Genomic DNA, 288,358 nt, shown 5'->3' with positions numbered 1-288,358 from the left:
ATCCAAAGCTTGTAGGGAATGAAGGGCAAGAAAAAATCCACATGCTAGCTATGTGTGAACAGGGGCCCACAACGGCGAGGTTGAGGCGAGGGAAGAGGAGTTCAATGATGGGGCCCAACAATGAAAGCCCCATGCAAAATGGGGCGAAGAGGGGGGAATGGGAAGGGGGCTTCTAGGGGGTAACAGGTTTGAGGTGAGTGGGAGGGTAAAAGGGGAGAAAAGGGACTATCGAGGGGTTACAAGAGTGGTGGTAGAGGGTAGAGGTAAGGAAGGGGGGCTTAGGGAGAGGGGTGGTAAAGGGTGGTGGTGGGAGAAGGGAAGGGCTAAAAAGGAGGAGGAGGTGGTAGGAGAAGAAGGTGAGAGAGGAGGTGGAGAAGCAGGGGAGAGAAAGGAGTAGATGGATGGCTAAGCAGGGAGAAGGGTGGTTGATGGAGTAAGTACTATTGCGGTGGCATTGGCAACAATAGGTGATAGTGCGGGCGGCACATCAGGTGGAGGAGGTGATGATGTGAGCAACTAGGCAGCACTAACAACAGTTTGGCAGAGGAGGTGGTGGCCACAGAGGCACAAAAGGAGGAGAAGAGGAGGAGAAGGAAGAGAAGAGGAGGAGAAAATGAGGAGGAGGAGGGGAGGGGAGGGGAGGGAGGGGAAGGGAGAGGGCAAGGGGGTCAAGCATGCACAGAGAGAGAGAGAGAGAGAGAGAGGGTGAGAGAAAAAAATTTAAAAAATGGTCTATTTTTTAAAAAAGAAAGAAGAATGAAAGAAAGAAGATGTGGAAAGGGGAGAGGGATAAATAAATAAATAAATAAAGATAAAGAGAGATTGGGTGTGCATCCCCTTGCATCGCAGACACACATGTAAGGCAAGGTTTTTTTAAAAATGAAATGGTAGAACCAAAACAAGACATGGAAGCACAAACAAGTAGACGTAACACATCGTAGACACAATGGCATAGGGTTGTCTAGTCAGAACACAAGTCAGACTTGAAAAAAGTGAGTTCACATGAAAAAATGTCATAAGCACACACAAAAAGGAATCAAAAATCAATTCAAGGGAATTTGTGAGTCAGAACAAAATGCAATGATTGAGAAGAAAAAATATTGAGGTGAAAAGTGCTTGACATGGATGTTCAATCAAAATGTGGTTTTGATGGCCAAGGATCACATGGAAAAATAGTAAACACGCATAAGAACACATAAGAAAGATTTAATAACAAGAAATTTGTGTTAGAACAAGGGGGAAAAAAAGAGAGAAAAGGTGTGGTTTGATGAGTTATAGAGGGCTATCAAGTCAAAACATAATGCCAATGAAAATAAAACATGTTTATATGATGAAGAAATGGCAAAAATGCAATTAAAAAATTATCACAATCATGCAAAATTTAATAATGACCAATCTATATATCATAGTGATGGGCAATAACAAGGAAAAATATGTCTCATATGGAAGGATCAAGGCTATAAGATCAAATCATAGTTCTAATGCAAAAAAGATGCATTCGCATGGAAACACGTCTGAGCCATGATTTTTTTTTTAAAAAAAAATTAATAACTTATGAACCATTGCTTGGAACAAAGGGTTGTAAAAGGAAAAAGTGTCCAACTCAAAGGAAAAAATAAGATTGTGACATCATATTTTAGTTCCGGTGAACTTAGGTTGTGTTCATATGGTACATGCACAAAATATGAAAAGTGTAAAAAGGAAAGGGGAAAATACTCACGTTTAGAGTGTAACATCATGGATGGTTGGATAGGGATCCCAACACGGTTTTGAAAAGAAACATTCTCAACCGGTAAAGTGTAAAGAATGTTTATATGGGTTTATGCAAGATGGATGCATAGGGACACGTCTCCATACTTATGACCTTACTAGATTAGGTGAAGACGGCATACAAGACCCATATAGTGACATAGGACTAGACCAAGATGTCCCCACAATTAATACATAACATACACACATATACACAAGAGTAGGTAGAAACACTTGGCCCAATTAGTAGGTACTTGATGTAGACAATTGTTGGGGTGCGAGATCATGGTCGACTACAAGAGGCACTATAGCTCAACATATCATGCATACACATGGCAAGGACCATGCAACAACATCTAGGGAGGTAGCATTATTGATGGAGACCATTAGTTTTTTGTTGATGAAGAATATAGCACTCCACTCAATAGTCACTCATGTTGGAATAATAGATCAATCACTCGCCCCACGGCTCACATCACTTAAGTCGTTGAAAAACCTGTAATGTACATCCTATTAAAATATAGAGAAAGATTGATGGGCTTAATGTGAGTATGCCAGCACACACAATTAATAGTGCCATAGTGTATCTCACCCGCTTGTGCGATATTCCTGCCACAATGCTTCATATCAAGAAACAAATTCGGGCTTGAGGTATTTTAAAAAAATTACTCATCGAGCTATCACATAAGTGATAGCACATAATTTTTTCAATATCTAGTCCTGCATTAAATCAATTCCGCAATTCGTCCACAAGAAGACGCCTCAATGTTCCTAGCCAACAAAAAGCAAAGATGCCTCGTAAATAATATTATGATAGCATGATCATAATGTTTTCCGCATTATATTTGATTTAGTATTCCTAATTCCATTTAGAGTGTGAAAGATTGCATTAATTTCGTAACCACAAGACAATTGCAAAAGCCTAAACGAAGAAGGCGCAAATATGAGCATGATATTGAGTAAGTTATCAAAGAGTATGTCATGACTTTATAAACTAGATAAGTCATGAGGTAACTTAGTCAAAAACCACCAAATGAAGTTGTTTTGAAGAAAAAAAGATGTTTTTTTAAATGTCAAAATTTATTAATTTTTTTAATGCTTGGATGGAGAGAAAGCATAAAATTATCATCCCCATGCCACCATCCAATAGGTAGGCAATCAAAATGCATTTTTAATAAAGCTCACTTGGCTCTTGACAAGTAGCCAAAAGAATGAGTCAACTGCATGCTTCCCCTCATGCCTATAAATACACCCTCTCTCCTTCACAAAGAAAGCAAGAAGGAAGATCTCCAAATGATGGAAAATTTTCTCTGCTTCTCTTATCCATTGAAGCTTTGAGCTTGAAAGAGGAAAATTCCCCCCTTCTACCTCATTTCCATTTTCTCTACCCCCTATTACACCTTCATTCCATACAACTATAACGCCAAGCGAAACGGTGGTGAAATTTTTTTGGATGACCACCAACTCTCCCTAAACTACCATGTTGATTTCCCCTGACATTTATGCCTCCGTGAGGTCAGAGAAATTCAAAAAGCCCATTTGAAGCAAGAGAACCAAAGAGTAGGGGCAATGGAGAAAATGATGTGGTAGGAATTGGCAAAACTCCCATTACAACAAACTTGAGAGAGGTAACATCTCATTGGTTTGGAAAAAAATAATATACTATAAGCTTATTGCTATATTTGGCTTTAAACGATTATAAACAGATTCTAAAGAAAATGCATATGAACTACCGCTTAGAAAATAACCTAAGCAATATAATAATTATCTATTCAATGAAAAGACTCTTTCACTTAGAAAAGGATTATATGAATGTCATTAAAAAATAGTGTAATTATGGTTTATTTTGTGATATTTAATGTTATTTCATTAATGACGCATGTGATCATAATAATAGAAAAAAGATAGACGGTGTTAGGGAAGGGAATATTTTATAAATTTCCCTTGAAAGTGACTATCTCTAATTCATTTTGCTATTGATAAATAGACACATATGAATTTTATAATAGTTTATAGAAAATCATTTAGATAATACCATGTAATAATTAATGCATTAAATCAACAAAAAATTGTATAGGATAATATATACTAGACATGCATAAATTAAGTATGTACCAGTATAATTCGATGTCTGAAAGATGAAAGAAAAATTACACATGATTTTTACATTTCCTATAATAAAATTTTCAAAAAAACAATCAGCATTGCACTAGGACATAGCTAAATGAAAATTGATCTTTCTAGATAATATTGAAAGTTTAGCAAATGGTCGGACATCGTCAATTAAATCATAGAATATGAGTAAAATTTTAAAAAAAATTCTAGATAAAAAACACACGCAATATTAATATTGATGATTATATTAGCAAGAGCGTTAATATCATGAGTTGACCCACGTATGAGTCAACAAGAAAACCTTACCTAAAATATTGAGAATGTTGAAGCAAAAACAACTATGAAATACTTGACAGCCCTGAAACTATCAGTGTCAAGAAATTAAATAAATATCAAAAGTATGTAGGACTTATTGGACATTGATAAGAACTCGTCGATATAAATTCTAAAGTCTAAACAGACTTGGAAAAGCATTTGAAATCTTGCTAAGTGGTGTGGGTTAGGGTAGGGCAATGCATGAATTGCCTACTGTAGGTATAAATGTCCATATTATCTTTTAGGATGGAAATACCAAATTTTTCATAAGGATAAAATAGACTTCAGATTCGCAAAATAACTTGCAGATCTTGAAAAAGAGTTGCAAGCAAGAAGTAAAACCCTAAGAATAAGGTGGAACCTTAAAAGAGAAACCCTAGATTTGGGTGGGACTGCTTCCTATGCTAAAAACGCTTGATGCTATTTCTTTTAATTTGTGCATGCATTGATGGTTGCACAAGAAAGATTGATTGTGCTTGTAGCAGTTAGATCTCATTGTAAAAATACAATTAGGATAATAAGAAGAAAGATCACACTAGGCCTCCCCCACGGCTAGACATAGAGCCCTACTCCAAGGGGGATTGTTTTATACCGATGCAAGGAGCTTTGCACCATCCCCAAGCGAGGTCACTCGGTGAGGAATCCGTTAGGCAAGAGAAGGCTGGGGGCTCTAGCCATAAATCTCTCGATCGCTCCTAACTTTGTGAAATAATAAATATATATATTTTTTGCCAAAAGACTGTTTTCTCTGTCATTGTATTATGCCATAAAATCACGTGAAGGAACTAGTGATAATGGGTTAATTAATGAAGATGCTTTTACATTTCGTAACTTAATGTGATAGGTAATTAGAAAACTAAAAAAAAACCATTTGTGGGAAGCGGGTGGGCGAGCTCCGTCCTACAAATGGGTGGTCACGATAAGATGGGAGCTTCTCTCAAGAGATTGAACAAAATGTTAATTAGGAAAAAATAGGTAGAGCTGAGCATTGACTTACCTAGGGTCAAAGGCCTTAAAACCTTGATCACAAATTATATTAGGGGAAAGATGTAGCAACTGTGCTAGAACTCCATTAAGGTTCCCTGAATCCTAACCAATTTACTGGAAAAAAGTGTTGCACTCCATGAACCAAGGGTAACTATGATCGCTTCAGTCGGACGAGAAGCCCTTGTGGGACACCTCCAATGGAGCTAGTTGATGTATCGAAACCTCAGTTGTCAAATTAGGACCTAGATCTTGCAGGTTGGTCCTCGTGGGGATGGCCAATACCTTTTGTTTTGGGGTGGGGGCTATGGGAATCCTAGATGATAGACCCCGTGCATTCTCATGAGTGCCAGGCAAAGCTGTCTAGGATAGTTCCCCAATGGACCACTAAAGAGTGTTGCTAGAGGAAATTTTTAGGTAGGCACATGACACGTGGTATTAAATCATAATTGAAATTAAAAATATCTATGGTTTTAAAGACCAATTGTGATAAGTAATAATCAGCCTACTAATTGTTAAGGGATAAACTTTGGCAGAATAATGAAGCCTGGAACTAGTTCCTTGTTTTTCGAGCAATGTACACATTTGTGCTGAACTCCACAGATAACGAGTGGAGAATAGAAATGATGAGGATACTCGATCGCATATACGATCTATCTCCTATGAATCAAGACATAAGATGGTTATGGGATGAGAGTTATTGTTACATTGAGGCCAATCGATTCTTCAACATGCATATTAATTTGAAACGCCTTGAATGGATGGAAAATTTAAAAGTAATTGAGGCCTTTATCTTTTGTCCGTCCAGAAGGAATCCACTTATGATTACCAGTGGTTGGTAGATACGGGTAGACCATTATGCTTATGACAAGGTACTAAAGGTAATCCTAGTCGATATGATTATAATACAAGGACATGGCAAGTGTCAAGATTACTGTATCCATGGTTTTCCAGATGTGCCATTTCAACACTATAGGTTTTTGGACATAGATAGCATTGGCCTACTTTCTTCTATATGAATGTAACTAATATCCATCCCTGAAAAAGAAAGATATAATGATATCCTATTTTGGAAAATTTTACATAGCATCCAACCTATCCTATTGATGCTGATGTATCTCTACTTGTAAACATTTGTAATTTGTAAATATCCCTTGTAAAAATCATAGCATATGGCTACTGATGATTCAAATACTTTGGTAAGTCCTTTAAAATTCTGATTGACTATGGAAGCGCACACTCATTCATGTCACCAAAGTGTGCCAATAAATTAGGTATAGACACAATACCTACATCTAGGTTGCGTGTGGAAGTTTCTAATGGAAAAGAAATAATGTCTACTTAGCAAACTTGCAAAGTGACATTTAGCATAGGAAGCAATCTCTCTGAAATGGGATCTAGGATCATGAATTTAGGGGCCTATGAATGTCTATTGGGTATGGATTGGCTAATCCCCAATGACACACATATTTAGTGGAGAAAAGGCTATGTGACTTTTCAAAACCTAAAGGGAAAAAAAGTCATGACCCAAGGTGAGGCAAGAAAACCCAAGGTTCAACTAGCCAAATCATCTCACATAATAAAAGGGTTAAGAAAAGGATTACATGTGTATCTCATAAAATTAAATAATGTTGAGAAAAATAAACAAGACGAGGGAGAGCCATATTAGCTGAAGGAATATGATGACATCTTCCCAGAAGAGCTGACTGAATTACCACCTCGATCACGAGATTAGACTTGGATCAAGAGCTGCTCCAATCACTAAGAATCCGTATAAAATATCTATCCCTAAAGTAATTGAGCTGAAAGAGCAAGTCAAGTAGTTATTGGATCAAGGATACATCAGACCAAGTAATTTGCCATGGGGAGCTCCAGTATTGTTTCAAAAGAAAAAGGATGGAACTCTCCGCCTTTGCACTGATTATTGAGGTCTAAACAATGTAACAATCAAGAATAAGTATCTGATCCCAAGAATAGATGAGCTACTTGATAGGCTACAAGGGGAAAAAATCTTTTCCAAGATTGATCTCCGATCTGGTTATTACCAAATAAGGATCAAGGAAGAAGATATCCCCAAAACTGCATTCAATACCACATATGGTTATTTTGAATTTCTTGTAATGTCTTTCGTTTAACTAATCCCCCTGCTACATTTAACAAATTAATACAAGACATTTTTTGACCTTATCTTGCTGAGTTTGTCCTAGTCTTCTTTGATGACATCCTAACATACTCCAAGAAAAACAAAGACCATGAGCTGCAATTGCGCATTGTGCTAGACACAATGAGGATGCACAAGCTCTATGCGAAGAAAAAGAAGTGTGCTTTTTTCAAAAGACAGATAGAATAACTCGGGTTCATAGTATCTACTCAAGGAATCTATGTAGACCCAGCCAAAGTTAGAGATCTTCAAGAGTGGCAACCTCCAATGATAATTAAGAAAGTGAGAAGTTTTTTAGAGATGATTGGATGGAATTGAATTTTCATAAAAAATTATTCCCTAATAGTTGCACCTCTTGCTAATTTGCTGAAAAAGAAAATTGCTATTTTGTGGACACCAATTGAGCAAGCCAGTTTTGAGTAGCTCAAGAAAAGTTTGGTAACAATACCCATGTTAAAGCTACCTGGCCTAAGTCAAGAGTATGAGGTCATAACAAACACAAGTTCTCTTGTACTAGGTTGTGTGCTTATGCAGCAAGGTCATCCGATAGCCTATTCCTCAAGGAAACTCAAAATACATGAGAGGAATTACACTACCCATAATCTTGAGCTGTTAGCTGTGATCCATTCTCTTAAATTGTGGCAACACTATCTGCTTGGAAGCAAGTTTACTTTGGTCATTGACCACAAAAGTCTCAAATGGATCTTTACTCAACCAAACCTCAACATGAGGCAATGTCGGTGGATTGAAGTCTTGCAAGAATTTGATTTTGAAATCAATTTTAGACATGGAAAAGAGAATGTGATTGCTGATGCATTAAGTCGTAAAGATTTTTTGAATGCACTTATCATGGAAGATCCATCTAAAGGAGAGACTTTAACTACCATGATATCAATACCTAGCAATCCACTCATTGAGCTAGCCAAAGAAGAGGTAGATAAGGATCCTAAGTATCAGCTTATGCTTAGAGAAATCCTAGTTAAGGACACTGATCCTAAGTTGAGAGTCAAATACCAAAATTTCACTCTGGATGATTTACTTGTCTATTTCAGGACAAGGTTATCCATTCCCCTCAGTCAAAGTGCTAAGTATATATATATTATGGGAAGCCCATGACTCTCTGTTCTCAGGACACCCTGGCTATACAAAAACTCTTAATGCAGTTAGAAAAAGTTACTACTAGGAAATATTGAAGCATGATGTACTCATATATGTTACTGAATACCTAAGTTGCCAGTAGGCGAAAGTTGAGCATGTCAAAATGACAAGCAAGCTCCAACCACTTGACATTCCATAGTTGAAATGGAAGTTCATTAGTATGGATTTCGTAGTTGGCTTACCTTCCGTTCAAGGAGGGTATAATTCAATCATGGTGATTGTGGATATGCTGATAAAGGTCACTCATCTCATCCTAGTCAAGACCAACTACAAAGCTTTAGATATTGCATGACTGTTTGTGAAAGAAATCTTTAGGCTTCATGCATTGCCTAAATAGATCGTTAATGACCGTGACTCTCTGTTTACATCACATTTCTAGAGAAGCCTATTTGAAGCAATTGAAACCTACCTTTACATTATCTCACCTTACCATCCCCAAATTAATGGTCAAACACAGTGGGTTAATCAAGTCATTAAAGAAATACTAAGACCTTCCTGTGCCAAAGAACCGACAAGGTGCATACAGTATTTGCCCTTAGTAGAATTTTCCTACAATGCATCATGTCACCAGAGTATTCAAATGACTCCGTTTCAAGCATTATATGGGCAAGATTGTTTGATGACACTGAATTTCTCTGATCCAACCATAAAGGTTGAGGCTTGTAAGAAAGTGCTAGAAGACATGGATGATCAAGTTAAAACTATCAAAGCATTGTATGGGCAAGATTGTTTGATGACACTGAATTTCTCTAATCCAACCCTAAAGGTTGAGGCTTCTAAGAAAATGCTAGAAGACATGGACGATCAAGGTAAAACTATCAAACAAGACATCCAAGCTACCAAATACCACCATAAAGCTTATGTTGATCTAGGATGGCAAGAGCGTATCTTCCAAGAGAGAGACATGGTTTTCATCCGTGTACGTCCAAAGAAGAGTTCTCTATCATTGGAAAAGTTCAAAAAGTTGAGTTCAAGGTATTGTGGACCATACAAGGTTCTCAAATGCCTAGGAGCTATAGCCTACAAACTACAACTTTCTAATCATGTGAAAGTCCACAATGTATTTCATGTTAGTCTTGTGAAAGCTTATGTGACTGATCAATATCATATTCTTAATGACCAACAAATTGTAATTCCTAGTCAAGGAGCCCTTTAACTTCAACACCCTGGCAAGATTCTAGATGTAAAAGAGAAGCCTCTGAGAAACGGAACCATTAGAGAGTCTCTTATCCAATGGAAAGACTATCCTGAGGAGGATGCCACATGGATATAAGAGATAGCTCTAGAAAAACAGTTTGCCCAATTCTTTTTGAGATGAGGACAGCTCGATTCCTCTAATGAGGAGAGGATGTAATATTCCTGCCACAACACTTCATATCAAGAAATGAATTCAGACTTGAGGCATTTTAAAAAAATTACTCATTGAGATATCACATAAGTGATACTACGTAATTATCTTAATATTGAGTCTTTCATTAAATCAATTCCACAATCCATCCATGAGAAGACGCCTCAATGTTCCCAGTCAATAAAAAGTAAAGACACCTTGTAAATAATATTATGATGACTTGATCATAAAATTTTTCGCATTATATTTGATTTAGTATTCTCGATTCCATTTAAAGCATCAAAGATTGCATTGATTTCATAACCACAAGACAAATCACAAAAGCCTTCATGGGTAGACGAAGAATGTGTTAGAATGAGCATGATATTGAGTTAGTTAAGTATCAAAGAGTATGGCATGACTTTATAAACTGGATAAGTCGTGTTGTAACTTGGTCAAAAACCACCAGATGAAGTCATTTTGAAGAAAAAAATGACTTTTTTGAAAAAATAGACCAAAATTCATGAAGTTTTTGACACCTAGAGGGAGAGAAAGCATAAAATAATTATCCCCATGCCACCATCCAACAGGTAGGCAATCAAAATGCATTTTAAATAAATCTTACTTGGCTCTTGACAAGTAGCCAAAAGAAGGAGTCGATTGCATGCTTCCCCTCATGCCTATAAATACACCCCCTCTCCTTCACAAAGAAAGCAAGAAGAAAGACCTCATGATGATGGGAAATTTTCTCTAATTCTCTTATCCATTGAAGCCTTAAACTTGAAAGAGGAAAATACCCCCCTTCTACCTCATTTTCATTTTCTCTACCCCCTGTTATGCCTTTGTTCCATACAACCATATTGCCAAGCGAAATGCTGGCGAAATTTTTCTTGATGACCACAACTCTTCCTGAACTACCACGTTGATTTCGCCTAACATCCATGGCTCCACGAGGTCGGAAAATTTCAAAAAGCCCATTTGAAGAAGGGAAGCAAAGAGCATGGCCGATGGAGAAAATGATGCTATATGAATTGGCATAACTCCCATTGCAATAAACTTGAGAGGGGTAATATCTCGTTGGTTTGAAAAAAATAATAATTTATAAGCTTATTGCTATATTTGGCTTTAAATGATTATAAATGCATTCTAAAGAAAATGCATATGAATTGCCACTTAAGAAAATAACCTAAATAATATAATAATTAGCTATTCATTGAAAATACTCTTTCACTTGGAAAAGTATTATATGTCTATCATTAAGAAAATATCGTAATTATAGTTTATTTCGTGATATTTACTGCTATTTCATTAATGATGCATGTGATTATAATAATTAAAAAAAAGATAGATGGTGTTAGAAAAGGGAATATTTTATACTTTTTCCTTGGAAGTGACTATCTCTATTTCATTTTGCTAATGATAAACAAACACATATGAATTTTATAATAATTTATAAAAATCTATTTAGATAATATCATAAAATAATCAATGCATTAAATCAATAGAAAATTATATAAGAAAATATATACTAGACACGCATAAATTAGATACATAGTAATATAATTCGATGTCTGAAACATGAAATAAAAATTGCACTTATGATTTTTGCATTGCCTAGAATAAAGTTTTTAGAACAACAATTAGTATTGCACTTATGACATAGCTAAATGAAAATTGATCTTTCTAGATAACATTAAAAGTTTGGCAAATGGTCAAACATCGTCGATTCAATCATAGAATATGAGTAGAATAAAATAAAAAATATTTTCTTACTAAAAACACACACAATGTTAATATTAATGATTATATTAGCGAGAGCATCAATATCATGAGTTGGCCCACATATGAGTCAATGAGAAAACCTTACCTAAAATATCGAGAATGTTAAAGCAAAAACAATTATGAAATACTCGATAACCCTAAAACTATCAATGTTAGGAAATTAAAAAAATATCGAAAGTTTGTAGGACTTGTTGGATATTGATAAAAGTTTTTCGATACAAATTCTAAAGTCTAAATAGACCTGGAAAAGCATTTGAAATTCTACTAAGTGGGGGTTAGGGCAGCGCATGAATTGCCTGCCATAGGTAAAAATGCCCATATTATCTTTTAGGATGGAAGTACCAAATTTTTCATAAGGATAAAATAGACCTCAAATTTGCAAAATAACTTGTGGATCTCAAAAAAGAGTTACAAGTAGAAAGTGAAACCCTACGAATAAGGTGGGACCTTAAAAGAGAAATCCTAGATTTAGATCTCAAAAATCCAGTCGAATGAAAAGCCCTTGTGGGACACCTCCAATGGAGCTAGCTGATGTGTTGAGACCTCAATTGTCAAATTAGGACCCTGAGCTTGTAGGTTGATCCTCGTGGGAATGGCCAATACCTTTCGTTACGGGGTGGGCTTTGGGAAACCTAGACGATAGACCCCATGCTCGAGTGCTATGCGAAGCCATCTAGGATAGTTCCCTGATGGACCACTAAAGCATGCTATTTGGAAATTTTTAGGCATGCACATGACAGCCAGCAGGCATAGGTGTGAGAAGGAAGGCCAAGGAGCCTTATAGTACAGTGCACAAAACAAAATGGTGTGTCCTATTGTGGTTGCAGAGACTTGTCTTGTGTGTGTAGAGCGTGTGTGCAGAGGGAAAATGAGAATGTACCTATCACCGTTATTGTAATATCCCTCAATCCTCATCTCTTTATATTGGTAAAAATAGAAGGTTAGTCATGCTCTACTCCCCCCTCTATCGTCTCACGCTCTATTGATAGATATAGGAGAGGATCCCAATTCTTGATTTTCAGGATCTAAAATGGGACTAACACTGGCTCTAATGCTCTAGTCGGGACCTCTATGCTCCACCAAAATATCCCACAACCTTGTGGCCAAGAGCATCTGAAGGCTACACATTGATCTAACTAAATAAGTGTTTGTATGGCCCGTAGTCCAATGGATAACCCTTCCCAAACTCCTTATAGGGAGTCCGTACACATATTGGTGTTATACACCACATAAAAAAAACACAAGGAGCACCCCTTGGCTAACTCTCGTAACCCCTCCGGCTCTCTTACACCTCGAGTATTGGCCTTGAGATGCATTGTGAACACATAAAGCATGTATGATACATAATCCTCTCTTTTAACCAATCGTTCCAAGAGATAAAAGATAATCCTTCACTAAACACTCGCTAAAGGAAATGAATATCTAGCCCTATGGCTTGGGATACCTCACCCTAAGTGTGGATCAATGTTTATAAAGATAATTGCCATGCATCCAGGATGATACCATGTGTTGAATGTGATGCAATTGTGACTGATTCATAGTGCTCTACCATTTTTATTCATTTAAAACAACATTGTGATAGTGCAAAGTCATTTCTGTTCATGCTTTCATTCTAAATGTAATTGCCACATTGCATAGGGTCAAGCATTGAGCATGCTAATGCTATTGAACCCTCTAATTCTCAAAACACACATATCTTACGTGCAAAGTACATTTTTAAAAAATCATCTTTAGCATGTAATCAACACTTATTGCCCCCTCCTCTCCCTACCATTTATGATTGTGTAGTTGGTGGTAGGTTTAGAGAGTGTTCTGATGTATATTTCTTCATAAAAGAAATAAGTACTCACTTTAACATAAAGATAGACCTAATTGAGGCTAAACCTCATGCTTCAGTCATACTATACATCCACGGACACATATATTATTTTTTCCTATTTTTAAAGTGTAAAAAAACCATTTTTATTTTTCTCTATATTTTCTTATTTATTTGTCAATAAAGACTGATATTTCTTGATTTTTTAATGTGACTTCATTAGACTTTCTAAGAATTATTTTCATTCCTCATTTCATCTCATGCGAACACCATTGACACATCAAAATCCCCAAAATCTATAAGTTACCTTAAAACTGCAACTTTATAGATTTTGTGTGTTTATGGAAAATTTAATAAACAACCGATTCTTATTGATTTCCTTATTTTTTCTCATAAAACAAATCTTTGACAATCAAGAATAACCATATGATGCTTTATCTCACACCTATCTTGTATTTGGAAGGCCATTGATGCTCATTAAGAGCTGCAAACACTCCTCCAAATACTAATCAATGCTCCATCATGTCTCAACATCATCTCCCAATCAAAATCTCTCAAATTTGCCCATGCCTTCTCTCATAGATTGATGGATAAGAACAGGCACTAAGACGAGAGAGGGGGGGAGAGAGAAAGACTGATTTTTGAAGTTTTTGTTCGGGCAACCATTTCACATGATATAATTGGCGATTGGGAGCGAAAAATACAAAGATTGCATTTCTGTGATGTGATTAGGCACTTATTTCAACCTCTCCACTCCCCTACATCAAATTGTCCTGATTGGGGAGGGGGGGAGCGTCTGATCATGCAAATTTGTTTTTAACGCCCCCCGCCCCCTCGCCGCCCCCCCCCCGGTCAAATTTCTTTTGGCCTTTGGGTTCCCAAAGGCCCAATAGACCATGTCCTTTAAAATCTTGGTTATTAATTGACCCTTCAAATGACTAGCCTCCAGCTTCTTCTCTATCCCATGACTGATTCATGATCTAAAAATTTATGTGCATCTGGCTTGAGGTCCTAATTGGCCAGGAAGTCGTTTTACTTTGATCCTATATTTAAAAAATTTATGAAAAATATGCATCCATTGTAGCAGTCAAAATTTACACTCTCATCTTCCATGGTCACTTAAAATTATTGAATCTCCATCTTTCGCTTTCATCGGGCTTCAAATTCCGCATAAAATTTGCATCATTCTGCTCTTTTCTAGCATGACTTGGGCATTTAAATTGTGATCTCATTGGTGACCACGGGATAGGGCAACTCAGCCCATCAAATCCATGAACTTATCAGCACAAACAACAATCGGGAAAAAGCATCAGGCTGCCACAAAATAGAATTCACAACAAAGCTTATACAAACATAGCTCTTACCCTACCCCTTGACAAGATCAAGGCATGAAACCCACAAGGGATAGGCCCAGTATAATTTGATAGAAATTCAAAGTGAGTCGCTAACCAATTGCTCCAATATAGACTGGTTGAAAAGAATAATTAAAGAAGTCATCCTAGGTGGTGGCTTGAGCTATCTACCCAACAACTTAGGCCAACTGGACCAAGAACTCCTACTAGGTGAGGACTCCTATAGCTTGGTCATTACATATTTTTACTTTATGATTATTTTCCTTCAAGCTTCCATACATGGGCGTGTAAAAAGGAGGGATATGAGCATAGTGACCTAAGGAGAACATGACATCAACCTCAGTGTCTTGATTTGGTACCTAAGAACCTATTGCCCTTGTGAGATGACACTTAAATCTTTGTTTCTTCCACTCACTTTTATTTTCGCTCTAACCTTCCTCATTATTTTTCTAGCTAGATGCCACCCATAGGAAGACAAGGCATCGGCCCCCCTGGGTGGTATGAACTCATCCCTCCCCCCTTGCCCCACCCCCACTTACTCAGACCTCCCTCAAACACGCCTAACCTAATCTTGGGACTTCATGCCTTGATTGTTGATTCCCAACAAACAAAAAACCCCCCCACAAGTACATAAACACATATAGCACAGAGAGAAAGTACTCATAAAGAAAAATATCACTTGGACTTGGCCACAAGAAGCTTCTATGGAATAAGAGTCTCCCCTAGGTTTGGCACCACAGAATCTGTATAACATATCACTAAAATAAAACCATTAACTGCACCTACACTAGATAGACACGTGGCCCTCTTGGTCTAATGAAATATTTCACTTTACTAAAGAATAATTGGCCCTCCTAGCCTAACGGAATAATTCATGAAATGACCATTTGACAGCATACTGTTGAAACAAACCCTTGGTCCTAACATAACTCTATTGAAACATAAGACTGCCGACCAAGGTTGAGGGATCCTCCGGCCCTATACTAAGTGCATGGGGTTATCAGTTAGGCCCCCTATATAAATAGCAAGGGGTGCCTGACAAATATGACCATAAATGATCCTACACATCCATGACAAAATAGGAAGGTGATCCACCACCTAACTCATAATCCATGGCAGCCAAAATAGGACATGTCAGCAAGAAATCCCCAAAGTAGCCCTAAGCTGATATTAGGAGGCAATTGTAAAAGCACCCTAGGACCACAATTGAAAAATATATCCTCAACAAAGGCATAATTGACCAGGGAGTATATAGTGGTACATCCGCAAAATAGGATCCCTTACACTATAGGTCCCATTCAAATGATCCATCATTAGCTGTGACTCACGTTTTACCAATAAATGATGGATACCACCACGTCAAGCTACATTCATCCCCATGATTAGGGCCTTGTATTCTGCCATGTTATTTGTAAAAGAAATGCCAATATATGCTCCCATTTTCATAACCCCCCTACATTGAGGATCTTTAATGACCACATTAACACTCGCATGCTTAGTAGGCCCTCTAGAAGCTCTGTCAAAATACAAAGTATAGACTCAGTCTTCATTGATAGGCCATGCCATATTGATCACCTCACTTGTACTTATGATAATCAAAGTCGAGCCGAGAGAGAGGATGTATAATAGGTACAATGCCTTCTTCCTTGTTGAACTCGATAGAAATACATGTAAGAATCCTTTGACAATGGTGGCAATAGACCTTAGTATCCCATGTGAAAGATTTGTCTTGCCACTCAATAACCTAATAACCTTTACTCTACCAGATCACTTGATCTTGATGATAATGCATCTCTAAATACAGATGGTCAATATAAGAAATGAATCTTCCCATCCAATTGTCTTGGTACCTGTTGCAAGTTAAAGCTGAATCCTAAAGGACCTACATAGGCACCAAGCCCAATGTCAGCCCTTACATGTAGTAAGGCTTCAACTTATTAAATTTTACATTATCTTTAAACTCTACCCCTCCCCTTCAATCTAGTAAAAGTACTATAGAGCCATTCTTTCCTATATGGATAATTGTATACGGCCCATCCCATTAGGGTTCTAGTTTACCAAGAAATAACTCATGACAGGCATCATAGAAAATTGATGGCCACCAATATCTAGCATGTAGAGCTTTTTGGGTTGTAAGTCGTCCAACAAAATGTCCCTCACATGCTGAGTTATGGCATTCCTCAAGAATAAATGGTACCTCATTAAGTACTACACACATTAGTGATAAATTTCATCCACACCTTTTCGATACAAGACACCCGCTATAATCAAAAAGTGTAGTGCTTGCTACTTAATCTTTCTCTTCTCACACTTTGACAAAGTAGCCCCAACCTCTCATGTAGATAGATAATGCACTATAGTTGCATACTAGGAAGAGATGGAAGCTATATCAATTTTAAATAAACATTCGATGTCACTTCCTTTAGCCATAATTTCCTTTGGCTCCCCAAAATTCATAAGACATTCCACAATGCCCTATAGCTTTGGTGGCTTACTCCTAATCTCATAATCAAACTCTTGTAAAGTGATTAACCACTTTGCTAAATGGTCAAATGGCTACAACTTGTTCATCAATAGTCTAAGTCCCTCCGCCTTTGTAAAAAATACCACATTATAGAGAATATAGTGTCTAAATCTCTTTGTTGTGAAAACCATTCAAGGCACAATTTCCCTATATAAGTCTAATTAACTTCATGAATCTCCAATTTATGGCTAGTAAAGGCAATTGAATGATACCATTTCTCTTTCCAAATTTGGACTAAAGAACAGCTAATACTATGCATTGTTGTTGCTGAAAATATATAGAAGACCTCACCTCTTTAGGATACTTTTAGGATTTGCACTTTCGTTAGTTCTTGCTTCATATCCTCAAAAGATACCCAACATGCTTCATGCCAACTAAATGAATAGTTAAAAGATAACAAATTCATCAATGGCAATGTTCTTTTCACCAATTCATTGATAAATCTTTGATAATATCCCACTGATGAGACAAAAACCTATGTACCTCTTTTGGAGTGTATATTGGGCTCATAAAAACTATGATCTTTATCATCAGTTGATCCCTGTTAAACTAACCACATGGCCCAATAACAATCCATACGACACCCTAAAGACACACTTTCGTGGATTAAGAGCAATGCAAAATTGACTACTGCAACGCTCAAAACATTTCCTTAAAATGATCAATTGTATGTCCCTTAAGGTGGCTACCCCTAGATCATCGATGAAAACTTTTAACTCCTTTGAGGAGGTATCACCAAAAGTTTTTTTAGCTATTCATTGCCAAGAACCAAGTGCATTGCATAACCCAAAGGCCATAACATGATATGCAAAGGTACCGAAGATAGTGATAAGCATTGTTTTCAGCTTATCATTCTTTGCAATAGCCATTTGGTTGTATCTAGCAAAGCAACCCATAAATGAATAGATTTTTCTACTTGTTGCTAATTGATCTAAAATTTGATCAATGAATGGTAATGTGTAGTAATCCTCAATTGTCTACTTATTAAGCTCTTTGAAATCTACACAAAGTCGAATTTGATTATTATTATTCTTCATAATAATGACTGGTGAACACCACTTTGTGTTGTACTGAAAATATCAAGCTAACTTTCCATAATTTTGTCAATTCCTTGAATAGTCTGTCCCTTAGTTTGAAGGTTATACACCTTACTTTTTTATGCATATGTTAGCTATCTTCCTTTAGGGGAATGGTATGAATAGCTAGGCTGGGAGGAATACTTCTCAATAGCTTGTCATAACTCCAAGCAAAGATGTCACAGAATTCCCAAATCAAGGACACATAGTCCTCCTTTTCTTCCAAGCTAAGAATAAACCCTAATTTAATTGGTAGAATCATCCACCGTCCCAAGGTCCAACTCATTTACATCTGCATCTCTTATCCTATCCTGAGCCTCTATCCATTCATCCAAAGTTATCTAATAGATATCTTCTATAGTGGACTCATCTTTGGGTTTGTCGCTTGATGATGTCTCACTACTAGATGGATTACCTAATGTATCTAGCTATGATGAAGATAAATAAAATCTTTCACTTTGAGGAGATTTAGGGTAGGCATCTACTACTACATGTCTAGCACCTCTACCAAAAATCAACGGACTAGCAGGTATATCGACTTGACAATTCGCTTGTAAGATCTATGGCCTACCTAGCAACATTTGATAGCTAGGATGCCTTGTGAACCTGATAACTCTAAAGTCCAAAATGCATTCTACATTAGCGACAATCATGTGGACTTTAGTGATGCAACCTTCAGGTTGTCTTAAACTGTCATCATCCATTCGGAGAATCGTGGAGGCATCCTTTTGGATTTCTAACCCTAACCTCTCAATTAATTCTGAACTCATAATGTTGATGGAGGATCCTATATCTGCAATATCATGTTCTACTAATATGTCATCAACATATGCTCCTACCCTTAGACAATACTTTTCAACATGCTCAAGCCAATCATCTCCAACTTGTGCTATGTCCAAGGGCTCAATAATGTATCTAGTGCATAGAATCTTCTTTTATTCCTTGCTTACTCCTAGGGATAGCTTAATCAATTGTAGGGGATTTACATCTGGCTTAACCTCAAAAAAGAGATGTGGCTGAATCAAATTCATGATAGTTAGCAATAGCTCTCTTCTCCCACCTGACCATTCTCTCCTTTGGTCTTTGAACAGGCTTTGGTGCCTCTTTCTTGCTTTTGCATTTTTCCTTGGTAATTCCTTATCCTTCTTGGGGTCAACTTTATATCAACGGCTTTTAGAGGTCCACCTCCCATGTCAGTGGATTAAAGATGTGCATCCCCTTATCATCTTGCCTAAGATTTTTATTGCATGTTTTACCTTTTCTTTGTTAACATCTTTACCCTTTTGACCTCTTGCCTTTGACATGTACAGCTTCAATACAGATGACTCTAGTGCCACTAAGTAGCTTCTCTAGAATAGCCTTCCCTCTTTGTAGTATTTTTTTCGGTCCCCCATCTTGTTGGAGATTATTTCCTTGCACTCGATGATTCATTGGACATGGCTGTTTGCTTCCTTACTGGAGAGAGCTAATCTTGCTCCAACAGGTACTAGCTAAGTGGCCAGACTTGCCACATATGTCACATTTAACATTTAGACAATTCTTGGGGACATGTTGACTGCCACACCACTTACAACTAAATCTTGAGGGGGCACCCTCTTCAAGGTGTCAACTCCCTATCAAATTCTACTACTTCTTAGGGAAATTGACATCAACAGCTATTTGCATGTATTATTCAGCAATCATCTCATTATAGTGCTTTATCATATCCTTAACTTCGCTAATGAAATTCGTGGCACTTGACTCATAGCTGTGATTGTCTACCTATTGTTCCCCTTGATTGGGAATCGGCTACTAATTCCCTGGAACAACATTAGAATTTGGCATTTGGCTTTCAACATTTGGTGAAGCCATCTGATTGACCATAGGCATGGTCACACAGGGAGAAGTTAGTAAAATGGACACATTCTGAATTATGCTTCCTCTCCCATTGGAAGTACTCATGGGTGTCCCTTGATCTCCATTTGTCAATGCCAAAGTATTTCCCGCACCTAGACTTGGATTCTAGTTTGCCCTAGAAGTATAGGCCACTTATAATTGCAACTCTACCTACTCTTCTCGTGTAATAGCTGTAGCAATGTTAGCAAGAGCAACACTACTCAATTGCACATGGATATTAAAGTGCAGCCCATGTAGAGAGTATCGCAACTGAGTAGCAACAACTGGAATGGGAATGTAAGTCTATAACTTAGAAAATACTTCATTCAGTTCTTGGCATAGCCTCAAACATTCTGGTGAGATTTTTTGACGTGTTACATTGAGAATACGTAGCCAATATTAACCTCCCCTTTTAGGGGTAAATTCTCTTCAAAAGGATTAAAAAAATAGATCAATCTAGTTATGGTTCAAACCTCTAAGCTTTGATACCATAATGCAGCTCGTCCTTTTAGAGTCATATTAAAGAACATCATTAAGTGTTCTTCATCTTGGATTTGATAGTTGAACATTAACTTTTGGAACTCATTAATATAAATTTCCACATCTTTCTCTGCTAACCCATTAAAAATGGGTAGAGAAAATCCTAAGGCTGGCAAATCCAACATTCCTACTAGGATCACAATGGGTTGCACCATTACGATCAAATTCGCTAATGTTAGAATATCAAGCTCCCATTACTCTTCACTCAATCTATCTTTATGTGTGTGACTGACATTAGCTGGATACAAATATATATGTGTGTGACATTTGATAAGTCGGTGTAGTTAGTGACTTAACCACAGTTAGTCTTGGTTAGTCATACCTATGTGTGTAAGTTTCTTTTAGTTAGTATGATGGAAGAATGATGGAAGAAGAACAACAATGAGCTGAGGCTCATCTTCCACTCCACTCTATCTCTCTCCCTCTCTTCCAACATGGTATTTGAGCTTGAACGCTTGAAGCCTAAAGGCTTGGCTGTGGCCATTTGACATCAAGACATCAGATATGAAGAAAACGTAATCGAAGGAGACTATGCATGCAACTCGGCTTTTTGCAGAAGCTATATCTTGCTACAAAAATGGTTTTTGGAGAAACAGCTTGCGATTCTTGACTGTTTCGACGTGGTCTTCAACTTTGCAAAAGAAAGTTCTTTCAAATTCCTCAAGATTTTGAGATATTTAGCATAGACCTATGCAGATTGGTTGTTTACAGTAAACAGCAGGTGATTTCAGGGCAATGGTGGCTTTCATTCTAACAATATATATGCCGTTATTATCATGCATTTGAGCATGATATTGGAGTGTTAAATGCTCAATTTTGGAGCTTATTTGCAGGTTGGAAACAATGAACTGGTTGTTGTCCTAAATTTGGAAACAATATACCTACAGGGGTTGAAGGATCTGTGATGCTTATGCTATTGACAAATGCTTGGATCATACGACTTGAGTGGTATAGATGCTTTTTGGGATATTGTGAGTGTTGAAAGTCCAAAGTTTGGACTGATTTGTTGCTGGTTATACCAGATTATTGACTGGTTATTGTTTGCAGGAAGGATACCTATCATCTTCACTTGGCATACATGCAATTTATTCTGACTAGTTGGACATTATCAACTCCTACATAGAGTGGCAACTGGATGAGATGTTTTGGGGCTATTTTGAGGTCTGAATACTCTTGTTTTAACAGAGAAAATACTGATGGTTATAGCAATGGGCTGGTGGTATTTGGTACATCTACTTGCATACAGTACAAACATTGATACCTGTATGGACATAGTTTGTTGTTGGGATGTTTTGCCACAACCATAAAATGTTTTGAATTGATTTGAGCTTGGTTTATGCTCAGTTGACTGTGTTTTTTCATTGTTAGAATACAGTTTATAGCAAGCAGGTTGTCAGGAAAACTGTCCTGAATTGCAGGAAACTATCTTGAATAGCAGAAAACTAGTCCTAAATTGTAGGAAAATGATTCAGATACTTACAGGTTGTATACATCACTCAATACCTAAACTGCAACTATGGCAAATGCTCAAGGCACTGACAATATCACTCAAATTGTGGAGAAAAGCTGAACAACAAAAAATTTTCTTTATGGAAGTTTCGTATGAATTTTTTTTTGGTTGGCAGAGGGTATTGGGACTTATGTACAGTTGATGAGGTTGAACCTGAAATACATGAAGGGAATTTGACAAATGATCAGAAAAGGGCTCATAAGTTATGGACTGAGAGAGCATGCAAGGTGTTACATTGGTTTTCCTTATGTATATCAGATGCTATGGTTACAGAGATTACTGGATGCAGTTCTCCAAAGGATGCATGGGACATACTCATGAAGAATTATGGAAATGTGACACATGCAAGAAAGTTTCAGCTAAAGCAACTGTTCAATAACATGTCTAGGAATGGCAGAAGCATTCAGGCCTACACTATAGAGATCAACAACATAACGGATCAGCTTGCCACCATTGGATCTTTAGTGTCTGAGAATGATATGATTGCAGTGACATTGAATGGACTTGGCAAAGAGTATAAAGCATTTGATACGTCTATTTCTGTGAGAGTTGAATCCCCTGATTGGGATGAGCTGATTGCTTTGCTACTGCATGAGGAAGTTAAACTTGGGATGATACAAGTTCTAGTACATCTCAAAGAAGAGACACTGTTCTTTACTCTAGCTAGCATGGTAAAGGCGGCAAAGACCGTGGCTCTTTTCGAGGTCAAGGAGACACTTGAAATGCTTATGGATAGCATCAGTAGAATGCTTGGCATGGCACAAATACACATGGCCAGCATGATTTGGCAGCTTTAGAGGCAGGGGGAGATCACCCCATGGTAGAGCTGGTGGATCTGGTTCATGGCAGTCAAATGATCAGTCAAACAAAGATAAGGACTGTCATTACTGCAGCAGATATGGACACATTGCAAAGGATTGTTACATGAAGCAGGGAGATATGAAGGCAAAGGGCAAACAACATGGGCACTATGCATCTGTTAGTAGTGCTCATGATGAGCAGGTTGACAAATTGTTTACCATGCAGCATGTGTCTAAGAATGCATCTAGGCAGAACAAAGATGAGAGATGGTACATTGATTCATGGGCTTCAAATCATATGACACCCCATGGAGAATTGTTTGATGAGGTGGTTGCAGGTTCGCATGGTTATGTGTCTACTAGGGATGACACCCAACATGACATTCAGCACACAAGAATTGTTCCATTGTTGATGCCTGATGGCAAGAAAAAGAGCCTGCATGATGTACTACATGTACCTACAATAACCAAGAATATTTTTTTAGTTGGACAGATGGCAGAATAGAATCTACAAGTGAGATTTAATAGAGATGAATGCTTTGTTGAAGAATATGGTAATGGCTATAAATTGATTGCTAGAGGTCAAAGAGATGGTAGAATGTTTACTCTTGATGCGTCGATTCCAAAATTGAAACTAGCCATGTTTGCATATGATGATGGTGCTATATGGGATGTTGAGATATGGCATAAGTGGATTGGCTATGTGAATGTACAAAAGCTGAAATCTATGCAGTAGAAGGAGATTGTGCTTGGACTGCCTAAGTTCAAGTATCATGACTTTGGACATGTATGTGATGCATGTCAGTTTGGAAAGTAAGCACGGTTTCCATTTATGAGATATGTACAGAATAGCTCATGACTCTTGCAGTCCGTACACTCAGATGTATGGGGTCCGTCTCATAATGCTTCGTTTGGTGGTGCTCGTTACTATGTATCCTTCATTGATGATTTCAGTAGGTATACTTGGCTTTACATACTAAAACATAAGGATGATGTGTTTGATGCATTCAAGGACTTCAAGAAGCATGCTGAAAATGAGTTGAGCTGTAAAATTTCATGTCATAGATTAGATGGAGGTGGAGAATATGTCTCTAATTACTTTGATAGGTACCTTGCTAAACATGGGATCAGAAGACAATTAACTTGCAGCTATACACCGCAGAAAAATGGTGTAGCAGAAAGGAAAAATAGGGTACTGATGGAATCAGTAAGAGCTATGTTGAATGAGAAGAGTTTGCCAAATGGTTATTGGGCTGAAGCAGTAGTGACTACTGTCTATGTGCTGGATAGAACCCCTACATCGCAGGGATTCATGATATAACTCCATATGAGAGGTTGTATGGTCATAAGCTTGATATTTCACACTTGAAGGCCTTTGGAAGCATTGCACAGTGTGCATGTTCCTAATGAAAAGAGGAAGAAATCGGATCCTAAAGCTGTCAAGAGTGTGTTCCTTGGTTATGCACAAGATCGGAAAGCTTACAAGTGTTATGTATCGTCTACACATGAGACATTGATTAGCAAAGATGTTGTTTTTTATGAGTTGGCATCGTGGTATGGTAATCATGTTGTAGTGGCTACTGATGGATCAACGAGCACTAGTAATGCTAAAGATACCTACAATGAGTACATTTATGAGTGGTCCTACAAGTGATGGGTCATCTACAATAAGTCCTTGGTCAGGACGCTTGCGGAATCGTACTCCTACGTCCACTAACATGGATATGTCAATGAGGGGGTGATTGGATAAGGGAAAAGAAAAGATGCTTGAGAATGTGATAGGTCCACTTACAGCAGGTTATGAGTCATCTAACAGTGACAGTTTGGATAGTGAGTTGGGCATTCCATCTATTATGACGCTTGGAGCAAGGCAGAGTCATTATGTACTGCCTCATGAGATGCAAGCTCAGAGTGAGCCATAGTTCTGGAGATCTAAGAGAGTTGGATAACCACTTGATAGGTTTACATACACTGGTTATTCAGCCTACCATTATGCATATATGGCTAGTGTGATAGGTTACAAATAACCTACAAAGTTTGATGATGCAGTTATATATGCCTTGACTATGAGGAGACTTTCAGCCCGATGGCTAAAATGGCAACAGTCAAAACTGTCATTGCTTTGGCAGCATGCAAAGGTTGGAAATTATAGCAAATGGACGTCAAGAATGCTTTCTTGAATAGTGATTTGGTTGAGGAAGTATATATGGAGTAGCCTGAAGGCTATGTTCACCCGGACTTTCCTACACATGTATGTAAGCTGAAAAAGGATTTATATGGACTGAAATAGACACCTAGAGCATGGAATGCTCGGATTAGAAGTTATTTACAGCAACATGGATTTAGATTGGGTGATGGAGATCACATTCTGTTCATGAAGAAGATAGATCATGGATATGTGTTTCTAGTGGTTTATGTAGATGATCTTATCATCATTAGAGATGATGAAGAGGGCATTGCTAAAATTAAATCATGTTTATAGGCTGAATTTAGAATCAAAGACCTTGGTGAACTAAAGTATTTTCTTGGGATTGAGGTAGTCTCTACGTCTCGAGGTATATGGCTGCTATAGAAGTAGTATGCTCATGACATGTTACAGAAGTATGGTATGGCTGAATGCAAGCCTATGGAGACACCTCTTGATCAAAATTTCAAGTTGTAGATTAATGTTGGGAATGATATAGAGAATATGACCATATATCAACAGATGGTGGGTAGATTGATATACTTGCCATCCTAACTTATGTTATTTAGTGGGGCTGATTAGTCAGTTCATGCAAAAGCCTCGCAAACCACACTTAAATGTAGACAGAAGGATCATGAGATATGTAAAGGGTACTATAGATTATGGGTTGTTTTATGCATATGGAAAATCTCTTGACTTGACAGGGTTTACTAATGTTGATTGGGCTAGTTGTGGTTATGTATTTGGATTGGGAAGCAGTATGACCAGTTGGCAAAGTAAGAAACAACCTATTGTTGCATTGTCTAGTACAGAAGCTGAGTACAGAGGAGCTGCCTTAGCGGCTTGCGAAGCAATTTGGTTAATGAAACTGCAAAAGACTTGGGAATACAACTGGAAAGCAGAGTGAGATTGCATTGTGATAACCTCAGCAGTGTTATGTTGGCTAACAATCATGTCTACCATGCTAGGTCCAAACATATTGAGGTTCACTACCATTTCATCAAAGAAATGGTTCTTACAAGGCAGATTGACTTGATTCATGTGAAGATTGAAGACCAGGTAGCTAATATATTTACCAAGTCTCTTGGTAAAGAAAAGTTCATATATTTCAAACACCTACTAGGAGTTTATCAAATGGTTTGAGCTTGAGGGGGAGTGTTAGAATATCAAGGAATATTAACTCTAACATTCTTTTGGAGATATCTTTCTCACCTCAAGGCATTCCATCCCAGCAAGATAAACCTCGACATTAGGTATTAGAGCCTAGTATTGCTTGTTTCTCAAGAAAAAGTGTAGATCTAGACATCATCTTAGTTTGCAATTGGCTGCATGCTATAGGAGGCAATGCTAGTGACTTCCATGGGATATTGGTAGCCCCCAAAGTCCTCTGTTGGTCACTATGGGAAAAATCCTAACTATCACCTTGTATGTTAACCATAGCCAAAAAGCTTGAAGCTTGATTTTCTTTAGTTTATTGAAGTCATGAACATTGACTCTAATCACTGTGACTGACAAGATTAAAGTTCATTGAAAATGTAGAGTCTCAATACTTAGAGCTTCTTGTCTCAAAGGTGACTCTCAAGCTCATCATTCCATCAGATTCCAACACAAGTATTTCACTAAGCTTGGATATTAGTGTCTTTAAACACTACTGATTAATCTAGTTATCATTGCTTCTTGGTTGCTCTCAGAAATTTGAAGGTTTTTAGACCTTAAGCATATTCAAGAAGTGCTTAACTATCATAATCTCTTGACCATTATTGTAAGGCTATGTGTCAACATTAACACATAGACCATTTCATCTCCTCTCCAAATGTTATCCAGTCAATTTCTTAATCACTTTCAACCTATTACTCATTTTATTTAGACATCATTTCATTTTCTTTTGCTTTTATTTCCTACCTTGTAAATTATTACACACTACCATTACCATGTGCAACCGGTAAGACCTTTCTATCATGGCCTATGTTGATGTAAAGCCTCAAATTCGCAAGTTTGATGGAAGAGACTTTCACCCATGGTAGGTATTAGTGAAATATAAAATGATAGAGAGGGGTTATTGGCCCTTCATCAAAGTGACCAAGGCCATTAACCCATCCAACCCTATAGATGTAGAAGATGATAAAAGAGCCCAAGTCATAATAATGTTGCACCTAGATGAATCCTTAATCCACCACATTGATCAACTTGCCATTGCAAAGGAGAACTGGGATGAGCTTGATAAATTGTATGGTACAAGAAAAAATAACTCCAAAATTTTCCTCAAAATAGAGCATTTTAGCTTGGAATACAAGCAAGGAGAAGACTTGGGAAAATTTATTTCCCACATGAAGGGGCCGATGGCCCAAATGTCTTCAGTCCAAGCTTCAGTTGTGTTGAAGAAGATGCCATTGTAATCCTTTCAAAAGCTACAAGGAAAGTCTTTCCAACTCTTTTAACTACTCTAACAAATGTACCAAATGCTACACTTGAAAGTGTCATTCAATCTTGTCTAGATGAGGAGAAAAGAAATCAAAAGGAAGGCAACACTAGCTTAGCATCTACCTCAACAACCCGTGATCAACTCTTAGTCCATATTGTTTCTACTAAGTGTTCCTTTTGCAATAAAAGGGGACAATTGTAAGAAAATGTTGGAAAATATATCCCAAAAAGATGAAGTGCAATAAATGTATGCAAAGAGGACATATCACCAGGAAATGTCCTAACTCCCTTGAAGCACAAAAGAATTGGAGGCCAACTACCTGATGACCACATTTTTTAGTATCTGTTGTATCATCTTTCCATAAACATCCTTGTATACTACTTTATAAAGGCATCGCACTATTTGCTTGTAAGGGGGAATATTTCCATGCTTTGTAGTTCAATGCCACCTTGGCATTGAGGGGTGGGGTGGTGTTGGAAATATAGCATGTGAACCCTATGTAAGTAAGGGTGCATGAAGAAAGGTGAGGTGTGAATGGACTAGGGGAAAAGGAAAACCCTAACCCTAGCTTCTAATGGCTATACACATAGCCCTAAGGGTCACTCATAGTGTAGAAGAGAGAGTGTACTGGTTGGCAATGTCTGCATACCAATGTATTATAATTTCTATGAGAAATAGAGCTAAATTAGGAAGGTCTAAGTCATCTTTCTCCCCTTCATCACTCTGAGGGATTCACAAAAGATGATAAGCCATGACGTGGGAGCGATTGGGTTTGGTAACTACCTCAAAGTCAAACTCCTAGAACAAGAGTAGCCATCTCATCACTCTATCTTTCATACTAGTCTTATTCATTAGGAAGGATAGAATCTCATGATCCATGTAAAACTTGAAATGTGTTGACAAAAATGCCCCGAAACTTCTCCAAGGTGAACACCATCACCAAGAACTGGAGCTCTTTCACTATATAGTTTTGCTCTCTATCATGGATTTTTAGCTTGCATAATAAATTGGTTGGTCTAGCTTTGAAGAGCCTTTCTAATGGATAATTTTGCCTAGCCCTTTGACTGATGCAAGAATCCCTACATCTTTCCTCAAGATCTTTTGTAGGGGGATTGCCTTTTTTACAAAGTGGGTGATGAACCTCTTGTAGTACTGCACATGCCCAAGAAATCCCCTTAACTATTTTTGACTAGTTGGTGCGGCTAAAATTCTAATGTTTTGGAGATTGTATGACCTCAAGTGAATGGGAGAGGAAACTTGTCACCATTTTTACCCAATGCTATCACCACCTTAGAGCTAGGAGACTTGAACCATGCCCATGAAGATAGGTATCTCACATCCTTTTGGAAAGATTGGTGACCCACTTGAATATTTGGAAGTTTGGAAGAGAGAATTCTTTTATGTAAAGGAGGACTCTTTTAACTCGCAACATCCTCAACTGATTTAAGACAATTACCATAGGTTGCATGCCACTAAACCTTGACCTTAGGCATAGTGCTTGGATTCCCACATTGTGGGGGACACAAGAAATTCAGAATATTACTATAACCTCAAGCTTGCAATAGCCTCAAGTGGCACCCATCCAAGGTTAGCATTCGAACATATCTTGGTAGTGATCAACCCTCAATAGAACCAACACCTTGTACTTAATTAGAAATTAACTATGTACCCCATCAAATACACATCAAGGGGTAGCTCGTGCAATCTAGAACTAAAACTCTCAATCTTGTACATAGTTGGGACTAGCAAACTAACCAAAGGGAAAGACAACCTAGCCTTAATACCACTACAAGGCCTTACAACTATGATCACGCTAAGTGCTCATGACTCCCTTAGCTAAGGGCAAGGCTTGAATGCCTTACTCATCATCAAAACTCTTATACATCAAGGTAAATTGGATACATGACAAGACAACCCTACTCTCTTAAACTAGGGAAAGAAATAAGGACCCCTAGAAGCTTGAGAGAGGAAGAAATGAAAATTGTGTGGGTACAAGTGATGAATTAAAGAGTGACTACCTAGCATGTATATTTGACATCATAAATCCAAGAGAAAAGAGATGGGAACATGCCATCGATTCAAGTATTTAAACCATTGAAACTAAAAAATGTGTGTTTGAACATAGTAAGCCTTTTAAAGGTTAATGCTCATCTATGGATTATGTTGAAATAAGTGGAAAATGTCTGTGTTTGAGTATCATTGTGGCAATGTAATTGCACAAGCATCCAATCATATTACTTGTGAGTAGTTGAGAACACTATTACTTCACGTAGTAATTTTCAACCCTGTTGCCCAATGACACACTTGGCTTACACCTTGATGTAGTTAGAGGTAGTCAATGTGAAAGGAAGATTTAAAACACATTGTAGTTGAGGGATGCATGATAATAAGAAAAAGTGCATTGATAAGGGAATTCCCTATGCATTTCAAAAAGTCCCTAGGAAGCCTCCATTGTATAGCAAAAGGGACCAAGGTAATGAATTATTAATAGGCCAAAATAGATGTGGAACTTGACCTAACAGATCCTACCAAGCATCGATAAACCATCTTTAGGAGAGCCTTGGAGTAGAGACCAAAGCACTTCTAACTAGCTTGTGTGAGTGATATTTGACTAATTGGAACATGAGTTGAGAGTTAGAACCATTCCTTGTTGGGTAGAATTAGTATCTAAAATGAAGGAAGGTTAAAACTCAGAATCAACCTTGATGCAAAGTTCTTGAGGTTGGTGAATTATGTTTTTGAGCTTCAATGTGCTTGCCAAATGGTAAACATTGCATACGATAGGGATGAAAAGTAACCAAAAGTTTGATATGCACTCCTATCACAAAAACTAGCATTGCATTTTCTCACATTGCTTGGAAAAGATTGAAAGTATGTTTGTGAACCATTCATTGTTAACTAAAATTGTTTGTTATTGAAAGAAGTGTGTGTACTTGTCAAGTCTTCAAAAAGGGAAAGAGAAATAAACTAATCATAAAAGTCCAAATAAGAAAACAAAACCTAGGAATCACAATAAATTGAGTCACAACAATACTGACACAAAAGGGAAAAAATACTACAAAACAAAACCTACTGATTACACAAGTCAAGAAAGACAAGAACCCTAGTGTGACAAGATCCTAGAAGAGGTATCTTTGATAGGGTCACCCACTACTCTACCTAACCTCATTAACATCTTCAAGACCCTAGTTGCACACTAACAAAAAGTGACCATGTCAACATCATGATTAAGCGCTAATGACCTAGGGATTGACCCTTAAGAATTTCAAGCTGACATCCAAAAGCATAAATAGTGCATGAGGGTAGACTAGTGCATGAGATCATAATCGAATTAGAAGAAGAGAGAAGACTAGGAAAGCAACTACTATAGTAGGTTGCAAGGTTTACACAAGTGCAAAGGGTCAATAGGCAAAGGAAAGAAGTAGAGCTTAATTAGGTTCAACATATCTTGGCATCGCTAGGCATACTGGACCAAGATCTAATGTAGAGATAGAAAGAGTGCACAAAGTTGACCTCACTTCGGCTAAACTTCTAACTGAGTGATTATTGACAACTTAGTCAATGAGTAAAGTAGCGTGCCATTAATCCTAGTTGGATTAGGAATTGTATCCAACACTAGAAACCAAATTAAAGTCCCAATAATCACAAAACAAGTTGAGAAATACAATGCAAGAGATTGCCCTTATAGTTTTGTAGACAAATTTGAGTAGGTCTATGAGCTCAACAACCTCTAAGACGTTTCCCAATATGCACAAGCTTTTAGGTTGTATATGGGAGAAAATGGACACACCTAGTCTACTAGTCTTAATAATGCCAAACATAATAAATTTTATACCCTAAAGGACCTCCTTATTAAGAGATTCTTTGAAGTGGAATACATATATAATCTAATTTTTGAATTGATGAATGTTAGCTAGAAGGACAAAGGGGATATTCATAATTACATTACCCACATTTGGAGTGTCTAAAAAAGGATTCCAATAGTTGAATGACCCACTCAAAAAGTGGTTTCCATTGTATTTTAAAGGACAAGGAACTCTATAAACTGCTAGCAAGCAATTCAAGCTTGCCAATGAGGCATGCTACCAAGGATTTCGAATAAGCAATCCATGTAGAAGATCTGCTAAAGGAGAGAAATGCTAAAGCTATACATATTGTAGTGATTAGTATTACCATCCATAATGAGATAGCCATAATCCATAGTGGCCAACCTCTCATAGACATCTATGATAAAGAAAAAAGTATAGATATATCACAGTAAGTGATAGGACTTAAGTTGGCACTTGCAAAATTTAGGATGCATAGTCATAACCCATGAGACCATGCATTCAATGCATCCACTATGGCAACAACCATCTCTCATTAGAATGTCTGGATCCATGACCACACACTTATACAAATTACAAGAGAATGGGCCATGAGGCTGTGCATAGGTTGCTATATCCTTAGCCTTATCCACAACCATACTACGTGATGAATAGGAATACTAACTATGGAAGAGGAGCTTTGCTCGCTCTCCCTACACCTAAAGGCCAACAACCCATAGCTCTTAGGGTTGACATCAATTCGATAGGAGTATCCAAAACACCCAGACCTATAGTCATCCATCCATTGAGTGATGCTCCAGTAGACTTTGTGGAAGAATCACTCGAACAAAAACCATATGTAAATTCGTATGTCACTTATGATAAAGAGAAATTCCAATCTTTAACCAAATCCAATCATGGATTTAGGTAGGAGGAGATTGATGTGTGGGAGACAACCCATCGCAAGAACCTCTAAGCTATTGGACATATGGCCACCCAAGATTTATATTGTGTAGATGCATAGAGAGAGAATAAGCAAATAAAGACAAGGTGGATTTGAGATGTCCCGAATGTGATGTCACACTTCTATAGACTAATTTTCCTAGGTCTAGGAGAAAACCCATCACAAGAACCTCTAAGATATTGGACATGTGGCCACCCAAGATATATATTGTCTAGATGTGTAGAGAGAGAATAAGCAAATAAAGAAAAGGTGGATTTGAGATGTCCCAAATGTGGTGTCACAAATCTATACACTAATTTTCCTAGGTGGAAACCATCCATAGCTTGGTGATCGTACCATCAATGCCGCTCAAACTTTTTAATGTTGAAACACATGATGAGGATGGAACATTGCTTCCTTTGAGTGTCATGATAAGGGCCTAAGAAAAGCATGTGGGCATGTTTGTGCCTAGACCCAGCAAGTTGGATACCATAGGCAAAAAGAATCAAAAGAAAAGAAAGAATAAAATTAAAGCAAAACTAATCGTTAAGATCGACACTCTAACAATGCTAACAAAAGAAAAATAAGTTTATTACATAAAATCGGAGATATTAGCTCCAAAAATTAACAAGAAGGGGAGCACTAAAGCTGGGGAATGCCCTGATCCCAAGAAACAATTAGAGATAATCGATAAAGTGAGGAGCTGGGTAAAAGAGGCTCATGTGCACCTCTATGATGTTGAGCCGATAGTGGAAGAGGAGCTACACAAGTTGTCAACAATGAGCCTCAACTTCTTCTCCTACCTATATGGGACTAGAGGAAAACTAGATGCTTGGTGCATCTCCTTTAGAGGCAAGTACAGCTATAGCTCATCAACATTAACCACATCATGACCATTGGAAACAAGAGATCAATAAATATGCACATGAGAAACTAAATACTAGCTTGCTAGCTACTTTGATCTCAATGCCAATACCCCTACCATTAGGGTAGTTATTGAAGCACAATTGTTCACTTTGAAATGCATTGAAGAAGTGGTTTGAAGAACCAATGTAGCTAGAAACACCAATCCCACAAGATCGCACTATTGACACATACATACCTAGTCTATCTCTAAATCCCATGACTAGGAACCTACAAAAGTAAATGCTTCTGGGAAGGGATGGAGATGCAAATAGTATGTCTTGCCATTCCATTGGGAGATTCCGCTAGAAAAAAGATTGTGGACACAAAACTAGGGGTTAGCATCATTACCCATACAATATTGCAAGCTTGGGGCAATGCACCTATAGAAACTACATGAATTAATGTGTCATGTTGGGCAATGGAAAAAATGTCAAACCATTTGGCATGTTGAAGGATTGCCCTATCAAAATTACAAGTATGAGATTCTTAGTGAACTTTATTTTCATGAAAGGAGTTGACTATGACATCCTACTCAATTTATCGTACAAGAAATGCACAAGCTATCGAAGATTGGGGTAGTAGCTTAAAGTTTTTTGGAAACACATAGAAGCTATTAGAGTTGAGATGGATACTTGGAAGACCTCAACCACTAACCTAGATGCCATCTCTACCTTGATAACGGGCAATGCCAAGGCCACAACATGGTCCGCTCACGAAATGCATCCCTTGTCTTGATGATGAGTAGGATTGGATGCATATTCTTGATACCATTTACTTTCCTTTCTTAGATGATGAGGATGATTATAAGCAAGTGACCACCATAGTCATTCATATCAAAGAGAGAGAAAGAACCACAAATGCAATAGACCAACACATGCTATCAATTGTTCCAATATGCATGATGGCAAAAAGTGCAAAATAGCTCCTAGCATGACCTATTGTGTACCACAAAAAAGAGCCAATTAAGTCCCTAGACTTTTTGAAAAAGAGATTGCACAAAAATCCTAATGCTAATTTGAAACCACTCAAAGAGCTCTTAGATGATCAATGATGGAAGTAGACCAAGGTGCATGATCCAAACCTCCTCTACAACTGGGCCTTGCTTGAGAAGAACACTGAGTTGGTAGAAGAGGAAATGACAAATGATGATCTTCTAATGCAAAAGACAAGGAATGTGTATATAGTAATTGTGAATCAAGGGACAAAACCTCAACCACAGGACTCAAAAAAATTGACTATGATAGGGCACACGATTGAAAAAATCATCACTAACTCCAAATCTAAGGAAATGCATGTGTTACTTGTCAATGGAGTAGTTAGGATGGATTGTGATAGACCTTGGCTAGAGTACTTGGAAGTACTAGCTTATGAGCAAGTAGGACTTAGGCAATCAAATCTAGTGACCATATTTGGGATCATGGTTGCTTCTGAACTATGATTACCCAAAGAAAAACCCTCGTTTAGTAAAGGCTACAATTTTAACTTCGAGTCAAAAGTTAGCTCAAATAGTAATATAGAAATCCATTTGCTACCTAAGATCCCCAACACACTGAGGATCTTCCAATCCACCTGTGAAGCAAATGGTTGAAGGAGGAGAAAAGAAGGATTGCAAAAAGTAGTGACGTTGAGAAACAAAAGAAACATGAAGATCTCCCAAAATGTTTTACCAAATTCAAAACAGATGATTAGTTAGTGGTACTGCTTGGGGCTAAATAAGAAGGACAAACTAGGGCACCTATCAAGGGCCCAACTAAAGTTGAAGAGATTGACTTAGCCACTAAGGTCACTAAGGGCAACAAGCCTAGACCTTTTTTCATTATTAGATGATGTTATTGAGGATGAGGAGACTAATGTTGTGCATCTATTGTGAGAGTTTAAGGATATGTTCTCTTGGTCACTTGAGGAACTTAAGGAAATAGACCCTAGTATCATCACCCATACTATTTCAATGGCACTGGATGTCCTTACATAATGAATCCAATACACACTAATGCAATCAAAGAGGAAAACAACAAGCTCCTAAATATACTGGATTACCTATGAGATGGAGCACACAGAGTGGGTTTCCCTATGATCATTGTGTTAAAGAAAAAAAAAATTAGAGTGTGCATAAATTACAAAAAGTTAATGTAGCAATGACAATAGACAATTATTTGTTGCCTTATACTCATCACATGTTGAAAAGAAATATAATAAAGGAAGCCTACAACTTCCTTGACAGATTTTCAAGATACAATTAAGTGCAAGCTCATTCGAATAATAGGCACCAAACAACTTTTGCCACTAAATGGGGCACATTCACATATATCAATGTCATGGCATTCTATGTTCACCTGCGAAGAACCCCAGAGGAATGTCATACAATGTGATTTCAATGTATCATCTTTAGCATCTCTTGTGTGTGTTATTTCCCGTGTGTTTGCATGTGAACCCATAATTTAGGAATTTCCCTTCCTGCACAGTGTGGTTGAGAATCCTTATCTTATTTTCCCTCATAGCCAATGTGTTTATTGCTAGTTCTTTCCCCTTATATATCTCATTTTAAGAGAGCATGTGTTGATGTGTGTGAATAGCTGTGTGCATGTGTGTAAGAAAAATATAAAAATGATGTTGGATAGACATTGCGTTGTCGGAGGGGGTTTTTTCGAAAGGTTGAATCCGCCAGGGATCAGAAGTAGAAGGAAGTAGAGATAGGAGATAGAAGAGAAGATAGAGAATACCCAAGTGGTAAACACTACAAAGACAAATCACAATGAATTGAATCAATATGTATTGAAATAACCTAGAATCTTTGCACTACTCAGAAGAAATCTCCAGGCATTAGTTCTCCCGGAGCTCCTTTGTAGACCAAAAACGTGGATCAGAAAAATTAGCTCTTTCTCTACTGTCCCAAAATCACTGCATATGAGGAATTATCTTACACAAAGAAGTGTTGCTCTTCTTGTACATCACCAATTATCACTTTTACATTAGGACATGCAGCATAAAGCTCTCCCAAAGAATTATTTGCAGCCCTCATATGCCAACCATGATCAGTGTCCACAGGCCATGCACCATTTTTAGACAATCCACGCTCAATGACATTTATCTCAGACCCATGGTCAAGTAAAGCCACACAAAGAGTTTCACGTTCCCCTATTTTCACTACCGTTTTAGTGGTAGCTCTAGCTCAATGATTTCTTGTGTAGTGACTTCGAGGAATAAATCCTAGAGTCTCTTCTCCATATTATTGCATTTGTCTTACTCCACCATGCATATTGCTATACGACGATGCATTTTCAGCCACTTTCTTCTCTTTTCCACATTCTGTCCATTGATTAGTAGCATCCTGCATAGACAATCCTGTACTTACTTCATGCTCATATTCAGCCTGAATACCCAACAAATCAATTTCCTCTTCAAATTGCAGCAATGCACTAGTGGTATCACTAAGAAATTGATGGTTCCTCTTAATTATGTCAATGATCTCATCATGAAATTCTCACTTGGTAATGTCGAGCACCTCTCCCAAGGTGAATACTATTTAATATCCATTATTCAAGAACCTTCTTAAGATCTGTGGCTGTTTCAAAGTTAGAATGCAACTTATATCCTGGCTGCTTACCTTTCTTTTTGCCCTCTTGTTTGCTATCATGTTATTGCTCCTAATTGACCTCTTCCATAATATGCTCGGGAGGTGGCTGATTTGCAGCTTTAGGCTGATCCACACTTCTTCTTGTCATTCTTTTAGATGTCCCTGAAATATCTTCATCTCTTTTTCGTTTTTCTTCCACAAGTACATCCGTGTTTTGTACCTTTACTAAATATGCATACACTGAATATGCATCTACCGGTGATTCCCAACCAGTTATGCCACGAATGTCTTGCCCTATAGGAGACATTTCACTATCAGTGACATTTCTCTTTTCAGTTGCATGTAAAGCATATGTCCATATTTCAGCCCTTGGACCAACCATCACTTGGCCATGCATTCTATCCAACTGTAGACCAAAAGTAGAAGCATGTACCGCCGCATAAGCATTTCAGACAGCCAAATCTTCCAACAACTTCTACATACCTCCCTTTCCAAAATTCAAAGCAAGAGGCAATTCTGTTTCTTGTGCATGAAGTGAGACAACAAGATTTGACCATGTGGTCAAATAATAAAGTATTGGGGGTTTTCAAAATGCATGGAAATTCCCAAAATCCCTAATATAGTGTTTATAAAGAAAACGTACAAAGTTTGAAGTTTTTATTTATTTTAGAAAATCATTTACTAAATCAAAAAGCTTCTAAAAACACTTGTAACAAATTACAAATGCTGGATATTGAGATGTTAAGCTCAACATGAGTTGACACTCAAGCACTTGACATCAACATATCATTCTAGTGATACGTTATAGCTAGATATCATTTAGTCCACCTACTTAAGCTATAAGGTATCAATCTATTCATCTTTCTAATTAGTGTGTTCACACTATGAACCACTTTTATATTATGTGTATTATACTTTCTTTTATTCTTGGTAGAGTATTATAGTAAAGAAGAAAAACTAGGATTTTTGACTTCATATCTTGTGTGCATTCTCTATGTATTATGTTACTTACAAGAGCTGAAGCTCCTTCTCTCTCCCCCCATTGAGAAGTTGAAGCATGCCAATTCGGAAAACTAACAAGGTATGCACTTTCTCATGATAAACATGTAAACGTACACTTACTTGATGTGGTACATTCGAACATGTAGGGTCCTACAAATATTGTATCAATAGATGAATATAAGTATTATGCAACCTTTATTGATGATCATACATGGAGAAATTTCATAAAGGAGAAAAGTGAGGTGTTCTCTTACTTTCACGATTTTAAAAAATTTGGTTGAGAAACAAAAAGGTGTGTAGTTTAAGTACTTGATGCTAGATGGAGGGGAAGAGTACCCTCCAATGAATTTAATAACTTTTTGAAAGAGAATGGAATTCAAAGGTAATTTACATGCAAATATGCTTCACAATAGAACAACGTTGTTGAAATGAAAAACATCTCCACCATAGAAATTGGACAAGCCTTGATGGTTGAAAGGAACATGCCTCATTATTATTGGGTCAAAGGTGTCTCTACAATTATGTATATTATAAACATGACTCCCACTATTGCAATGCATCATGTGACACCAAAGAAGAAGTTTACATGTAAGAAACTAAATTTGTCACATGTTAAAGTATTTGGATACATTGCATATGTACATGTTCCTAATGAGCTAAGAAAGAAATCGGATCAAAAAATTGAAACATTTATATTTATTAGCTATTCCCTTGAGCAAAAGGATAACATGTATTACATTGTGGTTCCATATAGTGTACAGGTGAGTAGAGATGTTGTATTTGATGAGATGAGTTATTTTTATGTTTCTAAAAAATAATTGTTACAAATAATGTAAAAGAAAATGTGGTTGCAAAAAGTGTGGATCCATAGTAAAGACATTGAGTAGGCTAAAAGTGTCATTTTCTAGTAGGTCTATTAGGAGACTATGGAGTGACACATTATATGCAAATAGCACCCTTATGAGTGCTAAAAATGTATCACAAAAGAAAAAAGAAAAAGTGATTCGACCACTTGGTGTGCTATATGCTTTTGTAAGCTATTCACATATAGATGGTGAGGAGTTTGGTATTTGGTTATTCATATATCTAGTGTAAGAAAAACCAAGGTTGTAGAGGAGTTTGGTATTTTAGTTATTCATATATTTGGTACCAACCATGTCAATGATATATATGCAAAAACGGTCATCCAGGTATGTGAATGTCAACTTATGTTGAGCTTGGCATCTCAACACTCCCTTTGAAGGTCAATTCCATGAATTTTATTCCAACCAAGCTTCAAAATAATCAAAGCTTTTTTGCTTCTAGGAACTTGGTGAAAATATATGCGACCTGCTCCTTTATGCTTACGTATATGAGATTAATGTCACCTATGAAGATCCACTCTCTGATAAAATGATACTAAACCTCAATGTACACGAAACATTGGTTCCTCACCAACTGTATGTTGCTCAAGTTGTCATAATAAATGAGAACTTTGTTTATGTGTGTGTGTGTGTGTGTGTGTGTCCCCAAATCATCAAGTAGCTTTCACATACAAGCCACCTCATACGTTGCCATAGTAGCACCCCTGTACTCTACCTCTATACTTGATAATGCATCAATGGGCTATTTCTCACTACTCCAAGTCACAAACCCACTCCAAAAGGAAAATACATAGCCACTAGTGGGCTTTCTATTAGACATACTACTTACCCAATCTACATCAGTATAACCAAATGGCTGCACCTCGGCTGCACCACCAAGTCAGCCTCATAAAAGATTACATAATCTAATGTGGCCTTAAGATACTACAAGATATTTCTCACACTATCCAAATGAGGCTTATGAGGCACCTAGATATAGTGACTCTTCCAAGCCAATTGTGTAGTTATAATTTGGCTTATTAATAATGGTAAAGTTCAAACTTCCCATCATATTCTTGCACATCGTGGGATCCTTCATATCTCACCCATATTCTTAACATTTTGATTAATGGCAGTAATATTGGCTTACAATCAACCATACCTTACTTTATTGATATATCCAAGATATATTGCCATTATGAGAGCCATATCCCCTTAGATATTCTTATTACCTCAATGTCAAGAAAGTACTTCAACTCTCCCAAATCTATCATGTCAATTTTTTGCTAGAGAGGACTCTCCACATGCTCCACCTCTTGCACATTATCACTCCCAATAATTAAATCATCCACATACAAGGCAATCAAAACAATACCTCTATCACTTTGATGCCCATAAAGTGAGTGATCTACATTTCCAACATGGAATTCAATAGAGACAAGATGCTATGCTATCTTATCATGCCATGCTCTTATTGTCTGTTTCAATCTACACAAGGATTTGCATAGCCTACACACCTAATTAGTATGAACCATGCTCTCATAACCATGTGATTGCTCCATATATATTTCTTTTTACTACTTGCCATGAAAGAATTCATTCTTTATATCCATTTGATGCAAGATCCAACATTTTGCTGCAACCATTGCAATGACAGCTCTCCAATGATACTTCACAAAGCTAGACATCAATTGGTCCACTGACCCAAGTTACAGGATATCTATCTAGACATCTTTCTAGCTAGCATGTTCACACTATGGACTGCTTGTATGTTGTGCATGTTGTATGCTCTCTTTATTCTTAATAGAATGTTATAGTGAAGAAAAATAAGAAGAAAGACTAGGTGTTTAAGCTTCCTATCTGGTGTGCATTCTCTATGTGTTGTGTGTCTTGCAAGAGCTCAAGCTCCCTCCCTCAATTAAGAGGTCAATCACCTAACAAGGGCACTTTTCATATATTTTTCAAGCTTTAAATGTTATACTTGACAAAATTTTTACTAATTCAAGCCCTTCAAGGAAGTGGATATAGCTACCTCTCATCTAACCATTGCATGCTCTCATGAATAACCTAGCAAACTCACAAATATACCTCTTTGTTACCTTTTACTCTATGTACAAAGGTTTATTGATGGCTACACAACACAAGTGGTACACTAGTGTGCCCCAAGCAATCTCTAACTCCATAGCCTCACTACATGTGCTTTGCAAAGAAGAAAAAATAGAAAAATATGAAAACAAAGAAGAAGAGCTACACCCATGATTGTCCCTCACTTTGCTTCACATTCCTCTCTCTCTCTCTCTCTCTCTCTCTCTCTCTCTCTCTCTCTCTCTCTCTCTCTCTCTCTCTCTCTCTCTCTCTCTCTCTCTCTCTCTCTCAAGCAAGATGGAGAAGCAAGAAGTAAGAAGAAAGCCTTATAAGATTTCATATCACAAGAATGAGCTTAGCATTCTAGATTTTAGCTTTTATACATTGCTTTTATTTTTTGATCACAAATTTATCCTTTTGGCCCAAACTAGTCCCCCTTCATTTGTACATGATTTTTTCTTTTTGCAAGCCTTTTCTCCTTTTATCGAGCCAAAAATTTATGTTCATGATATCTCACTCAATTAATACTATGAATTGGCTTTCTCTCTCAAAGTAAATACAAAACAAATTATTACATAAGTTTCCATCAAACCTAAATGTGTCAAGAGATGCTTTTGTGATTGCTTTTTATTTTCTCAATTTGTGAAACTCTCCTTGAATATTTTTTCTTACCTTATCTTTATATTTGCCTTCCTAGAAGGGGTTAACATTACCCTAACCCTAGACAAGTGCCAATCCCATGGCACCTTATGATGTGGTAAGTAGCATTATGTGGCCAAGGTTGGTGGGTCATGGAGAGGATGGTAAATGGGAGTGCTACTTAGTTTTTCATCATAGCAAAAGGAAAGAGGGCTAATCATCATGGATATTGTAGTTAAGGAGAGATACGAGGGCAACATGGAACGGGCCACCAATATCATACGTATCTTTGGTCATTATCCAAAGTCATAACTTCCTTGAGGGTGTGGTTATCTTATTGTGCTTTAAGGGTTTGTGCTCATGAAGTTCCAACTAGGAGATGGATCAAACTCCAAGCAAGCGTAGAGTATTGTCCCACACTTGAGGACCGCATTGGTTAAAATTAAGGTGCAGTACATTCCTTAAGGTGACAGGTCTACCAAGTGACTTTGATGCCCTAACCTCTTCATGGGCCATAAGTCTATGCATTGAGGAAAGTGCTAAGGGATTAGGAATGAATCCTGCCAAAATTGAGGCCATAAGATGGACCCAACTTGAGGATCCCTATGTGTGAGATATGATAGTGGGTGATTTCTTATTGCATCTTCTCTTTCCTTTGTTTTCCTTTTATTTTCTCTCTTTTTACAATATATTCTTTTCTCCTCCCTTTACCTTTCTCTCTTATGTCATTGAAGGGAGTGGCTTCAAGGATTTTTCCAAGTAGGCCCTATTGATCATGTAACTCTTGAGAGCCATCCTTTTCTTAAAGTGGCATGGTTGGAAGGAAGGGATGGCTACAATTCGTGATCCTTCTAGTGTTCATGTCTTACTGCAACTTGAGATAGTAATAAGCAAGCAACATCATCACTCAAAGAAGTACTTTAGCATTGTATATATATCTATTCTTGTGTTTACATTGAAAAAAAGGCCATAAAGTCCTTCATCTTTTGATAGTCTCTCTAGTTTAACAATGTGATGAGCAAGCTTAAGGAGTTGCAAGTAGTAGCAAGGAATGGATTTGAGCAATCTAAGAAGCCTAACACAAACCGTTTGGAAGAGAATACCGAGTCTCTTTCTCTAAATTTGAGGCTATTTTCTTCCTTTTGGGCATTAACATTGAAGATAAGAGGAAAGTCATATTGTTCATGCTTTTGAGGGTCAAAATCAATTCCATGCCTTCATGGGTAGGGCATGTAGGTGGGATCTCCTCTCTCAAGGGGTAGTACAGTACAAAAGGCATTCACACTAATATCCACAAGTTTTCTCATCTTCTTCTTTTGGGATTCATAGTCTCCCACGTTTTTGGGTACCTCAAATACTTTGTCATGTCACTAATCTAATGGTTCTTGTTGTCATAGCCTAGGATTTTGTGCTTTATGCTCCAACCATATTTTTTTAGTTGTGCTCCTACTCTAATGAATTTTTGCATTGCCATAATAGGAATTACTTTCTAGAATCCCTTTGGGAGATAGAAAGCAAACTAGACTAGTGACTCTTGGGACCCCCCATTGTTCTAGCATAGAAATCTCCCTATCTCAATTAGTAGAAATGGGATCCCATCTTTGTGGAAAGGGCATATCCTTTGGCATGATGCAACATACTTCCTTTTGATGTTTTCCACTCTTTCCTTTCTCTTTTACTTATCTTTCATCATCACTTCCAAGGACATGGAAACTTCTATCCATTCAGGCTCTTGTAGTGTTGAATCCCTAACCTCCATTTGGTCCCATTCTTCTACATCAAGTGTTGCAGGGAAAGATGGCTATTGTTCTATGATTGGGAATGACTCATTAGCGGCTAAGAATCATCAACTCTAGTAAGATATTGGAAAATACGTGCATCATTTCTCCCATCACCTTTGTTGCTTCTTTTTCCCAATTCTTCACATGCTCTGATGATGCTAGCTTCGTGGCTAGGTCCAACATAGGGATTGCATTTTTCATCTCCCAATGGTCCATTTTGTCCTTAGCCTACTCTATGTCATTGCTCAACCAAGCTTATGATTTTTAGTGTCATGTATTACTCCTTCCAAGCCAATTCAACACCATTCTTTACTTTAGTTCATATGCTAACTAAGCTTGGAACTCCTCCAATTGTGCAATAATGTTCCCACTTCATTACCCAACTCGACCTTATTTCTTTGTTTTATCTCTTCCTTCACTTTATTTTCTTCCTATAGTTCCCTATTTAATTGTTCTTGCAATTGTGTCATTAAGTGTAGTTCTATTTCCAACCGAATCTTCTCTTCGTTGTTGGTAGTTACAAACTTGCTCTCTAGCTGCACTCAATTCTCCCTCTCCACTTTACATTCTTCATGAAGTTCTTCATACCTTTTTCCAACACCTTGCTTAGCTTTTAAGCATTCCTAATTCTCGTTTCAGGTTGTAAGATTCCCTAATTATCATCCTGTGAGTATGCTGCATGAGCTTGCTTTTCTTTTTCAAGGGTAACTATGGTGGCCTCCCTCTCCTAATCTAACTTTTCTCTTTGATCCTCTAGCTCTTTTATAGGTCTTTAAACTCTTGTATATGGATTTATAAGAGTAGAGGCGCAGATATTGAGGATCTTTCCAACCTTGGTAATTTTGGTACCCTTTGTTTAGGCTCTACATATGTAATCAATGGCCATTTAGTACATGTAGTAGTGACCTCCTCTGATCTTGCTTGGCAAAGGGTAGCAAGTCGCACTTCTAACTCGTATACCCTTTTGGATTTTCCTTGGAGCTTCCTTCAGCTATGGTTTCTAGAATGGATGATGTGATGGTCATGATTGGAGGTGATGGGGCTTTGTAAGAAGCCTTGCCTTTTCTTACTCTACTAATGGAGGCTATAAGATTCTAATTACAATCGGACCTACACCTTGGCTAGTTCTTTCTACTAATAAGATTCCCAAATTAGGAGCCATGAGAGCTACTTCTTTGATCCTTGTTGGCTGCTCAATTGATCTTCTAATAGCCAAGGCTAGATCCACTACCTCTTTCCCTCTTAGTTCCTCCTCTTTCTCATGTTTTAATTGCCTTCATTCTTTCTTTTATCTTCATGATTTCTCGTTAGCTTTTTTGACAGTCATCTCCTCTTTTGATGCAATCTTTCCATGCTTACGGGCTAGTTTAGTAATGATCTTATTTCTCCTTCCTTCATCAAAGGTTGCTAATATTGTTATCTGTAGATGTACTTCCCATTGTTGCCACTGTGCTTTAAGTTCAGCTAGTTGTGGGTCTTGGAACCTTTTTCTTTGCATCTTCAATGATCATTCTAATGCTTGAGACTAAGAGGTTTATGTTTCTTAGAATTTTGGGTGGTTTACCTCTTCTTCCCTAGCTAAGCTTCTTTTGGATGCTTGGCTTGATGCTCTCTCATTAGCTTCTTACTGTGCTTTGAGCTTTTGATATATTTTTGCAAGTTTCCTTACAGCTTCTACTACTTCCTATTGCAAATAATTTATATCATGTTCTCCAAAATTCTCTATAGACTCTTGCTCTCTTGTTCTTTCAAGTGTGGAAGACACCTCCTATAAACTAGAAGGATTTGGGATTACTAACACTTTTTTTGCTTATAAGCCTTAGATAGTCTTCTCTATGATTGCAATTAGGATGCCCCAAACCCTAGCAGTGTGGTCTTTTTCCTTTTTACTTTCTTGCTCACCATCGACGTGGGTCCACAACTCTTTTTGGATCCTACATTGATATGCTCAGTGCCTTGGCTATGGCGTGAATGGTTTCTTTTACATAAGCATTACGGTTTCTTTTCTCCATAATTTTCACTACTACACTCTCCAATAGTAATATACACAATTATTATGCTTCTTGATATCCTTTTTTCTTTATGTGGAAAGTCTAGGGCATATGTACCATATTTGATTGTAGTGGTACTTCAACCTTTCATTGGCCTTTGGCATCATCCACCATGATCTTTCCATTGCACTTATTAGGGTTGTAGGGTGTGAGAAACTCAATACATTTTTTATAGTTTATCTTCCCTTCAAAATTTTCCATCTATGTCTTTAATTTTCATCCATCAAATAGTTCTTTTGCCTCTAGTTCCTTGGCCACTACTTCCACCAAGTTGTGAATGTGACGGTACCAAGCGGTGATACTTCTTGATTTAGACCTTCAAATTATATCATGCATATTATTCTTTTGTGAATGGTAGTTGGGGATCAATGATTTTCTCTTGCTTGACCTTTTCTTCCTGTCCTATAATTTCAAAGAAGCTAACACAACACATGATGGTGAGATATTGAGAAAGAAGTACTTTTCATTCACATACCAATTCAAAAGTAGCTTTTGCACAAAAATTACTTTCCCAAATCGATCAATCAGCTCCTTAACGAGATCAAGTAATACTTGATGAAAATGAATCAAGTGCAACTAGGAAATCATGCTTTTCATTATATGTACCCATAAACATTTCTAGTCCTTTATTTGCCCATGTGTCATTATATCTAATGCCTTGAGATGTTGACTTTACTTTGTACAATGAAGGTCTAGTTTCTAATTCCAACCTCTTAATTAACTTTTCAAAACTAAAATCATGGAAACCACTGTCATCATGCAAAATACTAATTTTGAAATCTTTCACAAAAGCTTTTATTTTAAGCCATATATAGAAATTATAGTCCAATTAGGTGCATAGTTTGGTACTTCCTTAATGTCATGTAGGTGTGTCATGTTGTTATTGGATGGAAGCTTCACTCAATAATTTACTCAAATATATCCAAGTTGTCCACAATGATAGTAAGTAGGCTTGAACCTTTTGTCTTGGGATTTTAGGTTAGCAATTTGTGGTTTTACCTTGTTGTCTCTAGATTTCTACTCACCTCCGTGTTTACGTTGGAAGTTTGGAGGTTAATTGGGTGAAAATGAACTAGGGTGATAGCATCTTGAAGAGGAGTAGCCTTGAGAGAGAGTTGAACTCAGTCTCGCTTGAAGTCTATCTTCGTATTTACATTATAGCTTGATCTTAGGAACTTCCTCAAGCATATACAAAAGAAGAAGGCATTGTCAAAATCTTTTGATATATGTAGCCACATTGTTGCCTTCTAGCCAATATAAATTGGCTAAGAGTCAAACTCACTACAATGAAAGAACACACAATCCACACCCTAATTGATGAGGGAGTTGACTACAATATCATGAGAATGATGACTACACCACTATCACACAACCTTAGTTGATTTCAACTAATATAAATATCATTCCATGTGGGGACACTCCCTACACATTGTTATGTAAATGCCAAGTGCTTTTACCTGTTGAGACTAAATGCGTACCTCTCTTTGTGTATTGGTGTGTGCAAGATAATTATTGCATGCGTAAAGTGAATGAAAGATGCACAAGCATTATTAATGTAGAAAACAATGTGTATATGCAACAAACAATCTTTCAATATTTTATCAGAATATGCTTTATTGGTATGCAACGTTGCTACATAAACTTGCAAGTATTGAGTATCCCAACTCATGCCGCCCTAGAGTAAAAAAATAACATATGAATGCCCTATCCACTATGTGCATCAGAATTTGATCAATATGATGTTTATTAGAGCATCAACCACTTGATACACTTAAAATATGGCATCCAAGTCCAATGACAAATTGTTGGTTGATCCCCCTATATAAATAGTAAGGGACATCCAAGTCTAATGACAAATATGACATTGAACAATTCGATACACACACAAAAGGATCAAAAGGTGATCAATAGATACCTAACTCATAACCCACACTAACCATCCGTGACCAAAGTAGGATATGTAGGTAAGCAAACCCCAAAATAGCCCTAGGTTGATATCATCGGATAATTCTAGAAGGTTCTTAAGACCACAATTTAGAAATACATCTTCAACAAAAGTGTAGTTAGCCAAGGAGTTCGTGAAAGTGGTTCCACTAATGTGGAATCAACTGGAAAGTCATTGACTCAAAAATCTCAAGTATGCCGAACGCTACACGATTTTATATTTGCATAATGGGATTACTCACATTGTAGGTCCCATTCAACTAGTTGATCACCAACTGCAAGTTGCATTACACAAATAGACAACAAGTACCACTAGGTCTGGCTAAATTTAGCCCTATAAGGCCTTATATTCTACCATATTATTAGTACAAGAAGTGCCTAAATAAACTCCCAATTTTATGACTACTCTACGAGGGGGTCTTTAATGACCACACCTATACTTGCATGCTTAGCAAGCCCTTGGGAAACTCCATCAAAATACAAAGTATAAATCAAGGCCTCATTGATGTTCCATGCCATATAGATCAATCCACTCATATTTATGATACTTGCAATCTAACCTAGAGAGAGATTGTACGACAGTCCCTCCATCACTAAACTCAATAGGGACACTAGAAAGAATTCTATGATAATGGTGGCAATAGACCTTAATGTTCCATGTGAAAGATCCATCTAACCACTCCATAATGTGATAACCCTTGCTTCACCAAATGACTTTGCCCTAGTGGTAATATTGCTCTAAGTATGGATGCTTAAGATAAGAAATGACATTTTCCGTCCAATAGTCTTGGTACACTTTGTAAGTCTAAGTTGAATCTTGGGAGACCTACAAAGGCACCAAGTCCTATGTCAACCCCCTATACATATTAGGGCTTCAAATTATTGAAGTTCACTTTAGTCTTAATCTATTCCTTGCAAATATGCTAAAAGAGTTGTCGTCATTTTTCCCTATGCTAACAATTTTATTCCACTTGGGTTCTAACTTTTCTAGGAATAGCTCACGATGTGCATCATAATACAAGACCAATTAACCCTTGACAAATGTATGTTTCTTAGCATAAAGATCATATAGTACTTTCATCCACTTGTTCCCTACCTTTCTCTCTGCATAAAGAATGATTTAGAGAACCTTACTATAGGCATATTAATCTCCAAGGGAAAAATACACTCTTCTCCATATACTAAAATGGGGTGTGGCCTGTTGCTCATTTAAAATTCATGTTGTAAACCCAAACAACTACATAAAATTTTAATCCTAGTCATACTTGCCTTCAGACACAATCTTGGATAAAATCCCCACAAGCTACTTGTTTATACTCTCTACTTGCCCATTTCCTTGGGGATTATAAGGTGTAGTTTTATTTTGCTTGATTTTTAGAGATCTAGTCAAAGCTATGATGACCTTATTCAAGAAATGTATCCCACGATCACACACCAATTCTTTGGGTGGATCAAAACGGCGAGCGATCTATTCAAGAATGAAACTAGCCATCTCCTTAGTGTTATCCTTCATCATGGCACAAGATTTAGACCACTTTATAAACAAGTCTATTGTCACAATAATATATCTCTTTCGTGTTGTAGATGAAGGATACATAAGTCCAATGAAATCAATGCCTCCACTTTTTAAAGAGAAAAGTCACCAAAGTGGGGTTTAGCGGCTACTTATGATTTTCCCTAGCATCATGCCTCTCATAGATATCACAACGCTTACATAGTCGAAAGTCTTAGAAAAACATCAACCACTAATATCTAGCATGTAAAGCTTTTTGGGCAATAAGTTGTTTAGCAAAATGACCCCCATATGCTGAATTGTAGCATTCTTCTAAAATATACAGCACCTCCTCATGCACCACACAACACCAATAAACCTCATCCACGCTCTTTCTATACAAGACATTGGCCATTAATGAAAAGGGAAGTGCTTGTTGCTTAATCTTTTTCTTTTCAAATTTAGAAAGAGTTTTATTCGAGTTGCATGCAGATAAATAATGCATACCACAATGCAATTGAGGCTACACCAATCTTGCATGGCAAGATAAATCTCCATAGTTACTAATATTAGCTTATTCTTCCTTTGGCTCACCAAAATCTACTAAACATTTAACAATTCCTTGAAATTTTGGTGGCTTGCTCCAAATCTCATAGTCAAACTCTTGTGAAGAAATCAACCACTTGGTCAAGCGATCAAGGAATTGAAGCTTGTTCAATAGTAGGCGTAATCCCTTAGCCTTGGTGAAAAATAATGTCTAAACTTCTTTGTTGTAAATACCATAGCAAAGAAAATCTTCTCTAAATAATTGTAATATGAGGCTCTAAATTACTTACCAATGTCAAGCGATGACCTTGATAGGAGGCTCTGAAGAAGACGATGAAGCCCCGAGAAAAGCAGTCGGATAAAAAAAATAAGCACGAGCGATCGTTTCACCTCCCAACCTTGCCTAGTTCATTGCTGGCTACCCTCATCGTGATCCGATTGCCAACCATCAAACCTTGATGAGTCCTACTATTCTTGGACTCTCTTTGGTTCTAGACTCCCCTAAACCCCATTCGGGCGCCCAAGACCCCGGACGGTCATCCTCGTGCATGTTTCCCTTAATTTACCTTATAATGTAACATTTCAACTTTCAACTTACAAAAGGAATCAGATGATATAGTTGTGCCTCCCAAATCTAGGACATGCGATAAAATTGATATTATGCATTGTTGTAGCCATAAAGACACAAAAAACTTCACCTCTTTTTGGAGATTTTAATACTAGCATTTTGGATAATTCCATATTATCTTTAAATGCCACTTTACATGGTTCAGTCCATTCAAAGATATGGCCACACAACAAGAGGTTTATCAAGGGTAGTGAATGCTCAACCAATGCATTGATGAACTGATGATAATAGCCCATAGATAAAGCAAAAGTATGAATCTCCCTAGGGCGAGTGGGTAGGCTCATAGGTACAATGACTACTACCTTTTTTAGATCAGTAGCAATGCTAGCCACACTCAACACGACTTGATAATAAACCATAGGGCACCCCAAATACACTTCCAAGGATTAAATACCATATAGTACTCATGGCAATACTCAAAGAATTTATGTAAAACAATGAGCTATCTACTATGGATCATAGCAACCCCCAAATGGTCTATAAAAACCTTAAGCTCTTCAAGGGAGATATCGACAAACGTCTTGTCAGCCATCCTTTGCCAAAACCCAAGGGCATTATATAGACCAAAATTTATGACATGGCACACAAAAGTACCAAAGAAGAGCAAGCTAAATGAAAAATTGAAACCGATTAGAAAAAAGTCAAAGAATAGGTACCATTGAGAGCAAACATGGAGAGTGGGTCATGACAATTGAATGAGCAACCATAGGGGGGTGAAAAAGAGGAAGGGAAGGGAGGGGAGGCGATATTGGAAGCTTTGTTGCATGATATGGCGAACGCTGCCACATGTCAACCCTTTGAATCACAAACCCAATCCCAATCTCAACCTCATTACTCAACCTGAACCCAACCTTGTTGCCTATGACAATCTTGTCATGTACGCTTCAATCCCGTCAATGCTTAATCTTATGGTTCCTACCCTTGAGGGGACTTGTAATTTTACAATGGCTCATTCATTCATCACATTGTATAATTTTACATTGTAATGTGAAAATGAAAATGCAAAAAAAAAGGTTATCATTTATAATGCTAGACTTGTTGATTACAATTTTTTGGAAGCAATCTTTTTTGTGTTCAAAAGACACTTGAAATGTTTCTCTTATGTGAAAAAGGTGTGTAAAAGCCCCTACTAATACAAGTGCACAAGTCAAACCAATTGCTTTCTAATGTAGATGCACAACATTTGTTATCTTGTTGCACATAATGCCATTTTTTTCTTTACTGAAACTTGATAAGCATTAAGAGAGTAATTTGAGACAATGTAATGCAACCAAACTCTTTGATCATGTAAATGTTAAGTAAAACATGTAGAGTAAATAACGACGTACATTTTTCTTATCAACATAAAAGTTAAACAAAGCTGAATATTGAAAGTCTTCATTGTGCATATCCCTCCTCAATTGTCATATTGTGCTAGTTGACCCTAGCGTCATAATGATCACTAGTTCATTGTCTAGCCCTAACCATCAATATTTAGTATTGAATTTCTAAAAAAAGTCTAGTATTGAATCTCTAGAAAACTCCCTCATGCTTGGTCTAGTGGTACCAGCTTTTTGTAAACTTATTCCATCTTTTGTACAAGAGTGTCATAATGAATTTAGTAGTGACAATTAGATACTTGTAGACAAAGAATCTCTACTAATAATATCTATATGAGTATTTCATGATGAGGTGGATCACCTTGAGGACAGAATGTACTTCACGTGGTCCAAATATTCCACATCTGTATTATTCTTTAAAATTGACATCATCCATGGAAAACACAAACTTTACTGATTGGATGTTCCAACTAAAAGATATTATCGATCCCCTTCGCTTACTAGAAGTAATGGCCTCTCAATAATTAGAAAACATTAAGAGGATGTGAGAGGTTGTTCGTCCCAATGAAATGAGCAAGAAATTCGTGATGGGGTCATTCCGGGATCTCTGGTACAACGGTTGAAACATGTCTGCGCTTGTTGCTTGATTCACCTGGACTCAAATTTCTCAAAAGCCTTGTAAGCCTCCTTGATGTATTTGCTGTAGTCTCAGACTCTGGATATTCATGCTCTTTACCCGCCCAATGAATCATCCAAAGAAAAACACCACTTCATGTACCATCCCATCCCTGTTGCTTGCCTTCACCATTAACTTTTGTACGCTGAGATTCACCATGCGTTGGGTGCTCTTGTGAAGAAGATTGATGAGAAACAATCAATTGAAAGGACACTATTTGTATGCCATGCTTCGAAAATCAGCAATGCCAATACAGCTGAACACTGCCTCTGATTCTGCGCTCCAACGGATACTACCGTGTATGTGCTGCTGCACTTGCTGAATCATGAGTTCTATAGACTGCATTTTACGCATGCTCCATGCGTGCTGACCTCTGGGTCAATTCAGACCTCTGCAGCAAATGAAGCCATGAATCCTACCACGCGTTGGGCTTGCCAAATTATGAATAGAGTGCATTTTATACATGCTCAAATGTGTGCTGCTGACCTTTGAGCTAATTCGAACCACTGCAGCAAATGAAGCCACGAATCAGTGAATATTCGAGTCATTCTCAGAAAGAAGGCAAAAGACTAGTCCATCTAGCATCATCTCACATTCTACTTTGTTGTGAATTAATCACGTACAATCACTTTAGAAAGTGGTCATAATTATCCACCTGAAGCCATATAAATCAAACAGTCTTGATATACTTGCTGAATGAAATTACTGAAAGAATGTTGCATCTATTAAGCTGTTCACAAGCTTGAGCGTCTCACGCGCCATGGTAACTTAGCCTACAGTCGCACAGGCTCGCATTTCTAGAAAAGTCCTCCCTAGCACTAGCATAATCCACAAACATAAACCATCTTTGGAACAATGCAACTGACCTTAACAAAGCAAAAATCTTTACACCACAAGAAAACAAACTAATTTGGATGTCTCTTAAAGAGTCTGATACTTTATTCAACTGCAGTTTCCCAAAATACCGACATTAACTAATTAAGAAGACCGCACCCATTACAGGGAAAAAGGTTGATAAAATCAAGTGCTGGAAGAGTACCTGTCGCAGCAAATCAGCAAGGGTCCGTGGAAGTGCCTCAATATCTTTAAGAAGGATATAATATGGGAATGGAAAAGTGTCAATATACTTGGAGAATGTAGGAGCTCCATTGCTAAAAGATACAGACTGAAATACAAACCAACCATGTTAAATCTTTTGTATAGAAAGAAATTTTGTCATGTTAACCTTTGTTATACTAGAACTAGCAGAGTCCATTTGTGCACCTGTACATCCATAATGGACTCTTCTAAATTGTCAAGTATGATAAAGGCCAGCATCTGTCCTCTGCTACCAGCTTCTCGGATACAACGCTGTAAAGTTTCCTGCATATGTACCGGATGGAATTAATCAGTTTCAAGGACCTGTGTCAAACTCAGCACCTATTGGTTATCCATGAAATATGACCATAAGGCTGTTATCCTTCAACATGGATTTCCAAGATTATCACAAAGACAACTATTATATGATCCTAAGATGAACCTTAAGTTTCAAATATCTGTGACACCACGAATCAGCAATTAACTAATAATAAAAGCCAGCATCTATTGGCCGTGTCCATGAAATGGAAGTTAAAAATCTTGGTTTCATGCTAGGCCTATTATCATTTAAATGAACTTCCAAGGCTATTGTTCCAAGACCTGTGCTATGAATTATTTCACAATCATTTCTTCTCTTTGAGTTCAGCTGTGCTCTACATTCTCTGGTCCTAGATGAGCTGAACTACAGCTCACCAGCCCCCAGCTGATTCCACCACCACCCCCACCCCAGCCAGCTTCCTTCTCCCCCGCCTGACCTGCACCACCTTGCACCACTCAGACACCACATGCTGCTGTTCCTGGATTTGCCTCTTACCCAAGCCCCGTGCCACCTGCTCTTCAGCCACTGCCAGCAATCTCCAGCCCTGCAGCTCCCTCCCTCAGCTCTGATTTGATCCCTTAGCCTGTCAGCTTGCACCCAACTCTCTCAGCCCTGCATTTCTGATCAGTTCCTTGCCTCGCTTCACTGCTTCCCAATAGCAGCCTCCCCCTCTACTTTTGCAGCCCGCCTCCAACTCTTCCCAAGCCTCATCCATTTCTCCCTCCTCAAATTTCCCCTCTCATTCAGCATAGGAATCATCTCGATAGGTTTTAAAGGCGCATTAATTTTTAACATTCAAGCTCATTAAACAGCCTGAAAACTGAAAAGTACAAGTGTGCTTCAATGTCCCATAAGCCAAACCTTAAAGTTCGGTTGGTCCTATCTCTAAAAATAGAGAATGTGCTAGGTCACTTGCATACCTTTTGCCATCCAGCAGTTAGAGAGTTTCCAGCTGCCACCTTGCTCATCATGTCCTGGTGGACTACTGCATTTACATCAGAACAGGCCACACTGCTGTTGCTCATTGCCTGGAGGCCATCCACACTGCTGATGCCAACTTCTACTGGTTTCATTGTCTACAGCACCCCCTTATCATCGCCTAGCTGTTGGTTTGCTCCTGGTGACTATTGATCAAACTGTCTTGACTGCTTCATCATCGTCCATATTGCAGCTGCTAGTGGTGAGTTTTCAGCACTTTCTTACATCTTCTACTCTGACTGGTGGTTACTGCACTCGAGTTCCATCTCTAGAAATCAACTCCCACGAGACTTATTGACCGTTGGATTGCTTTGCTTTTGAGCATTGTGTACATTTATTCATTCATTAAGCACACATTATTCATTCAATTTTCAATTTCTTCCCTATTTTGAATTTTGTGTTTCTTGTCTGAGTTATTATGTTTTAGTCGTGTTTGTTACATTGTGCATTTTTTTAGTGTAAACCCTAGAATATCTTCACATGGTATTAGAGCTGGTGCTCCATTGAAGAGTGTATTGCAGATATCATGGAGACTTGGTTTGTAGGAGATATACTAGCAGCATGTAACCAACTCAAAATGGTTGAGACACCTTATGCTTGGAAAGCCATTGTATCTTAGAAGGCTTCTCCTTCATTAGAGGCCTTGAGGTGGCATTACACTCTGAACAAGGAGGAAAACACATCCTCTCCCTCATCTTCATGCACCTTACCCAATGTCGTGCGGAGGACATACATTTCAGAGAATTCATGCATAGCATATGTCCTCACTACACACATTTGTTTTTATTCCAGTCTCCATGAGTTGTGCAATAGTCAATGTTCTATGGTAAGGCTGGACATCTCTCCACAGAGGGAGGACATATGACATTCAAGATGACTCATTAAGCCATCTTCATTACAGCCAGGCCTAGAGGGAGGTCTGTATAATCCTTTCAATTTGTATTAATTGAAACCCTTCTTTATTTCTCCTTTTGTTGTGCAAGAATTGGATGTAAGTTACCATGGAGACCATCACCAGTATCCGTATGTTAATGTCTATAGACGAGGCTCTACATGCACACTTGCATCTTTTGAAATACCTGTTATATTACCTTCTACTTCATTTGAGTATGTTGTTGGTGCTAATCAACCATAATTCCTTCCCGCCCCTCCCACTTCTCATGATAATTTTGCTGTCAAAAGCTTAGAATTAGATTCGACAGTTCCATAATCCACATTAGCATCAATTTCACAAATGTCAAGTACAATAGGATTAGGGTTTTCTATTTCCACTCCGCCTCCATTTTCTTTTTCAGGTTCCACATGTGAGCTACCCATTGTGCATGCCACTCTACGCTCTTACTACTTTATTATTGTGAATGCCACCCATACACCATAACTTACACATACCTCCAAGTAAGTGGACTTGTCTATCCTAGAATTGTTGTGTTGGAGTGTGCTTGTCTAATATAGAACCGTTGTGTTGGGTATAGGACATTATGAGCTGAGTTCCTCACCAGTGACTCTCTAAAGTCAAACGACAATTAGGTTATGTTGTTTTTAAACAAGCTTTCTCCAAGATACTTGCACTTCATGCAACAAGTCGTTTCCTTGCTCTACCTACCCACAAACCCTCTCCCATATCGTCTACTTTAGAGGGGGCTCTAGTATCCTCTTCTTTGGAAGGGAAGTCTAGAGGTGGTGAGAACTCTCAAGAAGGGAACACAAGTCCTAACAAGGGTAATGCCCCTTCTTAAAGAGATCCACAAAATCTAGACGTATTTGGCAGCAACTTTCTACAAGGAATAGGTTTCGCACTCATTCCTAGCACTCAAGTCATGTAGACAAGGGCTGTCATAACAAGGCCCAAGGTCTTTCACCTACATCCATTCCATAGCCAACCACAACTGCACCCATGGGTGGTACTCCCATTGGGCAGCCAAGAGGGGCTTCTCCTACAGCTACTTCCCCTATTTCACTTGGTATCCACCCACCTTGGTGGCACATCCCTAGACATGTGGCATATGGACAGTCCTCTTAGTCAACATCATTCAAGGAAGTCAAAGGTCTCACTTGTCTTACGTACCAATCATATTAGATTTCACACCACAAACTAATCTAGCCACTCTTAAGTGGGCTTGAACCATTTCTCCACCTTGCCATGACTTTTCTTGTCAGAGACCTTGTCATGAGGATGTGAAATTTTATTGCTTTGCTTAGCATTTGATTAAAAGTTAATCAAATGTGTAGATGTTGCAAGTCGATTATTTCACAATGTGGAACCCAAGATCCCAAGATATAAGTTGATACCCCAAAGGCAAAAGTTGTAATAAGTTATGTCCGACAAGTACTAATTGGTACCCGATGTCAGATTTGGGCCTAGATTAAATTATTAGCCACCAATGTCAGTGGTGACCTTGGTACTAGGCACTATTTAATTAATACATGTCTAAGGGTCATCGACATCCCTTGCTTGTATATCTTCTTATTTGCATTGTATAAACTTTACATCATCTTTATAAAAGGTCAATTAGGCAAGTTAACTCCCTTCCATGAGGTGCACTGACCAAGTGGCACCTTGCTACATAAGATTTCTCTTTGTTTTGTATAGCATTCTTAAATGCATCTCATTATAGTGCAAAGCTTCCATGAGCACCTGCTATGAGCCTCAAGCAATCTTTATATGTGGTCAACTCATCTAGATGCGTTTTTACCCTTACTTCATCGTCAATACTCTTAATGATGGGTGTGTACACGCCTTTTTGTTTATGATTTCTATGAAAATCATACAAGGCCATCCCTTTACCAATGGACATGAAAAATACTATTTTAAAAAAGTTCAAGAAAAATCCTTCAAGCTCTTGAGAGAACATAACCATTGCTTCTATAGGCTTAGTAGGTTCTTGGGCAGCCGACAAGCACCCGATCCATTGGCTACTTTGAAGTGTTATTTCTCGAGGTGAAAGAAGTGGCCTATCAAAAGGAATAGAAATGGCACAGTAGAAAGGGACAAACAATATATTAATAAGGAATCCTTGTATTCAAGAAATAGAAAGACACAACATGTAGGAATATCTAAAACTACACCCTTGTATTCAAGAAATAGAAAGATACAACATCTAGGAATATCTAAAGACTACACCCTTGTGATACTGTATGTATGAGGATTCACCATTAAGCATAGAGACTCACATGTAGAGTGCATTCCAAGTTGTGCTCAAGTCAATACTATAAAAAATGACAAAGAGACCAAAGAGATAATAGGGTTTGTGGGAAGAAACCTGAAGTGTGTACGACAAACACACAGAGAGAAGAAAAACTCTAAAACACAAAACAACATGGTGATGATGCACTGAATCATGCTATGAGAACAAAAGCTGATACAACGAAGCTAAAGCTCAAAAGATGACTGCACTCTCCTGTCTACTTAGGCGGCATCACCTGTGGGAATTTGCATAGGTGTGAAACACAATCCTTTAGGCAACGGGCTATTGAACTAATCACTAGAAGATGAAGGACAATTGTGGAGGGAGCAATGAATCACAGTCCTATGATGCCGTTCAAGATGAGGAAGATGATCACCAATTGTTGAGGGAGTGAACCACAATCCTCCGATATTGAGAAGATGACACTTGAAACCTTCGAGCTGCAAATGCTGATGTCTAGAGTGATGGGCTGCAAGACGCGAAGAAAGAATAGCCTAGATACTAGCAACCGATTCCAAGGATGGTCGCCAAGTGTAAGGATGTTGTCACCATGTGCTGGGATTGATGGCACACAAAGGGAACGCCTCTAGATGCAAAACACAGATCTCAGCAAGTAGCTAGGCTCATAGGAGCTAGCCATCTGATGGAGAGCCTTTGGATGCAGCAAAGGCAAGGAAAGGGAAGAGGCTAGCTAATGGAGATTGACATTTGATGAGGAAAAGCTAATGGCTATTGAGGAAAGATGATGCCACGTTGAGTGAAAAAAGGCTATAAACTGCGATATCCTTCGATAGGGGTATGGGTAGTACTAGTGTGAGAAGAGAAGAGTGTTGAGGTGATAGAAGAAGAGGGGTGAAGAATGATTGAAGTGGGGTGTCAAATGAATGAAGTGATTGCCTATTTATAGGCATAAGTTGTCTAGAGTGGCAAACTAGTGAGTGAGCACCCACCAGAAAAGTGACCAAAATGTGGTCACTAGTCCTTTTTAGGGTTGTGAGTGTGAAACTGTAAATTAAGTGTGTAAACTAAAGAAGTGGTTTGTCAACAAAGAATTGGCTGACATGAAAATGGAAATAGCCAAGATGCACGAGATGCTAAGACGACTAACACGCCCACACGTCTAATGCGTGTACTGTGGCAGAAACCACTTGCCGGCCCAGTGTTGAGACCCCAAGTCACAACCTTGTGCTAACTGCAATAGGTTTGGTCACGACGTTGCGCATTGTAGATTGCCTAGAAGACTTCCGTACTCACAATCATACAATCAACCTTACCTAGCAAATAGGCTGCAACAATTCTTTGGAAGGGGAGCCCCATTGGCCCTTCCCGCACCAAACAACGTTAAGCCGGCTGTTCCTAGAACGGACATAAATCCTACTAGAATACCTAGACCACCCGATCCGTATGTGACCCATCCACCAAGCAATGCTCCAATCCACTATGTGGAAGAGACAAATGAGGAAGAGACTTACGTATACCCTTACGTCTTCCACGACGATGAGAGCAACGCAATCCTTATGGACTATAGACCAATACCGATGATGGCATTAGGTAGGGAACAAGGTAGAGGTCTAGGAGGGAAAACCCAAGAACCAATCATATGTTGGACTTGTGGTCACCCAAAACACGTCTCACTACGCTATCTTGAAAGGGAGTACCAAAATAGAGACAAGGCTGACCTAAGGTGCCCTGTGTGCGGAATCACTCATCTCTTCGTTGATTGTCCAAAGCGAAAACCATCCTCGAGTTCGGCTAACGTGCCATCCGTGCCATTGGGATTGTTCGGTGTCGAGAATTTCGATGGGGAGGCTACACCTATCCCATTGCATGTCATGACCCATGCATAAACGAAGCAGCCCGGTATATCAGTGCTAGGTCCTAGCAATCTTGACGCAACCTCGATCGGAAAGAAGAGCCCTAGGCGAAGGAAGAAGAGACCTGAAGCTAAAGTCATGCTCAAAACTGAGAGTGCCACAATGCTACCTACTAGAAAAAAAGTCACTGACACTGAGACAGAGACATCAGTCCCAAAGACGGCTGAAAAGGAAAGTGCTAAGGTCAAGGAGTACCCCAACCCAAAGTGCCAACTAGAGGCCATCGAGAAGGTGAAGAAGTGGGTAAAGGAGGCCCAAGGACACCTGAAAGATGCTGAACCTATCTTATAGAGGATGAGATCGAGGATCTCTCCAACATAAGCACGCCAATCTCACCCCCTCGACCAAAATCGAGAGATGCGACTGCGCCACAAGCAGTACCACTTAGATAAAGCCTTAACGCTACGAGCCAACAAAACAATCACGGCCATTGGCCAGGACAATTTGGAATATGAGAAAGATGAGCAACCAACGACCTCCTCACCACTCTAGTGACCACCCTTGTGACGCTAAGCCTGGGAGATTTGCTTAGGTAGCATCCGACTCTATATCAAGACTTGAAGCAGTGGGTTGAAGGATCACGAGAGCAAGCTGCTGTAGATCTACAAGAACATGAGACAGAGAGACAGATACCGAGTTTGATGTTGCACTCCGTGCCTAAGTCCTTGCACGTTAATGCTTTTTGAGAAGGCACCGAGATGCATGCAGTCTTATCGGTCTTACCCCTAGGCAACACAACAAGGAAAGGGATTATAGACATAGGGGCCGGAGTTAGTGTATTGTGCTACGCAGTGCTCGAGACTTAGGGTAATCCACCTATCGAGACTTCTAGGTTCAATGTCAAATTAGCTAACGGAATGAAAGTTAAGCCATTCGGGGTGCTAAAAAACTAGCCAGTGAAAATCGCAGAAGTCCAATTCTCAATTGACTTTATAGTCATGAAGGGAGTGGACTACAATATCCTATTGGGCCGACCCTAGATGCATAATGCTAGAATGATCAAAGATTGGGGGAATGGTCTCATCTTCCTAGGCACTAGAACCAAAGCCGTAAGGGTAGAAATGGACTCCTGGAAGACTACACCAGCCGACCTCGACGCCGTTTCCGCGATGCTTAAGGATGATGCTCATATCAAGAAATCCTACGAGCCCCTGACTATGTATATCTCATGACGTGAAGGGTGATGCGCTTGGTTGGAACATATAGGAATCATAGACTTTGAATAAGCAGGCCTAACCCAACCAGGTGTCACGCCAATGCTTAGAACAGTCACCCTTTCAACTACGACCACTGGGAGAGACTACCTCTTCTAGCAAAAAAGGGGAGTTTGATTCTGAATCGGAAGTGAGTTCATAGAGCGACCCAGAAATACCTAGGCCTTCTGAGTCGGAAGTGAGTTCATAGAGCCACCCAGAAACACCTAGGCCTTCTGAGACTAGCCGTACCAAGGGGAACCTACCTGTCCACCTGAGGCGTAGATGGTTAAAGAAAAAAAGGGCAAAACAGTTGAAGGACGCACGAGCAGACGAACAACAAAAACCACAGGACCTCCCTAAGAGATTTGTGAAGTTCAAGAAGGGTGATAGGGTAGCGATCCTGCTGAGTGCCAAATGTCAAGGGCAAGCAAGGGAACCCATCGAGAAACCTGCCAAAGTCAAGGAGAGGTGAACCTAGCCCAGGAAGGGGAGACACCCCGGCCTATCTTTATTGCCGATGACTTGACGGAGGAAGAGGAGATGAGTCTCGTTGCTCTCTTGCGAGAGTATATAGACGTATTCACTTGGTCCTTAGAAGAGCTTAAGGGGGTAGATCCAAGTGTAGTGACTCATAGCATACCCATGACGCCAGACCCAATGCCGGTCAAGTAACGACCGTACCCTCTAAATCCAAAACACACTCATGCGGTCAAGGAAAACATTGACAAGCTGATGAGAGCGGGATTTATCTACGAAATTGAGCACACACACTAAGTGTCACCCATAGTCATTGTAATGAAGAAAAACGGAAAGATTAGAGTGTGCGTCAATTACAAGAATGTGAATGCTGCCACTAAGAGAGACAACTACCCATTGCCACACATCGAACATATGCTCGAGAGAGTGGCGAGGAAAGAGGCCTACAGTTTTCTAGATGGCTTCTCTAGATACAATCAGATGCAAGTGCATCTTGACGATCGGCATAAGATTGCATTCGCTATTGAGTGGGGTGTCTTTGCCTACATAGTCATGCCCTTTGGGTTGACTAATGCTCCAACCATCGTTCAACGCCTTATGTGCACAATATTTAAATATATGCTTAGGAAAGAGTTAAAAGTCTTCGTAGACGACTTGTGTATTCATTCAACCTGAAGAGAACACTTAGACAAACTCCGAACAGTTTTTGAATAGTGTCGCCTATATCGTCTCTCTCTGAATCCCTTAAAGTGCCAGTTTTGGGTAAAGCACGGATACATCCTAGGACACGTGGTGTTGAAGAACGGCGTTGCCACGGACTTTTCGAAAGTCAGGGTCATTATTGATCTTCCACCCCCAACCAACTATAAGGGAGTTCAGTGCTTCTTAGGACATACGAGGTATTATCGGCAGTTTGTACTGAATTATGCATTGAATCCTAGACCTCTCTACAAATTGTTGATTATATTCGAATGGATTGAAGAATGCCAACGCGCATATGAGAAATTGAAAAAGGCTCTGACCACAGCACCAATTCTACTAGCCCCACATTGGACCATTACCTTCCACGTGTATATTGATGCTTCGAAATTCGTTGTGGGGGCAGTGTTATGCCAACCTGACAAACACAATCTCAACTATCCAGCGAGCTTTGCTAGCACACAACTCAGTGAGACCGAGATGAACTACTCGACAATAGAAAGAGAAGGTCTGGCCATGGTATTTGCCCTGAAGAAGTTTCGGCATTATTTATTAGCCACGCCTTTCACTTTCTTTGCGGACCATCAAGCCTTGCTATATTTAATAAACAAACCTTGTGCTTCTTTGTTTATCAATATAGCAAGGCTTGATGGTCCGCAAAGAAAGTGAAAGGCATGGCTAATAAATAATGCCGAAACTTCTTCACGGCAAATACCATGGCCAGACCTTTTCTTTCTATCGTCGAGTAGTTTATCTCAATCCCAATGAGTTGTCTGCTAGCAAAGCTCACTGGATATGAGTAATCCTAACACCATATATAGCTACACAATGACCCGCCTAATGATGCGAGCCAACCTTCTACCTTCCTTTTGTCTAGCTATTCTTGAGGATATGAGTGACAGCTAATTTACCCACTGTAACCACCCATTCCTCTCCACCACCTCTCTCCATGTTTGCTTGAACCTTAAGGGTTACATACTGAGTTGAAATTTTTTTAGTTACTCCATTAAATCCCCTTCCCCACCACATTCTGATGATGATAACTAGCAATTAGCTACTGCTAGAATTATGTAACTCGGCACGCAATTTATTTTTTATTTTTTTAACAAAGAAAAGAAAAGAGAATGCCAAACACAAAGACAACTAACAAATAACAGTGAAAGGAGCACACAACATGTCCAAACACAATTCGCGGCACATAGCTCATAGTCACTGCACCTAGGGGTCCTCAAGTTAGGCACGCCTCGTAGCCTTGGTCAGCCGGTTCCATTCCTAAACCCCTAGTCCTTTTCAACTCTCCACTTCACGCTTAGGGCACCTCAAGGGTAGGACATGCCTAGGGAGATAACGCTTGCCTATGGTCAGACATGTCACCCTAAGCTACATACACCGCACGTTCCTTCACACGAACGGGGTTCTCAAGTGTGAGATATCACCCAGGCTTGTATGTGGTTAGACCTAGCTCCCCGTTCCATCAATACGAGCACAAAGCATTGCGCGGTGAGATAGACACTCCCCTTAGGTAGAGCACTTTCTTCTTTCAGGTACAACAAGATATTGCAAACCACCAACTTCGAAGGCCCCCATCATCCACTCGACATAACTTGGGTTCTCCATCCAAATCATTACCAAAGCTTCCCAATCAACGGAGTCTACATGTGGCCCTATCATCACCCCACCTTTCCACAACAAAGAGCTCGAAGTGCCATTGAACTGGCACTCGTCTTGGAGGGGGGTAATATTAACCTCGATTCGAGATGGTGAAAATTTGAAGCAAAGAGCGGAAAAATGACAAAAAAAAAAACAAAGGTGCAAAGGCGTCCTCTAAAACGAAGCTAAGGCAAAAATTGCAATTTTAAATGGAAGGCGCTTCAAAAAACTCTAAAAACTCTTATAAAAGAGTGCCAGGCTCCCTCCTGTGCCATTTATAAAAGAATAGAAGGGTGTAGGGTTAAGGCATGAGGCAAGAAGAGGAAAATAAGAAAAAGGACCTTGCCACAACGGTTGGTCATGTAAAAAGGGATGGGTGCCCATGGGATTTTAGAGCTTGTATATAAAGTTCAAAAAAGTGAATGGAAGCTCTTCTTTGGTGTGTGGCTAGCAAGAGTCCTCTCTTCTTCTCTTCACTTTGCTTGTGCGTGCGCTCTTGAGAGGGAGTGAGTGTGTTGAAGTGAGAGATCAAGAGGGTAAAGCTCTTCACCATCTTCTATTCTCTTCTCTTCTCTTTCCTCGCGTGCGCGCGCGGCTATGGTGAATGAAGCTCGATGGAGGAGACTGGAGGATGCCTGAGCTAGCATCTAGGATCGTGGAGCTACCAGTGTGTGCAAGGGAGGAGGCAACTCATTTCCGCATTGAGGTAAGCTTATTACACTCGTAGGTTCGAAGGTCCCTTGGCTAGATGAGAGATAGCCATTAGAGCTCGTTTGAAACGCTTGAAACAATAAGCAATCCATGGGTCTTGGCGGTTGAGTGTGAGCACCCTTCATAACGATGCCATGCAACATTAACTTAATAAAATTCAGGACTTGCATGAGTAGTTAATGAATGTAGATGAGCATTATTCTGATGTATAGTTGATCTATACTACTCTCAATTCCTTGCCACTCTCTTATTTAGCCTTTTGCATAGCCTTAAATCTCACGATGAGAATTTCTCCGCGATCACTTACCTTTCTTCAGTTGGTTACTTTGCTCCTAGAAGAAGAGCAAACAAGATAGAACACTGGGATGAATGTTATAGCCTCTGAACAAGCTTTTATAGCGAGACAAAAGGGCAAGGGCAGCAAGTCTAAAAAAGATCCATAGAGTTTTGGAATTTCACAAAGGAACAAGAAACAAGGAAACACCCAAGCCAAGAAGAGCACGTGCATTATTCTAATAAGTCAGGTCATTACATTACGGAATGTAGAAGCGCATTGCCAAGGAGAAGGAGTTAGGGATGTTTGATTCTGATGAATCTTCTACTGCTACAAAGTCCACATCTTTTGTTCTAGACCGTGACTACTATTTTTACACTTGTAGTTATGACTCTTTTGGGGTTGACATGGCATTTAGATCTACTGACAATGCTAGCACTTGGTTCTTTGATAGTGGTGCTTCTAAGCACATTACATCTTGCAAGGATTTCTTTTCCTTTGTTATTGTAGCTTCTGTTAACAAGTTTGTGCAATGTGCCAACAATGCATCTTACCCTATTAGAGGTGTTGGGAAGATTGTCTTGAGAGCCATTGATGGCTATACTCTTGGTTTACAAGATGCATTATATGTGATAGGAATAAACAAGAATTTAGTATCCATTTCTTATTTAGCAAAATCTGGAACCCAAGTCACATTTGATAATGATAAATGCACGGTCAAGGATAAGGAATTCTTGAATTTAGCACTCACTAACACATGATATCATAGACTTAATGAGTTAGATACTCACTCGATTGATCAGTTAGTTTAGTTGGCATCTACTATTACTCGTAGAGTTCTTGTTGCTCACATGGGACATGTGAACTATGGCAATTTGATGTTATATAGCACACTCAGATATTGGAACGCTTACCTCTCTTGGAGAGACCTCTTGAGCACATTTATGAGGGATACATATCATGCATACAAATTTATGTGGACCCATGCAAACAAAGTCATTGGATGGATGTTATTATTTCATCACCTTCATTGATGACTTTACTCATTTTTGTTGGGTTTATTCATTGGTCAAAAAGTCAAAAGTATATGATATATTTTCAGCTTTTGTTGTAGTTGCTGAAAATCAACCTGGCTCTAGGATTAAGATTCTCCATTTGAACCGAGGGGGGGAGTATATGTCTTTCTTACTGAATAATTTTTTGAAGCAAAAAGGCATTGTCCATCACTATACTAAAGCATACACTTTGTAGCAGAATTAGGTTGTAAAAAGGAAGAATTGGTCACTCATGGAGACGGCCAAATGCATGGTGAAAGCTAAGAGTTTGCCACATGGTTTTTGGATGGAAGCAGTTATGTGTCCTTGTCATGTTTTGAACAAGTGCCCTACCAAGGCATTACAAAATGTCACGCCTTTTGAGGTTTGGAATAGCTGAAAACCTTTAGTTTGCCACTTTCATACTTTTGGGTGTCTTGCATATGCTCATACTCCCAAGGTACTAATAAAGAAGTTGAACAACAAGGCTGCCAAATGCATTTTTATAGGGTACAACAGTGAGAGCAAAGGATATAGATTGTATGATCCTATCTCCAAGAAAGTATTTGTCAGTAGGGATGTGGTCTTTGATGAAAAATCAGAATTATGCATTGTTGGTTTTGATACATATCAAGTTACCAATGCTATGTTTTAAGAGCTACTGCTCATTTCTTTTGGTAATACAACTGGAGTTTCAGTAAATGAATACAATGTTCGGCCAGCTGCTCCATTGAGCAATACAAAAATCAACCTATGCTGATCTAAATATTCACAAAGATGCTGAATTTAAGGTTTAGAAGGAGCTTGTACATAATGAGGCTAGGCAGATGCCTAGATGGTACTTGCAAACTATGAAAGATAGTCATAGTCATTTGGATGCTCCTATTGTTGGTTGTACTAGAAGACGAGCTCATTTGCATGATCATGCTAATACGATGGAGTTTGTTATGGCAACGCGCATACTTGATGATGAAGAGCTTGAATGTTTTGAGGATGCACAACAAAGTGTGCATTGAATGGCGGCAATGCAAGCTGAATTTAATTCTATCATAAAGAATCAAACATGGAATTTAGTGACATTGCCTGTTGGAAAGAAAGCCATTGGCACAAAGTGGATCTATAAGCTAGACAGAAAAGCGAATAGATCCATTCATAAGCATGAAGCCAAGCTTGTGGCCAAAGACTATGTGCAAAAGAAAGGCATTGACTATGAGGAGACATTTGCTTCTACATCCCGTATGACTACCATTCAGTCTAGGGTTGCTTTGGCTATCCATCATGGTTGGACGGTGCACTAGCTTGATATTAAGACAACATTTTTACATGGGGAACTTCAAGAAGAAGTGCAGCAGCCCATTGGTTTTGCAGTTGCAAGATCCGAATACTTGGTATGCAAGCTGAAAAAGGCTTTGTGCAGTTGAAAGCAAGCTCCACAAGCTTGGTATGCCAAAATTGATGCCTTCTTACTCAACCGCTAAGAGTTCATTAATAGCCCATCAAAGTCTTCTCTTTATGTATGCAAAGAGGGGGGATCCCACCATAAAGCTAAGAGTTCATTAATAGCTCCCACCATAAAGCTGCCCCTCCCTCCCGCCTAGTACATTCCCCCTGCTCTAGCACATCCCCCTCGCCCTAATCACCTCCACGCCCTAGTATTGGCCACATCCGAGCAAAGCGGCTTTGTCGACAGGCCCACGGGTGAATGTTGACAGCTTCACACGTGTGGAGAGACGAAAGAGAGGGAGACGGCAGGGGAGCCCTACAACCAGCTCCGCAGACACAGCCTCGTCAGCAGGGAGCAAGAGGGTGAGCAACACCCCCTCGACAGAGCACTCCGCAACCACCCCCTGCCCACCCCACACGGCAGGGCCGCAGCCCCCCACGTCTACCACCCGTGCCACAGACTACTGCACCAAAGAGCCCACACCCACCTCCCTTCCCCCACCTCGATATGTAGGAGGGAGGAAGTGACGAGATAGATAGAGCAGCTTTGGACTAGGGAATGGGACAAGAAGGATCGTATCGCACAGGACGTTGCAGAGGTCCTAGTCAAATCGAGCAGAATCTGCCAAGAGGCAACCATATAGGCCAGGCCGCAGAGTTGGGAAGAGGAGAGAGCACTCCGGTAGGACCTTGCAACCATGCAAAGATTATTACAGGAGGCACCACGAGATCCCACCCTCCACGCACAGAAGGTGCGAGCGCAAGCAGCCATTGCGGGCCTAGAGGATAAGCGCTCAGAGTTCTCTTTCCGCACCTCAGAAGCTTTCTGGGCGTGGAAGGGGGATACGATGTGTAAGGAGTTTTTCCAGGTGCACCAGTCTTACACCTCAGGAGAGCAGATACATAGCCTCGAAGATCAGTATGGAAGGACTTGCTCTAGCCTAGACGAGGTGATGGAGATTGCCACTGACTACTACAGTCGGCTTTTCCAGCAGGAGACAGCCTCAGCTAGAGGACAACGATGTAGACAGCAGGTCTGGGATCACATCTCGTCCCTCGTCACAGAGGAGATGAGACGCTCCCTTCTAGCCCCCTTGATAGAGAAGGAACTAGAAGAGGCTTTGCATACACAGGACGGGCAGAAATGCCCGGGAGAGGATAAGCTCTCCAAGGCCTTCTTTATTATCTACTGGGAAGTGGTGAAGGACCCCCTACTAATGGCCGTCCAGGAGATTTTCACTTCAAGACAGATGTTAGGGAGCCTTTCGAAAGGCCTTATCAGTCTTCTCCCCAAAGGGGGAGATCTATTGGAGCTTTCCCAGTGAAGACCGATCACCTTATTGTCAGTGGCCTATAAGGCATTGGCAAAGATGATTGGTAGGCGACTATGCCCCGTGCTGCTAGACATCATCCATGACACACAGACAGGCTTTGTCTAGCATAGGAGCATCTTGAACAATGCATTTACCTTCTTTGAGGCGACAGAGTGGGCTCAACACAGTGGACAGAGACTAGCCGTACTCTTGGATTTGGAGAAAGCTTAGGGTAGGGTGGACAGGGATTTCCTAGAGGGCACCATGGCGTGGGGAGGAGTTTCCGTTGGAGAGCTCGGTCCAACAGGGCTGCCCCCTAGCCTCCTACCTGTTCCTACTCTTTGTAGAAGCGATGTCTCACTTCCTCAAGTCGCGTGCGAGTGGTTTACGCGGCCTCCGACTCCCAGTGAGAGAGGAGACTGAGTTGCTAGACTCAGAGTATGCAGATGATACAACACTCTACATAGAGGACGATGAATTGATGTTGAAGAGAGAGAGGCTAGCTCTTGAGGTGTTCTATTCAACAACGAGAGAAAAAATCAACTGGCAAAAGTCGGTTGGTTTAGTCACAGATCCGTACTCTAGCACAAAGTGGGGCATCCACCTTGGATTTAGATGGGTGAGCAGAGGGCAAACTATCCGATACCTAGGATTCCAGGTGGGACTCGACATCACTCCCGCTGAGCATTTTCATTGCTCACAACTTATCAACTCTCTTTTTTTAGTCTAGATGACATCATGGAAAAATCTATTATATTGAGTACTGATGTTGAAAGCTCTTAAAACCCATGTATTGTGGTCTTACCCCCTTTGGTAGTCTCAGCTCATCAGAAACCTTGAAATGTTACCTTTATAATTTATATTGTTTAGAAATTTAAGTGTTTTTTGTATAAAGGTTAAAGTTGCAAATAGTATTATCCCTTCACTTCATGTAATATAAAAATATTCCTAAAAATTGACATAAATATTTGGTCCCTGTTTTGTGACTCTGAAATACATTTCAATTTCTTTTTTCTGGCTACTATGCTCTCATAGGATCGGACACCACCACTTGAGGATGCACAATGTAGTAGACAAGCTAAAGGAGATCAAAATGCAGCAAAGGCTAATTGATGCGGTAGATGATGTTGTGGAGCAGCAGGCAGCCAAAACACCACCACATGAGGATGCACTATGAGTAGGACTTCTGCAGTAAATGATGTTTATACTGAAGAGCAGCCTTGAGCCAGAAATGTAGCCTCAGGCAGCAGCTAGATGATGAAGAATGCTGATGATCGCAATGCAGCAACTGGCATGTGAGAGGAGGAAAAGATCCAAGCTCAGCTGAGATTACAATAGATAGTATAGAGTGAGAGTGCATGACACCCAATGCAATAATCTGAAGTGTAACATAGGCACATAAAATAAAAGAAATAAATATGGGGGAAAAACCGGAAAAAGTATCCCAGTGTTCTACTAAAGATCACCGTCACTCTTGTGTGAACGTAGGTGTGAGTTGAACCCAACAAACCTCCTTGGAGTGAAGAGTGATCAAAATACAATGGTCATCGACCAAAGGAGATCAAATTTAAAGCATTGCGAAATGTTTCAAATTTGTCACGAGGAAGAGCTTTGGTGAAGATGTTGGCCACATTACTAGTGGTAGGACAATAGACAAGGCTGATATCACCTGCATGTAGCCTCTCTCTGACAAAGTGATAATGGATCTCAATGTGTTTTGTGTGTGTATGAAACACTGCGTTCCGTCCCACTGCATTGGCACTCCATCTGTCAATGAACAAAGGAGTAGGCTCCATGACAGATACATCCAAAATAGCTAACAAGTGTGTAAGCCATACGCATTCAACTGTAGTAGTCAAAGATGCCTTGTATTCAGCTTCACATGATGATGTAGCAACAACGGATTGTTTCTTGCTAAGCCAAGAGATGCAAGATGAGCCAACCAAGAAACAATTGCCACTAGTGATGTGACTTGAATCATAATCACAAGCCCATTCAGAATCACTGTAAGCATGTAAGTGCAGTGGTCCCCCCTTGGCATAAAGCAACCCAAGAGTTCTAGTACCCTGCAAGTAATGGAAAACATACTTCATAACTTGCCAATGTAACATGCTCAAAGCTGAAACTGCAAATTGTATGGCTAGCCTAGTGTTACATAAGTAGATGAGACATCCAACTACTGGGGCATATGAATGGATATCAAACAAGTCACTGTTCTCATGCAATTACAACTTCAGTCCAAGTTTCATTAGTGTACAAACTGGCTTGCAATCCTGAAAGCGAAACCTCCCAAGAAGTTTACCAATGTATCTCGACTATGACAATTTCATGCCTATAGCATCATGAATGAACCGAATGCCCAAGTAATAGTGCAAAGGCCCCAAATCTAACATCTCAAAAGTTTGTTGCAAATTCTGTTTGAATGCTGAAATCTCATCAACATGTGTCCCTGTAAGCAAAAGATCATCAACCTATAGACATATGACCAACAAGGATCCCCTCTCTTTGCATACGTAAAGAGTAGACTCTGATGAGCTATTTATGAACCCTTGGCTGAGTAAAAAAGGATCAATCTTTGCATACCAAGCTTCAGGAGTTTGGTTCAACCATATAAAGCATTTTTCAGCTTACAAACCAAGTGTTCAGATCCCTCAACTGCAAAACCAATGGGCTGTTGTACACACTTCTTGAAGTTTCCCATGTAAAAACACAGTCTTTATATCAAGTTGATACACAGGCCATCCATAATGGGCAGCCAAAGTAACCATAGACCTAATGGTAGTTATACGGGAGTAGGAGCAAATGTCTCCTCACAGACAATGCCTTTCTTTTGTGCGTAGCCCTTGGCCATAAGCCTAGCCTTATATTTGTCAATGGATCCATTTGCGTTCCCAACAAGCAAATACACTAAATCCCATGTTTGATTCTTTACGATGGAATCAAACTCCGCTTGCACAGCTGCCATCCAATGCACACTATGTTTCGCATCCTAAAAACATTCAGGCTCCTCATCATCAAATGTATCTGCTGTCATAACAAACTCCATGGTATGTGCACCATCATGCATATGAGCTTGCCTTCTAGTACGACCAGCAATAGGAGCATCCGAATGACTATCTTTCATAATCTGCAAATACCATGTACGCATTTGTCTAGCCTCCTGACTGTGTACAAGCTCTTGCTTAATTTCAAATTCAGCACCTTGTTGAATATTCAGATCAGCCATGGGCTGATTTTCTACATTACCCAATGGAATAGTTGACTGAACATTAAATTCACTTGCTGAAGCACCAACTGTATTACTGAAAGAAATGGGCAGCACCCCTTCAAATATATCATTGGCAGCCCAATATGTGTCAAAACTAGCAAGAGATAATTCTGATTTTTTATCGAAAACCACATCCCTGCTAACAAATACATTTTTAGAGACAAGACCATATAACCTATATCCTTTGCTCTCATTGTTGTACCCCACAAAAATGCATTTAACAGCCTTATTATCCAACTTCTTCTTGAGTACCTTGGGAATGTGTGCATATGCAAGACACCCAAAGATACGAAAATGCCCAACAGAAGGTTTCCGGCCGATCCAAGCCTCAAAAGGCATGACATTCTTTAATGCCTTGGTGGGGCACCTATTCAAGACATGCAAAGCACACATAACATCTTCCATCCAAAAATTGTGGCAAGCTCTTTGCTTTCAGTATACATCTGCCCATCTCCACAAGTGCCAATGCTTCTTCTCTACAAACCCATTCTACTGTGGAATATAAGCAATCGTGTCTTGATGAACAATGCCCTTTTGCTTCAAGAGAGAATTCTGCATAGAGGATATGTATCTCCCCCCCCCCCCCCCCCCCCCCCCCCCCTCTGGTCCGAATGGAGAGTCTTCATCCTATAACCAGATTTATTTTGAACAAGTACTACAAAAGCCAGTACTACAAAAGCCAAGAATGCCAAGATTTATTTTAAACAAGTACTACAAAAGCCAAGAACACAACAGAAACGAGTAAAGTCATCAATGAAAGTGAAAAAATAGTAGCAACCACCCAATGACTTTGTCTGCATAGAACCACATACATTTGAGTGTACAATCTATAACCTAGGAGTTGCTCTAAATGCAACATCATGGAAAAATGAAAAACGATGCATTTTTTCCCAATTACATCCCTCGCATATGTGCTCAAGAGGTCTCTCCAAGAGTGTACAATCTGTAACCTAGGAGTTGCTCTAAATGCAACATCATGGGGAAATGAAAAACGATGCATTTTTTCCCAATTACATCCCTCGCATATGTGCTCAAGAGGTCTCTCCAAGAGAGGTAAACCATCAAGCATCTGTGTATGCTGCATAAGCATCAAGCTACCATGCCATAACTCCGCTTGTGACATAGTAGGAGTAAGAGTGGACGCTAGATAGTCTCACTGATCAACTGAAAAAGCATCCAGCTCATATAACCCATGTACCAAAGAAGAAATATATAACAAATTCTTCTTTATGTTTGATACAAATAAGGCATCCTACAAGCGGAGAATAGAGCCATCAATGGCTGTCAACACAACCTTCCTAATACTTCTAACAAGGCATTGTTGGCACACTATACAAGCTTGCCAACCGGAGCCGCAATAGGACAAGCAAATAAATCTCTGAGAGATGTGATGTACCCAGAAGCACCACTGTCAAAAAACCATGTGCTTGTATCCTCAATAGAGCTAAATTCTCTATCAACCCAAGAAGAGTCATAACTGCATGTGTAAAAATAAGTCCCTATCTGCAACAAAGGACTCCGACTTAGTAGCAGTAGAAGGTGCATTAGAAACAAACATCCCTGAGCTATGCGCTTTCTATGTTCGATGATGTAGTGTCCTCGCTTCTTGCAATAGTGGCACTTGCCCTTCTTGCCTTATATGCCCCCTGTTTCTTATTGCCCTGTGAAGTGCCTCAAGTCCCAAAGCTCTATAGAGCATTCTTTGCTTGGTTGCCCTTGCCCTTCTGTCTTGCCATAAAAGCCTGCTTAGAGGCTATAACATCCATACCATTGTTCATTCTTGTATGCTCCTCCCCTAAGAGAAAACTGACCAACTAAAGAAAAGTAAGTGGTTGTGGAAAAATCCTCATGATGAGGTTCAAGGCCGTATGAAAGGCCAAGTATGAGGGCGGCAATGAGTTCAAGGTAGGAGATATCAACTGCCCATGTGAGTAATACTCCTCTACATTCATAAGGTGCTCACGTAAGTCCAAAATTTTATTTAGATGATCCTGTGTAGAATCACCCTCATCCATCTTCACTGTTTCAAGCTCTTTCTTCAGGAAAGAGATGCACATCTCTTTCTTTTCAGCAAACATCTGCTCTAAGGTCAACCATGCTTCTCATGAAGAAGTTGCAGATCGAATGTGAGAAATGATAGATTGCTGAATTGCCAATGCAATCAAGGACAAAGCCTATGCATCCTATGTTACCCATGCCTTTCGTGTTACTAATCTTTGGGAAAGTGGCTAAGCTGGAGATGGGCCAAAAAGACCAAGAGAACGTGAGGCTCAAGTTGAGTATCTTAAAACTCATTGTGGGGCTTATATAACTTGTTGTCTTTGTCCAACATCATGGTCCTCCACAACAAGTTGATCCTAGATCACTACATCATCAACCATAGTAGTACACTATTAAGTAGTTGTGCACTCCATGGCTAGAAGACATGGGGTCTCATAAAGCAAGTGTAGTAAGTAGGAAACTTGAATCTATGAAAAATAAGATAGAAAGCTAAGGCAAATACCAATGCAATCACGCCCTATTAGATCACATGGACCCACATCACATTCTCATAAAAGAAACATAAGAAGAATACTCATTGCTATTAGTTCTCCACTTCATCCAAGCAAACGATGCTTAGGAGTGGCCATAGCCAATCCGAAATCTATGCTTAGCCTATGACTACATCTGAGCAAACTATTGCTAAGGAATGATCGTAATTAAGCCATCAAATCACATCAAACTTCAAGTTAATCCCAAAGATTCATCGCAATCAACACATTTCATCATGAAGGACCAGAGGGAATAATTGTTGCCATCCAACCTATCCTCCTTGGATACCTATGAAAATACATCACCTCCGTGATATGCCATGATTAATGCTGCTGATCAAAGAGCAAAACAGTAATATTTCTAGCTGGAACAACCTAGAAATCTCAGAATTTCCAGAAATTACAGCAATTACTTTGCTCTAATTAGGAAATTTAATCTCACACTGTCAAAACTGTCTTAAATCCATGATGTTGAAGGTGCAAGACGTGCTCAGCAACATTGAAAATGCAAAATCCCTAAATTTTCTTGTCCCAAAATGCACGAAATCAATCTATTTCAGACTGTCATAGATGTACGTACATATGTCAATCACTGAGTTGACTACAAAAGCCCCAAATGTCTGGCCCAAAATGCACAAAATAACTGCAGTATCGGTATCCCAAACATGTGTTGAAACTATGAATGCTTGCCCTGACAACAAGCCCCTTGGAAAGAAATAAATTTGAATAAAAATTGATTTTGAAAATTTATTTTTACCTCTCCAACTAAATCTGATGGGTCCTACCGGTAGAATTGACTGAGCGGGCAGCTCAACTGGCGGCACAAGCGGGCGTTGTGGAACGGTGAAGCAGGCGGACTGGAGAAGGCAATCATGACACAAGCAGCATGTCAGGATAGGGTGCAGGGAGCTGGCAGCAATTGGAGCAAGAACACATGAAAGGGCCAGGCTGGGCGACGCAGCTGGATGCAGGCGCAACTGAGCTGCTGCGCAAGGAACTCGCATAGGTGGCGGCCAGAAGGCGTGCACAGCAAAAAAGTTGCCTAGGGCAAGCACTGCTAGAGGCTGTCCTGGCGCTCCTCGTGGCAGATACAGGCTGGGAACAGGGGCAGTGGACAGCAGCACTAAGAACAGGGCAGCAACCTGCAGTAGGGTGGCCAGCTGGTGGAGAGCTTCTTCATGATGATAATGATGATGATGATGATTATGGAGTGCTTGAATGAACTGGGCATCAAGACGGATGGCCACAACATCTCATTATATAGGAAATTTTGGGCATTCCTCCTAAAATAAAATGTCAATTTAATTATCAATTGTTTTTGGGACTATTTTTGTGACCATTAGATTTCGACTTTAAGGCATGATAATTTGGTACTCATGAGTTTCTTTAATTTTGGTTGCTGAAAAGGAGTTTTTGTGCTGAAATGTATTTGTAAATTTCCTTCAGATTAGGAATAGTATAAAGCAGGATTTCAGGCAAATCAGTAGGTTAGCAGTATTCTCTGAATTGAAGGCATGTGCATGTCTTGCGAGAAAAAGGAAGCTCCCTTGCAATTAGGAAACTTCCACTGTTAATGGATGTCTCTAGAAACCAGCTTGAAAATGACAAATATAGTGACAGTTGACACAAGGCACCACTGCTTGTTTCTAATGCTTAAAGGGTGTCTCTGCACCATTGAAAATTAACTCCTACACAATGACTTACTCATAATAAAGCAGCAGCATAGTTGAAAAAATATATATAATTTCTTTCAAACCTTCTCATGAAAACGGCCATCAGCAATTATCAATATCAGTTGTTGGAGGTGACTGCGCCCAGAAGGTATTGCTGCACTTTTCGCAGCAACATCCAGCATCCAAGTCAGATAATGTAGCAGGTCCACAACTGGTTCATCAGCAATTGTGTTGTCTTGTTTGAATGAAAATTGGGATATCATCTGCAGACACGAGATTTAGAAATGTCAACCTCTATCTCTATATGATCAGTTGTATTGTTGAAGCCCCCTAAATGAGGCTTATTTTTGTATCTTTACTTCAGGAAAACTTTTCTGAGTCTTCATTAATATATTTTTTGCTCCTCTTTGGAAAAAGAAATGCAGATTTACAAATATAAATGTTGTCCCAGTTCAATAGAAAGGAGAGAAATATAACAAAACAATGTGTTTAAATCCAAAAAGAAACTCGCCCGAATTGCTGTATCAGTAGAAAAAGTTTGTTCAAAATCATGTAGAAGTTTTACATTCCCTTTCTTTCCAAAGCTAGCCACAGCCGTTTGACCAACATCCAATATAGACATTGACCGGCATATGGTAATCAAAGCCTCAAGAGCCATATGCCCACAATGACTCTCTGACATGCTTCTTGAATCATCAATAGCAAGAACAACTTGATATTGCCGCTTACTAGGTCTTGTTCGCCTAAGCCAAATTTTATCTTTGCGAAATTGGCTTGCAATGTACGGAATGACCTGCATTAAGCATGCATCTTTTGTTAGCTCAAGTATATTCACTACAGCTGTGGTCTTAAATCCTAAAAATCATTTGTGTAGAATAGTATGTCACCTTTTTCATGTTTATACGTTTGCCAGTCCTGTAGTCACCCTCGAGCCTTGCTGCCAAAGTCGGCTCCATAATGAGTCTGAGTTGTTCAGTAAGTTCTTGTGACAGACGGGTTGTCAGCTGCTCAAATTTGACCCACATAGATCTTGCGCTCTCAATGCTGTGGGTGTTCTCAAGTATGTTCATTTCAAGCTCCCTCCTTATCCTCTTTACCTCTTCAATATCTGGCTGTGAAGATAAAGATTTTGGTGTAGTATGATCAGCCTCTGCTGACTCCACTTTAGATAGAGCATAGCTCTCAGGGTTAGAAGTCATATGATGTTCAAAATAATCAGTCATTTCAATGTCCATGTCCTGCAATGAGAGATCCTGATCACGAACCTTTGCAGGTTTCTCTAAAGACTTGCTAACAATAGTGTTCTGCACTGGTTTTTGATCAGCCATTTGACAGCCTTCCTCTTCATCCATTTTTAGCTCAGACATATTTATAGGAAATTCCTTAGCATCCACAGACTCTTGTTTATCAAGAGCACCATGTTTCACTCTGCTCTGATCAAGTTGTTCAGCAGTTGCTGCACCTAGACTTTGTGCATTACTCTTCTCATTATCTTTGACATACTGGTACTCGAACCCTGCATCCTGTGTCTCCTCATTCACGTCAATCTCTTTTCCATCTGCTGCCAAATCATCTTTAATAACAACCCTTTCCTTCCATTCTTCCAATGCATCTCCAAGGCTACGATAGGGATTGGTTTCAAGTCTCTTCATCTCCTGAGGCCCATCCCAATGCATGCCTGATCTCTGTTCTTGAAATGGCTTCGAAATGGACAATCCTTGCTCTGGATCAGTAATCAGTAAAGAGGAATCATACAGATCATTCTGGCCATTATTTGCAGAGGATAGAGTCTGCACGGAGGGATCAACAGCAGTCAGATTCTTAAAGGCATCATCGAGCAGAGACTTTCTTTCAGTCTTACTGGTCTCCTCCATACCCTGCACACCACTCTGTCCTCCAGACACCACACCCACAGTCTCTTGACCTTCAGTCTCATCCTGCTTTTCAATCTTCTTTTCCGAATGTTCTTCTGGATGTTCCTCTCTTTCAGGAAGCATTTCATCATAGCTTGAGTCTGGTTGCTGCCCTTCTTGTCCATTTATTCCAGGACTTGATGAACCGTCATTTTTATCATCATTTATATCCATTGATTCTATACCATCATCCACCAGAGCCTCATGATAATCATCAGCACCATCAGTATCTATGTTTGTTTCTTCATGCGATTCAATCTCTTCTGCAGGATTTATCCCACTTGGATCTTCATAACCATCACCTTCTTCTAATGGCATGTTTGCATCTCCCTCTTCCGTTTGCTCATTATCCAGATCCTCATGGTCTGAAAGCTCATTTCCTAGACTCTCTTCAACCTCATCCCTTTCAGCTGCATTTTTTTCATTCATATCCTTAGCCTGCAACTCAAGATTTGCGCCTGCACTCTCAATGCCTGTACCAGTCTCGTATTTCTCCTTCCGATTATTATCCAGACCATCCTCCTCTTTGTCCCAAAGTTTCTCATCCACAATGCTTGCTTGATTATCATCCTCCCCCATTTTCGACTCTATTTGATGATCTTCATCATCTTCTTCAGCAGTTTCATTTGACTCACCAATACTCACATCAAACATATCAGCTTCAAAATCCTGCTCCATCTCAATGCCCTTATCAGTGTCTCCTACATCTTTTTGAGGTTTCTGATCCTCTTTTCCCTGCAAGAAGCAAACATAATCAATCATACAGATGGTTCTATCAAGATGCTATCTGCATTCATACATGCATGCCCATTTCCACATGCACAAATGAGCCATTATATTGTGTTGCAAGATAAGCACCGTCCCTGTTCCCCCCTTTTGTTTCTTCCCATGTGCCAGAAGAAGAAGAAACAGAAGAAAAAGAAGAAGAAGAAGAATGTGGGAGGAGGAGGAGGAGGCGACAGCAGTGGCGGCGGTGGCGGCAGCAGCAGATGGAACAGTTCATGCTACATGCTATATGCAGCTTGGCAAAATGAAATGTTAAATATAAAGTTGTATAGAACGACCTGTTTTTGATTGCCTAGAAGCTGATCTTCATCTTCTATCTCATTGCTAATATCTGCTTTACCTTCACCTTCACCCATGCCAGTGCCAAAAGCATCCCTAGAACCAACAGAAAAATCCTCTTCCTTCTCCTCTTGTTTTGTACAGAAACCTTCATGAAACAACGATGCGAAAAGTTTGCGAAGAATATAGCCCAACTTCACCACCTGTATGACATAAAAATATCAAACCCAAATCCACATTTTCTAATAGGACTGCACAAAATCAGGTTTCCTACTGGTGCAGGTGTTGAGTGATGCAATTCTATAAAAAGAAAACAAGCTGTGGAGCTCCAAATCAAGACTTCTATAAGATGCCCCCTTATTCACTTTGAATTTCCCTGCAACAATGGATGGTTTCTACCAAAGGATTAAAAGTACAGTTTACCGTTACAGCCCACTGGATTGGCTGTTCACTCAACCATTGTATCTATGATATACTTAGTAGCCCCTCACATGGCTTTCTTTGTCCTTATGATGGTTTCTGCAGTAAAATTTTCTCTTTTGGGTGGAGAGACCATTGCATATGCACTTATGACTGAGGTATTTATTAGTAGAATTCCCATTCTTTCTTTTTCTCTTTAACTAATAAGAAGGGGTGTAGGGGGTGTGGGAAGCATTTTGTGAGGACAACCACATAGATAAATGCCAGGCTGATTCCTAACGATAACAAATAAAACCAATGCATTTCAGGAGTTCACAATGTCTCATACAATGGCTCAGTCATGACCCATGTCAGGTATTTGCATGGCAAACCCTGCAGTCAGAACACGTCTACCTAAACTACTTGTATGTGTGATTGCAAAAATTACAGGTTGGTTGATAATCCCCTCCTTTAATTGATAGCAGGGCTTTAATGTCGAGGATCTCCTCCTTCATAAACCTTTATTGTGAACATTTGAAGATTACAGTACTCCAAATAATGAGATTAAATATTATAAGTAAAAAGAACTTACCGATTTATGCAAAGATAGATATTCCGTAAGAAAATGGTGGCCAGCAGAAACTATGAAACTTAAAACCTTATGCACCAAGTTTAAAGCTCGCCTAATTTCCCTTGTATCTGACTTCACTGAACTACTCAGGCACGCAACCTGAAAGGAACAAAAATAATAGTAAGAGTAATCGTATTTTCTCATTTAGACAATATGTCAGAAATTTGAAAGAGACTATACATTCGTAACCAGAGTACATTGAACTATAAAATTTGCTTCAGAAATCATAGTGATCTTAGCATACATACAAATTACATATTGATGCAAGGCAAACAAATGTTAAATGTTCTTCAACACGCTGCACAAGCTTGGGTATGAAAGGAAATCGGTACAGTTCTGACCACCTATGAGAGTATTAACCAGCTCATCACAAGGCCTGCATTAGTTTCAAGGTCCACCCATCCAAGCAACAATGCTCAATGCCCCACCCTCATAAGGTGCCACCAATGATCCATGCTTCTCAAAGGTGTAAGGCCTCCATTATGAGGAGAGGCCATGTATGCAATTAGACATTGGCTGGTGGGTGACTTGTGTTAAATAATGTTATGCAATTGGATCGTAAAAAGCTTACCTTGTCTAGTCGAAAGTTTAGATGGAGCATTTGCGCTCGTCACAACATGAGGCAAGCTTGTATTGAGTTGCGGGGTGCGGGAGTTCCAAGAACAGTTATGGGAAATGGGGAAACATAAAGAGAAACAGAAAGGGTAACAGAAACAGTCAAAATGTGGAGTTTTAGGGGGTTTCCAGTAACTAAAGGGAAGAGAAAGCCAGAAACAGAAATGGGAACGGAAATGGAAACAGAAACAGAAACAGTAAACATGATGTTTTGGGGCGTTTCCAGTAACTATGGTTCTAAGGCACCCCTATTTTGGGTCCCATGGGAGCAGCCGTTGGCTAGAGGGCCCCACGGGGGCCAGCAGTTCCCCCGATGGGGTCTGAGGGCAGCATGGTCAACCTGACCATAAAGGAAATATTCCTTGGGAGTTCGCACACCACTCTTCATGTCATACTTTTGACTACTCATACAACATATACTGCCCTACCTTTACTTGTGAATCTGCTCCTCATCCACACTACACTTCACAGTCACACCCTCTATCGGGAGCCTGCCACAAAATGAATAGCATAGAAGAAAGGAACTCACTCCCATTGATGCAGTAAGGACTGCTGTTTGGCGCAGAGAGTCAAGCCGAAGTGCAGACATTTGTGTCTCAATCACTGAAGTCCACTTTTGCAATGTTGCTGTCTCCTCAGCAGAAGCATTCATGGTATTAACATCAGTGTCATATCCACTGGGTGTGCCTACTGAAAGTGACACTTGTGTAAAGAACTCTTCATACTGCCTTTGAAAACCTTTATTTGCTGTATCCAAAGGAGCACCACATATTCTGTCTGTTGCCTTGTCATTTTCGTAATCCTTAAACATCTTTAAGCCCTTCAATAGAATACCAAACATGGTCAGCATTGAACAGGGAATATTCTACACACATGTCAAAGTCATAAGTGTACCTCATTAATAAGTTCAGACAAAAGTCCTAAACCAGGAGCGCTCTCCAATGTCTCATTATACACCTGCGGACCCTGGCTGTTGAAGAAGCTCTTTATGTCTTTAATGGCCATGAAATTTTGTCTCAGAATATTTTCCATGTTGGTCGTAACCAAAACAGGCCAGGCTGATTCCAGTTCATTGCAACCAAGAAGCTCAGAACCTGGAACTAAAATAGAATCAATTTGTCTCTGCACAGGAACAACCCATTGGTATAAGCTACAGATTCTTTGGTTGTGAGAAGGTGCTTGAATCACAAACCCCTGTAGTAACTACACAAACCTTGCAAAAGCTTAATGTGCCTGTCATCTTTTCAAGTCTATCTTTAACTGATCCAAATCCCACAGCACGAGTATCCTCAAGGGAACAGCTCTGTGCTGCACTTACGGTTTTGTAAAAGACAGAAGCTTCCAAACAAGTATTACATAGACGATCAAAAAGATCCTGATTATCAAAAGGATTACATGAGCTCAAAGAGAATAAATGTTCCCATAACAATTCTGTGCCTGCTGAGCCTTCTAAATAGCATACAGGCAAAGAAAAATCTGATTTACCTTTTGAATCCATAACCAGTCCCGCAAAAGTCCTTGTTCTGGTAACCTTGTCTCATCGTCCAGTTTGCCTGCACATATGTAGAGTTCTAAGATCTCACTAAGGTGAAAAGGAAAAAAACCCACAATTTGGAAAAGGAAAAAAACCCACAATTTAACAGATCTTATCAACAGCTGGCAACATGTGACTAGAATCTAGATGTGTGGCATGAGTATCAACCAATGCAGAAAAAAGAACAGCTTCCAAATCAGAGATCTGGTAATATCCACAGTACGTGGCCATTGTTGTTGCAAAATGTCTATTATTTCGTTGAAAAACATTTACTTACCGAAACTTCCAACTTCATTTGCAATAGTCTGCAGGTGCACTAGATGGAAGCAGTATTCAAAAGTAAAGTGTCGTTGTCTTTGTTCAAGGTAGAAGAGATGTTCCATGTATGCAGTTGATGTTGCTACCTGATCAGAAAATCAAAAGCACTCTCTACTAAGACTTGATTATTTTTCTGGAGCAAAAAACCCAGCTGGAAAGACACAACAAACCTCTTGAAGGGTAAGATCCTTATGAAAACTCAATGAGCTTTTCTGCAATTGATTGACAAGAGCCATATTCTTGAAGTAATATTCAGTTGCCCTCTTCCAAACATTCATATTGATTTCTATATTATCTCTTTCAATAGCAGTGCTACAGCTCATGTGATCTATCATTTTTAAGGAGGATGCAAGGAGGTTGTCAACATCACATGGAGGCTGCTGAAACCACGAGTTTGTTGTCCGTTCATCCTGTTCCATGAAGGTTCTATCAGTTTTAAGGAGAATGCAAGGACATGCTTAAGAGTTAGGACAGACAAAGACATGATCTTGATTTGGTATGCTTTAGGTTCACCTTAGGAACTGCTGACCGATGATGTGACAAACCAATGCTTCGCAGGGCTTTCAGGAGATCCACGAACGCCTTCTTCTTGACCATGCGCTTTGTTTCACCCTCTCGTAATAGAGAGGCACGGGTAATGATTGTCCTGCCTAGATCCTCTACAAAAACTGTGCCCCTTTTCCAAATCTCACTCCCTACTCTTGTAGTCTTCCACCACATGGGTAAAACTGTTGATAGTTTCTTCTCTTGTGGCATAGCGAGCTCTGCAGAAATCAATATAGCAAAAACATTTGAACATACATACTCTCTCAATCACATAAACACTGCAAGAGTACGAACACTCTGCGTTGTACACCAGAAACACTTTCCAAAATATCAGCATGTCAAACAAAAGTCCTTGGAGCAATATCAATCCTAGATCAAACAAGGCTACATTCATCATGTTTCCTTCGTAAAGGTTCAAATTGACTTTTCCTTTTTGGAGCCATTCTAATACATCTGTTACTTGGAGCTATATCAGAGCCAGAAGAAAGTAACAGAAATGTAATTGATCTCATTACCACTACAGACATGAAAGACCATCACTAGGGTGCAGTCACCATTACTTGCTTATCTATGTTACTTGCAGTGCGAAGAGTGCAAAAAGAAACTTGCAATGGAAAGCATTGCCGAAATTACATCTACTGATACCCACCTGCATTCTCTGTATCCGAGACAAAAAGGCCTGCAATTTTTTCCTCGAAACATCGCTGCAACAATTGATTCGATATCCTGCAAGTGCATGCAGATAAATTTTTACAACCCATCCATAAAACACAAGATCAATACGATTTCAATCATCAAAATCCCATAATTGCAGCACCTTTCTGGGTACTTACATTTCACCACATAAGACATTTTCAGATTCTGAACCAGAGGGCTTTCCCATATCCTGTTGGCTATTGTCATTCAGAGGTTCCAATTGATCACCAGTCCAGGCTCTTGTAATAACTGTGGGTTCCTTGTTCTCAAGTAGAATTGCCAATACAGGTTGGGCCAGGATATCCTGAAACATTCTCATATCAGTTGTGACATGAATAAATCAAGGTTTTCAACAAACAAGTCATGATGTTGGACAAAAGAGAAATTGTCTTATTAAAGTACTTGCATTGATAATGGCTTTTGAAACCAGCCGTCGTCCTTAGATAGGGTGGTAAATAACTTGATTAAGCACTAAATACAGCAAGCATAAAATTCACTTAAACTGAAAATGCTCACTTTACCACTTTAATCTTGGACATTGAATACCTTGGAGGCCCCAAAACTAGCACCCCTTGTGGTATTTCTTTATCTCATATTGCAAATGGAAGGAGTACAACTGAGATCCTTTCACCTCCTCTACTAATCCAAGGTGCCTTTTGTTATCATCACTGACAAGCAAACTCCAAACAAATTTACCCCTTGGTTTGCTTGGGGATTGGCCTTCACCCTGTTCCTTGAAAGGCAAATTTAGCCCCAAATCTGATATCACCCAGCTGGCCTCTTAAATCTCCCTAAGATTCCTCAATTTCAGCTCTTGGAATTCAAATGCCAGGCCCTCAATTCTAAGCATGATTCCCGAGGTGCCTATCAAAACCTAAGTATGCATCTCTTCATCCAATAGCTCAAACTACTGAAAAATGTTAAGATAACTTGAGAGATAGTTGGGGAATGAAAAATGTTAAGATAACTTGAGAGATGGTTGGGGAATGAGAAAGAATGTTATAGAGAGAGAAGTTTCAAAGTTTCAAAGTTTCATTGGGAGAAACACTGAAAAGCCGCTGCTGCTTGCTCAAAAAACCATGGAAGCTCTCACCTACTGAAAAGACCTTGGGCTGCTGTCACCTGCTCTTGGAGGGCTCCAAACTACTGTCACAAGCTATAGAACTGATCACTAGAGTTTGCAAATCACATCAATAGACTCTCCTCTCTCACAAATGGCTCGAATACACTTCCAACCACCCCCAAATACGTTTTTCCTACTTGCATGGGCAAGTTTTGTCAGGTGGCAACCTTTTAATCCTATTTTCCCACATTATCTAGCTCAGTAAATTAATTTTCAGAAGATCAATTTTGAAAATGTGTAATAATTATTCTAGTGCTTAAAAAATTAATTCCACCATAGCAAATAATTAAATTGGCTAGGCCAATTCTTCTTCCAAGTATCCCTAACTAGTTATTGGATCTTAGACTGGCATTAATTAATTAATTAATGCCTAGTTTCTAATGTCACCGTTGACATTAGTGGCTAGTAAATTGGTCCAGGCCCAAATCTAACACCAGGTAATATCAAGTACATCTCAAATGTACTTTTATTATTACTTTTGTCTTTTGCATCAACTAGTATCTTGGGTTTGTGGGTCCCAAACAATGAAATAACTAACTCGCACCTCATATATGCAAGTGACATTAGCACATTCGATTAACTTTTAATCAAGCACTCAAATTTCACGTCCTCGAGACAACTTTCCAACCACATTAGAGAGGTCAAATACGCATTTTACACAACCATTTTTTAAAAAAAAGGGATGGTAGGGGTGTGGGTGTGCGGGTGGATCAATGGCTTCTGGGGTTCAATGGTGGTGGTGGGGTGAATGTGTGTGGGTGCATATATACACGTATCCAAGAGTGGGTGTCCTAGCCACTTTGTGCACTCCTACTGTACCCAAATAATATGGTGTTAATAGTAACAAAGCAATAAATGGAGCATAACTAATTAGAGCCATCATTGAGCGCCATAGGAGACAAATGCTGAGATGCCTCAGCCATGTGGAAATGCATCTTCTTAAGAGGACATGCATCTCATTGATGGACAGCTTTATTTTTCTACTTTTACTAATAGATCATCGACATGTTTTCTTTTTATAGGACACCATTTCACTTTTCAATCTTATAGGCATGTTTTTCATCTTTTCTCGTTCCTGATAGAAACGCGCCATCATTGTATATATTGCTTTGGTCTCATAGGCCACATTGGCATTTTAGAGGCATTAATATACTCTCTCTCTCTCTCTCTCTCTCTCTCTCTCTCTCTCTCTCTCAAACTTCCTCATTGTCTCATGGCATCGACATACCAAGCATGAGGTAATCACTCTTCTTGAAGTGATCATCGTGGTGAAAGAAGTAGAAGGTCTGATGAATGGTCATGGTGGGATGAGATGTTTGTCGAGCATCCTACAAGTGGTGGACGATCTCGTGCATGAACATGCAAATTATGCATGTATCGTCACACAACTGGGATAAGCAAAACTCAGACTCACTTCTTGAGCATTGAAGGATATGAAGTGCAATATTGCCCCAATGTGACTCCAACGAAGAGAAGAGAGCTCACAAAGGAGGCAAGGTATAACTAGCCTTCCTTCTGTGGATGGGTGGTAAATCCCTGATTACAACTTAATTATAGTAGCAAACAATAAATGCAAATCTGAAAATACAAATTTACCTATTGATCTTGGACAATGCACACCCGATTGGCCCCAAACTTGGCACCCCTTTCAGTATTTCCTTAGCTTTATTGAAGGAAATTTGATTTACAATGGGATTCTCCCAATCCCCTTCGCAATCCAAACTCCCCTTGCTGTCCAAAGTGACCAGCAATTCTTCAATCTGATTTGCCCCTTGATTCGAGCACTTAATTGGCCTTCACCCACTTCATAGACGATGAAAATGCCCCAAGCTCAATGGCTGGCTAGTTCTCCACCTGAATTTAGCTGAAATTCACCTTCAGTCCTAAAAAAATCCAAGTCTTGGAGCTTTCAATTTCTGGCACGCTTCCCGAGGCTACTACTACATCCTAATTTTTGTGTAGATTAGGGTTTACAGCAACAAAGAAATCTGAAATTTCTCAGCCTACAAGGATCCAAATGCTGAGGTCTTTGGAGCAAGGCTATGAAATAGCTATGAGACGAGAGAGAAAATTCAGAGTTTAGTCACGAAGAATGACTGAAAATCAGTCAAATGCAGTTGCTGCCCTACCACAACAGCATATAGATACAAAGAACTAAAGAAAATCAATCATTTACTGCTGCTGCCCATTCTCAACAACTTGTAGATGTTGTCATCTGCTGTTGATTGGTATTCTTCTACCCCTAGCTGTCTCAGAAGATCCTCCAATGGCTGCAAATTAAACCAGTAGCATCTCCTCTCTCTCTCATGTAGGCTGAATACACTAAAAATGCCTCTCTAACCTCTAAAGACCTTTTTCAATCTTGTATGGGCATTTTTTACAAGTAGCATCTTCCCAAATGGTTTTTCTAGCATTATCTATAATTAAATATTAATTTTCAGTCTTTAAATACTAAAAATTAATCTAATAATTATTTTGGTACCTTGAAAAGTAATCTGACTGGCCAATGATATAATTGACTAGGCAACTTTCATTTCCGAGTGTGTCTCTGCTATCTTTGACCATCAGATTGGCATTAGGTACCATTAAACACCATTTCTGTGGTGTCACCAACTGACACTTATGGCCAAATGAATGACCTAGGCCATCAACTCACACTAGATACCGCCAAGTACTTGTGCAACATAACTCATAGCAACTTTTGTCTTTGACATCCCGTAATTTCCTCGGGTCCTGGGCTTGTAAATTGGACAATATGTAGCCATGCTTTGGCAAGATCTATGAGGCCATGGACAAGATGATAGAGAGATTGAAGGATTTAGAGCCCCATGCAAACAGGTATGAGTCCATTCACGACTTGTGTATCAACAGATAGAATTCTTACTATTCCCCCTTGCATGCTTTAATGTTTGTGGATCCACAGTTCCAAGGTGGCAATCAAATCAAAGACAAACAGTTGTAGGCTGGTTAGAGGACTATCCTAGAGAGAATGGTGCCCAATGTTCATATGAGGAGAAAAGTTAGAAATTAGCTAGCACAGTATAGAGAGCTCAAGATCTCTTTTGGCTGTCCCAATGCACTTGTGGACCATTTAAAGATTGGGGTAGCACTATGGTGGAAAGATTTTCGTGCTCATGGACCTCATCTACAAGATTTGGCTATTCACGTACTTAGTCAGGTAGGTAGTTCATCTTTATTGGAGCAATTGTGGAGCCCCTCCAACCATATAGCATCAACAAAAAAGAATCACCTTGACACACAAAAGGTAAATGATTTGGTTTTTGTGAGTACCAACTAGCGTATTCTTGGTAAAAACATGATTGCAAAATTTGATCCCTTTGTAGAGTGGAAAGAGCAACCACCGAAAGAGAGATGGAAAGAGCAACCACCGAAAGAGAGAGAAACAAAGAGAGACAGAGAGAGAGAGAGAGAGAGAGAGAGCACACCATCTTTTTTTTTTTGCAAATAAAGAGTGGCTAATTATATTACTTCAGAAAAACCTTGAATACAAAGAAGTGCTCATGCTCAACAGACTAGCTGGAGCTGATACAGAGTCACAGTGATATTAAATATACAACCCTCTCAGCGCAGTCTAGGGGATATGGGGACAAGAAGCCATGGAGGGGGGGGTGTATCACCATTTGGGGCTGCCTGTTTGCATCACGAAAAACAAGTCCTCACAGCCCCAAGTGCGCATGAAGTGAAGAGGAGCTCCTGACGAGCTTGGGCTCGCCCTGCACCTAGTCCCATCGGCCACAAAGGGAGTGGATGATGGAGGTCCAGAGCTCTACCATAGTCACATGTACAGAAAGTCTCTCACCTCCAAAAACCTCCTGACACCGTGCCTTCCAGATATGCCATCCAGTGAGACTCCCTACGATCTCCTATACCTCAAAGCGGTTTGTTGTGGGTTCCAGTACCAGGCGGATGGGTAGAGCCTCCACGCTAGCTACTGTACACGACCCCACCTCAATAAGGAAAATCATGTCTTGCATCCCAGCCTCATACAAAAGGTGACAACCCTGGTTGATTGCTTGCCAACGAAAGCTCCCCACGAGATACATCCAAGGCTGGGTGCTATGCGGTAGAGGATGCGGCATACTCCTCTAAACACTAGCTGTGCCGCCTCGCATGACGAGAGGCAGTGCTTTGGAGTTTCAAGAAGGTGTTGTATGCAACGTTTACATCCTTCATCCTTCTGCTATGCATCTATGTGCCACCAGCCATACAAAATACGATACCCTCCTCGACCTCCAGCTGTCCCATAGGCGATGCCAGAAAGTCCGTTAGAAAGCATCCATGATGCTATGCTCCGCCGAATAGCTGCTACGCGACGGCGCCCAGTCCATGTGCTCCTATATCAGCACATGTCTGCCAATCGTCGTTGTGTACTCCAAGAACCTCAGTGGCTTCTTGGCAATCGCAATGGCCGGCCACATAGCTACTCTTTTGGATCCCATTCCAGCTCATATGATGGTCTGCCCTCACAAATCCAGAGGCGCCACTCCCGAAGCTCCTTCCAAAAAACATAGGGGTCCAATCGCCGTGTCTTCCCCTGAAGACCCACCGCTCGAATCCTCCTCCACGAAAGGACAGCTATCCCCACATCTAGCTGCCCTCTGTCAAGGGCCAGATGCCCTCCCTCCTAAATGATGAAGAAGGTCTCGTACGGGGCACCGTCCACTCTACCTACCACCTATAGGGGGATACATGTTGGTGAAAACTTAGCAACCCATACCTCCCCAAGCTCTATCGGCACTCGTACCAAGGGACCAAGCCACTCTTGAGGTATTGCAACATCAATCTCCCTTCTCCTCAACTCAACTCCTCTCTAGCAACCTGATGCCCGCTGCAACACCTCCTCGTTTACCAACTTGTACACCTCTCGCCAGGTCTTGATGGTGTGAGCTAGGCTAGCCTCCCAACCAGGCCACTAGATGTGGGGGCGCTCGCCGATTTGTACCCCCTCCTGATCTCTAACCCGGGGTTCCAGATCATCGTCTGGCGGTCTATCTCCTCCTGGCAACTTGGGAGGCTCTAAATTAGGGCCTTACGAAGGCCCCACCACACACGAAGTAAGCTTTGTAGGAAGGGGGACCTGGGAGGCGTGATCTGGGCCGTTGTGAAGATCCATCTCAAGGACAGTCTCCAATCCCCACCAAGCCTCGATATGCATCCCTAGAGACCCTCTGCAAAAGGACCTTCCAGGTCTGTCCTCCTGGTATGAGACCACGGACTACAAGCTTGCCAAAAAGGGTTATACTCGGATACTGTAGGTCAATGATCCCGAGCCATCCCTCTAACCGATGCCGGATGATGGTCGCCGACGCCACCTTGGCCCAAGAGTCCCTGGAGTCGTCCTATCCGACCCAAAGGAAATTCCGCACTAGGTGGCAAAGATGAGCATCACAGGACGAGGAGAAGCACCAATATGAGGCGATATATCAAGCCGTCCACCAATTAATGTCCATCATGCAACCTCGCCATTCATGTGCAAACAGTGCTAGTCCTTCTTCTCCCATCCACTTGGAGATGTGGTCCGCCACCTCACTCTTCATCTCCTCCTCTATCTCTGTCATCATCCAATCCCCTGAGTGAGAGGACTTAAGGAAAAATGTGTAGTTTGGTCCATTCGGTGATGCTAGTAGATGGACCTTACCCCTCCTTGACTTAGGCACCACGAAGATCCCCACCTCTAGAGATAGTGGGAACTCTCCGCGTTCGGCAACTCTTGGGGGTGGTGGTGGTGGGAGGAAAGAGGATCGAGGGATGGTCGGCCGTGCATGGCGAGTGTGGGTTAGGCCTAGTAGCCCTAGAAGGGAGGGACTGTGGGCCAGGGTCAGCGAGGGATCAATGGGAGGTGGGTTGGGGTGGGGTGTGGGGGTGGTGCGGGTTGTGTGAGAGGGGGGGGGGGGGGGGGGGGGAGGAGTGTGGTGGGGGTGGAGTGGTGGCTGTGGAATGTTATGTGAGGTAGTCTGTGGCATGGGTGGTGGTTGTGGGGGACTACGATCTTCCCGGGTGGGGAGGGTAGGGGGCTGACTAGGAGTGCTTTGTTGTAGGGGCGTCGCTTGCCCTCCTCCGTGTTGACAAGATTGTGTCTGAGGAGCTGGCTGGGACCCCCCATGCCGTCTCCCTCTCTATCGTCTCTGGACCCATGTGAAACTGTCAGGGTCCACCTATAAGCATGTCGGCAAAGCCGCCTTGGCTCTGAAACACGTGCAATCTACTGCCTAATGCCCAAAGTCATAGCAGCACAAGCACTGCCCTAGTTGCCCAATCACAATGACCTGCTGCCTAAAGGAGTGACCTCCTACCTCAATCTCTAGGAACTTTGGTATGCTCTTTGTGTCTTTCACGGCTACTTGTATCTTTGGGACTTCTGCAGCTGTCACTGCATCCACGAAGGAGACAGGAAGAATTGTGCCGAAGAGCCGTCAAAAGTCCACTAATAATTGGTGGTACTCTACCAACAATCTGAGAAGAAGTAAGGTGACTAGATGTCTGAGAAATCTGTTATGGAGCGCAAATGTCTCCAATGTAAAGCCGCTATACCAAGGAACCATGTAAATGACGCCCTTTGGGGAGGCATAGGGCGAGCTTTTCACTAACTCACGAGTTGCGTCTGCAGAGGTAAATCGAACCATGAAGATCCCTTGGCCCATGAGGACTGCCTCCACGATCTGCGATGTGCCAATGCCCAACGTGGACTAGAGCCAATCCCGCAGCTCGATGGGCAGTGTCCAACAACCTAACTAAAGATCGTTGTTTCTTTCAACTCCACCTCTGTGGTACGAATGGCCAAGAGCTGTTCCTCAGAGAGGATGATACGCAAGGTGTTTGCCTACGGGGCACTCACAGAATGCGCCGACATCTGACAAGAGGTTTCCATTGCGTGTGCCTGCTGAGAACCTACCTATCACGCTGTTGTCCTACGGGAGGGCGCAGTTGCTGCTTGAGAAGGGAGCAATTGGAGAGGGGGGTGAGCAAGGAACGTACGGGCACATGTCACGGGCGGGGGGAGGCGGGGAGCAAGGAGCGTATGGGCACAGGTCACGGGCGAGGGCGAATGGAGGCGGGGGGCAACTACGTGATGCGATGGCAAGGAGTTTTTAGTCAAGAACACACCATTAGGATGAGGATGAGAATGAGGATGATCATAATGATTATCGTAATGAGGATGTTTTCAAGTGATGCTTGCAACCATGGCATGACTAATGGCCCAATTTGATTTATCTTTGCACCAACTTCCATGTATATTGGGCCTTGGCATTTATGATACGCCATTTTGTCATTTTGACTTGCAATAGTCTTGACTTTTTTTGTCATTTGACATTTTGAATTTATCAGAGTAGACTATCTACTTCGGTCACATCCTGTTGTTATACCTTTCAACTTTGTAGCCATTGAAATTTCATTATCAATGCTAGCATGTCAAGTGAGTCATGACATATGTGCTTGGCATTCTCTACGACTTATTTTTATTGTATAATTAAAATTTAAAATTTAATGAGCTTCGCACTTGCCTCAAGGGATGGTCCCCTTAGCTCATTAATGTGAATTAGTGTTAAAGTTATACTTTGTATATTACTTTGATGCTGCACATTTTGGACAAAGGTACACTTAAAAAGAGTGTTAATTTTTAAGTATATTTTGAGTTTTTAATGCTGTCCCGATCCCCCATACCCCATTTTTAGACATCCTCGGTCCCTCGTCACTTGTGACTATGGGCTCCTCCAGTTGTGATAGAGGCTCTCACCATATCAGTTTCATTGCTACAGAGATTATGGCAGCTCCATCAACATAGATATGCATGGTTAGCCCTTGAGTCCTCACTACAACTTCTTATAGAGAGTGATACATGACATTGGTATGCCCAAATGACATTATGGTTTCAGTTACATGATCTTAACATGGATAGGCTGCCCTCAAATGACATTATGGTTTCACTTACATGATCTTAGCATGGATAGGCTGCCCCCTTTCAGTACTTCCTTGATGCACCATCTCTCACTATGAGTCACTCGGAGATTGGTGGCATCATTATAAAGAATCTTATTTAGCTAAAAACCAAGAGTACATGGTTGATAACACTACAAAAGATGTGGACAAATATGGCTTTCTACTGAGACCAGTTTCCCCACACCACGGAGGATGGTTTTATTATATGCATAAGGTACATGGATACTCATCTATCACATGGGATTAGATGTGTTATCAATCAGATATGCCCCTCCTCACACCAACTAGAGATTGAGCGTGATAAATATTAATCTATACCTCCAAACGAGCACATATTACATATCTGCTAGTGAGAGCTAGAGATAGAGGAACATCACATTTGTCAATGCCCAACATACTATGATATATAGTGCCTCTTTCATTGTCTGATTAGGGATGGACTTGGGCCACTACCAAGAGTCATGGACTACATTGACCATAGATGCCTTGGTCTTTTGGAAATACCAGGCAAAGCACTAGTTTCTTGAGGGCCTAGTGAGCTATCCAAGGACAGCTCACATATTTCTTCATGAGAAGCACAGAGATAGCCTCAAACCAAAGTTTGTATGCACATGAGCCACATAGATAGCCAAAGCTTACATCTACACAACGGACGTTGATTGATCGAGCAATTCAACTGGGCTGATCCAACCATCCTAGAGCTCGACAAATATTTTAATGATAAGTTCAACTCACATATGCAAGCACTCTAAGGGAAATCTTTTGGATATTGGGTACTTGACATCCAAAAGATTCCCACCATAATAGAGGCGTAACAACACAGAGTCTCTTCCAACATAGAGTGTTTACAAAAGTGGTTCCTCTTTGGTTGCTATAGTTTACTTCATACTATTTCTTATAGGAATGTTACGTAGTGGTTCTCAGCCAATGCCTTTGGAAGGCTGCCAACTCTTGATCCATGAAAAGAGATGGAGATTTATAGGAAAGGATGTTAAAGGGTAGCAAAACCATAGGAGGGTCTCATCCACTTCCATCTTCTCTCAAGCAAGTAAAGCATGACACCTTGCCATAACATCAAATATATCAACACTAGATGTATCTAAAAACATTACATTTAGACTTTGGAATTCAAGGCTTCAAGCAATTAATCAACTTGTATAAAAATAAATCTAGTTAACTTCGGCCCTTGATATCAAGTACTCTACCTTGGATCCTCGACATCGTGTCTACACACCTTGATCTCCTCAACGGCCTCTCTCATACACTAAACAAGAAACCCCAAGTTGATGCCCTCCATGTCACTCACACATAACACCTTATACAAGGGGGTAATCATTATAACCAATGCTCATGGATCATGCCAATATGCCTCTCTCAAGAAAAGTCTTTCAATGGCTTTCCCCTCTTCCCTACTTGAGAGTGGCTCCTTCCCCAACCACAACTTGAACTCCTCCAAGACCATGGCTTGCTGAGTTTTGTTTGCCCTCTCATATAGACACTTTGAAAGCAACCATACAATGGCAAATCGGAACTCGGAGGGCTTCCTTATCTCTACATCGCTCTAGGCATGGAGCAATGGCAAGACATTTACCTTCTTCGTAATGAAATCAATGATGCGGCAAGCATCTGCAACAACATGTTTTACCCAATTCAATGAACCTATGTCTTGCATTACAAGATCAATGCAATGGTGGCACACAAGGTCCAAACAATGGATAAAAACTCTCCTTCAAGCAAGTGTCCCATTCTCCGTGTTGTCGATGACCACTTATACCAAGTTGGTCACACAAATCCACATGGTATAAGTGCAAGACAAGGTAGGTGAGTGTAAACGCCCCGAACAACGTAGTATGCTTAACAATTATGATATTTGCTTGTTTTCAAGATTTAATATAAAATAGAATGAACACTTAAAGCTGAAAATGAAAATTACTCCCAAAATTACAGCCATGAAAATGTAAAAGTAATGGAGACAAGATTGAGGGTTGAAGATGGGCAACCCCCCCCCGAAGGAATGTATTTCTGCTCAACCCAAGTCCCTTAGGAAAGAGCTCAGTTACAATCAACCTGAAAGTGAGAAGAAGTAATTCTCACTCTCACAAGATCATGCAAAGATGTACAAACACACATGCATTATCTATTATGCAATGATAAGAACTGATTTCTTTACAGTATGAGAGAAGAAAAAGGGGAAATCAGCCTTTCTCTATCGTTGATCAACAGTACAGGGATAGAGCTTGCTTCTTGTAGCTAAAATGGAAGAAAGAGCTCAAGAAGGAGGTGCTGTAATGAATTTACAGGCTTGCTGTCTTGTAAAATAATAGTGATAGAAGAGAGAATATGGAGGAATTTGATAATGGAGAAGTGGGGGATGATGATGGGGATGGATGGGGCCAGTTTCTGGCTATCTGTGGGTTCTTTACATGAGTTTACAGCAAAGAAAAATGATGATGAATGAAGAAAAACGAGCTCTTATTTATAGGAGAGGGGAGAGCTAGTACAAAAGGGGAAAGTGGAGTAGCACAAGACAAGTGTCCATCCACATGTCATGAGATGTGACAAGTGGTGGGACACTTGGAAACTTGTGTGACAAATGTCTTGACACTTGTCTCTTCTCTATGGCCTTCCTTTTTGGGTTGAATACTGTCAAGAATAGAAACAACCAAATTTAGTAAGCACAATCAGAGTACAGAACTTACTATTTTTAGAATGACATCCCTATTTTTTAGGACTAGCATTTTTAGACTAATTCGAGGCTCCTAAAATTTAGGGATCTCCTAGAATTTAGGGACCCCCCTAATATGGGTATCATATGAAAGCTTTTTCCGTGTACATCACAAAAATGGTATCCGAATCTTCATGTGACTTTCCTATGCAAAGAAATGTGCATTTCAAGCTTTCAGCCCACACATGCACATTATACAAGCATTTCATGATCATGCCATCTTGTTGATTGTAACTGTCTATTCTGGTGGATCTAGCCCACACTTCAAGGCATCAATCCTTTCTGTGTGCAAGTCTAACCCTGATATGCGTGAGTTCTAGTCACAGGCGCCCAATCGGGTCATATAGGTGGAAGTGTGAACTATCTTTTCTCTAACCCACCGTGTGGGTCCACCATAACCTGTGACCACTCATCAGTGGCCAGCTCCAATGCACTTTTCTTTATATCTAATTAGTGCAAAGGAAATAAATTTAATAAATCATTATATAGATAAATTAATGAAAAAGGATACAAATTCTGTTTCTATAGAGTTGTGACAGCCCTCTGGCTTTTATTCAGCTGTCCTCAGCTGAAAATCTTCTTGATATTGTTGTAGAATATTTGGGTAATCCTCCATGAATTTTTCATCTACCCACTGTGCATCTGTGGTGGGTAGATTCTTGAATTTTAGCAAGAATTTTCGTGTCACAAGGCCACTTCTCATGGTTCGATCCTTGAGAAACAAAATCTTTTCAGGTTCCAAGAGTTGCTCTGTTTCTTCAACTTCTGGGGGATCTTCAGTAATGGGTTCCTTTGGTTCTGGTCCTATGTAAGGTTTTAGCAAACTTACATGAAAAGCATTGTGTATTTTCCAATGAGTAGGAAGCTCAAGTCGATAAGAAACTTCATTTATTTTCTCAATCACTTTGAAGGGTCCAAAGTATCTACTGGAGAGCTTTGGAAAAGATGAATTTTGACCAGAACCTTGTTTGAGCCTGCTTTTATCAAACTTTAGCAAGACATATTGACCTTTTTCAAAAGCCAAAGGTCTTCTTCGTTTATCTGCTTGCTTCTTTTGTCGCTCTTGCGCAACTTTGATAGTGGCTCGAACTTGATCCATTGTTGTTTTTAAATCTGAAGCAAACTCATCAGCAGCAAAAATCTTATCTTTAGTGCGAATAATTGGAGGAGGAATCACTTTACCCTGTACTATTTCATTTGGAGCTTTCCCTGTGGATGAGTGCACTGTATTGTTGTAAGCAAGCTCCAATAATGGAAGATATTTCTCCCATTGTGACTTATGTTCACTAACATAAGCTTTCAACATATCCAAAAGAGTGAGATTCATCACCTCTGTTTGGCCGTCAGTTTGAGGATGAAAAGCTGAGGAGAACTTTAAAGTGGTTCCCAAATTCTCAAATAAAGCACGCCAAAAGTTACTTGTGAATTTGGAGTCTCTATCTGAAATGATCTGAGAAGGCATACCATGTAATCTGAAGATATGTTGAATGAAAAGTCTTGCAGCTTGTGCGGATTTCAATGTTTTATGACATGGAATAAAATGTGATTGTTTGCTGAATCTATCAATTATGACCCAAATCATATCATGACCTTGAGGTGTTCTTGGAATACCTGAGATGAAATCCATTGTGATAGATTCCCATGGATCTTTGGGCACTGGAAGAGGTTGCAACAATCCTGGAATCTTCTCCCTATCATATTTGGATTTTTGGCATACCAGACAAGCCTCAATGAAGTTATGTGTATCTTTTCGTGATGTTGGCCAATAAAAGTAGCGCTCAATTGCACTTAGAGTGGCTGCCCTCCCTCTATGCCCTGCATAAGGGGGTTCATGACTTTCTTTAAGCACCTTTTGTCGAACAGGAAGAGTGACACAAAGGCGATTGTTCATGAGAAGGTAACCATCTTTGATGGAATAATCTGGATGAGAACCTCCTTGCTATAAATTTGACCAAATTGCTGCAAAATCAGTATCTTCATCATAAGTATTCTTCATCGTTTGAAAATCTTCATGATGAGCCACTGTAATAGTTGCAATGCGAGGCACTCTAGAAAGTGCATCAGCAACTGCATTTTGTTTCCCTGGAGTGTACATAATTTGAAAATGAAACATAGACAAGAAATTTTCCCATCTTGCGCGTTTCTCCTGCAAATGCTTTTGAGTCTTGAAATACTTCAAGCTTTGATGATCGGTTTTAATAAGGAATTCATTGCCTAAAAGATAATGTTTCCATATCTTTAAAGCATGAACCACTGCTAAGAGCTCCTTTTCATAAATGTCATACCTTTTCTCCACATCATTTAGACGGCGGCTTTCAAAGGCTACGGCATGGCCTTCTTGATTTAGCACTGCAACAATACAATCACCGCAAGCATCTGCTTCCACCACAAATGGTTTTACCAGATCTAGAATGATAAGAACAGGTCCAGAAGTAAGAGCTGTTTTCAACCTTGTGAAGGCTGCCTTCTCTTTTTCCTTCCATTGGAAAGAGATCTTCTTCTTTGTAAGGTCATGAAGTGGAGAAGCCATATGTGCAAAATGCTTGATGAAGCGGCGGTAATAAGAACATAAGCCAAGAAACGATCGCACCTCATGTACATCACGAAGATGGGGCCATTCTTGGATTATCCTGATCTTTTCAGGATCCATCTGAATCCCTTCAAAAGAGATGACATGCCCAAGGTAATTTATTTTATGCATGAAAATTTCACTCTTTTTACCATTTACCAAGAGTTGATTTTGTTGTAGTAATTGTAGAACAATTTCCAAGTGTTGATGATGCTCCTCTTCATTCTTGCTAAAGACAAGAATATCATCAAAGAAAGTACCAACATATTGTCGATGCTCTCTAAAGATGCGCTCCATCATTCGATTAAAGGTGGCTGGTGCATTGGTTAATCCGAAAGGAACCACCAAGAATTCATAAAGACCGTATGAAGTGCGGAAAGCAGTTTTGTGTACATCTTGTGGTATTACCCTAATTTCATGATAACCACTCTTTAAATCAATGCGCCTGAAAACCTTTGAGCCTCCTAGACGATCCAAAATGTCGTCAATTCTGGGGATAGGAAACCGATTCTTCACGGTGATTTTGTTGAGGGCTCGATAATCAATGCACATCCTGAATGTGCCATCTTTCTTTTGAACAAGAAGAACCGGTGAACAAAATGGTGAGCTACTTGGCCTAATTAGCCCACGGTTGAGTAGGTCTTCGACTTGCTTTCTGATTTCTTCTTGTTGAGGACGGCTCATATGGTATGGTGCTATATTAGGAGGAGAACTGCCCGGGATAATATCAATATGATGGTCTTCTGGCCTTTCTGGGGGAAGCTGATAAGGAAGATCTTCCAAAAAACAATCTTTATACTTTTCCAAGAGCTGAAGTTGCTCTTGGTTTTCAGCATTCATATTATCTTTTACATCAGTGACATAAAGCAGACAACATTGAACACAATCCTTAATTGCTCTAGAGACTTGCATATGGCTTACCATAGGTATGGTGTCTCCAGAAACTCCAGCTTGGATCTCGTACTTCTTGCCTTTGTTGGTGAGTTCTACCTTCTTTTTTTGAGAGAAGATGGTTGAATCTATTCTATGATTCCAGGGCATGCCAAGAATCACATCGCAACCATCAAGGTCTCCGATACAGAAGGTATCTTCGTCACTGTAGCCTTGAATTTGAAACTTGAGCTTGCCAATGTAGGGTATCACGCTCTTCATTGTGTCACCTTCATCAACATTTAAAGCTTGGCGAACTTCTACCGGAGTGTCCATCTCTTCATTCCTTAATCCAAGCTCTTTAGCTAATTGCAAGGAAATAATATTTTCATTCGCCCCAAGATCTATCAAGAATAGTGCTTGCTTACCTTGCAACTGTCCCCAAGCTTTTAATAATTTGCGCGTCTCTGGAGTGTGAGTTGTGTTTGCAACTACATCACTGATAGCATTGATTTTCACTGGCGACTTAGGCTTGTTGTCAGAAACCTTGCTTTGTCCATTGGAAAGAGATCTTCTTCTTTGTAAGGTCATGAAGTGGAGAAGCCATATGTGCAAAATGCTTGATGAAGCGGCGGTAATAAGAACATAAGCCAAGAAACGATCGCACCTCATGTACATCACGAAGATGGGGCCATTCTTGGATTATCCTGATCTTTTCAGGATCCATCTGAATCCCTTCAAAAGAGATGACATGCCCAAGGTAATTTATTTTATGCATGAAAAATTCACTCTTTTTACCATTTACCAAGAGTTGATTTTGTTGTAGTAATTGTAGAACAATTTCCAAGTGTTGATGATGCTCCTCTTCATTCTTGCTAAAGACAAGAATATCATCAAAGAAAGTACCAACATATTGTCGATGCTCTCTAAAGATGCGCTCCATCATTCGATTAAAGGTGGCTGGTGCATTGGTTAATCCGAAAGGAACCACCAAGAATTCATAAAGACCGTATGAAGTGCGGAAAGCAGTTTTGTGTACATCTTGTGGTATTACCCTAATTTCATGATAACCACTCTTTAAATCAATGCGCCTGAAAACCTTTGAGCCTCCTAGACGATCCAAAATGTCGTCAATTCTGGGGATAGGAAACCGATTCTTCACGGTGATTTTGTTGAGGGCTCGATAATCAATGCACATCCTGAATGTGCCATCTTTCTTTTGAACAAGAAGAACCGGTGAACAAAATGGTGAGCTACTTGGCCTAATTAGCCCACGGTTGAGTAGGTCTTCGACTTGCTTTCTGATTTCTTCTTGTTGAGGACGGCTCATATGGTATGGTGCTATATTAGGAGGAGAACTGCCCGGGATAATATCAATATGATGGTCTTCTGGCCTTTCTGGGGGAAGCTGATAAGAAAGATCTTCCAAAAAACAATCTTTATACTTTTCCAAGAGCTGAAGTTGCTCTTGGTTTTCAGCATTCATATTATCTTTTACATCAGTGACATAAAGCAGACAACATTGAACACAATCCTTAATTGCTCTAGAGACTTGCATATGGCTTACCATAGGTATGGTGTCTCCAGAAACTCCAGCTTGGATCTCGTACTTCTTGCCTTTGTTGGTGAGTTCTACCTTCTTTTTCTGAGAGAAGATGGTTGAATCTATTCTATGATTCCAGGGCATGCCAAGAATCACATCGCAACCATCAAGGTCTCCGATACAGAAGGTATCTTCGTCACTGTAGCCTTGAATTTGAAACTTGAGCTTGCCAATGTAGGGTATCACGCTCTTCATTGTGTCACCTTCATCAACATTTAAAGCTTGGCGAACTTCTACCGGAGTGTCCATCTCTTCATTCCTTAATCCAAGCTCTTTAGCTAATTGCAAGGAAATAATATTTTCATTCGCCCCAAGATCTATCAAGAATAGTGCTTGCTTACCTTGCAACTGTCCCCAAGCTTTTAATAATTTGTGCCTCTCTGGAGTGTGAGTTGTGTTTGCAACTACATCACTGATAGCATTGATTTTCACTGGCGACTTAGGCTTGTTGTCAGAAACCTTGCTTTGTCCCTTGTTTGGACATTGCTTCGCTATGTGGCCTGTTTGTCCACATTTAAAGCACTTCCCTTCTTTCATGAAGCGTTGCTTTTCTTCTTCGGAAAATTGCTTTGCTTGTGGGTATAGATTGGAGCGAAATTGAGGAGCATTAGGAGATGCATAGGGCTTCATCTTCTTTTGATTTGATGGCTGCTTTTGCCACTGTTTTTATCCTTCATTTGGGGCTGAATACTCCTCATCATCAGCTACTCTCTTCTTATCATTCTTTTGGAATGATTTGTTGCCATTGTGCTCCATTTCCCATGTCTCAGCATGGTCAATGAGTTCCCTGAGACTAGAACAATGATAATGATTAAGAGCAGTACGAAGTTTAAAATGCAAACCTCCTTGAAACTTCCTAAGCTTTTCCGAACTGCTGATCTTCTTGAAATGTTGGACCTTCAAAAGTAGCTCCCAAAATCTCTTGGTATAGTCACCAAGTGACTCATTTTTCCTTTGCCAAAGCCGATCCCATTCCATTTTTACATCTCTTTTGAAATGAACATGAAGAAATTGGCTTTGTATCAGGTGAACAAAGGACCGCCATGATTTTGGGGCAACATGATCATATTCCAACCCCGTCCACCAAGTATGGGCTAAGTCGGTTAAATGTAAAGCTGCAAACTTAATCTTTTCTTTTTCTTTATACTTGTCACAACCATACAAAATTTGAAATTGACGAATAAACTTCAGAAGAAGATCAGGATTTCGGGAACCATCATACATACTGAACTTGATCTTCTTTTCAAGTTGAGATAGTGACTTAGTCTTCTTCTTCTTCTTATGCCTTCGTCCATGCTCGGATCTTGAGGTTGAAGATGATGAAGTGCTTGATGGGGATGAAGATGGAGACGAGGGTGAAGAATGTCGACGCCTTTGACGATGATGAGGTCTTCCACGAGAAGGGTGTGACTCTTCATTACTAGAAGAGGATCCATCAGAATAGGCGCCAGATGACTTTGAAGAAGAGGATGAGCTTCGACGCGATCTCTTTCTTTGTCTTGAAGTAGAATGGGACTGCCTCTTAGAAGTAGTTGGACTTCTTGATCGGCTCCTTTCATTGGTATGGCTTTGTCTCCTTGAAGTAGATGGGCTTCTTTCCTTGAATTCTTTGGGATTCTCAACTTTTTCTAGTTTGAGAAGTTGCTCACGAATTTGCTGATTCTCCTCTCTAAGACTTTGAATGGCTTGAAGGATAGCACTCGATTGATCCACTGAGACTAAAGAAAAAAAATATGCTCAAGCACTCAATGCAAGGGCTGAAAACAAACAAACTTATAGTTGTAAGCACTACCAGTGTTGGGGGTGAGGACCGAGCCAAAGCTCTGATACCACTGTAAACGCCCCGAACAACGTAGTATGCTTAACAATTATGATATTTGCTTGTTTTCAAGATTTAATATAAAATAGAATGAACACTTAAAGCTGAAAATGAAAATTACTCCCAAAATTACAGCCATGAAAATGTAAAAGTAATGGAGACAAGATTGAGGGTTGAAGATGGGCAACCCCCCCCCGAAGGAATGTATTTCTGCTCAACCCAAGTCCCTTAGGAAAGAGCTCAGTTACAATCAACCTGAGAGTGAGAAGAAGTAATTCTCACTCTCACAAGATCATGCAAAGATGTACAAACACACATGCATTATCTATTATGCAATGATAAGAACTGATTTCTTTACAGTATGAGAGAAGAAAAAGGGGAATTCAGCCTTTCTCCATCGTTGATCAACAGTACAGGGATAGAGCTTGCTTCTTGTAGCTAAAATGGAAGAAAGAGCTCAAGAAGGAGATGCTGTAATGAATTTACAGGCTTGCTGTCTTGTAAAATAATAGTGATAGAAGAGAGAATATGGAGGAATTTGATAATGGAGAAGTGAGGGATGATGATGGGGATGGATGGGGCCAGTTTTTGGCTATCTGTGGGTTCTTTACATGAGTTTACAGCAAAGAAAAATGATGATGAATGAAGAAAAACGAGCTCTTATTTATAGGAGAGCGGAGAGCTAGTACAAAAGGGGAAAGTGGAGTAGCACAAGACAAGTGTCCATCCACATGTCATGAGATGTGACAAGTGGTGGGACACTTGGAAACTTGTGTGACAAGTGTCTTGACACTTGTCTCTTCTCTATGGCCTTCCTTTTTGGGTTGAATACTGTCAAGAATAGAAACAACCAAATTTAGTAAGCACAGTCAGAGTACAAAACTTATTATTTTTAGAATGACATCCCTATTTTTTAGGACTAGCATTTTTAGGCTAATTCGAGGCTCCTAAAATTTAGGGACCTCCTAAAATTTAGGGATCTCCTAGAATTTAGGGACCCCCCCAATATGGGTATCATATGAAAGCTTTTTCCGTGTACATCACAAAAATGGTATCCGAATCTTCATGTGACTTTCCTATGCAAAGAAATGTGCATTTCAAGCTTTCAGCCCACACATGCACATTATACAAGCATTTCATGATCATGCCATCTTGTTGATTGTAACTGTCTGTTCTGGTGGATCTAGCCCACACTTCAAGGCATCAATCCTTTCTGTGTGCGAGTCTAACCCTGATATGCGTGAGTTCTAGTCACAGGCGCCCAATCGGGTCATATAGGTGGAAGTGTGAACTATCTTTTCTCTAACCCACCATGTGGGTCCACCATAACCTGTGACCACTCATCAGTGGCCAGCTCCAATGCACTTTTCTTTATATCTAATTAGTGCAAAGGAAATAAATTTAATAAATCATTATATAGATAAATTAATGAAAAAGGATACAAATTCTGTTTCTATAGAGTTGTGACAGTGAGATTAAGGGTGTAGATGAAATAGAAGAGCTATTCAAATAGAGCAATCATGATTCATGGACAATGAGATAAGAGATAGAAATTAGAATTTGAATGAGGTAGAAGAATGAGCCGTGACTCATCACAAGTAATATAGACTCTAAAAAATAACAAATTGAAGCGTTACATACAACGTAAATTAGAATTTTGATTCCTAGGATTACCTCAATAATAGCTTGTCAAATATGTGTGTATATGAAAGCCATTGTTGTAGTTCATCCTCTTTGCCCCACATCCATGGCCTTTAAGAAAAACTTGCCAAGTGATGAGGAAACAAGGATGTTGATGATACCACATTTTTTCCTATCATTCCATTCATTGAAAAGGATGGTCCAACAATACCTTGCCATCAGACACCCGTGGGCTTGAGATATTTGTTGATTCTCTCCCTCTTCCTATCAAGATTTTTCATCCGCATGTTGTTATAGGTCACAATATACCTCCCCTCACATGGACCAACTACACCAACAGCTTTGACCATTCTTTTCCATCAATACACTCGAAGCAAATTGAATGGGAGATGCACTCAATCATAGTGTGTGCAATCTCTATCTCTGCATCCCTCTACATATCTTTGAGGAAAAGACAAAGGACCTTTCTTTCAACGGTAGTGGCAGAGCCCAAGGTCCTTGGGGCACATGGACTAGAAGTACAAATTTCAGAAAGATCCACTTCCATCTTAGGGGTTACCACCTCTTCTTGAGCCTTTGTCATACCTAATGATACATGGCCACTTTGATTGGAGAGGGGGAAGTATTTCTTTATGATTTTATCGGCCATGGATTGAGAGATTTGAGGAGAAGGGCATGATGGACCAATGATAAGCCTCATTATACTACTTGTCATCGTCTTCCCACAAAACTTGCAAGTCCAACGGTAGAAATTCGACTTGCTTATGCCCTTCTAAAGATTTTTGGTGTAGATACTAAAAGCATCATCAAGAGCCCTAGGCATTGTGGAAAAAAATGAGGATAAAGACATAGAGGGAGAGGAAGAGGGATTTGAAAAGGGGAGACGAAGGTGTAATATAGATGGATGCAACTCGAAAATGTGAGAGAGGGAGAAGGAGAGAGCGGAAGAGGAAGACAGAGAGGGAAAGGAATAGGGAGAAGAGCGATTGGAGAAGGTAAAGGAAAGGGGGAGGACGAGAAAGGGGGAGAGGGGGAGAGAGAGTAGGGTGATGAAGCTTGAATGGATCATGGAGGCTTGAGCTCAAGAGAGAAAGACTGAAGAAGATGGAGGCTGATTTGTGTGAAGACATAAGAGGGGAAAGGCTGTACTTTTATAAGGGCTAAGGTGAGGGGGAGAAGCATAAACATGCAACCACTAAAAAAAATTGGCACTCTTTCAAAAGAATGTGCCAACCGCCTGTTTAAAACAATCGAATCTTTTCCAAACAAATCGAATGCACACTAGCTATACAATATAGTACACAATGAATGTACAATATCGTACCGTATGAAATGTTAGATACGTGAATGGTATGCAACTATAGTGGAGTTACTCAGCTCTTTGCTCGGGCAAGATTGTTCTGACAAGGCTATCCCATCAACCCTTTGTTTTTTCCCCTTGCTAACCATTTGATTCTCACTATGTTGTCGCATCTTATTGAGACTAGTCCCTTCCTTTCAATCAGCAAGCCCTATTTTATGACATGTTTATGATCTTGAAAGCTAGCAATGACAACCTCCATAAAGTATTCAACGTTTAGGATTTGTTTGGCAATGCTTCGAGCCTTCATATTAATGCCACCAAATCGTCACCAATTAGTTGCACTGAACAAAATTTACATGCACTAGAGTGGCACGGTGCAGTAGTTCCACATGGTCATATTGCCTGACATTTGGGCTACCCTTTTGGGTGTGGATGCATAACCTAAACAATTTCACATATCTACCTTAAAGTGGCACAAGCTATTGTGTTACTCATGTTGGCTTATTATTTGCCTCTTTTACCTTGACCCAAGAGTACCTTGCACAATCTTGCCAAGCATATCCGTTTCATGCTATGAAAAAAAGATTCAGTCATGATGCTATTTCTTGGTTTTCTTGGAGCCCTGTCTGTACTCCAAAGCACATGTGTGCAAGGGCTATCTTGGAGGTTGAAACTCACATGGTTGCTCTCCACTAGTGATAGTTTCAAGGCATGTGTGCAAGTCATCAGCCGTAGGTCTCTACGGCTCGCCTCCTTCTCGAAGAGTGAGTTGTGCATGGCATTATGATAATACTAAAACTCTTGGTTCATGTTGGCACATACTCAATAATGACTCCCCACTCTCGATTTTCCCTTCTGTTGTATTGATCCATTTGATACTCATGGAAAAAAGTCCATCAAATCTCCTAATGATAGATTGCTTACTAATTCCTTGCATACGCAATTATTGGTTGTCTCTCACTTGCTCTCATCGGAACGGAAAAAGGAAGGCGTTCCAACTACAACAAAATGGCAAGTAAGGGCATAGTTTCTATTGCAAATGCAACCCTAACGGCTCGTAGCATGCTCATGTCTTTCTGTGCAGTCAGGTAGGCTCTTTGGATTTCTTTGGGATATATAAGCTGTGGGACATGATCTCCAAGCATTTACAAGATCACCACCCCTTCCCCACTCTTGATTCACATCATCCTTGGCAAGATTGAAGGCTTGCTAGTCGGTCACCGTACTTCCATCAATCAGATCTATCATCTCTTGATTAGAGATCGTTATTGGCTAGTAGCCAAGGCCAATGTTGTTTGGGGCTTACACAAAAGCATGGAGTAGTGGTAATCAACTTTAATGGAAGCATGGCTTAATAAGACCCCATTCAAATGCAAAGTTTTTCTTTGAGGAATGTTGATAGTCACTTGCCCCTCGCCTCCACCCTCTCCAAGTGTTGTATTTCAAATCCTACCTGCTTCTTTTGTAGTACCACTATGGAATCTTGTCGTCATAGATTCATCTCCTGCCAACCGATTGACCAGGATGATCTTGACCATGTTGTTTGACATTTGGAGGGATCTGGTGGGACCTTTCCTGTGTCCATCAGACTTGATCCTTCAAGTCAAAAAATCCTACTCCGCCACAAGCACATATGAAAATATTACTTCATTTTCTAAGATTTTCAAGATGTTGGCACAATTGGGTTACCCGGAATGATTTCATCTTTGATTCTATCTCCAAGGTTCAAAGTCATCTTGCTAGGCTGAATGGTTTTCTTCATTGGCGGATGGATCCATTTCTGTGTAGTTGAAGTCTTTGTTAATCTGGAGTATCTCTAGTATGGGAGCTCTGATAGTATATTCAAGACAGTCAATACTGCAAAGACTGATAACTATAGGGACTATCCCCAATTCAACTCTGGCAATAGATTTTCGAGATCTTGGCACAATTGGATTACCCGCAATGATTTCATCTGTGATTCTATCTCCAAGGTTCAAAGTCATCTTGCTAGGATGAATGGTTTTCTTCATTGGCAGCTAGATCCATTTCTGTGTAGTTGACGTCTTTGTCAATCTAGAGTATATCTCTAGTACGGGAGCTCTGATAGTGTATTCAAGACAGTCAATACCGCAAAGACTGATAACTATAGGGACTATCCCCAATTCAGCTCTGGCAATAGGATGTGGGTGGAGGGCTTACTCCTATTCATATCTAAAAGCTATCACCATGATCAATGTTCTCTCCATACTATCCCATTCATCATAATAATCTCTCATGATATCACAACAGTAGGAATAGCATGATCTACTACCATGCCAATCAATCTCTTAGATATCTTAAACTTTTTGACCTGTCATCTAAATGCTCGTGAAGCATACTAGGTACTCCATAGTAATTGCCCCTCCTTTTGTGATTCCAACATGTCAATATCTAATCATGCTTTTGTAAAGGGCCATTAAGAAATGACTAGCCTATGTGCACTTCCGAATGCCAACAAATGTTTCCCATTGGTGCTCACTTCTTTGTCCTAGGCTATCCTGCATAAATCCAGTTTTTCTATCTAAATCTCTCTAAACATGGCATTATCATGCATATAGAAGTCACTTTGACGATCTAAAACACATATTGAAGTCCCACGTTAACAATATATCTTGAATGCCAGGATATCTCATAATGTCCTCATAGAGTAAATCAAAGAGTGATTCATCTGGTGTGGCACAACACAAGTTTGCAAGAGGCCAGTCGCATATTGCATGAAGATATCTCATAGTCTTCTTGCATGTATCTTGTCCCACAAGTATCATGCATTACCATCTCTTTTGATTATATGCACCACATTTCTTAGGTCTTTCCACTGAAGTATGGCTACACCTCCAAAACCCCTACAGCTTCACGATTTTCTAGCTTCTTAGTGAAACACACTTTCTCACAAAAAGTGTCTCCTTAGGCGGGTCAAACCACCTCAATTTGATGGCAAAGGGAGAGATGAGTAGACGGATGCCAAAGTCTGAATTGAGACAATGGAGCACTACTTCCCAGCTGCCAAAACTAGCCCTACAAATCCAGCCATGGTAACCAAGCTTAAGCTAACAAGCGAATCTTGGCTATGATGGAAGTAGTGATACCTTACAACTTTCTTTCATTTCCAAACCATTCTCTCTCTTGGTTTCCTAGCGGCCTTTGCATCCCCTTTTCCTTTTGATTTACATTTTCTCTTAACCACTTGCTCCTCAAAATCATCATTAGGTTTAACAAGACCCACCTCTGTATAAGTATCCACAATCTTCTTGTCAACCTTGCTAAGTTTCAAGTTAGCTTTGCTCATGCTAGATTCAGCCTTCTGATCTTCTTTCACTTTTTGACCACTAACAACCGCTCTAACTACTCTATATGGAATCAACTCTTAAAAGGGACTGATCAGTTTCTATGCACACTTTACAAACCTTGCATAGTACAGAATAGAAGTTTGGCATCCACAAGTGCTCGATGCAAGTCAACCTTTGCGATTCAAGCTATGAAAGCCAATGCTAGCTACGTCATGTATAAAACCAAAATAGATACCCAAACTTCTATATCAACATCAAATGTTCAATAATCATGAAGGTGGTTAGGATAAGATTGTCTCGTCTCTCTAGCTTGATGTTCTTATAGTGCTTTCTTTTGAATCTAACTAACAACCATTATCATCAACAGTATAGCATACGAATTTGTTCATATAGAGGGAACTATAAATCTTCAACAAAACTTAGAAGTTTGATATTCGTATTTACATCACGGAGTATCATAATGGAAGTTTGGTTAGGATGCAATTCAAAGCATTAGACATTGGACTGACAGTTACTAGAAACACCACGAAACTTCATTTTTTGCTATTTCATTGTTCCCATTTCCATGTCTTTTCATATTTTCCTTTTTGTCTTTCCGAAGTCTCCAAATTTTATTCATTATTATTTTCCTTACCATTCTTGTTCCTCTTTCTGTTTTCCTTCTTCCCAAACATATTGATCACTATATAGTGATTCATCACGAGCCCTCAAATAACAACTACCTCATTGTAGCTCCATGCATACCTACCGCACATAGACTCTTCACACCCACCCTAGTCTCCCTCACCAAAAAAAAAATCTCCCCTTTCCCCCTCATGCCCTTCCGCCACATCACCCTTCCTCTTCCTTCACCCCAGCTTCTCCTTCAGCACCCCTCCTTTATTTCCTACCCTTCCTCCTACTATGAAGGCAGCATGCTACATGCCCTGTCAGTTCTCATGCCCTTCTCTTGTCAACTGCCCCTTGGCTGCATCCCTTCCTTTTTGGTCACAGCTCAGCTTCCCTTACTATTTGCGTCTTCCCCTGCTAAAATTCGATTTGGCAATAGTGATTCAGTTGTTATTTTGGGGGCATGCACGAGGGCAGTGGACTAGTTGGAATTTGTCAAATCTCACTTGATCCTTCTCTCAATAATGTTGAAGTGTCCCAAGCATCTAGTTATGTCACCACTTGCAATGGTTCTGGCACATGCGGAGAATGGCAAATCAAAAAATTTCATGAATATCACTTGCCTCTGCTTTCTTGCAGTCCTGAAATGTTGTCAGCATCTAGTTCAAGCCCTTCCTCTAAGGGTTCTAACGTGCCCCAAGAATCTACTAAAGTCACTACTTGCAATGGTTCCGAATCCTGTTGCATGGGGAGAATGATAAAACGGGGGTAAACATACGATACTTAGTCTTCAACTTTACATTCATCATTTCATTTGAAGATTTCTGAAGATTATGGGTTCTATTGTCATGTTTACACAAACTGCTCTACTTTTATCTCTACTACCTGGAGCCATTTTATAATGTCCTCTTCTCTTTTTTAGGGGGAAAAACCATTTCTGTTTTTTAGGACAAAAACTATTGAGGTGGGGATAGATTGTAATTACTTGTATTTAGACATGTATTTTTAAAGATGTTTCATAAATAGTTTTTTGGTGCTACACTTGCCTAGGTATAAAAGATGTCAGAGACTTGATTTTCTTTTTACCACATAACACAAGATCAGTCTCTTCATCTTCACCTTCTATGTCAAGATTTTATGGCTTATTCTCTCTTTCTCTACTCTCCCTCATGTTTTAGTCCTTTTCTCTCTCATGTACTCTCTTTCTCTTTCTCCTCTAGCTCAGTCCCTTATAGACACTTAATAATCTTGTAAGTCCATCAGTACCTTGGCCTAAGTTTCTTAAATTATCCAAGACAAAGCAAGCTTTTCCTTGTCCAAACTCTCAAAAAGACCATGCCTCCTTCCTTGATGGCTGAAACTGTTATTGAAGACAAACAAAACTATCACATCTTGTACAAACAAAAGTTTACACGTCCAACATACAGGTCAACTGTAAATCCTTGGTTTTACCATTCCTACAATCCACAAACCGGCAAGATCATGCTTCACATAACCAAAAGGTGGTTACAAATAGAATACCTTATATTTCTTAATGAGTTTATACACCTTTCTGTGTGAACTCTCTGTGGAAGAGACCAGCGAATAATAATTCCGGTCATCCCACTTACAAAGCCGCACGAAGTCATCCAACTCACGTTGAACATTTGACCTCCCAAAAACAATAGATTCCTCAATCCTACAGAATTTCCATATCACAAAATCAAACCTACGAACATGCTCTTCTAATCAACAAACAAATTTTTAAAAAGCTTACAAGAATGGAAAACAAGACAAATGGTCAGAACATTGTACTCACAAAGGCACAAATTGATGATAGTATCTGACAATGTTGTAAAGAATTCTGCAAACTCTTTCTACAAGGTTCCTGCATTGTCAATTAGCAGGGCCTGTAACTAAACAGTTTCAAACGCAGTTCACACAGAGCTGACAGATAGGAGAGAAAATCCCTTTTCTTTCCTGCGATACTTCAAAATAGTTTGAAAACTCAAGGCTATTTAATGTAATGCTCATTTCTCCAATCACAATATCCAAATGCTCCTTTACCTTGAAAGACCACAAGGTGGTCTTTCGAAATTTCTTTGAGCATAAAATTCACCATAGAATCCTGATAGAATCTGAAGACGTGACTTGTATTCTCCCAGCCTTGAAGTTTGGATAAACTCCTCCAGACTGGATTTTAACAAAAAGTCAGCTGTATAAAAAATTACATGATTCAAAGGTTCTCAAAAGTATATACAGTCGCTGCAATCCATAAACCTTGCAATTGTAGGTTCTAATTCTGGATCTGAATCCAGTCTGGTATCTGGATGTAATACTTCATACAAGGGAAACCATAACTGCCAAAACAAATTAAGCAAAAGTCTTAAGCAGTTTCACCAAACCAAGCCAAAGCCCTTAAAAGCACATTCAAAAAGTCCCACCTTTTTAGCAGCAACCTCAAATTCTTGTTCAACATTTGCCATCAGAGTTCCCCAGCACATCAGCTCAAGCTTTCTCCACCTTACAACAAGCCCTACTAATCTATTTAAGTCATCTGTCAACCAAGAGCACAGTCAAACCTATAGCCCCTTTTGCCTTTTTCCTTTTGTTCCTAGTTTAGACAAAAGATAACCACACAAAATAACACAGATTTTGTTGGTCACAAGGCTACACAGTTCCAGCATATATTATCCAATACAGTATCTAACCTGCAAGAGAGAGATGCTTGGGAGCGTTTTCTTCCCATAACTGGGCTTTTGCTAAAAGATGCTCAACTCCAATCAAGGCCTGTTACACAGGCACTACATCTTGTTCAAACTTTGTCCTAATGTCACAATCTGCTAAGGAAATCACTCAAAAACTGGATTCAAAGAAAACTTATTTCAATCACAACCTTCATGAGAGGAACATTGAGGGGCATCATCAGTAGTGATTGCACGAAATGGCTAAGCTGCATCAATATGGGATGCTCAGGCCATTCAGACAGAAGCCTTGTAATATGTTCTCGGAAGCTAAGTAGGGGCTCAAGCATCATCGCTACATCTGGCAGGCTTGAATCCTGGAATGTAAAAACACAATAGAATTAGAAACGAGGCTTCAAATAGAAAACTTCAAACTTGAAAGAGATTGTGTCAACATCGGAGAGACTTCCAGAACAATGACCAGTCTATTCAAGAATCCCTTTGCAGTAACTATTAAAGTTCAGGAAAAAGACCTCAGCATTCCTACTAACTAGCATGGGTACATAGTCTAGACTTGCCCTTGGATTCTGCAGCTCAGCCTTATTCACGTTATAAAATGAAAACCTAAATGATGGCACATCAAGCAGGGTATGATCGAGTCCAACAACTTGAATTCTCAAACTCTGAAAACAAGGAAGATTATCAATGCCATTCACAAGCCTGTCTCCAGTTCATAGTAGGGGAGTTTTGGAAACTGGGGAAATGGAAACAGCAAAAACCGGAGTTTCAGAGTTTTGGCCAGCTTTGGAAAGGGGGGGATTTGACCCTAAAATGAAAACATAGGGGTATATATATATATATATATATATATATATATATCAATGTCTACAACAATATCTATCCAAATTTCATAGAAAACTTCAAGTCCTCATGTCATATGATTGAATTCATGAAGTTTGAAGTTGAACATGTTACAACTTTTATCAACCATCATACATGATCATTACATGATTGAACAACATAAATTATTTATTATTGACTTAACAACTTAAGACTGTGGGCCTTTCAACTATGAAATGTGTTTTTACATTTTGTGTTTAAGGCATTACTGTTTGAGTTATTGTGGTTTAGCCATAGTCGTACATCCTGTGTTTTCTCTACACAAATCCTAGCATATCTTCACATGGTATCACAGTCCGTCCTCTTTTAAAGACCATCCTATGGTAATCTGGAGGCTTTGTTTTGTGTGAGATACATGGATGGCATGTAACCATTTCACGATGTCTCACACTCCTTGGGATCCCACGTATTTTCAAGCTTCTCCATCATTGGAGAAATGAGGAGGTATCATAGACTCAAAACGGAAGATGACCCTTCACCTTCGGTTTCACCATCTTCTCTTTTATCTTAATTCATGATACATGAGGAGTATGAACAATTCATACTCAAATAGGAAAGATGACCCTTCACCTCCAGTTTCTCCATCTTCTCTTTTTTCTTAATTCATGATACATGAGGAGTATGAAGAATTCATGCATATCAACTATTAACCCTCAAACGAACAAGGTGGAAAATCCAGAAAATCTAAGGCAGAAGACAAAGCCAAGGCAAAAGCGGAATGGAGAACGAAGGTATGCCCAAGAAAAATCGGGAAACACAACAAGTGTCAAAAAGTCCTAAATCAAGGAGAAGTGCTCAAGAAAAAGCACAAGTCAATACTTTTGTAAAAGAGCGCAAGGCACACTGTGATTTATTTTAAGAGTATCAGGCTCTGACCCGTGCAAATTGTAAATATAGATGGGTGGTAAGAAGCTAGGAAGATAGGAGAACTATGGAAAAAAGAGCCTAGGCTATGGCCGACCATATAAAAAGCGGATGACCGCCCAAAATGGGAGTTAGGGCTTTATACATAAAGTTCAAAAGATGAATGAGAGCTCATTCTTTGGTGTGTGGCAAAGTGGACTCTTCTTCTTCTCTCCTTCTCTTCTCTTTGCTTGTATGTGTGTGCTTGAGGGAGGGAGTGTGAGTGTGAAAGAGGGAGTGTGTGAGAGTGAGGGATCGAGGAGGTGAAGCTCTCCACCATCTCCTCTCTTCTTTTTCTCTCCTCTTTTCTTCTCTTTTCTTGTCTCACTTGCAGCTATGGAGGATGGAGCTTGGAGGTGAAGGTTTGAGGATGCTTGAGCTTCCATCAAGAATCGTGGAGCTATCGGAGTACTTGAGAGAGGAAATAACTCAATCGGGCATCAAGGTAAGCTCATTACACTCATAGAGGGAGATAGCGCGTCAACTATGTCAGAGGTAGCCAATAGTGCTTGCTTGAAACACTTGAACAATAAGCGGTCCGTGGATCTTACTGGTAGAGCTTGCCCTCGCCATCACATTTTGGTTTCCTTGCTAGGACCAACGAATTCAAGCTTGAGCGCTTACACACTTCAAATCAAGCATCGAAGTAAAGGTTTCATCCCCGAACCGGAGCTTGAGATAGATAGAAGGTTTTGGGTTTTAATCCGTGCTACAAGTATTTTTCGTTTTTGATGATTGGTTGAGTAGGAGAAATTCATTCAGTACCTTGCTTTTGATTTTTGTCTCATTTAGAGTAGGATAGGTAAGAGAAATCAGAGGAAATCAAAGAAGGAAGCTTGAAGTTCACTACTGTAAAACAATCTTGAATAGGGCAATAACAACGGAAAATGAGAACAAAAGAGTGCTCAAATGTCTCGGAATTGAAAATCGAGTGATTGGGAAGGCTAAGGTGCAAGTAGTGAGGGCTTAAGATACTGGGTGACAAGGAAAAACCTCATTTACAGTCTAGCTTTGTGTGAGAGAGAGAGAGAGAGAGAGAGAGAGAGAGAGAGAAAGAAAGAAAGAAGGAAAGAAAGAAAGTTATATTAACGTCTTCTAAAGACCAAAACTGGCCTATGAGACAAACTATGATACAACTGATGAGGTCCAGCTATCCAAAAATAAAAGTGCTGAATGAAAAGCTAAAAACTGGAAACTAAAAATACGGTGCTGTGAGTGTGATAAGTGTCATGTATGTGTATGTGCGTATGTAGCTCTGGTACTCCAGATAATGGCTACAAAAGGGGAACAAATGTCGGCTGTGATAGGGGAACAACTGTCGGCTGTGATAAAGTGGTGCGATAAAGTGGTGCGATGTGAGAGAGAGAGAGAGAGCTTGTGCATCCAAGTCTGCATCAGATCGATCAAAGTAGGACTTTCAGTGAGATTGAGGTATGGAATGACCTTGGCCTACACTCCTCCTTGATTCCTAGAAGTTCTGGTAGCTACTAGCAACATCTACATTTGGATTTCTGGCAAATAAGTGTTCGACACGCATTTTGGACGACGGAATCGAACGCCCCCCACAGTGTCCGATTTCCAGAATCGGACCAACCCAACCATCCAATTCCCAGAGTCAAACCACTCAGACAAACTCACCTAGTCTGATCGGACAGACTGTTCGGTTTTGAAAATCAAACAACCTGGACCACTGGGACTCGGACCGTCCAATCACGACAATCGGACCACAGAGTCGGACCAACCCATCTTGTCCGATCGGACAGATCCTATCCGATTTTGAAAATCGGACATACCCCAATCGGACCATCCAGAATCGAACACTCCACCAAAACCGGACATCTATCAAATCGGACGCACAAAAATAAGACACACGACAATCATACCGCCAAAGTCGGGCTAGCTTCAGTTGTCCGATCGGATATACACCTGTCCGATTGTGACAATCGGACCCAAGTCACAATCGGACCCAAACCTGTCCGATCCCCAGAATCGGACACTGGTAAATCGGACGACACAGCCTGAGAAGGACAACCTAGGAATTTGATGAACCCCACCTAACGTGAAGCATGAACCACATTGGAAGAACCTGTTGAATGCCTCACATGTAGTTACAAACCCAAAAATTGTGGTCAAATGGTCTGAAAGGGTAGTTGGTGTTGTGGACCAACTGCATGATCCCGACTCAACCTAGACCAAGCCAAGCGAGATAGCGCAGGAGCTAAATGCATGACCTTGTCAAGCCAACCCATAAACAAGAGCGCCGGAGCTACATGCACCTTGTTTTTTCACCCACTCTAACTTCTATCACTCGAAGCTCAATTAAGGAAAGTTAAAGGCTTGATTTCGCACAGTACTCAGAAAGGAGCACACACGCACACCCACGCATAGAGTGAGGATAAGTTAAGGATTGATTGTGAGTAACAAGGAACACACCTGGACTTAAGAGCTGGGAGAAACCCACCAATAAGACAAGACCCAAACACAAAGAAGGGATATCCAATCCTCAAGGGTAGGACCAAGCGGAGAATACGGCCAATAGTCTGAACGCAACAAGGACAGACAATACCACGGAAGTGGATCTACCCGGCATTATCAACTTGATCGACAACTTGGCTGAACAGGAAGTCCTAGACATGGAAGAAGGCAGCTCAGGCCGTAGAAGCAATGAGGAGCTTAGCCTAGGAAACTTTCTCAAGGTTGTCGAACATTTAGTGAGCCAATACGATGCTCAAACCCGACTAGAACACCACGGTAGGCCGGTAGAGGCTTTGCAAGGCCTTGCTACATACAGCCAAGATCAGTAAACCAAGAACTTGCGCCAGAGCTTAGAAATGAGAGAGATCCAGTGAGTGCTAGCCTTAGCGGGCAGGAATCTGTCAGAGAGCGAGAGAGCACTGGAAGGAGATCTCACACTGAGCGAGCTCCTGACAAAGCGACTGCTAGATAACACGACTAGAACAAAGCGTTGCAGCACTAGCAACATCGCTACTGACAGGGTTGGGAGTCAACCAAGACTCTAAGAGTCAATCGAAACCCTGTGGTAGCAAAGCAACTAGGACAAATACCAAGCTACCAAAAACCCATACAGCTTCGTGGAGCAATTTTGAGCAAGTCTGCAAGCCAAACAGCCTCACTGATCCTACTCAATGCTCCCAAGCCTTTGGACTATACTTAGGCAACAAGGGTCGGACCTAGTACACAAGTCTAGATGTAGCAGAGCGTACTGACTTCAATGGCTTGAAAAATCTATTCCTTAAGAGATTTTCCGAACTTGGATACTCTGATAATGTGTTAGTGCGGCTCATGAATGTTAGGCAAAAAGAGAGAGAGGACATTCAAGATTATGTGACCCACATAAAAAGCCTCTTCAAGAGAATCCACCTGGGTGAGAGACCAACCGAAAGGGCAGTATCCACGGTATTCATCAACGGAATACAGGGTGAGGAGCTCTACAAAACCTTGGCCGGCAACTCAAGCTTGCAACGAGACGCACTGGCAAGGGTCTTTCAAGAAGCTATTAGAGTAGATAACCAGCTCAAGGAAAGAGGCTCCAAAGGCTCGAATCAGAAAGAGTCCAATGCCAATAGTTCCGAGAGAGCCTCAACACCAAGTGAGAGAATAAACTCAAGCACTCAGGACAAAGGGAAGGGCACTGAGTCAAGACAAGAGTTAGCAAAGATTAGCATGGATATAGCCAAACTACAGGAGATGATGAGACAACCAATGCGCCCATATGTCCAATGTGTGCATTGTGGCGGAAACCACTTGCCAGTTGAGTGTCAGGTCCCTGGGTCATGACCTTGTGCTAATTATGGTAGGTTCGGCCATGACACCATGCATTGTCGATCACCTCGGAGACTCCCATACCCACAACTTTACGATCAACCCCACCTTGCGAACAAGCCACCGAACTTCTTTGGAAGGGGAGCCACGTTGGCTCTTCGAGCACCAAATGATGCAAAACCAACCATCCTTAGGATGGAAATAAATTCTACAGGTATCCCTAGACCACCTAGACCCTACATGACCTATCCATCAAGTGACACTCCTGTACACTATGTGGATGAGCCTAGTAACAATGAGCCTTATGTAAACCTGTACGTGTCGTACAATAAGGCAATGCTATCCTCATGGACTATTGACCAATACCAGTGATGGCGTTGGGTAGAGGAAGAGGCACAGACCTAGAAGGGCAAACCCAAGAACCAATCGTGTGTTGGAGTTGCGGTCATCGAGGACAGTTCTTCGCATTGCCCCGAGAGAGAACAAGCAAACAGAGATAAGACTGACTTGAGATGCAATGAGTGTGGAATCACTCATCTCTTTGTCGACTGCCCTAGGGGAGACCATCCTCTAGTTCGGCAAGCGAGCCATCGGTTCCATTGGGGTTATTTGGTGTCGAGACACTCGAGGGGAAGGCCACACCTATCCCGTTGCATGTCATGACCCATGCGCAAACGAAGCAGCCCGCCATATCATTGCCAGGGCTTAGCAACCTTGACACAACCTCAATTGGAAAGAGGAGCAGGAGACGAAGGAAGAGGAGACCAGACACTAAGGTCACCCTCAAAACCGAAAGTGCCACGACTCTACCGGTTGGAGGAAAAGTCATTGCCATAGAAGAAGAGACGTTGGCGCCTCAAATGGCTAGAAAGAAAAGTGGTAAGGTTCGAGAGTACCCCAACCCGAAGCGCCAACTCAAAGCCATCAAAAAGGTAGAAAAATGGGTAAGGCAGGCCCAGGAGCACCTAAAGGACGTTGAGCTCATACTGGAGAACGAGATCAACGATCTCTCAAGCATGGGCACCCCAATCTCTCTCCCACAACCAAAACCAAGGGAGGCAATGGAACCACAAGCTGAACCACCTAGACAAAGTGTAACTGCCTCAAGCTAGTAAAATAATCAAGGCCATTGGCCAGTAACCACAAACCTAGAAAAGAGGCAACTGACTAGCAAGCTCCTCAATACACTGGTGACCACTCCAGTAACTATAAGCTTAGGCAACCTACTTAGGCAGCACCCAATGCTATGGCGGGAGCTTAAGTAGTGGGTTGAAGAACCAAATCAGCCAATTGCCACACACTTGCTTGAGCATGATGCAGAAACTGAAATACCGAGCCTGACTCTGCACTCCATATCTAAATATCTACACGTCAACGCCTTTTACGAAGGCACAGAAATACATGCAGTCCTGCCAGTCCTAGCACTGGGAGACGTCACAAGAAAGGGGATCGTGGACACAGGGGCAAGAGTGAATGTACTAAGCCATGCGATACTCCAAACTTGGGGCAACCCACCGGTCAAGACTGCTAGATTTAAAGTCACACTGGCAAATGGAATGAAGGTGAAGCCATTCGAAGTGTTAAAAAACTAGCCAGTAAAGATCGCAAGAATCCAGATCTTTATTGACTTCATAGTCATGACGGGAGTGGACTACGACACCCTGCTAGGCCGACCTTGGATGTGCAACGCGAGAGTTGTAGAAGATTGGAGCAACAGTCTTTTCTTCTTGCGCAATAGAACAAAAGCTCTGAGAGTGGAGATGGACACTTGGAAGACTACCCCAGTCAACCTAGACACCATCTCCACCATGCTAAAGGGTGATGGAAAGACTAGGGGATCCTATGGAGCCCTTAGCAAGTATATCCCGTGCCCTGAGGACGAACGATCCTGGATGCACGTTCTCGCTACCATCGACCTACCATTCTCAAATACTGAGTAGGAACAAGCTGTCAAGGCAACTAATCAGTTTAAGGACACACCATCAATACCAGTCTGCATGATAACCGGGAGTCTACATGGAAAATCCACTCATATTGCATTCTGAGTTCCAAGCAATAGACGCGAGCTCCAAGAGATCCTAGGATACTTAACCAACAAGTTGGCTAGCAATCCAGCGATGACCCTTAGGCCACTCCAAGATCTCTTGGATGAGCCTTAATGGCAATAGGCTAATGTACACCATTTGAGCTTGAATTACAATTAGGCCTTACTACAAGAAGGAAATAGTCAGAACTAGGAGAATCAGGAGCAACCTAACAAAGACAGCTCCGACGACGAGTATGAGGACTGTTGTTCCTTCAGTAGTGAGAGCGAAAAGGAAATCGATATCCTAGAGTATGACACTGGGGGGCATGTAATCGAACAAATACAAGCAGACCCCAGACCATGCAAGCAGAGTGCACTTAAAGATGGAATCAAACGTGAGGACTGCGATACAACTTGGTTGGAGCACACAAGTTCAATCGATTAGAGGGGCCAGGCCTAGTCCAACCAAGTGACGCACCACTGATGCAAACGGACTTACCTTCTGAGCTACGACCACTAGGAGAGAGCCTCTCTTCTAACAAAAATGGAGAGTTCGATTCCGAATCAAAAGTCAGCTCAGATAGTGACCCTGAAATACCTAGACGCACTAAGGGAAACCTACCCATTTACTTGTGACACTGACGATTAAGGGAGGAACGGTAAATGCTGAGCAAAGAAACACGGACAGAGAAACAAGGAAAACCGCACGACCTACCAAAACGATTCACGAAGTTCAAAAAGGGAGATAGAGTGGTGGTCTTGTTGGGAGCCAAACGACAAGGGCAAGCAAGCGAGCCCATCGAGGGACCTGCTAAGGTCAAGGAGGTCAATTTAGCTACGGAAGGGGAGACAACCGATGACTTGGTTGAGCAAGATGAGGCAAGTCTCATTACTCTCTTGCAAGAGTATGTAGACATCTTTGCTTGGTCCCTAGAAGAGCTCAAAGGGGTAGACCCAAGTGTAGTGACTCACAACATACCCATGACACCCAACGCAACACCGATCAAACAGCAACCGTATCCCATGAATCCAAAGCGCCCTCACGCTGTAAAGGAAGAGATTGACAAATTGATGAGAGCGGAATTCATCTACAAAATTCAACACACAGACTAGGTCTCACCCATAGTCATTGTCCTAAAGAAAAATAAGAAGATTCGAGTGTGTGTCAATTACAAGAAGGTAAATGTAGCTACAAAAAGAGACAATTACTCACTATCGTATATCAAGCACATGTTAGAGAGAGTGGCTGGCAAATAGGCCTATAGTTTCCTGGACGGCTTCTCAGGATACAATTAGATGCAAGTGCTTCCTAACGATAGGCATAAGATGGCATTCACCACTGAATGAGGAGTCTTTGCCTACATAGTCAAGCCTTTTGGATTGACTAACGCACCAGCCACTTTCCAACAACTGAAGTATACAATATTCAGAGACATGCTGAGGAAGGAGTTAGAAATCTTCGTGGGCGACTTCTGTGTTCACTCTGCTTGGCGAGAACACTTAGGTAGGCTCCGAGTGGTCTTTGAACGATGTCGACTGTACCACCTCTCATTGAACCCCTTGAAATGCCAGTTATGAGTGAAGCATGGATGTATCCTAGGACATGTGGTGTCAAAGAATGGCATTGCCACAAATTCTTCCAAGATCAAGGTCATTGTCGATCTTCCAAGATCACATTCCATGTGCACATCAACGCTTCGAAATTCGCAGTACGAGCGGTGTTGTGTCAACCTGGTGAACACAACCTGGATTACCCAATGAGCTTTGCTAGTAGACAACTCACTGAGACCAAAATGAATTACTCCACAACAGAGAGAGAGGGCTTGGCCATGGTGTTTGCTGTAAAGAAATTCTGACATTATCTGTTGGCTACGCCTTTTAATTTCTTTATTGACCATCAAGCCTTCTTGTATCTTGTTAACAAACCATGCGCTATAGGACGCATTGCTAGATGGCTTCTTCTGCTTTTGGAATTTGACTTCTCCATAGTAGTGCGTAAAGAGAAGCAATACTACATGGCTAACCATCTGTCGTGTATCCTCACAGGAAAAGTGGCTGGCCAAGGCATTGTGGATAAACTACCAGACACACATCTATTTCGTTTATCCAACGAAAAAGATTTGTTTAGAGCTGACATGACGCCATATTGGATTGATGACATAGTTTAAGTGTTTAAGCAAGGACACACTTAAGCAAGGACTGCAAGAGCGACTGATAGATAAAGCCCAACTTAGGTAGCTCATTCTAAAGTTCCAACCATACCAATTAATAGCAGGCCAACTTTACAAACAGGGACAAGACAAGTTACTATGCAAATGCGTGTGTGAATATGAAATGCATGACATGCTAACAGAGACACATGGCAAAATCGCCAAAGGACATTTCAACGAAGAAGCGACAGCTCGCAAAGTACTGCAGTCCCAATTGTGGTGGCCTACCCTTTTCTGAGATGCTACATGCTTCGTGAAACACGGTGACGAGTACCAAAGTACCAAAGTGCCGATTCATAAGGATCATATGGAGCTAACCCCAATTATCGCACCACAACCCTTCAAGAAATGGGGGATTGACCTCATCGGACCCATTAGTCCTGCAGCACAGTATTCAGAAGCCAAATACATTATTGTGGCTACCGAATATTTAACAAAGTGGCCGGAAGCGCGAGCTACAAGAAAAAATGATACTCGAACCACTGCTAAGTTCCTATGGAAGCAAGTGATCTAATGATTTGGTTGCCCCATCGAACTAGTTAGCGACCAAGGCACCCACTTCATCAACGAAGTGATAGCTCACCTCCTATCGTTCCTAATCATCCATCGGAAATCCTCGGCTTATTACCCACAGGCAAACAGTCAAGCCGAATCAACAAATAAAATCATGATAAATGTCCTGACAAAGGTCGCCTCTGCTTCATGCAGTGATTGGGATCACAAGTTGATGGCGGCCTTATGGGCCTATTGCACGCCTTACAAGACAATTGTAGGACGACAGACCCCCTTTAGATTGAGATATGGCACAAAGGCAACTCTCCCCTTAGAATTCTTCGTACCACGCCTCAAGATCGCCCTTCCAGAAAGATGGGATGGAAAGGGGGCATGGATGGAACGCTTGATTGAACTCGAACACTTAACGGAAACCCAGCTTCTAGCCACCCATGCGCTCATATGAGAGAAGGCAAGACACAAAAGCTGGTTTGGCAAGCATGTCAGGCAGCGGAGCTTCGAACATGGTGACTTAGTACTGCTATACTTAGTCAAAGGACATAAGAAAAAACTGAAGTTTCAAGGGCTAGAATCTTTTAAGGTTCGAACCATCAATTGAACTGGCAACCTAGAACTCGAAACCCTAGAGGGTGAAGCCATAGGCTTCTTCAATGGCAGCCGCATAAAGTACTTCTCTTCCACACACCCATTGCATGAGCCCCCAATACCAACACTCCCTGTCCACGTACGAGTAGCCACTACCACTGAAATGGACGATGAGGATGAGGAAGCAGTACCATCAGCCTACCTCAACATGACGGTCACTGCTAGGCTTACGTACACCATCAACACATTGATTGATGAGGGAGCTAATTTTAATATCTTAACCCATGACCATTGGACCCAAATTGGCAAACTGCCATTGCAACCTACTAATGCTAGCCTCACCCCTTATGGAGGCCAACCCTACAAACTTCTGGAAAAGTGCAAGGTTGCAGTTTCTATGAAGTCTGAGAGCATGCCAATAATTTTCTCTTTGTTGCCCAACACTAAGGAGACAGGCATGTAATCTCTATTAGGACGAACTTTGAAGAGGCAAGCTGGTTGCAATGTTGACTGCAATACCTAGCCGTGGGTGAAGTTCGCATAGTTACAGCTTTCAACAAGGGCGGTGTGACTCCTTCCAAGTCCACAAAGCCACCGGTAAAGAAACCCACTGCCAAGTCTCAAGAGAGGGGTCGTGACTTGTCATAACCTATCCAACCTCGAGGCCAGCAACCCATTGGAACCACCACTTAAGCCCATGAGCCCCAGTTCAAATGGGTACGTGAAGAGGGACTGCCACCTAGAAATAGAAACCCATGGCCTCGCAAGGCTAACAATCCACACCCAAAACCTAGGAGGCCAAGACAGAACCCTAAACATCGGAACACGGTCAAGCCACGATGGGTCCCTAAGACCTTATTGCCCGGCAAGTCTACTATGAGGGTAACACCTGGATTTGGATGCCTAAATCCTAAATCCAAAATGACCAAAGGCCCTATGCAAGTGCCACCCTCAAGCTTGACCACCCGCAACATCATGCCAGAAATACTCAAACCACCAATGCATCAGGCCGCTAAGCGCATAGAACCTCCGAAGCCTAGCTCCGCAACGCCTGAACCAATCTATCGCCCACAATCACCGACTGCTACCAACAAAATATTTAGTTCTAGCGCACATGATGCCACACAAATCTCAAATGCATCTAGTGGTATGACAACCGCAACCACCACCGAAACCAACAGACGGGAAACCCAGCTCCAACCTGAAAAGCAAACCGCGCCACGACCATTACCAGCTGAATTATCTAGCCCTGTCAAACCTCAACCACCAACCAGGCTTAGATTCTCTTATGAGCGTCGTTCAATTCTAACCTCGGCCACGGATTTAGCTGAAATTTCTGGGGACGACTTGGTTGCCTGCCTTCAATGCTTCGACGCTACTTTCATGACATTGGCTAAAAGCTACGATCCACTAGATCTAGGACTCTTGGAATAACCTATAGAGACAGAAGTGCAAACACTCCCTAGATCTTCGGAGGAGTCGGAATTTGTATTCGTTAAAGCTTCCGAAGCAGCTGCGGAGTTAATTGCAACCGAGGTATCCAAGGAACAAGCAGTCAAACAACATCTCATCACGTCGTATAGCAAGAGCACGATCATGGCCACTAACCAAGAAATCGAGAAGTTGCAACGGCCTGCCAATCACAATACCCCCTTCTTGCAAAAATGGTATGCTCTACGATTGAAATGGAAGCTAGAGAGATGCCAAATAATGACCAATGTTGAACAGCGACAAACAATCAAAGCATCTAAATATGACCCAACCTACGTTGCTCCAACTTCATATAGGATGTTGACTACTCTCCGTAATCGACCCATGGAAGTCCACACTAAAGAACGCCCTTATCTAGGTCACATCCTCACCGAGGAGTTGCACATTGCTAGTAGAGTGGCCTCTAGTGACTTCTTACTTGATGTCCTCAATCACGTTACACATGTGGATATCCACCCTTTCGATATGGATAGCTATGCTCAGTTAGAATATAATCCGAATTTCTACGCCTAGCTCATGCGAAAGTAAAACATTAAGATGGTGTGCTAAAGGCCCTTCAACCTCTAACCCTCTCATCCTAGGAAGAATTCTTTTCATTGCAAAGGGGGAAGGGGTAAGGTGAAACAAACCAAACACATAGTGAAAACAATAAAGGAAAGGCACACATTGCAAGGGTAAAATGCAACAACTTGTGATTAAGAAGAATGTCAATAAAAGTTAAAATCAATAGACTACTGGGAGGAAAAGGTCTACTTCTACACGCGAGCATTTCAATTCAACAAGCATGTAGTCATTTCCTGTTGCTTGGAATTACTCTGAAAACCACTAATGGCGAATATGGCTTCATGACAGACACCCACCATAGCAGGCCAAGAAAAGGCTAGCAAATTGCCTTTTAAAGAGGAAGAACAAGCAAAATATGGACTTTCAGTGGAAACAAAAGCCTTCAACCAATTCAAATTCCGGCATATCTTCAACCTACACGATGTAGCCATTGAAGAACAGGCGGTAAGGCAGATCATCGAGCAATGCAACTTGCAGAAATACGTGGAAGCAGTGAGCCAGGGAGTGGACTACTGTCACTATACAGAGTTCCTAAGGAAATTCCACAAAAACCGTGGCACCATAACTGTGCATGAGGGGGAGGAAACTCACCAAGTACAGATCGAATTGACCCCGGAGTTGGTGGAGAAGGCATTGAGCTTGGTAAACAAAGTAGGAGGAAGCCGAAAAGAGATGTGCCTTACTAGGGATGGACAAGGTAAAAGTTCACACCAATGACGACATCAGCTTGGCGGATATTCCTGATCCCGAAATCCAACTGAAAGCCAAGATGGTGCACACGCTATTTTCTACCCAAAGATAAAACTCCATAATGAGCCGCATCAACGTCCCCCTGCTAGAGAGTGTCGCAACAAGATTGCTAAATGAGGTCAACCTCAACGGGTTTGTGAGAAGGACCAATGAGACCTCAGCAAAATCCTTGGCAGCAAGAGGGCAGCCCGCTGGAGGATAATCTCCCGCCACCAAGGCTAAAAGGAAAGCTTCGTCTTCAAAGGTTGCGACCATCGGATTCGGTGGGGTCCTCATCGCGATCGTCTGGGAAGCTCTAGGACATGAGCAGGAAGAAGGAGAAGGGGTGGACGAAACACCAAGCAGGTCGCCACCCCACCAAGAACGAGAGGCACAGTCCAGCAAAAGGACACTAAGTGAAGAACAAGAGAGCAAGGAACAAGAGGAGCAAACTAGCCGCGATGAGGCTAAGAAGACAAAGAAGAAAACTGCACAAGAATAACAAGAGGAGAGGAGGAAACAATAAAGGATGGACTTCCAAAGGGCCTGCAGGGAGTCCAAATGGGCTGAGCAGGAGAGAGAGAAAAAGCAGTAAGAGGAGGAGGAGCTAAGGAAAAAAGAGCAAGAAGACATGGCCCTTGCCACACGCAGGTCCATTGAGCAGCAGTCTAGGTATGATGAGCTAGAATCTGCAAGCCCCATCAGAAACAAAAGCCCAAGCTCAAGTGTCTATGTGCCTGAGTTCATGCCACCTACACTACAAGAAGGCAAGGGCAAGGCTCCGATCACCCCCATCCCTACCCTCCTGACGCCTAAACCACCACCGCCATCTCCACTCCCAGTTCTACGACCCAAGTGGATGCCAACAACCTAATGGCTTGGGTCCAGTATTTTGTAAATAAGGAAATGGGCAGAGGAGTAGGAGAAGGAACCCTCCTGGTAGGGACCAAAAGACCGGTTGCGGCAGATGCCGAGTCAAGGCCAAACCCTAAGAAGCAAAAGGTGGCAAGCTCTACAACCTCCGTCCCCACAACAAAGAGGCCACCCAAAGAATACGATGAGTACGTCAAAGAGCTCCTCTCTCAACTAGAGGGAGCCAAGGAGAAGAGAAGGCCTGAAGAGCAACAACACACAAATACCTCTGCAGAAAGAAATGCAGCACCAAGAGAAAGAAGAAAGCAAATGTTGGAGGAGACGAGGAGAAAGTGGAATGCCAGAGAAGTAGGGGCACCCCAAGCACCTATCCCACCATGTGCAGACAACACCCCAGTAAGCTTCCACGTCAACCTCATTATCTAGGAGAGGCAAGAAATGGCCAAGAGCCCCTTCAACCTCAAATTCCAATTCCTCACCACCCTACGTAGAGTGTTACCTATCAAGGTGGTGGAGAAGGTGATTAACATCGAAAGCAGGCTCAGATAAAGATGGCTACAGGAGAGAAAGCAAAACCCCACATTATGGGCCACAGAAGACGTCCAATTTTGGTAAAATAAAGTTTTTGAAGCACCACGGTTTGTGCCCGGCTACGAATGCCAACCTTTTTTTTTTTCAATTAAAAAGTGGCTGATTATATTATTCAAAAAACTGATTACAACAAAGTGCTCATGCTCAACAGACTAGCTAGAGCTAATGCAAAGTCACTAATACATCACATATACAAGGCTCTCAAAGCAGTCTAGTAGGGATGGAGGCAAGAAACCTTTTTTTTTTCCCCCCGGAAGAAGGGGTGGGGTGGGGGGGGGGGATATATCGCCAACTGGGGCTGCCTGCTTGCATCACAAAGAATAGACCCTAGCCGCCCCAAGCGCGCATGAAGTGACCTCGGAGCTCCTGACGAACCCTGGACTCGCCACGCACTTGGTCCCATCGGCCACGGAGGGAGTGGATAATGGAGGTCCAGGGCTCTGCTAAGGTCGCATGTGCTGAAAGTCTCTCTCTGCCGAAGGGCTCTTGACACCGCGCCTTCCAGATATGCCATCCAGTAAGACTACCTATCATCTCCCATACCTCCAAGTGGTCTGTTGTGGGCTCTAGTACCTAGTGGATGCGTAGAGCCTCCAAACCGACCACACTGCACACGACCCTACCTCGATAATGAATATCATCTCCTGCATACTAGCCTCATACAAAAGGTGACAGCCTTGGCTGACTACCTGCCAACAAAAAGCTCCCCATGAGATATATCCAAGGCTGGGTGTTATACGACGAAGGATGCGGCATGCTCCTCTCCACACGAGTTGCGCCTCCTCACATGACCAAAGGCACTGCTTTGGGGTTTCCAAAGGCTGCTATGTGCAGAGCTTACAATCTCCCTCCTGCATCTGGGCAAGCCAACTTCCCACCACCAAGCCTCCATGTGCCACCAGCCTCCATGGGCTTCTTAGCAACCGCAAAGGCCGGCCATAGCCACTCTCCTGGATCCCACTCTAGCTCATCAAGTGGTCTGCCCTCCGAAATCCAAACGCACCACTCCCTGAGCTCCTTCCAAAAAACATAGGATCCAATCGCCATGTCTTCCCCTGAAGGCCCACCACCTGAATCCTCCTTCACGAAAGGCTGGCAATCCCCTCATCGTGCTGCCCTCTGTCAAGGGGCAAACGTCCCCCCTCGTGAACGATGAAGAAAGTGCTTTGCGGAGCACCACCCACTCTACGTGCCACCTGAAGGGGGATGCCTGCTGGCGAAAACCTAGTTGCCCATACCTCCCCGTGCTCTATCAGCTCACATATCGGGGGAGCAAACCACTCCGGAGCTATTGCTGTGTCTATCTCCCTTTTCCTTACTTCCACTCCTCTCTAGCAGCCTGATACTCGCTACAACACCTCCTCATCCGCCATCCTATACACCTCCCGCCATATCCTCATCCTACGGGCCAGACCAACCTCTCACCCAACCCACTGGATGTGGGGGCCTTCACCTATCTGTGCCCCTTCTCGATCTTAAACCTGGGGGTTCCGGATCACCGAGTAATGGTCTCTTTTCTCCTGACAACCTGGGGGCCTCTGGATTAGGGCCTTTCAGAGGCCTTGCCACATGCGGAGTAAGCTGCAAAGAAAAGGTAATCTAGGGGGGTGATCTGCACAGACATGAAGATCCATCTCAAGGACGACCTCCACTCCCTGCCAAGCCTCCGTCTACAGTCCTGAAAGCCCTCTTGCAATAGGACCTTCCAGGTCTGCCCACCTGGTGTGAGACTGCAAACAACTAGCTTGCCCAAGAGGGCCATACTCTAATACTCTGGGTCGATGTTCCCAAGCCCTCGCTCTAACCTATGTCGTATGATGGTCACCCACACCACCTTGGCCTTGGAATCCCTGAAACCATCAGACCCTGACCAAAGGAAGTTCCGTACTAGGCGGCGAAGCTGCACTACGCATGATGAGGAAAAGCACCAACACGAAGCGATGTAGCAGGCCGTTGCTAGGACCTGGTTAACCACCAAGGCTCGTCCAGCTAGTGAGAGGCGAACCGTGCTCCAGTAGGTCAGTTTCCTCCGAATAGAATCCAAGACAGGAAGAAATTGTTGGGCACGAGTGATGTCGAGTCCCAACAAGAACCCTAGGTACCGGACGGTCTACCCTCTACTCACCCATTTGAATCCCAAGTGGACGCCCCACTCCGTGCATGAGTCCGGGTCTGTGAGGAAACCAATGGGCTTTCGCCAGTTGATTTTCGCTCCCGCTGCAGAGCAGAACACGTCAAGAGCCAGCCTCACTCTCTGCAACATCAACTCATCATCCTCTATGTAGAGGGTTGTATCATCTACATACTCTGAGTCTAGCAACTCAGTCTCCTCCCTCACTGGAAGTCGGAGGCTACGTAATCCACTCACACATGACCTGAGGAAGTGAGACATCGCCTCTGCAAAGAGTAGAAACAGGTATGGGGCCAGGGGGCAACCCTATCGAACCGATCTCTCCAATCGAAACTTCTCCCCTTGCCTTCCACCTCTGAGCACCCTGTTGGTGGCTGATCTATACATGGCGGAGATCCCACGAATCCAAGCCTAGGGGGATCCCAACCTCACCATGGTGCCCTCTAAGAAATCCTAGTCCACCCTGTCATAAGCTTTCTTGAAATCCAAGAGTAGTACGGCCAGTCTCTCCCCACTGTGCTGAGCCCACTCTGTCACCTCAAAGAAGGTAAATACATTGTCAAGGATGCTCCTATCCTGGACAGAGCCTATCTATGTGTCATGGATGATATCTAGAAGCATGGGGCATAGTCGCCTACCAATCATCTTTGCCAATGCCTTATACGCCACTGGCAATAAGGTGATCGGCCTCCACTAGGAGAGCTCCAACAGGTCTCCACCTCGGGAAGAAGACTGATGAGGCCTATCGAGAGACTCCTTGGCATCTGTCCTGAAGTAAAATTCTCCTCGAAGGCCCTCAGTAGGGGGTCCTTCACCACTTCTCAGTAGGTAGTAAAGAAGGCCTTTGAGAGGCCATCCTCCCTTGCGCATTTTTGCCCATCCTGTGTATGGAAAGCCTCCTCTAATTCCTTCTTCGTGAAGGGGGCTAGGAGGGAGTGTCCCATCTCTCTGTAATGAGGGACGGGATGTGATCCCATACCTGTTGTCTACATCTTTGCTCTCTAGCTGAAACTGTCTCCTACTGGAAAAGGCGCATTTAATAGTCGTTGGCAATCTCCATCACCTCGTCTGGGCTAGAACGGGTCCTCCCATACCGATCCCGAAGGTTGCGTATCTGCTTTCCTGTGGTGCAGGGCTGGTGCACCTGGAAAAACTCCCTGCACATCATGTCCCCCTTCCGCACCCAGAAGGCTGCTGAGGTTCGGAATGAGAACTCCGAGTGCCAGTCTTCTAGGCCAGCAATGGCTGCTCGCGTGCGCATCTCCTATGCATGGAGGGTGGGATCCCCTGGTGCCTCCTGTAATAATCTCTGTGTGGCTGCAAGGTCCCGCCGGAGTGCTCTCTCTTCCTCCCAGCACTACTGCCTGGTCTGTATGGCTGCCTCTTGGCAGATTCTGCTCGACTCGGCTAGGACCTCTACAACCTCCTCTACTATCCGGTCCCTCCTGTCCCACTCTCTGGTCCAAATCTACTCTATCTATCTCGTCACCTCCTCCCTCCTATAGATCGAGTCAGGGATCCGACAGGATCGCGTGTCTAGGGCAGATGCTGGGGGGTCAAGCATCAAGAGAACCGGGCAATGATCGAACAACGTGGTGCCTGCCAACTACTCAATCTGGCCTCCACGAGAGCCACCCCACTCTCCCACATAAAACCTATCCAGCCGCTCCAACAAGACTCCACCTAGCCACCTGTATCCCCAAGAGAAGTCCAACAACCTCTCCCTCCTGTGGAAGGTAGGGTCTCTCCACGCATCATGTGCTCCGACTGCAAGCAAAAAGACCTCCCATGCCTCCTGCTCTTCCCCAGCCATGCCCTGGTAGTTTCTACCTCTACCCTGCTAGTCCTCCAAAGCCTCCAAGTTGTTGAAATCTCCTCCAACGATCTAGGAGTCCACCTCTCGATGTCCATCTGCGATCTCCACGCAGAACCTGCTACGTGCCCTAACCTCCATCAGTGCATAGACATTGAGGACTCCAATGCACGAGTCCCCAATATCCAGTCTCATCCATAGAATCCTTCCCGCCACAATCGTCCCGTGATCTCATACACAGGCGGTGAGTTTCGGGCCAATAGAGGTGCATACGCCTTCACTTCTGCCATGAGCACCTATAACGTGCTCCCAAAACATATGCGAGCTGCCCGGATGTACCTTTCCAACCCGTTGGCCATGGGTGGGGGTGAGCTTGTGCTCCTGCAAAAGCAAGATGTCAATCCGTCTAGGAAGGGCAGGCTGCAGCTCTTGTCGAACAATCAACTTCCTCGAACCATGTGCCCCACTATAGTGGACACTATTCACATTCCAAGATGCAAGGTGTAAGCTCATAGGGAAACCTGTGACTAACCGAACAGGCATCTGTTCGGTGTGGATGCTTTTAATGAGGAGGAGAGAGAGTGAGTCATGCAAGTGCGCTTTGTCGCCGATCTAGACGGTGAACTCCAGTCCCCCATGGTGGCCCTCCGCCAAACCATAGGGGTGATAGATGCACTAGGTGGCACTATCAATGCATCTATCAGCCATGCTGAGAAGCGCGCGACTCTATTCACTGGTAGAAACGGGCCGCCTGTGCCAGGGGCCACTCGATCACGTCCCTCGGAGCTCTCCACTGTAGGGGGGCTCTAAAGATAATGCTTAAGTATGGGACCTCGGCACCAGCCCACCAATTAATGTACATCATGCAACCACGCCACTGTTGTGCAAACAATACTAATCCTTCATCTCCCATCCACTGGGAGATGTGATCCGCCATCTAACTCTTCAGCTCCTCCTCAATCTCTGTGGTTGTCCATTCCCCTGAGTGAGAGGCCTAAAAAAAAGGTGTAGTTTGGTCCATCCGATGGTGCTAGTAGGTGGACCTTGCCCCTCCTTAACTTACGAATCACAAAGATCCCCACCTCTAGAGATAGTGGGAACTCTCCGCGCTCCACAACGCTCAAGTAGGACCATGGGCCACTACGGAAGAACTCCTGTGGCAACAACTGTGCCTGTCTCGGGAAGATATGGCGGGTGGCAGGGGCGAATGAGCCGGTGGTTGTGTGGGAGGGGGAAGACTGCTGGTGCACAGAGGAGGTAGGTGTGTGTGGCTCACCACCCCCTATTTGGGGGGGATATGATAGGTGGGTGGGTGGGTGGACGAGCGGTCTGTGGTGTGGGTGGAGGATGTGGAGGGCTGCAATGCTACCGGGTGGGATGGACAGGGGGAGGCTGTGGAGTGCTCTACTGAGGAGGCGTTGCACGCGCGCCTACACCCTGCTGACGAGGCTAGGTCTAATGAGCTGGCTACAACCCCCGTGTCTTCTCCCCCTCTGTAGTCTCTGGACCCGAGTAAAGCCGTCGACGTCCACCTGCGGGCCTGTCGACGGGGCCTCCTTGGCACCGAAACGCGTACAAACTACTGCCTACTGCCCAAAATCGTAGCAGTGTAAGTACTGCCCTGGTTGCCCAGTCACAATCACCTACTGCCTAAAGGAATGTCCGCCTACCTCAATCTCTAGGAACTGTGGGATATTCTTGACCTCTTTCACTGCCACCCGTACCTTTGGGACTCCTACTGCTGTCACTGCATCCGCGAAAGACGCGGGAAGGATAGTGCCGAAGAGTCGTTCAAAGTCTTCCACCAACTGGCAATACTCAATCGCCAAGCTGGGGAAAAGAAGGGTGAACCGGTGCCGAAGAAACCTGTTGTGGAGTGCAAACGCCTCCACAGTAAAGCCACTGTACCAAGGGACCATGTATATGACCCCTTTTGTGAACGCATATGGTGCACTGGCGAGTAACTCACGAGCTGCGTCTGCTGAGCTGAGCTGGACCATGAAGATCCCTTGGCCCAGTAGGGCCGCCTTCTTGATCTGTGTTGTGCCGATGCACAATGTGGAGTAAAGCCAGTCTCGAAATTGGGCCCTGGCTAGGGAATGTCCTACTACCTAACCATAAATCGATGTTTCCATTAGCTCCAACTCGGATGACTAAGAGCTGCTCCTCAAAGAGGACTACGGGCAAGGTGTTTGACTGGGGGGCACTCGTAGAGTGCGCCGGCGTCTGACCGGATGTTTCCATTGCGCGTCCCTTCTGAGAGAACTACCAATCACGTCACAGTGCTACCTCGGGGGGGGGGGGGGGGGGGGGGAGGCAAGCGGGCGAGCTGGCCGGTCCCGAGGGTGGCCAGAGGCAGGGGACGGATGTTCGACGAAGGGGGCGAACTGGCGGAAGACATAAAAAACGGGCCGCAATCTGGGGTGCAAACTGGCGGAGGCGAGGGCCGTGATCCCCATTGGGGGCGAGCGCAAGCAGACAGAGGCGAAGGGCATGAACTGGACCGGGGAGAAGGGGGGCGGATAGAGTAGTGCCGAGGTTCGCGACGATTCCTAGAGCGAATGCCAACCTACATGGATTGCCTCTTCTCTCCAAGGAAAAACCAAAGGTGGCAAGAGCTCACAAGATGCGAAGGCAACAACACAAGGGAGACACCCCTTCCTCAAATGGAACCACAAAAACCAAACCCGTCTAGCAACAACTCCCAAAAAAGGATAGGTTTTGCAGACACCACTAAAGATCTAACCATGTGGAGGAGTATTGTATCAAGGCCCAAGGTCTCCCATATAAGAAACCACACCACACCAGACTGCCATGATTGCCTCCACTTCTATTGGATAATCCAGTGGAGCTATGTGTCCCATTGCTACCCCATCTCCTCCTTCTAGCATAGTTGCCGCTGAACATGTGGAACATGAACAACCTCAATAATCCATATCTTTCACTACATTGAAGGATAAGTTGATTTGTCTACTAGCTCCTTTCCCATGCCACTCTGCTTGCATTCTGAGGTCTCCCTCCGCAACTCCACCTAGGAAAACTCGCATCCCCTAGACCTCTTAGTTTCTTAGGCTCATGCGTCAAGCTCATAGGTTACTTTCTACTTAGTTTTTCATTTTTCTATCTTCTGTTGCATTCACTCATAGAGACACACTCATTGCGTATCTTTCACTCAGCTGTACTTTTTTAGGTTTGTTTCATTTTGATGCATCTCACTATTAGCCTTTGTTTTCAAATTTTGATCTCTTATAGGGTTGTGTATTTCAATGTAGAATTAACATTCAAGTTTGCATCCGTTCTTCTTGGGCCAAAGCCATTGGATGTACACCATTCCTCTCGTGATTTCAACTTTCTCGGAGATTTGCTCTTCTACCAACATGGCAGCTTCTTGTCCAAAGGTGGATTGTGTAATATCTCTCTTGATGCCATCATGGTATTGACTTCAATCTTGCTCTTCGAGTCGAGGTGCTTCATCCTTATCTTCATCTTCATCTATCACCATACTTCTTCGCACCACATGAAGACTCACATCAAGGTCCTCTTACTCCTTACGCCTTAACACTAAGGGTTGATAGGAGGTTCCTACCCTTGGTATTCTACAAGCTTTAGCACTTGTCTTTGACATCAACCTTCCCTCCCTACTGTACCTCTCCCTTTGCATTGAATTATCCTCATCGCCTTTGTTAAAGGGCACTTAGGCAAGTAAACAATTTTCCCAAGAGGAACACCGTCCAAGTGGCACCTCTACTGCATGTGCCTTCTCATCATGTAGCACAACCCCTCAGTGGATCCTAAGCTATCTCTACCAATGGTTCTTTACCACCACATCACTAATTTCTTCACACCTTTCTCTTGTCATTGACACTCAGCAATGGTTGGGATAGCTTGTTTGTTTTGTGATGTGTTGGCCCTACCCATTTCTTTTTATTCTCCCCACGGAGCACAAATTCTTGACAGGCCGCAAACTATATCTAGGTAGTCGATCTACCTTTGCAAGTCCTAGTAGGCCACTTGGTAGCCAATGAGCATCATTTATCAGATGCCTTGGCCTCTCTAGGATGATCGCTTGGGCTTCCTTGTGACAATAGCCATTGCCTCTATAGTCTTGCTAGGCCATTGGGAGGCCAACATGCACCCTTTGTTCAAAGCCCTAGATACTTTTGGGCTTGAACACCTTTGGTACATATGGGCTTAAGCTTTTTCTTACAGCCCCTTTCTCATTCCAATTTTGGCCCTAAGAGGAGGTGTTGTGTTGGGCTAAGAAGGCATTGCAAACTGATTAGCTCTTCAAAGCAGCCTCAAAACATATAAATTACCAAAACTTTCATTTAACAATGTGCCTTCCTAGAGAATTTCTGCATCCCATATGCAAAACACTAATTTGGGAGGATCCTTCTACATCTATAAATAAACAGACTGCCCACCATTCCCTCTATCCTTGTTTTGCAGATTACACTCACAGCCCACACACACTCTACTATTGTTGGCACCCAATTTCCAACCTGCAGCCCACATCCATCTGCTGCCCAATCATCATCAAGTGCTGCCATGTCATCTTCAGCCTATCCTCTGCTATAGGCGACAACTTCTAGCTACTACTGCAATAGCTCCAGACTGCCCCAAACTACTATGCTTCTTTGTTCCGCTTGCTACCGGAGTGATCTGCATCATCACCAGGGTCAGACAGCCTTCGTTTTCAGTATTGCAGGCCCCGACACTCTCCAACAACCTCCTCCAACTATCGCCCAACTCCATTCCAGTGCGCAGTTTTCAGCTGTGCTCACTGGTTCACTATTGCATGTACAAGTTTGCAGCATCCAAGGCACTGCATTTTGGTTACCAATGTACTACCATACACTTTTCCACACTCCTACAACTCCAATTGGTGGTTTCAAGATCCATCTCCTGTAGACGTGTACTTTCACACTCTGCCCTTGAACATTCGGTACACTCTTCCATTCATCTGCCGCAATGATTTATTCGCTTCTCTCTCTATTTCTTTGTTTTTGTTTTGTTTTTTTTGCATTTTTTGCGGTTGAGTTTTAAGTTTTGAGTTTTGTGTTTAGGGTTTGTGCTTATTGAACTACAACCTAAGTTATTGTGTTTTAGTCATGGGTGTACACCCTATGTTTTCTCTATGCAAACCCTAGCATATCTTCACACCTCATGCTGCAAATCTGAAGGAGTTACAAATATTCCTTGGTTTGGTGGATTTAACCACAAACTCATTAAAGATTATGCTAAGATAGTTGTTCCTATGGCAAACCAATTGAAAGCTCAAGGTTGCACTCTCTCTTGGAGTGAACAACAACACACTTTTGATAAACTCAAAATACGTATTACTAATGTACCAATGCTAGCTAAAGTGGATCCACACAAACTATTTGTAGTGGAAACTGATAATACTACCACAACCATTGGGATGTGCTAGTCCAAGAAGGTAGAATTGTGGCTTCTTAAACTGAAAGGCCAGATAAGCATAGAAACATGGGATGGCTATTCCGACCTGTAGAAACAGCCTAACGCATTCCAAACCGTCCCAAGAGGTGAAGCGGCCAAGGAACGTTTCTTGACACACTTCCTCTGGCTGGCCAAAAATTGATATTTTTTCTATTCTCTCTCTCTCTCTGGCTGAAGACTCCCAAGTGTCAAGACAAGTCACAAGCCAATCATAGGTCTATGCAAGGTTCCTATTTGATTACATCAACTCTTGCAAATCACTATCAAATTTCAGCCATGTCCTCAATTCCAAGGTAATCACTCATCTTTTTCGCCTAATTTGAAGGGAAATTGGGGTAATTTGAGCATTTGGAGCAATTTAGGGCATTTTGGAGCTATGGGTGTAATCTAGTCAATTTTGGGTTATTTATGGTAATTTGGAGCATCAAGGGTTATTGGGGCAATTAGAGAGGCATTTGAGGCATTTCAGAATTTGGAGCAATCAAGGCATGGGACATTCAAGGCAATTTGGGCATTTTGTAGCACTGAAAGGCTATTACAGCAATTTATGGCAATTTGGAGCATTTGGGAGCAATTCAAGACATGAAGGGCATATCTAAAACATTTGGGGCACTTATGATATGTGCCATTCCCTGCATTCTTGTTCCCTAACCTTGGGCCTTCCCCCCATTCTAGAGGGTCCCGTTCCCCATTCCAAGGAACTATGTAGATAAGACCAAGTAAAATTAGTCTATTTATGAACATGAGCTCTATGCAATTCTCTATGCTTTGAAAAAGTGGAACCATTATCTATATGGCGGTATATTTAAGGTGGTATTTCATCAAGAGAGTATCAAATGCCCCATTACCCAACAAGATTTCAAAGAAACCTATTGCCTAACAAGATTTCAAAGGAAGAAAGGCTAGATGGGCTAAATACTGTCAAGAGTCTAACTAGACGCTACAATATCGCAAGGATCAATATAACATTGTAGAGCTGATGCTCTAAGCAGAATCCCTAAGGTTGACACTCTCATTTACAGTGTTGAAGAGTAATCTATTAAAACCTCTACAAAGAAAATGTGACAAGAACGAGTCTTATACAAAGGTGTGCAATGTGGTTAAAAAAAGGGATCCCTAACCAATCCATGCACAAGATGCGAATTCCACAAGGGCTCCTCTCTTACAAGTAATGACCTCAATCCATGGAAGAACTTCACCCTTGATGATGAAGATATAGACCCCAAGACTCAAACACATGGTGCTATATTCTTTATGAGTGTCATGATAATCCTCATGCAGGTCATCCACAAATAAGAACATACTTGCAGCCATGCATTGTACGGTACTGTTAATACCATAAAATTCATACTATATGATATGATGCATATCCGTACAAATTTATGCGGTAACACAAATCGTTTCTCGCCACCACATCTGCCGTGTTTCTCTGTGTTCATGCGCAAAGAGGGGAGAGAGGGAGGAAGAGAGCCGGGCACCCTTGGATTCCATCCAGCTGACACCCATGTTTGACTATCGACCCTTCCTTGATTGTTTGACCATTCTCTCATCTACAAAAGGCAATCCTCTCCTCCATGCTTCCATACAAATTTAGCAAGCATCTGCCATTCTCATCTCCCTCTCTTCAATCTTCAATCTCAATGGTGATTTGTGATTCGTGAGACTCTAGCCTCTCACTCACTCCTCTTCCCACACCCTATATCAAGGCTCAAGGCTTAAGCCTCTCCCATCCCCTCTCTCTCACTCATGCTCTTTCAACTTTACCCCAAACCTCTCCCTCTCTTTCAACTTTCAAGAGTCAAGACTCACGCATCTCACTCTCTCTCAAGTCTCTACATCCAACATTAGCACCATGACATTGAGAAGCACCAAACCTATAATTTTTCGTCATAGTCTATAGATTCATAAATCTCTCTCTTTTTTGCATCTACTATCATTGTATCCACATGCCACTATGATCCATTATCCATGTATACTAGTCTTTAGACTCTAGTTGTATGATGTATCACATGTTGTACGCAGCACATGCGACCATGAGGTCCACCCTCATGTATTCATCTTATTTTGTAATGAAATGGCTATTTCCACTCTAAACATGTGTTCTATCATTTAATGATTTATGGTTTCCTTTTAGATCAAGTTTTTTTCCGTACAAATATTGTACCGTACATTGTAAATTCATAAGGTACCATTTAGTACCATATTTTATCATACCGTATCATATCGCACACCTGACAACTATGGATAAGAAAGACCTATACACATGTACGGAGACACTTTTATTGTTCTAGAATGCATAAGGATATAAAACAACATGTTCCTCAATGCAAAGAATGTCAAGCGAACAAAGCCAAGCATCTCGAGGTAGTTGGGTTTTTGCATCCTTTAGAGATTTCTAATGCAAGTGGACCTAGGCAAAGCGAATTTACTAACATTATATGAAGTCGGAACCGCTTCTAAGTTGTGACCATTGAGGGAAACAACTTCATCCAATGAAGGCCGTGATTTTAACTTTGAGTCAGAGATCAGTTTAGATAGTGACCAGGAAAATTCCTTTTGTGCCTAAAACCTGACACACCAAAGGGGATCTTGAAGTCGACCTGCGATGCAAAAGGTTAAAGACAGAGAGGAGAAAGAAGACAACAAACATTGATGTTGAAAAATAGAAAAAGCTGCAGGGATGATTCAAAAAATCTAAAGTATGGACCAGTTCCTAAGTTATCTCTGAGGTATTGTCACTCATTTACAATCCTTAAACGCGTTCATGAAGTGGTCCATTTACAATCTTGTTTTTACTTGTATGAGGACAGCGAGGCCTCAACCATTTCAAGATATGGTTTGTCTAAAATCTCGCCTGTGCATTTCTATATATGGTTTGTCTAAAATCTTGTTTGCCTCTACCATTCTAAGATAAAAACCATCAAGTTGAGTACTCTTGCTGTATTTACTTTACTGGCTAACAACTCGTTTGAACATACATACATTCTTTATGACTCATGGGTGATTCACATAGGTTGGAATCACCTAATGGCTCAAATTTCTAGGCACAAGCATACGCAGCTGATTCATTTGTGACAAAGAGAGCATTGGAAGCATTTGAAATGGTGGCTGAAGATCAATTTTTTTAGTTGCTAGCTGCCTGTAATGTTTGAGCAAGAATGGGAAACTGCATATTCACCTAGAATAGTGTACTCAAATATAATGGCTTAAATCTGATTTTGTCTTCCACTCATCATATATCAAGAAAACTACAGCATGACATAAAGTGATAAGATTACTAGAGGTAAATGGATTGAGCTCCTTAAACTGCATGGCAAGCTCAATATCTTAACATCCACTATCCCTTCACAAGAAAAGCTTCCTTGTTGGTTGAATTTGTTCAGCAAAGGCGGCCCTGGTCATAGATGCTTGCTACCATGTGCATGAAGATGTCTTCTGCAACCTTTGAGAATTGGGACTTGATTTCATTAGGGGGATTATTAAGCTAACATGTGTGCACACATGCATGCATGCTCATTTGAGGTGCCTCACACAAGAAAGTGAAGTATTTCCAAAGAGAAAAAAGATAAAACAAAACAAAACAAAAGATTTGTGCACGAGTGGGTGCATGGATGGATGCGTGTGTGTGCATGAGTGGTCTACAAAGTAGCCATTTCTAAAATCATTCATGTCTTCTCTCCATAGCTTGCACAAGCATGACATAAGTAATTTCATGGTAGGATCCATCCAGCCAGACCAGAAGTTCTTAACCCAAATTCGCATACTTTGGGATGTCCATTACTACCTCCAAAGAATAAAAAGGAAACAATCGATGTTACAAAGGAGTTCATAATGTGCCACCACAATCACATAATTAACATCAGAATTATTACTAGATGCAGATTTGGACACAGTGCACACTAGCAATGGAGGAAGAGAAAACATAAGTTGTTAGATCAGACCATTCAAACTACCTACTGATATGATCCTTGCACCAAGGAGAAGGAAACGCACCTTATAAATGTTGAAGTCTTTCCTGTTTTCCACACAAGATGAAACAAGACTGTTATGCTCCATAGATACTCTTAACATGTGAGCTGACATTAGCCTCTTATCTATATTTGAAGGCAATAGAGCCCCTATACCTAGATATACACATGGAAACATTCTTAGCTCAACACCCTATTCCACGGCTGACAACAGAATAAGAATACAAAATCCACATCAGCAACCCTACCATTTAGAAGTTTATTTCCCATTTCATATGCAAGAGAGAAGTCTTGCAACTTTTGATCCTCACTAATGACTGCATGCACTGGATTCTGCATATGCAGTAGCAGTTTAGTTTCAAATACAGGATTATAAGGTACAGAACAGTTTGAACAAGAGACATGCAAGACGCATAAGCACCAAGTGACAATTAACTCTCCAGCAGTGAATTTGAACCACCATCAAACTGCCTCAAGGCAATTTATACCTTCTGACAATTTCTGTCAAATGCAAAAATTTGAGCCTCAAGACTTGTCACTTCTCTGCTCAAAATATCCTGACATGCTTCCCAATCTTGTTCTGAAATAAATGACTGTCCAGCTCCCATGCGAGTCATTTCCTCATCCAATGCACTCTGAACAGAACACAGTAGCATTTTACTTACTTTAGCAAGACTCTTATGTTTTCTGAGTATCTCACAGCAAAAGACATCCATTTTGCATTTTGGAACTTTGAACCTGGTGCTTGAACAAGTTTGGAATTAGCACTCCCACGAAAACAAGAGACAAACAAGATCTTTTCACAAGCTTAACATACATTTTGAGTGCTGCTATCAGAAGTTTCACTGTTTGTTACAGCAGTTCTCAAGTAATCCGGAAACATATTTCTGAAAGAGGCATCTTCACCATCAGGCTCTAAATCCACTGTATGAATTTGATGCTTGAACTGTATCAAGGAATCATTCTTCGCCTTTTTAGCATCAATTTCACCTCTTAAATCCTTCCAGAACACTGAAACCGCCTTCAGCAATTTCACAGCAGTCTGAAAAATAATGTAGCATATTACGCATCTGCAGCAAATGCTTCTTAAAAAAAGTAACCCAGATAGACAGCATATGAAAATATTCTCATGATTACATTTAAAGAGGTCCCACTAAGCAACCCAGTGTGTATCACGTTGCTCCTTAGATGTCCAATGGCCCATCGGAAAACCTTGATGCGAAATTGAATAGCAGCACACTGAAAAAGGAGCTCATATCAGGAAAAGGGAAAACAGAGCAAAATTTTATGAAAGACGGGAAATAATGTCATTCTACTAGACCATAATGTTATCTTTTAAAAATTTTCTATTTGGTACATCCAGAAAAAACCTTACATTACCTGAAAGGATTTTCTTTGACATGTTCTAATCCTTCAGATGTCTTGGGCTTTTGCCTTTTCTAAACAAGAGAAGGTTGATTTTTGGAGCATGGCCTTGAAAGGAAAACCCCTACCTGAATATTGCACTATGAAGGTACAATACATGGTCTAAGTGTTGAAGGGGATTTCAGTCCCCAATGCCTCTGTTGAAGCATCTGGCAATCTATTTGCAAGGTTAATTTTTCTGGTTTTTTGAATTTTCTCAAGGAGAGATTTCTATTAATCAACACCTTTGTCAAAATAAAATAAGGTATATAATCCCAACGCAAGCCCTGAATAGGACATAAATTTACAAAACCACCCTCAAAATTCTCCTACAAACCATAATACAAGAGCTGTGTGCACCCTACTCTACGGTCAAGATCCCAAATCATTATAATATGACAATGATCTCAGAGAGATAACTGCACAAATATGGAGGGCTAGATCTTTTCTGGTTTGTCTGTAGCTAGAGACTTGCATGACAGCCTCCAGGAGATCAGCCTCTTCTTGAGAGATGCAGCCTCCAGGAGGTCAGTCTTCTCGGGATGGAGAGGACTGCTAATCATTGGCTGCAGTCCAGAATGAGGTGAGACATCCTAGCAGCAGATGGATGGCTAAGAGGATGCATGTTGCTCAAGCGGAGATTAAGATGGATCAGTGTATAGATCCAGTTCCAGAGCTTTCTACTGGACTCAAGTTGGAGACCGTTAATAGGGATCCACGACTAGACCCCTAAGACACGAGAGACAGAGAGATGGTATGGCAAAGCATTGAGAGGGTTGTCACGGACAAAATGAGCCAGCACCTGATGGCTACTTTCATGCAGAAACTTGAGCAGCCCTTTGAAGCCATCCACGGTAGTCTTCATGAAGTGGTCTCTGTGGTAAGACATCTTCGAGGGGAGGGGCTGCCTGGGTAATAGCTATGTATGTTGTATGTACAGCTGACAGAAATCCTGTCACGTGACCAAGTTCCTCTCTGTTTGGGAGAGGTTTCTGAAGGGGTGGTGGTGCTCGATGCCAATCCCATATCCAATAAGCCACAGCTCAATCTGTGCATATACCATGAGGTCTCCTGTCCTGCCTGAGCTAGCCGCCTAGAGGCCTCAAAGGCCCTCCGAGGTAGTCTATCTGGGTGCATGTCACGTACTGTCTATGAAGCTAATGGTCTGAAAGGGGGCCCCATTATCATGGGGGATGCACTGAACTCGGTTCTAATGATCTCATGTGTTACTGATGGTTTGCTGTCATCCATGAGAGCATAATGATCTATGGTCTCTCGATCTGCGTCCATAGGTGTGTAGCCAAGACCGGGATCCAAATAGGTGCACCATACATCATGGCTGGTGTGACCACTTTATCAAATAGTCATCTCCGTGTAGGAGGCTCTTGGAAGTGTGTCTGGTGGCACTCTCTCCCCATGATGGCAAATGTTGTGTATCCTCATGTGAGTCTGTATATGGCTGTCTATGTCATGGTAAATGATTGAATCTCCCAGCAAGCAAATGTAGTGGAAGTGATCCCTACGTAGATATATGAGTCCACAACCTCCACATGTTGGCTGCTAGAGTGAAGACTAATCTCCTCCTCACTAGGGCTAATGTGTGGAAGATCAAGATCTTGGAATTCCCAAGATTAACCATCGATCCGCAAGCTATGTGCATAAGTCATGAAGGGCGTGGAGATGCTGTTGTAGACCTTCCTCTTCGATTCAAAGACCAAAACAATATCATCAACATAAAGCAAAATGGACACAAGTATACTTGCTATCTCTATCCCGTTGCCACCTCCTCCGGTGATGTGATCATTTATCTCCTCGATGTAGAGATCAAAGAGTGTCGAGGAAAAAGGACAACGCTACTTCCCTCCAATGGTGCTAGAGACAATCTCTGAAAGTACTCTTGGGAATCTCACTCATATCTAATGGGATCCCAACTATCTACAACCTCTTTAATAGTCTATCTCGTGGAATTGTATCAAAGGCTTTCCAGAAATTTACAAAGCAGCAATAAAGCCTCCTCTTTTTCATTTTTTCTTACTCAAACGTGCTCCTCAAGGTGAAAATGTGTTTGAGTGTAGAGAACCCCCGTCGGAAACCAGCCCATCCTACTACTCTCAATCTCCCTCCCTCTACATATGCAATAAGTTTTGCCTCTAGCACTGCTCCATATATCTTTGCCAGTGTGTGGTACACCATGATGGACCTAAAGTTACATAGCTCTAGGGGGTCTCCAAGCTTGTGGATGGGCACGATGGTCTGCATCGTCCACTCCTCTCGAAAGCCCTCTACTAGAGCCCTACTAAACATAAAGCCATGGAGTTGAATCAAATGTCCAGTATATATATGAAGTGCTTACATTGTATACCTATGTAATCCATTGATTATCGATGATGTAGACGTTGGATCACTCTCCCCACCATATCATGTGTGAAGAAGATGGATGTGGTAGGGCGAGGCTTTGGTGCGTGGGGAATCGATGGCAAGTGTGGAATATCATATAGTCCATTTGCATGGGAGTGCCAAGACTCCAGGTCACTGATGGGTGTAGGCGGCATGGCTTCGACAATCTGCACCATGCTATGGCTACGTCTATGCTCATAAATAAATGGTATAGATTTCAATACTTTCCCTCCTCATATCCTCATCGTTTACAACAAGTCAAGGTCCTTATCTCTGCTTACAGGCTCCTCTCTCTATAATGGTCTCTGATCCTTTTTTAATCCCAAGCTGCTTGTACAATTCTCTACACTCATCACTGTACAATCTGTTTTGACGCATGGTGCTCGATCGAGCAGATTTGCTAGTGTGTGTGGAGTATGGAAAGCTTTGGAGAGCAACAGAGTGCAGGATGGAGGTCAACTAGAAGGTGAGTATCATAAGGACATGTATTTTTGAAACCTCACTTAACATATGGATTAATTTTTAATCACATGATTAAGTAAATGATGCACATGTGAGGTGCAACTGGGGTTAAAGTAAATTCACGAGCCCAGGACCCGAAGAAATCACGGGATGTCAAAGGAAAAGTTGCTATAACTTATGCCGCACAAGTACTTGGTGGTATCTGGTGCCACTTATTGGCCTAGGTCATCCATTTGACCATAAGTGTCAGTTTGGTGACACTAGAGAAGTGGCGTTCAATGGTACCTAATGTCAATCTGATGGTCAAAGATGATGCATAGACACTCGAGAATGGAAGTTGCCCAGCCAATTTAATTATTGGCTAGTCAGATTATTTTTCAAGGCACAAAAATAATTATTACATTAAATTTTCTGTATTTTAAGGCTGAAAATTAATATTTAATCATGGAACATGCTAGAAAAACCATTTGGGAAGGCTACCACTTGCGAAAAATGTCCATGCAAGACTGAAAAACGTCTTTAGAGGCTGGAGAGACGCATTTCTATAAATTCATCCTGCAAGAGAGAGAGAGGAGGAGGCTACTGGTCTGATCTGCAACCATTGGACTTTAAAGATGTGGATGAGAGTATGCAACTATAACCGCTCATTATGGACACAACTAGGGAAAATGGAGGAGGTGAGGGAGGACCATGAGCTGATTTTAGTCAAAGACACACACGAGCATCCCGAGAGGGGTTTGGACAAAGTACAGGAATATGTATGGGAGTCCACATACATGAGTTGCACGAGACATTAGGATACCACTTGAGAATTAGGAGTAGTGGTGGTATTGATTAGGCTGCTGGTCTGATTTGCAACCATTGGAGAAGGCTATAACTATACAAGGAGCCACATCTCCCTATTCAACTGTCTTGCCATCAATGATGACTTGGTCATCTCTATACACTGCCTTCTTGGCCTCCTTGTATAGTTATAGCATCAATCGATAACTATAGTTAGCTATGCATTGTTTAACTTAGTAGGCTGCTTTTCTTTACGTTGTATCTTATCTATACTTTGTGTACATTGTACTATGTGAAAAAGAAGAAGAAAAAACCAACAAGAAAACATTTTGGCCTTCATCACTTCTCTTGTGTTCTCAAGTGATCTCCTCTTGTGTTCTCGAGTGACCTTCCTCTTATGTGTCTGGTGTGTTTCCCTCAATAGCTAGAGCTAGTTCGCCCACCACACGATTCCAGTCAAATTCCGCAAATCGCCCAACCTTGAGATAAGCCACCGCCCCCAACCCCTGACTGGACGAGAGGAAGGAGAAATCCAAGAGGAAACAATCACCTCCATGAAGGAGAAAATCTCCAAATCTATGGACGTTAAGCTTAAGGCAATGCAATAAGAGTGGGTAGAGGTAGTGAAGAAAAAAAACGAGAAAGTCAAAAAACACAACCACAACGAGAAAGTACACATTGTGAACACCGCATTAAAAGAAGAGAGGATGAGACAAGCAAGGTGACTAAACCTGTGAGTAAATGGGATATTCCACAAAGAGGGCTCATAGCCCGAGGAGGATGGTACAGTTTCGAGATGAAATGGAGAGGATGGCATTCATGAGAAAAAAAATGGTACTACGTAGACTTCTATAAGATCTTATCTACCTTGACAATGATCTTCCCAAGATGCAAGTGAAACATGGGCACATAAACATCCTAAAAATAATTCACGCAAATAAGTGTAGACGTGTGTAGTTGCTTAACCAGGCAATCCGTCCAAATGAGGCTTTTAAAGCATCTGCATAAACTAACTAACAAGGCTAACAACATAATACAAGTCTCGCCTTGTGATAAGTAGGTAAATCCGACTCCTACTATCCTCCTGAACATAGTAGGGTCTTCTATCTCATCTCCAATATCAGCACTCAACCTCACATTTTACTGCCATAGCACTAAAAGAGGCTTATATGCTATCATATCATACTTTGGACAACATATCCAAGCCATACTGCCTTTGGGACAGCCATATACCATCATCACATTTGATCACCTAAATATCAAGAAAGTATCTGAGCTCACCCAAATCCTGATAACCTATTGACTACTCCATATACACCTCTTCTTACAATTCACCATGCAAAAACGCATTCTTTACATCCATTTGCCGCAAACTCCAACCTTTGGTTACTGCCAAAGCAATCACACATCTAACACTTGTCATCCTAGCAATTGAACCGAATGTATCTTCACAATCTATGCCATATGTTTAAGCATAGCCTTTTGCAACCAATCTAGCCTTATAGTTGCTAATAGAATCATCTACATTATGCTTAATTGTGTAGACCCACTTACAACCAATAGCTTTCTTACACTTGGGCAGTAGTACTAGATTCCAAGTCTTATTGGCTTCTAACGCAACCATCTCCTCATCCATTGCTATATCCCAATGAGTATAACCAACAGCATTCTCAAAACAAGTGGGCTCAATATCATCAACTACCTTTACCATATAAGCAATGGTAAGTTGTATATCCTTCAAAACTGAATCTTTGAACAGTGTATCTGATCTTACTAGACCTCTGTATCATTGGATCACTTAGTGTAGCCTTTGCATTGCCATATGCTCTCTGTATACCTAGTGTCCTGATTGAAGGCATTCCAAGCTCATCATCTAAACTCTTTGAACCACTAGAATCTTCACGAAACCCCAAACAACTAAAAGATACATCATTATCATTCGACACTTTATTATTCCCTGTCTTAACATGTAACACACTACTACCTGCATGTGAAGATATAAGACTACTTCTTAGTCTCCCAAACCAAGGGCTAACCATAGATGTTTTCCAGGTGATACTTTTGGTCCACTAAGGCTTCGTGATTCTTACTTTTCTTTCTACATATAAGTATCATGATCATCATCATCATCCAATCATCACCACTACTTGCATACCAACTGCTTATCTCATCAAAAATAGCATTCCTACTTACTCTAAACTCGCCTATATAGGCTTATAACAACAATACCCTTTCTACTCAAAAGAGTATCCAATAAAAATACATTTTTCAGTCTTTGGATCAAACTTCTTACACAACTCATCTGACACATGAACGTATGCAGTACAACCAAACACTTTTAAGTGTGACACATTGACCATCTTGCCTATAAATCATCCTTTGGAGGTCATCCCATAAACTACAACTGTGGCAGTTCTGTTTATAATATAGACAACAGTATGAACACCTTCAAACCGAAAATACTTTGATATATATTTTTTCAACCACCAATGTCCGTGCAACTTCCGCAATATGCCTCTTTTTTCTTTCTACAACCCCATTTTGATATGTTATATATACATGCAAGTAAACTATCTCTTTATCCCATAAGACCTCAAGAAGTTACTAAACTCATTATAGAGGTACTCTCTTTCGCCATCTAACCTCAAGCACTTAACTTACAAGCATATTTCGGTTTCAACAACAGCCGTGAAAGTTATAAAGTGCTTAAATATATGACTCTTTTCCTTTATAAAATATATCCATAACTTTCTTGAACAATCATTAATAAACATGACAAAATATTTATTGCCACCAAGAGATGTGTTTGTGTAGACTCCCAAACATATGTATGTACGACATCAAGTACATTCTTGCTCACATCTCTATCATATGAAAAAGGTTGTCTTGCCTACTTACCAAACTGATATACTTTACACACTTCATGAAATTCTGCAAAACTAAAAGCAGACAATCCTGTAACCAACCCTTTGGACTGCATTAATTTTAACCTTTACATATTTACATATCCAATATGTTTGTGCTATATTTCAATGTCTACAACCACTCCTTTTCTTTTAGCATACATAGCACCATTCATAGTAGGAATTCCAGTATCTAAAGTGAATATGTGGGCTCCTCTATTTCCTTGTGCAACCAACTTACACTTATCATTAAAACCTTCCATAAAGCAACATTTTGTATTAAATCCAACCTGCAATCCTTGCTCTACCATTTGATCAACAGACACTAAATTCTTTGTGATAATACATCTGATGAACTCTTTGTCCAACCATCATACAAAGACAAACGAACTCTTTTAATGTGTAAGATTGGGTGATATGAATCATCACCCATCTGCACATAACCTGAATTTTGTAAATCGTGTATCTCTCCTAACCATTCAACATGGCTATTCATATGACTAGATACATTTGAATCAACATATTATACATCATCATGTGTCATATTTTTTGTAACAGCATTCATCATATGCTACAAAATAAATCGACCCTCATTTTTGTCTTCATTCTATTGAAAAGATGATACATACTTTCCTTGCTGAATTTTACTATTGTGGATATCATCTTTCTTAGCATAATAATAGACTGCAATATAATCTATTTTGCCATAATAATGACAAACAATATCAAAATTACTAGAATCTATATTCTATCATCCATCTCTTCCTCTACAACTCCCTCTGTCTCTAAAGTTTCCACAACCTCCTGAAACCTACATTTCATCAAACTACTGGCTTAACCTCTTTTGTTGGTTATCATCAACATGTCCCATACCATAGCCTCTTAAAGAGGATCTACCACGTCCCCTCCATGAACTTAAGTAAAATGCTTGGACTTAATTACCACCTCTCTCAAAGGATTCACCATGCATATTAATCTCTTCATTAGTGATCGTGAGAGAGACCAACTCATTAAAAACTGAAAATGCCATTCATACAAAGAGAAAAGTGACAAAGGATTTCCCAGCCTTCTCATTATTAAGGCCACCCAAAGCAAATGAAACTAAACCATCATCATCACGCATTGCATCAATGGTTGCTAAGGCATCTACAATGTTCTCACTTCCAAAACATACTCATTTGCAAACATATTTTCTTTCTTCAAAGTATTCAACTCTTATTTGACTTGAATCTTGCATGTGACGTTTTTGCATTGTTCATATAACCTAACATAGTGTGATCAATGATTGCAAACAACTAATACATTAGCTTTTTATTCATTTGCATTCCATTCTTCCCACGCCTTTAATTCTTCTGCATTCTCAAAATTACTTAGCTATGGCGTCTTTTCTTCACCTGAAATAAACTCATAAGAGATGTTTTCAAATAAAAAAGCTTATCACATGAAACTTTCATGATTTGTAGTTGTTCTTGTCCAGCTTCTCAAATGATGGGGTTTCCACTAATCTCTGTCATTATCAAAAAAATTGATACAAGACAGCAAGTCTTCATCAACCTTTCACAACAAGTGCACAGTAATACACAAGTAGTCTTTTTCACTCCTATGAAGCTAGTTGAGATCCCTCCTTCTCCCCCCCCCCCCCCCCCCAAAAAAAGAGAGAAATGGATACATCAATGGCTTGTTTTATCTTCCTTAATTACGTTAATCTAACTAATTCTAAACTAATGTCTAAAAAGATAGGTGACTATATCGCATCTCTATCCCGTAGGTTTGGCCATCCCCCATCCCTAGTCCCTTCACATTTCCCATGTATCTATATATCATACACACAACACAATGTATGATAAAGACCTCATCTTTTTTGGGGATAGATTTTCGTAAAAGTCTGCTTGCAATCTTGGAGATTATATCCTCTTGATAATCCACGCTATAGACATTAAAAGGCTGTCTACAAGGACACAAAGGAGGTTCACTACATACAAAGCAAAGTCCCAGAGGACAAGAGGAAAGATTTACCTACTCCATAGACTTGACTTGGACTTTTCTAGAAAGGAGATATTATGCTCTTGGCAATAGCAATTGCGACGCAAGGTCCTCTCATCTGATAGTTGGAGAACATGGAAGGGCCTACAAGAAGGTTGTAGACTTCACTAAATCAGCTAGTTACAACAAACAAAGCATCACAATCCTAGCATACAAAACCCCAAAAGTAGAGCATGAACCCCGACCCTTTGTCACACTCACAAGGATAGAGATTTTGGGGTACCAAAGCAAACCCTTGTTAAGACTCGCGTGCAGCCAAGAGAAGGTTTGGAGAGACCATACCCAAGACGGGGCTCCAAACACTTACTTTTTGAACCCATTTTGTGCTACATTTTTCAGCTCAAGGAAGTTGTTTTCACCTCCAAGATCTCCTTATAGAATTTTCTTTTGTTGGAAACATCCCCTATTCCTAGTACACAACCAAGCTAGGGAGCAGGATACAAATTAGGTATACGTCACACTCACTCCCTACAGCACACTATGCTAATGCAAACATGGCATTTCTCAGCCAGTTGTGATCGATTTCTAGAGAAGGTTGGATGACAGCAAAGTTCAATCTAAGGAAGTCCTCACTTTTCCTCTGATGACCAAGGGTGAAGATTTTCTTTTTTTTTTGGGTCACATAGAAAGGGTTAATTTGTGGATGATATCAAAGGAACCACAGCCTATCAAATCTCAAATCTGCAGCTAGTGTAATTTCAGCCCCACTTGTTTCTTAGATAAAGAAAACAAGAGGCCACTCTCTAAAATGGTAAGAGTAAATGGCAGGCCACTATCAGAAATGGAAGCTTGTTAGAAACACTATTGCTTAAATTGAACAGTGAAATCCAGTGAGACTACAATGCAAAAACATGTTTCTTGTTTAAACACGATCATCCATATGTAGATAGAGATCATTGAACATTCACCTTCTCAGATATAGGAGAGCCTGCACAAAGATTCAGCTTATTTCTCTTAGGGGCTCCAACTTCCCTCAGTCTGACACTAAGCCTTTACCTTTGAATTATTACTTATTGGAGACTATTATCGGAATCTACATATTTTAGATTGGGTAATAGTTATTTTATGATTGACTGTAAATAGTATGATGACAAGTGGCTTCATCAATCATGATTCACTGATCAGCCATGCCTCAGGGATCCGGGATTCTTATACTTCATGAACTTTAGTCATGTTTCTTGCTTTAAGTTCAATATTTTTAAGAGTTTTAAGTCCTCGTCTATTAGTTAAAGACTGTCTATGCTTTGCTTGGATATTCCTAGCTAATGCATTTCTTAAGTTGCATATACCGAACATATTTCGTCAAAACTTGTTTCTTGCCATTACTAAAATTCACTGAACAGATATTTTACTAACCTTGCACTTGCCATTTTGTCAATTCTCTTCTTGGCAAATAAAAGTAATAAAATTTACTGGCATTATCATTGAGATGTCTTTTTGCTTTTTGGGAGAAAATCATATACATGAAGTTTGAGGATAAATGCAGTGAAAGCCACACCAACTTGGAGTGAAAAAAGTCCTTCCCCATGCATTAAGGATTGCAACTACCATGCAAAGGTACCAAAAAGCCAACTTTCAAGATCCCTTTCCTATGGAATGACTATATTACTTTAATCCAGAATCCAACTAGGTCTACCTGAAGTCTATGCCATAACAACTTGAGATGAGCAATCTTTGACCACCCTACAAAGGAGGCAGGACACCATGAACCTGAAAAACCCTATCCATATAAGTTTTGATTGTCAGGAGAACTTCGCACATGGAATTATATTATGTGGTGCATGTCACGGAGGACTACTACAGCCTCCAGTGGAAAGTGAGGAGATCCAAACCACTGTTTTTCCCTATCTTCTTCTCCTCCAGAACTGAGGTCTGGAATGAGAAGAGGCGCACTCTCTCTCTCTCTCTCTCTCTCTCTCTCTCTCTCTATACCTACCACTGTACGAAGATATCATGCACTACTCCAGATTGGGGGATGTCATGTTGGCTGGAGACTTCAACGCACGCACAGCACAAAGGCAGACTGATAGATGACGATGAAAGCACGAGTCCCTTCTCCTCCCAACCACGCCTAGATAAGTGCTGGCCCTCAGTCCGATCCCTTTGCCAGCCGTCAACTTCCTGAAGTCCTACTATTCCTGGACTCCCTTACTCTCTAGGCTCCCCTTAACCCCGTTCGGGCGCCCAAGAGCCCGGACGGTCATTCTCGTGCATGTTCCCCTAGATTTACCTTAATGTGACATTAAATGTCACTCTTAATGTCACATTCCATATTTATGACCTTAATGTGACATTAAATATCACTTTTAATGTCACATTAATGTCACATTTCCTTCCCCTTAAGAATCGGTTTCGTCCTCAAAAACGATACTTGGAAGGTCTAACTATAAATCGGGAAACCTTTTCTTTAAAGTACTTACTCGCTCCCATGTTGAGCTTTCTTCTGAACAATCTTTCCACTTAACCAAACATTCTTGATAAATAGTATTCCTCGTTTGTCTATTACGAACATTTAATATTTTTTCTGGTTCATGTGGATTAGATTGGTCATAGAATAACTCCTCAATATCATCATTTAAGATTAGATTATCCAAATCACCCAGCTTCTTCCTTAATTTACTTACATGAAAAACTGGATGTATTTTACTACCAGCAGGTAGTTGGAGCTTGTAAGCCAATTCTCCCACCCTTTTAAGTATTATGAAAGGACCACAATACCTTGGTGAAAGCTTTGGACAATGTCCCTTTTTCATAGTTTTGGTTTGTTCAAGCACCTTAAGATAGACCAATTCTCCTTCTTCAAAGGAAATGTCTCTTCGGTGAGAAACTGCATATGCTCTAGCTCGATTTTGAGCTTTTTTAATATTTTCTTGAGCAAATTTTAACATACTATTCATATCCTCCAAAAAATCTTTAGCTGCCTGGACCTTTTCCTTATGCAGTCCTACTGCAAAAGGAGCTCTGGGCTGAAACCCATACATTAACATAAATGGACTATATCCAGTGGAAGAGTGCTTGGCACTGTTATATGCAAACTCTGCTATCGGTAAATACTCTTCCCAATTAGTTTGCCTTTTACTTACATATGCCCTAAGCATATCTTCAAGAATTTGGTTAACCCTTTCAGTTTGCCCATCTGTTTGCGAATGATCCGCCGTACTCATGCTAAGTTTAGTATCCAATTTCCTAAATACCGCACGCCAAAAATGGCTATCAATTTTTCTATCCCGATCAGAAACTATATTTGCCGGAAGGCCATACAATCGGTATATGTTCTCTACGAACAATCTAGCCAATTCTGGTGTTTTAACATCAGTTGAAGTTGGAATAAACCTAGCCATTTTGGTTAACCTATCCACAATTACCCACACAGAGTCGTGCCCCCTCTGTGTTCTAGGTAAAGCAACAATAAAGTCCATGGAGATACTCTCCCATTTTCCTGAAAGAATTTCTAATGGATGGAGAAGTCCTCCCATTTTTAATTTTTCAGCTTTATTAACCTGGCATTTATTACATTTGACCACATAGTCAAGGACGTCCTTATTCATTCCAGGCCAATAGAACTGCCTTTTAATAAGACTATAAGTCTTATTAACTCCTGGATGTCCCGCACTAGGGGTATCATGACACTCAAAGAGTATCTGGCGCCTTATTTCTATATCTTTCGGGACACATACCCTACCCTTGTAGAGTAAATAACCATTATCAATGGTAAAATTCTTCCACTTGAATCCAGTTTGAGCAACCCCTGATGCTCCATTTCCTTGTTGAACATCCTCAGATATTCCTCCCTCAATAGAAGCACTTTCATTTGGATCCCCATTTTTTATTGCTTCCCATATGTTGGAATATGCCGGATCAACCTGGCATTTCCCTTTTAAAGATTCAAGTTGGAAGTGAACTGAGTAAAACTCAATTCATTAATGATGGGCATTCTGCTAAGTGCATCAGCTACTATATTATACTTTCCTTTTCTATATCTTATCTCATAGTCGAACTCTTGGAGGAGTTCGGCCCATCTGGCTTTACGCCCGTGTAAATCTGGTTGATCATTAAGCCACTTAATGCTTTCATGATCCGATAAAATCAGAAGTTTGGCACCATACAAATAGTGCCTCCATTTCTTCATTGCATATACTATTGCATACAGCTCCCTCTCATACACAGAATAATTCTGTTTTGCACGATCTAATTTCTTGCTTTCAAAAGCAACTGGTCGACCCTCTTGTAATAAGACTGCGCCTATTGCCTTATCACTGGCATCAGCTTCAACCACAAATGGTTTATTGGGATCCACTATTAATAATACTGGAGCTGTAGCAAAAGCTACCTTAAGTTTTTGAAAACTTTCATTTTGATATGTTCCCCAATTAAAACTTTTCCCTTTCCCTTTAAGTTGGTCTGTCATTGGAACAGCTATTTTGGCATAATCTCGAATGAATCTACGATAAAATCCAGATAAACCTAGGAAGATCTACAGCTCTTCCAGGTTCCTTGGAGGTGGCCATTCAATAATTGCCCTTACTTTTTCTGGATCCATGTTGATTCCCTCTTTCGAGATAATATGCCCTAAATATTTGACCTCTTGTGCAAAGAATTCACATTTAGTTTTCTTCGCATAAAGGGAATGTGTTCTTAACAGTTGAAATACTAATTGTAAGTGTTCCAAATGTTCTTCTCTTGATTTACTAAAGATCAAGATATCATCCAAAAAGACTACTACAAAATGTCCTAGATAGGGCCGTAAAACACTATTTATCAGCTTCATAAAGGTAGCTAGTGCATTAGTGAGGCCAAAAGGCATCACCAAAAAATCATAATGCCCGTATCTAGTACTAAATGCCGTCTTGGAAACATCTTGTGCCTTAATTCTTATTTGGTGATAACCTGATCTTAAGTCTATCTTTGTGAAGAATTTTGCCCCTTGCAATTGATCAAAAAGATCTTCCATTCTGGGCATAGGAAATTTATTCTTCACCGTTATTTTATTTAGTGCTCTATAGTCAACACAAAGTCGCATAGAATCATCTTTTTTCTTTACCAATAAAATTGGTGAAGCCCAAGGTGAATTACTGGGTTGAATAAACCCTTTATCCAGGTAATCCTTAATTTGTCTTTCAACTTCTTGATGCTGTGTTTCACTTAACCTATACGGTGGTTTCGAAATTGGGTGTGTATCCTTATTTATATCAATTGGGTGATTTATTTCACCCCTATCAGGTGGAAAACCACTTGGTAAATCAGAAGGAAACACATCTTTAAAATCATCTAACAAACTGTTCAATTCATTATTAACATTCAATTCACAAACATAAGAAAATTGTTGCTTAATATTACAGAAAGTAAAAGTATTCTGTACAGGAAGAGACCATAGCATATATACCTCACAAACTTCCTTCTTTATCAGCTTCTGAACTTCAGTAGAACACAGCAAAGGATTATCAGATACTTCATGTTCACCTTGAATGACAAAAGTCTTACCATCCCTTTCAAATTCCAGTGTATTATGGTGATAGCTACGTTTTAACGATGGTTCCAATCCCCATAGCCACTCCCTCCCTAGAGCAATATCAGCTCTTTCCATGTTCATTATTTGGAAATCAAGCTTATCTTTATATCCTTGAATCTCGATTTCCAAATTGGATACCATTGTATCCCATATTTTATTGTCTTGGTCTTGCATCATACGAACAACATATTGATGCTCACTATTTTGTTGGGGAAGTTTCAATTTTTTGACAAGTGCATAATTTATAAAATTATGTATGGCAGAGTCATCAATCATGACTCTAACCCGTTTTCCAGCTATCAATCCATGTACTCTAAGTAAATCATGTGGCCCAAAAGTAGGCTGCCACATAGAAGTTGACATACAACACTTATGTTGTACATCCATGTGCAAGACCTCTAAAGATTTATACTTTTCATGGCCCTTTAATTCTAAGGTCTGCACTACATGGATTTGTTTTTCTTTTCCCTTGCCCTTGTCCTTATCTTTTCCTTAATCTTCCCCTTTTCTTTTGAGAGCAATTCCAAGCAGCATGGTTAGGGGATAGGCAATTAAAACACAATTTTTCTTTTTTGGCCTTATCAAAGTCATCAGGACTTAACTTTGGCCTCATATATGGTTTCTTTTCAAAAGGTTGTTTTCTACCCTTTAAAAATGGCATTTTTCTTTTAAATTTGCCCACAAATTTTGAGGTTTCCAATTCCTTAGACTTGGGCTCCGTATCAGTGAGACTAGTGAGTGTACTTGGACGCGTACTATCTTCATAAATTAATGCAAATTTAATTGCCTCTTCAAGCGTCTTAGGTAAACTCCGTTTTACTTCCTTTTTACAGGCTTTATCCAGTCCCCTAATGAATCCTCTTGTTTTTTGGAATTCATCAATTCCTTCTAGTTTGAGGATTATCTCACGATATTTCTCCAGATATGTCAGCAGGGGTCTTCCCTTTTGTCTGACATAATCCCAATCTTCCCAATTTCTTTCCATTTCATTTTCAGGAAGAAATTCTTTTAAAAAGACGGATTCAAATTGAGCCCAAGTTTCAGGTATTTTATTCGCCTCCTTTAAAGTTCGCCACCACTTATATGCTTTGGGCCCCAAAGTTAAACTAGCCTCCAGTGCTTGGAGATGTGGTGGGGTATTTTTAAATTTATGTAAATCTTCCCATTTTTGGAGGAAATTAAAGATTGTGTCTTTATTCCTATCTTTTTCCTCCCCGTAAAATTGAGGTGGTTTCATATCCTTTAAAACTGGATTATCCCTCAATTTATGGTAAGTCTAGGGTTCCTTAGAATCTCGCATAGTCACATCTAAATCTTTCGATGAAGATGGAACATCCGAGATTTCTATCTTATTTTATCTCTTTCCAACAATAAAGTTAATTGAGATTTTATTTCAGTAAGTGTTTGGGTTAAAAATTCCATTTGAACCCCCTGAGTTTACACACGAGCAGTAAGATCATCGAATTGCTCTCGCGTGGCAAAAAATTCTTCCCATTGTTCTTCTTGTATGTCTGGTTCATGGGGATCTACCATAGGTTGATCCCCGGAACTAGAACTTTCCATTACCCTTTCTTTCCCTTTTTCTGCCATTAATACACTGGAATTGGAAAGCAAAAATAAGAAATTTGCATACAAGTAAAGTACTTCCCTGATTTTTAATGGCAAACAGTGGCTTCACTCATGTATGATTTTTTCCGTCTGTCTCACAGCAGTTGCAGTCATATCCGTCTCAGGAGCAGTCGCATTTACCCGTCAACAGCAATCATGACAGAGTCACGTTTTTTTCATGATCCACGTCTGATGCTGGCGGCTCCATGGCTGATCTGGTCCTTGCCTGGTCTGGTCGTTTAAACTCCACGGCTGATCTGGTCCTCGCGACCCTGGTCCTCACGGCCCACGTTTTCCTTTTTCTTTTTCTGCCCGTAACGTAGAATGTCACATTAATGTGACGTGGCGCTACGCTTCTATTTTCCTTCACGGCCCGTCGATTCTCACGCGACGGGACGGGGCGCTTCTGGCTTTTGTTTTTTTTTCTTCACGACGGTCGATTATTATCAACGTCTCTTATGACCAACAACTCCAACGATTACGACTCCAGCGATTACTTTTCGTGACGAGTCACGTTACGTCTGGTCCATCGAACTTTCGCCTGAACAGATTGCGGGCAAATTCGTCACTGCCCTTCCGTTGAAGACCTCCAGGAATCCTCACGGCTCTGATACCAATGATAGATGACGATGAAAGCACGAGTCCCTTCTCCTCCCAACCACGCCTAGATAAGTGCTGGCCCTCAGTCCGATCCCTTTGCCAGCCGTCAACTTCCTGAAGTCCTACTATTCCTGGACTCCCTTACTCTCTAGGCTCCCCTTAACCCCGTTCGGGCGCCCAAGAGCCCGGAAGGTCATTCTCGTGCATGTTCCCCTAGATTTACCTTAATGTGACATTAAATGTCACTTTTAATGTCACATTCCATATTTATGACCTTAATGTGACATTAAATATCACTTTTAATGTCACATTAATGTCACACAGACCCCCTTCTTCGAGAGCGAAGACCACATGTACAAAGAGATTGCATCGGAGGAGATAGGACTCAATCGGGCATCACAGGACACAGCTGACTGCACCGAATATGGCGAACACCTACTGGCGTTAGGGGGGGCACACGGACTGGCCATCCTCAACGGCCTCGACAGATGGCCCGGGTCGGATGCCCTCACATGCTTCCCACACAAGCACACAGCCAACTGCATCGGACGGGGGGCACATGGAGCACCCACACAGAAACTGGGAGCAAGCACAGTGGACTATATCCTCGGCCCTCTATCACTTATCCCCGACGTCCAGTCCTTTAAAATATCACCTCGCTCACTCGCAGTGGCTGACGACCATGCATACCTACAATTTGACATAACCTGCAGGTATGACCTAACCCCCCCAGCAAGCAACCCCCCAAGATTCCCCTGGTACCACTTTACCAGGCTAACTGCGAGCGCATACTCCGACCATCTCTATTGGAGCCTGCAAGAAATGAACCCCCACGCACCCCTGGAGGAGGTCACAGCACAGTTGGCGGGCACACTACACACCTTAGCTGCCAAATACTTCCCCCACACATCCCCATCCCCCCACCCCACCCCTCCGAACAAGAATGTCCCACAGAATAGCTGGTACGATGCAAAGTGCAGGGAAACTCGGCTCCGTCTTCAACAGGACAAAGCACGGGGAGTACACACGCATAAATAGGCACGCTTGATCTTCCGTCGCCTAGTGCGACGGAAGAAACGAGCCTACCTCTCCAAAGTGGACATAATTCTACCAGCTATTCTTAGGACAGGACAGCAAAGAGGCATGGAAGGCGTTTCAGGAACCCCGAGCCCAGACGCCCATCACCTCCCCGGACACTTGACACGCATATGCAACCTCACTATACCAAGTACCCAAGCAGCCCCAGCTACCCCGACCCCCAGGGAGCAGACTCGGATCATCCACATTCTTCAGCATGGGGCAGGTTCGGGCCGCCATTGACAGACTCCAAAATGGCCGTGCCCAAGACCACAAAGGCTTGGTAGCAGAGCATTTGACCCATGCTAGAGACATACTGGCACCTCTCCTAGCACACATGTTCAACAGAGCCCTATGTGAAGGCTTCCCAGCCAGTTGGTCAGCCAACACCATAATACCTATCCTGAAGGCCGGAGACCCCATGGTTCCCACGAACTACCGAACAGTCATGGTTGGCCATGTACTAGCCAAGCTCTATGGATCCATACTGGACCACAAGCTGAGCAAGTGGACAAAGCAACACCAACACCGAGCAGCAAGACAAGTAGGGTTTAGGAGGGGGTTCTGCACCCTTGACCATATCCTCACACTGAGAGCCATCATAGAGGAGGGCAAAGCACATGGAAGACGGGTGTACTGTTGCTTCGTGGACTTCCGCAAGGCCTTTGACACAGTCCCACGATCGAGGCTCACGTAGAGACTACAGGAACTGGAGGTACCAACCGAAATATGATGGGGAATACTGGCACTATACGAATCGGTAACTGGCCGAGTTTGGGCACCGGGAGGGCTGTCAAAGGAGATCATCAGCACCATCGGAGTCAAGCAGGGATGCCCACTCTCGCCCACCCTATTTGGCCTCTACATTGATGAGATCTCAAAGTACATAGATAGATTGGGCGAGGTGGGATCGAGCCTGGGAGGGACACTGATACCTATCTTACTATATGCGGACGACATAGCCCTCATCTCCAACACACCCGAAGGGCTGCAGTGCCAACTGGACGCACTACAGGCCTTCTGCCAAGACAAAGACCTAACTGTGAACCTGGGGAAAACCAAGGTCATGGTGTTCAACACGTCAACCCAATGGCTCCATCGGTCGGTACCCCCCTTCACATACGGTGAAGAAATCGTGGACGTGGTCCAAAGATACGTCTATCTGGGGATTACATTCTCTGGACCGAGATTTACCATGAGAAAAGCCGCGGAAGATAGACTAACCCAAGGCTATGCAGCCCTCAGGTCAATGGAGAACCAATGTGCCCGCATACAGTTCCAGGAACCTCGGACAGAACTCTGGCTTTTTGACACCTTGGTCACACCAACCCTCCTGTACGGGGCTCCCATGTGGAGGTCCAATCTGTCAGCTCTGCCATCTCGAGCCAGAGACAGAGGAACACTATATTTGTAGATGCCCAGTGTACCACAAAATCCGGGGACGCTTCCACTGCCTATTCAGCGAAGGATTCGGACCCCTCTCCAAGGTGATGGAATTTAAAGACCAGAGATGCCTGGGGCTCTTTCTACTGGAAATACGACGCCACAAAGACCACCTCCTACGAACCACGGAGCAAAGACAAGGAGCCACCAACCAACGCACACTCAACGACTTCTACCAAATACCAGCTACCCTCCCCACCACCAAGGACCCACCAGCCCAACCGGCCTCCCGGCCCCCGAGGACCACCTTAGAAATAGCCATAGCAAGAGGTAAAGCCCGGCGACCACGCCCTGCAGGTCCCCGTCCCCGTAGAAGACACTGGTCGAAGATACAAGGGTACTACGCCGCCATCGGAGGGCCCTGCCCCGCCGCTTTAGCCTCTCCATACTAGACCGACCCATGTGGGACATCTTAGGATGAACACCCCAGGAGCAGTTCCACACCGCAGTGGGAGTACCTCTAGATTGTATATAGTCCAGATATCATTTTGTACCTACTCAATTTAGTTCAACATAGCATAAATGTTAGCTTCACTGGGACTTTTGAAATCTCCCAGACACTTGTATGCAACATTTTGGTCTCATAGGCCAACTTGGCCTGTTGTAGACGTTAATATAACTTTCTTTCTTTCTACATTCTTCTTTCTTTCTCTCTTTAAAGGTGCACACTCCCACTCTCCGTGCTTGGTGCTGCCATCGTCATCAACCCGATCTAGTGCCCCTAGTGGCGCTTTAGGATGTGTGCGGGGACTGATCAGTCCATCATCATTGTATCAACATTCTTCTTCAATCAATGCAGGATTCTTTCTTCATTCTCTGCTTCCTCTCTTTGCTTGTCTCTACATTTTTGTTTCTCTTCCGTTGTGCACTTTCACATGGTATTGTCGCCTAAGTGAGGACACAATCTTGAGATTTCTTGCAGAAGAGCACGTTTTCATCGCAGAGAAGTAGCCTAGATCTTCAAAATGCAGATTTCAGCTTGTGTTTACAGCCCATACGGGGTGGTCCCTTGCCACTCAAACCTTCTTGACAACCAAGTGATAACCTCCAAGACCTAGGCGGAAACATTCTAGCATCAAGTGGCATCTATTTTTGTGTTTTGCAAGAAACACAATTTTGTGTTTTGCAAGTGACCTCTTCCTAGTGCATGCGACAAAATCTTGCTCCAGGTAATAGCTTCTTGGGCAAAAGCAATAGCTCTTTGTTGTAGGCAACAACTTTCTATGCATGCAATAGGTTCCTGGTGGCAGGCAACAATTGTTTCTTTGATAAATGCAGATTTCTAGGTGCTTGGAAAATCAAAGGTGTCTTACCGATTCACGAGCTTTGCTAACTCGGAGGAGGAGCTTCTTTCCAAACACTCTTCTGAGCGGTGACGCGAACATTGCGAATATAGTCGGCAAGAGAAGTCACCCGTTTACACCCAACACTCTTCTATTCATCTTTCATAGAAGGCTCCATCCTAAATGAAGATGTTGTCTTGATACCCTCAATGCAGATGCCTATCTTACCTTCATTACCCAAAGGAGACAAACTCGATGGTTCAAACTATACGTTGTGGTCATGTAAGGTGGAGTGCATACTTGACACCTTCGATATTTGGGCTCTTGTTGCAGTTCCATCCCCCGTCCTACGAACAATCCAGTAGATGGGACTTCTATAGACTATGCAACCTTGTGGGGTCGGCTCAACACTCAAGCCCAATCCTTTCTCTTTATGATTTGCAGGATTTTTTCCATTTGCATATTCAGAGGTAAAAGACCGTAGCAAAAGTTCGGAAAAAGCTTGCATCTTTGTATCACCACAAGACATTTGCCACAAGATTTTCCTTGAGAAGAAGTTAGGGATACTCAATTTTGATGATTCCTCCTCTATCAAGTAGCACATCACAAAGATGGAGAACATAAGTGGTGAGCTTACCTCTCTTGGTCTGTTGATATCCTCTGAAGAAATGGCTATGATCCATCTTACTCAGCTACCATCTCCTTGGTTCGATGTCTTCCAACCAACCTTATCACATCAAGGACCCGCAAGCCACTCTTCTAGGAGGAACTTCACATCACAAAGATGCAGTATTTACACAGGATGCGGTGACAATGCAGGCTGCTTCTATAGGTGCCATTCTTTGGACAAGATCCAAAGAGGATGGGCTTTACACAAACACACCCTTGGTTGGGAGGTTTGCCCACAAGCTTGGGCTGCTTTGGCATGCTCGTTATGGTCATCTCAATTTTGACACTATACGACGGACTTCTTGAAAGAAGGTGGAGGGACTTCTTAACTTCCCTCCTATTCACACTTTGTGCCCTAGATATTTGAGAGGCCAAGCAACATTGACATCCTCATCCCTAGGTTGCCACTAGGAGAGCTTCTACCCCACTTGAGTTGGTTCAGACCGATCTTTGTGGCCCTAAAGGTATAGCCTCACTTGAAAGGGCCAAGTATATGATGTTGGTTGTAGAGGACCTCATTCTGTATGTGTGGCCTTATTTTTTGGAGTACAAGAGCTAGTTGTACTCCTGTTTCTACAAGTGGAAGATGTTTATGGACACACTGACTACTTCCAAAGTTTATGGCATATGAGCAAATCATGGTGGAGAATTTACTTCTAACCTCTTTTCTCAGTTTTGCAAGGATCATGGCATTCATGTAAACTATACCCACCGGAACTCACCTTGGGAGAATCATGTGGTAAAGCGTGTAAATTGGATCATGCTAGACATGGTTCAATCAATGTTGGCGTATCAAGGTCTTCCTCATTCCCTTTGGAGTGAGGCGGTGGCTACTATAGTTCATATCCCCAACCGCTCCCCAACTTCTATGTTACACAACATGACTCCCTATAAGATTTTCTTTGCTCAAAAGCCCTCTGTGTCTCACTTCCGTATCTTTGGTTGTGATGCACTTGTCCGTGTGGACAAGAAGAGGAGGAAAACGAGGTTTGACTCAAAGTCTAGAAAGCCTATCTTCATGGGTACAACACTACCCCGAACAGCTATCGACTCTACAACCCGCCGACGACATGCAAGCTTGAGATGAGTCAGAATGTAATCTTCGATGGCCTCCAAGGAACCCATTGTGACCAGAAGTCCCTACCCCAGACACATACATTACAAATACTCGAGGGTACTCTATCTCCCTCGCAACTAAATGAGCCTATTCAAGTTCCTCCTTGATACTAACACCTCATGCACGATTCTAGTGTTTCTCACATTCTGGCTTCTCCTACATGACTATGCAGATCAGCATGCTTATAGGCCTAGCGAAATAGTTCACTATGTGTGAACTATGCTCATGTTAGATTCTTCATGCCGATGAACCTACTACAATTGAGGAGGCCCTTGCACATAATATCTAGTGTCAATGGCTTGCTCCCCCGATACGAGTGCCAAGATAGAGCCCAGGGAGGTATGGACCACCAGGTTTTCACCGGCGGGCATCCCCCTACAGGTAGCAGGTAGAGTGGGCGGCGCCCCACAAGGGACTTTCTTCACCATTCAGGAGGGAGGGCATCTGGCCCTTCACAGAGGGCAACACGATGAGGAGATAGCTACCCTTTTGTGAAGGAGGATTCGGGTGGTGGGCCTTCAAGGGAAGACATGGCGATTGGACCCTATGTTTTCTGGAATGAGCTCAGGGAGTGGTGCCTTTGGATCTCGAAGCACAAACCACTTAATGAGCTAGAGTGGGATCCAGGAGAGTGGCTATGGCCGACCACTACAATCGCCATGAAGCCACCGAGGTTCCTGGAGTACACTATCAGGATTGGCAGACACGTACTGATGCAAGAGGATATGGATTGGGCGTCGTCACGTAGCAGGCACCAGGCGGAACACAGCATCACGGAGCTGTTTTGACGGACCTTCTGGCGCCGCCTATGGGATAGCTGGAGGCCAAGGAGGGTATCATATTTCTTATGGCTTGTGGCACATGGAGGCTTGGCAGTGGGAAGTTGGCTTGCCCAGATGCAGAAGGAGGGACGTTATAAGCGTTGCACACAGCAGCCTCTGGAAACCCCAAAGCACTGCCTTTGGTCATGTGAGAAGGCGCAGCTCGTGTGGAGAGGAGCATGCCGCATCCTTCGCTGTACAACACCCAGCCTTGGATGTATCTCATGGGGAGCTTTCTCTTGGCAAACAGTCAGCTAGGGCCGTCACCTTCTGTATGAGGCTCGGATGCAGGATACGATATTCACCATTGAGGCAGGGTCGTGTGCAGTGGTTGGTTTAGAGGCTCTACCCATCCGCCAAGTACTGGAGCCAACAGCAGACCGCTGTGAGGTATGGGAGATCATAGGGAGTCTTACTGGATGGCATATCTGGAAGGCACGGTGTCAGAAGACTTTCAGCGGAGAGAGACTTTCCGCACAGGCTACCCTAGCAAAGCTCTGGACGTCCATCATCCACTCCCTCTGTGGCTGTTGGTATCAGGTGCACGGCGAGTTCAGGGCTCGTCAAGAGCTCTGTGGTCATTTGATGCATACCTAGGGCGGCCAGGACATGTTTTTCGTGATGAAGGCAGGCAGCCCCAGATGGCAATACACCCCCCCTCCATGGCTTCTTGCCCCCATCCCCCAAGTCCGCCGTGAGAGGCTTATATACATGATGTATTAATGTTTCTGCATCAGCTCCAGCTAGTCTGTTGAGCATGAGCACTCCGTTGTAATCAGTTTCTTTAAGTAATATAATCAGCCACATTTTATTTGCAAAAGATATATATATATATATATATATATATATATATATATATAGCGTCAGGCCATGTAAGAGGAGCTCGATATCGAGTGTAATCAAACTTGGAAATCCATCCCATGTCCCCCAACCAAAAGATGATGGTTGTGAAGTGGGTCTATAGACCAAGTACCCTCAAATGAATCCTTGGACAAGCAAAAAGCTAGACGTGTTACCAAGGGTTTTGCTCAAGGAGTGGCTTTGGACTATTTTGAGACTTTTGCACCTACAACTAGGATGTCTACTATTGGGCTCATTTTGGCCCTTACAACCCACTGCCACTAGCCTATTTATCAAATGGATGTAAGGTCTGCCCTCTTGAATGGTGTCCTTGAGGAGGAGATTTTCATTTCACAAACTCCAAGTTTTCTTGTGCAAGGGAACGAGGGGACCATGTCTACAAATTGTGGAAGGTCCTCTATATCTTGAAGCAAGCTTCTTGTGCTTGGTTTACCAAAGGATTCATCGCTTCTTTCTATACAGTGGCTTCCATCGTTCAACTCACGATCCCAATCTATCCTTCAAGGTTGAGGGTGACAAGTGCGTTTTGCTCATCTTGTATGCGGATAATCTTATCATTACAATAAGCTCTACTTAGGAGATTGATTGTACTCGGATTTTGCGACAGGAGTTTGACATGATGGATCTTGGGATCCTCCACTTCTTTCTCGGGTTGGAGATCTAATAGATGGCACAAGGAGTTTTTATTTTGCAAGACAAGTACATTTCCAAGCTTCTCTTAAAGTTTAGTAGGGCCGCTTGTCGACCTGTTTCTTACCCTGTGGACCCAAGTCCAAGCTTTTAGCAACCAAAGTTTCCCTTATAGATACCACCCATTATAGCTATCTTGTTAGCTCCCTCATCTAGCTTATTCACACTTGGCCAAACGTTTCTTTTGTTGTAGCATTCTTATCTTCTCTCATGAAAACTCCCACTCATGAGCATTGGAGAGCAGCCTTGCGCGTTCTTCATTGTTTACAAGTAGCTTGATCCTATGGGATCATGTAGGGAGAGGGGATTACTCTCTCTGGTTGGAGTGATTCTAATTGGGTAGGTGATGTGGATTCTAGACAATCCACTATAGGTTATGATTTCTTCCTTCAATTGGATGTTAGCTCTAGGAACAACAAGAAGCAGTCTACTATGGCTCTTTCTACTATTACAAAGAAAGTATTGTGCCTTATGTTCTATAGCTATGGAGACAATTCAGCTCTTTGGTTTTCCTACAACACTACATGTGGACAAGCAAAGAGCTCTTTGGTTTTCCTTAACTTGAACCTACAACACTGCATGTGGACAACCAAAGAGCTCTAACTCTGGAAAAGAACCCTATGTTTCACACTCGCACAAAGCACATCAAGGTTTAGTACCACTATATTCAAGAGTGGATCTTGGATTCGGAGTTAACAGTGGCCTACTCTCCCACACAGGACAATGCGGTAGATCTCTTCACCAAGCCTTTGCCCAAGGCTTCTATGCTTCATCACATGAGGTTGTTGGCTCTTCAAACACTCCCGGATCTAAGAGGGGGCATCAGCCTACCTATGTTAGTTATGTTAGTCTGTCATCTCTTGGTTGTGAGCTCCTGTTAGAGTCTAACTGAGACATCGGAGCCCTAGTAGTTCAAGTCCATTCTCTTTATTTGTGGGCTTCCTATGTGCATTCCTAGGCCAATTACTGCTTTCCACAGTGTGCATACACGTGCCGGCCATTGCCATTGTCGTTTGGGATTTTTTGGTCACCCCTATTTTTCTAGCATTTTATTCTTCAATGACCAGAATTTATTGCTGGTCTGTCAATATTTAGGCCCTCTCCTGGTGAAGGTCGGCCAGATTTGGGCATTTATGGCATTTATAGCCAATCCCTCCACTTGGTAGACACACGCACACTCTTCAATCTTTAGTCTTCAGTCATCCCTTTGCAAGTGCACACTCAAACACTCCAACTCTCCGTGCTTGGTGCTGCCATCGTCATCAGCCTAATCTGTTGACTTCATTAATGGTTTGGGCTGCATGCAGGGACTGATCAGTCCATCATCATTGTATCAGCATTATTCATCAGTCAATGCAGTATTCTTCCTTGATTCTCTGCTCCCTCTCTCTACTTCTCTCTATGTTCGTGTTTCTTTTCCATTGTGCACTCTCACAAAGTCTGCCCATGACTCATCCATGGTGTATATGATATCCATCAGGAACATGAACCTACAGATGTCCTTCGCTAGATACAGTGATTCCCTACAATGGTTGGTAGTTGTCGTAGAAGATGACACCACCTCCAGATTCCTTTAAGCATGATAGAGTAATGCCAGCAACGAATCTAAGACACAATCCGAAAGAGAGAAAAGGCCAGAGTTCAGGCAATACAAAGGGCAGAGTAAATGGAAGTAGGCCAACAGAGAGTGGTCAATGCCCAGGTGAGACAAACAAAGAGCTAGGGAATGGGGAGAAAGATGGGAGTAGACTTGAGGAGCAGAGGAGAGACACATGCAAGAAATATCTTCTCTATACAAATGAGCTTTCCTTCATTCATTGCAAAAGAAAGAGAGGAATGGAGCAGGCTGACATGGCTGGTGAGAAAAAGAGAGGAGAGTAGAACAGGGCTTGTGGGTGAGTGGGACAGAGAAGAGCAAAAAACAGCCAACGGTGGCTGGCTGAAAGCAAAGGGATGAAGCACATGAGGGTGATGGGCAGGCCATGAGGACCAAAACTGAGAAGTTCAATGCATAGACATGAAAAGGAATAAACCAGGCTGGCAAACTTCAGCAGACAATACCTTAACATCCATTTCTTTTGAAACATATGCATATAATGTTTATATAATAGATTCAGTGAAAGACCTTAATATCCATTCCTTTTGGAACATGTGTGTGTAACATTTGCATAACAGATTCAAGGAATCTATTCTCAAATAACTCAAGAATATCTTCGAGGCATGTCCTGCTATCAATTCGCAGCCCTTCAACCTCCCTAGCTTGTTCAGGTTTGGTTCTTGTTGGAAATTCCATCACATTACAAAGTGCCTCCTGCATCCAAAATAAATCATTGAACATGTTGCAGCTAGATAATGAAACAAAAATGCAATATGATTTTCATTAGTACAATGGAGCCAATGATGATACATACAGCGACTACATTTTCAGTGTATTGAATCTCCCCTTGCTCAAAATAATTCTTACGAAGCCATGCAGAAAACAACAAAGACAAGCCAAGCTTGAACTCATATACTGAAAGTTGGACGGGCTGTGCAAGATCCATAATATCTGGATAATCAGCAGAAAGACGGCGAATAAACTGCATTGCTAGGTCCTGCAAAAACTATTTGTATTGTCAGAGCATTGAACTCATCCTTTTGATCTGGCAGGAGAACTGAAGGTACTGAAACTGTTCACACTTCACCTGCCACTGCAGTATTTCTTCCTTGGACTGAACTGAAGAATCCATCACTATTGCATTTTCTAGAGAATCAGACCAAGCAAAAAATCTACCAGAAGCATCAAGTGATTGAACAAACCCTTTGACATCTTTATAGAATACATTTATCTTTCCTGGATGAGAACGATAAACCATCTGCAATTCAAACTCACAAAATTAGAAGTAATATGCCAATGCTAACATATGTTAAGGACCAGATTCAATCTTCAGAGTCTGACTTAGACCTTTGACTGTATCCTGACGATATCTTGTTCCAACTCTCTTATCTTGAGCGTTTGATCGGAGAACTTTGTTGCATCTAGACCCCCTCTTATAGTGTGATGACTATCCTGTCGCACCTGCACATATAGATCCCTTGTTAGCACATGTCCTCAATCACCTGTTGACCAGATTGTTTATTGTATAGCCATGTACCTGCAATTCAAGTCTCAGATCAGAAAGATCCTCAGATAATACAGCATATTCCTGAGTATACTTGGCCCTAGGATCATAGACTTCTGCTGGCAAAACTAGCCTCAATCGTAAGATCCCCAACAACAGCCATGCCTTGCCAAGCACCAGAAGCATATCTGAAGAAGCCTACATTAGACATTTCGTTGTTTCTGAACACAGAGTTAAGTAAGATGATAACTTGTTTTTGAAGTCACCTGTAGGATCTGAACTTGAGTACCAATCCAAATATAGCAACTCCATACAAGGAATCAAGTATGAAACAAGTAAGGCAACAAACGTTGGTTCCTTTGATTTGGGAAGCAATTCACTCAGACGGTGTATTACTGCTCGCGTGCCAAGATTTGCACTGTCCAGTTGCGATAACTAAATCCAAACATTCATTGCTTCAATGCAAGTGTCTGATCTTCACATCAGCAAATGTTTACATGATCCAAAAAAGGCAACAAACCTCTAGCTCTTTTGGATGCAAAGACATCAATAAAGATGGAATTTCCCTTCTGTCTTCCTTTTGAAATGTCTTTGAAAAAGAGAGAACAATCTGCTACAAAAACCAGGCTACACATCACACTGTTCTTGTCTGAACTGTACCAGATTTGCAATCTCAGATCTCTTCCAGAAAGAGCACATAGTCAAATATTACCTGACAGAGAAGTAAGCTTGCTAGTGTGTGGATAGATATCCAAATACCAGGATTTCTCATTTTCACACTTCTCCACAAAACGTCTGATGACAGTCTCAGAAGTACAATTTTGCCTTTGTAGTCTGAGACTTGCACTTCTTGCAATCTGCAACCAGCTTGTGATTACAAATATGAGGTACACTTTACATAGTCAAAAATAGCTGCACATAAATTTGGTTACTGATGAAAACCATTTCCAAAATGCATGTTACAGTGTTTTCATAACACAACAGATGCAGGATGTGCATTGTTTTCGCCAGTCTGGACACTGATTTTCTCCTCCCACGTCCTTACCTTACACCCAAAGTGGAATTTAAATGCAAGCATCCATGTCCCATAGATCAAGTTTGGCCACCCATGGAAGTTAATATGACTTTCTTTCTCTCTTTCTTTAGCTCTTAATCTTGGACTCTGGCTCTGGCTCAGTGGAGTTGGCTTGAACGCAAGCACTCGAACAATGGTCACAGCTATAAATAGCCCATCAAGGACTGTGGGCAAGGAAACAATCTAAGGCAACTGAGGGTCAAGAATATCTCTATGGCCAAGTACAAATCAACTGCACACTATGACCTTTTCTACTCTCCCTCAACCATGACCTACCTTCCTCTTCCCTGCATCCCCTCTGAACCTGCAAATGCCCCTTGGTGCATGGACAAAATTCACCAATGCTGTGACTGGGAGGCCTGCAGTAATGCTGTGATAAAATTACATTGCCCTCAGATGTGACATATTTTATGTCTCCTCTGCACTGCAATAATCCAATGGTTGAGCACAGAAGTACATCGACTCAGGTACAACCTGCAAAACACTGGACACAAGCTGTCATGGGCTCCAACACACACAACGTGAAATAGCAAGGACTCTCTTGGGAAGATCGTGTCTAGCTGAAAAGCTGTTCTTCATCTGCCCTCGAAACAAGTCAAGTATCCTCCTGCAGCTGATAAGGTGCTAAGCTTCCCTACCGGTAGTTGCAATATCTGAGCAAGTAGACCAGCTCTGTGCTATCTAAGAAGTAGACTGGTTTAAAGCCCAGCCATCAAGCATCTCAACTATTGAACACTCAAATGCCTAAAAAGCTAAGCTATTGGGTGGCCTCCTTGAACTTCAAACATTAAACAGTAGTGCCCATAAAATCAAGCCACTTATAACTGCTCCTGAGCTCATCTGCTGCAACCTCCTTTGGGCTCTTGCATTGATCAGCTGGCTGTCTTGGACGTGCAGCCAACGTTATCGCTGCCGAAACCAAGACAATATTAGAGAATTATGTAAGAATGAAGAGCAGAATGTCCAAGGAAAGGAGGCTATGAGGATTCTATAAGCTTATAAAGCCTAACCTCTTTCATAGTGCAATGCAAAGACAGTATCAAAATCCCAATTTGACATTCCTATCTGGAAATATGTAAATTCTATACTTTCGGCCCACATATAAACATTGAACAAACTTTCATGATTATGTTATTGATTGTAATTGTTTGTTCCCACTGATATATCCTAAGCTCCAAGGCATTGATCCTTTATGCATGCCAGTTTGAGCTTGATATGCTTGGGTTCGAGTGTTTTATCATATTTTTTAAGTGTGCAATATCTTTTAGCCTGGATCTACTATTTTTTGACATCAGCTTATCTTTTAGCATAAGCACTTTTAGTACCAATCTTGTCCTCTCTTGCTCCTTGCATCTAGCCCAAGGAAGATCGTGCTGCACGATGAGTGTGAGAGACTTTTATACACGTAGGACCCTAGTGTCTTCTTCCACTTATGTGATTTGACAACACAGACTTTCATACTGCTTTTCTGTTGGAAATCTTACTTGTTTTTCTATTGGAAATTTTAGAAAAATACTAACTGTTGACTTCTAAGGTGTTTCAATGACAGATGGCCTCTCTAGGATTTGGACAAAGATCACACATACTTTCCACAATAAATGGGAGAGACTGCAGGGTGGCTCTGAGAGGGTGATGAATAGTGACGCTTTCATGCAGAAATGGAATTCAAGCACCTTCTTTTTACATAGCCCCTTGTATAGTCTGGCACTATAACCCACCACATATACTCAGTTGCTCTTTGCAAGGCTTACTTTGTACTTTGTATTTCTACCTCAATGAAATTTTCTCCAATGTGTGATTAATATAATTTTCTTATCTCATTTTAAAAAGTCATGGGTGCTTCCTATTCCTTCTATTACATCCATTCAGGCTTTGTCCTCTGTATCTCGGTCATGAATATCTGGAGGGGTTTTTAATGAAACCCTTTGCTCTTCAGAAACAAAAACAACAAGAAAAATATGACTGTAATGCTGTAACAGATCCTAGTGCCTTCATCCATCTAATGGTTCCCTATGTGGTTCAGCACCTTGGACTGCCACACTTGCTTTCTATTGCATATTCTATGAAATGTTCTTCCTTGAGAGCAGCCAGCTGAGAAAATGTTTGCTGCATTCCCTGTACGTTTATTCAAGCATTCCACTTGTGTCCTCTATACTCGCTCACAGATTTACAGAGACAATTTAAACAAAAGCTTTTTCCTTCAAAAAATATTCACTTGAATCACTCCTGATTGTGTGATGCAACAACAAATAAACATCTGTTATGCTATGTCACACTGAACAAGTATAATGGTCAACCCAGTTTTATCTGTTATGCTATGTCACACTGAACAAGTATAATGGTCAACCCAGTTTTATCTTCCAACTTGACAAAACCCATTGTATCTCAACTGCTATGCAATGTCACACTGAACAAATATAACGACCAGAGCCATTCTATCTCTCAACTTGACAAGAGAATGCATGCCTCCCAGCATAAGAGAGAACCAACAACAAAAGGTTGACAGAACTAAAATACTGGTTATGCATGTAATCCATTACCAGCTCGAATGTCAATAAATAAATTTTCATACATAGGACTTTTTTCCAGCTATAAATAACAAAAGAACTCACACAAGATTTGATATTCGAGTGCTTTCTGATGCTTGGAAGAGCCGACTTGGGCCTCTTGTGAAACTCCAAATACTGGAAATGTCTTCCTGCAAAGTAAAAGGCACAAGAATCAGTTGTAAACCAATGCAATTCAGAGGAAAAGAGAATATGGGGGAAAAGCATGTGTGGATGTGTGTGTGCACTGCATGTGTATGCAAAGGAGAAAGAAATAAAGGAGAAAGTCACATTAGCATATGGCAAAAATGGCCAACGAGACCTAAACAAAAAGAATCGAAGACAATGTCTCACCATAGAGTACAATCGAAATACTAATAAAAACTAAATCATTCAATAAAAGTTATATGACAAGTAAAGAAAATAGAAAGCCTAACTTAGTAATATTCATCCAAATATCCCTCTCATAGGGTGTTGCAGCAGGTTATCCAGCATAGAAAGCTGCAGTATCTCAGTCCCGCCTCCTATGACAGTGAGGATGGGTCAATCCTTGGCAGATGATTCCTTTATGTTTCTAAAGGTTGATCGTGCTAATGTTAATTGGCAATGGCTACATGGAATCTCTTTGCTTTAGCATCGGGACTCCATATTAATACTCAAAATTCTACACGGCTTTCTTGTACATAGAGTGATTTGCAAGTTTTGAGTTGGCAAGAAGTTGTGATTTCTGAAGGAGATATTACCTAGCACTTTGGTTATCCTATTGGTGTCGATGTACCCCCTCGTGCCTTGCTTGATTGGATGTCATCTTGCATACATGATAGGTTCATGTACTAAAAATCACAAGGCTGGCCTCTTCATGTGAGACTTAAAGTTGCTCGATGCATCATGATCAGTATGGTCTCGTTTTTTCTACCGCTACTTCCTTGGACTAAGAAGCCACTTTTGGAATTGGCTCAGCCTATTCGCTTTATGTTGTGAAAAAAGGAAGGGAACCATTTGGGCTAGGTGTGGCTTCATGGCAACATGTGACTGCTCCTAAAAGGATTGGGGGAGCAGCTTTATTGGATGTTGATTTGCATACGGTTGCTTTGAGATTCGCACTTTTGCAAGCAATGTGTGTTCAGAGTCATCCCTGGTTAGATATTACAAAATTTTCATAGAAAAGACTGGCATTTCTCATGATAGCACATTTATTCAGGTTTCTTGGTGGCATGTGCTCAACTCTACAAGGCCTCTAAAGGTCTCCTAATCTTTTCTCCTTTATTATTTGATTGCATCCTCGCAAGAGATGTTGGGTTTTGCAATTTGGCACCCTCTTGATCTTCGCTAGGAAGAGATTTCGATGCAAGGAGAGATACTAGCTACCTCCAAGCTATTGGATTGGCTTGATAAAGATTTGTTGCGAGATAAGTTTAATTGCATGGCTCATTTGGGGTTGCAAACAGTCCATGATGGTGTCATTCCTGGGCAGCCGAGTCTTTATTCTTTCAAGCATATTCGTCAACACTTTTGGGTGCATCGTGGCTATCATGACATCTAGTCGTCGATACAAGACAAGCTTTAGAGCTTCTCTCCTTGACCTACTTTTCAAGCATTGTCTCCCTGGCAAGACTGGATGTTTGTGCTTCCTCATGATCTTGAGAAAAGGTCAGCTAATCAAATCTATCATCAGATGGTTGAGGTTAAGAGATGGATCACTCGAAAGGCTAACAACTCATGGCATATTCGGGATGGCAAAAAGAAGTGGCAGGAAAGATTCCTCCAACTTTGGAAGCCTAAGGTTCCTTATCAGGGAAAAGTGTTCATATGGAGATTGCTTATAGGGGATCTTCCTACTAGGGATGTGTTACGTGCTTGTAAGATCTCCTGTGGTCGTTGTATATTTTGCACTACATGTGATGAGACATTGCTTCATCTCTTTGTCTCTTGCCTTGTTGCTCCACAAATTTAGAGCATTGTTTTCCATGTCTGGTTCACGGTAACTCAGCAACAGGTCTCAACCCGTTCGTGGATTATGGGAAGAATGATTTCTATATTTGCTTTGCAATCACATTATTCCTGTCTCTTCCATTTCTTTAGATGGACAGCTCTATCGCATATTTGGCATACTCGGAATGCCTTTATTTTTTATTCGGCCTCGGGCATCCATGGTCATGTTGCTCGTGTTTGTGGTCTGGTGTTATGGTAAATTTACTCCATAGTTTCAACTGATTTGGTTCTTCCAGACAATTCGGACAATGCTGCTTCCTAGCTGGATATTGTTCGCTCCACTCCAACTGTCCTTTCTATGTGACATTTGAGTATCAGAGTCTTAGTGATTTGTGTTTGTTCTTTTTTCCTAACTGACCTGATGGTCTGATGCAAATATTATTACTTAATTCAATTATATTCACAAAAAAATAGCTCTTGCAAGTACACAATGAACTCAATATATTAAAATATATCCAACTACACATTTGACCCTTATTAAAATTAAAATGCTAAGTGGTGTAAAAGGTATTCATACCTAAACACACACTTTTACACACAATAATGTGCGTTCACACACAAAGATAAATATATCTAATAGAATTGGTGTAAGTTATCTCCATTTCATGCTAGGGAAAAGATAAGGCAATTGTTTGGGCTAGGTATGGGTGTCTTGAAAGCCAAAGTATACTAACATATATGTTTTGCTAGACGTCAACATTTATATGAAAGCTTTGTGGATAGTTCTATTACAATCTTTACCTAAGCAATAGTATATTGGCTGGATATCAATATGGAATTCATTGAAAAGTTGAATCTCACATCTCCATACTCAAATCCAAACCTCATAGTGGCATATCCTTAATTCAACTAGAAAAATCAAAAATGCCAAGTATCTTGGGTGGATATCAATATGGCATTCATTGAAAAAGTTGCATCTCATATCTCCATACTCAAATCCAAACCTAATGGTGGCACATCCTTAACTCAACTAAAGAAATCAAAATGCCACAATCTTTTCTACTCTCCCACTCGATTTCTTCCTAGCAAGAGTTACTTCACTTCACTACTTGGCATCCCTTGAACGCTAGAAAGAAGACTTCTTCTATGCAAAATGACATTTTAGTCACCTCTAGGTTGTTTGATTGGATTGATTAATACATGAATCATGATAAGTTTAATAGGATAGGACGGCTAAGCTTAAGGATTGTACAAGATGTTGTCATTCATCATCAATCTTAGCCTTATTCATTCTATCCTATCCATCAATACTTTCGGATTCCTTGAGATAACTGATTGATTTGAACCAAATTGGAGAAGCAGCTTCAACAACATTCCCCCTTGTGTGCATTACAACATTTGTCCTGATGGTTGGAGCTGATTGTTTTGGATCAGTTTAAATAAGCACCTTTGCTAGCATTCTCCCTTGTCTATACTACAGCATTCATCCCCATGGTTGGAATGGACTACTATGCACCCCAATGATTGTTTGAAGCGATTAGAGGATCAAGTTTCTCATAAGATAGTTGAGGATAAGAGATGGGTGACTGACAATGAAACCAACCTTCCTCCTCGGATAGGGTGGTAAATAACCTAATTCAGCACTAACTATAGCAAACATAAAATTCACGTAAACTGAAAATACACACTTTATCACTTTAATCTTGGACATTGGACACCCTATTGGCCCAAAATTGGTGCACTTTGCGGTATTTCTTTATCTTATATTGCAAATGGAAAGAGTACAACTGAGATCCTTTGATTTCCTCCACTATTCCGAGTGCCTCTTGCTGTCAAAACTGACTGGCAAGCCTCCAAACCAATTTCCCCTTGGCTTGCTTGGGGATTTACCTTCAGCCTGCTCCTTGAAAGACAAATTTAGCTCCAAATCTGATATTGATTGGCTGGCCTCTTGAATCTCCTTGAAATTCCTCAATTTCAATTGCTCAAATTCAAACCCTAGGCCCTCAATTCTGAGCACCCATCCCGAGATGGCTATCAAAACCCTAATTTTGCTGTAAATTAGGGTTTATAACAGAGATTGACTGAAAACTCTTCCTCTGATGGCTCAAACTGCTGGAAAAATGCTCAGATAACTTGAGAGACGTTTGGAGGATGAGAGAGAAATGGGCTCTTTATGGGAAACCCTTGGGAGGACAGCCAGTCCAGTGCTACTAGTAGGGGCAAGGAAGATGTGATAGTTGCTGGTGAAGGGGTGGGATGAAGTATGGATCTGTCCAGTGGCACATCTGAGACCATGTATATCAATCTATGCTGGACGTGCAACAAAACCATCCTGGGAGAGATTCAGAACTGTGTCTGGTACCCTGTCATCCTTGTACTTTGTTGTAGCTTGTCGCAAATAACTTACCTACATCCTCGCAACATCCAGCTTCATAATATCCATCCTGATCACCCAAATGGGCTCTGATCTGCTGAGATCAAGATTAGGACAGTCTAGGCCGAAATTAAAAGGTGGGATAGTCTATCAACAAGCATCCTATGTTGGCTTAGCCATGTGCACACCTGTGCATACCAGCAACATTTTTCCCCTCCAGACTGCTAAGCATGAATCTTTGTGCTGCAAAACTCCCACAATCTCCAGATGAAGCTCGCTGCCTTAAAAGAGAGCCTATGTGACTTTTGATGCCGCAAGGAGCAATTGAAGAGCATGATCTCTCTCTGCTTCTCATGTGCCAAGGAAGGCAAAACACGGGAAGATGAGGGGTATAGATACTCAACGCTGAAGCGAAGGACAATGTAGTTTGCCTCCACAACAAATGCAGGAATGGTGATATGGCTATGAGATATCGACTATGCTATAACGTCCATGTATAAATCACAGAGCAATCCTCTAGATGATGTATGCATGCCACATAATGGCTGCACACTTCAAATCTTGAGAAGCAAGTTTCAACACATGATGTGGGTAATAATGCATTGATCTTATATCTTTGCGCCCTGCACCTATGAAACCTTGTCAAATTGAGGTTCTAAGTTTTGGCACTGCGATCCCCTAGAACAACTACCTCGCTCATACATGAACACCATAATGTCCTCAAAACATGTTGAGCCAATATAGTTGAAATACTTGAAGTAGTTGGGTGCAAGATAGCACATTACAATGAACATATCATCTCTAGTTTCCTCCTTATGTATTCACACTTCTCCCTTTTTTTTTGTGGCATCTGCCCCCTTTTAAAGCACTATTATGTCTCCCTAATTAAGTAGTTTCCTTGTTATGATCATCTCAGTTGTACCTCATGGCTTTGACCTTAAGTGCCATCCCACACTACATATCTCACTTCTACAGTCTCATAAACTGGATATCCCTGCTATAAGACACAGAAGGATTTCAAAAAAAGGGGGAAGAACCATATCACATAGGTACTCTCAGGAAGAGAAAACAGACTGCCAAAACTGAAAATTGCAATCATTGATCACAGTTTTCTGAAAACATGGCTCACAATCAAAGTTTATTTCTTGAGCAAGCATTTGAGGGTGAGGACCACAATTAAATGGCAATTTTTTTAATATATGTGTTCAGCAAAGTTTTTCCAAAGAGAGTCAGAAATTCAACAGTTATAAGTGACAAAATTACCAGATCACAGTCCAAGGACGATCTCCAACACGCTGAATGCCAATTCACCAGACTTTGATGACTGACATTGCCAAGTTCTCTTGTAAATTCTTGTTTGTCAAGTTCTCCACCTGTCCAACACAAGGAATGCAAATTTTAATCCTCGAGAAACAGCTGATTTGGAAGCTTCATGCTTTTTGTTTCAGGATTTATTTTTTCAGTCTTACTAATACATTTACAATATACCTGCACTTCCATCAATCAGCCATAGCAGCTGCTGATAAGGTACAAAATCTAAGGGTGACCTTGAGGTGTACTTGAGAGAGAAGCTAATCATTTCAGAGACCTTCCTTTTCATCTGTTGACTCTGTGGAGACACGTTTATCAGAAAACTCAATTGACAGACAATTCTTGCTGAATGAAGCATTAGCATAGTCCATCTGCATCTGTGAAAATGCACTTTGCTAGAGTATTTGATTGACAAAATTCAGGCCAAATGTGCATTTCAAAACACTATCAATGTCATGTGCAATTGAAATTATCACTAAGACACCCATTCATTACTGACCTGAACATCTGGAATGAGAGAGGACTCTTCTTCAGAGAGTGAACTAACAGTCACGTGCAAAGCATTGCAACATACAGCAGCATCCCAATCCAAGCTTAGAGAATCCAGCCATGGCATGACCATAGAAAATGAGCATTGACTCATGCCCTTCAGTAGTGCTTCAGGGTGATAGGAATCTTCAAAAGAATGAGATGGTAAACATTTACAGCTCCTCGTATTACTTCTGTTTGTTGGAGGAATTTTGTTGAACAGAGAATGATCATACTTGTGCATCTTCTCAGCATCCAGACGTACTGCAAGCTTCTGTAATAGTCAAGGCTACGATTAATAATGTACACTGAATCATGAATGGTGTAGATTAAAACATTGAAAAACAAAACTTAAATAATGCCTTCAGTATATCAGTTGTTAATAAAACTATCTCCTGTGCTGAGACTCGCTGCCTTTGAGTAGTATGTTCTTCTTTCCAATGCCCCTGAAGAAGCCACATTGACATGCTTATCCCTGCAAACCCAGGAAACAAACTTATGGCAAAATCTCTCTTTTACATTAAGTTACAAAAATACTTACTAAATATACAACAAAGAACTAGTATGCAAAACAAATTTGTTTTCTCCATGAGAATTTAAGAGTTCTGTTTGAAACCAGAAGCATTCACTCCCATCACATCATTTTCACATTATCTACATGGTTACCTTCTAAAGCAAGCCGACGGAATACATCATCCGTCACAATCTTCTCTATATCTGCTGACAAACATATCAAACGTGATTAAGGATCACAATCACCACCTTGAAAGTAGAAACTCAAATATGCTCTCATGTGACGAGGAAACCATGTAAGTCATTGTAACTCATGCTCAGTGGTATAAGTATCTATCAGCATAAAATAAATGAAAAGAAATTGGATGTGGCAGGCTAAACCATGAACTTGCTCAGGCCACACGTCATGGCAGAAGTTTAATAAAGACTGTTGCTGATCAAACAGCTCTCTTGAATTGGGAATGAAAGGGTGGCCAGCATGCTTCCACAAGTGAGACTTCAACAAACCAACTTCAGTCGCTAGAGCTTCATCAATATTTTGACTTACTTGCATCCACTGAAATATCACCTGAACAATAACCAGAAAGAGTATTAAAAACAAGTTATTAACATGCACAAACACAGTTTGATGATTTTCAATTATAATTGAAGCAAAGATAATATGCAAGCATAGCATAATTTTGATGCAAGTATGGAAAGGTAGGGCAAACCTTCTCAAATTTATCATCAGGCTTGGGGACATTTGTTATCAGGCTAATTGACCACCGCTTCAATTTATGCAACAGATGTACTAATGCATGGATATCTTTGTCCTGGTAGATGACCTTCCAAAATGATTTGTGACATCGTAAAAATTTATGATACAAACTGTCTAGTTTTTCGTTCCATGCCAAGTGATCCTGGGTCAGCACCTCATCTTCCAATTTCCTTACAAGGTCCAATATGGCATACAGACTCTCCCGCAGTTCATTCATGGTGGTCATTCTGCAATTCAAAAAAGATTGATAAGCATGCCCTCTTAGGGACTGGACAATCCATGGCTCCGATCTGCTAGGAGTAGTTTTCTTTGCCTGATCAAACACATCATCTTCAATTTGCCACTGTAGTAATGTATAATACACTGCACATAGTTTTCTTGCTACAGAAACAGTAGGTGCCAAATCAACAAAATGAAAATTTGCAGAATTTTCAGGAGCTATTGTTTTGTCTAATTGTAAATAATCTCTCTCTCCAATAAGCTGCTTGAAAGCAGGACGTTCAGACACTCTCTTAAAAATCTTGCACAAGACCATCAAAGACCTGCAGTGGGAGCCTACTCGCTCCATCAGGGCTTTCAACCATACCATACGTAATTCCATATCAGATTTATCACATGCTTGCTCAATCATCCAAAGACCAGCATAAAGAATCATTCGGTCAAAATCTATCATGCATTGATCGGCAAAGTCTGCAGAGTTTTTGAATTCTACTGATGCTGGATGCAGAAGAGACTGAAATAACTGTGCAGGAAACATGATAGTGAGTCTATTTTCTTCCCGGATCCAAGTGTGCCAACTGTCCCTTGCACTTCTCTCTGTATGTTGAATCCATGCTGCCAAAATATGAGATGCAACCTGCTCCCCTACTAAGAGTTCCAAATACATGCAATCTCGAAGAACAGTTGTCTCCAAAGACCACCTGCAAAGCTTGATCAAGGTTATAGGAGATGGCCATCCACCAGGTAGTTGCAAGGTTTTTCTCCCTCCATGAGACATTGCCACAACATTTAGCATGGAAAAATGAGAATCAAAAACTCGCTTTGACATAACTCTTACATTCACATCCCCATGACCTTGAACATACACTTGTTCCCAGCTACTCCTCAGGCTCTCAAGTAAGCCAGAACCTCGTTCAAACAAGAGCCTAAACAACCTTACCCAGTGGCCAAGTTTACGCAGAGAGATATGATAGCCTAATGAAGAGACAGTCAGTTTTGATATCTCTTCATGGGCATGCAACATAGCCGCCACAAGATTCACTCCAGGTAAACCCCTTGAAACCAAGTATGTCACTACATCCTGGTCTAGATTCCCCAATTCAAACAGCAGTCTTGGAGTACATATAGCTGCTTCCATAGATTGTGTCAACCAATGTCCTGGCATTACATATATCTCAACTCCACGATTGCGCATTGCCCTGGAGACTTCACCATAATGTGGATCTACTGTGAGAAATAGTCGGAAATTGGGATGGGCGCGAAGTATCAATGCATTACCATCAACAAGGCCTCTCTCATTGATTAATATTGTTCCATTCGCTTCCAGCAGAGGATTCAATCTATCCAGTACCTGTAAAATTGACGAAATTTCAGCTAAGAGATGAAAGTAAACGCCTACCATTCTCTCTCTCTTTTTTTTTTTTCGTAATTCTGTGTGTGTGTGTGTGTGAGAGAGAGAGAGAGAGAGAGAGAGAGAGAGAGAAGAACAAAGATGTATGTGTCTCCGATAAGCCACAATGGCCTATGAGACAAAGAAATGAGTACAGCTCACCATGTTGTTTCAACTCGAGAACAGCAATGAAAACGAAAAACAACCAACTATGCTGATGCTTACAATCCTACACACACACACACAGAGTCTTATGAGCTTACTGTAGGGTTGCATAGATTAGCATTTTCAAGCAAGACCCAATCCCCACGTTCGACTGCTTTTAGAAAACCACCATCAACCCACTCAAATTGCCTAGAATCTCCATTTGTGCCTGCAAATTTCTTCAATCGTGACAGTGCCATTTCAGTAGCTTGAATTTTTGGTAAAAAATACAATGCAGTCTCTCCAAGATTGCTGACAGTGCTTCTTAGCTGATCAAGCACCTTCATAAGCAGTTCTATTGTGAAGACATCAACAACACTATCCTGAGCATTCTGTTGAGCTAGTCCCTGATTCCAGACAGCAGGTCCATTACAACGTACTTGAACAGACTTTTGAAAGGTTGACCATTCTGCCAATATTAGCCTCACAGATGACAGAATTGTGGTCACAGGGAATTTACCAACAGAAGCAGTTAAGCACAAGCTACACACTGAGTGTATGAGATGGCACACTCTTTTCAGTAGATCTTGCCAGTTCCGAAATAGATCATGTTGTTCAAAGCAACCAAGAAGTTCACTGGTATCAGTTCCTGTGGACAATGAAAATTCTTTAAGAGGATTCCCAGTAAGCTTTGACAGTAACCTCACCAACGAGGTCTTTCCACAAGCAGGTGGTCCAATCAAGATAGACATCCATCCATGTTTTACACATTGCATAATGGCTTCTAGACATTTCCCTTGGCCAGGAAGTAACACAAGATCACTTTTAGGATCTTCATTATAGGTTCCAAATGCACGGTTGATAGTAACATTGCCTATAGTTAAGCACTTTGAACGAACAGAAACCCTGGGAAAGCTATCTAAACTTGGAGGGTAGCCAAACACTTCTTCATAAAGCTTTATCACATTGTATCGATCATTGACATTTCGCATTCTTTGGAGATAAACCACCTCAAGAAAATAGGATTTGGTGATGTCATCATTGCTTTCTGCAAGCCATAAGACAATGTTAGAGTGTCTCCAAGAACTTGGAGGCTTATCAATAAATCCTTTATTCATGCATACCTTCGATGAGAGTACAGGAGCGCAACACATCCCGGAGATTAAACTCCCATGGAGCACCAGACTGACCATAAATGTGTGACACCATTGTGTCCTCTAGGATTCTACTGTTAAAATGAATAAGCTTCTGTAGAAATGGTTTTGAAACTCTGGGATGCAAAGAACTACATATGAAGAGGAAATCATCCTCCGAAAGCTTGTCAACAAAAACCTGCAAGCCATAAATATTAACCTTCAATCAAGCAAAATGTCTAGAAGTTCCATGTACCATAGACAAAGCCTCTCATACATTACCACATTACAGCAACAGGATGGCCTACCTTTGTAAAGCGATTCAAGAATGATTTTGGCAAACATTTTCTTCCACCCCCCTGATAAGAGGGATTTTGGCATGCAAAAACTCGAAATGTTGGAGGACACTTGAAAGAGCGTCCAAGTTCAGGTATAAACACCTCTCCCCGGTGATCCAGACATGCATTTAAACCCTGTGTATCAACATGTTCAGAATGCGAAATATCTACTGCTAATAACAGTGTGTTCTCAAACCAAATCTGAATGAATCTTCATTAGCATATTGTTACTGACCTCCAGGACTGACTGAGATGCAAGGTTTAACTCATCTAAAATAACCCAGCTTCCTGCCTTCAAAGCCTGCCAAGAAAGTTCTATCAACTACACAGTTTAAAAGATTTCCTTTGTCTGTGAAAAACTTCAGTTCAACAGAAGCCCTCTTTAAGACAGACATTCCACCTTTTAATCTTAGCACAGCAGGGGACAAACTCCAACAGAAAGATTTGTAGATTCCTGTTTCATATGTGGGTGTCTCTTCTGAGTGAACTTGACTACTATGATGCATCTTTTCTCTTTCCAAGATACACAAGCAAATGCCCACAAGAGGGGTTGGCTCTCCTCCATATAGTAGGAAGGGAGTGAGAGAGAGCTATGCTGCCATAGTCCCTACGTGTAAATAGCATGCCTTGCAAGCCAAATGGCACAGTGTCGTCCCCACTCCAGAGAGCTCTCAGACAGACTGGATAGCAGGCAACTGCCATAGTCCCTATGTGTAAATAGCATAGCTTGCAAGTCAAATGGCAGTGTCATCCCCAACTCCAGAGTTCTCTAACAGACAGACTGGAGAGCAGGCAACTGTCAAAAATGGTTGCCCCATTTTCCAGCACTGGAATTAGATGCTTATCTTGTACTTTGCATATTTACCTGGAGGAATGTTGTTTCCTGAGTGTTTATTACTGACAGTAAATTTATTTGGAAAACAGAAGCTTTTCTTATTCAACCAAGATTTTAATACTGTGGAATCTCTCCCCCTGTTTTTCTCCCTATCAAACAAAACAAGGTGTTGAGAGAGTCAACTTGAAAAAATAACTTGGTCGATTTTTGTGATTTTTACCATTACACACTGTTATTTTGGACAAATAAATTCTTTTCAGAGTGCAAGGATGGGAAATGTCCATTTCCTAATTTTTTGTTCCATGCATATGAGATTTTGTACTAACATTTCCCTTAGTGATGGTTTGAGTTAGACAGGTGTTAAAAAGAGCCCTCATTTCTCAGACACAAGGAAAAACAACATGACTGATGGGACAAATATGCAAGTAACAACTCTTCTCATCCTTCAAATCATTATTACCTGTAAAAAGACCCCATCTGACCAGCCAAACTCTGCCCCTTGGGGCCCTTCAATAGGTAAATCAGATCCAAGCAGATCCATCATATCAGTCTGAAACTCAAGAATGTTTGATTGTTCATACGAAGGGCAAGGAGGCAAAACAACATAAACCAGCAGGAATATGAAATCCTTAAGACAGGATGCCTAGGGACTATAAGGTGAATTGTAGCTTGTGAACAACTTGTAAGGAAATTGTTCTTAATGCAACAAACCTGTTCAGACAAATTGATCCTGACCAGAGGATATCCTGAGATATTAGCAAGAGCTGCAACTAAGCTTGTCTTCCCAACCCCTGGGCTCCCCTCAAGCAAAACTGACACAGGCAAATGAAGAATTAGACAAGAACGATGAAACTCATCCAAAAAAATCTTTCAGATGATTAGAACTTGCCTGGTTTCTGAAGCTGCATTGCCCGAAGTATCCGAAATGTATTGATGCTAGTCGTGGGAGCCATTAATTCATACGAGACCTTATTGGCCTCATTATGTCCTACAATGACACACAACAACTTGTGAGCTTTGACTGTACATTGATACATTACATCATATTTGATTCCTTCACAACAAGACTTTCCAAATATTGAAGATAACTCTCATCCACATCCCTTGAAAAAATACAGCGTTTTAGATTCAACCACAGTAATTAAGTATATGGCTTAAAAGTTTATTCTATGTTATTGCTAGCTATCAGGAAGAGGCACAATACCTAATTTAAAAACATGCAATGCTTTCTGAATGCTAGCTACAGCAATTGAAAGGAATTCTCATATAAATTCAAGAAGACAAACAAGTAATTATGTCAGTCTTTAATTCCAACACTCAGCTCTCTGATCCATAAACTTCAAATGGAGTGTGTCTAAAGTGAGAGTCTTGTAGTTTTCGAGTCAAAGGCATTCTATAAATTGAACGCAAATGATGAATTCAAGAAAACAATAAACCAACCTTTGGGAATGAAGAAAGGGCTAATGCCGACTGTAGTATTTGAAACACTCAAGTTTCTGATGGGTTTCAGAAAAGGTTCAAAAATCTTTTGTTTCTGCTGCTCATCCTACAAAAACAGAAAACAAAAAATAGGGAGCTGCTGAGTGGTTCCAAGTTATAGTGAATTTATGCATTAACCCTGCAGAGCAGAGCCAAACTGGAAATCTTACTGATGGTAGCTGTTGGAGTAAAAATTCCAGACAAGCCTTTCTCATTGATTCAGCTGATTCGTTTGAGAGTCCAGTTTCTGACAAATGAACACAAGGAAATTTCCCCTTTGCCAAGATATGCATCTCATAAAGATAACATTTCAATGTGTCACAAACAATACACTACATAACAAATTAAAATTGGACATTAACAAGGAAATCTCAAGAGACCCTTTCCTCACAGTGCACTGAACAAATAAAATGATACAATCAACACTACTTAATGATGCACCACCATGCTTCTAGAAAAATGACATGATATGTGGTAGTATCATTACACAATTTCTGTACATGGTGGTGAACAAGCATATGCATTTATCACTTTACTATGTACCACTATCATTCTGTTTGTGGTATAGAACATGCATATGCATTTCTTGCTTTACTACTGTACTATGGTAAAAGGATCAGCTAAGATGTACATAGAAACCCCATAACCCATTGTTGAATGGCCATTGATCAGTGCATTTGCTGAAATGTGTGTTATTTCTTGTCTGCCATTAAACACCATCTATCATCTAGAATCACCTACCTAGAGATGCATGCCAGTGCCCAAAGGGACAGGCCAACAAGTCATGCATGCTCGACTTGTGCACTAGTGCCCAAAGGGACAACTGACAAGGCTTGCTCAAACTAGGTCCACCTCCTATGCTTAAGTGGTGTGCAAACATTACCCCTTTGTATGATGGCTCATTGCCACTTGTGCACTACTTAGGCTCCTGCTGTCATCCCTGCGTTGTGGATTCAGAGGCTCCTCTTGGACAACAGTCTCCCTGCTCCAAGCGACACCTCATCATCCCGATGTTTGTAGACTCGGAGGCTTCTTCGGCAATCTCCCCACTCCAAGGCATCTTTTGTGCTACAGGACCCTTGTATTAGATTCACTTCATTTATTCAATTCTTCATCATCTTATTCATCTGAGTTTCTCTTCTCTTCTCAGTCTTTGCCATACACACTCTCTGTCCCTCCTTGACAACCCTATTGCCTCTCTAGATGCTCAATCATTTCTTGACATGGTATCAGAGAATACCTGTTTTTCTTGACATGGTTTTAGAGCCACAGGCGCTCAATGAGCGCGAAGATCCTCTATATCAAAGAAGGCAAAGACAGGTTGCAGGTTCGGCATCATTTGATTTCCTTACCATCTCTGTTGCATCACTAGGAGATATCCTTCTCCCTCCCACCCTCCTTTTTTACAGGTTGCCACTCCAATATCTATGGCGTCTCCACCAACAAATTGCCTATCTACTAGGTGCTCCTTCTATGGCAAGAACGGTCACACCACCGAAGCTTGTCGACATTGACCTTTGCTCTCTACCCCACTGCAGTAAACGCATCTTCCACCAAACACTCCTTGTGCTACCTCTCCTTTCTAGGCCATAGAGATTGTTTTGTCCCGGCTCTAAGCTTACTATACTCAAGGCCATAAGACGCATCCAAAGCACACTAAGTCCTCATGAGCAGACAGAGGCTTTAAGACCTCACAAAGCAATTAGTCCTCTTGAAGACCACCCCACTGCGTGGAGGTTTCTCCCACCCATTTTCAGGTCCAGTGGCTACCGCGGCCCACATCTCCTCCACAATCCACTCCATTGTGAGCCCATAGTTGTTTTCCACCCTTGGCTCACCTTGCACCACCTCATATCCCACCCTCTTCTACTCAAGCTCAAGAAGACACCTTTCGGCACTCTTTGTCTTTTGCACCTTTTGAGCCCGGATTACCTTCTTTGGCCTGCCCAGCTATACTACCTTTGTCATCAGACCCCTCGGACTCTGTGATCCATGAGTTGGAGTCCCTCTCTCTCTCAGAGGGGGATAGGGAGGGGGTTCCTTTTCCTTTGCCCTCAAAGGGGGCATCTACTTTTTCTTTGACTTTAAAGGGGGCTCTTACTCCTCCAATTTCATAGGGGGACCCTCCTCCTCTTGCCATTCTTCCCCCGCACCCATTTACCTTCGAGGAGTTTCAAGGATTCCTTTTCTCTACTTCTACCCAATCTCTAAAGGATCTATCTTCAATTGGGGCACTTGGATTTTCAATAGTGACTTTATAACTAGTTCTTCACATTCCTTCTAGCATGCTGTAACCAAGCTAGTGGCTTCTCACCTGTGGTTGTGTTTCACGTTCTACTGCTCATCTGGTCTCCTGACTATCTTCACAAGTCTCTTTTTTGGTGGCATTCTAGGATTCCAGAGTGGATCTTCTTCTCTTCCCCTCACTCCTCTTCTGTGCTCCTTTTAGGGCCTGAGAGAGGGTGTTGACAAACCACATCATTTCTACAATTTCCCTTCTTCATTCCCATTTTTATTTCAGTTTACAGCCCCAAAAAGGCTTTCTAGGGTCCTCCGAGAGAGTCAAAGAGCCATTCAAGAGAGTTCAGTGAGCGAGACTTGAGCATGTTCATGCCTATATACAGCACCCCCCGTTCAATCTTCACTTGTACTCACCACACTCCCTCACCACTTCTAAGACTTTCCTATCTCCTCTCCCTTTCCACCATCTCCATCTATTGCTGCCAAGCACCATTCATCTCCTTCCCAAATCTACGTTTATGGTAGCAATTGCTTCCTCCTGAACTAGCAACCTTCCTACACAATGGCTGACAGCACTCCTCTTCCTAGCCTTGGCTTCTGACAGCTAGCGACAACTTCTTCAACTTGGGCATCAGCCTCCACTCACCTAGCATCATCTACATAGTCCCTTGATTTGCGTTTGCAGCTTGTGAACAGTCCTGATCACCTTGCGCCACATCCTCAGCTAACATCATCATCTCTATAGGCTGGTGGACCTTGCCTTTGCCAACTCCTGCCCCTTCCTTCATCAAGTAACAACGCACCTGGTCCAAGCGTCATCTAGCATTTGCGTTTGGCTATTTGGGAGGTCACCCTCATCAGCTGACATCACCACCAATGCTTGCATCTTCCGTTTGGCATCTGGTTGGCTCCTTCAACATCTAGCAACCTCCCCCTCTAGTTGGTGTCGACATCAAAGGCCAGTGGACCTTGCACTTGACAACTTGGGTCCATCACCAATTATCATCCCTATGTTGCGGATTTAGAGGCTCCTCTTCAACAGTAGTCTCCCTGCTCCAAGCAACACCTCATCATCCCTACGTTTGTAGACTCAGAGGCTTCTTTGGAAGTCTCCCTACTCCAAGGCATCTTTTGTGTTATGGCACCCTTGTATCAAATTCACTTCATTTATTCAGTTCTTCATCATCTTAGTCATCTGAGTTTCTCTTCTCTTCTCAATGTTTGGCATACACTCTATGTTCCTCCCTCCAAACCCTACCATCTCTCGGGTTGCTCAGTCATTTCTTGAAATGGTATCAGAGCAAAGCTGTTTTTCTTAACAATGAGTGCGGTGGTGTGCATCAAAATATGGATGATATGAGAAGAGGGGTGTTGGTGTGTTCGTGCGCTGAAGAAGCTGGTGATTTATGGTTGGGATCACTATCTTTACATGTGTAAAAGGCCCTCTCAAACCTCCATAGCTCGATGATTAAAGACTGAGGCATCCCTAAGCACGGTAGTCACTCAACTAAGCAGGCCAAAACTCTCTCTAATCACGCAATAAGATACCCCTCTAATGTCATTGTATACCAGGCATGTACAAATGTATCACTCCTCTGACTCTATTGATGGCAAAGTCTGTATATCTTCTCCTCCCTAACCACCCCCATTACTCAATCTCAAGGGGGTGTGATGATGCTCTAATCTGACCATTATCAATTCCCATAGTATGGGACATATGCAGATCCATATAGGTTAGTCATCTAATAAATGCATCTTCTGTGAATCTGAGACTGCAGTATCTAAAGAGTTGGTATCTTGAAAGTTTCTCTCAAGGGTACTTCTGTATCAGAGAGTACAGGGAGTCCTGACCATACTAGAAGACTGGTAATCTGTCCAGCCCATGCTCCGCGAAACAATCAAGTACTGCAGCATACCATGATAGGCAGCCAGGCATAGCAATACTCTGTGATGCCTCTAGGGCTTAACATGGTAGCCTGTCTGAGTTTGTGTATCTGATAAGTCTAATGTATTTGATGGTCTGCAATAGAGGCTCCGATAGTGCAGGCAAGTGGGAAGAAAAACAGAGCTCTGCTCTGATTATATCTCATGTGGCACTCAAGGTTTGCTGCAACATCCTGGAGATCACATTGATCTTAGGTCTCCCCAATCACCATTCAGCAGCTACTACTACATAATCTCTTAAGAGCCCTAACATGAGAATGCCTCAAAGCCAGTTCTATGTCTCTGACATGGAATTTTTCCCAAAGATCACAGCACACAAACCTTGATCAGATTTAACACATACCTAAACCAATTCCATCTAATAATACAAGGAATGCTCCATGAATCAGTGCATTGAAAATGCCAATCTGCGTTTCAACAGTGTTTACGAAAGTAACCCAGGCTAAAATGTCCCTGACTGTAAGGCTTCTTCCAGGATACTGTTGCTGGAACCACTGTTTCAAAAGAACAAAGAACTGTCAAGGGGACACAGGAACCAAAGGTGGTGAAGTATGGCTAAAATCAAGATGACACTATAAAATACTAGTGCACCTTCCAAAATTTGAGAAGAGGACCTGCCAAAGAAGCTAGTTCTTGTCTTGCAAGCCTGTTACAGATCCAAAGTCAACATCAGTAATAAATGGCAATGATAAAGCAGTTGAACGTCTATGTCACTCAAAATCATACTCACCGTGCAAGTATGATGCTTTGCAAATCTTCTTCGTCCAGTATCGGAGGCACCCAAATCTCAGTAAAGCGGTTCCTCAGTGCAGGAGACAATTCTTTCTTGCCAAAATCCCCGCCAGGATTCATCGTTGCCATAAGTAAAAACTTTGGATGGGCAATTAGCTCCTCAACATTCGAACCTCCTTTTTCTGCCAGAACCTGCCAGACAGTAATTGTATACATTGTTAGAAAACATAGTACACTTTGATCATTGCAATCAGAAAAGCAAGTTTAACAATGTAGTACAGTTTGATCATTGCCATCACTTTGCTGAGTGGACACTGATGCTCTGAAAGTGCATAGCGCAAACAGATTGAACAACACAACAGAATATTATAGATAACGATCTTGATTGGGGCAAAATGAGAGCTCAAGTTAGAACCTCCTAGACCATTGCAGGTAATACAGCTGGAAGATAAATGCATATGTTAATACACCATTGCAGTTAGTAGAGCATCGGATACATCTATGCCCCCAAATACAACAAGCTCAGGGATGCTGATCTGTCAAGCATCCAAACAGTGTGCTGCATTGTCAGCATTGTAAAGATCAAGATGAGGGTCAGCTGTGAGAAAAGTTCACTGTTGCTGAGATGAGAGCAAGCATGATGATGAGACGGGCCAGAGAGACTGAAGATGAAAACTGTGGCAACAAAAGTGACGGAAATTGCATTTGGAAACACCATGACAGAAAACAGCCCATGATGGAAGAAGCTCCTCTTCCCTTACAGCTTGACGGGTGTCAGTTGCCACCTCAGGAATTGCCTAGCCCTTCCAGGAACCCCCTCACGTGCCTCCTTTAAGCCCCCCACCCAATCACCTGCATCCACCTCTTCTCCCCTGCTCTGCCAACGTTCAGCCTCCCTCCTGCCTCCTAAGCCTGTCACTGCTCCCTCCCAACCAGCCTTCAGCCCGTCATGCCCACCAGGTTTCCTTCTTGATCCATGCTCCCTTTTCGCTTCCTCTTCGCCTTGTCAGGTTTCCTTCTTTCAGCTTTCTCCTTCAGCCTCCTCAGCCAGCTTGATTTTTCAATCCAGATCAGCAATTGCAGTTACATCACAACAATAAAATCATTTACACCAACTCTAGCTGGAAACATGCCCATTGAACATTAACTTGGTACCTCTTTCTTACTGCAGGGATCCTTTGCAGTCCCCCTCTTCTCTTCCTGCCACATATTCCCCACCGATCCACACAGACCTTAAGATCAGAAATGAAAGGGAGCGACGGATCGAAGGTTGGACTCGAGAGCTATGGCGGGAGAGCAAGAGCAAGAAAGGGAGAGACTAGAAATGGGAACTCCAACAGTCACAATGTGTAACCGGGCCTTCCTTTATTCAAACTATCACTAAAAGAATAAAGAATAAAGTGACGGTGATGGGCGCCCGCCACCTGCAGTGTGCAGTGGCGGTGACTGTCAATGTAGTAATACACGGGCGGCTAGGCAGAGGCGCCTTTACCCCAATAACCTCGCACTTAAAGGCAAATCTGCCCCAGTGAGGAGTGAAAAGAAAAAGAAAAAGACAGTACAACATGTACACATGTACAAAAGGATGAGGAAAGACGTCATCTCATCCCACGCCCATCAACCTCCTGAGGAAGGCAAAGCGCACTGTAGAGAGGCTTTTCGTAAGCAGATCTGCAAGATTCTGGTCAATCGAGATCTTGACAAGATCAACAGACTTGTCCTCAACGACCCCACGTATGAAGTGATACCTCACCTCAATGTGTTTCGTCTTCGCATGGAAGACCGAATTCTTGGCTAGTTGAATAGCACTCATAGAATCCGAATGCAGTGTGGGGATAGCATCAATACCAAGGTCACCAACTAAACGACCCAACCAAATGGCCTCCTTGGAAGCCTCAGTGGCTGCAACATACTTGGCCTCTGTAGTAGAAAGGGCCGTGCATTTCTGCACCCTGGGCATCCAAGAAACAGCACCTCCAGCATAGGTAAATACATAGCCGGAAATGTTAGCAATTATCAGTTCTTGGCGGCGCAGGCAGCCACGTGGCAATCTGGTCGGACTGTACCAATCGGCTACATTTAATGCAGCCGACCTATCATATTTTTCGCATTATTTCAGGCTATTTATAGCCGACGTTCTACACATTGTTTCACACTTCTGTTTGTAGATTTCAGACTAGAGATTCGTGTAGACTACAACACACTTCGAGGTGAACAGCAAGTTGCATCGTCGAGGTGGAGACACGCAGTCCCGCGCACTGCGCCCGTGTATATATCTGCATATCTTTGTATACAGCACACCTTATACAGCAGATCTTCATCTTCCACTGTCTCTGTCTCTCTCTCTCTCTTCTCTCTGTGTTCACTCTCTCTCTCAGTCTTGGTCCCATGCTTCCACATCGCTGCACTCTGACATGGTATCAGAGCAGTGAAGAAGGGCTAACTAAGTGAAAAACCTACCTGAAGAGGAGATTCCATCGCGACACAAGGCTGCGTTTCCAATGTTCGAGGGCGAGCGGGAGGGCTGCGCATCGGAACAAGGCTGAAGCGAGCGTGGGTGCGTAGGAAAGGAGTCCAGTTGGTGGACTTGCTGCTGTTCGCTGCTGTTTGAAGAGGAGGAAGGCTGTGTTTTCAGCTTTCAAGTGCAGGTTTCACTTTTTCATCGCCTCTGGCGGGTGAAGAAGGTTCGGGATGCGGAAGAAAGAGCCCTAGCAGGCTGCGTTTTCACAGTCAGAGGGGGGGCTGCTTTTGCGTTTGTGCAGGCATTACAGGTGAAGATGTCTACAGAGATTGACTTGGAGTTCCAGACGATCATGGATCGGAAGGTGTATGTCTTACCGGCTCTTCCCTCAGATCAAAAGCTCGATGGCGACAATTACCGCGTCTGGCGCGTAATGATGTTGGCCATCCTTGAGTCTTACGATTTGGCAGAGCTTGTACAAGAGGAGATCGACCAGCCCTCGGTAAGAGATGAGTCCAAACTCTCTTCCGATGCTCGTGCGGAGTTGGCCAAGGCCCAGTCTCATTGGGACAAACTGAATGCCCGGATTCATTATTTTCTTTTTCTATCTTGTACTACAGCCGTGATAGCCCACATCGAGCACTTGACGGAGGCTCAGGAGATATGGCTGAAGCTTGACCAGATGTATAACCGGATGACCCTTATGAAGAGGGTTTCTTCGAAGGTGCAGATGCGGACTTTGTCCGTGAACAAGTCTTCTTCGTTGTGGGAGCACATCAACAAGCTTAGACACCTTCAGATGCAGGTTCAGAATGCGGGGAAGCCGATTTCCTCCGAAGACATAGCGATTACACTCCTGTCCCAGTTGTTGCCACGATTCAGTGCTTTTTACTCCGCCCTTATTGCTTCGGGGCCTGAGTCCACTCTTTGGTGGGAAAAGTTGGTTCCTATGGTCTTGGACCAAGAGGAACAACTGAAGGAAGAGCATGTTTCCAAATCGGAAGCTTTGACAGGTCAAACCTCTCAGAAGAAGGGGAAGGACCAAAAGAAGGAGGAGGAGGACAACAAGTCAAAGAAGGATAAGGAAAAAGAATCCACATGCCATATTTGTGGTAAGACCCGCCATTGGAAGAAGGATTGCCCCGACAAAGACAAGAAGGATTCGAAGGATTTTGGAGCGGCGGCTGCACCCTCATCAGCTGCGTTTCTTCATCTAGCCGTCATTGAGGACTCTACACCGAAGGATTCTGATGCTGCGATGATAGCCCCCCAGGCTCAAGAGTGGATCCTAGACAATGGTGCCTCCCGGCACATGACTCCTTCATCAGTTGGTGTTGCCCAGTTGCAACCTTCGCGTGGGCAGATTCTCATCGGAGATAGCTCTTCGATGTCTATTGTAGGACGGGGTGAGATGCAGCTTATTCCAGATGGACGTCGTGATACCCATACCTCAGAGGTGTTGCATGTGCCAGGTTTAGGGTATCATCTACTTTCGGTTCATAAGATTTGTTCACTTGGACTTTTGGTGGAGTTTGACAGTGATTCGGTGCAAGTCCTTGATCGTGGGTCAAGGAAGGTTCTCTCATCAAGATATGAGGAGAACGGCATCTACACATTGACGTCTTCTACCGCTCTCCCTACTCTTCTTCTTACCTCTCAGACACAGTCCGAGCTATGGCATGCTCGGTTTGGTCACCTAAACTATGATTATCTTCGGAGGGCATCACGTGGACAGCTTGTTCGAGGGTTGCCAGACATAGTGGTGAGCCAGCAGCCATGCGTCTCCTGCATTCGTGGGAAGCAGCATAGGGATGCGATTCCCAACAAAGCTTCGCGGCGGTCTACTTCACCGATCGAGGGTTGCCAGACATAGTGGTGAGCCAGCAGCCATGCGTCTCCTGCATTCGTGGGAAGCAGCATAGGGATGCGATTCCCAACAAAGCTTCGCGGCGGTCTACTTCACCGATGGAGCTTATATCTACGGATCTTTGTGGCCCTATGCGGAACGAGTCCTTGAAAGGGAGCTCGTACTTCATGTTGATCATAGATGACTACAGCATGATGACTTGGGCCTACTTCTTGGCGTTGAAGTCGGAGGCTTTCTCCCACTTCAAGGATTGGCTTCTCTTTGAGGAGAATCGATTGGGCCGGCGATTGAAGACCTTGCGCTCCAACAAGGGTGGTGAATTTGTTTCTAATGAGTTTGCTCGTTTTTGTGCAAATAAAGGTATTCACCAGGAGTTTGCTAACACCAACACTCCTCAAGAGAATGGTATTCTTGAACGGAAGAACCGAAGTGTGATCGAGATGGCGCGCACCATGATGGAGCACCGAGACAGACACCTCAGTTTCTGTGCGCCGAGGCTGTGGCTACTGCAGTTCACATCCTCAACCGATCCCCCACTTCAGTTGTTGATCGTATGACACCTTTTGAGGCTTACTTTGGGACTAAGCCCGATGTTTCTTATTTTAGGGTTTTTGGCTGTGATGCCTATGTTCACATTCCCAAGACTCATCGTGATAAATTTGAAGCGGCTTCCAGAAGACAAGTGTTTGTTGGCTACAGCTCTCAGTCCCAAGGCTATCGTTTGTATGATCCCGTAAAGCGAGATGTGTACACCAATCGAGATGTGCGGTTCGTGGAGGTTCCGGCCATAGCAATGGATGAGGAGTATCCCGTTCTTGGAGATCCAGGGAAGAGTTGGGCTCCCGAGACAATTCCTTTGGAGCCAGCGTCCTTTGATTCCGATTCTGTTTCCGATACAAAGTCTACTGTTCCACTGGTCACCCCCGAGGAGTTACCACTGGTGGATATCCCAGAGTCTTCAACTGATGGAGAGCGACGGTCCAGCCTCTTCCTCGTTGGGCCCATGACACACTCCGAGATTCAGGGATCGAGGGGGTCCCTAAGGAGTGGGGACCGCAGGATGGTCCACGGCAGTCACGAAGGCACCAGGCACATTCTACGGAGCTTGTTTGCTCTAACTATTGTTTGATAACCCGTGTTATGCAGGATCGAGAGCCCACCTCCGTGAAGGAGGCTTTACAGTCCACACCATGGAAGAAAGCTATGGAAGCCGAGTTGGAGGCTATTGAGAGGAATGGCACTTGGTACCTCGTGCCTCGCCCCTCTCATAAGAAGGTGGTTGGCATCGAATGGGTCTTCAAAACCAAGTACCTTAGCGATGGTTCTTTGGACAAGCACAAGGCTCGCCTTGTTTCTAAAGGTTTTGCACAGCGCCCAGGGATTGACTGTCATGTGCCCCCACTGCTCGTATGTCGACTATTCGAGCTGTTATTGCCTTGGCTGGCCATAGGAGATGGCCTGTCTACCAATTGGATGTCAAGTCGGCCTTTCTCAATGGTGATTTGAAGGAGGAGATCTATGTAGAGCAGCCTGCTGGCTTTGGATCTTGAGATGGGCAAGTCTACAGGTTAAAGAAGGCCTTGTATGGCCTCAAGCAGGCTCCGCGTGCATGGAACGAGAAGATTGACTCGTTCCTTCAGTCACAGTTGGGATATCGGCGCTCCAAGGCCGATCTGCAGATTTATGTACACACTTCCGAGGCTGGTTGTGAGCTTTTTGTATTGTATGTTGACGATTTGATTGTCACAGGTGATCATGCACCAAAGGTCAAAGAGACGAAGGCAGCTTTACATCAGGCGTTCGAGATGACGGACTTGGGTCTACTCCACTTCTTCTTGGACCATGAGATTTATCAGTCTCAGAGGGGGATTTTCATCTCTCAGCAGAGATATGTACAAGAGCTCTTGGTTTCTTTTGCGATGGAGAATTGTCGGACCATTTCTACTCCTATGGATTCGAACTGGAAGGCCACTTCACATTTAGATTCTCCCTTGGCGAACGCTTCCCGCTACCGTCAATTGATTGGATCATTGATTTGGCTCCTCAACACTCGTGTTGATCTTTGTTTTGCTATTGGTCTCTTAGCAGGGTTCATGAGTGAACCTCAAACGGTGCATTGGCAGGCTGCCGAAAGGATACTTCGGTATTTGAGGGGAACCTCTGACTTAGGGATTCATTATCCAACAGGCACAAGTGGTTCAGATCTTGTACTTGCAGGTTGGAGCGACTCACATTGTGCTGGCGATGTGGACCACAGGCGGTCTACTACAGGCTATTGTTTTACCTTGGGTGCAGGTGTTTTCTCATGGAGTGGGAAGAAGCAGCCCACCGTAGCCCTTTCGTCTATTGAGGCGAAGTATCAGGCCGCGTCTTCCACCACATGTGAGGCTGTGTGGCTTCGAAGATTGTTGGAGGAGCTTGGATTCCCCTAGACTCGCCCTACTTTTCTGTGATGCAACAATGAGAGTTGCATTGCCCTGGCACGGAATCCTGTTTTCCATGCCCGGACGAAGCACATAGAGATACAGTATCACTTCATCAGGGAGAAGCTTCTGGATGAGACCATAGCTGTGGAGTACTGCAAGACGGAGGACAATCTTGCAGATTTGTTTACGAAGGCGCTTCCCCAAGCTCTACTTCGGAGACATGCCCGTTCCCTCAGGCTTTTGCCCCGTCTAGGCTCTGAGAGGGGGTGTTAGCGATTATCAGTTCCTGGCGGCGCAGGCAGCCACATGGCGGTCTGGTCGGACTGTACCAATTGGCTGCATTTAATGCAGCCGACCTGTCATATTTTTCACATTATTTCAGCCTATTTATAGCCAACGTTCTGCACATTGTTTCATACTTCTGTTTGCAGATTTCAAGCTGGAGATTCGTGCAGACTGCAGCGTACTTCGAGGTGAACAGCATGTTGCATCGTCGAGGTGGAGACACGCAGTCCCGCGCACTGCGCCTCTGTATATATCTGCATATCTTTGTATACAGCACACCTTATACAGCAGATCTTAATCTTCCACTGTCTCTTTCTTTCTGTCTCCTCTCTCTGTGTTCACTCTCTCTCTCAGTCTTGGTCCCACACTTCCGCATCGATGCACTCTGACAGAAAGTGGACTTCCTACTATCTGCATATCCTGCATAATCAGAGTCAGTGTACCCCACGACTCCTGTATCCTGGCTGCCATAGCATATGCACATATTTGCAGTGCCCTTTAGGTACCTCATGATACCCTTCACAGCATCCCAATGCTTCTTGCCAGGTGTAACCATATAGCGTGCCACAACACCAACTGCAAAGGCAATATCTGGACGAGTGGTTATCATGGCATACATAAGACTGCCCACTGCAGATGCATAGAGAATCTTGGCCATCTTGGCCCTCTGCTCATCTGTCTGCGGACAATCAGCCTGTGATACCTTCACATAAGAAGGCAATGGACAGCCAATAGGCTTTACATCCTGCATCCGGAAGCGCCCAAGGACTTTATGAATGTACTCCCTCTGTGACAAGTAGAGGAGTCCCTGATGCCTGTCGCGTCTAATGCGCATACCAAGTATGTGAGCGGCCTGTCCCAGATCTTTCATCTCAAAGCTCTTCTTCAGCTGAGCCTTAAGAGCATCTAGCTCATCATGAGCTTTCCCTGCTATCAGCATATCATCCACATAGAATACCAAAATCAATAAAGAACCATCACGCGCTTTCTTCGTGTAAAGACACGGATCCATAGCACTCCGGCTGCAGCCCTGTGATTGCATAAAGGCATCAAACTTATGATACCACTCCCTAGGTACCTGTTTCAAGCCATAAAAACTTTTCTTCAATTTGCACACTAGGTGCTGCCTGCCAGGTTTTACAAAGCCCTTAGGCTGCTCCATATAAATCTCATCATGCAAGTCCCCATGTAAGAAAGCCGTCTTGATATCCATCTGGTATAAATCCAAGTCAAGCTGAGCAACCAAAGCCGAGACTAAGCGCAAGGTGGTCATCTTAACCACAGGAGAAAAGACCTTGTCAAAGTCCACACCATGCTCCTACTTAAAACCCTTTGCTACCAATCTAGCCTTGTATCCCGGCTTGGGGTGTCCAGGGGTACTTTTTAGCTTATACACCCACTTGCATAGCAAAGCCTTCTTACCCGTAGACAAGAAAACCAAATCCCAAGTGTCATTCTTATGCAGGGAGTCTATCTCAGACTGCATAGCCCTCTCCCAGGAGTGACTGTCACCACTACGCATAGCCTCATCATAGGTGAAAGGCTCTCTTGCACATGTAACCAAGACATAATGCATCAAGGGCTGAAATCTATCAGGTGGACATTTGTCTCTAGTAGACCGTCTCACGGCAGACTCTGCTGCCTGTCCAACACCCTGACCATGAGCATCTGCTGAAGCTGTAGGCTGTCCAACTGGTTGTACGGGAGCTCTCGGCTCCTCCTGAAATATGACCCTGCGGATCTCAATAACTCTCTCAGGCTGCCTATGCATTTTGTCTTCATGGAAGACTACATCATAACTGCGGATGACTTTTCGCACCTACGGATCCCACAGACGGTAACCCATCTCGCATGCATCCACATAACCAAGGAAAATGCATTTGACACTCTTGGAATCCAGCTTACTTCTCTTGTCCTTGGGCACATAGCAAAATGCCTCACATCCAAAGACACGGAGATGCACATAAGAGGGAGGTTTTCCAATCCATACCTCCTCTGCAACCTGGAAATCCAAACCACTAGAGAGTGATCTGCTTATAACATGCACAACTGTACTAACTGCTTCAGCCCAAAAGCTCTGTGGTAGGCCTGCATGGCTAAGCATACTGCGTATACGCTCCCGGATGATTCTATTCATCCGCTCAGCCAAACCATTCTGGGAGGGGAAGTGTAGGGAGCGGTCAACTGACGCTTAATATCCCTCTCATCACATAACTGCTCAAAAGCACATGAGACATACTCACCCCCATTATCTGTCCTTAGGCATTTTAGCCTATACCCAGACTGATTCTCAACCAATACAAGCCATCTCTGAAACACAACCAAGACATCGGATTTCAACTTAATGGGATAAGCCCAAACTTTCCGTGAAAAATCATCTATGAACGTAACAAAATACTTTGCACCACCCATAGACTGACAAGGCATGGGCCCACAGACATCCGAACGTACCAATGCCAAGGGCTCACTCATGCGTGGCCTACCAGACTTCTTATGCGTTGACCTAGTCTGCCTGCCACAAAGACAATGCTCACATGAATCAAAACATACATAATCAAGGGGCGATAAGTACTGCAAACCAGAAAGCATTTTCATTCCCTTCAGAGACATATGGCCCAAATGGGCATATGCCAAAGAGATACATGTGGGATAAAACCCACAGACAAAACATGATCAAGAAAAAAAGCTAATACAATCAAGAGGTAGAGACTGCCAGCCTTGGCACCTCTCGCAATCACAAGTCTGCCACGAGTGATCTTCCATGCAGAGTCTCCAAAACATACATGATATCCTGCATCATCAAGCTGTCAGCTAACATGAGACTACGTGTCAAAGCAGGTACATGACGTACATCCTGCATAACAAAACTGCTGCCAAAAGAAAACTGCAGTCTAACATCACCAATGCCCACAATATCAAGAGAACTGTCATCACCCAAGCGCACAGAACCCGAAACAGTACGGTATGAATGAAACCACTCTCGGTAAGGTGTCACATGAAAAGACACACCTAAGTCCAAGAGCCAACATTGTGCATACATAGAGTATATCTCTGTCATCTGCGAAGCACTAGAAGAGGCTGCTAGGATATAATCATCACCATCAACATTCTCAGGCTGCATAACATTGATCTCTTTAATTTTAACACTGGACTTTGCAGGTACTATGCTGCGATCAGAAGACTTATCCTGCACTTTATCTTTCCCCTTATCTTTGTGCCTTTCATTGCGCAATTTGTGGCATTGTGGCCTAATATGGCCCTTTTTCCCACAATGGTGACAAGTAACATCTGCATTCTTGCCACGGGATTTGCTACGTGACTTCCCACAAGACTTGGACTGAGAATTCTGAGAATCCCATCCATGGCCACTACCACTACCATGCTTTACATATCCATCATTCCTACCTCTAACTGTCATAGCATGACCTTTTCTTGCAAAAGAGCACTCTCAACATCAAATAATTTCAAGGTAGCAGTAGGGGTACATAATGGAGTGCAGAATACATCCCATGACTCATTAAGAGTACCAAGCAAGAAAAGAGAAGTGACATTCTCTGCAAAAGTGATGTCTTACGAAGTGAAGTTCTTGAGTATAGCATGGAACTGGCTCAAGTGAGCAGACATAGTCACATTCTCCTTCATGCCCAGATCCATAAGCTACTTCAGCCAATACATCTGACTCGCTGGACTTTTCTTGTCATAGAGATTTTTTATCTTTTCCCACAACTGCCGTGCACTCTGTTCTTTCTCAAAGACATTATAGTGAACCTGTTCTATAAGAGACAATACAATAGTGGACTTGCATAACTCATCAAGCTCAAGCCATTCCTAATCTGGTAGTTGCGGGCGGATGCCCGCTTAACCTCAAAGGTTTGATTTGCAATTTCTGCACCACCATCTGCCAAATCTAGCTCTTCCAATAAGAGTAATTTGTACCATCAAGCTTAGTGATGTTGAAAATAGCATGATCAGTGGACGAACTCGCCATAATGCAGACTGGAAGACTATAGACAATTCAAAATTGCTTGTTGTTTACTGCAGAAAATGACCAAAAAATCACCAAAATCGAGAAAAAATGGCGAAGAAAGTGGAACCAAAGCTGATACCCACCAAGTACTAGTGAAAGTACATCATTTCAGAGTGTTTCAGCATGAAAAATCCATGTCAGTCCATACATATACGCTTGCTATAATAAATTTCAGATTTCAGTAAAAGAGAGCTAACAGTACCAAAATCGAATCCCAAGGCAATCAAATACAGCCAAGACCAAAGCCGGTATCATGCGGACATAGCATAAGCATATGACGGTCGATAAGCATGAATCCAACACCCAAGTATGTCATACAAACATTTGCCAGTGAGTAGGCACACCCCCTAGGCAACGGGGCAAAGTGTTCCTGTCACTACCAAAACTTGACACAAGTAGGTGTCAGTTCACAAAGATACAGATCCAAAACTAAGAGTTAACTCATAAGCATACAGTGAACCAAGACATATGATGTATCATCCCAAAAGCTAAGAAGTCCCAAAGTCTCAAGTATCTGTAACTGCTCAATAGCATGTAACGGCTCAATGCATAAAAGTACCACCTGCTTAATGTCTAATAAGCATTCAACAATGCTCCCACTGGCACAAAAGCCGTATGTACGGGCTCAAGAGCTCAAGCCAAGGCAAGACACAATGCCAATGACATAAGTCCAAGACAATACATCAATAGTACATCCCGAACATGTAGGCGGTAGAGCATCCGTATATAGCATCCACAAGCATGTCAAGACCGATCAGACATAAGCAACATACATGCCATAAGTACATCCAAGACGGAGCATCCAAATGCTTTGCAAAGCGAGCTCAAGCTCAACCAACGATCCCGAATCAAAACCAAGCTTTATGTCAGGCCCCAAGTGTCAATACATCACCATATATGCCCGAAACATAGCCCGAAAAGCATAGGCATAAGTATACATGAGTAAAATGACTTCAGCCCAACTGTGTACAACAGTGATTTATGTTCAAAACTGAGAATTTCAGCACCAAAATCAGCTCCAAATGGTTGTTAAACAATAGGCATACATTCCCCTAACATCCGTGCATCAAACGGAACCAACCAGGCATCAAATGACAATGCCAAACAAGTTGTATCATCAAATGTCAATGTAACACTGTCATATACTACCTGTGGACTGTTATGACAGTCCCAAAACAGTGTTAAATCAGTCAAAATGCTATGCCAACACATCAGCCATCAAAACCAAGCATCAAAGCATGTTCATATGCCCGAAATGGAGCCTTTCCAAGTGCCAATGGAGGGGGAGAGCTGTTGTGACTGTCAATGCTGAAGACACATATGGGAGGGCTGTGTGATTCTGCCAACTGTAAATGCTGGTCCTGGGGCTGCAAAAAATGGTGGCCAAGCTTCGAAGAGGTCCGGTTAAAGCCAAGGAAGGTCTCAAACAAGCTCCAATAAGTCTTGTTCAAAGGCAAGGGAGATATAAAGCAAGGGAGCTTCAATGGTGGCTGCCCCAATCTTGTTTACAGCCTGTGAGACCTAAGAACTAAAGTAAACCCTCAAGAAAATGATCAAATACCTCTGATGTAATGCCCTGAAGGTGCCTAACAATGCCGGGAAGGTGCTCGGGAAGCCGGGGAGTGACGAGAGCTCGAAGGAGTCGGATATGGCTGCCGAGAAAGAGACCCAATGCAAGTAGGGAGTCGATGGGATGCTGAGAATGCCACGAACCAAGCTTAAGAGTCGGAAAGCAAAGCTCTGATACCAGTTGAAAGGAAGCGACGGATCGAAGGTTGGACTCGAGAGCTATGGCGGGAGAACAAGAGCAAGAAAGGGAGAGACTAGAAATGGAAACTCCAACAGTCACAATGTGTGACCACGCCTTCCTTTATTCAAACTGTCACTAAAAGAATAAAGAATAAAGTGATGGTAACGAGCGCCCACCACCTGCAGTGTGCAATGGTAGTGACTGTCAGTGTAGTAATACACGGGCAGCTAGGGAGAGGCGCCTTTACCCCCAACAAGAAAGAGGATACCCAATTTGAGGTGAGGTCCCTATTGTGCAAGATCATTGAAAGAACACTCCCCTCTTAATTATTGACTGGCGAACTTAATTTTTTTAGCACTAGAATAATTATTAAATTAATTTAAGAATTAGTATTCTGAAAATTCATTTAATTGGCTGCATAATGCAATGAAATTAAAAGGCTACCACTTGTGGCAGAACTTGCCTATACAAGTGGGAAAAACGTTAAGGGGCTGGTGGAAGTCTACTCCAACGATTGTAAGAGAGAAGGAGGCTGTTAGAGAGCAAGGAGATATTGTTGATGTGATTTGCAGCCACCATAACAAGTCCTACAACAAGTGATACCAATTTGGAGCCCTCCAAGAGCGCCTCACAGCAGCAAGAGGGGCCAACAGTCCTTCCAATGATCCTAAGCTATAGGTGACAACTTTCACAGCTGTTTGAGCAGGGCAACAACAGTTTTTTAGCATTTTTTACAATGAAACTTTCAAATTTCTCTCTAGAGCATTTTCTCTTATCCCCCAACCATCTCTCAAATTAACTCAACATTTTCTAACAGTTTGAACCATCTAAGAAAACCCTACTGTAAACATTTCAATCAATCTCTTCTATAAACCCTAGTTTACAGTAGAAGTTAGAGTTTTGACAGCCGCCTCAAGATGTATGCTCAAAATTAAGGGTCTAGGACTTGAATTATAAAAGCTCAAATGGAGAAATTTCAAAGAGATTCAAGAGGCCAACCAGCCAATATTAGATTTGGGGCTGAATTTGTCTTTCAAGGAGCAAGGTGAAGGCCAATCCCCAAGCAAATCCAGGGGCAAATTGGTTTGGAGACTTGCTAATCATTTTTAACAACAAGAGACACTTGGATTAGCAAAGGAGAACAAAGGATTTTTATTGTACCTCTCAATAGAAAGAGAGAGAGAGTAGAATAGAGTAGAGTAGTTTATTATTGTCCATGGAAGGCCAAATTATGACCCATGGGACCTTTCCAGATATACAATGATTCTCCTCCCCCATGGTAGGAAAGGGTAGCTACGGTGAAAGAACAATCTATGGAGCATGATTCTCCCGAAAGCGTAACATGCAGGTGATGAGAGCCCCTAACTTCGATATAGGAGTAGTGGTCAGAAATTGGTGAAGTGGCCCCTGTAAAGGAATATCAAAGTCGACCCCCATATGAATACATATGCTAGGCATGTCATAATCATGTGCTCCTTTAATTCTACACTCTGTAGTCCACACAGCTTGCATAACCTCATCTCTCTTGCCTGTCCACTCCATGCACTTGTCTCGATCAATAAAGTGTGTGATCGAGTTCGAAGTCGTACAATACTCCGTCTAAATACCATTGAGAGCGGGTTGGCTATGTATGGTTGCATGTGTGCCTCTGTCTGCATATAGGATTCCCAACATGAATGATAGATATGCCATTGTAATAAGCAATTTTATCATTAGCTCCCTTGCTTTGATGTTTTGCTTGATACGCTCATAATAGGTCTGATTGAAATGTGGCCATGCATATATCTTCGAATGCCATATCTAGATATCTATCCACTCCCCACCCTTTAAACCATTTTCGTATATCCAGCACCCATCTTGTTGAAAGCACTTTACTTTTCCACGTTTTCTATAGGCGTGTGCTAGCATCCCATGCCCGTTTGGGGAGCCTACTGTCATCCATTTGACATACTCGAGTGGCATATCTCAGTACTCGGATCATAGTATGTACCTCAATTGGCTGATGGCCAATTTCCAAAAGCATAAGTACATATGGTGTGGTACTTTTGATGCCCAAATGTCTATGAATAAAAGCTTTTTATAGCTTCTCAATGACGTTCCATGCAGATGAGGAGATGCTCCCCCCCGCCCCCCCACTTTCACTCCATATAATACCGTCTGTAGAACATATGCATCAAAAATCATACAACGTATTTTCCGGCATTTAGTATCTGTACGGTTGCAATCGTTTTCAAAGTGATAATACTTGCTTTTCCCAGCCGCTAATCACCGCTCCACACATGTATGCCATCTGTGGTCTGCAGGTATCTCAATCCCCAAGTATTTAAAAGTAGATACTACCTCTATATATTGTCCCGCATAATGTACTTTTGGTGGGGTCTTTGATTGCTTGGTGTGCACAGCCATTAGCTTTGTTTTTGATACATTCACCGTCAAACCACGTTCAAGAATCCCCATGAACTAGTGCATACGTTCCCTAGTATATATAAAGAAGACCACATCATCTGCATAAAGCAAGAGCAAGATGGCAAACATACCAATATGCGGGCTTTTGGCTTCCTCTTCATTCATAGCCATGAGAAGTACTTCCTCACAACTTATCAATGCATAAACCAAATAATGTAGGGGAGAGTGGGCAACCTTTTCTGACTCCCATAGAAAAAGAGAGAGAGAGAGAGAGAGAGTGTGTGTGTATGTGTGTGTGTGTGTATGTGTGTGTGTGGAGAGTAAAGAGTGAGGAAGAGAACACACAACACTCAATGTATGGGTACAATGATGAGATGTACCACTTTAGGTTTTGATAATATATGTAAAGTACATGTGTAAGGGTGCATGCACACTTGAACATCATAATAGGCACGGTGAGCCTTTATTCCCAACAAAAGCTAGAGTGTGGTATACTCCGATGGATTCCTAGCCCAACAAACCACTTAAGGTTGATGCCAAAAAGATTAAGGGTAATAGTTCCTAATGTCTAGGGGCAATCTAGAGGCAGCTATGCATCTCTAGAATGATGACAATTGGCAAGGCACTAGCAAAACATGCAATTCTTCAATGTTGAAATGCAAGGACTGGCAGCTCGATGTAGAGGGCAGCAAACACAATTGTTTGATGATCAAACACAAGAGTTGATTATGATGACAGCACTTGATGATGACACCGGGCTACAGAGTGATGACTGGCAAAGCAATAGGTCGTTGGACACTCCTATCAATGAAGATGCCATGAAGCATAAAGGGTAGTCGTGATGGGACTCGCAATAAATGGCATTGGTGATGATGATGATAAGGCAAGGGCTAAAAGCAAGCTAGTGAAGATGTGATTACAAGGATGAGGGGTTGTGGGATGGAAGAGTAAGTCACTAGGCAAAACATTCAATGAAACTTAATTTTAAGTTTCACACTTTCAATTTAATGGAAATTTCACATTTACCTTGTTCCTTTTGCCTTGCACTCTTGCCACATAGCCCATACACTCGTATGCATACCCAATGTCAAATCATTTACAATCAATGCAATGGCCACCATGCCCAAAGCTCGCAATGCTAGAATTAAAATAAAAATCTTACTTGAAATTTAACCTGAAGTTCTTTCACCTCTCTCATTTTGGTGACGAGTGACACATTTCCCCTTCAAAGACTGCCCAATTAGATTTTCACCTTTCAAAACCCGCAATCACATAACAAAATGTGAATGCAAGAGGTAATGCAAGATGGGAACACAATACCAATGTAGTGTACACAACTTGAGCAGTACCCTCATAGAGATATTGTTCACTTGCCCAAGTGGAAAGCACCCCTTTACAACAAACAATGAATGGGCAGAAACAAAATAGAATGTTAATGTCAAAGTGTTAAGCTAAAAATGCATTACAAACTGATTTGCTCTGTAAAACAGCCCCAAAATATGTAAACTACAAAAAGTTCCATTAAACAGTGCGCCGTCCAAGAGAGGTTTTATGTCCTATAACCAAATCCCTAATTTGGGAGGATCCTTCTACATCTATACATAGTCTGCCCACCATTCAACCCATACTTGTCTTGCAAGTTTCAACCATCAGCCCTCTTCTGCTCACTCTCCAACCCCAAGTGACTACTACTATGTGGTCTATAGCCGACGCCTAACCTCACACTGATGCTGGTGATCAGCTATCATCATCTTCAAGCATTTACCAGTTCCAGGCCAAGAAACCATGTGTTTTGATTTGCAACCTGCTGCCCTTCCATTTTCAGCATCGGCCTAATTTGTGTTTGCATCCAGAGTAAGTCGTTTTTGTGTTTTGAGCACTTCTCTTCATCAGCCTTTGCTGCAACTGGTGGTTACTACCCAGGATCCATCTCCAGTGAATGGCACACATCAACACCTCCCTCAGCCCAGTCCCACAAGAGCCATTGAATGTAGGACATCTTTGCCCATGAGCATTTTGTATATTCTATCATTCATTTACAACATTGATTTATTCACTTCAGGCCTCTCTTTCTTCTATCTTTGTATTTGCATTTTAGCATTTTGCATTTTGCATTTAGGGTCTCTCGCCGCATAGCAATCAATGGGATGACTCCAATGTTTAGATGCAAGGGGAAAATGTTGTAACTTAGAGTGAAATTCAAGAAGCAATCCTTGCATTAACTCAACATTGGTTGTAGCATTCTAGGCTCTCCATTGATGGATATAATCAAGGTGAGCCATTAGAGGGCCTAGAAAGGCTCTACACGAGCCTAAGATTCAAGTGCTTGTGGCATAAGTTTAACCAAGTGGTGAAATTCGACCCATTAAAATGAGTCTATCCGTGAAGGAATTCTTGGCCATAGCAACAAGAGTGATATTGTTGTACAATGGGAAATGTGGGGAGGGTGGGGGACTGGAGTACACTTGAGAATTAATCCAAGAGTACCCACCATGCATGCATGAAGTATGCACAATGGATCCAAAAGTGGAAAATGGACTGACTAGACATAGGCATGGTGATTACATGAGTAGCCCATGGAGGACGGATACGGGCATAAGTCAGAGGATGGAAATTCTTGCATGGATTTTCAGCACTTTTCTTCATCAATCTATTTCACTAATTGTTACTACACTCATGAACCTTTTCTAGCGGACAACATACATCGATGTCAAGCAATAACAAGTATCCTCTAAATCCTGATACCATGTCAAAATATAACTACTATGAAAGCAAACCAAAAAGACAATAGGGTTTGTGGGGAGAAACATTGTGTGTATGGTAAACAGTGAGAGAGAAGAGAAACTCGAAAAACAAAAAAAGATTATGAATGATGAATCACTAACCCATGCAAAGTGAGCAAGATGATATAGCAAAGCCAAAGCTCTAAAGATGATTGCATGTCCTGTCTAATCAAGCAACAACACCTGAAGAAAACTTGCACTATAGAGGCAACGAAGCATAGTCCTCCAAGCAATAGGGTATACAAGATAATGCTCAAGATTAAGAACAGCTATTGCAAGAGCAAAACACAATCCTCTAGTGCCCTCGTAGTTGAGGAAGAAGATCACCAACTACAAAAAAGAAATCCGGAGCATAAGGAATCACAAGGTAGCCTGCCAGAAGAAACTTGACCCTAGATGAACCAAAAACTACAAAACATAGCCTAGATAGAATAGCAACTGTCTGCAGGAGGTGGAGCCGATGCTGCTAAGTGCCTAGATAGCAAAATGCAACCTAGGATGATGGCGCCTGGTAATGAGGAAGGTCGCCTGGTGATGGGGCATTCAAATGCAGTAGTAGAATGCCCCAATAAAATGCAATAGTAAAACGCCACAGTAGAACACCACAGTAAAACACCGTAGTAGAATGCAACAGTAAAACGCCATAGAATGCTGCAATAAAACAATGTAGTAAAACGCCAAGTGGAGGTGGATGTAGAAGCCATGAACTATAATATCATCCTTGTGTCGTTTGAGAAGCAGTGAAGAGGATGAAAAAAGACTCCTCCAACATCCAAAGACATCAGGCCACGATTTCTCCATCTCCATCCTAGGCCTAGCATGGGGCTTCGAGAGCCTCCGTGACCCGCATGCTACTGTAAGAGCAAACCGACATTTCGTAGAAGCCTTCACACCACTCGATCTTCGGCCAATATATCGAGGAGCACGCCTTACCAACATCTTTTTCCGTGGTCTGATCATGGAGGTGATCCACCCATGCATCAAAACCTCATCTGAAAAACTATCAAAATGAGCACAAGTCTCCCCCTTGGGGAGTTCTCCCATTTCAATCAAAAGCAAGGCAAAATAGCCTATCTTTATCTAAGAAATGATTACTTTCCCAACAGAAGTATAAATCCCTTTCAAACATTGATAAACAATCATGAAAACTGCTCTCTTTAATAATCCATAAGGGTTGAAATATTTTACAACCATTGTCACAAAGACATGAAATTTTTTAATAGCTTTGCTCTTGCTAGTAGCATTGGATTAATTTAATAATCAAATGTGCAATGTTTGTAAGGCACATGTGGTAAACATGGCAACTATTTCATGATAACAAGCCAATGACCCTGAGGAAGCAATCACTACTAAAGGCAAAAGTTGTGATAATTTATGCCACTTAGGTTTTTTATGTCAATTGATGTCGATTTGACCCTAGGACAAATAATTGGCCATTAAGTGTTAGTGTGCTAACACAAGGGACTAGGTACTAATTAATTAATTTGTGCCTATACAAGGGTCAATTAAGGTTGGGGACCACCTGAGGTTGCAAATGGCCTAGCCAATTAAATTGTGGATAGGCATATTTCATTTTGGGCAAGATCAAGACTGAAATTAATTTTCATAATTAAGCAATTTTGAAAATAATTAATTGGGCTGGAAATTATTGAAAAATGTGATTAGAAGGCTGCCACTTGGCAAAAATACCCATCCAATGGGAGAGAAGGCTGTTTGGGGCTGGCAGAGACTCATTCAATGGATTCAGCCTGAGGAAGAGAGAGAGAATGTGCTGCTAATCAGTTTCAGGGCAGAAAATCAATCATTTGCTGCAGGCAACAACAGCCAAGGGCCAATTGGGATCAGACAAGAGCAGAATTGTGCTTCCCAAGGACTGGCAACTATATATTCTAGGCTCCGAGCAGCAGGCTAATGCAAATCAAATAGGGTAGCAATCTGTTTTGAAGGATTTCCTACATGGAAACTCTGATTTCTCTCTCGCTCTCACCTTCTCCAGCCTATCCTCTGAGAATCTCAGCATTTCTCAGCCAATTGAAGGTGTTCTTAGATAGATTTGGTGGACAGTAGTCAAATTTCTGATGTAAAACCTAATTCTTAGTAAAAGTTCGGGTTTAGTAGGAACCTCAGGACCCTTGCCAGCAAATTGGAAGCATCATACACTAAAATCAGCAGCTGAAATTCAAGGAATTATCAAAGATTTTAGATGCCAACCTATCCCATTTGATTTGGGGCAGCATTTGGCAAGTTTGTGGTCAAGTGTGTGCAAGTTTTGGGTGAAGATCAAGGGGTAATTTGCCCGAAAGGCTTGTTGATCAGTTGAGACAACAAGGGGCTTTTGGATCAATGGAGAAGATCAAGAAATCTCGGTTGTACTTCATCCAATAGTAGTACAAATTAAAGAAATGTTGTTAGGGATGCCAATTTTGGGGCCAATAGGATGTCCAATGTCCAAGAATATTATGGTAAAGTATGCATTTCAATTTATATTCATTTGCTAGTTGTTGTAATTAAGTGCTTGATCAGGTTTTACAACCCTCTCCAAGAAGGAAGGCCAGTTACATGGCTCCATTGTTGGAATACCACTCAATCCTTTGATTTGGTGGGCCCGAGGCACCTAATTGCAATCCAAAAGCGTTGTGCTAGTGCTAAATTTGTGCTCAACTGAGTAATTCCAGCAAGATGTCATCATACAATGAGATGGAATCAAGTAGTGATGATGTCTCACAGTATGGACATTTAAATGGGGATGAAGGAAATGCAACACTTGATCTTGGACAAGGCTCATATGATGGACAGCAGCTGAAAATGTTCTTGTTCGTCAAGATGTAGGGCTTTAGAGGCAAAATGAGGTAGATGATCAGCGAGGGAAACAGTAATTTGATGAATAGTTCAAAAATCGGATGAGGACAGGAGCAAGTCTCTTTGCGGATTGGCAAAGGATCCTCAGTCTGTTCAATTTTTGAATGCTTCTACAAAGGATAGAAAGAGCAAGAAGAAAAATTCATCTTCTACACCTTCGAAATAACAAGGTGCACCGAAGTGTCAGACTGCAGCGATGCGAAAGCGTAGGACGAAAACTGAGAGAGAGTGAACACAGAGAGAGAGAGAGAGAGAGAGAGAGAGAGGAGACACTGTAAACGCGGAAAATCTGCGGTGTAGTATACTGTATAAGAGTGCAGAAATACACAAGGGGGCAGAGGAAATATCTGCGTCTGTCTCTGACTTGATGACCTCAATCTCCGTCAGTCCGAGCACAGTCTATCTCAGCCAACAAATCTCAAGATCAAAATCTGAAATCACTGAATAATGAATAATCAAGTGTGACACAAAAACCAACTATAAATAGCCAAGAAATAAAAAATAACAACATCAGGTCGACTGCATTAAATGCAGCCGACAACAGAAAATTAGCCGACTGTGTAGTCCAACAGCACTGCTGGCGTGGCACTGATGACGTGGAACCTCCTGTGCCGTACTGTGTTGACGTGGCATTGACTATCCAAGAAATGACTGGCTAACACCCCCTCTCAAATCCTGGACGGGTGAAAAGACTGAGGGATCTGGAATGTTGCCGAAGCAGAGCCTGGGGAAGCGCCTTTGTAAACAAATCTGCAAGATTATCCTCTATCTTGCAGTATTCCACGTCAATCGTCCCATACAGAAGTTTCTCCCGAATGAAGTGATACCGCATCTCAATGTGCTTCGTCCGAGTATGGAATATTGGATTCCGTACCAAGGCAATGCAACTCTCATTGTCGCACCGTAGAAGAGTAGGACGAGTCTGGGGGCAGCCAAGCTCCTCCAACAATCTCCGAAGCCACACAACCTCACATGTGGTAGAAGACACAGCCCGATACTCCGCCTCAGTAGAAGAAAGGGCTATTGTGCACTGCTTCTTGCTACTCCAAGAGATACCACCTGTACCCAAGATAAAACAATAGTCTGTAGTAGACTATTGATGGTCCACATCGCCAACCCAATCCGAGTCACTCCAACCTGCAAGAACCAGATCAGAAGCATCTATACCTGCGGGATAAGAAATCCCTAAGTCACAGGTCCCCCTCAAATATCGAAGAATCCTGGCAGCCTGCCATCAACCTGTTTGAGTTCTGTCATGAACCCTACCAAAAGACCCACAACAAAAAAAAGATCAACACGAGTGTTGAGAAGCCAAATCAAGAATCCAATCAACTGACGGTAGCGTGAAGCATCCATCACGGGAGAATCTGAGTGTGAAGTGGCCTTCCAATTCAAATCCATGTTAGTAATGGGCCGACAAGTCTTCATCTCAAAAGTCATCAAGAGCTCCTGAATGTACCTCTGCTGACAGATGAAAATCCCCCTCTGAGACTAATAAATCTCGTGACCCAAGAATAAATGAAGAAGCCCCAAATCCGTCATCTCGAATCCTTGGTGTAAAGCTGTCTTGGTCTCTCGGACCTTCTATACATGATCCCCTTTCAAAATCAAATCATCAACATACAACACAAACAACACACAACCAACCTCGGAAGTGTGCACATAAAGCTATGGATCGGCCGTAGAGCACCGATATCCCAACTTCGACTAAAGAAACGAGTCAATCTTCTCATTCCATGCACGCGGAGCCTGCTTGAGACCGTACAAGGCCTTCTTCAATCTGTAAACTTTTCCATCCGAGGATCCAAAGCCAGGAGGCTGCTCAACATAGATCTCCTCTTGCAATTCACTATTCAGAAAGGCCAACTTCACATTCAACTGATAAGCAGGCCATCTCCTAGGCCAGCCAAGGCAAGAACAGCTCGAATAGTCGCCATACGAGCAGTGGGGACAAAAGTATTATGGAAATCAATGCCTAGGCGTTGAGCAAAACCTTTAGCAACAAGGCGAGCCTTGTGCTTGTCCAAAGAACCATCGCTAAGGTAATTGGTCTTGAAGACCCACTTGACACCAATCACCTTCTTGTGAGAGGGACGAGGCACAAGAGACCAAGTGCCATTCCTCTCAATAGCCTCCAACTCGGCTTCCATGGCCTTCCAACAATGATCAGACTGCAAAGCCTCCTTCACTGAAGTGGGCTTTCGATCCTGCATAACACGGGTTAGTGAACAATAGTTGGAGCAGACAAGCTCGGAAGAATGTGTCTGATTCCTCCGTGACCTCTGCGGTCCATCCTGCAGTTCCCACTCCTCAGGGACCCCCTCAATCCTTGAATCTCGGAGGGTGTTACGGGCCCAACGAGGAGGACGAACCTCTCCCCGTCACTCTCCATCTACTAAAGACTCAGAAACATCCCCCAGCCGAAGCTGCTCGAGGGTGGCCGGTGGAAGAGAAGACTCTGAATCCAAAGAAGAATCTCCATCAAGAGGCTCTGGCTCCAAAGAAATTATCTCGGGAGCCCAACTCTCCCCTGGATCTCCAAGGACGGGATGCTCCTCACCCCCCTCTGTGGCCGATACTTCCACGAACCGCACATCTCGGCTTGTGTAGACATCTCACTTAACGGGATCAAACAAACGATAACCTTGGGATTGGAAGCTATAGCCAACAAAAACTTGTCGTCGAGAAGCCGCCTCGAACTTATCACGCTGCGTCTTCGGAATGTGCACATAAGCATCACACCCAAAGATCCTGAAATAAGAGACATCAGGCTTAGTCCCGAAGTAAGCCTCAAAAGGTGTCATCCTATCAACGGCCGAAGTGGGAGATCGATTAAGGATGTGAACTGCGGTAGCCACTACCTTGGCCCACAAAAACTAAGATGTTTGTCAATGCTCCATCAAGGTGCGCGCCATCTTGATCACACTTCAGTTCTTCCGCTCCAAAATGCCATTCTCTTGGGGAGTGTTGGTGTTAGCAAACACCTGGTGAATGCCCCTATCTGCACAAAAACGAACAAACTCATTAGACATAAATTCACCTTCCTTGTCTCAACGCAAGGTCTTCAGTCGTCGGCCTGAACGGTTCTCCTCAAAAATAAGCTACGATCAACATGAAGTACAAGCTCCCCTTCAAGGACTCGGTCCTCATCGGGCCACAAAGATCCGTAGATACAAGCTCCATGGGTGAAGTAGACAATCTAAAAGCTTTGTTGGGAATCGCATCCCGATATAGTTTCCCATGAATGTTGGAGTCACATGGTTAATGGCTCACCACTACGTCCGGCAATCCTTGGACAAACAACCCTCGCGATGCCTTTTGAAGGTGCTCGTAGTTCAGGTGGCCAAACTGAGTATGCCAGAGCTTGAACTGTGTCTGAGAAGTAAGAAAAAAAGAAGTAAGAGCTGAAGAAGACTTCAATTTGTAGACGCTATTCTCCTCATAACCTGGAGAGAGAACCTTCCTCGATCCACGATCAAGGACTCGAACAGTATCACTGTCAAACTCCACCAAGAGGCCAAGAGCACAAATCTTATGGACCGAAAGTAAATGATACCCCAATCCTGGCACATGCAACACCTGGAATAAGCTGCATCTCAACCCATGCAACAATAGACATAGAAGAGCCGTCTCCAATGAGAATATGCCCACGCGAAGGTCGCAAATGGGCAACACCAACGTAAAAAGGAGTCATATGCCGTGGGGCACTACTATCCACAATCCACTCTCGAGCCTGGGAAGCTATCATCGCAGCATCAGAGGTCTTTGGTGTAGAGTTCTCAATGACTGCTAAGTTTTGAAAAGCAGCTGATGAGGGTGCAGCCACTGCTCCAGAATCCTTCGTGTCCTTCTTCTTAGTATCCTTCTTGTCTTTGTCGGGGCAATCTTTCTTCCAGTGACCGATCTTTCCACAAATATAGCAAGTCCATTCCTTCTCCTTGTCCTTCTTGGATTTGTTGTCCTCCTTCTTCTTCTTTTGGTCCTTTCCCTTCTTCAGAGGCTTGAGCAAGCAATGCCTCCGATTTGGAAGCATTTTGTCCCTTCAATACTTCCTTCTGGTCCAAGACCATAGGAACCGACTCTTCCCACCGAAGAGTCAACTCTCGCTCCGATGCAATAAGAGCAGAATAAAAAGCACCGAATCGTGGCGGCAACTGGGATAGTAAAGTGATCGCCATGTCTTCGGAGGAAATAGGCTTCCCCGCCTTTTGAACTTGCATCTAAAGCTGCCGAAGCTTGCTAATGTATTCTTGAAGTGAAGAAGACTTATTCACGGACAAAGTCTGCATCTGCACCTCCAAAGAAACCCTCTTCATCAGGGTCATCCGGTTGTACATCTAGTCGAGCTCCAGTCATATCTCACGAGCCATCGTCAAGTGCTCGATGTGAGCTATCACGGCTGTGGTGCAAGACAGAAACAGAAAAGATCGAATCCTGGCATTCAATTTGTCCCAATGAGATTGGGCCTTAGTCAACTCCGCACGAGCATTGGAAGAGAGTTTGGACTCATCCCTCACCGAGGGCCTGTTAATCTTCTCCATCACTAATTCCGCCAAATCATAAGACTCTAAAATGGCCAACATCATCACCCACCAAATGCGGTAATTGTCACCATCAAGCTTTTGATCCATTGGAAGAGCCGATAGGATAGGTACCTTCCCGTCCATGATCGCCTAGAACTCCAAATCAGTCTCAGTAGACATGTTAACATGCAATACCTACACAAACGCAAAAGCAACCCCGAAAAAGTAAAATCTACAATGAAAGACTTCAAACGCAACCTTCCTCCCCTTCGAACAGCAATAACTTGCAACAAATTCACCGATTAGACTCCTTTCCCGCACGCCCACGCTCGCTTCAGCCTTGATCCGATGCGCAGCCCTCCTGCTCGCCCTCGAATCCTGAAAACGCAGCCTTGTGCCGCGCTGAAATCTCCTCTTCAGATAGGTTCAGCCCTCAATCAGTCCATCTTCACCGCTCTGATACCATATCAGAGTGCAGCGATGCGGAAGCCTAGGATAAAGACTGAGAGAGAGTGAACACAGAGAGAAGAGAGAGAGAGAGAGAGAAAAGGAGACACTGTAAACCCAGAAAATCTAAGGTGTAGTATGCTGTATAAGAGTACAAAAATACACAAGGGCACAGAGGAAATATCTGCGTATGTCTCCGACTTGATGGCTTGGATCTCCGTCAGCCCGAGCATAGTCTTGTCAGAGTGCAGCGGTGCGGAAGCGTAGGACTGAGAGAGAGAGAACGCAGAGAGAGAAGGGAGAGAAAGAGACAGTGTACACTGAAGATCTGCTGTATAAAGAATGCTGAATACAAAGATATACACGCGCGAAGTGCGCTGGACTGCGTGTCTCCACCTCGACGATGCGACCTGCTGTCCACCTCGAAGTCTGCTGCAGTCTGCACTGTCTGCTGTCTGAAATCTGCGAACAGAGACAGAGATCTGCACGGCACCGGTCTGTAATCTGCGACAGAGAATGATGTAAAGACTGCTGGAGGCCTCAGGTATAAATAGCCGAAATCTGCCCAAAGAATAGGACAGGTCGGCTGCATTAAATGCAGCCGACTGGGCTGCAGGCAGTCGGACTGCCACGTGGCAGTCCGACTGCACAGTCCGACTGTGCAGCCCTGGTGCAGCCCTGGCTATGATCTCTAACACCCCCTCTCAGAGCCTGGGCAAGGCAGAAGCCTGAGGGATCTGGAATGTTGCCGAAGTAGAGCCTGAGGAAGCGCCTTTGTAAACAAATCCGCAAGATTATCCTCCGTCTTGCAATACTCCACAGTGATGGTCTCATCCAAAAGCTTTTCTCGGATGAAGTGGTACTGGATCTCAATGTGCTTCGTCCGGGCATGAAAAACAGGGTTCCTTGCCAAGGCAATGCAACTCTCATTGTCACATCGCAGCAATGTAGGACGAGTCTGGGGGCACCCAAGCTCCTCCAACAGTCTCCGAAGCCACACAACCTCGCATGTGGTGGAAGACGCGGCCCGATACTCCGCCTCAGTAGACGAAAGGGCTACCGTGGGCTGCTTCTTGCTACTCCAAGAAATAACACCTGCACCCAAAGTAAAACAGTAACCTGTTGTAGACCGCCTGTGGTCCACGTCACCGGCCCAATCCGAGTCGCTCCAACCTGCAAGTACAAGATCTGACCCATCTGTCCCTGCGGGGTAATGAATCCCCAAATCAGACGTCCCCCTCAGATACCGAAGTATCCTCTGAGCAGCCTGCCAATGCACCGTCTTAGGTTCACTCATGAACCCTGCCAAGAGCCCAACAGCAAAACATAGATCAACCCTCGTGTTGAGAAGCCAAATCAAAGACCCTATCAACTGTCGATAGCGGGAAGCATCCGCCAAGGGAAAAGCTGATTGGGAAGTGGCCTTCCAGTTCGGATCCATAGGAGTAGAGAAGGGCCGACAATCTTCCATCTCAAAAGTCACCAAGAGCTCCTGTACATATCTCTGTTGGGAGAGAAAGATCCCCCTCTGAGACTGATAAATCTCATGGCCTAAAAAGAAATGGAGTAGCCCCAAATCCGTCATCTCGAACGTCCGATGTAAAGCTGTCTTTGTCTCCTGGACCTGCTGTGCATCATCACCTGTGACAATCAAATCATCAACATATAATACAAACAGCACACAACCATCCTCGGAAGTGTGAACATACAGCTGCGGATCGGCCTTGGACCGCCGATATCCCAACTGAGTCTGGAGGAACGAATCAATCTTCTCGTTCCAAGCTCGCGGGGCCTGCTTGAGACCATACAGGGCCTTCTTCGACCTGTAGACTTTCCCATCTGAAGAACCAAAGCCAAGAGGCTGCTCAACGTAGATCTCCTCCTTCAAATCACCATTCAGGAAAGCCGACTTCACATCCAGCTGATAAACAGGCCATCTCCTATGGCCAGCCAAAGCAAGAACAGCTCTAATGGTCGCCATACGAGCTGTAGGGGCAAAGGTGTCATGACAGTCAATCCCTGGGCGCTGGGCAAAACCCTTAGCAACAAGGCGAGCCTTGTGCTTATCCAAAGTACCATCACTGAGATATTTGGTCTTAAAGACCCACTTGACTCCAATCACCTTCTTCTTCGGGGGGCGTGGCACAAGTGACCAAGTGCCATTCCTCTCAATAGCCTCCAACTCAGCTTCCATAGCTGTCTTCCATGGGGCGGACTGTAAAGCCTCCTTCACGGAGGTGGGCTCTCGATCCTGCATAACTCGGGATATCAAACAATAATTGGAGCACACAAGCTCCGAAGAATGCGCCTGGTGCCTCTGTGACCGCCGCGGACCATCCTGCGGTCCCCACCCCTCAGGAACCCCCTGGATCCCTGAATCACGGAGTGTGTCACGGGCCCAGCGAGGAGGAGGCCGAACCTCCCCTCGTCGTTCTCCATCAGTAGAAGACTCTGGAATGTCCACCGGTGGTAACTCCTCAAAAGGATCCGGTGGAACAGTAGACTCTGTGTCAGAAACAGAATCATAATCAAACGGCACAGGCTCCAGTGGAACTGTAGAAGGAGCCAAACTCTCCCCTGGATCTCCAAGAACGGGATGCTCCTCACCCGTTGAAGAAGCCGGAACCTCCACAAACCGCACATCACGGCTAGTATATACATCCCGCTTGACGGGATCATAGAGTCGGTAGCCTTGGGACTGGGAGCTGCAGCCAACAAATACCTGTTTGCGGGAAGCCGCTTCGAATTTGTCACGGTGAGCTTTGGGAATGTGAACATAGGCATCACACCCAAAGACCCGAAAGTAAGAAACATCTGGCTTCGACCCAAAATACGCCTCAAATGGAGTCATCCCTTCCACGGCCGAAGTAGGAGATCGATTAAGAATGTGGACTGCAGTAGCCACAGCCTCGGCCCACAGAACCTGGGGGGTCTGTCGGTGCTCCATCATGGTGCGCGCCATCTCGATCACACTGCGGTTCTTCCGTTCGAGAATACCATTTTCTTGTGGAGTATTCGTATTGGCAAACTCCTGGTGAATTCCTCTATCTGCACAAAACCGAGCAAATTCATTAGAGACAAATTCACCTCCCTTGTCGGATCGCAAGGTCTTCAACTTCCGGCCTGATCGGTTCTCCTCAAAGAGAAGCCAATCCTTGAAGTGCGAGAAAGCTTCTGATTTTAGTGCCAAAAAGTAGGCCCATGTCATCCTGCTATAGTCATCCACGATCAGCATGAAGTACGAGCTCCCACGCAGGGACTCATTCCTCATAGGGCCACATAGATCCGTAGATACTAACTCCATCGGTGAAGTAGACCGCCGCGAAGCAGTGTGGGGAATGGCATCCCTATGCTGCTTCCCCCTTATGCAGGAGACACATGGCTGCTGGCTCACCACTATATCCGGCAACCCTCGAACAAGCTGTCCCCGTGACGCCTTCCGAAGATAGTCATAGTTCAGGTGACCAAACCTAGCATGCCATAATTCAGACTGTGACTGTGAGGTAAGAAGAAGAGTAGAGAGGGCAGTGGAAGACTTCAGTTTATAAATGCCGTTCTCCTCATATCCAGATGATAGAACCTTCCTCGATTCACGATCAAGGACTCGCACTGTAGAATTGTCAAACTCCACCAGAAGACCAAGAGAGCAAATCTTATGGACTGAAAGGAGATGGTACCCCAATCCTGGTACATGCAAAACCTCTGAGGTATGGGTGCCACCTCGTCCATCCGGAATAAGCTGCATCTTACCCCGACCTGCAATAGAAACTGAAGAGCTGTCTCCAATGAGAACCTGCCCACGCGAAGGTCGCAGCTGGGCAACACCATCTGATGAAGGAGTCATGTGCCGTGAGGCACCACTATCAATAATCCACTCTCGAGATTGGGAAGCCGCCATCGCAGCATCAGAAGCATTCGGTGAAGCGTCCTCAATGACAACTAAGTGTAGAAATGCAGCTGATGAGGGTGCAGCCACCGCTCCAGAATCCTTAGTATCCTTCTTCTTGGTGTCCTTCGAGTCTTTGTCAGGGCAATCCTTCTTCCAATGGCCAGTCTTTCCACAAATATGGCATGTGGAGTCTTTGTCCTTGTCCTTCTCCTTGTCCTTCTTGGACTTGTTATCCCCCTTCTTCTTCTTTTGGTCATTCCCCTTCTTCTGAGAGGCTTGACCTGTCAACGCCTCCGTCTTGGAAGCATTCTGTCCCTTTAACTGTTCCTCTTGGTCCAGGACCATAGGAACCAACTCTTCCCACCGAAGAGTAGACTCTCGCCCCGAAGCAATAAGGGCAGAGTAAAATGTACCGAATCGTGGCGGCAACTGGGACAAGAGTGTAATCGCCATGTCTTCGGAGGAAATTGGCTTCCCCGCATTCTGAACCTGCATCTGTAGCTGCCTTAGCTTGTTAATGTGTTCCCTTAGCGAAGAAGACTTATTGACGGACAAGGTCCGCATCTGTACCTCCAAAGAAACCCTCTTCATCAGGGTCATCCGATTGTACATTTGATCAAGCTCCAGCCATATCTCACGAGCCACCGTCAAGTGCTCGATGTGAGCGATCACGGCTGTAGTGCATGATAGAAAGAGAAAGGATCGAATCCTGGCATTCAGTTTGTCCCAATGAGACTAGGCCCTGGCCAACTCCGCACGAGCATCGGAAGAGAGTTTGGACTCATCTCTTACCGAAGGCCGGTCAATATCTTCCTGTACCAACTCCGCCAAATCATAGGACTCCAGAATGGCCAACATCATAACGCGCCAGATGCGGTAGTTGTCGCCGTCGAGCTTCTGATCTGTAGGAAGAGCCGGTAGGACAGGCACCTTCCGGTCCATAATCGCCTGGAACTCCAAGTCCATCTCTGTAGACATCTTCACCTGCAATGCCTTCTCAAACGCAAAAGCAGCCCCCTCTGACTGGGTAAACTCAGCCTGCTAAGGCTCTTCCGTGTCCCGAAGCTTCTTCACCCGCCGGAGGCGATGAAAAAGCAAAACCTGCACTTTTAGGTTGAAAACTCAAACTTTCTCCGCGTAAAACAGCAATAAACAGCAGCAAATCCACCACCTGTACTCCTTTCCTGTGCGCCCACACTCGTTTCAGCCTTGTTCCAAGGCGCAGCCCTCCTGTCTGCCCTTAAACGCAAAAAACGCAAATTTGTGTCGCGATGGAAACTCCTCTTCAGGTTGATTCTGCGCTCAGTCAGCCCTCAAACACTGCTCTGATACCATGTCAGAGTGCAGCGGTGCGGAAGCGTAGGACTGAGAGAGAGAGAACGCAGAGAGAGAAGGGAGAGAAAGAGACAGTGTACACTGAAGATCTGCTGTATAAAGAACGCTGAATACAAAGATATACACGCGCGCAGTGCGCTGGACTGCATGTCTCCACCTCGACAATGCGACCTGCTGTCCACCTCGAAGTCTGCTGCAGTCTGCACTGTCTGCTATCTGAAATCTGCGAACAGAGACAGAGATCTGCACGGCACCGGTCTGTAATCTGCGACAGAGAATGATGTAAAGACTGTTGGAGGCCTCAGGTATAAATAGCCGAAATCTGCCCAAAGAATAGGACAGGTCGGCTGCATTAAATGCAGCCGACTGGGCTGCAGGCAGTCGGACTGCCACGTGGCAGTCCGACTGCACAGTCCGACTGTGCAGCCCTGGTGCAGCCCTGGCTATGATCTCTAACAAGTCTATCTCAGCCAACAGATCTGAAGATCAGAATCTGAAATCACTGAATAATGAATAATCAAGTGTGCCACAAGAACCAGCTATAAATAGCCAAGAAATAAAAAATAGCAGCATCAAGTCGGCTACATTAAATGCAGCTGACAGCAGAAAACTAGCCGACTGTGTAGTCCGACTGCATTGCTGACGTGGCACCTCCTCTGCCATACTGTGTTGACGTGGCACTGACTGTCCAGGAAATGACTGGCTAACACGAAGATAGTGCCAAAGTCTTTACTTAAAGCTCCCAAAGAAGCCAATGAAGAGAAACATTAGATACCTGCAAGGCAAAGTATGCAAATGCAAGGCCATCCTGGTAGTGCCAATCCAATGGGATTTTGAACAACCAAGCATACATACAATGATGGGCCAACCATAATCCTTTGGTGGTAGTATGATTTTGCATACAATTGTTAAGACAAGGACCGCATATGGGAATGTATAGTACAACTCCTTATGGTATGTAACAACCAATGCATGGTGTGCAAGGCCCAATGTATTGAAGGATGGTTGATAATATGCAAAAGCCTATGTATGGCAACATTGGTTTGATGCCAACCAATGCATGGTGTGCAAGGCCCAATGTATTCAGGGATGGTTGATAATATGCAAAAGCCTATGTATGTCAACATTGGTTTGATGCCTAGGGCAACAAAGTGGCATGTTTGGTAATGCATATGCACCTCTGAATGCTTATGGTGCTCAAGGAATGAGTGTTGGTCATGCAAATGCTTCTTTTGAACTTGGTCATGATGTAAATACAGCAAATGTACCCTTTTTGTAGCAGCCAATAAATGACAATTTGACTCTCAAAGGGGCAACAAAAGACTACGGTGAGGATGGAAAAAGAGGTAAATTTGAGTCCTTGAGTGGGTGCATAAGACAAGCTGAAAGCTTTGACTTTTATTCAACACTTTGATGCAGCCTATTCAAGGGAAAACTTCATCGAATCCTGTAAGATTTGCAAGGCAACTACTTTCTTGAAGGGGAATGCATTGCAATGGTGGTCCAAGCTCTTGATGCAAGGAAGAGCACCATCAAGATGGGTATAATTCAAGCAAATGTTGCATCAAATTGGTTGACAATCACCTTTGAAATGGACATCATGACAGCTTGGAATAAGCTTGATGCAAAGGAATGCAAGAATTTAGAACAATACAATAAGAATTTTTGGGATGCATTGCTGCCCATCCCTTCTTACCGTCCAATCACCTTTGAGGTAGACATCATGACAGCTTGGAATAAGCTTGATGCAAAGGAATGCAAGAATTTAGAACAATACAATAAGAAGTTTTGGGATGGATTGCTACCCATCACTTCTTATCGTCCAATTCCTCTTCATGAGCAAGTGGAAAAATATGTATGTGGGCAGCCCAAAGAAATCAAGGATTTCTGCATAAAATTTGGCATGTCTAGCGTAACTCATGTCATAAAAATTGCTACTACAACCGATGCTTTGCAGCATGGGAAAGATTTGAGCTTCCAAGAGAGTGGAGAAAAGCCAAATAGGAAGTTGTCAAAGGTTGAGAAAAAGAGAAAATCTAAAAATCAGCCTGAAAAGAGGTCAAAACAGTAAGGAAAGGGTTAGAAATCACTTGCACAACGTAGGGAATTAATGGCTGCAAACTTTTACTTTATTTTTGAACAAGAGGGCCACATTGCAAAGGACTATCCCAATAGGCAGCAAGCTAGAAAATCAAAAACTCAAGGAGACCCTACGAATAAGAGACCCAAAACATCAGTTGGATTGGTGCCCAATGTTATTAACAAATAGCCGAATGATGATGCTACTGAGTTATGCAAAGCATGGGGTAAAATCAAGGATCAACAAGCTTTGATCTTCTTTGATAATGGCATATGAGTCAACTTCGCCTCTACAAACATGGCAACCCATCTAGGCATTAGAGAGGATGAGATGGAACCCATAGGAAAGAGAACAATGGCATGCAACAGCCATGCACAACCTATAACACTACTCATTGAAAAGGTTTGGTTGCACATCCAAGGATATGTGGATAGCAAAGAGTTCCTTATTGCTCCACTTGAGGGTTGTGATGTGTTGCACAATATGCCATGGTGTCATCGTATGCATACAATGATTGATTCACATGCCAAAGTAATCACTATTCAACACAAGGACAAGATCCACACACTTGATATAAAGTTAATAGGCAAATCTATCAGTGTCGTATCGATTGTTGCCATTTCAAAAGTAATGAAAACGTTGGAACATGTCAAAGTGGAAAAAGGATCGCATTTCATTTCTGAAAATAAATGCTAATAGCTTCTCTCTATCACTTCCAGGGTAGCTACCGTCTAAACGACCTAAAGATCATGGCATAGATCTTATCCCTAGAAGCGACCCACCCAATAAGCCACCCTACAGAGTCAATGCACCCCAGTAAGAGAAGATTATGAACCAAGTGTTTTGTCCTTCAATGCTTTGGGTGCACAAAAATTATGGTTCATGGCATATGTGTATTGACTATCATGCATTGAATAAGATCACAATAAACAATCAGTTTCCAATCCCTTGGATCAATGATGTTATGGTTAGATTGCAATGGGCAGCCATATAGATTTGAAAAGTGGGTATCATCAAATACGCATTAGTTCGAAGAATGTGCCTAAGACAGCTTTCAAGTCATCTTTTGGATTATATAAGTTTCTTGTCATGCCTTCTAGACTTATGAATGCTCCTACTACTTTTAATTAGATAATGGATTGCATCTTCAAGCCGTATAGAGGATTTGTGGGCACTTTCTTTGATAACATGATTGTCTATTCAAAGAATGCGGCAAAGCATAAAAAGCATTTGGACATTGTGTTCAATGGGCTGCATAAGCACATACTAGTCTCCATTAATAACAAGAAAAGTGAAATTTTTTTCAATGAAATTAACTTTTTGGGGAATATTGTATCGGCTAATGATATTCACATGGACCTTGCAAATATTGAGGCAATACGCTCATGGCCACCTTTGAAAAATGTACATGAAATCCACAACTTCTTAGCTTCATGTTCCTATTATTGAAAGTATGTACATGGGTTTGCTGAAATTGCATCTCCATTGCATGCTTTGCAAAAGAAAAATATGCCATTTAAATGGACAACAATGAAAATTCTTTAGCATTTGATAACTTAAAAGAAAAAATGACTTTAGATCCCATGCTTGTGTTGCCCGATCTAAGGAAGTCATTTGTAGTTCAGTGTGATACATATGGAAACAACATTGGGGCTATTTTAATACAAAATGGCCGAGTTGTGGCTTATGAGAGCAATCTTCTCCATGGTGCAAAGAGGAATTTTAATATCCATAAGAAAGAGCTCTGGACTGTAATTCACACATTGTCTACGTGGAAACATTACTTCTTGTTAAAAGTAGATTTTACAATGCACAGAAATCATTAAACATTGAAATGCTTTCTGATGCAAACAAAGTTGTCAAAGAAGCATATAATATGGGCACATTTTCTCTCTATGTTTCATTTTCAAATTGTACACATTCATGGTAAAAAGAACGTTGTGGCTGATGCACTCTCACGTAAGCCACAAATTTCAACCATCAACATGATTTATGACACTGAGTTAGATGCCATGAAGGAGCAATATGCTATTGATTCTGATCTTAATGTTTATAATTAGCTTTGCAATGGCCAAAGGCATTAACACTTTGCGTTGAGAGATAGATTTCTGATGATGCATGGACGATTGTGTATCACAAAGCAATTGAGGCCTAGAGTGATCAGTGAGCGTCATGTTGCTCCTTAGGCAAAGCATAGAGGGATTGATGCCACAATCAAAGCAGTGGAGCATTTCTTTTATTAATACCTTTGAGACATGATGTAGAGCAGTTTGCCAAGACATGCATCATATGTCAGAAAGTAAAGCATGATAGGCAAAAGATGTCAAGTTTGTTGAAACCCTTGCCTATTCAAAACAGGCTTGGCAAAGCATTGCTATGGATTTCATCTTTGAGCTTCCCACGACACCTATAGCGAAGAATGGGATATGGATTATCATTTGTAGGTTTAGCAAAACTGAGAGAAAAGGTGTGGAGAGGAGGGAAATTGGGAAGTCCCTCCACCATCTTCCTCCAAGAAGCCCGTTGAATAGAATCAAGGTTCAGATGCCCATAACAAGCATGCCAAAGCAGCCCAAGCTCGCGGGAAGACCTCACAGCCAAGGCTGTGAGCTGGTAGAGCCCACCCTCCTATGTACCTGTCCAAAGAGCATCACCTGTAGAAGCATCCTCCACTGTGACTGCATCCTGTGTAAAAATGACTCGGATACCTAGCTGAGTAAGACCATGCACAAACACTAGGTTGAAACCCAAATCAGATACATAAAGAACTTTGGCGGAAGAAGACTGCCTGTCAGAAAACATAGGTAAAGTCCCCACGCCTCGAACAGGAACTGTAGAGTTGTCACCAATGGTGACAGTGCCCCCTCTCGAACGAAGATCCTGAAGCCAATCTTGTCTAAAGGTCATATGAGAAGATGCTCCGCTATCCACGAGCCAAGGCTTCTCTTGAGTGATAAAAGCTAGGGTTGTATCCTCCTCAACAAAGACATGCACAAAAGCAGACTCTGTCGTGGCTGGGGCCTCCTTGGAGTCCTTCTCCTTGGGCTTCAGATGGGGGTACTTTTGCCAACACTTCTCCTCGGGATGAGTGCCCTTCCCACAGTGTGGGCACTTGGGCTTCTTCTCCTTCGCATCCTTCTTATCCTCCTCCTTCTTGTCCTTGGCCTTCGCCTTTTATTGCTTCTTCTTCTTGCCGCCACTGGTACCTGCAGTAAAAGCCTTGGTGGAGCCACTGGCACCCACCTCTCTGAGACATTGAAGGACGGGTGCGAGGAGACTCCTCCCGTTGTCGATCATGAAACTCATGATAATCCCGTCTCCGCACAGAGGAATGATGTGAAAGAAGCTCATCCTCTGAGTCGTCAAAGCCTGAAAACCGATAAGACATCTTCCAAATCTACAAACACCAAATACACCAAAGAAATCTTTGCCAATGCCGAAGAATGACCAACAGAAGGGTCACCAACCACCAAAACGCAAGCTGTAAAGGCCTAAAAACACCTGGAGCTGCAAAACGCAATGATGTCTGATGAAGATCACCTAGACAGAAACCGCCGAACACAAAACGCAGCCTAGGAGATTGGCGCCTGCAAGAAAAGGGCCCACATTAGGTGGAACAACCTCCAGAACAGCAAAACGCAGCCTGGAGTAGTGTCGCCTAGCTGTAGGGATGGCCACCTGGCAGAAAACGGACCCAGGAGAGGAGTGTTGATGACATGGCAGCCTCAGAAACAGCCGCCTGCAGCAAATGCAAGAGTTGGAGCCGCTAGTATGAGCCGCCTTGGATGTTGGGAAGGAATCGACAGCAGCAGAAAAAGGGGATGGTGTCTCTCTGTCGAGGAAGATCCTCCATGCGATCCTCCATGCTCTCAGTTAGGCGATGATATCATGTGAGAGTGTGCAACGGAAGAAGAAACACGAACACAGAGGAGAGAGAGAGAGAGAGAGAGAGAAAGCAGAGAATGAAGGAAGAAAATCTGCACAGACTGAAATGAATGCTGAATACTCTGAAATGGACTGATCAGTCCCTGCACGCAGCCCGAAGCGTCAGTGAGGGCACCAGATCAGGCTGGAAACAAGGGCAGATCCAATGCCGGAGTGGGAGAGGAGAGAGACTATGCTGAACCTGTGAAAAACAACAATGTGTATGGCTGATGGGGGGGGCTGCTATATATAGCCCCCCAGCCATAAAACTGGCCGACTGGCCAAAAACTGGCCGACTTGGCCAAACTGGCCGACTCCACCAACAAGCAGCCTCTAAAGGCTGACTGCCACAAAAAACAGCTACACTTAAACTGACAAAGCTCCTCAGTCTCCTGCCAGACTCTGACAAGAGCTCACAACCAGGAGATGACAGACTGACACTGAAATAGAGCAAGCTAACAAGAGTTTACCAGAGGAAGCAAGCTCTACCTCCGTACATGAGTCAAAGACGAAGAAGTACTCTCCATAGCTTATGTACTTACAGCAATCTGCCCTTAGCCCTGGAAAACTTCACTCTCAGATCTTCCCCTCCTGCCTATTACTTTTTTTTTAAATGCTCTCTCTCTTTTGGGAATTTGTGCCCAAATTGTGACACATAGCATACATGTAACAATTTTCCTGTTTAAACCTTCCTGTCTAAAATTCTCCATGCTCGGTGCAAAATTTGACCTCGGCACAGACCAAAGAATTAATCCTCGTGCAAAAAGAAAGATAATGACGCGAACACATTCTGGGGTCCAAAAATAGTAACTCCCTAAATTTTAGGGATGGTGACCCCTGCATTCCTCAAGTTGCTCTAAGAAACTATCATCATTGTAACCACATTAAAAAGTGTAAAGTGGCTCAGTTACAATGACTTATATTCCGTGGGCATTCTCACATGTGCATCTTCTGTCTTGGCCAGGCTCATTGTCCTGCACCATCTCCAGTGGCTAAGCACACAGTCCCAAACCACTTGCATTCAATTTTTCAATGCCCATTCAATATGGAACCGATCCCAAGGCTCATACAAACCATTAGTCCAATTTGTCCCAATGGTTGCCTCTTCTGGCCATACAAAGATCCCGGCTTAATCTAAGAGAACTCTGGGGGTAAAAAGCAACAGCAACTAAAGAAAATAAAAATATAATATTTATATAAGTAAATAAGAAAAGCAACTACAAAAAGTATCACCATCTGGTAATAGATACACAATGCCTTTTATGTCAGTTTGTTGAGGCTTTCTCGGGTGATGTGCCAAAGGATGTATCAACTGAAATTTAGTAGGTTGAGGAGCTAGATGAGATCTTGGTATCCGAGTAGATCTTGGTACATAAGGAAAGAAAGGTTAGAAGTAAAGTTTCCAAGAGATATTTGGTAAAGTTTCAAAACTACTCACCAATGGATGCTAAATGGATGGAAGAGAATGACTTGGCAAACCATCCTTAGTTGTTGCAGCTTTCACCTAGATGCCTTTCAATTAGAGCTGACTTTGGATCGGGCGGCTCAATCAAGCTCAGCAAAGCAAGGATCCAAAGCACTAGCTAATGCTCAAAGGGAAGGTAGCAGTTCCACTCTGCTTGTTATGAACAACTTTCGTATGTAGTGGGTCTCGAGTGTATTCATTATGCATCCAAGGTAATGTGTTGATAGTGTGTTTGCCATGAGGTCACTACTCAATGTACTAGTCACTATGAGATGTATGCAAATGAGTATAACTATTACCGCGGCTCTAAGACTATACTTACACATCAATTTGGAAGCAATTTTCGATCAGTTCGACGTTCAATTTGAGCTCGGGTCATGATCAATTTCAAATCAGTTTTGAAATCACTTTTAGTCAATTTTTGCATCAATTACTAATCAGTCTTTGCATTTATTTTGTAATTAATTTGGAATCACATTTGCAATAGTTTGTGATCAGTTTCCAGATCAGCATATGATCAATTTGTGCTTAGTCTTCACTAGTTTTCATCTAGTTCTATGGACACCAACATGTTTAGTAAATGTCATTGACAGTTCACTCATGGTTTATGCTCAATTTATGCTTTACTATGGTTGTTTAGTCAAAACAGCTGAGAAACAGAGAAATGGATGCATCAAATGAGTTTCTAGTAATATTTTCGGACTATTTTTCAGTTTTATGCTAGCTTGAAATTTCCAGCAAGTTTTGGACATATGGCATGGTTAGACAACAATAGCCAATGTTGTGATTGTGATGCCTTACCAAAATTCCAATGCACTATACTTTTGCTTAGGCACACTGCAGTGCAATCAAGGACAATTATATGGATTTCAATGGGGAGGTCTTTTACAAGGACATGAAATTTTTGAGAGACTTTGCTCTTGCTAGTAACATTTGATTAATTCAAAAATCAAATGTGCAATGTTGTAGCACACATGTCATGCACATGGCAATTATTTCATGGTAAAGAGCCAAGGACCCCACAGAAGCACTAGGTGTCAAAGGCAAAAATTGTGACAAGTTTGGATATCAATTGGTGTCAATTTGGCCCTAGGACAATTAATTGGCCATTAAGTGTCAATGGGGTGACACTAGGAACTAGGCACTGATTAATTAATTTATACATGTCCTACGGTCAATTAAGGTTGGGAACCACTTTAGGTTACAAACAGCCTAAACAATTGTGGATGGGCAAATTTAATTTTTGGGAGGGTCAAAAGGGCTGAAATTAATTTTCATAATTAATTTTGAAAATTATTTACTTGGCTGGAAATGACTAGCAAATGTGATTAGAAGACTACCACTTGGCAAAAATGCCCATGCAATGGAAGAGAAGGTTATTAGGGACTCGAAGAGACTCACTAAGTAGATTCAGCCCGCCGGGGGGGGGGGGGGGGGGGGATTGGAGGGGGGTTTAAGAGAGAAAGAGAGAGAAGGTGATGTTGATCAATTTCAGGTAGAAAATCAGTCATTTGCTCTGCAAGCAATAGCAACCAAGGGCAAATTCGAATCAGACGACGACAAAATTGTGCTTCCTAGGGGTTGGTGACCACGTATTCTTGGCTCCAACAATAGGCAACTGCATTCAATGCAAATCTGATAAGGGAGCAATCAGTTTTGAAGGATTTCCTACGTGGAAACTTTGATTTCTCTCTCTTCTTGATATTCTCTCACCTTCTCCAGCCTATCCTCCAAAAATCTCAGCATTTCTCAGTATTGAAGATGTTCTCAATCAGATTTGGTGGACAGCATGAGATTTATGCTAGAAAGCCGAATTCTCAACAAAAATTAGGGATTAGCAACCACCTCAAGACCCATGCCAGCAAATTGGGGTATCATACACTGAAATCAGCAGCTGAAATTCAAGGAATTGTCAGGGATTTCAAATGCATATCCATCCCATTTGATTTGGGGCAGCATTTGGCTAGTTTGTCGTCCAGTTTGTACAAGTCCTAGGTGAAGATCAAGGGGCAATTTGCTTGAAAGGCATGTTGATCGGTTGTGACAGCAAGGGGCTTCTGGATCAGAGGAGGAGATCAAGAAACCTCAATTGTACTCCATCCAATAGCAATACAAATTAAGAAAATACTACAAGGGGCACCAATTTTGGGACCAACAAGGTGTCCAATGTCCAAGAATGTTATGGTAAAGGATGCATTTCAGTTTATGTTCATTTGTAATTGTTGTAATTGAGTGCTTGATCAAGTTTTACCACCCTCTCCGAGAAGGAAGGCTGGTTACAACCGTGCTACTTTTAAGAATGCAATAATTCAGAAGTTAATGCATAACAATTTACCTATTCTTTGATTATAAGTCCTCATGTAGAGATTGAGACATCTTGAGTCCTTTCATATATTCAACAAGCATAAAATCATAAGCTCTTCTTCAAATGATACAACATCTATTATGCATGAACAGTTCGCTACTATCCACAATGCACAAATATTCAATATTTGTCTTTATTCTTATTGTTAACCTAGGACCATTGTGGACTTCTTTCATGATTCAAGTTATAACCTAATGGCTTTAGATTCTAGTTTTTATTTCAAATTATATTTTCAAGGAAACTTAGGGGTTCTTTCCTTCTCAAGATGTCTTAAGTAAGCATATCTTTACCCCTTGAAAAAGGGATATTTCATGGTTTCCCTCTTAAGGTTAGTGAGATAATTTCTTGCATAAGAAAATAATGCTTATGACAAGGTCATGAAAAGTGCTTTTATCCATCCTCCTAGAAGACCAAAATAATTTTAATCTAATTTCCCTCCCCCCGCAAGTGCATGCCTGGCCCCTCGGACGCTAGTGTCAAATGCAAATCTTTCAATCAGTATCCCACATAATCAAACCCCTTTCTTGGTGATGAAAACATTGCTTTAAATAATTTACTCTAATATTAATTAATTTTCTTCGACTTTATAGAAAGGCACCTAGAAGCCTTGCAACATGGAAGAAAAGATGTGACTATGGGTGTATGCTTCAAGCCCAATGGTGTCCTTTTGGATACCCTCAAACACTCCTTGCTCCTTATGCTACGTCTTTGTCGATCTTGATAGTCCCCATAACTTGCAAGAATAGCTCCTCCAACCAATAGAAAAGAGTTGCCACGTCTAGACTTCTCAGCCTCTTGTTGGTGTGCTACGGTTTTATCAACCCTTTGTCACAAGGATGTGAAATTGTGTTGCTTTGCTTAGTATTTGATTAAAAGTTAATCAAATGTGCTAATCTGACTTGCACATGTGAAGTGCAAGTTAATTATTTCACAATGTGTGACCCAAGATCTCGAAATATTAGTTGATGCCAAAGTCAAAAGTTGTAATAAGTTGTATCTGATAGATACTAGGTGGTACATCATGTCAAATTTGGACCTAGACCAACCTTTTGGCCACTAATGTCAGTAGTAACATTAGAAACTAAGCATTAATTAATTAATCAATGCCAGTCTAAGAGCTAATAACTACTCAAGAATACTTGGAAGACAATTTGGCCTAGCCAATTTAATTATAAACTGGTGGAATTTTTTTTCTCAATACTAGAATAATTATTAAATTAATTTTCAAACTTAATATTTTGAAACTAATTTAATAAGCTACATAATACCGGAAAATGGAATTAGAAGGCTGCCACTTGGCAAAACTTGCCCATGTAAGTGGAACGAACATTATTGGGGATTGGTGGAAGTTTATTCTAGCATTATGAGAGAGAAGGAGGCTGTTGAAGAGCAAGGATATGCTACTACTATGACTTGCAACCACCAAGGACCAATTCTACAATAAGTGATAACAAATTGGAGCCCTCTAGGTGCAGGTGACAACAACCCAAGGTCATCCTATTGCAAATGACAACATACATGAGGGAATAGAAATCTTTCTAGTAATCCTGAGCTATAGATGAGAGTTTTCATGGCTGTTTGAGCAAGGCAATAGCAATTTTTTAGCCTTTCTCGCATTGAAACTTTGAAATTTCTCTCTCTACAACATTCTCTCTCATCCCCCAATCCTCTCTCGAGTTATCTTAGCAAAATCCAACCATTTGAGTCATCAAAGATGAAGATATCGAAAAAACTTTGTTGTAAATCCTAATTTACGACAAAAATTAGGGTTTGATAACCACCTCGAGATGCATGCTCAAAAATAGAGGGTCTACGACTTGAATTCCGACAACTCAAATTGAGGAATTTCAAGGTGATTCAAGAGATCAAGAAGCCGAAATCAGATTTGGGGCTGAATTTGTCTTTCAAGGAGCAGGCGAAGGTCAATCCCTGAACAAACCAAGGGGTAAATTGGTTTGTAGGCTTGCTCGTCAATTTTGACAAGAAGTGGCACTTGGATTAGCACAAAAGGTCAAAGGATCTTAGTTGTACTCCATCATCCATTTGCAATAAAAGTTAAAGAGATACTGCGAGGGGCGCTAATTTTGGCGCCAACCTGGTATCCATTGTCCAAGATTAAAGTGGTGAAGTGTGCATTTTCAGTTTAGGTGAATATTACACTTGCTCTAATTTTGTTAAATCAAGTTATTATCACCCTATTCCAAGGAGGAAGGTTGGTTTCGCCCTTCCTCTCATCCGAGTAATATAGCAAGTATCTCCTAATTCCCTCTTTAGGACTCACACACACTCTTTTTTGTGAAGATAATTGAATTAAATGGAAATATTTACATCAGACCATCATGTCAGCTAAGAAAAACAGAATAAACAAGCCAAAAGGCCTCCAAGACCATAACACACAAATATCACACAGAAAGAACGGAAGCGAAGCGATCAATATCCAACCAAGGAGGAGCAATGTCAAGAAGAACCAGGTCAGCTGAAACCATAGAGGAGATTTGCCATAACAATAAACCGCGAACACGGGCCACATAACCATGGATACGCAAGGCAAAATCAAAAATGAAGGCATTCCGAGTACACCAAATATACCACAAAGTTGTCCAAAAAAGAAATTGGAAAAGACAAGAATGATCTGATTGCAAGGCGGATATAAAAGGCATTCTTCCCATAATCTACAAACCGACTGATATCTGCTCTTGAGTCACTGAGGACCACACACAGGAAACAAAACTCCAAATCTCTTGAGCAATAGCGTAAGAGACGAAGAGATGAAGCAATGTCTCATTGCATATAGTGCAAAATACACAGTGACCACGGGAGATCTTATGAGCACGCAACACATCCCCAATTGGAAAACCCCCAATAAGCAACCTCCATATAAAAATTTTACCTTGATAAAGAATCTTAGACTTCCAGAGTGGAGAAATCTGCCCTACTACTTCTTTTTGTTGTCCTGAATATCCAACTAGTCGGCCAACACCGTAATACCTATCCTGAAGACTGGAGATCCCATGGCCCCCACGAACTACCAAACAGTCATGGTTGGCCATGTACTGGCCAAGCTCTATGGATCCATCATGGACCTTGAGCTGAGCAAGTGGGCTGAGCAACACCAACACCAGGCAACTAGACAAGCAGGGTTCAGGAGGGGGTACTCCACTCTTGACCATATCCTCACACTTAGAGCCATTATAGAGGAGGGCAAGGCACACGGGAGATGGATATATTGTTGCTTCGTGGACTTCCGCAAGGCCTTCAACACAGTACCACGAGCCAAGCTCATGCAGAGACAACAAGAACTGGAGATCTCGCCCGAAATGTGTTGGGAGATACTGGCACTATACGAATCGGTCACAGGCCGAATCTGAACACCAAGGGGACTGTCAAAGGAGATAAACAACACCATTGGAGTTAAACAGGGATGCCCACTCTCACCTACTTTATTTGGTCTCTACATTGATGAGATATCAGAGTACATGGATAGATTGGGAGGGGAGGAATCTAGCCTAGGAGGATACTCATACCCATCTTATTATATGCGGATGACATAGTTCTCATCTCTAGCATGCCCGAAGAGCTACAGCGCCAATTGAAGGCACTACGGGCCTTCTGCCAAGATAAAGACCTCATCATGAGCCTTGGGAAGACCAAGGTCGTGGTGTTCAACACTTCAACCCAATGGATTCGATGGTCAGTAACCCCCTTCACATACGGTGGGAAAACCATGGAAGTAGTCTTAAGATATGTCTATCTGGGGATTACATTTTCAGGACCGAGATTCACTTTGAGAAAGGCAGCAAAAGATAGATTGACACGAGGCTATGCAGCCCTTGGATCCATGGAAAACCAAGCACCCGCATACAATTTCAGGAGCCCCATACAAAACTCTGGCTATTTGACACTCTAGTCACACCAGCACTCTTGTACGCGGCTCCCATATGGGGATCCAGTCTCTACCACACGAGGAGGACCACACAAGACCAACCATCCCTCAAGAGGAGGCCACCTATGAGGAATGGGAGTAGATGGAGAGACCCCTCGTACTTATGATCTCACATATGATCCAGAGCAAGCTCTCTGTGCCACACGAGATCATCAGAGCAGAGATGGGGGCACCGCCCATCGTAGCTGACGCGCTCTTCTAAAAAGTGGCCTTCTTGCACCAACTACAGGACTTGCCCCGGCATCGATACCCCAAACTCGCGTTGGAGTCGTCCAAAAAGCTAACACTACAAAGGGACGTTGAATGCTGGTATGCCCGAACAGAGACTTGGCTACGGCTACATGGCCTACACATGGACCACCTCCCCCCACTACAATACAGCCTAGATTGCCCCCACCTTGAGCTTAGCCGGGAGGAGGTGAACCGTATCATCAAAATGGACATCATTCAGCTACACATGGCCAAGACATGGGTGACTCCTACAAAAGACCTAGGGACAAAGGCTTTCTACCGGGAGCACTTCCTGCACATATATCTGAATGGCTTCATTATCCGCCCAAGCTACATGGACACACGCTTGTCCCATGGAGTTACAAGCACCATCAGACAAATCCATACATCTTCACACTAGTTACGGGTCAAGACAGGTAGATACAAAGCCCACCCCCTCCCCCTAGAAGATCGAATCTACTAGCTCGAACCGAAGATAGAAGAACACTGCATATGCAAGTGCCCAGCATACTACGAGATTCGGGGACGCTTCCACTGCACCTGCACTTGTTCATTCACTCAACACAGCACAGAAAGGTAACACCATATGTGAGAGTAAGGTATACTATTGTATTATTCAATGAAAGAAAATAGCACAACATAGGGGATTTGCTAGGTCAGATGAAACCTTGCTCTTCCAACTCATGTAGCTCCTTCTTCAACTCCATCAGTTCAATGTGATTCATACGATACGGGGCTCTAGCCAGTGGGACAACCCTTGGGATCAATTCGATCTTGTGGTCCACTTCTCTTTGGGATGTTGGGTAGTTCTATTGGCATCACAACCTTTTACTCCTCAACTATTGCTTCCACTTCTATATTGCCAACTTGGGGTTTGGGCCTCTTGGTGACCTCCTGCTCAATGGGCCGAATCATGCATAAGTACACCATGTCTTCCTACTTTACTGATTTCTCCACTTGTTTGGCACTGCAAGTCATAATGTGAGGCCTAATATGGGTAACTTGGTGAGCCGGTCTTTGGGTTGGTGCTCCTGGTTTATTAGCGACCGGTTTCGCCGTTTGGCATGAAACTCCAAGCTTGTTCTCTTTCATCTGCACTTTGACTGATGTCCTGCTTAGTAGTTGCATTCTTTCACAAGGTACTCTAACGCCCTCTCCTTGCATATCTAGCATCATCTCATTAACTCCCTTCCCAAGCATTGCAATGACATACTTGTCATGGAACTCTAGACCTAAAATGACTTCAAAATCGTCTATAGGAATGACTAAGAAATTGAGTTTGGTTTTCCATTTTCCTGCTTCTACTTGCACTACAAAGACCTGTTTGACTTCTTTGGCTTCTCCTTCTGCATAGGTTATTGTTAACCCTTCTAAGGCCTTAGACAATTTGAGTACATGTTTGGCTGCACAATCTGGGGTTATGAAGTTGTGGGTGGCTCATGTATCTACCATGATGGCTTGATCCCCTTCACTCACTCCGCCTTTGAGGTATAAGTGTTGGATAGTTGTTGCGCGGGCCGCCATGCATTGGGGATGAGCACTAACTGTCCCCACCCTTGGATGGTCTAAGCTCTCTTTGCTTCCACTGGGGATTTTCTGGATGCGCGGGGGTTGCAACTCCTCTCCTCTCCATACCCACTAGTGACCACTACTCTAGATCCACTTGATGAGACTACGTTGTCCATGGGGCACCTGTCTTGATAGTTGGGTCCCCCGCACTTCAAACATCCAATCCCTATGGTTGGGCCTTGAGGTCTCCACCGTGATGTATTTGATCCCGCGGACCCATATGATGCACGCAGAGTTGGTCTATAGTGATTGTTTCCCCATCAGCCAACTGCTTCTCTTGGCACCAAGTCAGATTGTGACGCAACTGGGATTATGCCTGAGACTTCCCCACGCACCTCCACGAAGGGCCTCTAGGGTATTGGGTCTCAAGGTCCAAGAGGAGTTGGTGAGGTTGGTGTTGAATCTGGTCTAGCTCCCTTGGGATGTCTTCTCTGTATTCGTCTCTTCTCAACTATCACTCTCCTCTTGGTTTTGTCTTTTGTCTTTCTTCTTATCCTTCTTCTTGCTACCTGCTTCAACTACCTTCTCCTCGTCTTTCCTTGTGTGCTGAGCTCTCCTAAAAGTCTCCTCTCTATGTAACCTATCTATCTCCTCTTGCAATTTGTCCTCTTGACAAATTGCAATCTATCCCAAGACTACACCCTCGTGACACCGCACATAAGAGGATTCACCACTAGGTATAAGGAATCACACATAGAGTGGAAACCAAGCAGGGCTCAGAGTCACTACTACTCCCTATATAGGTGTTTCTAGTAGCAACGCCATGGTATAGCTACAAAGCCTTACAAGGGGGCGAATGGGCTTATTTTTCAAGGCTTAGATAGCCTTAATTTGCCTTGTAGCAATTCGTCTTGTAGTCAATGCATTCAATTAATGCTTACAATTAGTTTTTGAGATCGGATGACAATCAGCTCAATGAAATTGTTGCTCAATTCGTCATCAGCAATCATTATGATGAGGATGGCGTGCAGTTTGTAAGCCGATGTGATGAAGTCAACGAGGAGATGACGATAACTTTCAATGGCTATAGCTAACCATGACTTGCAAGGATCTATTTGAAGGGTTAACTGTAGCTCCTTCTCATGCATGGCAGCGCTGTACAAGCACATTGGGATGGCGTGGTTTGGAAAAATGATGATGATGAAAAGAAATATTAATTATTGATAAGGCTTATAAATTGATCTTTTCTGTTTTGGCCCCTTTCACATGCATGAGATGTTACAAGGTTATTTACCCAGCCATTGTATTCATGATGTACTAGTTTGGTAAAAAAATCCAAGAAGCCTTTATCGTAGCTGGTTGATTGCAAGCTAAAAATTGGTAGTACCTATTATATCGGCACTTTGCAGAGAGACCTCACAAATAGAAAGCTTTCCTTAATCAAAACTAATAGATAGAAACTGCTCCAAACAAAATCATATATCAGTCATAGCATTCACTGCAAAAGAGCCTTAAAGGCCTTTGACAATTCAAGAATTTTCTTCCTCAATTATTAACGCAGATGGGAATTTGTTTCCCAAAATTATTTTTGGCAGATTCATGCTGATCTTTGGCAGATATTGACCACTCTGAGATCATCATACCTTAAAGTGCTCAACTGTACAGTAAGGGTCTAAATAGGACAGCATATATATTAAATGTGGAGCAACAAAACCTCCCAACTGGTTATTCATTCAAGCTTTCTAATGGACTCCCCCTTATTAACATATTTTTCTATATGGAAGTCCCTTACAGGGCTGCTTTGTACTTCGCATTTTACCTTGGGTTATTTTATTCCAATGAATCTTATTAATAGATTTTTTTATCCTTCTTTAAAAAAGAACTTTAGATAAATATGCTCATCATTCAAAATTGTGCATGTTTTTATAGAAAGTATGCAAATTTGCTGACACTCACTCCAATTTGACTTCAAATCCTGTGAAACAAAAAAGAGAATCGAATTACAAGACACACGTACCAAAAGGCGCTTTGGCTCCAAAACACTATTCAATCTCTCAAGAACACTATCATCTGCAAGTGAAATCTCATCCACAAGAAAGAATTCCCCCTTTCGCATGGCTTCAATAAGAGGACCATCCTGCCAGCGAAACAAAGATTTGAAATCCAATTGTAACTTGACTAACTCCTCCTTCAAGGTAGTAAGAGGTTCCACCGCACTGGAAATCTCAGATTGGCTCATAGGATTCGCTGATCTTATAGCTGCAAGAACCTTATCAATCACAAATAGTGTGGCATCCGAGCTATTGATATCTACAGGTAGCTGCAGTTCAACAAGAACCAAGAGACAGTCATAATTTGAGCAGTGTTAAAATGCTTTGAAATCAAGTGCTTCATAAGATAGAACCTTCAATAAACTCACATCAACCCCATGATACTTGGAAAACAGCTGGGTTCTGTTCAGTCTGCTTATGGCTTTCTCATATTGCAATGCAACTCCATCTTTATCACGAATGGGACGAAAGCCCTGTAAAGTAGATCACACAGGCAGGAATCAGATGTGTCAAGGTCTGAGCATCAATAATTCACTAGTTTTGATCGAGATTCATGCATTTCATGTGAGGTCAATTCAAGAAAGTGATCACTAAATCTTACACCAAGAAAGTCTGAGGTCTCAGTGTGCTGATGGCAATTCAATATCTGCAAACGATGCCCATAGACCATTGCTAAGAGCTGACATACAGTGGTCTTTCCACAGCCAGTTTCACCCACAAGAAGGATGGGTTCATTATGCTCATAACAGTTTTCGACAAGACTGAAAAGTCTCCTCATGCTTTTTGTCCAGACAATCCTGAATAAACAAATGAGTGCATCCGGCCAACGTATGTTAGAAATTCTCTAGCAGTCAGGATTCCAACCAGTAATGCATTGAAAGGTCCTCACTTTCCAAAAGCAGCTTCTGCAGATTCTGAAAGCAGAGACTTCTTAATCTCTTGCATTTTAGATGTCATAGACAACTGCAAAATGGCATCACACATCAGTATTAAGACTTGCAAAGCCTTATATGCATCTTCAACCTGCCATAAGCATTCCTCTCAACGAACTTCCATACATTATACATATGCACTACAAAATTGACTAAAGTTCGCCAGAACTTATAAGACAGAAACCTGAAAGATTAGACAAGTAACAGATGCAGACCAATAGACGAGGATTTCATAAAATCAGTAAAAAACTAGATACTCGTTAGACTGGAAAAGAAGCTTACTTCACCATAAAGGGTTTCGATATCAAGTTTAACACGCATATTTTTTTCCAAAACTTCCCGTACTACCAATCTCTCACTTGGCTGACGTAATCTTTCAGCAAGGAGAATATAACCAAATTTTGCAAGATCATCATAAGAAGTCCCAGCTTTCTGATGTCGATCTGCCCATCTAAATAGATCTCGAGGAGTGATGAATCCATGCTTTCCTGCAAAAACCTGACTGCTTTGCCTATTTCTTTGCAAATCCTTCATGACAGCTACCATCTTTCCTGCATGACTTCTAGGTATTTCACATCTTTGCTCCAAAATGCTGCATAATTCATCCTCGGGTATGTCATCAACATGCAGCTCAAGAAAACGATTGCGAAATGCACGTGACAGAACTTTGCGACCCCCGTACAATCCAGGAGGATTTTGAGTAGCAAACAGCATGAACTGAGGGTGTGGTTTGACTGTAATTTGAATTTCAGGTACAAACAGTTCTCGGTTATCATCTAGCAAACGATTTAGTGCTTCCAAAACTTCTGAAGGAGCTAGATTCAATTCATCTAGCACAATCCAGTAGCCATTGCGTACAGCTTCTACAAGAATTCCTTCTTGAAATACAAGCTTTCCAGAAGCTCCAGTAACATAAGTCCCAAGGTATTCCTGCAGATCAGTGTGTTCATGATTATTGATTCGAACAAAACGATGATTTGTTATCGTTGCAAGATATTCAACTAGACTTGTTTTCCCACTTGAGGTTGGACCCTGTAATAAGACAGGATAGCGGTGGATGAAGACTGCCTTGGCTAAGTTCTTTAAATGCTTCCTGATGCTCTTTGTCAAGACATACTTTTGAGTGAAGTCCAATGAAGATTTTGAGGGCTTCCAGGTGCCTCTTTCTAACCAAAACTGCTCAAACAAGATGTAATTATCACCTGGTTGCCTAGGGACTTTTGCAAATAGACTGTCAGTCAACGCAAGTCCCAACTGCTTGAACAACTTAGAAAGAATAAGGCTTTCCATGATCACAGAGCTTGGGCGATCCAGCATCGTGAGGAATGTCATACAAATGCCATCATACAAAGCCCTTGAGAACCCATGAATAGGCATAGCAGCTTGTGTATACTCAAGTGCTCGTGCAAGTGTTCGTAAACTGTACCTCGGTTTCTGATTTGCACTATCAAAAAGCCTTGTATCTGCCTCCTCTTTGGCTTGTTGATAAAAATCGATAATTTCTGTCACTGGAGGGTTTGGCATAGAACCTTCCAGATACTGATATGCTAGTTTATGTAGATCTTCTTTGTCTGTAAGCTCATCAATGTACAGTTCCGTAAAGCGATTTTTCAAAGCAATTGGAAGATCGTGTTTTCCTACATCTGTTGCAGGGTTCATACAAGCGAAAATTCGAAAATTGGGATGCCGAGGAACACACTCAATATCACCACGCTCTGTAAGACTCAATGAGCCATATTCTCCTTCTAAAACACCCGTAAGCCTCTCGAGAGTTTCTGCTGGTGCCAGATTCAGTTCATCAAGTAGAATCCAGTGACCATTCTTAAAAGCCTTGACAAAGGCTCCTTCAACATATGAAAAAGCAAATGAACTCTCTGCTGCTTTGACCTGCCGTTCACACACAGCAAGATCCTTTGAGAAGGTTCTCCACTCTTCTACAAGATTCTTGTGCAAGGGCCGTTTTCTTTTTGACTTAGCTTGTGACATAGATTTACTTTCGTGTGATGCCTCCTCTAATGTAGGCCCTGAGAGGTTCTTTACTTTAGAAACCGCCATGCCAAAAGCTTTCATCAACTGTGTTGTTTTTCTTGCTGCTGCAAACTGATGGACCCTTGCCATGAAGTCTAGATTACTCTGTAGAAGGAGCATATGGTTCCATTACTTTGCAGGAACTATTAGATGCTTTTCAAACTAGCACTACAAAATGGAAAATCGCCTTACCTGTGCAGGAAAGGTTCGGGAAAAAAGGTCAACAAACTTTTCTAGAAGCAACATGCAAATATGATGTGCTTCTACTGGCTTGAACCCCCCCAAGAAATCTGCGCTTTCAGTTTGCTGACTGAGGTTCTGTAATCCAGCAAATTGAAAACATGAGATAACTGAAGAAACTGAGAACCGAACATGATGTGATAATTCAATGAATTCTAGCATCGGCTCAGCAAGTAATGGGAATACAAGGAAGCAGTAACCGTCAGTCACAAAGCCTTTTCCTTCTTGGAAGAAGGATGGCGTGAATTCACCACACTTACCATTACGGTCAAAGGCATACAAAGTAGCCTGGCTAGGTGTTGAACAAGAGTTGTCTTGCCAGTTCCAGTTTCACCAACAAGTAGTACTGGCTCCTGTTGCAATATGCAGACGGCTATGGACTCCAGCTTTCTCATAGCATGCCCAGTGTTTGCAAACAAGCGGCCAGTAGTTAATTTTTCCTAGATAATAAGTTCAATGTCATCATTCACAATCACACACTGAGGAGTAAACCTCCAACATTGAGCAGGAATGTTAAGGAATGGACCTTGTACAAATTAACAGGTAAGAATGCCCGCCCCACTTGAACAGAAGTTGCAGACACCTGTTATAAAACACCACAACAAATCTGTATATATAGCAATTCAAAATTTTTATATATGATACAAGCACACTAAACATATAGTACAGTTAAATTAGTATTAACTAAGGTGCGTAGAACAAGCCATACAAAAGCAAGAGCCATAATGCACACAAGAAACAAGAACCTGCAAGGTGGGCTTATTTAATGTTTCAAAGAAGAGAACTTGTTCTTTAGAGACGTCCCATAACTTTGCAATAGCCTCTGCAACAAAGCAATGGCTTTTAGGAGAACTGATGCATCCAGCAAAGCAATCAACAGCCTGTTAAAAAAATAGAAGCAAAGTGTAAGAAGTAACCCCCTGGGGATATGCATGACATAAACTGTAACTTTGAAAACATAGGGATACCTCTCGATATATTGCTTCACGCACTGAACTGGACAGCACAAATGACCCAGCTTCCTTGAAGTATGTGATTCTTGCACACCACTTGAGGAGATCCCTTATTCACATGAACCAACTAATAAATCAGTAAACCAATTGCATGCTAAGTTTCTTGGTACATCTGGACAGCAAAATACAGGGAAGTAATAGTTTGGCAGCATATTACCACCCTTATTTGGACATATACTATACCTTTAAAGGAAGATAGCACAAGATTACAAAGTGACTCAACGTGCATCAGGAAGAGACCAAGATTCAAGAACCTTCTTTCATTTAGGGACTGTATGCATTGTTTGGCATTATGGAACATTAGACTACTTTTGAAGCCCTTAGACCACACAATCTCCCTACAAAGTGACCAGCTTGGAAGTGGTCTATCCCTACTTTATTCTGCCATTATTGGGATATCATCTTTCATTGTATTGTAGTTACTGCTGAGAAAGATTTACCAGGACTGAGGTTCATTTATCTGAAATATCACACTCCTACTGTAATGTGTTAATAGCCATACAGAAAAGCACCAGGAATTCACTAAGATCACAACATATATAGTAGATTTTTTCATAGCAGGGCAAACGCAGGAATCTGAATTCGTTTCAATTCACTGAGTTAGCTTTGTAGAGGAATAAGGTAAGAAATTTCACCTCATTGAGAAGTCACGACCGAACACAAATTTCCTTGCAGATGAAAGTTCTAAGGATGGTAGCAGCTGTGAAGCAATGTTATTAATCATTTTGAAAGTAGCTGCAGACAAACAGCAATCAGTGGTGACGGATCCCATCCAGGATGATATCATAACAAAGATTGTAGGTTCAGCTGTTGTACCAATCAGTTTGGGAACAACTGGTGTAAGGACTGGAAAGGTTGACTCAACAATGGCCTTCACCTCATCATCAGTAGGAGCATCGATTACAATTTTCCTCCACAAGTTCTGTACACCACTCCAACCTGCAAACCAGTATTTATCAACTCTTCCATGTCAAAGCAGCGCCAACTATTCTAGCTACTGAAAAGCATTTCTCCTGCATTGCCAAAAAATCAAACCAAACCTGAAGAATGGTTCATAGAGCCTGTATCTGTACTGGTTACAGTTGCCAGTATCTGAAACCCTTTTGCTGCCATAATAGTCTGCAATGAAGGATGGGACCATAGTACATACAGTTGAACTAAGCCCTTCATATATGCAACTTGAGATTAGCAAACTATAGATGTTACCTCAGCCCGACCCGGAATGTATAGCTTTCGATCTTCCAACAATGGCACAAGGGCTGATAGGATTTCAAAAGGTGCTCTATCAATGTCCTCAAAAACAACCCACATGCCTTTTTCCACAGCCTGCAAGATTGTTCACAGGTACTTTTTATACCTATATGTGCTCATTTTAAAGTAAAAGGATATGAATCAAATCATTTGGAAAGAAAGAGAGAAACTCTAAATAGAAGACTTTTGATATTAAACTATACCTGTGTAAGAACACCAGGCTTCCATCTAAACTCGCCTGGAATTTCCGAGCAAACATACATTCCAAGTAAAGTTTTGCTATCCATTTGTTCATCCAAGTGTATGAATATAGCATCTGTGAAGCAAAGAACAAATGCATGAGTAAAAAACAAACAAGTAGGTCACATTTTCCGTTCAATCATATGGTTAATAATTCAACCCTCATATTGCACTAAGTATAAACCATATGGTTTAATAATTCAACCTTCATATTGCACTACTTATAAACCTAGCTATGTACAGTAGAGAAGTATCTTAAGATTAATTACCAGAATTTCCAGTGATCTGGGCAAGTTCCTGAATCATTGAGGTTTTTCCTGAACCTGCAGGGCCTTCGAGTAAAATAGGTTCACTTTGACTGAGTGCCAACACCAAAGCCTTCAAACTGATTTTTGATGATGCAGTAAGGAAAAAGGACTTCTGGAAGGATGATGATATGCTGCAAAAAACCTTCCATGAGAGCAATTCCTTTTTAACTTGCTTAGTCTATAAGAACATAGAAGGAAAAAATGTGTGATTTCAAGGATAGCAGGCCTATAATGAGCTTGAGAGAAAATTTGCAATTTTAGCATGCCTACATTTTAGTTCAAGAAAAATTTGTGATTTCATAGCCTAGCAAAGAGTCTTCTCATTCAGCAGGGGGGGTGAATATAGATTTCACATGCATGGAGCTTTTAGGACTAGATTGTAGAACAATGCACTGATCATTCCTTTGCCCCCATGGTTCACACCACAGTAGCATGTTTAAGCATTTGCAAACTGCCCCTTTTTTATGATAGGACAGCAGTTCTTGATGTGCCCTTTTTTGCCCATGGAATTATAACATCCACTCTTTGCTCACATGGTTCACATCATAGAGTGTATGTTTTTGCTCGTGGAATTAAATGTTCTGGAAACGATGGAATTTCTACCATCTTCTCAACAAAATCATTGGAAGACATTCGAACGGACATGACACTAACCTTTCACCACCCAATCCTGAACCCAGGGCCCAAAATGAACAGAACAAAAGAGGGGAGGGGGTCGGGGTGTGTTGTTTAAGCAAGTACTTCAAGAGGTTAACCAAATCATTTCTCAAATGATGGAGCACTTTTGATATATTTTCGTTTCCAAAAGCTGTGGAGTGGGCAAAATCCAGCCGCAATTGGTTATTTTAATTTTAGATTTAGAGACACAGGTAAGGGGAGAAGTTTCAAGTTTGTAGATCTATATGACAAGGTTGTCCTTTGCCTCCTCACTTGTTCATCATTTTTGCACGGCGGGGGGGGGGGGCCCGGGGGGGGGGGGGTGTGTGTGTGGGTGGGTGGGGGAGTCAACACCATGTTGAGAGGGGAACTCGCCCCTCTCCCTTTACAAGAATTTATTGGAACAAAACCATGAGCACCAAGTGCCTAAACCATATACAAAAGGCTGATTTGCTGCAAGTCTGAAAATATGGGTTTCAAAACTCTAATTTCTGCAAACTCCCGCAACAAGCTGATTTTCTTCTTTAGTGCTTGGATTAGATCAAACTAAGTGGAAAGTGCATCTTGGATGAGAGAAAAGAAAGAAAGAAAGAAAGATATATTGACGTCTACATAAGGCCAATGTGGCCTATAAGACAAAATCCAGATTACATCCGTGTCTAATGTCATCTCATCAGTAAGGTAAAGATAACATTACAAGTAAGTGGGTGGCCTATGAAACAATACTGAAAATAACTATACGATGGGGCTATACTAGGGTTGAACTGTGTGTAGTGTTGTTCCATTGATAGAAAACAAAAGGAAAGGAAAGGAGAACCAAATCTGATTTAGCCATGTACAAAAGTGTAGTGGAGACTATGGGCTGTAGTTGGTCTCAAGATCTGCACATAATCTCAGCTATGATGCAATCCCTAGCTACTTCACTGATATGCCTGGTGGTGAGTCTGCAGTGTCTCATGATAATGGCTCTAATCCGACTGTGGTGTGGCCTCCTCGGACGTGGTCCTAATAGACGGGGTCGTCGTGCTCAACGAAGGGAAATGGCTCTATCCAATGTGACTCCACGATGTGGCCTGTAAGGTGTCTGGCGGGGTGGCTCTATCTCTGCAAGGCTGGTACTGTCAGTAGGGTCGACTCTGTAGAAGAAGTATGTCACTATTCTTTGTATGTGTCCCTCTGGGTGAGCTGGCCTCTTGTTTCGCAGTAGTGCAATTCGGCGCCTCTCGAGCTCTAGGAGGAAGAGACCTCGACATCTCTGGTCCTCGTACTCCATGACGCGACGAAGGGGTCCAAATCCATCCTGGAAGAGGCAGTGGTACCGTCCTTATATGTCATAGTATACTGTGCATCTACATATGTAGTGCTCCTCCGTCTCAGACTCTCGACCACAAAGGTGGCAAGTCCTATCCTCTGCTAGGGTATTTGTCCATCTGCATGTCTCCATCTGGAGCCTATGTGAGGAGGTGCGAATCTGTCTGATAGCAACCCATATGCCATGGGAGAGATGGATGTCCATATAAGCTGGCCGAATAGTGAAACCATCATCAGAGAGGCACAAGAAATGACTCCTGTAGAACTCTATCCTTGATCCTAGAGGGAGTGGTGGGTGGATCCATGTCCTTGTCGTCTCAATCCTCAAGATATCAGCTCTAATCACCTGGTTCAACTCTAATCGCCTGAGAGAGTGTAGGGCAGTCAAGGCTATAATCCAAAGGTGAAAGACGGTCAATATCCAAACCATGTAGAAGAATCAAAGCATGTGGCTGAAATTTCAGCATGAGTGTTTATTCCAAATGAAGATAAAGATCTCCAATATATAGAAGTGGACTTGGGTGCTCAAAAGTGAAAAGCAAAGGCTACAAATGAGAAGTGTTTGTTGAAAATGACAAGTGTTGTCTCTGCAAAATAACACGTCCTCTTCTAGATGCCATGTGTCACTTTTATAGAGAAAGAAACTTCCAAACCTTCCACTCTAAAAATCTCTCAAATGGTTAAGAATTTGAGATAGCTACTGAAGACAAATTGTTCCTTGCAAAATTTTGAAGCCTCTTACGTGAACAGAATTCACATTTGAGTAACTTCGAAAAATAGTAACCTTCTAAATTTTAGGAGTCGCCAAATTTAGCTTCTGGAGAGCTCCATTATATAGGTTCATTGGTTCATGGTTTGTTTCTTCAATCATGAACATCTGGTTTCACTTTCTCAAACCACTCATTATATGGGCTTTTAGTTAATGTAACTATCTAAGTGTGAATATCTTTGTCATGTGAGCTTTCTAATCAATCTGATTACTCAACTAAACTTTTAATTTTACTTGGGCATCTCGTCAATGATGACCTAAGCATAATTATAAGGCATTTTGGCCATTGGCCACCCTTAAATACAAAGATAAACATTTAATCATATTTTGAATTACTTAAATAATACAAATCGCCTTTCAAAGTACATGAGTATCAAATTAATTTGGAATCATTGAGTCAATATAACTTCGTAACAATTGATAAACAAAAGGTTTGTTACATTCCTACCTCTTGAAATCCATCTTGTTCTTAAGGCATTGCCTGAAGTATTTCTAATCCTACAGCTTCTTCATAAGCTGCAAGTAATTCTGGATAGTCTTTAAAATACTCTTATAGCATCAACTTAGAATCTAAATTAAAGTAATTTTTAAATTTCAAAATGAATTTTCTAAATATGTTTCTTCCTCGTTTCTTGATCATATAATAGACTATTTGCTCTGGTTGAAGTATCTCCTCCTATTCATCTACTTCAAGTGGATCCTCTATTGTACGTTCCAATGGTGGAGGCTCTTATGGCTTCAGAATATGGATATGAAAAGCATTGTGAATTTTCCAATGCTCTAGAAGTTGTAACCTATAGCAAGCATCATTAATATTTTCAATCATTTGAAATGGCCCATAATTTCTTTCTATAATCGTAGTGACTTGGGATGAAGGCTTGTTAGAGCTTCTTAGACGAGCTTTGTCGAATTTCAACCACATCCAATCTCCTTTTTATAAAATCATTTTCCTTTGATACTTCTCTGTTGCTTTCTTATATTTTTCTTGAGATCTTTGGATAGCTCGTCTAACTTAGGCGAACGTTGTATCCATATCATGCATGAACTCATCAACATGAAATATCTGGTCTTTGATTTTAAAAATAAGTAATAAAAGTAGTTTTCTATACATGATCGCAAATGGTACTTTACCTGTAGAAATATAAACTTGGTTATTATAGACATATTCTACCAAAGGCAAATACTTTTACCGTTGTTGCTTAACTTCATGACGATAGCACTTCAATATATCCAATATTGTGAGATTGGCTATCTCACATTGACCATTTGTTAAAGCATGATAAGAAGAAAAGTTAAGCTTTATATCCACATTTTCAAAAAGAGATCACCAAAAGAGACTAGTGGTTCAAGTATCTCTATCACCTACGATGGATTGTAGTAATTTATAATACTCAAAGATTTGTTGAATAAATATTCTAGCCATATGTTGAGACTTGATAGCCTTCTTGACTAAAATTAAATGAGCCTATTTACTAAACCTGTCGATGATAGTCCATATGTCATCATTGTCGTTTGCTAATTTTGACAGCCAAAAATAAAATCCATAACAATGCTTTCCCAAGGTTGGCCCAAAGTTGGTAATGGTTACAAAAGCCCTACAAGCTTTTGACGATCAAACTTAATCTTTTGACACACAAGACATACTTTAATAAATTATTCAATATCTTGTCGAAGACTTGGCCAAAAGAAATACATTTCAAGTACATTGATTGTGGTCAAAATACCACAATGAGCCATGTAAAAAGCCGAATGATATTTTTTCATTACATTAGGACTAAAATCTTTAGTAACACATAACTTATTCTCCATAAAAAAAAATCCATCTTTGATAACATAAAAATGTAACCTTTTACCAAGTTATAAACTCTTCCAGATGATTTTAAAATCTTCATCACAAACATACATGTCTCTCATACTAGTAAAAGCTGTATGATGAATCTCAAGTCTTCTTGACAGGGCATCAGCTACCTTGTTTTGCTTCCCAAAAATACACAGTATTTAAAAGTTAGATTGAGCTAAATAATTCACCCATCAAATATGCTTTTCAAAAATTTGACTAGTTGAGAAAATATCTCAAACTGTCATGATCCTGTCTTGATGAAAAATTCTCCATCTAAAATATAGTGTCTTCAATCTTTTAAAGCTTGAATGATTGCCATTAACTCCTTTTCATAGATAGTAGTATTCTTTTCTACATTCTACAATCTTTTGCTTACATAAGCAACCACATGTCCTTCCTAGTTTAAGGCTGCACCAATACAGTCTCCCAAAGCATCACATTCCACAAAGAAAGATTTCAACAAATTAGGAAAAATCAAAACAAGTCCTTTGCCAATATAGAATTTAGGGCTTCAAAAGCTTCCTTCTCTAGTTTGGTCCATCAAAATGCTACTCTTTTCTTGGTTAAATCATGCAATGGTCCAACAAACACTACAAACCATTCAATGAATCTCCTGTAATAAGAGCATAATCCCAAGAAACTTCAAACTTTATGAACACTAGTCAATTCTGGCTATTCTACAATAGCCTTGACTTTCTCTAGATTCATCTAAATCCCATCTTTGGATACAATATGGGCCCCAAGGTAACCGTGAAACGTTTCATGTCCGAAACGTTGTGTTTCAACACTAAACGTTTCACCCTTGGATAGATGCTAAATGAAACGCCACATGAAATGGCAAAATAACAAATTCAAAGTACTTTTTAACAAAAATTTCTTTTTTCCCTTGAAATGAAATAGATATATGAAACGTTGCATACCAAAACATTTCCTTAGTGGAATATGTTTCATGTTTCATGCCTACTAAAACGTGTTTCATAGTTACCGTGAATATGGCCCAAGTAGTGAATCTCTTCTAAGAAAAATTCACTCTTTCTACCATTCACATAAAGTTTGTGTTTGTGGAGTCCTTGAAACACTATTTTCAAGTGTTGCTTATGCTCTTCTTCATCTTTTGAATAAACCAAAATATCATCAAAGAAAATACCTATAAACTTCTGATGTGCTCTAAAGATTCTTTCCATCATTCTATTAAAGATTACAAAAGCATTGATGAGATCAAATGGTAGCACAAGAAACTCATATAAACCAAAAGTTATCATGAATATTGTTTTATGAACATCTTCATGAGCAATCCTTATCTAAGGATAGCCACTCTTCAAGTTAATCTAGTTGAAAACTTTAGATCCATCCAATCTATCCAAGATATCATCAATTTTTGGAATGGAAAACCTATTTTTAATTGTAATTTTCTTGAGGGCCCTGTAGTCCACACACAAGTGCTAAGATCCATCGTTCTTTTGCACTAAGAGGACTGGAGTAAAAAGATAAGCAATTGGGCCTTACTAAAACCTTCTCCAAGAGCTCATTCACTTGCTTCATAATCTCCTCTTGTTGTGTTGGACTCACATGATAGAGTGGCCTATTTGGAGACAAGCCTCCAAGAATAAGATCAATGTGATGATCTTCTGACCTCTCTGGTGGTAATTCCTCAAGCAAAGTGCCTGCAAAACAATCTTCATACTCCTTTAAGAAACTCATTTGGTCCTCATTCAAGTTAGATACATTGGTTTCCATGTGTAGGCAATAAAAATATTCAATCAGTGTACGCAAAGTAGAAATAATTCCTCTATGGCCTCGGTATGGGGAACAATGAATTTCATGCAAAACAAATGATCGAAATGGAATAGTCACACATAAATTTTTTTCATAAAACATAAATCCATCAGTATAAGACAATGAATCAATGGGAATCCAATTATTTATAACTATTTTATTCCAATCAGCTTGAAAAGTAAAGTCTTGGTCATAAGTATCTTTCATAGGAAGAAGAGAGTCAAAAGATATCACAGAAATATATTGCTCTACAAATTTGTACATGTTATAAGATGGGAATAGAGTTTCTTTCCACCCCTACATCAAAAGATACATTTTTGCCCTTTAAAGGGAATCTAAACTTATTTTGACTCCAATCAATGGTTAGATCTATTCTTCTATGCCAAGGTATTCCTAATATAGCATCACAATGACCAAGATCTCCCATGACAAAGCTCTCATGATCTACATAATCTCCTATCTCAATTCGTAGTTTCCCAAGATGGGAGTAACTTAAAACTCCATTCCTTAAAATGCAACAATTGACATTTCTAATGTTCCAAACCTCTTCTTTGGTAGGTGTAGAGCTTAAACAATCCAAGGATGGATATAATAATATATAGCCTTTGTATCAAAATGAATGAGAACTGGTTGATTAGCAATATTATCCCAAGTCATAAAAAGCTTCCTTTTCTTTGATGGAGTTCCATCCTATTGCAAGGATTCCTTAGGTACAACATTTGCTTGAGGTGTCTTTTGAGGCTAGTTTTCCTTCTTTACCTTATTAGGAAATTGACTAGTCATATGTCATTTTTCTCCATGAGAGAAACATCGTCCTTCTCTTATATATTCTGCTAACTACTAATTCTTAGCTTCTTTTTGAATGGAAAAGATGGTCTACCTCCATCCTTATGCTTTTGTTCTTGTTTATTTAACTTCTTTTAGTCAAACATCTTCGTTTTCTTCCTTTGGGATTCTTCTTTTGAGACTTTATCAAGCATCCATGGCATATGCAGTCCTTTAGCTTCTAACGCCATATCTTGAGCTACTTCCAAGGTGTCAAGCTTCGTCATCTTGACAACTCGCTATACCATCAAATATAATCCATGTATAAACTTTCTCATCTCCATATTGAAAGAAACTTCATTTAGTTATGTAGATTTTAGAGAAACAACTACAAACCTATTAATATATGTTTCAACATTGTCTCCATGGCTTTGCTTTAGCTCAACCCACTCTTATTGCACATCAACTTTAAAGGATGAGGGCAAAAACTTCTTGTTGAACATCTCCTTAAACTCTTTCCAAGACTTGGATTCCTTTCCCACTTCAATAACTTTGAGCCACCAATTTAAAGCAACATCTTTCATATGCATTTTAACCATCCTAATTTTGTATTTCTCTATATAATCCTCACCACCAAAAGCAACATCAAATTATCTGGTAAAAGACACAACCTACTAGAATTCTCTTACCATAGAAAACATCAAACTTAACGCTCTTCTCTCCAAGCTTGAAGTCTCATTTAGCATTGTTTTCCTTTGCTAAAAGTATCTTTGAAGATTCAGCTATTATGGAAATAGTCAATTCTTTAATGTTTTCCTTGCCCTTCTTCATGGAGAGATTCTTGGGACAAGAGGAGACAACTTATGTATGATAGGACTTTGAAGTCACCCCTTGGGTGGATTCTAAAATGATAGGTAATATCTTACCTTTCATAGACTTAGTTGCATCAATAATATTAATACATTTCATACTGAGATAGGTCTTCGCAACCGTAATATCATCTATCTCAAGAGCCTTCTTAGTGAGAAAATCTTCAAAGACCTTTCCTTCAAACCGTACTTTAGCCCTTCTCTCCATCAAAGCTTGAATTTTTGGATCAGCTTCCAGCTCCTTGTATCTTTGTATTTTCTCATAATTAGATAAGCATACAAATACAGCCCAAGATTCCCCATTGCTGTCTCCCAACGTGGGCCATAGTTCACTTGTTTCTGAAGTTTATAACCATTCGTTCATTAAAAAGAGATAGTGTCAAGAGCCTTCTAGTTGTTCATCAAAATTCTCCTCTTCACCTCTTGACATGGTGAGAAAGTTGGCACCAAAGATCTTCTCACCTAGAAAAGTTCTTTCAAATAAGAAGTCCTTGCTTTGATACCAATGTAAGTGCGGAAAAGAACATGAGAATGACATCACTTTGAACTTAACCAACTCGATCAATTATCACCATGAAAATTAGGGGGGAGAGAGAGAGAGAGAGAAAGAGAAGAAGAGTCAATACCACATTGAGAGAAGAACCAATCCCTCTGCCTTTACAAGAATTTATTAAAACAAAACAACACGCACCAAGTGCTTGAACCATATACAAAAGGCTGATTTGCTACTATAATTCTAAAAATTAGGGTTTTGAAATTCTAATTTTCTGTAAACTCGAACAACAAGCAGATTTTTATCTTTAGTACTTGGATTAGATCAAACTAAGTAAAAAGTGGTTCTTGGATGAGAGATAGATAGGATAATACAAAGCATGTGGCTGAAATTTCAATATGAGAGCTTATTCCAAATGAAAAGAGAAATCTCCAATATACAAGTATGGGCTTTGGTGCTTAAAAGTGAAAAGTAGAGGCTACAAATGACAAGTGTTTGCTGAAAATGACAAATGTACAGACAATCGTCTCTTTAAAATGACACATGTCCTCTTCTAGATGCCACATGTCACTTTTCTAAAGAAATAAACTTTCAAACCTTCTACTCTAAAAAACTCTCAACTGGTTAAGAATTAAAGATAGCTGTTGAAGACAAATTGTTCCTTGAAATTTTCTAAAGCCTTCGACACAAACGAAATTTCCATTTGAGCAACTTCGAAAAATAGTAACCTCCTAAATTTAAAAGTCGCCAAATTTAGCCTCTGGAGAATTTCATTCTATAGATTCACAGGTTCATGGTTTATTTCTTCGATCATGAGCATCTGGTTTTACTTTCTCGAACCACTCATTATATGGGCTTCTAGTCAATGTGACTATGTGTGTGTAAAAGTCTTAGTCATCTAAGCTTTCTAGTCAATCTAACTGCTCGACTAAACTTTTAATTTCGCTTAGGCATCTCGTCAATCACGACCCAGATATCATTTTAGGGCGTTCTGGCCATTGGTCACCCTTAAATAGAAAGATGAGCATTTAATTGTATTTTAAAATACTTAAATAAGAACCTTTCAAAGTACATGAGAATCAAATTAATTCGGAATTATTGAGTCAATATGTCTTCGTAACAATTGATATACAAAAGGTTTATTACACTATTTTCAAGGCTGTATAATGCTTGAATGCTTTTGAGCAACAGGTGTACAAAAAGTTATTTGCCTTTGAACTTCTTTCAAACACCACAAATGATGCGTTGGATATAAATCCGAGACTCCTCAAATCCAAGGGTATGTATGCATTTTTATCTAAACCTACACAGCTGCAGTATTGAGAATAATCTCAAGTGTTGAGAGATCTATTGCAAGAAGCATCTTCGAGTCCTGTCATCGTCCAGACCACATCATCTTATCTGGATTATTGAGATTGCTCCTCAATGGAGTTGACTATTCATAGTCAAGAGCTTTGAATGAGTTGGGTTCCACTTTCAATTGGGAAATAATAACTACTATGGGGTTAGCAAAAAATTGCTAGATGGAATCCTAGGATTAATCAAAAGTATTCTTAGGTTTGGCTGCTTTGAAAATACTTGAGACAATGCTTTGGTCTCCTTCTTTCACATGTTCATTGGCTTGTTTTGCCCATAATGATAGACTATTCATATGAAAATGCCATTTTAAATTTGCTCAATGTTGACTCTCATTCCCTTTCTATTATTTTTTTAATAAAAAGATGCACTCCTCTGTGCGTATTCCAAGTATACCCAAGCAGATAATCCACCTTGGTTATCTCAATTCAAATCATTGCAATGAAGGGCTGCCTTTCAACTTCTATTTTCATCTACTAGAAGAATTTTGGGCTTGAGGCCATCCTTGCCCTCTCTTAGGAGGAATATATTGCAATCTACTTTTCAAGAGACCCTTTGAAGGCTCCTTTCTTGTTAGTTACAAATAATCCACATACTGACAGCTATTATACCCATACCACGGATATCGGACATGGATAATGGGATCTAAAAGGCCTTGGCAAAAATTATTGGAGTTTCAAGGAGATCTTAATATTTATGGAGTTGTGCAAAGTGAGGAAAATGAAATGGAGATGGTTTAAAAATGGAGTTTGGTGGACTTCTATTATCATGCATGTCCTTTGCAAAGCTGCTGCCTGGATCTAGATCAAGCCTAACCATGTGACCAATGATCATGGAAGTTAGCTCCTAATGAGTGATGGAAATGCACACAAAACGGCTCAGATGCTAACCTAGCTTTCTCTGATACTAAGTTGTGATCTTAAAAGAATGTCTACAAGATGAGAGTGCAGAGTGGAAGTATACCTATGGAGATGATGGATAACTAAGCATAACAAAGTTTGACATGATTAACGTGGGGAGTAAAAATTGAAGCTGAAGGGAGAAAAGTTGAGACATAAGTCCTTAAGAGTTGAGTGACATGGTTATTACATAGCATGATCACATCACTAATGAGGTAGCTGGAGTTTCCTCCTAGATGAGTGACCTTGAGCTCTAGAAGCCAGGTCTCCAATTCCCAAAGGCCACAGATTTGCTGTTGGTGACTTACATAATGACACCTTGTTTGTCATGGGGAACATCCTCATGTGCATCACATTCACGACTGAGGAAATGAGATTGATAAGGGTTCTTATTTTTTGAAGTGATGATACTGCCCACAAATCTGTAGCTGTTTTTATAGACTTACGGATCCATTGGTTCTAGTGCTCTCGCATCTTGTGGCATATAATTACATACACGTGGATCCCATCAAAGGATAGTGCCAAATGTTTGGTAAGAATTAAACTGTAAGACAATCTACATAGTAAGCCCCATACACACATAGGTAATGCTGCACAGCCCACAACCATACATAATCACAGTGTACATGAAACATACACATGTATCTGGATGCAGGTAGGTTTCTCTATATATGCTTGTGGTAAATCCCATCTCAAAACAGACTAGTTTGAGATGTTTCTAAACATTACAATTGTCTCAAATTGTTTCAGTGATGCCACTTTTTGTTGTTAGCACACTCTCTTTCACATCCCAAAGTATCCATACTAACCATTAATGTCATACTTACTTGTAGGTTTTCGGTCTTTCCTGGACAGGGAGCTCTATGCCACACACCTCTACACGAGACATGACATTCCAAAGATGGCCTTTCCAATGGACCTGCTCCTGAACTTCTGAAATAAGAGGTGCCTTTGTACTGCTTGGACCACCACTCTGCTTCAAGCTGCAGAATTCACTTGGAGAAAGTGGTTCCACTAACCAACCTGCCTTCTCAATTGCTATGTCTTGACAGAACTCTTCCCACCTAGGAAACAGATAAATGTGAGAATCAAAAATTATAAGACTTCAAGAGCAAAAAACTCCTGTAAATATTTGAATCGACAGCAATTTACCTCAGCAAACACATAAAATAAATGTCTTCTGTCAAAGATGATATATTTGAGCTAATGTATCTTGTGGCCTCATCACTCAATTGAAACACGACAGAGAAAATTTGAATGGCACACCAGCGCACATCAGCAGCATTTTGACTCACAATGAGCTGTTCTGAATCGTTATACAAAAACAGATCTAAAAGAGGGCTCCAATCCCACAAACCCTCAAAAGCATAGGGCTCAACTTGAATAAGACGATAAGTAGTTCGCAAGACATTAAGGAGATGTAACGGATCCTGTCCAATCATGAGAGTCAGGCACATGCATCAAGGTTACTTAAAATTATGCAAACCAGTTTTCTCATCTTCCAAATCAATTGATTCTGTCAATCATGAGAGTCAGGCACATGCATCAAGATTACTTAAAATTATGCAAATCAGTTTTCTCACCTTCCAAATCGATTGTGCTGCCAAGCCCAAACGAAACAGGCGTTCAAATGGGGAAGGAGCAAACGAAAAGTATTGTAAAATGGTGCTGCAGATAACAAGCATACAAAGTTGATATTGAACAGAGAGGCATCAAAACAAGAAGTAGAAATATGACAGAGTACAAAAATATTTAACACACATCCATAAATAAAAGCAACATCCCAGTTATGAAAAGGCCCATGCAGTAGCTCACTTCTTACTTTTTTAGCACAAATGCCACAAAAACACTCTATCCATACACATTTCAAAACTGAATTGCATCTTTTTTCGAAACTTGACAGGCGTACAAGTGCAATATTTACACCATTTAAGCATACTTGATAAGAATCCATCCATTATGAGAACAGATCTTGCTACAATTTGGAAAATCACAAAGACATAATCAATCCAACATAAGGTTGAATATGTGTAGGTATATCATGTGAATATGTGTAGGTATAACATGTGTGGACCCCCTAGTTATGCAGTATTCACTTAACAAAATAATGGGGTTTCTGTTAAATATAAATCAAAGGAAAAGTACATCAGCATCACCAGAAATTAAAACTTCATGGCAGTGGTTTTGTGAAGCAGTGAGTTCAATCAATGTCCTCTCAAATGCATGAAAGAGAAAGTATCTCAAGCATTGAAAAGCATCTGTGCATTGGCATTAGCAAACGGTAATGCTTGCAATGACCTGTCCATCACCCCTGCTTGTCTGCAGGAGGTTCTTCACCCCAGACCAATCTCCCATATATTGATGGCCATCCGTGCTTTTGTGCAGGTGCATCCCAACATCCACTGATTAAGCTCTCAGACCACATCATCAAGATACCATTCACCTTCATTACCACAGGTAAATATAAAACTACGAGGTTCTCTATTAAAAGGTAGTACAAACAAATAGCAATTCTAAAAAGAAGCCCATAGACGTGGCAGTGCCTTAGCAACCCCTAAAACTTAGTAAAGAAAAGTCAAGAAAGATGCCTGTCCCAATTTAAACCTTTCAAATTATGTACCATTCCCCAGAGTTTATCTGGGGCACATCACACCTACTTTCACAAGGATTTAAAAACCATGATACCCCGGAAACTGTACTCTTAACATCAGTCAAGATGATGGACCTAACTGAAGCCTAAACAGGGTTTAGAAGGGTTAAACCGTGGTTACTTTTTGAAGCAAGCTTCTCTTTCCTCTTTCCAAGCTTCTTACTGAAAACTGCCATGGAGTTCTCTTCTCATATCTCCTTGCCATGGCCATATCTCTTCATGAAATATTCAAAGAATGATCCATGATGTCTCAAGAAACCTGTAGAGCACCCTATTTCTTAGTCTTCATCAAGATAATGATCATATGGAGCAAGAAGAGGCCACAACAGTTTGTGCCATTGTTCAGTCAGTGGTCTGTAGTATGGCCTGGCTCTAAAAGAAAGGGACAAAGATTAATACAATTTGATATGTGACAGCATGTATAACCTGAATACTTGCACCTGCTAAGTGGCTCTAAAAGAGAGGGACAAAATACAATACAATTTCATATGTGAAAGCATTTATAACCTAAACACTTGCACTTGCTAAGTGGCGGTCAAAGCTGCCAAATATCCATTTAGGAGCATCAGAAAACAAATATGCCAATCAGCTTGAGCATTTATCTGGGATTCCTGCATAGGTGATATTGTGAAGCATCACCCCAAAGCCTCATTACATGCTACAGCAGGAAGTTAATGAGTGTACTGTACCATCTTTTACTTAACCATTACACAATATGCATATCAAGAAATAGAACACCATTGAACCATTTAACATTCACTTTGCATGAAAGTCAGAACATGAATTCAATCATTGAACAAATCCAGTGTAAACAGATCAGCTACAGCAGTGATGCATACAAAAGATTGCATTAAGAGGCAAACCTTAATTCAGACGGAGCTAATTCAGCAATGCGACTGAATGCCATAACCGCCTGCTCATGGATACACAGGTTCCAAGTATCCAACGAAGAGAATGTTTCATGGAGTTCTTTGTTGTCACGCATCAGGATCCTGGAGGCATGTTTCTCCCGCATGAAATCGACCAAGTTTCTGACCATCTGCGGCAAAAGATGCCTGAAGCACCCTGCCATCGCTACTGTTAATTCTGGTCTGAGAAGCAGCTCTGAAGAAAAGCTTGTGATGTCGTCATCCTCAACTTCAGGCCCCTGTTAGTAAACTTTCATTGTGAAAAGCAAGTCTTTTGATACAGAAAACCTTTCTTTAAGCGGCACATCTAGTTCCATCCAAGTATATTCAACAATCTGGCATTGACTCATGTCAGATTGTTGGTGAACTTTCAGGCCCCTGTTGTGGTAAACTTTCATTGTGAAAAGCAAATCTTTTGATACGGAAAAACTTTGTTTAACCAGCACATCTACTTCCATCCAAGTACATTGAACAATCTAGCACTGGCTCATGTCATGAAAAACTTAAACGAATGCCTCAACTTAATTATTTAGGTCTCATTCTCAACTGCCCAATAACACAATCCAAAAATCTTCTGCAACAAGTTTTCTTTGGAGACACTAAAAGAACAAATAAGCAAATCAAACCTCCAACTTAAACTGCAAAAGTAACTGCTGCTTGCACAAGATGTTTGTCTGTGTATCTTGAGGGCTGTGTGTGTGTGCATGTTGAGGGCCTTTTTTCCTCTCTTTTTTGTGGAGGTTTGGGTTGGTTAGACAAAGAAGAACCTTTTTTCTTTTCTTCTTCTTTTTTTCCAGAGCTTTTTAGTGGTTGCATAGAATGGTCTGTTGTGTTGTTTTTTTTTGCGTGGGGGTGGGGGTGGGGGTGTGTGGGGTGGCGGTGGAGGTGGAGGTGGGGACGGGGACGGGGTCGGGGTCGGGGTCGGGGTCGGGGTCGGGGTCGGGGTCGGGGTCGGGGTCGGGGTCGGGGTCGCGGTGAGGGGCCTTTTTGGTTTGGGTGGTCTTTTACCCCTTTTTTTGTTTCCAATAGAGGAATATGAGGTGTTGTAGAAAAAAACGCATGCTTGTGCAGAGTGAAGTGGAGAGAGTATAGTGTCTGCTGGTTGCTGGCCTTTGCGAGACCCTGTTCCAGGGTTTCTAACCCTCAAAGATTGTTTTCCAACAGCACATGGCCTTTTAGAGACGCCTTAAAGGTGAAGGATGGATTTGCAAAGTGTCATGAAGTCACCAGTCAACTATCAAGGATTCAAAAAGTATCAACCATCAATTCAAACCTTCAAACTATGAGTTGGACATCTGAGAAGAATTCATAAAAGCTCCACAAGAAGAACCAGAGTTTTAGAAGAAAAACAAAGACAATGGGAATACAGCAAGTTGTGAGTGTGCATGCACAAGAGGACATGTCTGTGAGAGAAAGTGAAATGAAATGATTTATTAGCATCTGCAAGAGGCTAAAATGACCTATAGAACCATGAAATACAACCATGTGCAGTGTGATACAGCTGTTTGAACAGAAACAGTGAACAAAAGCTAAAGGCTGAAAGACAATCTCAGCTGATAATGGAGATACATATCATCCTAAGAAAGCCCTCATTGGTCATCGTCACGTAGCCTCAATCTCGTCCATGTGCACAAGAATCTAGGGGGCCTCACTCTAGCTCAGGCATCAATGTCTTATATCCTCATATGCATGTCGCCCACACATGGGTCAAAAGTTCTAGAAAATTTGCATCAGCCAAGCTGGAATACTAGATCAAGCAATGTCCCCCATGTAGACGTGGACTAAGGCTGTGTTAGCCCTCCTAGTACTACTCCTAGACATGGATTGAGACTACTCCAAAGCCACCTAGGTATTGGGACTCACCATATACTACTTTGTATGTAGAATAGAAACAGGCCTCACTAGAAATTTTACACCTTTCAGTTACTTTTAACTTGATGTACAAAGTCACTTTATGTGATTTTGAGTTTTCCATAGACATTTCCATTTTCCGTAGACTTGATCTTTTTTCTTTGAATATTTTGCCTCTCAGATACTTTGTACTTGCCAATCGATTACAAGATCTCTCTACAAACTTTCTAGGATCGAGCAAATTCTCTACAAAGATTCTTGCTCACTCCAAGGATATCTTGTTGGAGATAGATGTATGGAGGTTTTCACTTGCCCTCTCCTTCATATAAAAAGGGGCAATGCCATTGTAAAGTGTGAGGTTACATAACAAAATTGTGATTTCTTTCTACTCCTCACTCTCCTCTCCTATCATACTCAATACACCACTCCTCATTCCACCTCTCCCCCTTGCTCCATCCCCTTGCTCTTGTTCATGGTTGTCACATCCGATGGTGTCCTACCACTCGAGGGTCATCACCACCCAATGGTTGTCACATCCAATGATGGCTTTTATCCTCGTGAAGTGACATGGATTCGTAGATATGTATATAAATAAACAATGACTTTTGTGTCCCTGTATAGACAATATCAACACACATAAGCAATGTTAGTCAAGCATAGGGAGAAGAGTTGGGTTCAACAGGCTAAGCTCCTCAGGTCCTCCTCTCACCACACATTTAAAGTTGTGTGACCATTCCTGCCTCCAGGTGGAGGGCATGCAACCCTCATTACTACCATAGGAAGCCCTGACCAACATATCTGATGGTGTAGACAGGGTACCGTCCCTTTCTATACACCTTTCCCCCTTTCCAGTCTATCCTTTCGAGGATGAGCCCCGCCCCACTGCATGACAACCAGTCCACGCAACTTAGCAGATAATGCTCACTACCACTCAAGGAGTCATCGCTATCCTCAACAACGTCACCCTCACCAATGACATTGCCACCATCATCGTACTCAGGTTCTCTAACCTCTAGAGTAGAGGTAGAGATGGGTGTGTCCTCGTGCCACACTCGTAGTAGCAATGGAAGTGCTTCTCAAGCCACTACCATGCCTTGTATAGCACCCTAAAGGGGCCCCCACAACCACAAGGAGTGAATGTCAATATGGAAGTTCAAGCACTAGTGGCATGATATCAAACAATGTCACCCTAGCATGCACAAGTACAATAGACTCACCGGACTATCTCTTGTAGCTCAAGTAGAGGTCTCTGAAAGTCCACTCCTCCAAAGTAACACTCGTAGTTCACACTTTTTAAGTGTGCTTGCCGAGAGCTTCCATTCATCTACATTGACCCATAAATTTAAAGTACACAACTTAGATACTATACATTTTAAACATCACTAAACATGAATCAGCTAAGATCTAACTAGCAACAAAAATCCATATATGATGTACCTATCTTGCCATGGTCACCTCTCACATGCTATACAACATGTGTGTAGATTGGAGCAACAATCAACAAGTTGCTTCAACTACTTTGTGCTAAATTTGTTGCGTATTTTTTGTGTACAAGAGAATAGTCATCCCCCAATTCGTTTGGAAGAAAGGCATCTCAATCAACAAGGATGTTTCCATCCATAAAGAGAGAGGGAAACTTGAAGGTGGAGTGCGAGATTGCCACAAACTCACGAATGGATCGTTTCATCCACTCCCATCTCTTTATGGTCAAATAGAGAATGTCATCCCTCTTTGGAGTTCCACCTTAATTGTCACTACAAGGTAGAAAGGGATAAAGCCAAGTTGTATATGTATGTAACTAGTCAGGTGAGGGCCTCTACTACAATCAGTGTGACTAATAGCTAAGCTCTAATGATCTTATGGGGTATCGAGGCCTTACATTTGATCACCCTAGAAATCATGGATACAAGTGGTCTCTCTATCAACCTCCATCTATCCATCATAAGTGCAACCTAATCGATTGTGGTAATCAAGATTGGGTCCCCCATACATGTACTCCATAGAGTAATATGGACGTGACTAGCATATCAAACAGACACATCTTAGTGACGGGTTCCTAAAGCTGTACTTGTGAGCTCCTCCTCTCCAAATCACCCACTGCTATGTATCCTTAGGTCAGCTACCTCCCTCATAGAGAAAGTAAAACCTGTAAATAATACTTCCAAATAGGTTTAGGAATCCACGTACTCCAACTCTTGCGCATATGTGAGTTGAGAGAGAGAATCTAGACATAAATCATCATGTGCACTAAGCATGAAAAACAAAAAGGGATGTTTGCCTTGATGTTGAAGCCTCCCCATCCCTAATGGTAGACATTCCAATCTCCACAATCACCTCCAACATAAGATGATAAAGGAGGCCTAGAGTAGACCCTTTTATATCCGACATATGAAGCACTTTATATGAAGCACTAATGGACTATGGCCCTCACTTCAAACCAAAATTCCTCCTTCAAGCAAAGTCATTGAATGGCTTTTACTTCTTGTTGACTCTATGGGGACTTCCCTTCAAGCCACTCCTTGAACTCATTGAGGACCATTGCCTTTTGAAGTTTGTTACAAACCTCATAGAATTGCTCGAGAAGAAGCCACATAGTTGCAAAGTGTGTCCAGATTGCTTCTTTAACTCCAAGTCTGAGTACAAGCAATAAATCACAAGACCGTTGTCTTTTGAAGTTTGTTACAAACCTCATAGAATTGCTCGAGAAGAAGCCACATAGTTGCAAAGTGGATCTAGATTGCTTCTTTAACTCCAAGTCTGAGTACAAGCAATAAATCACAAGTACTCGGGTCTTGCAATTTAGAAAGCCAACGATCTCACAAGTGTCATGAACAATAATCTTTACCAACTCTAATCTGCCTATACCAGTGAGTGGCGCATGTTGTCCATATTGTGGATGCCAATAGATGCACAATTGGAGGCATTCTCCATGACCACTTGGATCGCATTTTGTGGGACAACATATGTGTGTGCGCGCGCGCGCATGCACGCACCATATATTGTGAGACTTTAGGAAACAAATAAGTTAATGTTTAATGCATTCTCCTTCCCCTCTCATCAGCATCTAGCGCTCACAAAAAATAAGTATCAAGGCAAGAAACAAGGATGTTCATAATCCCCCTTTGCTTGCTTGCAGTCACTCTATCCATCAATTAGAATCCAACACCCATGCTTGGCCCAACTGGCGTGGATAGGCTCACGAGATTTGTCAATTCTCTCCCTCTCTTCATCAAGCTTCTTTCTGTATATGTCATGGTATGTGACTCCATACCAATTCCTTGCACGGTCCAACAGTGGCAATGGTTCTCACCATCCTCTTCCATCAATCCACTTTGAGCATATGGAAAGAGAGGTTGCACTCAATGATGGTATGTGCAATCTCTATTTCCACTTGTCATTACCTCTTTGAGCAAGGAGAGAGAACTGAGTAGACAACCCGTTACTTGGGCAAGAGTGGCCTGCCTCTTCCATGTTGAGACAACACTCAAATGACTTTTTATTAATGGGATAGATAAGGCCGCCCCAATGGAGGAGACAAAGATGAATGGAGAGGGCTCTTTGTAGGCATCCAAGGTATCACAATCAAGAGGCACCACCTCTTCATTTGCCCTTGCGATGCCTTTGTACAACTTCATGGCAAGTATTTCCAACAACACTCTTGACATATGTCATTAGGAACAACCTTGCATGGTACTTTCTCCCCTCTCATTTTGCACAAATGGATGAGGAGACAAATGACAAATGAGGTTTATATATTCATGCAACACTTGCATTGCCACTTCCAAGTGTCTGATTTCTCCTTCACTCACTTGAAGTGGGCACAATGCAAGTGAAGCTTCATGAAGGGCAAGTGCCATTGTGTGTATGGAAACTTGAAAGAAATAGGAAGAACTTGAGAATACCGGGTAGAGAGTGAAGGTGAAGAGCTTAAGAGATGGAGAGGGTGGAGGATGGAACGATGAGAGAGTAGAAAGAGTGGAGAGCTTAAGCAAGTGGAGAGAGCTTGAGAGGGTGGAGAGAGAAAAAAACAAAAGATATATTTACGTCCCCAAAAAGCCAAAAATGGCCTATGCGACAAAGAAATGAGTGCATTCGACCATGTCATCTCAACTAGAGAACAACAACGAAAATGAAAATAACTAACTATGACTACTGCAAGTGTAGACTACCATCATGTACAAAATGATCTCAAAATGATCCTTCAGCTAACCTATAGGATCCCAACCCAATCAATATGACTCTCTAGAAACAATGTACCCTACACAAGACAAGAATATCTATCATGGGGTGGTCCAAGACGTCAAGTCCACTCGGGCAGGTACTCGTCTTTGATGGAGAGCAATGATGGCTTAAATTTGCCAAAGGTAAGGATGTCGAGCATGGCAACCGAGTGGTGGGCACAGTGCTCTTTGGAGTGTGACCTTGGTGATACAACTGCCCAATAAAGTAATTAATGTGCATGGATAATGAAGAAAGAAAAAAAAAATCTATATAGCCATACAAAAACTATATAGCCAAACTACAACGAGTCTAACTAGTACAAATATGGGTGACAAGATCAAGGGATACGAATCCTCACACTAATACAAGCAATAATTCCCTATATCATCTTATGCATGTGTCGTAGGTACCTATGTCGAGGTCTAGGATGCCTGGATTAACCACAATGGACCACTCAATCTATCACCACCTCTCTGTTAGAATTCACATTCCCTAGGCAGGCAGGCAAGAGTTGACGTTAGCAAGGCAGGTTGGACAGCTGTAACAAGTTGGACTGCAACTGGTTGGACAGTTTTGTCCAATCGGTTGCATGCAGTTGACCTGCCTTATTTGATGTATTTTTCTTGGGCTATTTATGAGCCCCAATTTCCACACTCTTGTGGACTTGTGCTCTCAATTTTCACGCTACAATCCACGGAGACTACCCTCAGGGTTCACGGAGTGTGAGATCTTCAAGGTGGAGACATTCGCAAGCATTCTCTCTGCACCCATGTAGATATTTGCATCCTTATACAGCATTCTTCACTACAGATTTTATGCGTTTTACTGTCTCTTTCTCTTTCTCTCTCTCATGGTCTCATAGGTCATTTTGGCCTTTTGTAGACATTAATATATCATTTCTCATTTCCCATTTCTTCTCTCTCTGTTCACTCTTTGTCTTGGTCATATGCTCCTGCACTACTTCACTCTAACATAGTATCAGAGCATTGAAGGATTACCTGAAGAGGAGATTTCAGAGCGACACAAGGTTGTGTTTTCAGCGTTCAAGGGCAAGTAGGAGAGCTGTGCATCAAAACAAGGCTGAATATGGAGAATCAAAAACTTTGATTACTATAGGATCATAGACAACCAATGCTTCCTTGTCGTGTGCTTCTATTAGAAAGCTTCAATAGCAAACAAGAAATAGACGAGAGCAAAGACTTTGCATATAGAAAAGCATAGCTGTAGCAACAAAAACAAGCTACAAACTAATACACTATATAAAGTGTTACATGCATGCTCTTTTAAAGTATGCAACCAAAATTGACCATCGAATGTATAGTGAATGGATCCATAAATTACGCATGGTATTTAGTGTAACGACCCTTCAAGCCCATGGGAAATGAACCCCCTCGGACCCCCCCAGAGAGGGGCTGCACCCCCCTCCACACTTCCCCCAAGAAAGTTGGTGGGAAAAACCACACCACAACAAGGCCTTCAAATAAGTACCTAGTATAGTAATGACACTACACATGTATGTAGCCCTGCTAGCAATGTGTCAAAACCCGCAATGGTTTATCTCTAGCTATTTGGCCACACTCGGCCACCATCCAATGCTGAAATCAAGACCTCCTACATAAATTAGCAGCTTTACAACAAGAGCAAGTGAAGACGATGACAACGGTGACGACTCTCTCGATGAGTCTTTCTCTTCTCCCAGTCCAAGTTTTAGGCTACAAGGGCCTCCCTTCCAGGCTGCTAGTATAGGTGATGGAATCATCCCTCACAACTCTCTAGTGCCAGAGCCAGTGTGGGAGGGTGGTGAGATGGGATAGGTGAACCTCATCTATACACGCATACAGGTGTATAGGTTCCAAAGAGGGGTTTCCCTGACACACCAACTGAAATCTCGCAAGTTTAAATCCTAGAGCTGGGATTGACATCCAAATTCATGATGAGCTATTTATTTGACAAATAGCAAGATTGGCTCCTAGACTATGCTCACGTGAGGGGACACTGGTGTGGTCTGGCCAAAGGTGGGGAATCCCTGGTCACATATGTTTAGAGGCATTTTCGACAAGCTGATCTTGTATCCTACTGTGAAACATTGTTGACAAATATTGAGAGCTGCTATGATTCTTCTCTATTTTCAAGTGCTTGTCTAATCGACACCGACATCAACTTCTCTCTAAGGCGCCTTGGCGGTGGCTTGCGTGCCCACTGCTTGGGTATCCATGGTTCTACTCTGGTGGTCCTTGTTGTATGTACTATGATGGGACATTATCATTGTATATTGTATTGTATTAGATCACCCATGATCTAAGAGGTGTTAGCAAATATGTCAATTCATGGCTAAGTCTATGCATGTCAATTGGCTAGGGCACCAAGATATTATCCTGATTATTTAGGCATTTTTATTGGCCTTTGGTAATTTTAGCATTTTATGTTGGCCGACCTGACATTATTTACGGCATTATTTTTGCCTATTTATTTACGCTTCTCCTCCACATTATGATCATTGATCACCTGACTGGTTCTAGTGAATGGAGAGGAGCAGATGCCAGTGCCTTCACAGCCAGTGACTCACATTGAATCTGTACTGTCTCATATTTTGATATATGGATTCCATTTCCTGAGTATCTCTTTGCTTCTAAGTTCTTTGTACAGTGCTTTTCTTTACCAATGTTTCTCTTTCTCTTTTCTTTCTCTCTTTTGTACAACAGTCTATTACAACAGTTTTCCACACGCTTCCATCACTGCATACACTTTTGACACATAGCCTCCTGGTTTTCTTGTACAAGGGAAGAAGGATCATGTCTACAAATTGTGAAAGGCCCTCTATGGCCTAAAGCAAGCTCCTAGGGCTTGGTAACATAGGATTGATTGATTCTTCTTACAAAGTTGCTTTCATTAATAAAATCATGACCCCAATCTTTATTACAAGGTTGTGTGATAGGTAGGTCTTAGTCATATTGTATATTATGACTTGATTATTACAAGGAGTGACTCATAGGACGTTGATTGGAACCGTGAGATCTTGTGGCAAGGGTTTGCATGATGAACCTAGGGATAGAATGTTGCTCTCTCCCATGGACCCTAGATCCAAATTTGTGGCAACAAGAGAACCCCTACCAGATGCTACCTATTACAGGTGCCTTGTTGGTTCTTTGATTTAGCTTATTCATACTAGGCTAGAATCTCTTTTTGGGTGGCATTGTTGTCTTCTATCATGAAGACTCCTACTCATGCTCATAGGTGAGCTCTTTTGCGCGTGTTGTGCTACTTATAGGGGCCTTGGTCCCACAAGATCATGTATGGAGAGAATGTCACTCTTTCTGGATGGAGTGACTCTGACTGGGTAGGTAATGTGGATTCGAGACGATCCACTAAAGGTTATGCCTTCTCTCTTGGATTGGGAGCTATCTCATGGAGCAGTAAAAAGCAACCTGTCGTAGCCTTATCTTCTACGGAGGTAGGGTATCAAGCACTTCTACTCCTATGGAGGCAGTTTGACTCTATTGAATGTTGGCGGAGATTGGCTTTTCATAAACACGACCCACAGAGCTATGTATGGATAACCAAAATGCCTTAGCTTTGGCCAAGAACCTTGTGTTTCATGCTTGTACAGAGTAGATCGAGGTTTAGTATCATTATATATAGAAGTGGATTATGGATTTTGAGTTAGCAATGGCCCGTTGTGTCACCGAGGACAATGCAATGGATCTCTTCATGAAGCCTTTGCCCAAGGCTTCCATGCTTCATCACATGAGGTTATTGGGTCTTCTTCCTGAGGTTTCAAAGGGGGATATTCTTCCTCCAATTTCAAAGGGGGTCCTATTCATTGTGTGGTCCTTCACATACAGGTTCTACCTAGGCCAGAGCCCATAGAGAAAGGGCTATTGTCCACTCTTTGGAGGCCCAAGATCAAGCAAGCCTCGGCATTCTCATTGGCATGGATATGGAGCTAGTATTCCTCTAAAATCGCGTTTTTCACGAACCCTGAACTTTCACCTTGTCTAATGTCCTTCCTCTCAAGTTACCTCTTGGGTGACCCTCATCATCGACTACCTTGCCACATATATGTCCTTACTTGGGGATTCATCATTCCCCTATGTCTATACTTGCCGTACATTTAAAAGCTTTACACATGTGGAGCATGTCTCTCTCTCTCTCCCCCTCTTAGGGCACCTTTTGGGGCTTACCCTTGGGGGGGGAGGGGCAACCAAATTTCTTTATAAATAAGGCATGTTATAGGCATTCTACATGATTATCTCCCCAATCATTCTCCAAATTCAACCAATATCCCTCTTCTCTGACTATTGTTTATCTTCTTCCTCTTAACACCTAGTGGATGCTATCTTCTAGAGCTATTATTGCTGCCCAAGCTTGGAGTTGTTTGGAGTTGCCATTTGATCAGCTCCGATGATTCACCCTAGTCAGCTAGGTCCCACCTAACCTGCCTACCATATATTCTTTGTGTACCAACACATTGTTGGTACACCCAAAAATCATATCGTACTCTCTCTGTCACTCTCACTCACCTGCACTCTTCTACTGCTGAAAAACTTCACGCTTCCCGATAGCCACTCATAACAACTAGTATCAGAGCTGATGGTACAAGCGGGCAATCATTGCACACAATGCAATTGTCATCGAGACTAATGGATCAACGTTTGGGTTGCTGAGGTCAGGTGTGACAAGAGCAAGCAAGGACTATAGCCACAAGCGATAGGCGAAGCTCACAGGTCATGCAGGCAGCTCACGAACAGGTGGTGACTAAGCGTTGGGAACCGTTACAGATGACCAGCCAACGCATGGCTGACAACCAGGTGGCAAGCGACGCTAGTGAAACCAAGCAACGCAACTGAGCAGCGGGGTCCAACGGACAACACGAGGAACCAGGCGATAGGCATCGCATCAATCACGCGACGTGTCGACAAGTAGTGGGCAGCTGACCAAGCACACAGGCTGTCAGATGTGACGGGGCACGGTCAACACATCCCCCCCTCCCAATTTTTCATCAAAAATTTAACAATCTCATTTTATCCCCTTGGCTCTGACAAGGGTTTGCGCGTCGAAGCACAAGTTTCAAATTTGTGCAAATTTGAGCCTGAAAATTTGGGGCTTTTTCCAGATTTGAAGTTGTTTACACTTGACAATGACATTTGTGTCAAAAATTGCAAACATTGTGCGTGTTGACCTCAATTAAATTGGGGATTTTGCCAAATTTGTTAGAATTTTGCTCATTTGAGTAAAATTTCCTGACATTGGACTCAGAAAAATTGGGCTTTTCATGTATTGATGAAATTCTGCTCAACTGGGTCAAATTGGTTGGCATTTATGCACTATTGAACCTGGAAATTTGGGATTTTGTGCAGATTTTGGTAAATTTCTGCAGTATTTGCCCATATGGTGGCTGGTTTATGTAAAAACAGCAAAGATTATTTCTAGTTGGGCAAGAACATCAGTGTATTTACTGGTTTAGCTTGTGCTTTAGCAATTCAATGCATTTACTCTTGTGTTTGTGATAAAAATGGCTGCAACTTCTTCCAATTCTAACATTAAGAGTTTGATGGAAATCAAACGATTTGATGGTCAAGGCTTTGACCTTTGGAAAAACTGTATGCAGGGCATACTGTTCTTAAAGGATTGTGAGGATGCTTTGTAGGAAGATAAACCCGTACAAATATCTAATGCAAATTGGGCCCAAGTCAACAAAAAGGCTGTGGCTTATATAAAGATGGGTGTCACTAATGACATTCTGACAAACATTAAGGGCTTAGATATTGGTTATGCAATATGGGAAAAGTTGAAAACTACCTATGAGATCACTACATCTGTTAATCAAGTATATTTAATGTGCAAGTTGGTGAATATGCAACTAGATGAGTCCAAGCCTACAGCTAAGCACTTGAGTGCATTTACTGGTATTTTAAATCAGCTCAAGGATGCTAATTTGGATTTTGATGATAAGTTGAGGGCGATCTTTGTGATCATGACACTGCCTAATTCCTAGGAGACCTTGGTGGTTTCTCTCAGTAATAACCCCAATCTCTCATATGATGGTGTGAGGGGTTCAATCTTGAATGAAGAAATTAGACGTAAGTCTAGTGGAGAAGGTAGCAACTCAGCTTACAATGTTGGAGGCAGGGCTAAAAAGAAAAATGCAAATGCTGGACAGAGAAGTAGAAGCAAGAGCAAATGAAAGAATAAGAGTGATGTTACGTGCTATCAATGTGGTCGGAAGGGTCACAAGAAGCCTGATTGCAAGTGCTACAAGAAGGAACAAGAGAGAAAGAAGAATACAAGAGACAAAAAAAATAAAGAAGATAAGACAGATGTATCTAAAACGGCCAAAAGCAAGGAAAAGGCCAATGTGGCCTCCAATGTAGTCATAGAGGAGCTCTCGGATATATTATGTGCAGTAGATTATGATGCCCTTGTATATCACATGCAGGATATGCAAATTACCAAGGCTGATGTGATTGATGCACTTTTGTTAGTTGATGATGGTGTCACTCAAACTTGGATTGTAGACTCTAGTGCCTCTTTCCATATAACTCCTTTTGCTTGGAGTGTTTTGCTATGTTCAATGCAAGCAGTTATGGAAAAGTATATCTTGGAAATAAACATGCTTGCAACATTGATGGGATAGACATTGTACACTTGTCTTTGGATAATGGGCAAGAGCTTGTGTTGAAAGATGTCACATATGTGCCTGGCATCAAGAAGGGTTTACTATCTGTTGGTCTAAACTTGACTTTTGTAATGACTGTCAATTTAAAAAAGCAAATGAAAAATTCCTTTTACTCTGGTATCTCCCATAAGTCCAGTGTCTTAGACTTGGTGCATTCTAATGTATGTAGTATGCCCGTGAAATCGTTGGGTGGTGCTACATATTTTGTCTCTTTTATAAATAATTGTTCCAGGAAGATTTGGGTTTATCTGTTGAAAAAGAAAAGTGTTTGCTGTTTTTAAAACTTTTCATGCACTTGTGGCTACTCAAACAAGTAGAAAGCTGAAATGCATGAGAACTGATAATGGGGGTGAATTCACATCTACTAAGTTTAAGTCCTTTTGTGACTTGCATGGAATCAAGAGGGAGCTTATGGCTCCTTACAGCCCTTCTTCAAATGGGGTGGCTGAAAGATACAATAGGACTGTGTGAAAGAGTGTGGTGTATATTGTCCATTGCTAATCTCCCTCGTGAATTTTAGGGAGAGGCACTTAAAACCGCGGTTCACATTTGCAACCCCTCTCCAAACAAGTCCTTAAGTAATGGCATTCCTGAGGAGGTTTGGTCTTCCAACTCGGCCTCATATGACCATTTACGGATATTCGATTGTGATGCTTTTGTGCATGTTAGAGATGAGCTGAGGAGCAAACTTGATCTGAAATCCACCAACGGCATTTTCATGGGCTATGGTGATGAGGGTGAATTTGGCTATAAGATATGGTTACCACACTCCAAGAAAATCGTTCGTAGCCATAATGTTGTGTTTACTGAGACAAAGTTGCTGAAAAGTACTTTAGCCTCTGATGAAGACATGAAAAAAGTCAAATTTCAGAATTTGCAGCCACCTATTACTTCAAATGATGAGCCTCATGATGTTGTACCACAAGCTGAAACTGATGATCAGCCAATTATTTTTGAGCCAAATGATGATGGACAGCAAATAGAAGCACAAGGAGGTCATGGACAACAAGATAGACTTGCTGATTATGAAAATGCAGGTGCTGGAAACGAAAATGAAGGTGTTGTACAACATGAACAGCATACACCAAATGGCTTACAGCAGCCAATAAATATTGAAAATAACATACCTCCAAATGTAGACCCAATTCTTGAGAATGTAGATCATTGGGTACGTAGGTCTACACGCTTAAGACGGCAGCCACATAGATATGACCCCTCTTTGCACTATGTGATGCTTACAAATGAGGGTGAGCCTCTTACATATAAAGAGGCCAAGTCATGCAAATTCAGTAGTAAGTGGGAGCTAGCTATGCAAAAAGAGATTAAATCTCTGTATGCTAATGATACTTGGGATCTTGTGTCATTGCCCAAAGGAAGAAAGCCTCTTCCAAACAAATGGGTTTACAAAGTAAAGACAGTTGATAGGAAACCCAAGTACAAGGCAAGACTAGTTGCCAAAGGATATGGACAGAAGGAAGGAATTGACTTCCAAGAGGTCTTCTCACTTGTTGTGAAGATGACCACTCTACGTGTGCTTTTTGCTCTCATTGCTGTATTTGACTTAGAGCTGTACCAAATGGATATAAAAACAGCTTTTCTACATGGTGGCATTGATGAGGAAATCTACATGAAACAGCCGGAGGGCTTTGTAGTTCTTGGAAAAGAGTAGTTGGTGTGTAAACTAAAACACTATTTATATGGGCTAAAGCAAGCACCACGGCAGTGGAACAAAAAGTTTGACACTTTTATACTCTCTCAAGGGTTTACTAACAACCATGCAAATCATTGTTTGTACATGAAAAACGATACAAATGGCAACCCCACCATACTTGTTTTGTATGTGGATGATATGTTGCTAACTAGGAAAAGAAAGACTAACTTGGATACTCTCAAAGATCAGCTGAAATCAGCTTTCTCCATGAAAGATTTGGGGAATGCAAAGCATATATTGGGCATGAGAATTCGCAGGGATAGAATACCAAAATTATTGTTCTTATCTCAAGAGAAGTACATTGAAAAGGTACTGGACTGATTTAACATGGCTAAAGCTAAGCCTCTTGGGGTGCCCTTACCTCCATATCTCAAGCTTAGTAAAGCCAACAGCCTACAAGATGACAAGGAAGCCAATGCTATGAAGGGAGTCCCTTATGCATCAGCTTGTGGCTCTCTTATGTATACTATGGTCGCTACTCGTCTAGACATTGCTCATGCAAAAGGAGTTGTCTGTAGGTTTATGTCAAATCCTGGCAAACCACATTGGAAAGCTATTAAGTTTATTCTTCGATACCTAAAGGGTACACAAAGAAAGTGTATTTGCTATGGGCAAGGTACACTTAGTCTACAAGGTTATTGTGATGCAGACATGGTAGGTGACTTGGACACTCACAGGTCCACTAGCAGGTATGTCTTTACAGTTGGTGGTGGGGCCGTTTCTTGGTGCTCCAAGTTGCAGAACATCGTAGCACTAAGTACTACTAAAGCTAAATACATATCAGCTACTAAAGCTTCTAAGGAAGCTACATGGTTGAGCAAACTTGCAGAGGATCTCAGCATGTCTATGAGTACTCCAGTGCTGGGATGTGATACCCAAAGTGTTGTGAATCTGGCTAAGAATGCTATGTATTATTCACGCACAAAGCATATAGATGTGCCATATTACTTTATCAGACAGATTCTCAAAGATGGTCTAATCACATTGATTAAGATCAAAACACAGGACAACCCTTTAGATGTTTTCACTAAAAGTCTAAGCAAGGCTCAGTGTGAGCATTGCATACGACTAGCGGGAGTTGGTTAGAGGTTCACTTTGGATCTTTAAGTGGGAGGTTGTTGGGATAAAGGTCCTTTATTTACCTCTGTCTATTGTACACGTGTATTATTTAGTTGTATATGTGAATGCACCCTTATGTGCCCTAAGTATAAATACATTTTATTCTTTCTGTACCAACCCATTGTTGGTACTCCCAAAAATCATATCGTACTCTCTCTCTATCACTCTCACTCACCTACACTCTTCTGCTCTGCTGAAAATCTTCACGGTTCCCAATAGCCACTCAAAACAATCTTTGTGTTTTCCTCCCCTAAAGGGCTGGCCCAGCAATCACCTAATTGCAGCCACTCATTCAAAGAGGTCTTCATCAGCAATTTTATGTTTTCTGCTCCAATTGGCTGCCCATCAATCATCTTGACAACACCTATCACTCCACAAAGATGATGTCATCATCTTCACCATCAAAAGCTCCTAGGGACTGCATTTCGCTCCCTCTATTGCTATCCTTCATCACTTAGTATCTTCTTCAACATCCCCCAGCCAAGCTACATTTCATTCCCTCCACAAAGCACCTCATCCACAAGTGTTGCCACCTAATCAGCCAAAGATAGTGCAATCACTTGCAAGGACCTCATCCACAACTGTTGCCACCACATCACTTGCGAGCACCTCATCTACAAGCGTTGCCACCTAATCAGCCAAAGATAGTGCAGTCACTTGCAAGCTCAAATCCACATCATCGACTCAACTGTGCTCACCTTAGTACTGATCCCAGAGACATGGATCCCTGTGACTCACTCCCTTGTACTATCATTAGATGATTCACCATTTCATTCACTTTCTATGTTTCTAAGTCCTATGTCACAGTGTGTTTTGTAGACACTTAGTGTTCCTCCCTACAAACCCTACCATTTCTTTACAAACAATTGAAAATACAAAGGTCGATGGGCTAGAGAAAGGATCCACAGCTTGCAAAGGGTCAGGAACCTATGAAAGCAATTCACAGCAAGCACCGTGTCAACAACAGGTTGATTGCAGGTTGCCCACCAAGCACGAATGATGATACTAGTTAAACGCAAATATTCTCAGCTCTAGGACTAATAAATACAGCCTATAGCAAATCTCTCACAAAGCGACGAAAATAGTTGTTACACATTGAAAGAAATGGACAAGAAAGCAAGAACACGACCTCAATGAATGGAGGAATGGGCCATGGAATCCATATACCAAAGCATGAGAAGAAGCATACAAACCACACATGCTATGGTGGCCACCAAAGTGCCTCTAGTCTCCATCCCTCCACATGATGCAGATGTGCAATGAATGATAGAGATGTTAGTGGTGTATTTCATGGGTGTTAAACTCTTTATTTGCCTTTGTATTGGGAGCCTTTACGGGCAGTTGGGCAGCCCATAAAGGGCTAGCTCATTTGTCTCCCTAGGGTATATATACTCCACTACATTCTTGTTGTACCAAATTACATCCATTTGGAGGGAAGGAGTGTAGAGGTACTCTCGATCACCACACGTGCCACTCACCTGTGTGGTTTTGTATGGAAAAGTATTGTGTTATGGATTCCATTGCTCATTCATTCATTGTTTGAGTTCTTGTTTTCTCTCTTTCACTATTCATTTTTCTTAGTGTTCAGCACATTACTTGGAACGGGGTATAGTAACAAGAACAGGACCCCTTGGAACGAGGGGGACACTGAAGGCCAAGGAACCGGAACAGGAACAAGGGGAACGACATGTCTTAAGTGCCCCAAATATGCCTTGCATGACCCAAATTGCCCCAATAGTCCCCCCAATGCTACAAAACGCCCAAATTGCCTTAAATGCCCCAAAATTCCCCAAATTGCTCTCAATGCCCCAAAAATGCACAACTTCCCAAATCCCCCGAATATCCCTTTCACTGCCCCAATACCCCTCAATGCTCCAAATTGACCCAAATGCCCCAAAATTGACTCAATTACCCCCATACCTCCAAAGTGCCCAAAATTGCCCCAATTACCCTTGAAATTAGACAATAAAGATGGGTGATTACCTTGGAATTGAGGATAAGCGTGAGATTTGATTGTGATTTGCAAGAGTTGATAATGCATCAAATTTGAGCTTTGAATGGACTCATGATAGGCTTGTGGCTTCTCTTGACACTTTGAATCTTCAACGACAAACACACACACACACACACACACACACACACACAGAGATTAGTGCATGCACATTAAGCAATGGAGGTGGCAGAAGGAGTGTGACAAAAGCAAGAAGAAAAAATAGGAAAAAAATCCATTTTTGGTCAATAGGCCTAGAACAGCCGTTCCAAACAAGGAATGGTAAGGGGAACAGCAAGGAATGGTAGGAAACGGGCTTCGGAATGGCAAGAAACGTTCCATGGCCGTTTCACCTCCTCAAAGGGTTTGGAACGCATTAGGCCGTTCCTACAGGCCGGAACGGTTGTTCCCTATTTCTATGGTTTAGCAATTGTGCTTCTTTCGTTTCCATTACTTATTTCACATGGTATCCAACAGCCTGTATTGTTGTTCTTGCTACTTTGTGATGCTATTCTTCATCAATTACAGGTCTCAACTCTGTATTTCACTGTTACAAGCTGTAGTAAGCATTGGGCAAGTATATTTCTCATTGGCTGACCTCACCTAGGCAACCTATTTTTTTGGCCCCTCTATTGCTGGTCTACCTGCATTTTACACCCTAATTGACATCATACATGCTCCAAGCTTATCGACTCTCTTTCATCACATTGGTAGTGTGTTTCTATGGCTGGTTATATCTTTGAATCAATTTATGCTTTAAAGAGGATTCACGTGTCAATTATCATGTTTCATGCACTGCACCCTCTTCACTATTGATCTTGTTTCTAACTTTCTATGTGATATACTAAGCTGTGATTGAACTTTTGAACCTTTTCTTTTAATTATCCGATTGGTTGACCACGAGCACCAATATCTCCTACTCTCTCTATTCTCCATCATCATTTGTATATCAATAATCTTTGTTTTGACTTTTCTATTTGAGTGGCTTCAAATTTCTCCATCATAGTCTAACCTTCATCTTTTGAGACTTTCTTTTTGTGCTTGCAAGATGCTTCGTCTTTGGTTCACAATTGTAGGTTCTTCATTTCTACTTCAACAACATTCCAAGCCTTGCAGTTCATACATCTTTGATGCTCCTGAGTTTTCTTGGATGGATGGTTGTTTCTAACATACTCTTGGTGGCCATTTTTCGATGCCTTGGGTGGACCCATCTCTATCTCTATACTATTTATATGAGATGGTTTCCTCTTTCCTCCATGGGTCTTGAAGTTGACCAATCAACGATGGTGGCTTGGCCGATTTTTTGCACCGGGTACTAGTGGCTACTACATCGACTCTTGACCCCTTAGACTAACTCAGATGGAGGAAGGGAAACCGTCTTCTCCTATGGCATAGCTAGGCTAGAACAATGCCTAGCAGGTTTTCCCCTACAAAGAACTCTAGCTCCAATTGAGCATGTGCTTGACCTACTAACTTATTATTTTTCTAAATTAAGTGTTTGCAAGTTTGCTGCCCTTTGGGTGTCCAAGCCCAATTTCAGCATCCAAGATTGCAAAGGTGATGGATATTTTAGCAACCATGTGTATCATCATCCATGCACAATCATCTCTTGCCTCTAAGCCTCAATCTAAGTCAAGCGAGGATACTAGGAGCTTTGACACTTAGTCTGTCATGTTTAAGTCAAGCGAGGATACTAGGAGCTCTGAAACTTAGTCTACCCCTACAAAGAACTCTAGCTCCAGTTGAGCATGTGCTTAACCTATTAACTTATTATTTTCCTAAATTAAGTGTTTGCAAGTTTGTTGCCCTTTGGGTGTCGAAGCCCAATTTCAACATCCAAGATTGCAAAGGTGATGGATATATTAGCAGCCATGTGTGTCATCATCCATGCACAATCATCTCTTGCCTCTGAGCCTTAATCTAAGTCAAGCGAGGATACTAGGAGCTCTGACACTTAGTCTATCATGGTTTGATGGAGGAGGCAGCTCTATTTAGAGCATGCATTTCTTTTTTGGTCAGTTCTAGGTGTATTCACATTGGCTGAGGTTTATTTCCAGCCTTGCATTTCTTTTTCAGTGGTGGCCAATGGGGTGGGTAGCCTGCATTTATTATGGGTGGCTTGTAGTTGATTCCCACCAGTATTGTTTTATTGTTTTTATCCTGGTAGGCCAGCATATCTTGGGCCTCCTTGAGCAGCTCGGCCAAAATTAGTTGTTTATAGATATCTAAAGCCCTCCGTGGACGCCCGCAATTGGCTAATCATTCACAGATTCATCTTTTGCAGGTGTCAGCACACTCCAAAATATAGGGACTCTTCTCGTCTTGTGTTTTGATCTAATCGCAATAATTAGACAGTAGGACACGATAAAGAATAGTTATGTGGCAAGGGTGACAGCGAAGAAGATGATCAGTACTCGAGATGGGAGCAAAATGCAGTCATGTACAGCAGTTCGAGTCAGAAAGGAGGAGCAGAGACTTGAAAGTTGAAACAGTTTGTGGTGTCAAAAATAGAATTAAAAAAGTGAAAGAAGCACCTACAACATAGCCAGGAACTTGAGAGGATAACAATAGCCATGAAGCTACATGACATCAGCCAAAGAGTGATCATGACTATCCCAGATTGAGGCACAGACATGCTTTGTGAATATAGAGCGCAAGAGTGTGCTAAATACCACATGGCCTCGACTCTTGGAGCCATACCTTGTACATCTTGTTCCTGCTGTAATATAAGAATTGGGGTTTTGGTTCTCTTATCTTTTCTGAGAGTTGTGCATTTAGGATTTGGTGTGGTATTAGAGCCACCAAGTGAGGACTGATCAAAGTCAAGGGATTGCGAACAAACTTTGCTTCTTCTCTAATATTTTTCCTGAAAATGAAGGCTTTGTACAAAAAGCTCATCATGGAAGCAAAGGTAATATGGTCAGTGGTAGAGGCAATATTACATGGTCTTTGAGACAATATCACTTCACCAAGAGCTTACTATTCCTCAAAGCCAAATATCTCCTATCTAATTGATGGCATTCCACCTTCATGCGGAGGTCACCGAAATGGGGTGATGCATGGAGCAAAGGTTGGATAAGTGCGGCATGGAGAGCTTTTGTTCCTCGACAAAATCAAGTATATGTCTCCATTCTCGTGAAAGAGATCTGAGCACTGTCATTGACGTGAAGGACATTCTGATTTTGAAACAGTGGCTGTCATTTAGACACAAACCACATTGAGCATTCAGCAAGTGCACGAGTGTTGTGGTGTTAGCTCTTAATCTCAGCACCACCACATACACAGAAGATAGCTCTCTTTTCCCGTTTGAAGTATCAAAAGATATGCTTGCAACGCTCCTTGTTGAAGCATCCAACGATTGAAAATGGGGGAGCAGTCCGTAATGGTAGAAGCTTTGACAGCGATAAGAAAACAACTGAAATGGTTAGTGATCCCTGAATTGTTAGGCTTTGAGATACCGATAAACAACAATCTCAACCATTGCATTTGTGTGTATCCCGATATACAGGCATACTTATCTGCGAATTAACTTTGCTGGTATGCAATGGTAAATGTTGAAATTTAGCTTGGCATGTTTGCATTAACAAGAGGTCGAGGCAGCACGAAACATGATTGAAAAAATGTGAGAGACGATCACTTCACCTTCGAAAGGACGGATGCAACGGACGGGTGCTGGCACAAGCTTGGGTGGCGAGCTACGAGCCTTTGGAGAGCTGCGTAATTCCTCGAGGTGGTATCCATGAGCCCCGCAGGTTTACAGCCTAGGGTTCCGTCTGTATTGTGGAGACACACACAGGCACGCAGAGACGGAGGACACACGCAGACACAGACAGACACAGAGAGAGAGAGAGAGAGAGAGAGAGAGAGAGAGAGCGAGCGCGAGAGAGGATCCTCGAGCCAAAAACCTTGGGGTTTAAGCGGCTACACACGTAGAAAAATGTATTCGCGAAGATTTATATAGAAACATTGCTGGTCTCTACGATTCATGGATACGTCACGCACGAGTACATTAGGGTAAAGGGGCGAGTTGTAAAATGGGTGACACTCATGTGACTCTAGCTCATTTTGATATGGCACCATGGTTGATTGCACAACCAATAACTTATTTTGCAATCATCTCAATAACAAATTTGAAGCATGAGGGTGCCAAGTTTTGCAAGTAAGAATGATAGTGATCTACAATGAGTAAAATGTACAATTATCTGGTCCCTTTACCCTACCAGCAATATAATTGTCTTGCTTGGTCTCCATGGTTCATGGACATTCACTTTGAAATTCTTTTGCTACTCTTTGTATTTCATGAATACTTGTATTACTATCAAAATGGAGAATTTAATGAAACTCTTGACAATATTGGGCTCTAAGCTCTTACATTGACACCAGCTATGGCGAAACATATTAAAAGTGACAAACAAGGCTCATAACGTGGTTTGAGAGATCTTTATGAATACGTATATTGACATTTAATGGTTAAACTGTTGTCATGATTTATATATTGGATCATTTTTTGTTAATAAATATTATAAAACTAATTAATATGTTAGGTCTTGATGTCTTTACAAGCATGCTAGACACTATAGAACCTACACTAAGCCCAACATTGTCAAGGTTATATTTAAAGAAACTTTAAGAAAATAGATGTATGAATTACATATCATTCGCAAAAGTATCAAGCTAATCAATGATTCTATGCTCAATCTCCATCTTTAAATGTAGACAATGCTGTAATAATTGCTATGAAACTAAGATTATTTTATATTTATTTAGTTTTGCAAATTTTCATTTGTTTCGTTGCCACTTAATAGCGACTTATTATGCGTGGACCAATGTCTACCATTGGTCCCATTATGCTTAATAGATAGATGGTAAGGAATTAATGTGTATATATTGTGGTGAGTAGATTATTAGAGGATTTATGTGAAGTAATTATTTTGGATGGAGCACATTTTAATACACAAGGATGGTTTTTTTTCTTTTTTGGTGCTTCCCTAGCATGGACTATTGTATTTTTGCGCTATCTCTAGTGCAAAATTATTATATGCACACACATGCGATTTATTTATTTGGTTGTAACCTTTGTGTGTAAGTCCCAAATAAGAGTTAAAAGTTATCAAACCAAAATCATGGCATTCAAGAAAAGAAAGCAAAATGTATTCTTTTTCAATGTATTTTGAGCATCAAATACAATATAGATCCATAATATACATACACAAGGGAGGTGCTGGCCCATGGATGGGGGAAGGTTGTACCCAATGATTATACCACACACTCTTCTTTTAATTCTTTCCCTTGCCATTTGTGAGTTCTTCAATTCTCTTATGATTAAATTTATTATATTGTGAAGGGCTACAACATGGGTATCAAAGCGAAGTGATTAGTCTAAAAGTCAACATTACAAAAGAGACATATAGCCACCTTTGAAAGCAATATCACCTTCATTATCAAACACCAACCTTTTAACTACTAGATAAAGGCTTTGGACAATGGGTTTGGATTCAAAGACCTGGGTTATTATCTATGGTGCCCTTTCTTCAATTTCCTTGTGAAACGGACTCTTATGAAGTTTTCTTTTCCAATTAATCTCAACAAAACCATGATTTATTACACAAAAACCACAACCATAAGTGGTTTTGGGGACAACATAGGTGGTTTTGGCCTGTGAATAAGAAGATCAAGATCAACCACCACTAATTTATTTCTGGCAAAAATGTGTCCTCAAAACCACTTTCATCCACAAAAAAATCCATGGAATCTGCTCCTCCTTTTATTTCACTTTTCTCATCTTTCATCAAAAAGTGGTGCCATTAAGCTTCTAAAAGCTTTAAGCTTTAGAAGCTAAAGTTTCTATTACAAAATACTTAAATCGATTATCTTGTTCTAAAGGAGAGGGAAAGCCCTTTTAAAATGACCTTAAGTCTTCATTCTTTTAACCCTATCAAGAATCCTTAAAGAGAAGCTATACCCCTGTTCTTACATAAGAGTTTGATTTTGGTACTTATCAGGAAATTTCTTTTACAAAGTCTTCAATTATCAAGAAGCTATTTGTATGCAAAAGAGATCTTATAATCTATTTAGAGTTTGTTCTTGCATAAGGAAATGAGCTCAAGGTGTTGGGACCTTCCAACAGGGATGAAGTTAATATGGAATCTCCTCTTACCAAGATATATCTACAACAACAATTTGATCATCTCCAACACAATTTGGCTAAAGTTACAAAATTACATTGAGTGGGAATGATAAAATCCAATTGCACAAAATGAGGACGATCTCATTGCTTGCATCCTTTGAGGTATCTTCAAAGTGCAACAAACCAAGAAGAACCAAAAAATTAGTTGTAAATATTTATGATTTTCTAAATTTGATGGAAAAAGGGATAGCAAAACTATTTTGTCTTAGTTGAGCCAATTAAATGACTACTTTGATGAAGGTCAAGGATTGTTGAATGAGCAGTCTATGCAAAGAGAGTCTTATTCTTGTGGAGAAGCCTTTTCTTTCTCCCTTTCAAGTTTACATTATGGTCTTTTGTTGCAACTATGTTGCTCGCAAACAATTTGGGGTGATGTTCAATGCAGTGGGAGTGGCTACTTTATGGAAGAGTCATAGGGAGATCGTGAGGCTTACACCTAGTGGGCCTATTTGTGATGAATTGAAAGCCTAATGGTCAAAGCACAATCCTCACGACCTTAATAGCATGATCATGACCTTTATTAGAGTTGAATTGATAGAATCCAAGTGCTAAGAGGTCCATGCTTTGATAATTATAGCCTAAAGCAATTCGTGATAATGGTCACTAGCCATTGTGGGCAAGTTGGAAGTCCTCACTATCTATTTGCAAAGCCTATACTCTTAAGGACTTTACTCCAAAGGTCTTGTGATCATTTTGAACCCATATGACCAATTATTCACATGCAATACCCCAAGTGTTGTGTTGTTGGTGAGATTGAGTAAAGGTTAAGTTAGGTTGTTTGAGCTTATGCAATTAGGGCTATAAGCTTGCAAGACAATCAAGCACAATCTCCTTTGTAACCACTTCACCACCCCCCCAAGCATGCATGCTCAAATTGGGCCATGCCTCACTTTATTTGTGTCAATGTTTAGGGCAATTAGGGCCTAATTGCAAGGGTTGAAGGCTCAAAGAGCCAAAGTTGGCCTAGTTATGAGAATTAAAGGCCCCACAGCAAATGTGCAATGGGAAAAATGCCTAATAGTGAAAGCATAATGCTTTACTAGCTCGCTTGCAAAAGTTAAAGCTCTAAAGGTCAACTTTATATTGTGCTCAATCCATGTATGGTTGTTTGATCAAGTCTAAGGCCAAGGACCTTAAATTAAGCTTTTCTAGTCAATTTGCAATGCCTATAGCCAATGGGCCTTAGCAAAAAGCCTTCCAACCCCTCATAAAACCCTAGCGGCCAAAAATCTTTTATCTTGGAGAGGCCTAAGATCCTTCAATCCAACAGTCGAGTGTTTTCAATGAAAAGTCTTATGGCCTTAACCAATGGCCAAGTAGTTCTCCCTTTGTCTTTTTTATTTTAGAAAAAATCTCATTAAAGCCATTTGATCAAATAATTAATGTAAGGCCTATGGCCCAAGGCCAATTGGCTAAAAAGTGATAGAATTATCACTGTTAAGGCCTTTAAGGCTTGTCACTTGGCCGAATTAGTGGGGTCACTCGATCATATTAGTAGGGCCGCTCGATCACTTTAATGGCCAAGGAACCAATTTGATAGTAGTTGAATAGGCCTAAGCAATCAATCGGGGGGAGCATTTTTCCTAAAACTGATGCTAGGAGGCATATTCCACGATGGGTTTCGTGAGTTTTTTATTCAACTGTGAATTTCTAAGATTTTGTGGTGGATTCCGTAAAACTATTTACCAGGGCTCGTACACAAGGTGGATTCCTTGTGCAAGAAGTTGATGGGGATGTCTATCCTTTTCGAGCATCATGTTAATTTAATGTGCACGTGGGTGATTCTGAAAAATACATATTTAAATTAATGGATGTTTATGAGTTTAAAGTGTAGTCATATTAAATTAAGGTTAGGGCAGAGTTCCAACCTATCTATTTATTTTGTAGTTGAAGACTGCTAGGTATTTACTTTTGTCGGTTTAATTTTATTGTTATTTTCTAACAAATGTGAATGCTTCAATTGATGTGTAGAGTAGGCAGGGGTGGCGTTGGGAAGCACTGGGCGATAGCGTGTATTCAAATTACCTAGAATAAATTATCATGTTTTATGGCTGCATGTCTTATTATTAAAGGCGTGGTGCTAATATTTATTTAGACGCGCTTATTTATTGAAGCGTTTGACAAATATTTATTATTTTTGTATGCGCATGGGTGCACGGTTTAAATATTTCATTATGGGACATTGTATTTGGACACATCTCAACTTTTGGGCCATCCAACCGCTTTATTCTTTATTTGGACAAAAGCAAACACAAAAGCTAAAGCATTCTAATTGTAAAATTGGGCTATTTTTGAGCTTTGAGATGAATAAATTTATAAATACATGCCTTGTAAAGCGCTCATACAAGGCATGGGGGAAGATTGCACCCAATTTGTCTTTTTGCCTCATGTCGTGGAAATCTTCTTTCTTGCTTTTTGAGCTTAAGTAGAGTTCTTTGTTCTTGGGGACCTTCCGGCGCTCGCTACGTACGCATCTAGCATCCGATTTGCGCACCAGTGGTATCAGAGCGAAGCTAAGAGCAAGGGCTTTCAATCGCTTACTATCTCACACGAAGGCGAAGCTCTTGGAACGAACGGGCTCTACAGTCAATCTTGCGACAAACCGTCAATATCAGTGTATTCCTAGCGGTGAAAAACCCCTTGTTGTGCTATTGGATCACGAAGGACCACTCTTTGTTGACGGAGGACCACTCGGGAAGTTCCTTTGCAAAACGTTTTCTTCTCATAGAAACAAATAAGGGAATTTCAATAGTTTGAATTTAGAAGCTTAATAAAATCTTAAGAAGGAGCTAAGGTTCCTAAATCCAATCATCTGCGGCATAAGGATATAAGGATGTAATCCACAACATCAGCATCATCCATGACATGCCGCTGTCCTGTCATAAAAAAATTTTGATTCCTTTAAGCTTTTTAACTAAAGCCTAAGTTTCTTTTTAAGCTTTACTAAGGCTTAAAAATTTAAAGCTTAATTCTCCTCCTTAGCAGGTGTACCTGAGGTGATCCACAAGCGCAAGTTTATGTCTAGTCTGCTTAGTCACTTCTATGTGGAAGTGAACATGTTCAAGCCAACAACTCTGGAGGATGCGATACCTTTGGCCCATGATGCTGAAGACAAATTCAAGAACAAGAGAAGCGACCACAACAATTTCCATCCAACGATAACTTTGGTACAAAGCAATTCAATTCTAACTTTCGAAGATTCAATCAAAATTGCTTTGTTCCATCTTCTTTTCGTAAATCCTGGACACGACCCCCTAGTTTACCATCAAACACATTCAAATCCTAAGCCATCTTTCCAACCAAATCCCAACATACCTAAACTTCCAGCCATTACCAATAATGTCTCCAAAGCCAAACCTATAATCTGATACAAGTGCCACCAACCTGGACATCTAGCGGTGAATTGTCAATCCAAAAAGCCAACTGTTCACATCAACTACTTGGGAGCAATTGAAGATGAAGACCATGAAGAAATGCCAGATTTCACAGAAGACGATGATGATATCGATACTACTTCAGATACTTTACTAGGTATGCCAAATCCTCACTCTTTATTAACGATGAAATATCTTGTACATGGTAAAGAAAATATTGTTTTGCATAATGATAGAAACACACATGATTTTATTTCTGTAAATTTGGTCAAAGAATTGAATTTACATACTGTTCCAACTCATTATCGCATCAAGGTTGCATTCTTAGGTACTAGATACAATGGTACACAATAAGTTTATAATTTAGAAATTAAAATTGGTGATTATGTTGAGCGCATAAATTTATTGGTTGTGCCTTTGCAATCTAGTGACATTATTTTAGGAATATCTTAGCGTCATAAATATAATCCCGATATAGATTATTCCACACATTCAATGAAAATTCATTTTAACGAAAAACAAATTACATTACGTAGTACGCACACTTTAGATAATTTTCCATTGCTTAGTCACACACAAACTAAACATGCATTAAGAAAAGGTAGCAAATCATACTTAGTATGGGTGAATGAAATTGAAGCTAAGGAAAATCAGATGCATCCTAGGCACACACAATTTCTTTTACAATTTAAAGATTGTTTTGATACTAACTTACCACTTGGTTTACCACCTACACGTCTTGAAGATCATAAAATAAACTTAATTCCTGGTTCTCAACCACCATGTAAAGCACCTTATAGACATAATAAAATTGAACAGAAAGAAATCAAAGCCCAAGTTGAAGAACTGTTAACTCGAGTACTCATTAGGCCCAGTAGTTCTCCTTTTGGTGCACTTGTTATATTAGTTAAAAAGAAAAATAATACCTATAGGATATGCATTGACTATCGTGTCCTAAATAATATCACTATCAAGAATAGATATCCGATCCCTAAGGTAGATGACCTCGTGGATAAACTACTGAAAGGTGAGAAGGATCGAAGCTTGCATGCGAGCTATGGCGGGAGAGCAAGAGCAAGAAAGAGAGAGACAAGAAATGGGAACTCCAACAGTCACAATGTGTGACCGGGCCTTCCTTTATTCAAACTGTCACTAAAAGAATAAAGAATAAAGTGACGTGATGGGCGCCCGCCACCTGCAGTGTGCAGTGGCGGGTAGGGCTATGCAGTCTGAGATAGACTCCCTGCATAAGAATGAGACTTGGGATTTGGTTGCCTTGCCTAAGGGCAAGAAGGCTTTGCCATGCAAGTGGGTGTACAAGCTAAAAAGTACCCCTAGACTCCCCAAGCCGGCATACAAGGCTAGATTGGTGGCAAAGGGTTTTAAGCAGGAACATGGTGTGGACTTTGATGAGGTCTTCTCTCCTGTGGTTAAGATGACCACCTTGCGCTTAGTCTTGGCTTTGGTTGCACAGCTTGACTTAGATCTATATCAGATGGATGTCAAGACGGCTTTTCTACATGGGGACTTGCATGATGAGATCTATATGGATCAGCCTAAGGGCTTTGCAGAACCTGGCAGGGAGCACCTAGTGTGCAAGTTGAAGAAGAGCTTGTATGGCTTGAAGCAGGCACCTAGGGAATGGTATCATAAGTTTGATGCCTTTATGCACTCACAGGGCCACAGCAGGAGTGCTATGGATCCGTGTCTTTACACGAAGAAAGCCCGTGATGGCAGTTTGCTTATCTTGGTACTCTATGTTGATGATATGCTGATAGCAGGGAAAGCTCATGATGAGCTAGATGCTCACTGATGCTAGTGGATCTGGAATAGGAGCTATCCTTATGCAAGATTTACATCCTGTAGGCTACTCTAGTTGCAAACTTAAACCATATGAACTCAAGTATTCTATCTATGATAAGGAATTGCTAGTTGTAGTACAAGCTTTACGTCAATG

At 41.6% G+C, this 288,358-nt stretch overlaps 1 protein-coding gene across 4 annotated transcripts; it reads right to left on the bottom strand.

Moving 5' to 3' along the window:
* Positions 1 to 51,634: 51,634 nt before the first annotated feature.
* Positions 51,635 to 280,746, bottom strand: LOC148030995 (midasin-like protein). 4 transcript variants are annotated; one of them, XM_087684534.1, is made up of 78 exons: positions 280,483 to 280,746; positions 259,228 to 259,511; positions 257,298 to 257,382; positions 256,867 to 257,144; positions 256,542 to 256,778; positions 244,941 to 245,110; positions 244,635 to 244,747; positions 244,387 to 244,506; positions 244,221 to 244,299; positions 243,997 to 244,119; positions 243,816 to 243,915; positions 243,136 to 243,229; positions 242,914 to 243,048; positions 242,694 to 242,750; positions 242,428 to 242,607; positions 242,120 to 242,245; positions 240,182 to 242,032; positions 239,857 to 239,930; positions 239,569 to 239,764; positions 239,336 to 239,440; positions 238,934 to 239,236; positions 190,340 to 190,533; positions 190,201 to 190,255; positions 189,953 to 190,103; positions 185,595 to 185,671; positions 185,386 to 185,491; positions 184,835 to 184,933; positions 184,657 to 184,757; positions 184,406 to 184,495; positions 183,346 to 183,411; positions 183,081 to 183,245; positions 182,764 to 182,971; positions 181,759 to 182,687; positions 179,840 to 181,456; positions 179,511 to 179,697; positions 179,283 to 179,336; positions 178,979 to 179,091; positions 178,588 to 178,890; positions 178,266 to 178,386; positions 178,041 to 178,150; positions 172,535 to 172,620; positions 169,560 to 169,704; positions 169,368 to 169,457; positions 169,114 to 169,282; positions 168,881 to 169,035; positions 168,691 to 168,804; positions 168,431 to 168,601; positions 168,158 to 168,340; positions 167,872 to 168,057; positions 141,214 to 141,315; positions 140,894 to 141,118; positions 140,565 to 140,711; positions 140,325 to 140,409; positions 140,102 to 140,232; positions 111,749 to 111,913; positions 111,564 to 111,642; positions 111,297 to 111,409; positions 111,133 to 111,212; positions 110,920 to 111,045; positions 110,672 to 110,740; positions 110,395 to 110,551; positions 83,482 to 83,648; positions 83,298 to 83,374; positions 82,616 to 82,866; positions 82,273 to 82,512; positions 82,062 to 82,188; positions 81,736 to 81,803; positions 81,464 to 81,625; positions 81,145 to 81,372; positions 80,780 to 81,070; positions 79,597 to 79,734; positions 78,605 to 78,808; positions 76,515 to 78,275; positions 76,139 to 76,420; positions 75,711 to 75,890; positions 53,189 to 53,287; positions 52,965 to 53,090; positions 51,635 to 52,431 (listed from the first exon to the last, which is right to left on the bottom strand). In XM_087684534.1, the coding sequence occupies exons 1-78, from the start codon at positions 280,579 to 280,581 to the stop codon at positions 52,393 to 52,395; spliced, it is 16,773 nt and encodes a 5,590-aa protein (XP_087540660.1). In that variant the 5' UTR covers positions 280,582 to 280,746; the 3' UTR covers positions 51,635 to 52,392. The 4 variants fall into 4 exon arrangements, with proteins under 4 accessions (XP_087540660.1, XP_087540663.1, XP_087540662.1 ...); XM_087684537.1 differs by having other exon boundaries at positions 178,266 to 178,377; XM_087684536.1 differs by having other exon boundaries at positions 179,283 to 179,333.
* Between the last annotated feature and the right edge of the window lie 7,612 nt (positions 280,747 to 288,358).

The sequence above is a fragment of the Lygodium microphyllum genome, chromosome 9 (assembly GCF_053477565.2).
Source record: "Lygodium microphyllum isolate KBCC chromosome 9, Lygodium_microphyllum_v1.1.10, whole genome shotgun sequence".
Taxonomy (NCBI): Eukaryota; Viridiplantae; Streptophyta; class Polypodiopsida; order Schizaeales; family Lygodiaceae; genus Lygodium; species Lygodium microphyllum.
Note: the sequence above shows the minus strand (reverse complement) of the source record. Positions and strands in the feature narration are given on the sequence as shown.

Coding starts and splice junctions, on each gene's coding strand:
- LOC148030995 (XM_087684534.1), bottom strand. CDS start 280,581: ATGGATACCACCTCGAGGAATTACGCAGCTCTCCAAAGGCTCGTAGCT. Junction 111,410..111,563: donor CAAGCATCTCTCTCTTGCAG/GTTAGATACTGT, acceptor CTTGGTTGACAG/ATGACTTAAATAGATTAGTA. Junction 81,804..82,061: donor AAATGAAGTTGGAAGTTTCG/GTAAGTAAATGT, acceptor ACATATGTGCAG/GCAAACTGGACGATGAGACA.